The sequence below is a fragment of the Carica papaya genome, chromosome 3 (assembly GCF_054855325.1).
Source record: "Carica papaya isolate Zhongbai chromosome 3, ASM5485532v1, whole genome shotgun sequence".
NCBI lineage: Eukaryota > Viridiplantae > Streptophyta > Magnoliopsida > Brassicales > Caricaceae > Carica > Carica papaya.
The window spans coordinates 35129953-35414442 of NC_142311.1; the positions used below are offsets into that span (position 1 = coordinate 35129953).

The 284490-nt window shown below is 34.6% G+C and overlaps 27 protein-coding genes, 2 long non-coding RNA genes and 3 pseudogenes across 68 annotated transcripts in view; 15 read left to right on the forward strand and 17 right to left on the reverse strand.

The window, feature by feature from the left end:
- Positions 1-7193: 7193 nt before the first annotated feature.
- LOC148268608 (uncharacterized) lies at positions 7194-8806 on the reverse strand. The gene is made up of 2 exons (XR_015818108.1): positions 7585-8806; positions 7194-7438 (listed from the first exon to the last, which is right to left on the reverse strand). It is a non-coding gene; the product is annotated as an uncharacterized LOC148268608 (long non-coding RNA).
- A 1987-nt stretch (positions 8807-10793) lies between these two features.
- Positions 10794-15603, reverse strand: OTP86 (Tetratricopeptide repeat (TPR)-like superfamily protein). 2 transcript variants are annotated; one of them, XM_088216848.1, is made up of 2 exons: positions 14657-14797; positions 10794-14553 (listed from the first exon to the last, which is right to left on the reverse strand). In XM_088216848.1, exon 2 carries the CDS (start codon positions 14534-14536, stop codon positions 12080-12082), a length of 2457 nt encoding a protein of 818 aa, XP_088072974.1. In that variant the 5' UTR covers positions 14537-14553; positions 14657-14797; the 3' UTR covers positions 10794-12079. The 2 variants fall into 2 exon arrangements, with proteins under 2 accessions (XP_088072974.1, XP_021894095.2); XM_022038403.2 differs by having other exon boundaries at positions 10794-15603.
- On the reverse strand, positions 10949-11452 carry LOC148268609 (pentatricopeptide repeat-containing protein At3g63370, chloroplastic pseudogene; annotated as a pseudogene).
- On the reverse strand, positions 11533-12039 carry LOC110814733 (pentatricopeptide repeat-containing protein At3g63370, chloroplastic pseudogene; annotated as a pseudogene).
- A 156-nt stretch (positions 15604-15759) lies between the features above and the next one.
- LOC110814730 (protein SPIRRIG-like) lies at positions 15760-36911 on the reverse strand. Of its 3 annotated transcripts, XM_088216845.1 has the most exons (20): positions 36490-36911; positions 36074-36372; positions 33894-33963; positions 33715-33800; positions 32518-32653; positions 32361-32417; positions 31867-32043; positions 31020-31211; positions 30807-30872; positions 28906-29020; positions 27316-28487; positions 26383-27082; positions 26192-26294; positions 24970-26084; positions 23220-24870; positions 19980-23033; positions 18790-19098; positions 18330-18636; positions 18088-18234; positions 15760-17547 (listed from the first exon to the last, which is right to left on the reverse strand). In XM_088216845.1, the coding sequence occupies exons 2-20, from the start codon at positions 36262-36264 to the stop codon at positions 16369-16371; spliced, it is 10827 nt and encodes a 3608-aa protein (XP_088072971.1). In that variant the 5' UTR covers positions 36265-36372; positions 36490-36911; the 3' UTR covers positions 15760-16368. The 3 variants fall into 3 exon arrangements, with proteins under 3 accessions (XP_088072971.1, XP_088072972.1, XP_088072973.1); XM_088216846.1 differs by lacking the exon at positions 36490-36911 and having other exon boundaries at positions 36074-36464; XM_088216847.1 differs by lacking the exons at positions 30807-30872; positions 31020-31211; positions 31867-32043; ... (4 more) ...; positions 36074-36372; positions 36490-36911 and having other exon boundaries at positions 27316-28485; positions 28906-29014.
- A 9419-nt stretch (positions 36912-46330) lies between these two features.
- On the forward strand, positions 46331-56981 carry LOC110814746 (2-oxoglutarate (2OG) and Fe(II)-dependent oxygenase superfamily protein). Of its 4 annotated transcripts, XM_088216849.1 has the most exons (17): positions 46332-46596; positions 46711-46788; positions 47385-47468; positions 50288-50461; positions 50639-50707; positions 50816-50942; positions 52215-52287; positions 52407-52523; positions 53189-53308; positions 53468-53486; positions 53833-53925; positions 54021-54347; positions 54818-54933; positions 55036-55129; positions 55258-55283; positions 55935-56007; positions 56688-56981. In XM_088216849.1, exons 1-16 carry the CDS (start codon positions 46504-46506, stop codon positions 56005-56007), a joined length of 1683 nt encoding a protein of 560 aa, XP_088072975.1. In that variant the 5' UTR covers positions 46332-46503; the 3' UTR covers positions 56688-56981. The 4 variants fall into 4 exon arrangements, with proteins under 4 accessions (XP_088072976.1, XP_088072975.1, XP_021897993.1 ...); XM_022042301.2 differs by lacking the exon at positions 55935-56007 and having other exon boundaries at positions 46333-46596; XM_022042302.2 differs by lacking the exons at positions 55258-55283; positions 55935-56007 and having other exon boundaries at positions 46333-46596.
- A 5536-nt stretch (positions 56982-62517) lies between these two features.
- IDD12 (indeterminate(ID)-domain 12) lies at positions 62518-66698 on the reverse strand. Its single transcript, XM_022042384.2, has 3 exons — positions 65650-66698; positions 65175-65571; positions 62518-63603 (listed from the first exon to the last, which is right to left on the reverse strand). Exons 1-3 carry the CDS (start codon positions 65789-65791, stop codon positions 62826-62828), a joined length of 1317 nt encoding a protein of 438 aa, XP_021898076.1. The 5' UTR covers positions 65792-66698; the 3' UTR covers positions 62518-62825.
- Positions 66699-69041: 2343 nt separating this feature from the next.
- LOC148268610 (uncharacterized) lies at positions 69042-77566 on the forward strand. The gene is made up of 2 exons (XR_015818109.1): positions 69042-69231; positions 77348-77566. It is a non-coding gene; the product is annotated as an uncharacterized LOC148268610 (long non-coding RNA).
- A 781-nt stretch (positions 77567-78347) lies between these two features.
- On the reverse strand, positions 78348-82347 carry AT-HSFA7B (winged-helix DNA-binding transcription factor family protein). Of its 2 annotated transcripts, XM_088216852.1 has the most exons (3): positions 82000-82347; positions 80422-81926; positions 78348-79498 (listed from the first exon to the last, which is right to left on the reverse strand). In XM_088216852.1, the coding sequence occupies exons 2-3, from the start codon at positions 80755-80757 to the stop codon at positions 78719-78721; spliced, it is 1116 nt and encodes a 371-aa protein (XP_088072978.1). In that variant the 5' UTR covers positions 80758-81926; positions 82000-82347; the 3' UTR covers positions 78348-78718. The 2 variants fall into 2 exon arrangements, with proteins under 2 accessions (XP_088072978.1, XP_021897931.2); XM_022042239.2 differs by having other exon boundaries at positions 80422-82347.
- Positions 82348-83979: 1632 nt separating this feature from the next.
- On the forward strand, positions 83980-100998 carry LOC110814755 (putative protein phosphatase 2C 51). 8 transcript variants are annotated; one of them, XM_088216854.1, is made up of 21 exons: positions 83981-84556; positions 85002-85233; positions 85892-86001; positions 86088-86225; positions 86439-86694; positions 86875-87242; positions 87796-87899; positions 88782-88935; positions 89181-89358; positions 90912-91152; positions 91297-91803; positions 92296-92353; positions 93339-93426; positions 95292-95366; positions 95469-95552; positions 95691-95834; positions 97717-97789; positions 97869-97951; positions 98048-98102; positions 99496-99616; positions 100703-100998. In XM_088216854.1, the coding sequence occupies exons 1-20, from the start codon at positions 84265-84267 to the stop codon at positions 99574-99576; spliced, it is 3321 nt and encodes a 1106-aa protein (XP_088072980.1). In that variant the 5' UTR covers positions 83981-84264; the 3' UTR covers positions 99577-99616; positions 100703-100998. The 8 variants fall into 8 exon arrangements, 7 of the variants coding, with proteins under 7 accessions (XP_088072985.1, XP_088072980.1, XP_088072979.1 ...); XR_015818110.1 differs by lacking the exons at positions 99496-99616; positions 100703-100998 and adding an exon at positions 97322-97374; XM_088216853.1 differs by lacking the exon at positions 100703-100998 and having other exon boundaries at positions 99496-99850.
- EOL1 (ETO1-like 1) lies at positions 100501-107309 on the reverse strand. Of its 2 annotated transcripts, XM_088216860.1 has the most exons (7): positions 107150-107309; positions 106962-107064; positions 106251-106467; positions 104437-106149; positions 102660-102951; positions 101143-101452; positions 100501-100943 (listed from the first exon to the last, which is right to left on the reverse strand). In XM_088216860.1, exons 3-7 carry the CDS (start codon positions 106376-106378, stop codon positions 100723-100725), a joined length of 2664 nt encoding a protein of 887 aa, XP_088072986.1. In that variant the 5' UTR covers positions 106379-106467; positions 106962-107064; positions 107150-107309; the 3' UTR covers positions 100501-100722. The 2 variants fall into 2 exon arrangements, with proteins under 2 accessions (XP_088072986.1, XP_088072987.1); XM_088216861.1 differs by lacking the exon at positions 106962-107064 and having other exon boundaries at positions 107150-107308.
- A 2304-nt stretch (positions 107310-109613) lies between these two features.
- On the forward strand, positions 109614-111564 carry LOC110814845 (protein LIFEGUARD 2). The gene is made up of 5 exons (XM_022042427.2): positions 109614-109752; positions 109830-110085; positions 110182-110295; positions 110978-111135; positions 111225-111564. The coding sequence occupies exons 1-5, from the start codon at positions 109621-109623 to the stop codon at positions 111429-111431; spliced, it is 867 nt and encodes a 288-aa protein (XP_021898119.2). The 5' UTR covers positions 109614-109620; the 3' UTR covers positions 111432-111564.
- Positions 111565-112378: 814 nt separating this feature from the next.
- Positions 112379-116857, reverse strand: FKD1 (FORKED 1). Its single transcript, XM_022042392.2, has 7 exons — positions 115237-116857; positions 115015-115140; positions 113583-114018; positions 113237-113464; positions 113085-113134; positions 112798-112855; positions 112379-112704 (listed from the first exon to the last, which is right to left on the reverse strand). Exons 1-7 carry the CDS (start codon positions 115615-115617, stop codon positions 112472-112474), a joined length of 1512 nt encoding a protein of 503 aa, XP_021898084.1. The 5' UTR covers positions 115618-116857; the 3' UTR covers positions 112379-112471.
- A 150-nt stretch (positions 116858-117007) lies between these two features.
- Positions 117008-121686, reverse strand: LOC110814814 (2-oxoglutarate (2OG) and Fe(II)-dependent oxygenase superfamily protein). Of its 9 annotated transcripts, none has more exons than XM_088216873.1 (6): positions 121209-121686; positions 119668-120834; positions 119027-119082; positions 118852-118935; positions 118627-118742; positions 117008-117693 (listed from the first exon to the last, which is right to left on the reverse strand). In XM_088216873.1, the coding sequence occupies exons 1-2, from the start codon at positions 121482-121484 to the stop codon at positions 119698-119700; spliced, it is 1413 nt and encodes a 470-aa protein (XP_088072999.1). In that variant the 5' UTR covers positions 121485-121686; the 3' UTR covers positions 117008-117693; positions 118627-118742; positions 118852-118935; positions 119027-119082; positions 119668-119697. The 9 variants fall into 9 exon arrangements, with proteins under 9 accessions (XP_088072999.1, XP_088072998.1, XP_088072995.1 ...); XM_088216872.1 differs by having other exon boundaries at positions 118852-118952; XM_088216869.1 differs by having other exon boundaries at positions 119663-120834.
- Positions 121687-121829: 143 nt separating this feature from the next.
- NEK4 (NIMA-related kinase 4) lies at positions 121830-129039 on the reverse strand. 4 transcript variants are annotated; one of them, XM_088216863.1, is made up of 16 exons: positions 128820-129039; positions 128008-128245; positions 126651-126791; positions 126446-126512; positions 125803-125868; positions 125506-125552; positions 125368-125413; positions 125184-125264; positions 125043-125085; positions 124904-124953; positions 124729-124810; positions 124595-124644; positions 124019-124092; positions 123815-123866; positions 122923-123378; positions 121830-122623 (listed from the first exon to the last, which is right to left on the reverse strand). In XM_088216863.1, the coding sequence occupies exons 2-16, from the start codon at positions 128121-128123 to the stop codon at positions 121988-121990; spliced, it is 2007 nt and encodes a 668-aa protein (XP_088072989.1). In that variant the 5' UTR covers positions 128124-128245; positions 128820-129039; the 3' UTR covers positions 121830-121987. The 4 variants fall into 4 exon arrangements, with proteins under 4 accessions (XP_088072989.1, XP_088072988.1, XP_088072991.1 ...); XM_088216862.1 differs by having other exon boundaries at positions 125356-125413; XM_088216865.1 differs by lacking the exon at positions 128008-128245 and adding an exon at positions 128246-128312 and having other exon boundaries at positions 125356-125413.
- Positions 129040-140547: 11508 nt separating this feature from the next.
- On the forward strand, positions 140548-145295 carry LOC110814791 (sulfate transporter 3.1-like). Its single transcript, XM_022042369.1, has 12 exons — positions 140548-141014; positions 141102-141309; positions 141743-141914; positions 142452-142517; positions 142662-142775; positions 143197-143313; positions 143408-143534; positions 143620-143906; positions 144007-144197; positions 144424-144509; positions 144632-144708; positions 144811-145295. The coding sequence occupies exons 1-12, from the start codon at positions 140678-140680 to the stop codon at positions 144997-144999; spliced, it is 1971 nt and encodes a 656-aa protein (XP_021898061.1). The 5' UTR covers positions 140548-140677; the 3' UTR covers positions 145000-145295.
- A 1321-nt stretch (positions 145296-146616) lies between these two features.
- Positions 146617-148731, forward strand: LOC110814694 (nuclease). The gene is made up of 2 exons (XM_022042242.2): positions 146617-146946; positions 147503-148731. The coding sequence occupies exons 1-2, from the start codon at positions 146796-146798 to the stop codon at positions 148555-148557; spliced, it is 1206 nt and encodes a 401-aa protein (XP_021897934.2). The 5' UTR covers positions 146617-146795; the 3' UTR covers positions 148558-148731.
- A 3036-nt stretch (positions 148732-151767) lies between these two features.
- Positions 151768-162951, forward strand: LOC110814775 (Guanylate-binding family protein). The gene is made up of 17 exons (XM_088216875.1): positions 151768-152297; positions 153947-154049; positions 155211-155280; positions 155411-155449; positions 155515-155632; positions 155723-155780; positions 156934-156998; positions 157133-157139; positions 157236-157296; positions 157596-157655; positions 157768-157787; positions 158056-158121; positions 158848-159015; positions 160485-160742; positions 161308-161520; positions 161933-162204; positions 162459-162951. Exons 1-17 carry the CDS (start codon positions 152209-152211, stop codon positions 162598-162600), a joined length of 1809 nt encoding a protein of 602 aa, XP_088073001.1. The 5' UTR covers positions 151768-152208; the 3' UTR covers positions 162601-162951.
- Positions 162952-163195: 244 nt separating this feature from the next.
- LOC110814769 (DJ-1 protein homolog E-like) lies at positions 163196-165166 on the forward strand. The gene is made up of 5 exons (XM_022042336.2): positions 163196-163509; positions 163607-163886; positions 164069-164256; positions 164354-164716; positions 164816-165166. The coding sequence occupies exons 1-5, from the start codon at positions 163330-163332 to the stop codon at positions 164993-164995; spliced, it is 1191 nt and encodes a 396-aa protein (XP_021898028.1). The 5' UTR covers positions 163196-163329; the 3' UTR covers positions 164996-165166.
- Positions 165167-165727: 561 nt separating this feature from the next.
- On the forward strand, positions 165728-180118 carry HAG1 (histone acetyltransferase of the GNAT family 1). Of its 3 annotated transcripts, none has more exons than XM_088216876.1 (13): positions 165729-166506; positions 166796-166860; positions 168002-168082; positions 169241-169312; positions 169595-169763; positions 171530-171573; positions 171881-171980; positions 172371-172439; positions 172617-172671; positions 173409-173527; positions 174154-174247; positions 179642-179783; positions 179877-180118. In XM_088216876.1, exons 1-13 carry the CDS (start codon positions 165871-165873, stop codon positions 179956-179958), a joined length of 1728 nt encoding a protein of 575 aa, XP_088073002.1. In that variant the 5' UTR covers positions 165729-165870; the 3' UTR covers positions 179959-180118. The 3 variants fall into 3 exon arrangements, with proteins under 3 accessions (XP_088073004.1, XP_088073002.1, XP_021898003.1); XM_022042311.2 differs by having other exon boundaries at positions 165730-166506; positions 179858-180118; XM_088216878.1 differs by lacking the exon at positions 172371-172439 and having other exon boundaries at positions 165728-166506.
- Positions 180119-181869: 1751 nt separating this feature from the next.
- Positions 181870-188020, reverse strand: BZIP25 (basic leucine zipper 25). Its single transcript, XM_022042397.2, has 6 exons — positions 187603-188020; positions 187259-187361; positions 183846-184032; positions 183367-183442; positions 183161-183286; positions 181870-182443 (listed from the first exon to the last, which is right to left on the reverse strand). The coding sequence occupies exons 1-6, from the start codon at positions 187972-187974 to the stop codon at positions 181979-181981; spliced, it is 1329 nt and encodes a 442-aa protein (XP_021898089.1). The 5' UTR covers positions 187975-188020; the 3' UTR covers positions 181870-181978.
- Positions 188021-190053: 2033 nt separating this feature from the next.
- TSA1 (tryptophan synthase alpha chain) lies at positions 190054-197671 on the forward strand. Its single transcript, XM_088216879.1, has 9 exons — positions 190054-190344; positions 191125-191271; positions 191356-191421; positions 191829-191937; positions 195190-195266; positions 196287-196364; positions 196592-196669; positions 197261-197320; positions 197406-197671. Exons 1-9 carry the CDS (start codon positions 190156-190158, stop codon positions 197538-197540), a joined length of 939 nt encoding a protein of 312 aa, XP_088073005.1. The 5' UTR covers positions 190054-190155; the 3' UTR covers positions 197541-197671.
- A 702-nt stretch (positions 197672-198373) lies between these two features.
- Positions 198374-204226, forward strand: LOC110814765 (transcription factor UNE12). Of its 2 annotated transcripts, XM_022042333.2 has the most exons (6): positions 198375-199029; positions 200184-200303; positions 200918-200983; positions 202406-202471; positions 203281-203358; positions 203437-204226. In XM_022042333.2, the coding sequence occupies exons 1-6, from the start codon at positions 198664-198666 to the stop codon at positions 203665-203667; spliced, it is 927 nt and encodes a 308-aa protein (XP_021898025.1). In that variant the 5' UTR covers positions 198375-198663; the 3' UTR covers positions 203668-204226. The 2 variants fall into 2 exon arrangements, with proteins under 2 accessions (XP_021898024.1, XP_021898025.1); XM_022042332.2 differs by having other exon boundaries at positions 198374-199029; positions 203281-204226.
- A 1100-nt stretch (positions 204227-205326) lies between these two features.
- On the reverse strand, positions 205327-212068 carry LOC110814807 (NADH-ubiquinone oxidoreductase 24 kDa subunit). Its single transcript, XM_022042387.2, has 10 exons — positions 211893-212068; positions 211757-211789; positions 211600-211665; positions 207676-207792; positions 206978-207055; positions 206771-206876; positions 206618-206664; positions 206152-206229; positions 205990-206055; positions 205327-205765 (listed from the first exon to the last, which is right to left on the reverse strand). Exons 1-10 carry the CDS (start codon positions 212055-212057, stop codon positions 205658-205660), a joined length of 864 nt encoding a protein of 287 aa, XP_021898079.2. The 5' UTR covers positions 212058-212068; the 3' UTR covers positions 205327-205657.
- A 702-nt stretch (positions 212069-212770) lies between these two features.
- Positions 212771-215913, forward strand: LOC110814838 (protein OSB1, mitochondrial-like). The gene is made up of 5 exons (XM_022042422.2): positions 212771-213208; positions 214923-215061; positions 215149-215233; positions 215316-215422; positions 215548-215913. Exons 1-5 carry the CDS (start codon positions 212850-212852, stop codon positions 215734-215736), a joined length of 879 nt encoding a protein of 292 aa, XP_021898114.2. The 5' UTR covers positions 212771-212849; the 3' UTR covers positions 215737-215913.
- Positions 215914-216819: 906 nt separating this feature from the next.
- On the reverse strand, positions 216820-218315 carry LOC110814782 (auxin-induced protein 22D-like). The gene is made up of 4 exons (XM_022042362.2): positions 217931-218315; positions 217632-217837; positions 217421-217520; positions 216820-217297 (listed from the first exon to the last, which is right to left on the reverse strand). The coding sequence occupies exons 1-4, from the start codon at positions 218194-218196 to the stop codon at positions 217225-217227; spliced, it is 645 nt and encodes a 214-aa protein (XP_021898054.1). The 5' UTR covers positions 218197-218315; the 3' UTR covers positions 216820-217224.
- Positions 218316-230367: 12052 nt separating this feature from the next.
- LOC110814729 (auxin-induced protein AUX28-like) lies at positions 230368-233118 on the forward strand. The gene is made up of 5 exons (XM_022042284.2): positions 230368-230749; positions 231704-231927; positions 232031-232166; positions 232319-232380; positions 232754-233118. The coding sequence occupies exons 1-5, from the start codon at positions 230514-230516 to the stop codon at positions 232789-232791; spliced, it is 696 nt and encodes a 231-aa protein (XP_021897976.1). The 5' UTR covers positions 230368-230513; the 3' UTR covers positions 232792-233118.
- LOC110814728 (P-loop containing nucleoside triphosphate hydrolases superfamily protein) lies at positions 232184-249106 on the reverse strand. Of its 2 annotated transcripts, XM_022042283.2 has the most exons (13): positions 248948-249106; positions 248508-248638; positions 248356-248399; positions 245618-245695; positions 238509-238701; positions 238363-238393; positions 238220-238278; positions 238037-238110; positions 237027-237113; positions 235856-235917; positions 235746-235774; positions 235567-235655; positions 232184-232423 (listed from the first exon to the last, which is right to left on the reverse strand). In XM_022042283.2, the coding sequence occupies exons 1-13, from the start codon at positions 249000-249002 to the stop codon at positions 232399-232401; spliced, it is 957 nt and encodes a 318-aa protein (XP_021897975.2). In that variant the 5' UTR covers positions 249003-249106; the 3' UTR covers positions 232184-232398. The 2 variants fall into 2 exon arrangements, with proteins under 2 accessions (XP_021897975.2, XP_088073006.1); XM_088216880.1 differs by lacking the exon at positions 245618-245695 and having other exon boundaries at positions 248948-249095.
- Positions 249107-251318: 2212 nt separating this feature from the next.
- On the reverse strand, positions 251319-256126 carry FBL17 (RNI-like superfamily protein). Its single transcript, XM_022042348.2, has 11 exons — positions 255342-256126; positions 254709-254810; positions 254260-254404; positions 253978-254162; positions 253664-253768; positions 253464-253561; positions 253133-253353; positions 252986-253052; positions 252800-252885; positions 251851-251949; positions 251319-251573 (listed from the first exon to the last, which is right to left on the reverse strand). The coding sequence occupies exons 1-11, from the start codon at positions 255944-255946 to the stop codon at positions 251508-251510; spliced, it is 1779 nt and encodes a 592-aa protein (XP_021898040.1). The 5' UTR covers positions 255947-256126; the 3' UTR covers positions 251319-251507.
- An 11086-nt stretch (positions 256127-267212) lies between these two features.
- On the forward strand, positions 267213-270030 carry LOC110814799 (phospholipase A1-Igamma2, chloroplastic-like). Its single transcript, XM_088216883.1, has 2 exons — positions 267213-268730; positions 269527-270030. The coding sequence occupies exons 1-2, from the start codon at positions 267403-267405 to the stop codon at positions 269786-269788; spliced, it is 1590 nt and encodes a 529-aa protein (XP_088073009.1). The 5' UTR covers positions 267213-267402; the 3' UTR covers positions 269789-270030.
- Positions 269928-282707, reverse strand: GR (glutathione reductase). 9 transcript variants are annotated; one of them, XR_015818113.1, is made up of 13 exons: positions 282229-282707; positions 281079-281304; positions 280651-280929; positions 280380-280556; positions 278436-278489; positions 278187-278335; positions 277153-277216; positions 276904-277074; positions 276675-276812; positions 271549-271640; positions 270413-270666; positions 270248-270299; positions 269928-270172 (listed from the first exon to the last, which is right to left on the reverse strand). XR_015818113.1 is itself a non-coding variant. In XM_088216882.1 (10 exons), the coding sequence occupies exons 1-10, from the start codon at positions 282609-282611 to the stop codon at positions 271599-271601; spliced, it is 1683 nt and encodes a 560-aa protein (XP_088073008.1). In that variant the 5' UTR covers positions 282612-282707; the 3' UTR covers positions 271313-271598. The 9 variants fall into 9 exon arrangements, 1 of the variants encoding a protein (XP_088073008.1); XR_015818112.1 differs by lacking the exon at positions 269928-270172 and having other exon boundaries at positions 270216-270299; XR_015818117.1 differs by lacking the exon at positions 269928-270172 and adding an exon at positions 270781-270877 and having other exon boundaries at positions 270216-270666.
- Positions 282708-284048: 1341 nt separating this feature from the next.
- Positions 284049-284490, forward strand: part of LOC110814803 (pyruvate kinase isozyme A, chloroplastic-like) — a 5310-nt pseudogene continuing 4868 nt past the window's right edge. The window contains exon 1 of the transcript XR_015818119.1: positions 284049-284490. This exon is cut by the window's right edge and continues 193 nt beyond it. The product of XR_015818119.1 is annotated as a pyruvate kinase isozyme A, chloroplastic-like (transcript).

Sequence of the window (284490 nt, forward strand, 5' to 3'; positions counted from 1 at the left end):
AGCAACAAGAACCAGAATCAATACCACTCTGGAGGTAGATTTGGAAACAACTACAGAGGAGGAAGAACTTTTAGAGGAAGGGGCAATAAACATGGTGGAAATAATAGACCTTTGTTCAAGTATGTGGCAAAATTGGACATACTGCAGCAGTTTGTTTTTACACGTTTGACAAGAATTATATGGGAGCATTACCAGATTCACACAACAAGAATCAACACCAACACTCTGTGTTCTTAGAGTCCAATATCCGGCTTGGTACATGGACAGTGGTGCAAGTAGCCATGTTACAAATGATGCTAACAATATGCAAAATAAACAAGAATACCACGGTAAAGAAACTCTAACTGTGGGGAACAGTGAGAAACTTAACATTTATCATATTGGATTAGTTAAATTGTCCGTAGAAAAAAGAAAATGCTTGATACTCAAAGAAACTTACATGTTCCTGACATTGAGAAAAATTTGACTAGTGTGTCAAAACTCACCACTTCAAATGATGTTGATGTTAAATTTAACTCTTTTGGTTCTTTTGTGAAGGACAAGGCAACAGATAAAACTCTGCTACAAGGGAAACATAAGGAAGGATTGTATCAGATTGAACCAGTCCAGCAATCAAAAGTAAAACTCAAACAACACTCTCACCAAGCCTTTGTTTTTAACCTATCAAACAAGCCTGAAAATGTAAAGCAGATGGAAATGTGGCACAAGAGATTAGGACACCCCTCCTTTAGAACTCTAGTTAAGGTTCTTGAAACCTGTAATCAAAAACCTTCTATCAATGAAAGTGAGTTTTTCTGTGATGACTGTCAACTTGGCAAGTCTCATTTACTTCCTTTTACTCTATCATCATCTCACTCTACTCAACCCCTTGAACTAATTCACACAGATATAAGGGGGCCTTTTCCTGTTGTCTCAGCATGTGGATTCAAATATTATGTGCTATTTCTAGATGATTACAGTAGGTTTACCTGGTTATTTCCCTTAAAACAGAAATCAGATATAGCATGAGTTTTCCAAAATTTCAAAACACTAGTTGAGAACCAGTTTGATAAGAAAATCAGATATGGGAGGAGAGTATTTAGGACTTGCTAGTTTCCAACAAATGCATAGAATCAAAACTCAATATTCTTGTCCTCGCACATCTGCTCAAAATGGAAGAGCCGAAAGAAAGCATAGACATATAGTTGAAACATGTCTCACTTTATTAGCACAATCTAAGGTTCCTCTAAAATATTGACCTAAGGCTTTCCTTACAGCAATATTCTTAATTAATAGACTTCTCACACCTGTGTTAGATAACATGTGTCCTCTGGAAAAACTTCAGAATAAGAAACCAAACTATAAGTCCCTGAAAATCTTTGGTTGTGCTTGTTTTCCCTACTTAAGACCCTATCAGACACAAAAGTTTCAATACCACTCCACAAAGTGGGTTTTTCTTGGCTACAGTAGCTCTCACAAAGGATATAAGTGCCTCAGTTCCACTGGAAAATTTTACATTTCAAGGCATGTTGTCTTCAATGAAAAACACTTCCCATTTCATACCAACTTTCTAAACACAAAAACACCAGAAATTCAAACCTTAGTTACAACACCCTATTGGCTCACCTCTACCACTGAGATATCTGACATAAATCTAGCACCTAACACTTATTTATTTGATACAAACTCTCAAGATGTTTCTATTGCAGTAAAGCAAGTTCAGGAAGCTAAGTCCAGAACATTACAACCTGAGAATTATGATATGAGGTTATCAGCTGAAGGAGGATTTGATCCCCAACAATCTGACTTTGGTGAAGTACCAGGCTATGTAGATGATCAAGCAAAAGAAGCTGAAACAAATGAGTCTAAAATGCATCAACGACCTATTGAAATCCAACAACAAGAATCACAACAGGAAGAAGGTTATGCTCATAGAATGACAACAAGGGCTAAGGCTGGAATTCACAAGCCTAAGCAGTTTTCTTCAGACTTTCAACTATATCTTGCAAAGTGTTCAGAACCAATGCCAACTGAACCTATCTCAATTAATGAGGCATTGAATTCTAAACACTGGAAATCAGCTATGGAAGAAGAATTGAAAGCATTAAAGCTAAACAACACCTGGTCTCTAGTTCTACGCACACCTTCAATGAATATTGTTGGCAGCAAATGGGTATTCAGAGTTAAGAAAAATTATAGATGGCAGTTTCCACAGATGCGAAGCAAGGTTAGTAGCAAAGGAGTTCCATCAGAATGCAGGAATTGATTATGGCAAGACCTTCAGTCCTGTAGTTAAAGCCTCGACCATTAGAGTTATCCTTATTATTGTTGTAACAGAAAATTGGGTGGTCAGACAACTTGATATAAATAATGTTTTTCTCAGTGGTGATCTACAAGAGGTAGTGTATATGCAGCAACCTGAAGGGCTTGAAGAAAAATAAACTATCAACTATGTTTGCAAGCTTAATAAAGCCTTATATGGCTTAAAACAGGCACTTCGGGCCTGGTTTGAGAAGTTCAGGAAAACCTTGCTAAATTGGGAGGACTTCAGGAACTCAAAATGTGACTCCTCACTCTTCATTTTGAAAAACAAAGGTGAAATTATGTTTGTGCTTTTTTTTTTTTTGAAATAAAAGAGAGTAATATTATTCATAAAGGTACCAAATGAGTACCACTCGAATACAAAATAGTTACAAATCTATCGAGTAGTCCAGAACTAAACCTATGTCTTCCCACTCTTTCACATAATGACTTAACAAGATAGACCCAAAAGTATGAAATCACATATTTTTAATATTTACAATATTAGTTTCAATGCCCTCAAAAGCCCTCACATTTCTTTTCTTCCACAATCCAAAAAATGGTAAGTGATTTGTGCTTATATATGTTGATAATTTGATCCTAACAGGTAACAATCCTACCTCACTTAAACGGTTTGTGCAAGAACTAGACAAATTATTTGCCTTGAAAGACTTAGCCTCACTGCATCTTTTTCTCGGAATTGAGGTAACAAGGGATGATACAGGATTTTATCTAACTCAAACAAAGTATATTGAAGAACTGCTTAAGAGAGCAGATATGGAAAACTCTAAACCATGCTCTACACCTGCCATTCTTAATGCCGCACAAACTGCTCAGGAAGAAGAACCACTCAAAAATCCAACATCATACAGAAAAATCATTGGTTCCTTGCAATATTTAACTCACACCAGGCCAGATATTGCCTTTATCATCAATAAACCAAGTTAAATTTTGCAACAGCCTACAACTAAGCACATGAATGCAGTCAAGAGAGTTTTAAGATATCTGAAGGGAACCAAAGAATTTGGTCTTCATATACAGCCATGTAACAGCTACACTCTTACAGGGTTCTCAGATGCAGACTGGGCATGTAACAGGGATGACAGGAGATCGACAGCTGATTATTGTGTGTATTTTGGCTCAAGTTTAATTTCCTGGAGCTCTAAAAACCAACATGTGGTGGCAAGATCCAGTGCTGAATCAGAATACCGGTCCTTAGCTCATGTCTCCTGTACAGCCATGTAACAGCTACACTCTTACAGGGTTCTCAGATGCAGACTGGGCATGTAACAGGGATGACAGGAGATCGACAGCTGGTTATTGTGTGTATTTTGGCTCAAGTTTAATTTCCTGGAGCTCTAAAAAGCAACATGTGGTGGCAAGATCCAGTGCTGAATCAGAATACCGGTCCTTAGCTCATGTCTCCTGCGAAATTTCATGGTTAGAATCACTACTTGCAGAGTTATCTATTTCTCTTTCAGCAACTCCTATTACTGGGTGTGATAACATGAGTGCAAGTCAACTAGCAAGTAATCCAGTTTTTCATGCAAGAACCAAGCACATAGAAGTTGACATTCATTTTATACGGGATAAAGTTCCTGACAGAAAACTTGAAGTGAGGTATGTCCCTTCTCAAGATCAAATTGCGGATTGTTTAACAAAAGCTCAAGTTGGTGCCCAATTTTGTCATTCAAGAAGCAAACTTGGAGTGGAAGAAAGACCTCTCCCACTGCCAAGCTTGAAGGGGGATGTCAAGAATAATGTTGTGACCAGCTGTCAAGAAACAACCAAGAGAACACCACATCATGTAATTCTGCAGAACAAAACACCAGCAGCACAAAATCTTCAACCTGCAACTGCAACCTGAATAGGACAAAAACCTGCAACCTGCAACCTGCAACCTGCAACCTGCATAGGACAAGAAACAGCCAAAGGAACAGCACAAAATCCTCAACCTGCACCTGCAACCTGCATAGGACAAAAATCTGCAATCTGCACAGCCTTGTAGCAAATAAAAATTTATTTTAACGAATTTTCTTTTTGTTAACAGCTGTAGTTCCTTTATTGGAACACCTGTAAAGTCTTTATTGGTTGCAAAGTTTTATAATTAGAAACCTTTCATCTCAGCAAAGTAAGCTGAGAATTGTCCAGCTATCTCCTTCTTAATTTTCCTCTAATTGTCCAGCTCTCTCCCCTTAACTTTCCTCTACTTGTCCAGCTATCTCTCCCTTAATTTTTACTGTGGGGATTGTAACAGAAACACGCTTGAGTGAGTTTCGTATGTATTGGATTTAAGTGTAACATTATATATTACATGTACGTAGTTCCTAATTTCTAAGCTGCATGATATTTGTATGCAATAAATCAAATAAACATGACTGTATACTCACTACAGTATGAATTAGTGGGATTTATATAATTATCAATTCGTTGATTCCTTCTACTTCCTTCCTATAGTATCATTTTGGATTTATTGTTGCTCTAATTTATGATCATCACAGAGGTAGAAGGAAAATCATATTCTGGCACATTCACCACGAATTTCTGTTCTGTCTCCGCACCAAGAAAATAGCTTCTTAACGGACATAAGCCGTAAAGAGAGCTTTCAAAAATTGAGGCCAATCACAAGCTTATTTGATATTCAGCATCAAGTTCGCAAACAAAATGCATATGCGTCCAACAGAGAGACAGTACTTCATGGTGGAGATAAGCCAAGAAATTATCAAAATCTCTGTAGTAAAAGAAAGTATATCGAAAAAAAGAACAATGTATGGAACGCCATTTCATATAGGGAGGAAGAAACGAAACCTGACATACAACATGCCGGACATTGCATTTACCATTTAGATCTAAGTGAAAACAACCAGACATTGATGAACTCACAATAATAAGCAACAGAGTTTCGCGAGGATCGCAGCGTACCTCGTAATAGCTATCCATTCTGGCCATGATGCAGATGTAATTTTCAACAAGAAAGAAAGAATTCCGTCCAGCCAAATGTAGAATGCTTTTCCATTATACAGATGAGAGAGAACCGTTACTCTGAAATGAAGCGGGGAAATAAGAAGATGATATGAACCGGAAATTGGCTAAACGCACCGTTTTGTCTCTTCATTTTCAGAGAGACCCCTGAAACTTTTCTTTTTATGGAAAGAGACCCTTGTAAACTTTTCTTTTCCGAGAGACCCCTAATCTTCCATACCTGCACAAACATACACAAGCATACATATATATATATATATCTGTTGTGTATATATATGTGTATATGTATACATATGAGAGAGAGAGAGAGAGAGGAAAAGAAAAGAAACAAAATCTCCGTGCATATATATATATATATATATATATCCTAGAGATCTTGTGAATATCCTAAGATTTGAAAATACATACATACCTATCATATACATATACACATATATATGTATATACCAATATTCTAGATTGACTAACCAACGCTATCATATCACCTAATAGTTGAAAGAAAGAAGAAACAAGAATCATCAAGATTGTAAAAAGAATAAAACATGCGGTGAAGTAATAAGAAGAATTAGAAGATGGGGAAGACAGAATCCATATATATATACGAGAAAATTGTGTATCATGTATTTTATACATATGTACAGATATATGTAAGTAGTGAGGATTGGAAGTAAACTAGGGTTTCGTGATCCCATGAACAGGTGAAGCTACCACATGATCCGATCAATCCTTGAGAGTGGAAGGAAAGTTTAGATCATGCTGGCAGCTTCAACTGCTACTGGTGCACGATATATATGCATATATATATATATATGCAGACATGTATATAACCGGCTGTACCGTTCCTTGTGATAATAGTATCATCATAGGATGACGGATAAAATGAGAAGAAGCATACATATGTACATACATATGTAGATATTAAATGCTAGAAACGAGTCTATATATATATATAGAGAGAGAGAGAGAGAGGCAGAGAGATATAAAAAGGAATATATATATATATATTTATATGCTATGAAAGAAGGGGAAGATGCTGATGATCAAACAAGTATTCCCAAAATCTCTCTTATTATTTTAGTAGCAGATCTGTCTTTTCGAAATAGGGATGAGTGTAGGACTCTTTTCGTATACAGTATTATATTATCTATTATATTATATGAACTACACAATCTGTATGGCATATATGTTTTTTTTTTTCTGAATAGTATATATACTTTTTTGTTATATAAAGGCATTAAATACAGTTTGAACAAGAGTCGAACTTGAAATTTATATCACAAAACACGTCTAGAATAATACAAGACCAAAACCCATTAACTAAAAGAAGGAGAGAATGGATCGCATGGGGGAGACAAATGAATATTGTCATATACCATACTGACGACAGGGTTTTGAGGAGTTCCATGCACTTATTTCAGATACATATGTGTTTGTATATATACATATATATATCTATATATAAAGCACATATATAAATCAGGCACGCATTCTGGAACGGAACAGCTAGCTCAATAGGGGACCATTTAGTTAGATGCCTAGTTTTACATATGTTATGTTATATTTGTATATGTTCTTTTGTGTGTGTGTGTATATATATATATATATATGTGAATAGATATCTTTTCTTTTTCACTTTCGTAAATTTAATATATACACAAAACATATATAATTTATACATATCTGTGAGATACGGTTTGTCATTACTTAAAATTAAGATATTTGGTCCCTTCGTACTTAAAAATAACCTAATCAATTATATATTTATATTTACATATATTTATATATTCTATATATATATATTTGCAAAAGAATTGCCATTGAATTGGGTAAGTTCATAATATTTGTTAAAAAAATAATTTAAATTCATTTGTTTATTATTTTTGTTACAATATGTAAAAAGTCAAAATTTACAAATACAACAAGGAACAAAGTGAAATAGAACAAGATAATTGACTCCAATTCAAGGTGATGAAATCCACCACATGTACAGAAAAACATAAGTAGCCTAAATTTACAAGAAATATACATATATATATATATATGCATCTATATATGTATATATCTTTGCTAATGGTAATGTAAATATCCTAGAGGCGACCCAGAATCTGCAAAAGTTGGAATCTGTTTACACCAAAACCCGAGAACTCCATGCAGAAGCTAGCAAGGTTCCTGGTTCCTGCTAATAAAAACGACAAAGCAAATGAATAGTACAGAATTAGAGAAATAAGAAAAAGAAACTAATTACAAAAGTAGAAACAAAAAGAAAACAGTGATTAGCAGAACGCATGCGGGGAGGGAGATCTGAAACAAAGGATTCCTTACAGAAGATTTGATACATATACATGTATGAGAGGCGTACATATGGCGGTGTTGAGTCTATATATTATATATATGATGGGTCCCCAAGCAGGAAGGAGTGAGGCTGTCAGAGCATGACCTAACTAGGGTTATCATTTCTTCTATAACCATTAAAGCTAGCTAGATCATGCTGGCAGCTTCACTTTTTCCTTTGCAGACATTGTCAACGCCCTGCAAATCTTGCTTCTCTTTTCTTTTTTCGACTGGTGGATTTATATTTGAAGTAATTAATTAAGAGTTGGAAAACAAATGTAAATGCATGCATGCGTATCTTTATATATATATATATATATATATATATATGATGTACATGGTCCATATGCACTTGGATGATTAGTATAAATGTGTTGTAGAATGTGAAAGATACAGGTCAAAGAATTTCCATGTGATCTTGTTTGGAAGAGAGGAAAAGACAAACCTGAAAGAAACGAAAAGACAAAAATAAAAGGGAAAAAGAATAATAATCCCACATGCACGCCTGATCAAAGAACTTTGTTTTCTTCAAACAGGAGAGAATGACTGAAGAGAAAAAGTGCTTCAACAATACTTTTGAAACATGAAACACCTAAAAGTTTTAAGAAACCAGAATGAAGAATCAACAAAAAGCTACACGAAAAAAGAAAAAGGAAATAACCCAGAAGTAGATATGTAATACATATGATGATACAGACGATCAATGGATGATTTTCAAAGTTTGGAGAGAACCCAGATGAAGAATCAAGGAAAAAAAACTGGATTTTGCAAAGGGTAGGATTGAATTTAGAAGAAGAAGTTCAAGCACTTGCGATTATTTATAGGGAGAATTGAGGTGAGAAGAAAGAGAGAGAGAGAGAGAGAGAGAGAGAGAGAGAGATAGAGTCAAATTAAGAAGGACAGAGATGAAAAAGAAAGAAGAGTAAAAAGTGAAGTAAATTAAAGTCATGTGAAGAGTACAGACAGCTAAAGGAGGCTATAGATATAGATGTATCATAAGATGGAGGATGTTAGGGTCACAGGTGGTGGAAAGATAGGGCGGCATGGCAGGACGAGAGGTCTCTGATCACCTCTCCTCTACTTATAATCATAGGCTTTGCAGTAACCTGTACTCATATATACATACAAACATATATCTATATATAGTTGATTCTTCCATCTATACTCCAAAACTTTTCTTCTCTCAGCTCTTCCTCCCTTCCACGCAGAACACGGTCTGCGTCTTGTGATTATTAATGTCATCTCTTTTTTGTAAAAAGAGAAATGTAAGAACATTAATATTTTGAACTCAAGCACTACCAAATTAATAATATTTTCAAACCAAATTATTAGTTAGAAAAAATAAATTTAAGTTATTAATAAAATATAATTTGTGTTTATATATATGTATATATATAGGAATATAATAATGAAATATTTGTTAATATAAAACTAGAATATCATAATTATTATTTAATTAAATATATATAATTTTTGTAATTTATCTAATAATTTGTGTTTATTAAACTATCAAACAATAGTATTTAATTAATTACTCAATAGATTAATAAAATGATATAAATATGAATTAATAATTTCACCAATATAATAATTAATTTTTTTGTTTTATTTAAAAATTATAAATTTAAATTTCATTAAAAATATAAAATTTATTATTTTATAAATATATTATAAATTATAATATTTAATTCATTAAAATTTTAATTTTAATTTATAAATACATTAATAAAATTGTAGTAAATAAGTTGAGTAAATTTTAATAAATTTATTTTATTTTTAAATAAAAACAATATTTTATAACGATTAAATTTATTTAATTATAATAAACATAATAAATTAAAATTTTGGTAGTAATTTTTTTTATTATAAAGAAATAGATAATTTTATTTAATTTATTAAAATATTATAAAATGAAATTTTAAAAAGGAAACAAGTTCAAGTCAGCAGACTGATTAAGTGGAAATTGTCAGCCATGCATGAGCCAAAAAAACAAGAGGAGCAGAATATTAATTTATATATATATATATATGTAAGTATGTGTGTGTGTGTGAGAGTGTGTGTGTATATTTATATATATATATATATATATATAAAGCAGGGAAATGAAGTTGCTGCTATAGTACTATTAGACCTGAGGGCTATGAAAATCCCGTGAGAGAGAGAGAACCTTTACAAAACCATAATTAAATATACATAAATATATCTAAATTCTTTAATTAACTAATTTAAATATATTTTTTTTAATTAAATAAAGGGTATTTAATTAACAGTTTTGATTCCTAATTTTTTTATGTTAATCATTAAATTAAACATTTTTTTTTACTTATAAATAAGAAATTAAATCAAATTTAAGAGTTAAAACTTAATTAAATTTTCCATTAATTAACATGATCCTCAATATTCCTTTGGACAGCTACTTTGACTACTACACCTATTCCCCTACCTCTCCACAATTTAATTTATTTATAGTTATCAGATTAATTAATTAATTAATTAAAATTAAATTTTTTTTACAAAATAATAAAATTGAAACTGGCAAGAACAACAAATACACCATCACTTATAAGCTTCACAGGCTTTACTTTCTTGTTTCTTGAACTCTCAACTTTCTTTCTTTATGTATATGTGTGTGTGTGAGTGTGTGTGTGTGTGTGTGTGTGTGAGTGTGTGTGTGTGTGTGTGAGTGTGTGTGTGTGAGTGTGTGTGTGAGTGAGTGTGTGCGTGTGAGTGTGTGTGTGTATGTGTGTGTGTGTGTGTGTATATGAGTATGAGTTTGTGTGTGACTGTGTGTGTGTGTGTGTGTGTGTGTGTGTGTGTGTGTCAGTGTGTGTGTGACTGAGTGTGTGTGTGTGTGAGTGTGTGTGTGTGTGAGTGTGTGTGTGTGTGTGTGTGAGTGTGTGTGTGACTGTGTGTGTGTGTGTGTGTGTGTGTGTAGCAGTTTTCATTCATTAAGGGAAAAAAATTTATAATTACAACAAAAGTTTGTCTGTCATCATTGGGTGAGAAGGAAAACATGATAATATTTTGAAGTCATTAACTTAACTCAAGCATATATGTAACTACTTCTGTATTAACTGTAATGGTTTTGTTTTACATCTACATTTTATGATTTAGTATATAGGATGTGTAAAATGTTCATGCATAGATGGATTGTCTAAATATGCAAAACACATATAGTTAATATTGAAATACGATCGAGATTTAGGTTTAAAGATACTTGTTTGTTTCGAATCAATCAGTGCGCCGATTGCCAAACTTACACATTAAGCCATGGCAATTCCAGTTGACAAGAATGATAATGTAATCACCCATTACATTGGTTATGTATAATATATACTCATAGTTACCTGTATCATTACCAAAAATCCCCACAAGAACTTAGTCCACCTTCAAAGTGATGAAATCTATTGGCGTCCCTTACGACAAGTTCTCGTTCCAAGAACTTCGAAACCAGCTTGCAGAAAGAATGGCAATCGCCACAAAAAGGAAGATTCTTTGTTATCCGAATTGGTGTTCCTTTCGGAATCTTAAGCACACCATAAGCAATGGCAAGCCTTTTGCTATGCCCACATAGCATCTCTCAACTTTCTCTTTTTTGGCTGCGTTGTGCAAAACAAACCTTGTTTGGCTTCGTAGCCTCCTTCCCTTCCAAGTTCCTGGTAATCTCGGTCAATTTTCGGTATATCTCATTGGACTCTGGATGAGATTTGTCTCTTGCCATGGAAGTATGAACCTTATTTCCAATCTCAATCCAACTACATTTGGGATTTTTCTTCAATCCACTTCCCTTCATTCTCAATCTCACTTCATTAACATCTTTCCATCTTCCACTAGCAGCAAAGACATCAAGTTTCCCCATGGCATTTCCAGTTGACAAGAACGATGATATAATCACCCATTAATTGATTATGTATAATCTAGTCATAGTTACTTGTATGATTACCAAAAATCCCCACAAGAACATAGTCCCCCTTCAAAGTGATGAAATCTATTAACGTCCCTTACAACAAGTTCTCGTTCCAGCAACTTAGAAACCAGCTTGCAGAAAGAATGGCAATCACCACAAACACGAAGATTCTTTGTTATCCGAATAGGCGTTCCTTTCGGAATCTTAAGCACGCCATATGCAATGGCAAGCCTTTCACTATGCCCATATAGCATCTCAATTTTCTCTTTTTTGTCTGCATTGTGCAGAACAAACCTTGTTTGGGCTTCGTAGCCTCCTTCCCTCTCCAAGTTCCTGATAATCTCAGCCAACTTTCGGTATATCTCATTGGACTCTGGAAGATATTTGTCTCTTGCCATGGAAGTATGAACCTTATTTCCAATCTCAATCCAACTACATTTGGGATTTTTCTTCAATCCACTTCCCTTCATTCTCAATCTCACTTCTTTAACATAACCATGGCATTTCCAGTTGAGAAGAATGATAATATAATCACTCATCAATTGATTATGTATAATTTAGTCATAGTCACTTGTATGATTACCAAAAATCCCCACAAGAACACAGCCCACCTTCAAAATGATGAAATCTGTTGGCATCCCTTATAACAAGTTCTCGTTCCAGCAACTTGGAAACAAGCTTGCAGAAAGAATGGCAATCACCACAAACACGAAGATTCTTTGTTATCCGAATAGGTGTTCCTTTCGGAATCTTAAGCACACCATATGCAATGGCAAGCCTTTCACTATGCCCATATAGCATCTCAACTTTATGTTTTTCATCTGCATTATGCAAAACAAACCTTGTTTGGGCTACATAGCCTCCTTCCCTTTCCAACTTCCTGGTAATCTCAGCCAATTTTCGGTATATCTCATTAGACTCCGGATGAGATTTGTCTCTTGCCATGAAAGTATGAACCTTATTTCCAATCTCAATCCAACTACATCCGGGATTTTTCTTCAATCCACTTCCCTTCATTCTCAATCTCACTCCTTTAACATCTTTCCATCTTCGACTTGCAGCAAAGACATTAGATATCAACACATAATTTCCTGGATTATCTGGGTCCAATTCTAAGAGTTTATTTGCTGCAATTTCTCCAAGTTCTGTATTTGAATGAATCCTGCAACCCGAAAGGAGTGCACACCAAACTTCAGCTGTAGGTTCAATCGGCATGCTTTTCACAAATTGGTATGCTTCTTCTAAGCGATTAGCACGACCAAGTAGATCAACCAGACAGGCATAGTGCTCTGGCCATGGTTGCAATTTATATTCACATTCCATAATCGCAAGAAATTTTCTGCCTTCATTAATCATTCCTGAATGGCTACATGCATAAAGAAGTGCTAAGAAGGTAATGTGATCAGGTGCTATGTTTTCCCTCTGCATTGTATTGAACAACTGGATGGCCTCTTCACCATAGCCATGCATGCCATATGCATTGATCAGACTTGTCCATTGAATCAGACCTTTGCTTTCAGTATAATTAAATACCGTCCTTGCATTCTCCAGAACTCCACAACGAGCATATAGATCCACAAGAGAGCTTGCAATAGATCCCTCTAAAGTAAAGCCTTTCCGTATTAAAAAACCATGAAGTTCTTTCCCCTTCTTTAAGGCAGATAAGCTAGCAGCAACTGAGCACATGCTCACTAAAGCCACAGAATCAAGCTCGATACCAGTTTCCTTCATGGAGTAAAAGAGCTCTAGAGCTTCATTTGCAAGACCTACGCAGACATGAGAAGATATTAAGCTTGTCCAAGATACTACATCTTTACATTCAATCAATTCAAACATCCGAGTTGCATAATCTATGTTCCCACACTCCCCATATATATCAACAATTGTGTTCTGCAGAACAAGATCAAATGAACCTCTTCTTAAGATGTAACAATGAATTTCTTTCACTTTGGGCAAATATCGCAGTCCACTACAAGCCAGCAGGACACTCCCAATCATCATGACATCCACCTCCATCCCTCGTACCTGCACTTCATGAAATAATTCTAGTGCTTCTTTATGGCAATTGTTCTGAGCATAGCCGGCAATAATTGTTGCCCAAGAAACAAAATCTCTATCAGCCATGACATTAAAAGCACGTACCATGTAATCTATGTAATGACACTTAGCATACATATCTATAAGAGAACTCCCTACCTGCAAAGTGGAATAAAAACCATTTCTTATCGCATAAGCATGCATTTCCCTTCCATTCAGTAGCTTACCGAGTCGCCCACAAGCTGCAATGATACTTATTACTGAAACCTCATCTGGTTTTTGACCAGCATCCAGCATTTCACAAAATAATTCCATACCTTCATTATACAAACCATTTTGAACAAAACCCGCAATCATAGAATTCCATGACACATTATCCTTCTCATTTAGATCATCAAAAATCCTTGCAGCCTTAACCGTTCTACCACACCTCAAGTACAAAGCAATCAAGGCATTATAAACATAAACATTTTGAAAATCATTTAACTTCAAAACGGTGGCATGGATCTCCATACCAAGCTTCATATAAGAAGAATCCTCACAAGCTTGCAGGGCACTCACCAAAGTGTAAGTATTGATGGGAAAACCAGCCATATGCATAAGCCTAAAGAGCTCTAACGCCTCTGTAGATTGGCCCTTAGAAGAATATGCTGATATCATAGAATTCCATGTCACAACATCCTCTTTTTTATCCACTCTATCAAACAACCGCCTTGCCCCCTTTAGGTTGCCGCATTTTGCATACATAGCAACAAGGGCATTTGCAACAAAAACAGTGGAAGAAAACCCACATTTGATGGCTAAACCATGAATCTCCATGCCGTCAAGAACTTTTTCCAGTAAACCACAAGCTTTAAGCACACTGGGAAAAGTACAAGCATCAATAGGAACTCCTGAAATCCGCATTTCTCGATAGATTTGAAGAGCACCCAGAGGTTCCCCATTTGAAACATAAGCTCCAATCATAGCATTCCATGTAAAAATCGTTCTTTGAGGCATTTTCACAAACAGTTTCTCTGCATTCACGATAGACCCACACTTACCATACATAAACACAAGCTTAGTACCCAAAAATACAGATTCACAAACATTGCAAGATTTTACAATAAGGGCATGCACCTGTTGCCCTTGTGAGAGAGCTTCATTGGATGCGCAGAGCTCTAAAACTGGTGCATAAGCTTCCTCTGGGATGGAGATCAGTGGATTATGCTGGGTGAAAAACCCACTAAACGATTGAAATGCTTCTCTCAGCCCTCCCTGTTTGCAAACGTATTTCAGAGAGGGTATTAAGCGGGGAATTCGAGGTAATTCGGGAATTTTAAGAGGTGGGTTTGTGCGGGTGGCTTCCAACACAAGGTGTGGTTTTAAGATTGAAGAGGTGTTGTGGAAATAGCAGTGTGGAATACTAGTCGCCATTGGAGTTACACGAGACTTGCATGAGATCCCAAAGCGATTTGCAGGGGTAAATTGGAGCCGAATGAGTAACTTAAAGGTCATGCAGTACCCGTACTTCCCCAGTAATTTTTCATACACTTAAAAACCTCTGTAAACACTCAGAAATATACTTTTAAACACCAGAAATATTCCAAACTTTTCTTGAATTATCTGAAATGGTAAGAAATACCCACCATATTTGAGAACTTCTCAAATCCAAAATATTCAAAAGCTTTCTCATTTGAGATACTAATTTATGCCTTCAAAATACTCCCAAAAAAAAAAAAAAATCTCTTTGAATACCCAAATGCTAAAAAAATTTTCTTTGTATCCAAACGGTCAAAAGATCTCTTAAATACTCAAAAAAAAATCGAAATGCCCCAGATACCCGAAGTATTCAACCATTTTAGTTGGATAATTTAGGTAAAGGGTATATTTTTAGGTATTTTAGATACTTGAAGCATTTACAGCTATTTTAAATATAAAAAAAGCATCTTTAGTTCTTTCAGATTTTGAAGAGCGTTTCTAAACATGAGTGGTGCCCATGGATGTTTATGGCAACTCACCATCTAGGAGTAATTTTTAGTACTATGTATATATAGAGTTGCTTCTATACATCTGGAGTATAAGAATGTACTTATGTTTTTACTGAATCAATAAAGATTATGGTAATCATTTCGAACCATAACCCCAGGAAGCTCCTTGTAATTTTACCCCCCAGATATTCTATGCCCACATAGAAAAACAGATAGAACAAGGCAAGAGAACACATGTAACCTCATTCTGTCTTTTGCTTGAAGAACACCGTGACCTTTGATTATCTAGAAAGCAGACCAACAATGTTGAAAGAGTGCATAAATGGGCGGCGGTTGCCCAGCCGCATTACGCGAAAAAAAAAAAGAATACACTCAACTAATTCATCATAATTACCCACTCCCGGCATACATTTTTGCTATACAGCCTGATTGCACACTTTGTTAGTTAAAACTTTCCCCGTCTATTTACATCAAAAATACCAGTTGTAGTCTAGATTCGTATCTCAAAACCACATAACGTCCTTCACTCAGCCTTAGATACAACAAAGAGCACCCCGTCCCTTCCCACGGGTGTTAGGAGCTCGAGCCAAATGGCACATACAGTATGGTCTGGACCTCGTTCCAGTCAAATCTTATCAGACACTTGTTAGAGGTTCATCTTCCTTTTACTGTCTTTGCTTGTCCGGTTTCAACCCCTGGCCAGTGGCCAGCCCTTTCCTTTCGGTTTCCATGTCATATTAACGAAGAATCCATTCTACCTCCAGAGAATGGATGGCCTAGCAAACCCGATAAGGTTTCCAATAAAGAATCGATGGCTGCTGGAAGAATATAGATTATCTTGTTACGTGTTATTTTCCATTGTTACCCCTTGTTAAATGAAGCTTTCAGGGTCTCATCTGGCAACGTCCAAGATACTAAATGGCCCCCAGAATCTCCAGTAAGTAGCTGCTTCAGGTCACTCGTTAGATGGAGGGCCGTCACTGGTTGCTTGTGGAACTTCAGTACCTTGTGGAGAACCAATCTGTACTCTGGTGCCTTATCACCCAAATTTAACCCAGCTATCCCAGTGTTTGTTGTTCTAGACTGGGTATTCAATGGATCAGTATAGTGAATCATATGCCACACTTTAACAGCCCCACTCTGGTGGCCCGTCACATACCATTTTGTTTCTAACCAATCAGAGGATGTAGAACTCGTTACTGAGAGAATGGAATCAGATGGCAGCTGTGATGTGTTCACCACGGCAAGACAGTCCCCATTGATACTCCAAACAGCAAGCAAAATTCCAGCTGCCGTCATAATTTCTGCAGTCAAATCATTAACATAAATTGCTGAAATAGGCGCTGGGAATTCCGAAAGCTGCCTCACAAAACCCAAAGAACTGAGATCCCATATAATAACTGTACAGTCATCTGATCCACTCACAATAAGCATGTAAGGTTGGCTGACATGAATACATGTAATTTTGGCAGTATGGGCACAAAGAGCCTTTTCTAACCGCAAGCACCGTACAACACGAGGCCCACCTTTGCTGATTCTCCAAACAGATACCAGACCATCATCAGCTCCAGTGACCAAAATGTGACCATCGTGACTAACACCAGCGCACTGAATCTGGTTACCCTCATGAAGATTTTCATGTGTCGAGAGAAGTTTGTCTTGATCATAGGTCAAAAATCTCAAACTACGGTCAGGGAAACCCCATGCAACATATTTCGTATATGTCCTTGGTTTAAGAAAACAATTTGTTCCTGCCACGAGAACTTTTTCGTGGGAAGTGATGATCTGAGTAACAGAAGACGAGTATTTACGTACTTCATGAGGAACAAGATGGATCGAATGCTTAAGAGGATGTGGAGTAAGCTTTCTGTCGGCCTTCCTTTTTACATGTGGTTTTTGGAATAGTTGCTTCGGGGTCTGACCAAAATGATTAATTTGAGCAAGAATGGAGGCTTTCATTGCGGGATCTGTAACAGAGTCTATGTCAACACTACCCTCGTAAGTGTAATGATAGAAAACATTAACTGCTTCCTCAGCTGCCTGTCAATAATAAAAGGAATAAAATGTTTTGTGATCAGGAAATAAATAAACTAATTATGAAGAAATAAGCTAAGCTGATAAATATATGTGCCATAGTGAAGTGATAAGAGATTGTGGACGCATGGGCTAAGTGCAGAAGTCAAATGACCCAATCCACCAATAACTTACCTACAAGAATCTTTATAAGTTAGATAAAAACAGGAAAACAACAAACAAGCAGCCAAATACTCATATGGAGAAGCATCAATAGAAGCCAATGCAATAACAAGCGTCCAGCTCATAGTGTTCTTCAACAGAACCTAAAACACAGCTAAACCTTCACACATGATATTTTAGTATATAGAAAAAGTATACAGGTGGCACTTTGACAGGATCCTGAGCAAAAGGGGAGGATAAGATATCAAACACAATGGAGAATTGACAGGATATGTAGAACTATGCATCAAAAAGATAGTCAACTTGGCAATTTTGAAGCTGGATGATAGCTGTGAATTCTGCAATTCATAAAGAAACATAAGAATTTTATTTAACAATCTGTACCTTTCCCCTCTGTTTGTATCCAAATATGAGATCTATCCAGTGATGGAGGTTTTCTGAAACATAATCCGACTCCAATGCTTCCCTATGCTTCCTGATGAATTCCCGAGCACTGCCTTTGGCCCAAGGAGGTAAAATGACATCACCAACCTAAAAATACAACAAAATTCAGCATCAGCAAATTACCAAACAAGAAAATATTTCTGAAATGATCTAAAATGTAATTAATCTTGACAAATACAGACCTTCTCCCCCGACTGCTTCTCTCCCAAGTCAAAATTGAACCGATTTTCCAAAAACTCAGGGAGGTAGAAGAATTCAGGAATCAATTCTTTCACATCTGATGTGTTACCCTTCCCAGCTGCACTTAACCAAGTATCTCTGACACTGTTGAAAAGGCGATCAGCATGATCAAACTGACCACCCTGTAGCTTCTGGTTTTCTGCACTGAACGGAGGCAGCCGGAGAAGATAAAATAAGACAATGCCAGCACTTGAATAATGGGAACCATAATGAAATTTCGGAACTTCTGGATCATCCCAGCTCTCATATCTGAAAAATGTAGAGAAATTAAAACAATAATCAATAACATAAAAGCGCCATATAAACTGTGTTAATAAAACACAGTGGATAAAAAAGGAAAATGATCTTAAGGAAACGAAAGCAGTAAAACTCAATCACTGAGCTACAATCATGAGAACTGACCTTTTCCTAAATTCCTCTTCGCCCTCAGCTGTCTGGCAGCCCATTGGTTTCTCAAGCTTGCGAAATGTTTTTGGATCTGATAAATCCAGATTTCCACTTTCATAATCCGCAAGAACCCATGGAAACACAGGATATTGGGTAAGATCACTATATCCACGTCCTGCCAAGGTATTGAGATGCATCAGGTACTGGAAATTACTAATTTCCCCATTTTGCCACCTTTTCGAGAATGATTTGGCCATTATTTTAAAGAGACGTCCCCCCTCACTGCTTTCTTGCTTTGTTGATCCTGAAATAGTTGTGTCCAACCTGACATAAAAGAATTTCAAATTCAATCAGCTTTTGTAAAATTTTGAAGGAATAAGCACAAATTTACATGATTGAATGAATTTGCAAGAAAATCACAGCCACAATGTGAATGATGATGCGATATGAATAAACAAAGAGAAAATAAAGCAGCTGCATGAGGAATGCTTAAGACAAATTTAACTTTTGTAGCAGCACACATAGAGAAGCCACTGTCCGAGGCTTTATTAGCAGTGTGTAAAATAAAGACAACCTTCTACATTAGTTTGAAATTTCAACAAGAAGATATCAGCACAAATGCATAACCTTAGATGCTTTTAGAAGCATCTAAGGTTGCAGGGTGCAGAGTGAGACACAAGCTAGACCAAAGATGATGAATTTTAGCTTGGTTAAGCATTCAAGCTAACAATTGAAACTCCGTGTGGAGCTTGACCTTATTAGCAATTTTACATGTGTTCATCTTGGCTTAGATCAATTATTTTGACTATAAGACTGATTGCTCAAGCTTATTCAACAGATAGTCAATAAAGGCTTGATTTGACTGAAAGGTTTCTAAGAAAAAACAGAGGAAGGTATCTTGGATATTCGTGATAAAAATTATGATTAAAGAATTGAACTTCAAATAGGTGGACTCTCAAAAAAAACAGTGCTTGATTTTTTGCCTCCCACTTGGATGAACTACCAAACTGCTAAAAGCCAGTTCAGAGAGTTCAAAATCTCAGAGACGAGCAAAGTTCACTATCTATGAACAAGTAAACTTGACACCGAGCTGTTAGCTTACAGTTCAGCATCTTCCAAATACTTAAAAAAAGACCTTAAGAAAAAGAAGAAAATGCAAAAAGAAAGTCAGAAAGATTGAATAGACGGGAAGATTAACGTCATACATGCTGTTCCTAGGAAGATTCATAGCAACCAGATTTTTGAACACTTCTTCTCTCTCCTTTTTGTGGAACACAAGGAGATCATTACATCCATCCATGCTGAAAATCTCAACAGCAACAGGACGCAGCTGGTAATCACGCTTCAGAATTTCATGAACACTGTTAAGCTTCCACATACGCCAAGGATGAGGTATATTACCACTTGTACACACTTTCTCCTTTCCCCAAGCACCACCATTGTAAGCCCATGCCCTCCCCCCAACCCCTGTCTTTACTGTTGTGCTCCAGGAGATGATAGACTTCGACTGGAAATCCAGACTGCAAGTAGTATCCTTCTTTACACCCAATGCCTGATCAATAACAGAGAGTTCATCTTCACATTCCTTCTCACATATATACCCAGAATCATCGATATAAAAGTTCTCTATGATGTACAAACAAAGTTCCCCTATCAAAAATATACCATCATGCTTGTCAAGGCCAACAACACGTTCGCAGTTATATCTGAATCTTATCTTTTCAAGAGGTTCCAAATAAGGTCTTATTAAGTATTCACCATTATCATTCAGCTCCTTATCTGATTTATCCTCAGTAACCCTGAGTTCATCCATTTTACCAAAAGATGACTGCTTAGGAGATCCTGGTTCAGATCTTCCTTGCATGCTGTCTGTTATTGGGACAGATGCTGCACTGGACTTGCCACCAAAGTCAAGTGCAGAATGAAGACTTGCTTCATTTATACTACTAGCTCTATCATCATTCCAACCGTTTCTAACAGAATCTACATCTTTAACATCATCTGAATCTTTAAAAAATGATTCATCATACAGCTCACTGTCAATACCATTCTGTTTGTCACTGTCACTAAAAAGTTGGAAATATGGTTCAGATTCAGTATCGGATGCATCTGGACCATCATCATTCTTCGCTTTGGGTAGCTCAATCTCTCTTAGTTCCAATCCCCCATCGAGAACATTCTGAATGCTATCAATTTTTAACTTACAGCGTTCAACCTTTTTGCGCTTCCTGTATGGACCTTCAATGGGACAAAGCTGCCACTCAGGATCTTCAGGTGAAGAGGATTTGTGCATAGGAAATATTCCACGCTCATGCACAAGTTGTTGAAGATGGGTTTGCCACTCACTCTCAGCATGAAGGACCCATCCATACTTGTCTTGACGGACAACTCTCAACTCAGTAGACATTGCATCACGCACAACCTCAAGTGCGTACCTTCTTTCATTTACCTGCTCCCAGTGTCTTAGATCTACTTTTGAAATATCTCGTAACCTTCTTCCCATTTCCCGTTTACGACGACCCTCCATACCCTTAATTCTCACTCCAGGAAATTTGGCTGACCCAGCAATATACTGTACCCACATAATGGCAGCACATTGCTCCAATACCTTATTTACAATATGTTCAGAGCCCTGAAGCCACTCAAAGAAATCTGACAAGCTTCTTGTCAACAGTTTGTCAAAACCACCATGGAGAACATCGAGGTGCTGTCCTTGATTTGGCTTAGAGACAAGTAAATCTTCAAGTGCAGCCCTACGATGCACCAACAAGTACTTAACGATATCCAGTGCCATGGTCTGCACATTTCTCCTTTGGTCATGAAGAAGAGAGATTAAATTTACACAAAGACAGCAATTTAAATCAGTATCAAGATTGCTGGGACAGAAAATAATTCGCCGGTGAGCAACTAATAATTGCAAAACAGTATAGATATCAATTCCTGGCTCATCTTGTGAAGAATTTGAGGGTTGTCTCTTCTTAGGTTCGACAAGCAAACCTAAGCATGAGAGGAGATCTTCCTCTCCTATGGTGATCAAGAATGATGGTAGGAAACAATATAGTATCATTCTATTCGTATTCTTAAGAATTGAATGGATATAAGCATCAAGTTGCCTGCTTCCCCTGGCAATAGATAAAAGACCCTTTCCCATGGGAGCTGCTTCTTCAATCCGACCATCTTTGTTTGCCAATTGCAGCATTGATAGTAAAAATTCTAGAGTCTTCAATAAACCAGCTGGCTGAGGAAAAGCACCCATATATACACGATCCACAATCATCCAGCAAAGTGCATCTAAGTTCGATGACCATTTGCTCTTGTCTAACTTTTTCTCATCTTCTTCATCATCACGCAAAAGACGTCTTTCAAGAAAGTTCATCAGCCTACTAAGGCACAAACCTTGAAAAACTAACACAGAATCAGCATCAACATGTAAAGGAACCATTTCCAAAATACTCTCTAACACCTGTGCTGCTTTCATCTGCTCAGTCATTAGATCAGCAAGTACTTCTGCCATGAAATCTAACACAGCAGTCGCACCAGCAGAACAAGGGCCGCCACCATAGCCAGAATCATCCAATTCAAGAAGAAGCTTTGGACTGACTGTAAAAAATGCATTGGCAGAGGATGAACTTTGAGAACAAGATTTTAGTTCAGAAGATGGATCAGATTCACTGGCAGAAACAAAAGACTCCTGGGAAGGTGTAGCAAATGGAGCTTTAGATTCACTATGGTTAGCACTTAACCAAGAGGTCAATGCAACTACTGGAGATGGTGATGCCGTGATCGGGATTCTTGAATGAGATTTCTCAGATAAAAGGGGAGAATCTTCAAATGCAACAGAAACAGAACTATGAGAATCCATTGGCTGAGGGAGATCCAGAGCAACTTTGATATTACGGAAGCTTGATCCAATGGAGCTTGAGGTGGCAGATATCTGATCAACATTATCAGCATCTAAGATCTGAATAGCTTGCACGTCTTCTTGACCTGATCTATTTAATTCCTGCTGGGACATTGAAACATTGGTCTCTACTTTATCATCAGCTGTATAGTTTGAGGCCAGGGGCATATCTTCAGAACTTGAGCTGACCTGTCCCTGTGGAAAGCTTCCGATGCTGATTGAAGTTTTAACAGACTGCTCCTGGTCATGAGGCAAACAAGACAAAGTATTCTGTGAGCTGGTATCATCACAATCATTCAAATTCTTTTCTTCTGTCTTTTCAGAGAGTTGTTTTGCCATCTTCACTGCATAGGCAGCCCTGCAAAACAGTACAAAAGTTCAGCAAGGTGAAATACCAGATTTCTGAAGCAGGAATAAAGTCAGAAATCACAATAGAAATTATAAAGCATTTTATTATTTCAGAACCTGTTCCACGCTCAGTAAGCCAAAAAATTCATAGTTTCGAAGAAATTAATTACTAAGCAGAAAGCATCCAAAAACAAACCTAACACAAGAAAAATAAAGATCAACACAGCTTTCAAGATACTCTGCCCGTCTACAAACAACCGAAAATGGAGGGCACATTTTTGCAAGATCAACCATGAATCTGAGAACTGAAGTAGCAGCAGCAGGCGCAGATGCTTCCCCACCCATTAAGCGTGCTGCATATGTTTTATGCATCAAAGCTTCCCCCTGAAGCTCTCCGGCCATGTCTGCATTTCCATCCACAAGCTCTGCCACAAGGCTAGCACCAACCTGGGAAAGATTTCCAGTTTCATGGGCAAGCATTGACTGCATGCTCAACCGATCAAAAGTAGATTTTGCCATAGCAATAACTGATTCCAAAAGTTCTACAAATTTCAACTCTAAGTAACTTCCATCACTTGGAATTAATGCGTGAAAATCGAGCATACGGACTTCTGGTAGTCTTGGATAAACAGGCTTCTCAAATATCAGGCAGAACAAAATGTAGTATATATCTGGGGAATCGTAAAAACTTTGAAGCACTCGCATCAAACCTTGGTAACCTCCACTAGTGCGAAATTTAAGGGCAAATGTTGGAGAAGAAGCAAGACACACACCAAGAAGAGTCATGATCCATCTCATACTTGTTGGATGAACAGCTTCATCAAGAAAATATGTTATCAATTTGGATGAAACAATCTTGTGCCACTGCTCAAGCAACTCCTCTGCTTTTATGGTTACTTGAAGATCAATAAGCATTTCTAGCAACATGTTTCTTACTATTACATGCTTCCCCATTGACTCACGCAAAATTGAATGCCGCGGTTTTATTTCAGGTGGATCAAATGTCATAATCACAAACCGAACCACATGCTCAAGCTCAGAAGCCAGAAACCCATCTTCTAAAATGACCCCAAGCAGCACAACCAATTTTTCCAGAACAGGAACTTCCACATCTCCACGCTGTAGTGTCACTAGTAAATGTTGAACCAGGTTGATTCGACGAAGAACTGTCAAGTTATGATTCCTGTACCAGTGCATCGACACAAGATGCTCAAGAAAACCCAGCAGTGCAATCTGAATGGAAACAGGGGCTGTTACCCACAAAGTCCAGTCCAACAAAACATGCTCAACCATATCTGCATTGGACAAGACTATGCAATTCGAGGTTTCAACCGGGATATCAGCATTTTCGAGCTCAGAAATATGACTAAATGAGTCTTTCTGTAAAGAAAAATCATCCATATCTCCATGAGATCCAACTGAACAGCTTTCATCACGAAACTTTGACAAACTAAGGTCCTCAAAGCTGGTTTCCTGCATTGTTTCAGAAGATGACAAAGTGGTTTGAAGGTTATCCAACTTCTTTGGTTCGGAAAATGAAGCTTCACAAGCAGCAATCTGGAAAAAGATCTCAAGAGATTGCATGTCAAACAATGACATCCTTCGACGCAGAAACAGAGCTAGTAAATGGTATCCCCGGTATGTTTGCATATCTTTGACATTCTGAGGATTCTGATGAAGTGCACAGGCAAGCAACGTGAGGGCCATGTGGAGCATATCCCTTGTTTCAGCAGCTTCAACAAGGACCAAAACAACAGCCATCCCACCAACAGGGCGGATGGTATCACCAATCACACACTGCCTACAGACATAAGTATCTCCATGCAGACGCCCAAAACGCGGGATACCTGCAAAAGATTAGAAAAGAGAATATAAACCAAAAAAATGCATGAGGAAAAATGAATTACTAAAATTTAATTATGAAGCAGAAAAATCAGTCATATTACCTCCAATTGGAGAAGCTGCAGCTGACATAGGATCGACCAGATTGAGCAAAGAAAAATTTCCAGATGCACGAAAAACCTCAGTGCATGTTCCATCAAATGCAAATATAAGTTTCTTCCCAGAAAGTTGCAAGGAAAGGTTTCCAAGTCTCTCCAGATCCCAAACAATCCCACTGCCATCTGCCTTAGAGTCCCCTAACTTGTTAATGCTATCTAGTTTCTGCAGGTTAGAAGCTGAAGGCAAGTCAGCATCTAAGGCGTCCAAGATGGCCATGCTACCACCACCACACGCCTGATTAGGAACAAATCGCAGAATATCTGAATCCTGGAACAGCCCTCTATATCCTCTACCAAGAATGTACATGAAACAAATACAACCTGATGCGAGCACCTCCTCAAAAAGATAACATGAACGGACTTTCCACATCAAATCACTAACTTTTGCACAAGTCGATGGGGTCCCAATGATCACCTGCAAAGGTTTCCCAACAGGAGATGGAGAATATCCAAGTTTCCCTGTGTGTCTCAGCTTTCCATCAAGATAGACATAAGCAACACTTGCTTGAAAAAGTCCAGCGAGAGCATTGGGCTTACTATGAACAACAGCAAGGTGATGCCACCTGCCTTCTTCCAGTTCTATTCCAGAAAATGATAAAGAGGAAGAGTTGCTAGTAGCAAGAGTCAAAACACCATCCTCCTGAAGATAAAGCTCTGCAAAGAATGAATTCTCATTATTCACAGCACCAACAGAAAATATCCGGAAAATATGCCGCTCATGTTGCTGCCCAACAGAGGTGCCTCGTCTCTTCGAAGAGCCAGCTTTAAGAGGCTCTGTTTCTTTCCCTTGTGTAGTCAAAAAATTTCGAAACTGAAACCAACAAACAAATGAATAACCAGCAGCTGGAGGCCAAGACCGTTCTCCCAAAGACACCTGAATAGAAGCATGCCCAACCTTGCTCATGTCCATTTCCACAAATGGAGCCAAAGAAACATTTTCTGAGATAGTATCTTCAGTGAGAATCAGCCTTTCCATCATATCAACAATAACATGACCTGAATTCATTAGCCTCATTTGCAGAATATATCTAATGAGCACTCTAAGTTCGGATGTTGACAACCTATCATCAAAAATATCAAACTTATATAACAAGTGAAATAGAATTTAAAAAAACATTGAGAAACAGATCAGAAAGATATAGTCAGAAGGAATGGTCAAAGTTCCTACCTGTATGATCCAAGAACTTCAACAATCTTCAGAGCATAAGAAAGTAAGGGAGATGAACCTGAAAGAAAAGGGTGGATTGTCTCCAACAGAAGCTCAACGCAACCTAATTATATTGAGAAATGTAAATAGTGAGAAGATATTAGTCACGAATCAATGAAAAGACAAAAAATGTTCGAACAGTCATTTCTCACCAACAGAGGTGAGGTTTTCCTGATTGAAGGCCCCAGCACGAGCAAGCTTTTCAATAAGATTCAATAATTCTAACTGCACCTTTGGGGTGAAAAGCAACAATGAACGGATTAACACTCTTATCGCACCAGCATTGTACACCCGTTCCTTATCAGGATTGAACAAGCCAGATGGTGTTGTCAGAAGGAAACAAGCTGATTCAGTTTCAATCATATCAGATGATTTTGCAGTCTCTGAAGTCAGGAATGGTGGGAGCACAATTTCAAGAGCAAGTTCTAACAGCAGTTGTATCACTTGTTTTTCACACTCCACAGATAACAAGCCAGACTCCAGAAGCAGGTCATAAAAAGTTTGTGATGATATAATAGCATGCAATTTTGTCCTATTAATGGAACTATCAGTCACCCCAGCTGTGATGAGGCGCAATAAGTACGTAAACACCTTGATGTAAACTACTAAAGGAGATTCATCTGTTTGCCCTCCATCACCTTGAAAACTGTGGAGAGTAGTCAACAGAAGAGAAAACCCAGTGGCTTCCCCAAATATCCTCTGAGCAGAACTATTGACTCCAAGAATACGCCACAAGGCTCCCATTGTATCACATTTTGCATCGTTTTGAAGCCTGTACTGATGTCCCGATACACTTGTAACCATTCCACTCTTCAGAACTTCAAGAACCACACCCAATTCTTCATGATGAACCTAATAAAACAGATATGACGTTTGTCTGTTATACCAAGTAAAAATAATGCAGTAATAATATGATATTTGCCTATGCAAGACACATGTAAGACTACAAAGACCATTGAATGTTAAATTGCTTCAAATAAAGTACATTCCAACAATGAAAAGACACAGGATTACATAGTGAAAACAAAAACCTTAAATATTTGACCTAATTCAAAGATACAAGCAAAAATTTTACACTTACTAACCTGTTTAACATCTTCAGTAATTAAGCATGACAATATCCGAAGAACTCCAGGACGATGAGTATTAGAAACCAAGAAAGGAAGAATAGTGGTCACACCATTAGCCGAACGGAATGCTGTTTGATTGGCTTCAGCTTTCTTTAACAAAGAGATCATACAATCCCATGCAACAGCTATTGTAAGCTCAACTTCAAAAATAGGAAACTTTCCTGAACCAGATTCCATTAACTTGGGAGAAGTGATGATAACGTCCTTACTGTCCAAGTGTTTCTTGAAGCTGCTTGAACTGGATTTTTTTTCTAACTGATTAGGGTTAACACCATGATTGTCTGGGCCCAGAAGAAACTTGTGCTGCTTCAGATCATCCAATAGTACTTCCAGCACGCCAACCTCTCGCAGGACTTTCTTGTACTGTTGATCAAAAGATAGGAGCTTTACAAAGAAAGAGAGTATTGTGTGCTTCAATTCTGATGCAATTGGTTGCTGCAATAAGCAACAAAGTGACAGCAATTCTTGCTCTGGAACACAATTCACAACAGTCACAGCATATTCTAGAATTTTTAAGATGATCTCTTGCAACGATGGAGGGAAACCAGCCATGTTCAAGATAAGAAGTGGAACTGTCCGTAATTGCTGACACAAGTTATAGTTGTCAAGATGACTTGAAAATATCTTAAACATTCTATTTAATACTTCTGCCTGCAGATCCCTGTTGTCTGCCTTGAGGAAGATGTCTTGCAACATTTGGACTGCTTCAAGGTCTTTCACTTTGCTATTACCTTGTTCCCAAATTTCATCACCGAGCCTATCAATTGATGATTGATGGCTTCTGCTATGGCCACTAGTCTTAGCTTGGGACAACCTGGAACCCCTTCCTCCAGACTGCTCAGCTGGACCAGTTTGAGCTAAGGTAACAAGAACATCAAGCAACCTGGACAATGACGGTGAAAGATACAGTGGAGAAAGGTCCTCTTTTCTAGGGGCATCCTCTTCTGCTTCATCGAGAAATGCACGAGAACCTTCTGGACTGCAATTTTGTTCCGAAGGAGACCTGGAATTAATAGATACAATGCCCCGGCTCTGCGGCATGGAGGACAGAACTAGTGCAAACTGAACAAGAAATTGATAACCATGGGCATTATGTATATCCTCCCTGAGCCTGATACCACCAGCCTCTACAAATCAAAACTGAAATAAATTAGCAGCCATAGAACTAGTAAAAATCTAAGGCCCTGTTTAGTTGTAGAAAAAAATAATAATTCATATTTGTTCTAAAATATGGTAGTTAAAATGTGGCATGCTTTTGAAAACAATACAAAGTCAATTTTATTTTCACCATCATTTTCTAGACCACCTACTCATTTTCAACAAATATATATGCTTTAGCATACAAGTACATATATGAATTTAGAAATAAAAACTAAAAAGAATTTTCCAAAACGAAAAATCCCTCAAGATCCCAAAATACCAAAGTTACTAAGGAAATTTCTTAGTTCCAAGAGCCAAACCAATAAAATTGTTATGATATGTGAGCAGAAATCTTAGAGCAATTACTTTTGACACTTATAAGGAAAAACATCATTAGCTAATTACCAGGCCTATATGACAATTCCACACATTCAAGTAACAAGTCCACAATGCCCATAGTATAGGCTGAATCACCACAATCTGGATTAAAATCTTTAACAGCCATTAAAAGAACTTTTATCTGCAAATGGGAAAAGTAAATCATTAGTAAAAATAATCTAAATAACAAGAAAAAAATTTTATTGATGACATGACAAAATGGAACTTTAAAACTAAGTTAATAATTTAATCAAGAAACAGTACTACATGGGAGAAAGGAAATCTTAAGATACAGATTTGGATAGACTAAGAGGTTCCTAATTCCAATAAAGAGAACCCTGAGACAGCTGAAGTTTTCTCCTAAATTAAATGAACCATCTTATGGAAATGCCATAGGTAACTTAGGATGGAGGAAAATGGAGGAGAATGGATGGGAGGGAAAGAAATCATTTTATTTTTTTTATCTTGGGAGTTTAGATAGTGAAGAGAAAATAAAAAGAGAGTTAAATTTAAATTTGTCCCGTAAATTTGCCCAAAATCGGGGTCAAATGGAGAAAAAATAAATTTGCCCCATAAAGTTTCCCCTTAAAGAAATAGACATTTCTTTTCCCTCCTTTTAAGGGGAAAAGAGAAGAATGATATTAGAAAGGCACAAAAAGGGTTGTTATCCAGCTACAAAAATAACTTTATGATTAGAGCACAAAACAAAAAATAGCACAGATATGTTTTTTTTTTACCCAATTACCAAATAATTATGAAGAGTTTTCCTTCTATTTTTAACATCCAAACAAGAGAAAAGATATAGTAGCCTTCTCTTCCCTTCCACCAGTCTCCTTTCTTTTCTTTTCGATATAGCTTTTCGTTGAGTTTGGTTCAGATTTCAATTTCATTGAATAGAAAATTAGTAATATTTTTTTCAAAAGGAAAAAAAAAGGAATATAAGTACAATATAAATAGGATAAAGATTTTAATAAAAATAGTACTCTAACTCCAAGTAGATCACATGTCTAATTCAAATTAAATGGATTTATGAATTTCTTAATTGATAAGTGGAAACACAAAAATAATGATATATGTTGAATTGGCTCAAATATGCATGAAAGATATAAATTATTTACATATCAAGGATTGAGATTTAGTAAAGAGGAATAAAGTAGAACGGAAAAGCATCAACATACCATTCATTATTATGGATAACTTCTATAAAGTCTATCTTGCCCCCCAAAAACAGACCCTGAGTATACAAAACCTATGGTGGGCCTCACATTGATTAATCATTTAAGTAATATCTTCTTTTGCAGACGTTCTTCTTCCAGTATAAGATCATATAGATCGCATCATAATCATGAGCACTAAATTTCATGATTTTTATCATGACAACAGATGCAAACCATAAGAAAGAGCATCAATTGCTAGGTAAATGAAGGAACTTGATTTTTTAATTGAAGATCCTACGAGAACGGCGAAATTCTATAAAGTAACGTTGTTAACCAATCATAATGAAGGAAAATCTGTGCTGAAATTATTTTAAGTTATAAATTGTTGACTTCACAAGAACCACTTTATTAACTTCATCAGATAAATCAATCCACTGAGCAAAGTTCGCATATTCCATAATTGGCACTGTGTAAAACAATGTACATGTTGTCAATTATACAAAGCAAATTAGCTGGCATATTCTTGAAATTGTAACTGTATTGGAGCAATGTAAATTACGGCACTGCACTAGTCAAATCAGATACTAGTACCCTTTGTCAGGGAAGTAAGAAATGCCACCAAGTAACCATCTCATAATTATGAAAAGAGAGAAAAAATAATAATCCTAAGAGAAAGTAGGTTTAAAAATAAAAGATTAAAAAGGGAACTGCAAAGAAAAAACAATACATAGTTTTCTCACATATGATTCTAAATGGTTATTCAACACATACCAGATGATGTTTGCGAATATATTTGGCTGTGCTCCCATTGTCATTGACCAAAAGAAGACCAAGTATCTGGAAAAACAAGAAAAAAATAACATAAATAAAATTTTGACATTAAGACTGTGAAGCTTATTGGAATTATGTTTATCAGCGACTGAATTATCTCAGGGGCCAATTTTATCAATGGATATAAAGTGGAAATTAAGCATAATTCATCACCTGCATCGCATGTCTATGAAGCTGTATGCTATGGAGCGGAACAAGACCTTCCTTATACCGAGTGAATACAACTAAAGACCCACTTGCAACCATTTGAAAAAGCAACTGAAGCGAATCATCCTCGATCAGACTCTGCGCTGCTGAAGGATGACTTGCCAATGCTTTCATGATATGAACCACACTTCCTTCTACCTGCATTAATATAGACGAGTACATTTAATCCAAAAAGCATTGCTGTAGTATAATTATTATTATCCGCATTATCACACAGTCACCATCCAATCAAATCAGCAATTAAGAACATATAAACACAGGATGCTCGAGAAAGCTTTAATTCATACTCCATTAGAACCCAAAGAATACTCCGTAGTTTGGCTCCAAATGAATATGAAAAGGCATGCCCCTCCAGGTTTACCATCTAATGACTCTTCCTAAATCCAAAAGGCTTTAATATAAATACACTTAATTTTTTGGTAACTACCACTCTATTTTATCTTTTTTTTTTTAAATAACTACCACTCTATTTTATCTTTTTTTTTTAATAACTACCACTCTATTTTGTCATAAATACTATATATTTAATAATTTTTATATTATTAATTTACTTGGAACAGATGCTGATTTATTTCTAAGAGAGCGTATTTATTAATATTACTAACTACATCCATTTATACTAAACAGGAATCTTACTTCAATACTTTTTAAACTTTATGCCTAAAGATGCTTTCCTTTTGGCATAAACAGTCATGAGTTCAACTCACATAAACAGACCTACCTTAAGCCCCCAAGTAATCAGAAGAATCATGGGAAGATGAAATTTTACAAACAAAGGAAGGAAAAAAAAAACCTCAAGACGGCGTGATTGCAGAATATCACCACTATAATCTTTTTCTACTACCAATCTTTCTTCAGAATTAGCATTATTTTGCTTTTGATTGGTTCCATCTGAACCCAAAAGGGCATTAAGAACATGTATGAGACAGCAGAAAATCCCAGAATCCAGGAGCGATTGTTTGTCAATAGGCTGCAAGGAGATCAAATTGCAGTTAGTGCTAAGATTAAAGAAGCAAAACATTATAGAAAAGACAGATCATTTGAAATAAACTCTCTCTAGACATACATCACAAAAACAGAAAATCATTCCAGGCACTTCAGACAGGTCAAACATGTTAGTTACTTGAGAACCTCAGAAGAAATCCCTTTAATACCAATTTAACAGAGTACTGAGATAAACAGCACACCATGATTGTCCTGAGAAGAAAATCTAAGAATATGGGAAACGAGTATAATATATACTCCCACTCAGAGGAATTAATAAGATGAAGAAGAAAAATAACATACCCCAGATACCAGGATTTCTACAGCAGTTAACAGATTTGCACCAGGACTAAAACCATCCTACAAAAAATGAAAATTATACAGCTTCAGATAACAAATAATTGAGGAAAAGCAGTAAAGAAACAGAAAAAAACATAAGCTTTAGGTGTAAAGGACAAACCTTTGTGACTTCTGAAAAAAACCGTAAAACTTTTACTACATTCAAAGATCTCATCTTGCTGCTGATCTTTAACTTTTCAATATCTGTTACAAATGCTCTTCCCACAACAAAAGAAAATATATGTATTTCTACTAACCTGCAATCCAGGAGAGTTTCCAGAGTTTGGTCATAGTTTGTTAAACATACTAAAACCAAACAAAATAGTAATCTGAGAAAACAAGTCATACTATTCAAAAGCATCAAGAAGCAACAGCAAAGTCACTTTTTTTAGAGAAAAAGACATATACGGTTTGGATAAAGGTAGATGGATTCAACAAGCTAGTACATCACCAAAAGCAGCATCAACAGTCTAAGCTGACTGAAACTTCTAAGAATACAAGAAATGATTTTCAATTGCAATTCTTCAAGAGAAAGTACATGTTATCAAGAAACTGCAGAAGAACATTTAGACAATGCCTGCAAGAACAAGACCAGAAATGGACAAACCAACCAACATACTTCCAGTCAAATTGAAGAATACTATCTAGAATAATTATTAACTAAGGATAGAAATATGCACCCAACACCAAAGAAGCAAGGTGGCTGTCGATCATATAGGATTCCAGTCCCTCTCCAAAACCAGAAAGTAAATGAAGATAAGGAACAAAATAAACTATGATGGTACTGTTAATCTTGATGATTAAGCAGAAGGAACTAATGAATCACAAAAACAAGAAAATTTTCAGGAAGTTACCGCTGCTTGCTATCCAGGCCAACCACCAACCATAAAGGACGAGGTAGTGAGAGATCATCACGAAAGAATACAGGTCAACCAGTATTTTCATCACATCTAAATGCAATTTCGAGAATTTTTGCTCCACCAATAAAACATTCAATATGCAACGATTGTCAAGAACCAAGATGTCTTGTCAATCCATAAAAATATCATGTAAATAATGGAAAACAGTTACGTTGAGGCAGGCAACACATTTACCCAACTATTGAAAAACATAACCGATAAAGGATCAGAAATGGTTATATGACTATGAGTTGTAACTAAGCAGAACTAAACCCTTAATGCCGTGTCATAGGATTACTTAATCTACATTTCTGTCACAAAGCAAATGTACAATAGCGTTAATTTCAAAACAATCATGAGATGATAGCACCCTTCTATACAATGCATTTAACTAGAGAAAAGAGGATTAGCTTCCATACATGGTAACTAACTGATCTACATTAGCATGCTGCTTCACTAATCTACAAAAAGCATCCACCGTAAAATTTAAGGCCGCTTCTTTCTCCTGCACAAACAACGAAGAACCATAACCATCATGATTTGTTTATAGGATCAATAATTAAATTTATAAAAAATATAAATACTGATAAACCAAAACCTTTTCGGAGCTGGATGAGCGGAACTCCTCCCAAAATCTTTTGAAGTCCAATTCCAGCTCATGTTTATCTCTGCTTTCACATGCATATAAGAGATTCATACAATAGAATCAAAGCAAATTCAAAAATGGTGATTCATCAGAGAAGTATAAAATTATGATTGTTTATTCCTGCCAATACTTCACACTATATTATAAGAGCAAGAAGCAAAAATTGTTTCAAAAAAAAAGAGCAAGAAGCAAAAATTGTTTCAAAAAAAAAGAGCAAGCAGTGAAAGTTAAGCACAAAACAAGAGTATCCAAAACATTAAATTTTTTCATTTTTCAAGAAATCATTAGCTATATAATATTAATTCAAAATGAAGCAAAATGATGAGAACATGTAAATAAACATGAAAAGCCAAAAAGAAGGCACAAGAGGAACTATGTGAAAATATCACGTGTCACTAGAAAAGAAATCATATAACTTATTCCTCCAAAAACAAATTCAAGCACCAACAATTTCAAATAACTAGCTTAGATTATATGTGCATTGCACATGATCAATTTTTATTTTCATAAGTTTTTCTAAACAAGAAAAGAAGAACGAAATTCATTGACATGGTCAACAACGCTTATTTGTTTATAGATATGACCATATTTAATATTAATGAAAACAAATGATAAAGAATCTCTATAGTAAAATGGTTACAACAATATCAAACAAAATTGATAGTGATCTAATCTAAGTAGACAGGATTTCTACAGTAATGAATTACCTAGAAAGAATTTCTACAGGTGTGCAATAGTAAATTACTAGTAGAACATTAACTCGGAGTCATGTTTCACTTATGCATGGAAGAGAAAATAGGGCTTTAGCCTCACCACTTCAATTATCAATAATGATATTTGTGTAATAAAAAAGTATTTGCAGCATATTTGGTTATGTACATTTAAATTAAATCTTAACTGTTATGTAGAACATTAAACATTAGCAATTTCATTTATTATTAAGAGATTTTATTGCTCAACAAATGTTTTAAAAGTGCAAAAATTCACATTCATAATTTGGTAAGCTTTTCGAGACAGATGCACCAAGAAATGGAAACAGCCTCTCGACATTTTTCACTCCCATTTCGGGACAGAGCAAGGCAGCCCTGAATGATATGATATAAAAATCCAATACAGGGCCAGATCTAAAAATAATGGGTATCCTGTCAGAGAACAAAAATTACAGGATAGCGAAGTAATTAACCACCACCAAGATATTCATTTAGTTGTAAAAATAAATTGGACTTGACTAACTGCAAGTATTCAGACCATGTCTTGTTAACCATAGTCTCAACTACGGTTAAATAATACAAACCAACGTCAATAAGCTGCACTGTCCCTGACACTATAGTTTATTTTCCCCACAATTAACCACTATAAAGGCACAAGTTGCTTCCTACATCAAAAGGCACCTTGAAGTTCATATCCCACCCCCCTATCCCCAAGTTTTTTATTAATGTCTTGTTCTATGAAAAAGATAGATACAATGGCATATTATCCAAGACTTCATCAAAATCCAATATCCAGTGGAAGTAAACTTACTCTTTCCACAATTGCCTTTTTCAGAACTGAGATACACGAAATATAAGAAACTACCGCTGGATATCTTCAATGAATCAGACCACAGCATTCCTAATTAACACCACCAGAGCTACAGTTCTAAAGTCCGAATATCCTTAGTTTCAGTACAAAATTACCAGGCTATAATTTATTGTTGGTGAACATAATGAACAATGGGGACCTCCACATATTTTCTCAAGCATGAGCACAAAACTATTAAGCACTACTTTTTAACATGGCAAAGCTGTTTACTATGCAGCTAAAAAACATCATTAAGTAGTCTAACATAATTTAAAAACGAAAAACAAAACTCTTTAACGACCAAAGCTATGTTCCGATTACCCAAATTCGCCTAAATGCACTATGAAGACCAAACAAATCTAAACTCATACTCTGAAGCTCATTGTAGATAAATGTCAACTACAGTCAACTGACACATCAATCCCAAAAGAAATGACAATAACAAAAGAGAATGTAGTACCAGACAATGCACCAGTTCACCGCAAATTAATAAACTGTTGACAAAAATTATACAATAGATAAATCAAGATTTTAAAAAAAAATTACGAACGCGAGGAAGAAAAGAAGAAGACCTTGAAGGAGATGAAACGAAGTCTTGAAAATTCGCGGGAGCATATAAGGAAGACGGGGAAGACGATGAAGAAGACGCAGCAGTGGCTGCAGTGGCAGTTGGGTTAGGGGATTGAGCGAGACCAACCTTTTCCTTTATTTCCTTAAGCAATGATACCCATTTCATCGTTTTGCCTCTCGATCCCTGAAACATTCATCCGGCGATGATTGACCCGACCGGCGACCCGGTTACAGATCCGAGCCTCCTACAATCCGTTGGTTCTACAAGGATCTCATCCAAAAGCTCAACCCCCGGATATCCCTGTATCCAAACAATCCCTAAATCTCATCCACCAAACAAAATTATACAAGAAGGAAAACACTTCGCTCAAGAAAATGCAATAATTTCGATCAGATAAATAAATAGAGCTGAAAATGCCTTGGATTCAAGATCGGTGTTAGGATGCAAGAAAGATCTGCAATCAATTGATCCGCGTTTAGCTGCTCTTATTTTCTTCCTGAGTCTTGCTTTAAAATATATATATATATATATATATATATATATTCCCAGTTTCTATACTTATTTTCAAATAAAAAGCAGTACAAACATATATTACATATATGTGTGTATATATATTAGCCCTAAAATGCAGGCGAGCTAACGAAACGCGATTTCGATTACGAAAAACGGCCAAGATGATTATCGGCAAACACAACCACAACGATAAAACCCCTCTCTCTCTCTCTCTCTCCCTCCCTCTCTCTCTCTCTCTCTTCTTTCGTCTTCCTTCTCTTCTTTCTCCGCGCCTTGTTTCTCGCTCTATATCTTTTCCTTCCTCTTTCTCTCTCCCTCTCCTTACTTACACCCAAGTCTTTCTCTCTCTAAATATTTTTTAAAATATTTTTTTTTTCCCGTTCCCATTCACACTGATCCTCGTACCACGTCAGCGTGGGATCCACGTCTTCTCCTTCCGCCACGTGGCGCATCGAGATTGACGGACCCGACGTGATAGCCTCTCTATCTCAAAAGCGCTTTTTTAACACTCTAATGACAATAAGTCGCTTTTAATTTATTTTTTATTACATAATTTCGGAAAATATATTTAATCATATATTTCTTGTTATATAATTTTTTTAAAATATTTTTTTTTTATAAGCTAATTCTTAAAAATTAAGGAGCTTTTGGCTTATATTTCTTAATGGCAAAGGCAAATCAAGTAAGCACGGCCTAGTAGCTACTTTCTAACTAATATAAGGTGTATAAGTGAAGCTTTTTGTTTATGACAAACATATATTTAATGTTGATATGTTAAGAAACCATAATAATAAGCTATTAAAACTTGGTTCCTACTTTGTTGATTAGTGTAATAAATGTTCTTAGAATAAAATTTTACCTACTTAATCTTGAATTTTAGTTATTGGGGTTTTTAATAAGATGTGTTTAATGTTGTTTATTTTATTATTTATAAATAATTATTAAAATTTTATCATAATGTTTATATTTGATCATTTTTAATAATGTTTATATTTTATTAAATATGTGACGGTCCGTAATTCTATCAAAAAATTACAGTCGTTAACCACTAACTAATTCTATAATCCACAGTTGTTAACGATTATAATTTTTTGTTAAAATTGTTGGTCGTCACATAATAAATTATTTATAATATTAATAAAAAAATTTATTAAAATAATTTATTGGCGAGTAAAATAGAAATAAAATATTATCAAAATATTTTTAAAGCGGTTAAATTGGTATCAATATAAATAATTTTTTAAGTAAAATAAAAAAAAAAATTTTAAAAATGAAAATTTGAGATTAAAAAATTTAAAAATATAAATTTTATTTAAATATGTGTATATATTAAAATTAAAATATTATTATTAGATGCAGAACTATAACTCGATGAACACGATTGAGTTAAATTATAATATTTATTTCGGTATCTCTTGTTTTATATATTTAATTGTGAATTTAATTTATTTAATATATATTTATATAGTAAATATTTAAGCATGATTTATATAGATTGGTTTCTTAAAATAATAAAATCTTATTTGACATATAATATGAAGTTTTTAGTAAGTAATAATGTAATCTTCCACATCTAATGGGGTGGATGTTCTTTTTAATGGAAACATTGAATCTTCATTAAACATGTAATTAAAATAGTATAATAACTTTTTAATTAATATTTTAGTTAATTAAAATAGTATAATTATAATTTAATATTATTAATTACACTATTTGTATATGGTAATTATACTAATACTGAAATTTAGTAATTTTTTTTGAAGTGAATAGGAATGGTTCATTGCTTAAACTCTATTTGGCTAACCTTTTAAGTTTCACTTTTATATTTTAAATACATTCTTGCAATTAAATAAATAAAATTTAAAGTGTCTTTTATAAAAATTAAAATTAAAATATGTTTTTAACATGTTTAGACACAAAAATTATAATATATAAATTATAATTAAAATTGTAAACATTATTTTCACCAAACACGTAATTTTTATTTTTATAAAATAATAATATTTTTTATATATATTTATATTAAATATTAAATAATTTTATATTAAAAATAATTTATAAATATTTAAATACAAAAAATGTAACACCCAAATTATTATTTTTATTTTTTATATTTGAATTTTAGTTTAATTTTTTTATATATTTAATTTATAAGATTTTAATTCAATTTAATTTAATTTAATTTAATGAAAATAAAAATAATAATAATGATAAAATATGGTAAAATTATTTTTTTGGATTTAATTGAAATTGATTTTGGAAAAAATGGGTGAAAATTTGGATTGTGGGGGTGTTTTTCAAAAGAAAATCAGAAATCGGGGGGTCAAAATATAATTTAGAAAAGTTGTACCACGTCAGCAGCCACGTCAGCAGCTTAGTCAGCAGCCCCGGCCAACCAGGACACGCCGTGTGGCAATGAACGCTGACACGGGACGGGCCACGTGGACGATCCGCGTGCGCGCGATCAGACGGCCCAGATCTGTTGTCGCGCACGGACGACCCAGAACTTACGCGTACGGATAGCCCAGATCACATCGCGATGGACGGTCCATATTTAATCCTAAATAAATCGCGATTGGACGGTGCATATTAAATATTGATGGACGGTTGAGATTAAAAGGAAAAGGGTATAAATAACCCCACCCACACCCGACCACAAACCCTAGCCGCCAGTGCCTCGTCGGAAAAGAAGAACCAGACGCCGAAGGAGCTGGCCGCCGCCACCCGCTGCCACCCGCCGCCGCACCGGAGAATTTTTCGACCGCCAATCAAGGTAAATTTTCTCATTGGCTCGTTTTTCGATGCCGAATCCGCCTATGGCCAAACCAGAGCCAAACCATCGGCTAATCAGCCGAAAAACCCCGCCGAAATCCAGCGGCGCCACCGCGGCTTTCCTCTATTTTTGCCTCCGATGAGGCCCTTCCCGGTCTCCATTCGATGCAATTTTTATACCACTGTGATCACCGACCATTTCTTTACAGGTTGACCGGAGCAAAACATCAAAACGCGACTCGCGCCGGAGAAGCCACCGCACGTGAGAGCACCGCCGCTAGTAAGTCTCAGTTTTTCGTGATTTTTTGGTCCACCGAGGGCTCTAGGGTTGTTTTATTGCAAAGACCAATGCAAGTTTGGCCAAATTCAGCCAAAAACGGCCAACCCGTGGCGGATCGCCGCCGCTTGCTGGAGCACAGTGGAGCCGCCGTGCCATAATTCTGATATTGGCCGAAATGGGTCCTAGGTCTGATTTAGGATTTTTTGGGACACGTGCAGGTACCGATAGTGCATGTTAGTTTCCCAAAAAAAATTAGGAAATTTATGGACAGTCCCTAGTCGCACCGTAGAACCAATTTTAAACTCCGAAACAAGTAAGGATCTCTCACCCTACCTCCTATCACGACATTAAAGCTTAATAAATAATTAAACGGTATTTTGTGACTTTATAGATATGTATAATTGATTGAGCTTGCCAATGGAGCCCGAATCTGATGCATTGTTTGTCAGTTATTGTTTGATCTATTTTTCAGTATTAAATGCAGTATGATATTTGATGTATTTATTTTATGATCTCGTATGCATGAATCATGGTTTCTTTTATTATGATTTGTATTATGGTAAACCCGATACTGTGTTGTCTTGTTTTGTGTTAATTACTGGTTTATATGTTGTGTATGATTGAATAATTGAGACCAAGGAAAATGGCAAAAAGGTTATGTGAATTGATAAATTGATAATGTGGACAGCCTGACTAGATATCCTGAGAGATGGTGGACGGACCGGGTCCGTAGGGAACCCTACCATGAACAGGGTCTCTCATACCGGACGGGGTATGGAGACCTTATATGTTTTGGCGCCCATATCGGACGAGATATGGGGACGGCCCGTTTCACTCTCATACCAGACGGGGTATTGAGGTTTATGGTTTTGGCGCCCATACTATACGAGATATGGGGACGGCCCTGGAATCAGGTTATTAATATTAATGGTTCACGTGTAACGGGGATGTAACGACCCCGGAAATATTAAAATGAAATGAGTATTTAAATATATCCAATGCGGAAGCGAGATCAAAATTTCATTTAACATCCCTTACACGAAAAACCAAAAACGTGCTTAAAATATAAAAGATTAAACTAACTAAAAGAGAAACTCGAAAATAAAGCTATGAGTATGACTACAGAGTCTCTAGGCATCCCTTTCGTCGTCCTCCTGCGGAACGGGCTCGGGAACCATGTCTTCCTGATCTGAAATGGTTAAATAAGGAGTGAGCTACACTAGCCCAGTAAGAACATCACGATATCTCACCGTCACGGAGGTAAAGGTGGGTAGAAAACACAAAAAGACCAATGGAGCATAATTCACAATAAACTCATTTATCAGTAATAAAACCCTTTACCATCCACTTACCTCGGTGGAATTTATGAAACAATATAAGAAAAACAATAACATTATCATAATCATGGAATAATATAAGCTGTAAAACATAACACTTATCACGCCTCTTGTAATTCAATCGTTATACAACATATCTTTTTCTCATTTACCAGTCTACTAGTATCCGTGAGGGTCCATAGGGGTCCCGCTACCCGTTAACCTTTAACATTCATAATCAGTTTCCAGGGCCGTCCCCATACCCCGTCCGGTATGGGCACAAAAACCATAAACCTCAATACCCCGTCCGGTATGAGGGTGAAACGGGCCGTCCCCATACCCCGTCCGGTATGGGCGCCAAAACCATAAGATCTCCATACCCCGTCCGGCATGTGAGACCACAATCCCGGTAGGGTTTCCTACGGACCCGGTCCGTCCACCATCTCCCAGGATATCTAGTCAGGCTGACCCCATTACACAATTATCAATTTATACAATCTTCCATTCTTCTTTCCCTCAATCAGCATCGTCAATTCACATTTAAACAAGCAAATCGTAATTCATGCCAAACAGACAACATACAGTATCAGTTTTTCAGTCATTCAACCCATAATTAATAAAAACGTAGTATATGCACACAAATCTGTAAAATGAACACATCAAACCTCATTTTGCATTTAAAGCTGTAAACAGGCCAAATAACAGTAAATCACCAATCACACTAGACTCGGGCTCCATTAGCCACCTTAAGCAATTTCACACATTCGTTAATTCAAGAAATACCGTTTTATCATTTTGAACTTTAATACCGTGATAGGAAATAGGGTGAGGGGTCCTTACTCGTTTCGGGGTCCGAACACGGCTTCACAGTGCGCTTGCAGGCTGTCCCTAATTTTCCCTGAATTTTCCTTGGGGAACTGAAACGCACTACTGGTACCTGCACGTGTTCCAAAAAAAATCCCAAATTAGGCCCAGGGCCCCTTTCGGCCCAAATCGCAACTCCGGCACGGCGCCGCCGCTGGCGGCAGCGAGTCGCCTCGGGTTGGCTGTTTTCAGCCGAATTCAGCCACACTCGCATCGGTCCCTGTGAGAAAACAACCCTAGGGCCCTCGGGGGGCCAAAAAAATCACGGAAAAACGGAGCTTACCGGCGGCGGCGCTCTCGGGTGCGGCGGCTCTCCGGCGAGGTTCGTGTTTTGGTGATTCGGCTCCGGTCAACCTATAGAGAAAAGAATGGTGATCACGGTGATATAAAAATTGCATCAAACGGAGGCCGGGAAGGGCCTCATCGGAGGCAAAAATCGAGAAGGGACGCGGCGGCGCCGCTGGGCTTCGACCGTGTATTCCGGCCGTTTGGCCAGGATTTTGGCTCCGATTTGGCCACATGAGGAATCAGCGTGGAAAAACGAGTCGGGGGTACGAAATTTACCTCGATCGGCAGTCGGAAGTTCCTCCAGTGCGGCGGCGGGTGGCGGCGGCCGGCTTCTGGTTCGTCTTCTCCGGCGAGCGGCAGGCGGCTAGGGTTTGTGGTCTGGTGTGGGGGTTCTATTTATAACCCCTTGCCCTTTGATCTCAGCCGTCCATTTTGTTTTAATATGGGCCGTCCATTTTTTGATTAAATCTGGGCCGTCCGTGCGTTTAAATCTGGGCCGTCCGATCGCCCACTTGATCTGGGCCGTCCGATCGCGCCCACGCGGATCGCCAACGTGGCCCTTTTTGGAACGACGTGGTTTTGCCACGTGGCAGGTCCCGGTTGGCCGGGACTGCTGACGTGGTTTTTTTTTTTTTTCTCTTTCCTCCTCCTTTCCGGGCGCTACAGGGGACCCCCTATGGATCCCCATGGATACTAGTAGGCTGGTAAAAAAAGAAATTTATTGTATGATTATTGAAGTACATAAGTATAACATGTGTTCTATTACAAAGTCGATATGATTTTATTATGGTTATAATGTTATTATTTTCATATGTTATTTTCATGAATCTCACCGAGGTAAGTGGACAATAAATGTTTTTATGTTAACAAATGAGTTTGTTATAAATTATGCTCAATTTGTTGTTTTTATTTTCTACCGACCTTTACTCCTGTGGCAGTGAGATAGTGTGATATCTTTACTGGATTAGTGTAGCCCATTCCTTACTTAACTATTTCATATCAGGAAGACGGGGTTCCCGAGCCCGCTCCGCAAGAAGACGGCGAGTTATACGCCTAAAGACTTTATAGTTGTATTTATAGTTTTTATTTCGAGTATATCTTTTAATTAGCTTATTCTTTCATATTTTGAGTACGTTTTTTGTTATTGTGTAAGGGATGTTAATCAAAATTTTTTTACGCTTCCGCATTTAAGATTTTTAATACATACATTTTCATTTAAATTCTGAGACCGTTACAAAAAAATAATAATATGTAAATTTTTAAAATAATTTTTTACGCTTCAAATCCTAAAAGGCATTTTTATCGCAAATTTTATATTTTTGAAAGTGACATTGGTTTTTTTATACGTAATAACATGTGATTAAAAATTATTTTTATAAATAAATATTTTAATAGTATTTTTAAAATTCATAATATGAGTTTAAATAATTTCAAATAGTCGCTTAAATTTCTAAAAAATTATGCGGTGAATCAAATATTGTCAAATACTTTATAAAGCATAGTAGGTGAAGGGAATTTGACCTATTACCTAATTGAAGGTGAGAGCAAGCATAAGTAATTTCCATGTTTGTGAAAGAAACAAAGCAAAACAAAATTGGTCTTTCTTAAATTTCAATAAAATCCAAATTGATAAAAATAAAAAAGATCATCACAATTATTGGACACAAAATTTTAAATGAAATTATATTGTTAACAAAATTTAGTTTTGTTTTAAATGTTTAACGAGTAAAATTATGTATTTTTATTTTGTTATCATTATTTCAATTATAGGAACGTAGTCGTTACATTATGATCATTTTATTTTAAAATATTGTGATTGGTTTGAATAAAGCCGTATTTATTTTTTCAGTTTCGTTAATAAATCAATAATTTAAGTCAGTAACCGCTGTTGAATTAATTGTTTATTTGCTTTAACCAAAAAGTATCAAATTTCGCGTTATAAATTATGTTTCAACTTATAACATTTAACTATAATACAATAGTATTAACTATTAAACAGTTGTATATATGGTTTTATATTCTCAAGTGATGTTCAAACTCATAAATTTTAAGTATAGTATAATAATTTTAACTATTAAACAGTTATATTGATGATAACAAAAAATACTTTAATTGATTAAAAAATATGTTATATGTGTATATAAGAAAAATATGAAAAAATATGTAGAGTTTTTTTAATTAATTATTACTATACCGATCAAATCAAACTAATAATTTTTTTTTCTCGTCCAAATACATTGTAGTTCAATTGGAAAATTCTAACTTGATTAGCACAATTTTATAAACACATTAATAAGTTAAAATTTAAGTATTGCCAAATAAAATATTTAAATTATATCTCATCTGCTCATAATACGTAAATAAAATGATAAACTTAAATTTTTAATAATATTTAAATTTATAATTTTTTAATATAAAGTAAATACCATAATCACTATGATATTTATTAATGATAAATATATTATCTACTTAATAAGAAAAGTTTGATGTCTGTTAATATAGCATTATGGAAATAACATATTGGACGTATTAAATTGTTATAAGAGTATATTTGAATTAAAATTGACCTTAATATTACTATTAACATAAAAAATAAATAAAATTTATTCTAAAAGTTTAATTGAACCATTTACATTTTAATACTAATTACAATGTCTTCGTTTAAATTGTAACTACTGCTTAAATTAAAAAATAATTATTAGAAAAATACTATAATTATAATATTTAACAAAAAATAATTATATAGTCAAGTCTACAAACTAGATAGGAGAGGCCAACATATTTTTTTCTTTATTGAGTTTGGGTCTTGAGTTATTAGATTAAAAATGCTAGTTTACTAAATTACACAATTATCAAAATTTCACACAAACCTTTATATAATTAAATTATATACATTTCATTGATTAATAATATATATACATAAATTATAATATTTTTTTAATAAAAATACACCATTCGATCCGTATTTAATAATTTGACTCGCGTCTGATTAACTAGTTGATAAGACAATAATTTACTAAGATGATGATCAGTAGTTGATCCGAAATCATAAACTTAATCTAAAATATTAGTGCCAAAATGTAGTTAATAATCTAACATTATTATTATTATTTTTTTCTTATTAACATAGTTGGTTTGGTCATATATCATTAGGTCACTATCATGAATATTATCCATCTAAAACAAGGAAAATTCAATGCATAATATAATGAAACTTGCAACTATTGAACAACTTTCTTATTCTACACGTTTAAATTATAATATTTTAATACTATAAATTTGATTCAATATAATCATATATATTTATAAATATAAAAGTAAGTGAATTTAGGTTACAAAAATGTTATTATATATAATAAAAAATGTAGAAGTTGTGTAATAATCAAATTCAAATAAATTAAAATCTTCCCTTATGTTAGATTTTAAATAAAAAGATTATTTAATTATGTAAATAATTTAAGTCAATTTAATTTTAAATGAATTTAAATTTTTTAATAGAAATTTATATATTTAATAATTATATAATATACTAACACTATTAATAATATAATTAATTTTTTAATAAATTACATAAAAAATATATAATCAACTCCGATTAAAGCACTTTAAAGAATAATTAATTAAAATAAATTAATTTCGTCATGCAACATGTAATAAAAAAATAAAAAAGTTGAGACCCCAGAATTGGAAAGCGCGTAAAGGTGGTCCCCACCGTTGGATTTGGTTTTTAATTTGAACGTGAGACGGCGCGGGAGTTCCCCATTAGAAAGGAAACTAAATCAAATTTTTTTTTTTTTAAAAAATTGAATTTTAATTTTAATTTTTAATTTTTAATTTATTTCCGTTTTATTGACTTTTTGGAACGCATTTGATTGACTTTTTTCAAGCACTCTCCTTTACTTTTTTCTTTTGAAAAAAATTAATAAATAAAATAAAATCTTACTATAATTAATATATTAATTTTTTATTTTTTTTAATAAATAACTGATTTAAAAAACTAATAAAAAATAAATTAAATGATTAAAGATTTAATTTTTATTTTGTTATTTCATATTTTTTTAAGAAAATAAAATTTTATTTTTATATAATAATTAAGCCGTTTTTTTCTACACCACGAGATTTAGTGTTAATTATTTTCAAATTTCAAAATTAATTTATCCTTAAAAAATTACAGGCTGGAAATTGGGCCTTTAAGAATTTTGCATCTTAATCACGCTAAGGTGTTCTATTCCCAATCAGCCCATTAAACCTCATTATCTCTGAAAATCTGCCTGGTACCAACTGAAACGGAGCCGAGAGGAGTATATAAACCTTTAAATCCTCAATTACCTAAAATCCCCGCCCGATTTTTGTTTGGAGCTTGGTCATCCGACGACGGAAGAGTAAGACCTACTGAAAATGCAAGAGGAGTCTCTGCAAATCCGAAGATTTGAGGATCTTCCTTCTGCCTCCGATTTCGAGTCTCTCGTTGAGTCCAAAAACGTTCCGGCTGTAAATTTACTTTTCTTTATTTGTATATGTTTGGTTACAAGAGATAACTGAGCGGTTCTAAGAATTTTAAACGCATTTTTTTTCTTTCTATTTTCATGTTATTTGATTCTGAAGGTGTTTAGCGGATGTGTTAAAGATTGGGAAGCGTGTTCCAAGTGGAATCCTTCTAATGGCGGCCTCGACTATTTGGAGGTATTTCTTCTACCGCTTAATTGCCTCTGTTTACATTCTTTTCATTTCTCTTGGAAGTTTTTATTGTTCATTTCCAAAACACAAATCAGGAATCTGTGCTTTTTTACTTTGACAAATGATGCTGGTGTTCATTTGAACAAAAAAGAAAGAAAGCAAGTTTAACTCCATATAGTGTTTATGAAAAGAGGATTAATATCAGTATGCATGTTTGTTATATTGATAACTTACAGTTGAATATCTTGTGATTATAACTTACAGTACTTTTGTTGTGCGTATGATCTGGAGCTGAAAATACGTTGTAGCTTCTATTTTCAAAATTCTAATACATCAAAACAAAAACTATAAACTAGTTGAAAGACAAAATAATGTTTAAGAAATAGTGCTAAAAATGGAGATAAGTTTTAAAGGAATAATACAATATTTTCATTATAATTTTCTAGAAATATGATTTTTCTTTATAAACACACCTTCTTACTTGCAAACATGCTATCGCTGCCATACATGTTTTCAGTAGTTACTTTGCGTGTTTTTTATTTTAATAATTCCGGACATATATTTTGATTGAATAAAAGTTTATGTTTGTGTACATGTTTAAGGCACGCGTAGGAACATCCATTGTGGAGGTGATGCTATCAAGGTCTGCACCAGTCTTTTATGGTGATCTTAGAAGCCACGAAAGGGTAATTCTATTTTTCTACACATACTTTGATAGGATTTAATTCATGATAGAATTCTTTTTGTTAAATTTAATTAGGAAGTGGTTCAGTTTTATTAGTTTTCAATTTACTTATATTATGACAGAAGTCTGAAAGTTTGAAAATTAATTTCCAAATAAGTTTTAAGTGGATGTTGCAAATGTTAATAGCATGAAAGAAACAAGTAATCCATTCAATGTCAAGGTCTATAGGAGGTCTACTAATGGGAAAAAAGGAAGCATGATTAGTTTAATTACTAAGAAGGTGTTTGGCTTAGCTTATTTTATGGATTTGGTCAGGTTATTAGGATAGGGAAACCTCTAAGAGCTAATATAGCTGTATAACTTATAAGCTTTCCAATAGTATAAGCTGATATATATATATATATTTTTTTTATAAATAAGTTGTTCAGTTGTTTGATGGTTTTATCCAAATGTACTCCTATTGAGGGCGATGACTCTTTTTTTTTTTGAAATAATATGCATCATTCATTACAAAACACTAATGGGGTGCCAACCCATATACAAAGTTCTTTACAATTTAATCAGGATATCTACAAGATACCCATAATCTTCCATAGTTTGCAAAGAGGAATCTTTTATTTTGGAGGCTTAGCTCCAAAGGGCTTTTTACAGTCAAAACCTTTTATTTGCACTTGCCTAAGAAGATTGAAATTATCATGGAGTTGCCTCCAAAGCTGATCTGGAAGGTTAAGGTGCAGTCCAGAGTGGCCTTTTTTGCTGGCAGGCTCCTAAGGAGTGCATCGTAATCTCGGATGAGCTGATTAGGAGGGAAAGAATATTGGTAAACAATTGTTATCTGCGCAAGAGAGATGCGGAGTTATGTAACTATATCCTGTTGTGGTGTCTTCTTGCCTACAAGTAGTGGATCTTAGCCCATGGTCTATTAGATATCAATTGGGTGATGGCTCATTCTGTGAGAGATGAGATTTGGCCATAGGATGGGGCCGTTAGTGATAAGAGGTCCACGAGTCTTATTCCTTTCACTACGATTTTGAGTTATCTGGAAGGAAAGCAATATGAGAGGTTCTCAGAGGATTGAATCTAATTTTGATAAATTTAGAAATAGTTGGTTCCAGATTTTTAGTTTTTTTATTAAGGATCATCCCTCTTTATCCTTGTGAGAATCATGGAGACCTTATAAATATTTTACTTAACATGTAAATTTTGTACATGGGTTGGACTCCCTTGTACTTATGAATAGATGATATTTTTCTTTCAAGAAAAAGAAGTGTTTAACTAAAACGAGTTTATAAGCTATATTATAAGCTGTATTAGTTTATTTATGTGTTTGGTATAAGCTGTAAGCTTTCTTTTTCATCATTTATAAGCCGTTGAAGTATTGATTAAAATGAGTTTATAAGTTGTATTAGTTTTAATTATATGTTTGGTGAAACATAGAGTATGAACTGTCTATTTTGTCATGACAACGAAGGATAATTTCACTAATTTTTATTTGTTGAGCTGTAAATTTTTTTTTGTTTGAAATTATTTATTTATATTTTAATTGGTAAGCTAAATGTAAATATTTTTGTTTATTTTACTTATTATTTTTACTTTTTATTCATAATTTTTTTAGCATTTTTTTTTTTTTTAAAGAATAGAATTTTTAAAATTATTAACAGGTAAAATTTAGACTATGGGTTTGTTAATGACTCGACAACAGAACTTTTTTTGGAGAGTTTATAAGCATTATAAAAAACTTAGGAACAGACATTCCTTTCAAAACCACTGTTGGAAGTTATTTAAAAGAAAAAAACTGTTACAAGAGCTTATAAGCTGTCTGATTTATAAGCTATTAGATGCTTTCCAAACACATACAAGTTTTTAAAACACTGTTAGAAAACCAAGTTTTACTGAACACTGTTAGTTACTCTATGCTAATTGTCTTATGTTAGTTTGGCAGTTTGGTATTTGTGGTGCATATTATGGATATTTCTGGACATTTTTTATGTTTGAATTTGTCCTTTTGTGTTTGAAATTGTTAGTTTTATGTTGAGCTTGTATATGGGATCTGCCAGTCTCATGGAGGCAGTTATGATCCTTTGTACTGGGTATGGATTCCTATGTTGTAGGTCATGGGGGGGATCATAAGCATATGGTTAAAAGTAATTCTGAAATATATTAGACTTTTATTTTTTAGTTACTAGTAATGTATTAATAATTTAAGTAATATATATTCTTTGTTTTAGTTATAAAAATTTACAGAAAAAAATTAAGATATGGCAAACAGCCACAGGAATGTGCTGCATGCCCCATTTTCTGCTGGTGTGCAATACAGGCCCATTTAGTAAATTGGCAATGCTTTGCTGTAGCCTGTTGTGGGCTCCGTTCTTATAAACAAGCAGACCAGAGTGATACATAACATAACCATATAGGAGAATATTCACTAATTTCTGGGTAAACAATAATTTATGGCCTAGATTTGAAGTTAGATCCCTATTTCTAGAAATACTTATTTTCTCTCTACATCAAATTCTAGCAAAATTAATCTCATTTTCCCTCAACATCAAATCTTATAAAAATTGTTGTAGTATGGAAACTATCATCATTTTTTAAAAAAAGTTGGTTCATTTATTTATTTTTATCTTAACAAAACAATTTAGAATTTGTTAAAAATTGAAATCATCTCACAAAGTTACTTTCACCAAAATAATTCATTTGTTCCAAATTAAATCTTAGCCAAAATAAGTCCAATTGTACAATATTAGAATATTTCTAATATGGCAATTGATCAAATAGAATTCCTTGAACAGTACTGATTCACTTTCCCTACTTTCTTAGGTACCGTTACAATTTTCAGCATTTATCCAATTTTGCAAGCGACACATGGAGGAGGAAGATGATGGTGGTGGTGTCAAATTTGAACTAGAAGGACATCAGGTGACAGCATCTAACATGGACAAAACATGCTTGCTTCCTGGGGAGGCTGCTCCACAACAGATCTATTTAGCCCAGGTTGCAGATTATGCTTGACGTTTTCTCTTCTATTTTCCCTTAAGCATATGAGTTTTTCCTTCCAGTGCTGCTTAGGCAAAAGTATTTAGTGTCTTGGTGTACTCTTGGTATTTTATTCCATTTACTTTTAAAATGATCTTACAAAATTAAGATGAAATCTAAATATCTGCAAATCAGGTTCCGATGATGAACAGTGAGAATGAAGAGAAGCTTCAACTGGAACTTCTGAATGAAGACATTCAAACAGTTTGTACATTTCCTTTTACAATTTTTAGCTGTCTAGTACATAGCTCTCAATCATAGGACCCTTAACCTATTCTTGTAGTTTTAATGATTTTTTTTCCATTCATGCAGCCTAAGTTTTTGGAGGCAAAGAAACTGTCTTCTATTAACCTGTGGATGAACAGTGCTCAAGCTAGATCAAGCACTCACTACGATCCACACCATAATCTTCTATGTATAGTCACTGGCTGCAAACAAGGTGAGCTTATGCATCCTATCTTACCTTTTGTAATTTTTGAGTTATCTTTTCTAACTTCCACTCTGTAAGCTCTCAACTGATTTTGTGTTTACGTATCTTGGTGCTATTGGTTCTTCTAGCTAGTGTTTGCAGGATTTTTCCTTGAGAAAGTGCAAGGGTTTCATTTTTATTGCATGTTGAAGCTCTCATGTTTTATACCTAGCAGCATAATGAAATTAGAGCCTGGTTGGTTCACTTGGAGGGCATGTAATAATGTTGTAATGTAATGTTTGTTTTTATTGCCTGTTGAAGCTCATGTGTTTCATACACAGTGCATAATGAAATTACAGCCTGTTGGTTCGCTTAGTGGGCATATAATAATGTTGTAATAAAATGTTTATTACATTAGCCAACTCTATTAGTATCTTTGGTTTGCTGGATCAGAATCGTAGCTTGTAATAAGGCCATAATTGTGATTCATGCCTTAGGGTCATGAATCGAGATTATAACTTCCCTTGTAATACAACTTCTGGTTGCTTTCCATTTCTTTTCTCAAGAATTTTATATCATCACTCACCAGCAAAGAGAACCACGCACACAGCAGAACGACCTACTTATCCCTGAAGCTGGAGTGTTTTTCTAATGAGCTCTTGCTGTCAAAATAGGTAAAATTTACAGAAAAGCTTCGAAATTATAGTCTTCTTTTAGACTACCCTGTATCTAGATTGATAACTAGATCACTCAACCCGGGATTCTTAACATAGGGCAAACCTGATACTTCCTCAAAACTGCAAAAAATAAATTAAAGCTGTCACATCACGTGTAGAAACAGATGAATACTTGTGTGCAAACTCTGAAAGTAAGTCACACAAATGTCAAGTGACATAGCTGTACTCAATGTGTGCATCTACAACAAATCACTAATTTAATCCCTGTAAGTACTGTTCGGCGTGGTATGAAATTGAACTCCTTCAGTAATATCGTCTGATGCCTCAACCTGAATGGATTTGATGGATAAATCAGTATGTTTGGCGGGAATAAGAAATCAGGTGATGGGATTTTGCTTTGAGCATGACTCCTATTTGTCGAGGCCACTGAGCTAAGGTTCTGAAAATTGAAGCCAATTCACAGTTTGCTATTTTGAAATAGTCAAATGTGTCTATGAAACACACGATTGTTCTCCTCACTCACTACTTTTCAAATTTAGGTTTTAACTTGAAGATGTGTTGTTTTCTTATATAATAGATGTCAGAGCCATGTTTTTGTTTCTTTAATATTTTCAGCCATTTGCAGTTGTTTTATGGCCTCCTTCTGCAAGCCCCATGTTATACCCAATGCCTCTGCATGGAGAGGCCTCGAATCATAGGTATGAAACTTCTATATGATATTTTGTTCTTCTCCTTCTGGTTAAGAGTATTATAATATATCCTTTTTGTTGATTAAATACATGAAAGTGTCTAGAACATTATGTGTTTACTTTTGCAGTTCTGTTGCTCTAGAAAACCCTGATTTTTCAATTTACCCAAGGGCAGCACATTCCATGGAATGCTCGCAGAAGATTATTCTTCATGCAGGTGATGCACTTTTCATCCCTGAAGGCTGGTAAGATTAAGCTCTCTTGTTCATGCAAGGTTCTCCTTGAAGCTCGAGCTTTATTTTTTATGTAATATTTCTGTAAGCCTTACAGCATGATGTTTGTCTCTTTTGAAATCAGTATAGTTTTTCTTTTCCTGTAATCATTAAATGGAATGATTAATGAGATATCTCATCTATCTCTTAACTTGGTCTAAATTAAGTTGAAATGTAGAACATCTAGATGTCTCCTGTTGGCACATCTAGATGACATTGTCCATAAGATGGGAGGAAAAATACTTTAGGAAAATACTAATTTTGAGCTTGGGCTTCTCTTGGTGATTAGTGAATTGAAGGTGGAAACAGAACTCTGTGCTTCTTTTTACCAAAATTCTCAACATCTAGATGATATTGTCCATATGATGGGGAAAAAAAAAAATACTTGAGGAAAAAATGCTAATTTTGAGCATTTGTTTCTTTTGGTGACGAAATGAAGTAAAGGTGGATCCAGAACTCTGCCCTTTTTATGCCAAAATGTCATTTGCCTGCACTATCTGTTTGTTTCATACTAATTAGCTGGTGAAGAAATTTATTCAACATGAATATAAATTTTGTTCTCTTTTTTTAGAAAGTACAAAAAGGCAACCTTGTCACACATCATAAGGTGAGATGATAGTTGTTGTGAATTGATGCAGGTTTCATCAAGTAGATAGTGATGATATGACCATTGCAGTAAACTTTTGGTGGCAATCCTACATAACAACCAGCTTGTCAGATCACATGGATGCCTACTATTTGCGCAGAATATTAAGAAGGTGTTATAGTTCAATCTTTTTTCTTTGGAGAAAATTAGTCTTTCATTTTCCTCTTAGCTGCAGAAGTTTCCAATTTTGCCAGTTGCTATTATTATTTTGTAAGTTGACTTACATCCTTTTTCCATTTGTTTTGCTGGTAAATCAACCTTGAATGTTAAGATTGACAGATAAAGAAATGGTATGTATACCGCCTGGATTTGTTATTTTACTGCATATAATTTTGATCATTCTTGGTTGTCCAATACCCAGTAATGGTTGGTTTTTTCTAACAATTTAGATTGATCCTTGAGCAAAGCTCATCCCGAAATTAACAGATATCTTTATCAAGCATCACTTTTTTGACGAATATGTTACTACTTTGTCTTGTCTCTTTTGTTTGTCTTGATTCATAATTCATTCACTCCATCTCTCTCTCTCTCTCTCTCTCTCTCTCTCTCTTTCTCTCTTTCTCTCTCCCTATTCTCCCAGAGATGAAAGATTCTATTTCAACTTATTAAGTTACATGTTAATTTTAATTAGGATAGAACTTGGTACTGCCCAAGGCTGGTTCTGCTGTTGTGAAAAGTCTAAAGGGGCATAAACATGAGCTACCCCAGAACGGAGAAGCAGGTCACATGGTAGCCTTCTGCTTTTATCTGTTAAAGAATTAGATTGCTTATCTTTATGCTAGAATCTAAAGTTTGCTGAGTTCACTTACTTTCTATATTATCAGACTATTGAGCATGATTTGAACCAGGCAAGTGGTAGAAAGCAGTTGAAAAAGAAAGAACCACAGCAGAGGATTCTGTTGCATGAACTGGAACCTGGTGCCCTTCAGGCCCTTCATGAACTTGTTTCTTTAGTCCATGAATGTGTTAATGTTGTTGATCCAAGTCAGCCTGTGCAGTGCTCTTCAGCAAAAAGTTCTTCACTTGGTAGAAACAGTGATAACAATCGGATCTCAAGAACTAAAATGTTTCAGTTGGAGGATGACCCAGTTGCCCAAATTCTTTGGAAAATTGATCCGTGTACACTTCAAAAGATCCTTCTTACATTAGCGGTGAGTTTCTATCCAATTGTATATCTTACTAGCTTATTCATTAGATTTATTTGAAACTGGGGTAGTTTCTTTTTCCTTTTTTTCTTTTTTCCAGTTTATGATTAATTATAATTCCAATTGTGATACTAGTTATGGTGATCAAAAGACTCTTGCTCTACTCTTAATTAGGCCTTTTATTTTAAATTTTTTCTTGATCTGCATTTATGGCATGTATCCACTGCATCTTCCTGCTTTAGTTTGATGTTCATCATGGTCAGGTAAGTACCTGCTGAAGCAGAAAGTGGACGCTTTAACCTGTGGATATGTTCATGGTATTTGATTACTTGAATGAACCGCCAATTGGATTGGGGATCTGAAGATAGATCCCTTTAATTGTTTTGAGGCGGCTCCTTATACCCGTTGTTGGTAAATTATGTTTTTTTCCTTTATAAGGAGCATTCCCTATATTTATGTACACATCTCTTTTTCAGCACAATTTCCCCAGAACGCTAGAGGCTTTAATACTCCACATGCTCTCCCCAGTGGGGGCCGAAGTTCTTACTCAGAAGTTTGATGGGATTGATCAACAGACGAGTGAAGAAGATCGGTATAGGCTTCTCTTGCAGTGACTTTTGAATTGTTCTTTATCACAGAAGATTACATACTGATTTCTTTTAAACTTCATTTTATTAATCGTTTATCTTTTCAGGAACAACTTTTATCAGGCCTTTTATGGTGCATTTGATGACCAATTTGCTGCTATGGATGCGATTCTAACTGGGAAAGAATCATTTGCACATCAGGTAGTGCTATGATCTTGAATAACATTGTATGGAGCTTGCTATGTGTCATATTGTCTTGTTACCGAGATATATTATTATTTAAAGAATTATATATTTCTATTAAAATGTTTTCTGTGTGTCTACCTTAGGTGGCTTGGGAGCATGAACTTTTTATGTAAGCATCCTGCAATTCTTTCTTTTTTTCCTAAATCTTTTTCTCCCTTTCCCCACTTGAATAGGAGGGCTGAGGGAAAGGGTTATTGAAAAGAGAATATTGTGTGAATTTGATTTAATAGTGTTTCAAGGAAAATGTAGCATGTCAATCGTTTTTTAAAGATTAACTCTAGGTTTGAAATAAATGAAGAATTTTTGTAGAATCCATTTGTGAAAATTCAAATATAGTTTAATTAGGAAAAAGTTCAAATTCCATACAAAATGATAAAAATTGACCCATTGAGAATTTGAAGGAGAATTGGGATGATACATTCTAATTTCTTTCATTTTTTATGGAACTTGGAGTGCATTGTTCCAGTACCAATTGGATTTTCTTATAAAGTCATTTTTATCTTCTTCAAATAGAATTTGCTTATGAAGATCGCACATGGTCATATTTCATCTAGTAGCCAGCACAGAAAACAATCAAAGAGTTGGACTACATGTATTTTCAAATAACATGGTCTTCAGTCTTTCTTGAGTATGCTGTTTTCCTGGCCTTTCTTTCTTTCAAAGTCCAATGGTTGTAATCCACAAGCTTTCATTTGATGGGGGGGTTGTGATAATTTAGTTTGCTTATGAAGGTTGCACATGGTCATATTTCATCTCGTAGGCCAGGCGCAGAAAACAATCAAAGAGTTGCACTATGCGTATTTGCAAATAACATGGTCTTCAGTCTTTCTTGAGTACGCTGTTTTCCCAGCCTTTCTTTCTCTTTTTTGGTGGACAATTAATCCCAAAAATGATGCATTCTCTCTCTCTCTCTCTATATATATATATATGCATGTCTAATAATACTCTTTACATAAAAAGAAAACTTCAAATCATAAATTGCCAGGGTTCATCATTCATTCATTTTATAGGCGGACAGCATCAACTTCTTTCTGGTAAAACTTAATCTGGTTGGCTTTTTACCTTGTCATCCCTCGTCTTAGATGTTTTTTCCGGGCATAATCCTAACACCTGTAGATTTATTTTTTCTTTTAACAAAAAACATATACCCAACAAGTTAAATTTGTGATATAGTTTCTTGATCCAAAAGTTACCATAAAAAGAGAAATGTCAGTATTGTTATGTGATCATCATTATGACTGCCAACCCACCTCTTCAATGAGTATATATGCATTTTATGTATCTGGATACGTCAATGTTGATTTTGTCAGTTCAATCTTCCAAGGTAGACGATCAATGAATTAACGTATATTCTGTTTTCAGAAAATTGGGATAATTTGGATTATCCAGATTGCCTAAGGCCAAAGGATGGTTTTAGTTTTGGGGAACAATTATGTTGTACATTATATTGTACATTATACCATGCACGCCAAACTCAAGGATTGTCGTACATATGCATTGTTTCCTGGTGCAGGCATTCAAGAACGTGTTGGAAAAATATTTGGGAGTCAATTCAGATATGCTAAAACCATCAGCTGTATGAAACATGGTTAGCACTATTTTAAAGAAATTTGGCCCCACCAGCAATCTCAAGATAGTGGTAAATGAAGGCATATTCATGGAAGAGGCTTTCTGTCGCAATCAGTACTTTGACATTGTGAGTAATCCATGAGTTTATGGAATATGAATAATTGCAGACTGTGAATCTTTGAGCTGTGTAATATAATCAATGTTATTTTAATTTAAAAATGCATGATAATTAAATCCATTTGGAATTCTGTCTTTCATTTGGTCAAAAACTCCATGATTAAATTAGATTGCAAAGAGAACAAGACCCTTATATTTTGAATCCAGATTACCTAATGAATAAATCAGATGAAGGAACCAATTGTCCTGGTGTTGCAATATTTTAGTTGCCTGGAGTTGTTTGACATGAACAAAATTGGTAGATTGAAGTCTCAAAAGACTACACAATGGGATTGTTCCTGTTCTGGAGTTTCTTCTTCTTAGAGAAAATTGGTAATTGCGAGAGTAGAGCAATCCAAGTTATTGTAATTGCTGCTGATCTTTTTTGGTTATGGAACTCATCATTTCCCTCTCCACTAGTAAAATTTCCTTTGAAGTTGACATCTGATTCCAATTAATGAAAAATGGGCTTTATAGCCTTAAGCAGTGGAAGAGAACATGCATGCATATGGTATTATGTTTAAATAAGATCAGAAGTGTGATGCCCAAGAGATTTGTGGGAAAGTGGGGGTGTTTGTTGCATGGGAATTTGCAGTAGAAGAAAAAAAGAAAGAGAGAGAAAAGCATAGAAAAGGGTTTTGGTAATTATGAAGAATGGAAGGAAGAAAGGAAGGGGGGGGGGGGGAGGGTTTATAGAGATGAGATTCCCTGATGAAAGATGACATATGCAAGTAGTAATGTTGAGAGAGGAAAAGGGAGGAGAGAGAGGGGAATAGAAGAGAAGCTTTTAGTTTGTCTGGTTGTGGGTGCAGGAAGGGTAGGGAGATAAAAAGAGGGTGTCTTTTGTAGTAGGCAAATAGCATGTATATGAGGGTATTTGTACCTTCACCCTGCAACTTCTACTTTCTAAAAGCTTGGATATACCATAGCCACCAAACTCCTTTCGTTGATCCCTAGGTCTCCTTTATTTTGTGAATATACATAGTTATACAACTCTTTTTTTTTTGGGCTAATTGAAATTTGCAACTTCTGATAAATTTCTACCTCACAAAACTGTCTCAAATGCATGCACTACAGCCCCATTTATTGGCTCCACTTAAGTTAACATATAAAATTATTAATTAATGTGTAAAAATAATCTATTATTTTCAATTTTAAACAAAACAAAATTTTAGTAAGGTATTCAAACTAAAATTTGAAATGAAAATAAAACTTATATGTGTTCGCCAAAAATGATTAGGAAAAAGGAAAGCAGATTAGAAACCTCCAAGAAAAGCAAAATAGGAGGGAGTTGCCTTCAGAACTCTTACTTTGTAAACTAAACACAAACACTATGAGGGAAAGAAGAAAAAGATCACGAGGATCATAGAGCAAGTGCCCAGAAAGAAAAGATGGAGTGACACCCTATAACCGAGCCAACAGGTTAAGTTCTTTGCTTATAGCCATTCTTGCTACGGCACCCATAATAGAGTTTTGTTTCTCTGTTAGTGTAGTTGAAGTGACTGATTTTAGTCTCTCAAGCCCATTAGGAATTGAAATCAAAATGTGGTTAAGCCTCGAGGACCAACGAGATGACTACTTCGGACTGCTCTCGATTATGACTACTTCCATAAAGTTGAACAAACTATGAGTTGTTATGATAAAGATTTCCTCATGATGGTTTTAGGATTGCGAGTGCTACGGTGGCATGTATATATCTTTGCTAACACCATAGTCAGCTCATTAATGGTGCGGCTGCTGAAATTTGATTAACGGGGCCATGCTAATTGCTATAGTTGTAAATCACTACAATGTTGTTCGAGGTGCTAGGGGGACACCTTTTCTTGTATTACGTTAGGCTAGGGAAGGAGGTAAGTATTAGCCATGTTTTCTGTTCTATTCATATTTTACTTTCTCTATTTTTCTGTTATTCCCTTGTCGGTGTTATAGTTTGTGCTATGTTTGCTGTCCGGACTATACTTTTTGGAATTTTGTTTTTTTTTTTCTTTTGATTGTCTTCGTTAGCTGTATTATGTTGTCAAATGATCAGCAAAACTTTTTCAAAATAGAATTACCAAGCTACCATAACGAGTACTAAGTCGCATATTTCCCCTATGGAATCTTGTTTCCAAACTAGCATGTAAGTGATTGTAAAAAGAGTTAAGCCACTACACCTTTCCCAGTCAAAACCCTTCTTTTGAGGTTGATGGCTGAAAGATAGACCCAATTGGACACAATCCTTTATTATTTTGTCTTGATACGCCACCAACCAGAAAAAAATCTTGAGAAAAATCCTTCAGAAGCAAGTCTCTCGGCCATACATCCTTCCAAAACTGTATCTTAATCTCATCACCTATAGTTAATGAGAATCTTGATAGAGGGTCAAAATCACCTCATAGGCAAGAGATATTGTCTCAACGATCTCACACCAACAGGTTGAGAAAATTCGTTACTAGGAGGACAAATGCAGAGAGGTAGTGACAAGTCTCTGGCATCACTCTCTTCTGCACTGAGCCTTCCTTTGTCATATATATCTCCAGAACCACTTGAACAAATAAGGACCTATTCATATAATGTAGATTGCCAAATCCCAACCCTTCTTCCCCCCAGCAATGCCCGTAGAAATGATAGTCCCGTTTATTAGTCGAATTTTTCTTTAGTTGGCCGAATTGCCCCAAAAAAAAAAAAAAAAATTTCTGAAGATTGCCCTCTGAGTTGTTTGTGACTCTCACTGGCATTTTCACGAGAGATATGAGAAAGGTCGGTGAAATGTAAAACACCTCTATAGTTATACCGATCGAGTATAATTTAGTAATAATTGTACAGAGTATACAAGTTATTGTAATTATCTAATTCAATTCGAATGCTAATGCAAAAGATTAAGCTGCCAACCAAAGAGTAATAGTGTGGAATTCTTTTTTTTTTTTTTTTTTTGTGGGTCATGCACAGAAATTTATAAAGGAGTCACCGAGGAAAAAAGAAGACCAGAAATTGGAATTCAAAGTTGTCTTGAGCATACTCTTTTTAGTAGCCGTTGACATTTTACTTCTCTTTTCCCTCCTTGTCTACGTTCTTCTCTTCTTTAATCTCCTTTTGGTTTAGTACCACTGAAGCCCCGGACCACCACCACACTCTGCACAAATACACATATAAACCATCAACTTACCAAACCTTTTTACTCACGCTTACACCAGATTTTTACTGCACTACTCCCTACCCATCTTTACAAAAGGCTACGTTTTCTTATGTATGTATATATTACCCGATTTTATGTATAGTTAATTAGTACTTTGTTTCTTAGAATCCCAAAAGAAAAGTTAGTGGAAAAGTAGTTCTTGGGAATTGTTTGTAATGCCTCACCATTGTAGAAAGTGAGTTCGTTGCATTTTACAAGCTAGCAAATAGAGGAAATATTACAAAGCTCATCTATATACAGTAACCATACTGATGTTATATACCTTTCTTTTCTTCTGTATATGTGGATAATATATGTAATTATTGATTTCCTGTTCCAGGCGTAGTCGTCTACGTACGTGCATATATAATAAATGAAAATACCTGCAATGGATAATGACCTAGCAACAATCCACGAGGAAATTTCCTCCCACTTCAGTTATTTATTTCCAAGAAAAGTATATATATATATATATATATATTAGCAGGATGTTCGGTAATTTCATTATTTTTTACATTGTCGCTTACTCTGTGTATATCTTTTTTAAGAATTTGACTGTATTGTTCTTGAAATGTGTATTTATATAATTGTTGGTGGAGTTAGTCTTGCCCCTCTTCAGAATTCAATCTAATTCCGAGTGTATAGGGATTATGCAGTACGAATGAACTTGATGTGAAGGCATTGACGATATATACATATACATATACATATACATATATATATATATATATGGAGTTCAAATCTCACAGAACGAGAATGCAAGGGGGCCCCATAGTCGATTTCTTTTAGCAAGTGTTTTTGTTTACTATTACTTTTGTGTGTGTGGGAGGGGGAGGGAGGGGTACTTAATGCAAAAGTGAAGGGTATAATTGTAAATTTGGTGCATGCAAGCAAGACAATATTGCATGATACGAGAAGGGTCATGATGAAAAGAGATATGGTTCACATGCACCGCTGATCGTGGATTCAAAAATTTTCCACTTCCCACACAATACACATTTTGAAAACACTAGTATTTATTAAACCCAATAATTGGGCTGGTAAATATATTATATATATATATATATTATGATTATGTAAGTTATGACTATTGAGTAGGATCAGTACTTCTCCCTGAGGTGGTGGGCCTTTAATTTTATACATACATATATATATATTCATCTTGTCCAATAATTACATTATTGTACCATTATCTTAATTTCACAGACTTAAATTCATAAAAAAAAACCCAATAATTATAGGTTTGTAAAAAACAAATTGTAAGTTATTTCGAGGCGGTGGGTTCTTTTTTTTTTCCCTGTACGAAAAGAATTAAAAAATTAAAAAATCGTCATGCATATATGTAATTAGAAGACACTCATGATATCGTTTGTGAGAAACTGTTGGAGATCGTAATGAAAATTCATCAGTAGAGAGAAGTTGGTATTTGCGAACTAATCAGCAATAGTTTTATAATTTTTTTTTGGTCATACATGTATCCATCTTGTACAATAACTACATTGTTGTATCATTAATTTCAATTTATTATCTTAATTTCACGACTTACATTCATTGAAAAAAAACCCAATAATTATATGTATATAATAAGGGTGTTGAAGATGAGTTTTAAATATATATATATATATATATTTGCTTTCTTCTTAAGACTTATATTTCTATACAAATGTGAATTCTGAGTTGCAAGTCATACGTTGTGTATGTCACTGTTAGAATATTTATTGCGCTGACCCAAATGAAAAAAGAGAGAGAAGAAGATGATAATAGCATGTAAGTATACTCCAACCTACCTAAGGGACTACTATATATAACACGAGGGCGACGAAACTCTAATTCTGTCTGTTTTGCCAACTTATACACTTTGTTTTACCAAATTTTTACTCGATATATTCTTGTCTCTCCATACTCAAATCATGGCGTCGCTGCGTATATATGGTGTATGCATGTACGTATACATATACAGATAGACAACTACGGAGACCATTTGTTTTTACTTATAGATTACAGACGTATATATGTATATAATAATTAATTAGGTACCCGTGTGTGTTGGTTTAGCTTAAAATTATCAGACAGAACAAAAAAAAAAAGTTGTTTAAAAAGATGAAAATGGAAAGGGAGAGGTGCTTCGTGATGGATGAGGATGGGATAAATAATCCCAAGTTTTATAGCTGTTGTGACAAAGATAGATCAATATGAGTCATGATCAACACACACACACATATATATATATACATATATGTACGCACACAGATAAACATAGATTACTATGTGTACTATTATGCAAGAAAAATAAAAAAGCAAGAGAGCCACCTATCTTCCTATTCTGCATGTGAAGTTTCTCTGCCAGCTCAAGTACACATACATACATACATACATATATATATATACACATATATGTCAACTGTAACTCATTATATATATATATATATATGTGTGTGTGTGTGGAGAAAGAGGAGAAATTAAATGACCAAAATAGCCTTTGATATATGAGTACAGTAAAAACTGAGTTGCAAGAAAAGGACATGACCAAAAAAAAAAAAAAGGCGAAGCAGAGACTGCGCAGAGGAGATGATGAGTAGTACAGTGAAAAAACTGAAGGGGCAAGCATCTTTATGAAATTCTAAATTCACCCCCGAAAAGTAGAAAAATTACATACATGGAGGTTCTGAATTCTTCCCATATTAGAATTTGGCCTCGGCGAGAGTACAATATTTGCATTTAGGGACGGAAGGGTAGTTCGGTCATTTCGCATCGCACAACAGTGTTCTCCGATTAGCAGTGTTCCCAGGCCTGGGAAGAAGCAGCAGCAGCAGGCTCGGCGAACCCCAAACCTTGAGGCCTCAAAAACGACGACGTTGACTGGTCTCTGTGGTACGCTGGCAGTGGGAACTGATGTGCGCCTCCTGCGTACGTTAACAGTTCCCTCGCACTTATGCTAACGTTAACATTCCCGCTATTTCCCTTAATCTCATGCTGGGGACCTCGAAGTCCAAGGAAGTCCCTTGTCAGACGGTCAGATTTATGCCACGTGGCTAGATTCCCGGAACTAAACCCGCTCAGCTGGTACTCCGGCGATATATCACTCAGCGAGTCGACGTGGCCAAACTCCGCGACTCCGCTCATCCTGCTGTTTAGTTGTCCATGCTGCGGCTGAGTCAACACGTGATGACTCGATGGCTGGTGTGTTGTAGCAGTAGCACCGACTGTGGCAGCTTTTTGGAGGAGAGCAGTGGCAGAGAGGGCGGCGGAGGAGGTGGGTTGGAGGAGAGGGAAGGGTGAGGAAATGAGAGGGGCTGGGTTGGTGGTGGGTTGGAAGAAAGGTAGTGAAGGTGGAGGTGGGATGTGAAAGGGGAGGGATTCAAGCTTGACGGGATTAGGATTAGGGTTTTGAGGTGGATCCCAGGGGGAGAGGGAGATGTGAGATGGGTAAGTGAAGAGAGCGGAAGAAGAGTTAGGGTTGGTGGTGGTAGTGGTGGGATTTGCAGAAAGTCTTGCACTTTCTTCAGCTAATGCATCGCAGAATGCCCTGTGAGTTATGAAACTATCCTTCCTGTATAATATAATTAATAATATGATTAATTACTATATGGTTTTTGAATTACTCATGCTTGGTAATCAAGTGAAATAATATTCATATATATATATATATATATGCATGTAAATGTCTAAACAAATAATAGATAAAAAGAATTTACAAAATAAAAATGGAGGTATTTGATGCATTCAAATATGAAATTACTATTTTATTAAAAAAAAAAGATTAAGAGAATGAAGATTATGTTACATTAAGCTCACAGTTGTCTTAATTTGCTGGTCAAAAAGTAAAGAGAGAGAAAGAGATACATATATATATATATATATAATGCAATATAAATGCATGCAGAAAGAAAGGAAGATGAATGGAGAGTTCAAATTTCAAGAAATCATAAAAATTAGGAAGAGAGAGAAGAAGGAATTGAAGAGCTGAGGGCCATGCAAGTACACAAAGATATGAAATTGAAAGACCACCAACATATATATCTTATAAGCATGAAAAGGAAACTATATATATATATATATATATGTATATATGTATCGGCATATCAGATATCTTTGCAGATTTTATCAGCATCATGCACCCATCATCATCATCATGAATCTCTCTCAGAGTTTCAGTGTTCTGAAACTTAATAATGGCACATGCCTTCAGAACACAAATTTAAAAAGACAAAGAGAAGGAAAAAAATATTTTACTCATTTTCTCAACCACGAAATTGAACTTAAGCCTTTCTTTTACTTTTTCTTGGACAAGAGCAGATATCCATCATGGTTTTTGACACTACATATTATATGCATACATGTGTGTGTGTGTATATACACACACACGCACACACACACACACTCCATTACAAGGAACATAAAAAGCGGATCAAAACAAAACACAGCCCAACAAATTTTGTAATTTTGAAAAAAAGGAACAAACTTGTAAGTTTTCATTCATGGAGAAGTGCAGGTTAAATGTGAAAATCTACTGAGGTTTATTTATACATACATATATTATATATATATATCTTAATTGAGTAACTGATAAAATACAGCTGGGTTTTGAACGAGAGACAGACAATACCATATACAAACAAAAGGTCACGTTGATTGTCCCTTGTCTCTCTCTTTTTTATCTTCCTTAATTTGTTTCTTTCTTTTGCTAACTCAGCATCATCTTTCACAGAGATATAAGTTTCAGTTTCACTTGCATTGTCACCAGTAACAGACACTTATTAATGGTGTCCGTTTCATGAAAACCTGCCAAACATTTAACCTCCCCATATATATATATATATGTATGTAGACATGTTTTGTATATATGTGTGTGTGTGTGTGTGTGTGTGTGTGTGTGTATAAGACAAGAAATTTAACGCTCTTTGAACAGAAACCAGACGGGCATTTAGAGTTGGAAGTGTTGAATATCGTTTTAAGGAATACGAGAATTGTAATGAGGAAATAGAGAAAATAATTGGGGTGGTTGAGAGGCAAACAAAAAAGATTAATTGAAAAGAGACCAAAAAGAAGATAAACATAAACAGTACTACTAAGAAAAGGAGAAAGTGGAAAATGTATATATGTATATGTATATGTATATACCTGGAGAAAAGGGTTCCACAGTCACATCTATATTCTCTAGTTCCGCAGGTTTTAGAATGAGCTTTCCAATCTGATTGAACTGCATAAATCTTTGAGCATTTTTCACATTTCCACTTCTTCTCCCCATGTTTTCTGCAATAATGTTTCTTGATACCTGTAAGATCACCAAGAGCCCTAGATGGATGATGGTGTACACAAGTAGGTTCTGGGCAGACATAGGCTCTCTTCTTAATCTCTTTACTGTTTCTCTGCTTGAGCTTCCATGGAAGGTTATGACCTCTCCTGTGAAGCTGAAGATTCTGATCTCTCTGAAATCCTTTGTTGCAGATCTCACACACGAATCTATTAGTAGCCAATAGGGTCTTTGGGGATAAAGCTATCACTTCTGCATCTGGGTCTAGAAATTAATAGTTTTGACTCAAAATTTAATCAAACCAAGTTGATTAAAGGAGAGAAAATCGAAGAGAATTTGTACCTGGGTTACCCGGAAGGCTTCTCTTCTTCTTGATCTTCTGAGCACAGATGGTGGAAACCACTGGGTTTGGGTTTAAGTTTAACCCAACACTAGTACCTTCCTCAGAGAGAGAAGTTGAATTGGACATAAGTGCAGGGAACATGTCTGTGAAGAAGAAAACTCCAAGCAAGAAAAACCAAGAAAAGGAAAGAAAGAAAAACACCCTACTGTTGTTATGTGATGATATAATATCTCAGTTTGTTTGATGTGTTATGTATTGTAGCTAGAATACTTTTAACGCTAGCTTGAGAGAATCCCAACTCTGGTCTAAACAGAGGTTTATGGAGCAACAGGTGGCAGTGACATATAGATACAGAAAGGCATCATTCATTGGGTATGAAAAGCAAAATCTCGTGAAGAGATGATGATGATGATGATGGGTTATTCTCCAAGTCGCTATCTACCCATGGATTGCTTGTCTGAGCAATCCTGCAATATAATTCAGATCATACACACACACACACACACACACACACATATATATATATATTATCTCTTTCTCTTTCTCTTGAAAATTAACCGATCAAGAGATATAGCAGTGGAGACTCAAGGGTAATAATAAGGCCATGCAAAAGAGGGAAAAGAAAAGAAGAGATACAATAAGATGGTTTTCCTCTAAATTAACCTCTTCACTAACAAATAATCTTCTGCTTTTCTGGGTATATCTATTTATGGGTATATAAAGATGCAGCATGGGGAGGAAAATTGAAGGGGAGATTTCAGTATTCGATAAGAGTGGACAGGAGAGTGATGATTACTGTGACAGACAAAGCTAAGATGGGAGCAAAATTCATAATTAGTAAAAAAGAAATTAAAAGAACAGAAATAATCCAGGGTGAAGAAAAGGCTAAGACACCCAAAAAAGAGATATCAACTCTGCAAATGAAAATGGTAGAAAGAGAAAGAGACAGAGAGAGAGGACTGCAAATACAAGCAAAGACTAGGAAGAATCACAATACCCACTTGATTGATTCAGCAAAATTCTTCTCTCTCTCTCTCTCTCTCTCTCTCTCTCTCTCTCTCTTATTATGATTATTCTAATAATTTTTCTTTTGGAGAATGACGTTGGCACTTTCTGTCTTTTCCTTTGTTGCTGTTATAAAACACCCAAACCCTAAAAAGGGAGCTTCATTTGAATTAGATGAGAGTAAAAAAAAAGGTAGCTTAAAAAAACTTTTATCACCCAAACAGACCTTTCTTTCTCATCTAATTCATTGATAAACACACAAATTTCATTACCCCCACCACTCCATTTATCATTTCATATACCTGTCGACTAGTTCTGTTTATATTTATATATGTTTGCGTATGAATTAATTAGTCTGTTAGTACATATCATATTCTTTAATTGAACCACCGTTACGTTATTTTTTTTCTAAAAGAGATTATACATTCGAATAAAACTGTATTTCCGTATCATTTAGAGATTGTGATTTGTACATAATTATAATGTAAATATTATTTACTAAAAAAATTCAGCAAAGAACAATTATTGATTACTTTTTGCTTCAATAAAGTCAAATTATTGTTTATGAAGTTATTATTCATTGATTATGAACAATGACAAAAACTTTTGATGTTGGATTTTTCTTATATATATATATATATTTAAGACATAAAACTAGTTAGAAAATTTACGAGAAAAATATTTTAACTTCATCATCGTAAACTAGTTTTGAATAATTTTACGAGAATTTTATTTTTCTTTTTTCATTTTTCTCCTTTATTCTCTCTATTTCTTTTCTAAATTATTCTCTCACTACTCACAACCTAATGGAAAGTGAAAGTGCTCTAAAATCAAACCCCACTAGAGAGAGGGGGAATTTACAATGCCTCTTTTTTTGTTTTTTTTTTTTTTATCCCCCTTCCCCCGGCCACTTTCTCTTTACTTTTTTTTATTCCAAACCCAAATCTAAAGCCATGAAGGTGTTTGTATTATACTTGTTGACCCTTTTTTCATCCCTTTAGTTTATACAAACCAGTCATCATCTTCTACTTGTAATTAGTGACTAAATTTTGCCCTTATCACAGTTCAAAATCTAAGGGATTCCCTTCCTTTATGGGTCATATGCCCTATACATACATATATATACATATATATGTATGTATATGACTGAAGGGGAAGCTCTTTTACTACTCCTAACGGCTGATGATGATGATGATGATGATGCCACTAACCATGCAAAACCAACATTATCCCATAAGCCTTAGGAATATACAGATAAAGGACCCATCTGGATTTTAAAGTCCCTTTATTTGGAATATACATGCACACTTCCATATATATATATATATACATATACATATTGCATAACATATATTAGCATATACATATGCTTTGGAATCCTATGTTGGGTCCTCTTTTTTAACCTAAATTAATCCTTTTAAATCAATTGGGTCTTCCATTGAGATTCACCTTCACCTTTTATCTTCTTTGAGATAAGCTTACAAGTTTATGCTTCATTTGATTCCCCTTTAAGCCACACACTCTTTAAAAAATTCCCTTTGTTTACTTTTAAATATTCATTTTATAATTTGTATACAAAATTTATTCATATTAAAATAAAAATAAAAATAAAAGTTGTTAACTTACCCGCAAGGAGAGGAATGCCGGGTGCAGAACTAGCGACGGAAAAAAAAAGTCGTGACAAGTTAATCGTACCGAAAGGTGCGACCGGTTCACCTCCTTTTTCAGAGAGAGATAATATTTATTAAGTATATTAGTTTGATACTACACCCATAAACTTATCATTGTAGATCGAAATAAGATGATATGATTACTTTTACCCATCAACGTTGTCACACAGGAGGAACGCACGAATGCATAAAAAGAAAAGAAAGAGATAAGATTTTTCCGTACCCCACGTTATTCGAGTCAGAGCATAAGTTAAAACGTATTGACTTGATGTAAAAAAACGAAATAATTTATATATTTTAATAATTAAATAACAATTCGTTATCAATATAATTCATAGTGAGGTTGAGTATATGTATAATACTGTGTATATAACTTTTTTTAATGCAATAATTAATTACACTAATCATACTTAAGCAGAAAACTATAAACACCATACACTTCAAATTCCAAGTTTCCTGGTCAACGGTGACTAAAATTAGTTCTATGACTTGGAAAAAATTAGCAATTAATGACTAAGTGAAAGATGCCAAAGAAAGATCCAATTAATTTGACTTATATTTTTTTATATATTATAATTGGTATATATATATATATATATTTATTTATATATATGATAATAATATAAGTCAAATTAATAATTAAAAATATTTATTTGAAATTTATGTAATAATATTATATGATGAATTATATATGGGTTTATTTGTATTAACGGGATTTTCGATTAAAATTACAAAATGGTCCCTGTATTATTAATAAATATTCAAAGAGACCCCTAATTTTTTTTATTTACAAATTCGCCCCTCTACTTTAATAATATGTGACAAATAAGACTCTCTTCGTTTTCCTTCGTCTCCCTCGCATCTGCGGCTCTGTGGCTGGCGAACCAGAAGGTACTCCATGTTCAGGTGTTTCTCATGTATTATCGAGCATTCTGTTTATGATTATCTTTTTTTTTTATGTCTTTCATTCGATCGCTATGGTAAGAAAAAATATAGAATTTCAGCTTGTTATTTTCTCTTTGTTTCTCGCTTTATTTTCTCGGTAGCCAAACATACACAGAAACCTCAAATCACAGTTTTGAATTACGAGTCTTTTTTATTTATTTCCTTATTCGAGGATGATTGTTTAGGGCGATTCTTTTAGTATTCCTTCTTATCTCCGTAAATTCATCGACCAAATCCCTCATCGGCGTCTTCAAAATCTGATCGTTGCGGTGGGATTAGGGTTTTCAGTTTCTGATAATAAGCTTGTAAAATCCCCATTTGATGTACAATAAATGACCTTTCGGCCCAGGCCCCATACTTCATTTGACCAAACGGTGTCGTTTCATAACTCCTCCATCATCTTCCTTTACAGAACAATAGAGGGAGGGTATTAATATTATTAAGAGGCACTCTAGTTGTTGCTTGCCAAGGTCCAGGGTGGAGGACATGGATTCGTGAGTTAATCGTCAAGCTCGACGTCTTTTATGTCGTGCAACTTCTGCAAAAGTTTCGATATAAAACTCCCTTACCACGAATATAGAAGCTCATTTTAATGGGGTCCTATACTTGGTCTTGGAGATTCGAATTACCCATGATCTCGAAAAGAAAAATTTCAAGTTCGTTTATTTTAGTGTGACAGTAGTAAATGTATTAAAAAGTCTATGTATCAAAGGGGTACCACCTATTTATATAATATTTAGAAATTAATCATTGTATCAACTATATATTCAAAATTCTCCGTTCTATATAAATCATGACCCAATAAGCGATACCTAAAATAACGAAATCACATATCTCTTAATTTATAAATATAATTTTAAAAAAAAACCCTATTATTCTCTTTTTTCAAATGACCCAAAATTAAGTCAAACGAATGACTTTAGTAAATTTTTTTTTTTTGACATAAGCTTCTCTAAATCTTTAACTCATTCTTAACTGGCCCTGCAATAATCCAAAAAATCTCGGATAAACCATAAATCATATACCACAGTCTATATGTCACCGGACAACGAAAAAGTATAATTTATAGGTTCTTAAACTCGAGACTAAGAGATTCAAGTTATCTACGATATCAAAATAGATAATTTATAGGTTCGTATATAAGTGTTTTGGGCCTAATATTTTCCAAACCATTGCGTTCTTCTATCCCATACTCTCTCCCGATGATTTTGACTCGTCTGATTATATCTTAATTGTCGGGACATAGTTTGAAGCCGGACTAATCAAGTAATAGTTTTTATTATCTTGTTTCTCGTTTCCCATTTGTAGTTGAAGATAGTTCGTTAAGTGCGAAGATAGCTTATTCTACCGAACGAAAGTTTATAGTGTGTGTAGTATTTGGAAAACACCACCAAGGAAATTAGGGTTCATAAGTGACATTTTGATGTATGTAATGTGGGGTGGATCCTCAAAAGACCATAATAGAGAAGCCCACAAGTTGGCTAAATGGGCCTTCAAACATATACTTATGAGGGTCCGGTGGTTCCTATTAGTGTATTAGACAATGTGTTGTTTTTTTTTTTGTTCTTTTTTCTTTTTTAAATTTCTAAGGAATTTACTTATTTTCCATATAAAAAAAAACACATAACATATATAATATTTAATTATATTTTTATGTAATAATTAACTATTTTAAACATATTTATATATCTTATATATAAATATAGACTATATTTGTGATATAAAATGTATATAACCTATTCAAACTTCATCTAACCTTAACACATTTTTTCAAGTGGTTTTATTTTTTTTTATATTAGTATGATATTTGCATAAATAAGAATAATATTAATATGAATTTATTAATTAACACTTTTAATTTTTTTTTTATATAAAAAATTATGAATTTAAGTTACGTCATTGTGTTATAATAATGTAAATGTATTACGTAATTATCGAAAGTATTTATTTATATAATATATGTGATAAAGTTAGTTCGATGTTTTTAATTTCGCTTGAGTTATTAATTCGGTTAATCCGTATGTTAAAGTAAATAAAAATTATTACAAAAATGTACAAATAGATTAAATTTACAATTACTTTATATAAAAAAATCAAAGTAATTGAGAAATTATGAAACAATTTTTTGATAGAATTAGTGAAAAATGAAACTTACTTTATTAAAAAAATATATATATATATATATGTATATATCCACCTCAAAAACTTCAAAATTCAAAATTTTATTAAAATTAAATTATATATATATATAAAGATTTGAGTGAAGTTCAAGAAACAAATAGAATCTTGATGGTACAATTTTGACATCATTATATTTGTCTCTCTCCCACACAAAAATACAATTTTTTTTTTAGGTCACCCACAAAACCATCTTTTCTAATTGTCAATTCATACTTGTGGTTAGTACATAAATTACTATGTATGTATTAACTTATAATATTTATTTGAATCATACATACATACATACATACATACAAACATTATATTTAACTCACTAACACATTGAAATGTAAGTTGTAAACACAAAAAGAAAAAAAAAAAAATCTAATGTGTCTTTTCATTTGAAAATGAAAATCATAATTGTGTCGGCTGCCACCCATGTTTTGTCTTTTTCAACCCATTTGATTTGGGGCCAAAAGTAAATCCACCCACAATCATGAAATCAAATCAAATATATTACTAACTTTACATATTGTTTATTGAAAAGGAAACCCCTTTCCATTTTTTTACAACTTTGACAACTTCAAAGTTCCTCCCCAAAAACCCATCATCTTAACTCTTTTTGTCTCCACTCCCCATCTTCTTTCATCTTATATTCTCTCTTTTCTAGCCCTACCTTACCCTTTGCATTTCTGATGCAAGTGCTCTAATTCGTTTACACCGAACTCGAAGTCATCGGATTCCTGAGGTTCAGTTTTGACAGAATTCGAAACTCTCTGGTTGCTGTTTTCACCTACAACAACACCGTGTTCTCGATCAATTGTTTTTTTTTTTTCCTTTTCTTGGTCATTGCTTCCTCAAGCTCTTTCTTTTCAATTGCACAAAAAAAAAAAAAAACGCAGGATTTTGCATTGCTCTAACTAGAAACGACATCGTTTGATGCTGCTTCTTTTCTGTGTCTTACAACTTTTTCTCTGTTATTTGAAGATACACTCTTGTGTTATGTTGTTCTTGTCTTAATTTTACTAATTCCATCGTTAACATGCTGTTTAGAAAATTTTTAGTAATGATTAATTAATGTGTGATAATAGTAGTGATTGGAGGACAATAACATATGATGAAAATGACAATTTTTTTTTTATATATTTAGATGATTGTATATTAATGTATGTTAATGACATATTTTTGTTTAGATGATAGAATGAAATGATTGTATTTTTAGTCAAATTACTAATTTACTTATACATATTATATGTAATAGTAAATTGTATATAAGAAGTATGTAATAAAATAAATAAATAAATTATTTAACAATATAATTATATTTGTATTTAAATAAATAATTATTACATATAATTAAATTAAATTTTTATATTTAATAAAATAAATAATAATTTGTGAACATAAAAATAGAATTAAGTATATTATACGAGAGTATAATGGAAAAAAAAAAGTAATTTGTCGGTCACATACCACCGATTTAGTAGTTTTAAAATTCATCACAAATTCGTCAGTTAGATACCGTTTGTTACCATTGAAAGTTGAAATAAACATAATTTTCTCACACCCGTAGAGTACCATACATTAAACTCTTATCATTCACCACGATCCAAACAGAGTGTAAAACCTATTTGTCTCGACGAAGACGATCCATTTCTTTGTCTAATCTAAATCTTCCAACTTCAACACAAGCACCCATTAATTGATGTGAGCTCATAGTCACAGTTCCAACCTGAGCTGATACTTTTCTTCTCTTAATGTTCTTTAAATATGACTTTGTCCTCCTAAAAATCCTTCATTTATAAATTTTTGTATATCAGGATCTATTATTCTAGAACCCCGCGATACCCATCTTCTATAATCACTAACCTAATTCAAAAATTTTAAAATTTTTTTATTTTTATTGGATAAAAAGAGGTCTAGATTCAACATGTGATGATACCCCCCTTCTTCATCTTCCTCTTTTTTTTTCTTCCTATTCATTTGAGTTGGGTGATCATTGATGCCGATAATAAGTTGGTAGTATGTTGTACACATATACGAAGAAGCCACAAAAGTGAACTTCAAGGAATTCTCCTTCACCTTCTTCCACCAGCTCCTTAACAAAACAAGAAAGGGATAGGAGAGGAGTTTGATGGCGAAATAGAAAGCAAGGGAGGGAGAAAATAAGATGGTTCAGGCTTAATGATGAAGGATAGTTCAAGGAAGCATAACAGGAAACTTGAGGGAGAAGGGATGTGATGAAGATGGTTGGGATAAAAGAAAGACTTAAGCAGAGAAACGGAGCAGGTGGATGAACGATTATGAGTGAGCATGTTTAAAAGACTAGAAGGGATCTTGGGAAAGGCCCTATAAATAGTAGTAAAAGGCACTTTAGTTGGTGTTTGTTGAGATCTGCGGTGTAATTGGATTGTTTGAGCTTGGGTGGAGTGTAGCTAGCAATTAGAAGATATAATTAATTATGTGAATTAATATAATTATTAAATTACGAAGTTCAATAATAATATCAAACTAATCAATACACAAATAAAAAACTAATGCACAATTAAGTAAAATAATAGTAAGTAAAGAAACAACAGCAAAAGAAAGAGATACATGATTTTACATGAAAAGCCCTTTAAGGTAGAGGAAAAAATCGCGAGTTAACTTCAAATCAAAGCCTCTATTAAAAAAAATAAGTACAAGATGATCTACGCTTCAGATCACTAATAATAAAAAAAACCACATACATAACTTTTATTATAATCTTTGATAATTCACTAGAAAAATAAAGCTAAAAGAAAAAAATTAATCTTTAACTCCTTAGGCGCACGTATGAGAGAGAGAACAAAAGCAAAAATTACTTTGATGACACCTTTTTCTTCTTTATACTCGCGAAAGTGAGAAAAATATTCCTTTTTTTTCTTTCCTATTATTGAAGCCGGTCGCCTTCTCCCTCACAAATCATGCTCTCTCTCTCTCTCTCTCTCTCTTTACACATAACTTTTCTTCCTCCTAACTTGTACTTCTCGATTTCGTTCTCATCCTTTCATAGGCAAATGTCGCAATTTGGATCAATTTTTCAAGCGCTAAAGATCCTCAAAAAAATCACGAAAGATTATCCTTTCTCGCTACTTAAAGATCCTTCAAGAATCTCATCAGCTATCTCTTCTTTGTCCCGAAAATCCTTATTATGGGCAAAGAGCTCAAGAGTAATAATGCCTACAATTCATCATTTAGAATTATTTTCATGATACTCAATTTATTTACCAAGTCTTGGAACTCATTCAAGTATTCTACAATAGACCACTCATATCGCAATTTTAAGTTCACTCGATAACAAAATCTTTAATTTGAGCATTTTCCTCTCATAATAGTTTCCAATATCTTAAATAGAACTTGTGCATTAATTTATTTGCGTATATGATGGTATACACTGATATCCATTAATCACTTGATAGTTCATACAATTTTTCTGTGTATTATCTCTCAATCATCTTCTGATCTCTTAGTTGGTTTGATGGTTTATAATTTGATAGGATTATGCAAATCCTTACAATAATGGCTCTCCGCATTCGACTTCCATAATTCACACAACTAATCTCATACCACAAATCAACCAAATTTTTTATACCATTTGTTGGGATCAAATTAAAAAAATATAATCAATTGTGTAAATTAAAATAATTATTAAATAAATTCACATTATTAGATAAAAATACAAAATCAATCAATACTACAAATTAAAAACCAATGCACAATCAAGTAAAATAATAGCAAGTAAAGAAACAACCATAAAATAAATAGACACAGAATTTTACGTGAGAAATTTTCCAGTGTAAAAAAAAAAATTATGAATAAAATCTTTCATCGAACAAAACAAGTACAAGAGAATCTCACGCTTCGTATCATCGATAATGTAGCGCCCGGAAAAGGGGCCGAAAAAAAAAAGCCACGTCGGCAGCCACGTCAGCAGGCCCGGTCAGCAGTCCTGGCCAACCGGGACCTGCCACGTGGCAAGACCACGTCGTTCCGAAACGGGCCACGTTGGCGGTCCACGTAGGCGCGATCGGACGGCCCAGATCAAGCGTGCGATCGGACAGCCCAGATTTAATAAAAAACGGACGGCCCAGATTAAAATAAAATGGACGACTGAGATTAAAAGGGCAAAAGGTTATAAATAGAACCCCCACACTAGACCACAAACCCTAGCCGCCTGCCGCTCGCCGGAGAAGACGAACCAGAAGCCGGCCGCCGCCACCCGCCGCCGCACCGGAGGGATTTCCGACCGCCGATCGAGGTAAATTTCATACCCCGACTCATTTTTCCACGCTGATTTCTCCAGTGGCCAAATCGGAGCCAAAATCCCGGCCAAACGGCCGAAAAACACGGCCGAAAGCCAGCGGCGCCGCCGCGCCCCTTCTCAGTTTTTGCCTCCGATGAGGCCCTTCCCGGCCTTCGTTTAATGCAATCTTTATATCACCGTGATCACCATTCTTTTCTCTACAGGTTGATCGGAGGCGAATCACCAAAACACGAACTTCACCGGAGAGCCTCCGCACCCGAGAGCACCGCCGCCGGTAAGTTTCGGTTTTTCATAAATTTTCGACCCCCCGAGGGCCGTAGGGTTGTTTTATCACAGGAACCAATGCGAGTGTGGCCGAAAACGGCCAACCCGAGGCAGACCGCCGCCGCAAGCGGCGGCGCCGTCGCCGGAGCACGGCGGAGCCGCCGTGCCGGAGTTGCGATTTGGGCCGAAAGGGGCCCTGGGCCTAATTTGGGATTTTTTTTGGAACACGTGCAGGTACCAGTAGTGCGTTTCAGTTCCCCGAGAAAAATTCAGGGAAAATTAGGGACAGCCTGTAGGCGCACTGTGAAGCCGTGTTCGGACCTCGAAACGAGTAAGGACCCCTCACCCTATTTTCTATCACGGTATTAAAGCTTAATAAATAATTAAACAGTATTTTGAGACTTTATAGATGTATAATTAATTGAGGTTGCCAATGGAGCCCGAGTCTGATACAATGTTGGTCTGTTATTGTTTGATCTAATTTTCAGTATTAAATGCAGTATGAGGTTTGATGTTTTCATTTTATAGTTTCGTGTGCATATTTTACTGTTATATTATTATTGGTTGAATAACTGAAATACCGATACTGTATGTTGTCTGTTTGACATGAATTACTGTTTTGTTTATCTAAATGCGAATTGATGATGATTGAGGGAAAGAAGAATGACAGAATATGTAAATGGGTAATTGTATAATGTTGGTCAGCCTGACTAGATATCCGGGGAGATGGTGGACGGACCGGGTCCGTAGGGGACCCTACCGGGATTGTGGTCTCTCATATCGGACGGGGTATGGAGATCTTATGTATTTTGGCGCCATACCGGACGGGGTATGGGTACGGCCTGTTTTACCCTCATACCGGACGGGGTATTGAGGTTTACAGTTTTGGCGCCCATACCGGACGGAGTATGGGGACGGTCCGTTTCACCCTCATACCGGACGGGGTATTGAGGTTTACAGTTTTGGCGCCCATACCGGACGGGGTATGGGGACGGCCCTGGAATCTGATTACAAGTATTAAGAGTAACGGGTAGCGGGACCCCTATGGATCCCCATGGATACTAGTAGGCTGGTAAATGAGGAAAAGTAATTGTGAAATGATTGAATTGCAAGGGCGTGATGAGTATTATGTTACACAGTTTATATGATTTCATGATGATGATAATATTATTGCTTTCGTATATTATTTTATGAATTTCACCGAGGTAAGTGAATGGTAAAAGATTTTATTACTGATAAATGAGTTTATTGTAAATTATGCTCCATTGGTCTTTTTGTATTTTCTACCCAGCTTTATCTCTGTGACGGTGAGATATCGTGATGTCCTTACTGGGCTAGTGTAGCTCATTCCTTATTTAATCATTTCAGATCAGGAAGACATTGTTCCCGAGCCCGTTCTGCAAGAAGACGACGAATGGGACGCCTAAAGACTCCAAAGTCATATTCATAGTTTACTTTCGAATTTCTCTTTTAGTTAGTTTGATCTTTTATATTTTGAGCACGTTTTTGGTTTTAGTGTAAGGAATGTTAATCGAATTTTGACTTCGCTTCCGCATTTGATATTTTTAATATACATTCCATTTTAAATTTCCGGAGCCGTTACAGATAATGTAGAAAATACATAAATATTTCTCGTATAATTTTTGATTATACGTTAAAAAAATAAAGTCAAAAGTAAAAAAAAAAAAATCAATCAATCTTGAGCTCCTCTTGTGAAGGTGATGAGAGAGAGACAGAGAGAACCAAAACAAATTTTTTTTTTTTCTTGAAAAAGTGAAAAGTGAAGCTTAATTTATTAACAAAAATATCCACCTCAAAAACTTCAAAGTTTGAATTCTGAAATTTTGTTAAAATTAAATTATAAATACATATATATATATATGTATATAAAGATTTGAGTGAAGTTACAGGGGAAAGGGAAGTAGCACACACAGCCAGCGAAATTGAAAAGTAAATCAGAACAAAATGCATTCAGTCACCAGTACGGAATAGACATTGACAAGAAGCAAATAGATTCTTCACATGGTACAAATTTAACATCATCCCATTTGTCTCTTCTCTTTAATTACACCCACAAGAAGACAATTTTCATATCACCGACGAAAAATTATGTAATCAATTCATAATTATGATCGGACTCGCGTATTTGATATATGTATCATAAATTATCGATGAATGATCGATCTATAACATTCGATTCAATAAAATTAAAAAAAATTTAGTGTAATGATATATTAACGAGAATACAATCATCAAGTTAGATTAAATGTCTTCAAATTGTCTTTTTCGATTTGAAAAAAATCGTTTTGTCTTTTTCGAAGCATTTGATTTGAGGCCAAAATTGATTCATACATTGCGCGAAATCAAATCAAATACAATACTACTTTACATATTGTAATTGAAAAAAGAAGTCGTTTGCACTTTACAACCTAACAAAGGGAAAGACAAAATGGTGAAGTTAGAATGTACAGAGGGTTGGAAACAACAACAAAAAACAACACCAGAAATTCCAAGTAAAGAAAGAAAAATACATTGCTGGGTAATCTAATACCCTTTCTACTCTACCAAAGGAAAGATTTTTTTTTTTTTCTCTCTAAATTCGAAGGCCTCTCCTAAGGAAAACAAAAAAAAAGAGAAAATTTACGATAAATAACATACGAAAACAAAACTCGAAATTCATATAAAAGAGAGATGAGCATAGGAACCATTCAATCAAAAGATGATTTGTAATGGTTGTAATTATTTCGGACTCGAACCGAGATAACCCAAACGATCGGCTAAAACGTTAACATCTTCATCTTCATTTCCACTTGGTATGTTCAATTCACCTTCAAATCTTTCATCACTCAATAATTCCTCCCAAAACCCATCATCTAACTCTTTGTCTTCACTCTCATCTTCTTCATCTTCTATTCTCTCTTTTCTAACCCTACCATACCCTTGCATTTCTAATGCAAGTGCTTCTAACTCAGTTACACCAAACCCGAATTCGCCCAATTCCTGAGGTTCACTCTTGACAGAAGTTAAAACTCTCTGGCTGCTACATTCACCCACATCAACACCCTGTCCTCTCTCAATTGCTCTTCTTCTCCTTTTCTTGGTTATTGCTTCTTCAAGCTCTTTTCTTTTCTCCTTGTGCTGAACCAGCTGCTGCAAAAACGCAGGATTTTGCATTGCTCTAGCTAAAAACGACATCATTTGCTGTTGCTTCTTTTCTGTGCCTTGTAGCCTTTCCTCCATTGCTTGAAGATAAACCCTTGTGTTCTGCTGTTCTTGTCTTAATTTCACTAATTCCATCATTAAAGCCTGTTTATCTCGACGCAGTCGATCGATTTCTTTGTCTAATCCAAATCTTCCAACTTCAACAAAAGCACCCATCGATTGATGTGAGCTCACAGCCACAGTTCCATCCTGAGCTGGAGCTTTTCTTCTCTTGATGTTCTTCAAAATATGCCTCTGTCCTCTTAAAAACCCTTCATTTGCAAATTCCCATTTATCAGGATCTATTTTTCTAAAACCCTGCAATACCCATCTTCCATAATCACTAACCCAATTCAAAAATTTTAAAAAAATTTTATTTTTATTGGAGAAAAAAGGATCTAGATTCAGCAATCCAGAAGAAAATTTGAAGGAGATTTATTATTTTATTCATGCCTTTATCTTTTACCCATTAAAAAAAACAGAGAGATTGATCAAGGACCCACGTGAAAATATATTTTAAAAGACTCTAATCAGTGAAATTCTCAATGCAAAATATATTAAAAAATTACTCAACGGCACAAGAAGAGAAGCATTATATATCCATTCAACTGGATAGAGGAGGTGGCAGATTCCAGAACCTACAAGAAGGGTATTCTACTTTAACAAACAGACAAATTAAAAACCATTTTTTTATAAAAACACCGCAGAGTGTTCCAGAAAGAGGAAAGGAAAGTTTCAGAGATAATTGAAAATCTAAGAACTCACTCGAAACTTCCTCTTAAAATATTATATTATTAGAATTTCCAGAAGAAACTAGTACTTCCAGAAGAAACTAGAACTTCTCTTCTTCTTCTTCTTCTTCTTTTTTAATGGCTGAAATTAAAAAATCAAAATTACACCCAGAACAGAGTAGAAACAGGGCATTAAGAAAGACCCAAAAGAAAAGGCCAAATACTGATTGAAATTGGATCCAGATGAAAACCGTAGTTAAAAATCTGATTTTAGCATTGAAATCCCACTTAAACCAGAATGAAATGAGAAACTGAAGAAGAGAGAATCATTAGAAACAGGGCATTAAGAAAGAAAAAGAAAAAACAGAGATACCGATTGAATTCAGACCCAGATGAAATTCTTAATCAAAAATCTGATTTTGGCATTTGAATTCCATTTCTAACCAGAATGATATCGGAAAATGAAGAACAGAGAATCATAATTCATTTAAAAAATTTAGAAGGACTCACATAAGTATTGAGCTGCCTGACGAAACTGGAGAAGTTATTGTGCTTGAAGTACCTGGGAAGAAGATTAGTAGAGAAACTATACGGATCCCATACAACAAAGCTGGTACCTCCTCTGTTCCACGAAACCATATAATTAGTATTCGGATCATCAACCATGTCAAACGTCTTGGTCAGAAATGGCGGTGGCCCTGAATCATGAAGACCCTCCATTGGCTGCGGAGGTGGCAGTACTGGCGGCTCACCTCTACCACCACCCGACTGTGATAAACCCGAAACAGAGTACTCCACCTTGACCGGATAAAGCGGATTCATGTTCAATTTTTTTCTGAAATTCATCCAATTTTTTTTCTCCTTTCAGATTTATCGAATTCGGATCTTGAATCATAACCGGGTCAATGCGAATTCAAGAAGTTGAAAACTGGAATTGAAAGACAAAACATGGCGACACATGAAGAGGCGAAGTTGAGAGTGAAACCCAGAAAGCGAAATGGAAGAAACGATGAGGGGAAACAGGAGGAGGAGAATGAGGCAGCGATGTGGTGACAAAAAAAGGGAAACTAATTAGAAAGGGGAGAAAAGCAAAACAGGAAAGTAAGATTTTTTTTTTTTCTATCTTCCTTCTTCTTCTTCTTCTTCTTCTGGGTTGGGTGAGTGAGACCCAGAAAGAGAAACGGAAGAAAAGAGCAGCGGAAACAGGAGTAGGAGAGTCAATCAGGTGGTGATGTGACGATAAAACAGGAAACTGATTTAGAAAAGCAAAATAGGAAGGTAGGATTTTTTTTCTTCTTCCTCTCCTTCCTCTGGGTTGGGTGGTCGTTGAAGCCGTTACAAGTTGGTAGTATGTCGTACACGTATACGAAGGAGTCACAAAAGTGATTGAAGGGATTGTTTTATAAGAGGTTTAGAAAGTTCTAGACTCGTGAGTAGTTTGCTCCGGAAAATAAATAAATTTAGTTTCTTAATTTGGAAAAGTGCGTTTATGCTAGGGGGAGAGAGAGGGGGGGGAGGGCTTACCACTTAGGAAGGTTCTCGAAACTCCATTAGGAAAGTGGAGGAATGGTGTGCGGTGCGTGGGGTTACAATTATTAAATAATAAATACATATTATATATTAATTTATAAATAATATATTATTATTATATTTGTAAAATACATCTTATCCATTGGAACTCTATAAAAGTAATATTTTCTTCCTTTTAACGAGAATATTATTAAAAAAAAAAAATTCAATCCATGTGATTAAAAAATATTTAATATTTAATTGAATTTAATATAAATAAATAAAATCATATCCTTAATCTTAGTAAAATTAATAAATATATTTTTTTAATTTTAATTTTATCAAAATTCAAATTCACCATTTCTGCGGCATTGTTCTTCTCCATCTCGGTACAGCATCAAATCAAGAGGATTGAAATTGCCAAAACGCCACCGTTTTTTCATCCCGAACAAGCCCGACCGCTGTTCAACACATTCCACCCGCTGAGTTTAAAAACGCCTCAAATCCTGAATGTGGCGCGTCTCTCAAATCAGTACAGAGAAACGAGACGAAGCGCGAGCATAAAATTCGCGGAATTACCTCTCCGTACTTCCAAATTTCTCGGTGACAATTTTTGCGGCGAGTCTATCCCGATCGCTTTGATTCGTGAAATCATGAGAAGCTTGACGGGAGAAAAACAATGCCGGAATCAAAATTGAAGCTACTCGTTCTTGTTTTGCACGACGATCGGTTCGCTACGCGAGGAGAATCTCCCAAATCCACGACTCCCGGCCGCGCTCCGGCTCCGGCTCCGGTAGGAAAATAAAATAATCAATTTGGTTTTCAATTTGGATAAGTGTGTTTATGCGAGAGAGAGAGAGAGAGAGAGAGAGAGAGAGAGGGATTTAAGACTTCGGAAGGTTCTGGAAACTCTACTAGGAAGGTGAGCACGGTGGAGGAATGGTGTGCGGTGGGTGGGGGTATTAATTATTAAATAATATTATAATTATTTTTTAATTTATAAATAATACATTATTATATTAATAAAATATTTATCTTATCCATTGAAACTCTGGAAAAGTACCATTTTATTTAATTTATGTTTTTTATTTTTAATTTTTCGAAGTTATGGATTTTGTATTGCATATATGAACAAGTTGGAAGGGATGGTGTGGGACCTAAATTAATATTTAATTGAATAGAAATAAAAAATTAAATTCTTAATCTTGAGATTTAAAAAAAAAAAAAATTAAGAAACAATATTTTAACTTTTAATTCTATCAAATTACACATTTTCTTAATAATTTTTTCTTAATTTCCTTCCGATTATATTAAATTATTTTTTTTTCGTTTTTAAGTTAAAAGATTTAAGAGTTTTGAAATATTTGTCGGGTTCGGAGATTATCGTATCCTCCACCGCCAGTACATTACATCTTAAAGATAACATATATTCGGAAGATATCAGTTTTCTATAATCTAAACCAAAATTTAATTATTTAGAACTTAAAGCTTTGTTTGAATAAACTTCAGTGATGATTAATTAATGTATAGTAATAACAGTAATTGAATAACAATAACACAGTATTGAAATGACAAATTTTTTTTATGGTATATTAATATATGTTAATGACATATTTTTATTTGGATGGTATGATGATATGACTGTATTTTCAGTTAAATTACTAATTTACTCATACATATTATATGTAATAGTAAATAGTATAAAAGAATTTATATAAGAAAAAAATAAATAAATTAGTCATTATATTTATATTTAAATAAATAATTATTATACATAATGAAATTAAAATTTTATATTTTATATTGTTACATTAATTTAATTATCAGGATAAATATGAAATTAATTAAATTATATTAGAGTATAATGACAAACAAATAACATGCCAGTCAAATACCACAAATTCAGTAATTTAAAAATTCATCCCAAATTTTACCAGTCAAATACCATTTGTTACAATTGGAAGTTGAAACAAACACGGTTTTCTTACGCTCATGAAATACCATACATTAAAATTCTACAATTCATCGTGATCAAAGCAGATAGTAAATCTCAATTAATCTTCGTGCTCTAACTTCAACAACTAATGAATTACTTTAAATAAAAAAATTACTTTATGATTTTCATATTAATGTTTCGCATTCTGTATTGATTTTTGTGACAATCAAACTGTCATTTACATAACTTCGAATTCAGTATTTTATGAACGAACTAAATACATAAAAATTAATTGTCGTTTTATCTAAAATGAAATTATCACAAAGTATATTAAACTTCTTTTCATTATGTCGTTCTTTTAACTTTCTGATATATTTATAAAAATTTTATATTCTCGTGATATATTTTTTTTTACTATCTAAAATAAAACCAAAAATATATTTGTTTTATCTTAAGAGGGAGTATTACTTAATTAGTTAATTAATTAACTAATTATTTTTTGTTGTTTATTAATTAATTAGTTACTAATTAATTGTTTATTAATTAACTTTGTAATTTTATATATACAAATAAAATGTAGTTTTATATAAATATTCCTAAAATATATGGCTTAACTTAAGTGCTGACGTGGCAATTTTTGGACAGCCTGAGTTTCTCGTACATGGTCTTGGAATCTCCGCCTACGGCGAGGGAGGGAGGGAGCGCCGAGTGGACTGAGCAACAGTCAAATCCTGAAGGTGGCGTCTCTCAAATTAATTGAGAGAAATGAGACGAAGCGCGAGCATCCATTCATGGAATTGTCTCTCCGTACTTCAAATTCCTGGTGACAATTTTTGCAGCCAGTCAATCCCGTTTGATTTGATTCGGGAAAGCATGAAATTCGAGAGAAACTTGAAAGGAGGAAGACGATGCCGGCGTCGAAATTGAAGCTACTCGTTTTAGGCTTCTTCTTCTTTTGCACGACGATCGGTTCGCGAGGGGAATCTTCCACGTGTTTGACGGTTTATAAAGAAGGAGGTGCGCCTGCAGTCTTCCGATCGACGAAATGCCCGCGCTGGAATCTCCCAAATCACGATCCCCGACGGCGCTTCGCCTCGACCAGCACCAGCGTCCGTTGCCAATCGGCAATGCTTCAGGGTCGACGGAAGTCCCAAGAAGATCGCACTCTTTGCGCTCTCGACCTTCGCATTCCCTTCCCCGGTCTGTCCTCCCCTTCTCTCTCTCTCTCTCTCTCTCTCGCTATTTCCCCTAAACACACCTACTCACACGCACGCAACACGAATGAAGGGGGTTAGACTGATTGAATTTTAGCAGTGTATTTGATGAAGTTCGGAGTTCGTTTACTGAAGCGAATTATTAACAGTATTAACGGCTCTGTACAATGTTTTTTTTTTCTTTAATTTCTTTTAATGGAAGTTGGTGCTTGAATGTCAATTTTGGGTTTCCTAGTGGAAGCAAAGAAAGGCATGATATATCCTTTTCCCTATTTCATCTCCTTTCGTGGTTTATAAGGGAAATGGGGAAGATGACACTTGGGATTTTGTTGATTTTACTAATTGTATGAATGAATTGAGAAGTCTGCAAATAAGATTATCATTTGTGCAAGTGATAGTTTCTGATGTACAAAAAATTGATATTTGAGCAGGAAAAACGAGGCCCAAGGAAGTCACGGTTGGAATTGTGGCAGTTTTTGATGGACATAATGGTGCTGAAGCTAGTGAGATGGCCTCGAAACTTTTATTGGAGTATTTTGCACTGCATACTTATTTTCTTTTGGATGCAACGTATTCTGTTCTATTGAAGAAACCCACAGGAAGGTTTCTTCAAGTGCTGAATCGGGATGAAGGCATCAGTCAACATGAGCTGAATTTCGAAAGGTGCTGCTACACAACGATTTAAAATATCAGTTTTATTTTTTATTAAAATTTCTGAAGAAAAATGAAAGAAAATTGGATGGGCATGATAAGCTTATGTTGGGTTCTGCAATGCCCTTTTAAGATAGCTGAATTTTATCAAAAGGTGATATTTGCTGGATACATGTTTGTTTGTCTTACCTGTTTTACTTCTACTTCCTTATACCGACTTCTTTCCAAATTTAAACACTAAACATCTTTGCAATATTGTGATGCTAGCAATTCGAAATTGTGCACGAATATTGCTTGCATGAAAGCTAAAATTGTCCAAGCATCAAACAGAACTAACAAATCTTTGTTTGAATATTTTGTTATAGCTAATAATTCACATATGGTGACATCTTACTAATCAAATCAAACAACAACTTCTGTTTGTTAATTAAGGCATTTATTAAGCTAAGCAAGAGTCTTCAACCTTTTTTAGTATTTGGTCTTATTTTTTCTTTTGATATGGTACCTACAAATAAGGTACCCTAGTTTAGTTATTATGTAGATTGTTTATGATTATAGTTCAATATTGAAATATTGCTTTAATTATTGAGATATGAGATCTCCTGGTTTGCTTCTTAATAAAATTTCTTTAAGTTTTGTCTTTAAGCTCTCTTTGTCTTACATCACACAGGTTCAAGTTTTCTTTACCAGAAAATTTTGATGATTCTTTTCACTTAGAAATCTTAAGGGAAGCATTGCTGAAGACACTTCATGATATTGATGCGGCATTCTCTAAGGCATGTTTAGTATTATTTCTATTTATCTTTAGAATTTCTCATTCTCTTATGTTGACATTCATTTAATTGAGTCACGACCTATGAAGGAAGCATCTAGAAGTAATCTTGGTTCGGGTTCTACAGCCACAGTTGTACTAATAGCAGATGGTCACATTTTAGTTGCCAACATCGGCGATTCAAAAGCATTTTTGTGTACTGAAAAATTTCACTCCCCAGCAGAGGCTAAAGGTAAGTAGGATTTTGTCTTAAAATTCAAGGTATAAAAACTACTTTGATGTATATTATGGTAGTTTGTATATCTAAAATTGTCAAGGTTAAGTCAATCTTTGGCTATGGGCTCACTTTGTTGAATGTGAATCTCATTTGGCACAAAATAACAGTTTTTTTGACATAAAAATGTGCTAAGTTGAATTCTCATGATTCTTGTCTTGCTTATTGCAGCCATTTTAATAAGGTTATATAGGGAGCAAAGACGTAATGGTCTTTTTTCAAGAGATTTTGACAAAAAGTTGGCATCCTCCAATGGATTGGCACGTTTTGTTGTTAAGGAATTGACGCAAGATCATCATCCAAATAGAGATGATGAAAGAATTCGAGTTGAAGCTGCTGGTGGTTATGTTATTGAGTGGGGTGGTGTGCCGCGAGTGAATGGACAGTTGGCTATTTCCCGAGCTATTGGCGATGTATCTTATAAAAGGTTATTTTCGAAACCCTTTGAAAACATGTATGCATGGTATTTTACTCTTTCATTTCTCTGTTGATCAATTTTCACTTACAATGTAATTAGTTCAGTTCTTATCTGTTTATTATTCAACACCCTCCATTGGGTTTTCCTGTTTTATAACTTCTCCTGATTAATTTTTTTTTCCACCATTAGTTATGGTGTTATATCTGCACCAGAGGTAACCGATTGGCAACCTTTAAGTGTGAATGATAGCTATCTGGTGGTTGCATCTGATGGCGTATTTGAAAAACTGAGCTTGCTGGATGTTTGTGATATACTTTGGGAAGAAAGCAGCCGCGATAGGACGAGATCAGGGCTTTCTTCCTCCTGCTTATTTTCTTTGGCTGATTGTTTGGTGAATACTGCTTTCGAGAAGGGCAGTATGGACAACATGGCAGCTGTTCTGGTTCCTCTGGGATCTAATTATATTTATCAGAACCAGCTTCCAGAGGGTTTTGCTTTGGAAGGAGAGTTGGATAGTTCAAGTACTGGACTTCAAAGGTTAACGTATGAGCTTTCATGTAAGTAAGAGCATAAGTTTCCTGACAGATAATATGTTAAATGGATTTAGCACTATGATTTTAGCCTGCAACAATACCTATCCATTCTCTTGATTTGCAAGTTCATTTGCCATGCCTTACCCCCTTCTTTGCTTTTAAAAAGGCTGCATATGGAATTAAGCGTTTTTTGTAACATACTTTTGTTGAGCCTGCTTCCTCCCAACTATTTGGTTAATGGAGATAATTTAGTAAGTTGCTTTAAATTACTGATTTTACATTTTTCTATCAGAAAGAACAAATAGTACTTGTTTCTTATCTTCTTGATTTTTCAACAAAATCTGAAACTACTGTGTTGCCATCATATAAATTTGTACCTTCTAAATTTAATAATTTTTTGTTGTGATCTTATTGATTTTAAAGTCTTGGATTTGCAATCGTAGCATTGCTCACATGACATGTGCATCTCCTTCTTGATTACTCTTTTGTGGTTCACTTGTTCACACCCTTAATTATGGTTGTTGATTGTAATTAGTTGTGGTCAATTACCGCATCAATGATACCCTTTTTTTTCCAGTTAATCATGGTTATATCTTGTCAATGTTGCCAGCTAATGTCAATTCTGCTCTAGTGCAATTGAAGCATGCCCATCCACTTACTGCAAAGTTTGGGAGGTTGCTGGTAAGGCTAAGATACCAGACATTTTTATTTTTTTGCTTTAATGTTACCCCAGAAGGAAATTAAATTGTTTCTCCATGTTTAGACAAGTATTGTGGCAGTGGCGTTATAGCAGTGTAATGAGATATGATCAAGTTCCCAGCATCTTTGTGCTGGCATCCTTGGAATCCTATACAAGTTTGTAGATTAGAATGAAAGCTAAGTTCCACCAGCATCTTACATTCACGATCTTGAACATCGTGGTATCATCAGGCTTTGATAGTGAATATTCCTGTATCGTGCAAAAAAAAAGAAAATGAGTGATGTCGTAAAATGAAATTAATGAACAAGACAGATGTGTACTAGCTTGTTCATTCCCTTGGCTGTGCTTAGTTTTCTCTCCTAAAGGAGGTTTTGTTCTCCTGTTGGGCGTTGCTTCTTAAGTTAAAGAAATTTCTAGGTATATCTTATTGAGACAAGATTCCCCAGAAGTTTTGACTGATTGTTATATCCCTTTAACCTTATGAAAGGACACTACTTGATGACAGATCTTTTCAATTGAATAATTGTGATTGCACAATTCTTTGGTTGCCTAGTTGTTGCCCATTAATTTACAGCTTTTTTATTGGGTTTGTTTATGTTGTAATTTTTTTTTTCTTTTTGCTTACCTCCACTGGGCTTGTATTATGGAGTCCCCAGTACACGGCATTCCAAATATCATCATTGAATTTTTGATCACCAATCTGATTGGGGTCATCTGAATATTGCTTAACTTTTCTTGTTTTAGGAAGCAGTTGAGACTTGAGGTCAGCAATAGTTTGGACACTTGGACAATAACAGAACTAGAGCACACCATTGATTGAGGAAATGTCTTATGTGTAATTCAGTATTTTTTTCTTGATCCAGGTTGAAGGGAAACATGGCAGCTTTAGCTGCTTTTATTTAGCTGAGAACCTTAACGATAAAGTAGATGACACTCCACGTGCTCAAAGGGATGACATGGAAGATTATGGGTATCACCTACCTCAGGCTCTACCTGATTCTCTTGCACCGTGCTGTGGTAAGTGAAGTTTCTTTTGTGAAACACTTCCACCATTTTTCTTCCAAGAGTGGAGAATGGATTTGTTATAGTCGTTGTTGTTTAGTCCTCGCAACTGCAAGTTCTTGTGATGCCAAGAAATCCATTTACTTGCTTTTCCTTTATTTTAATTGGTCATGGAGCCTGTTAACTTCCTCTAAATCCTGATAGCAATGATGTATTGTTTATGCTAATCTCTTTTCAAATTGTTCTAACTTCTACATTAGGTGGAGCTCTAAATTTGTATAATAATCAGCAGTCATGCTTGCGCTTTGGAGTGACTACTAATTGGGCTAAAGATCAGTGCATAAATCCTGAAGGCTTTGCTAGCTTCCTTGGCTTGCTTGAATCAATACCTTTCCATGATTACAATGGATCAGATGACCATGCCATACCTGACTCAAGGTAAAATTTTTACATTTTGCTTTTCCTAGATATGCTAAGATACTTATTGCTTCATGGGGGAATTATCTTATTAACTTTTTTCATGTCACTTAAATGCATGTCATTTCTACAGAAATCAAAATTAAAATTTATATGGATAAAGTGAGTGATAAATTATGATATCTTTTCTTTTTGACGAAAATAAATTATGATGTGTTGGAGAAAATATTCTAACTTCATTTGTGTTCAGAAGAAAAACGTAGTCATTTATAAGGAAAGCTATGAATAGGAAATTCAACTATGTAAGATAAACCTGTAGAAGAAAGTAAGTAATAGAAAATATTTGACATATTGTAATAGTTCCCTTTGAGCTGAAGGGTATATATGATATGCCCCTTATTCGTGACATATGAACTTCCCAGGAACTCCCCCTAAGAATTTTGTGAGCATATCAATTAGTTATTCAGCTGACTTCACAAGGAGAATCAGAATTACACTCTAAAAAAGTTTCTTTTTCTTTTTTTGGGCGTAAAATAACAATCAACCTCAATTTGTTTAGTCTTCTCGAAAAATTGGATTTGGAGATATGTGAATCACTGCTTGGCTATCGCGTGGTAATTCAATGGGTTGTAAATATCTAAAAACAAGTTCCTAAAGTAACTTTTTCAACCAAATAAACTCAGAAATAGTATCAGTCATTGCTCAATATTCTGAGTCAGTACTCAATTTCGCAACTTGACTTGCTCTTCAAAGACACCATCTCACTACCCTTAGAGACACATAATCTGTGGTAGACGCACCTATAATTGCACATGTACATGCTCTTGGATCAAAATATTCCCATGATTTTTATGGAGAAATCCATTCCTCAGTTCATCTTTGAGACATTTCAAGAATATCATAACTGCCTTCAAGTTCCTAGTTCAAGGGGAGTTTATAAATTGATCTACAACAGTTATAGAGAATGAGATTCTGAGATGGGTGACTGTGAGATAATTTGATTTTTTTAACTAACCTCCTATGTACATTGGGGTCGTCCAGAAGTTCACCTTCATCTACAGGAATTGGGATTAAGATGCATTGTACTAACTGGATAAGATCCAAACATACCTGTCTCGTTGAGGTCATGAACATACTTTCTCTATGATAAACAAATCCCCAATTTTGATCTAGCTACTCCACCCAAGACGTAGTAGGAACCCAAATATTTACTATGAAATAAAATTTGATGAAAATAGTCAAGTCTTGAATCTCCTGATTATTATCACCTGTGCTAACAATATCATCAATATGCATAATGAGTAACAATTTCTTCAGGCTTAGAGTGATCATATAAAACATAAGAGTCAACTGCGTGTGGGTTATCATCTCTGCCTGGATTGTAAACTTAAGTAAGATTTAAGGAGCAGCATCTTGTGCTAATGTACATAGTGCTTAATGATCTGTTTTTGTTTGGACCTAACAACTTTTTCTTTTTTCAAAATTATGCGTCTAATAACTTGTTGCTACTTAGATTGTGGACCTTTTTGGTTTTTCAGCAGAACTTTGAGACTTCTGTAATTCTTGGTTGTTAGGTACGTCCTAAAGAAAAGATTTGGTCGTGGATCTTATGGTGAAGTGTGGCTGGCTTTTCATTGGAATTGTCATCAAAGCAGCAATGCTAGTAATGCTTCAAGTCAGAGTGACGAAAACAAGAATACCTCATTCAGTGGCATTCACATTAATTTGTTTAGTGGCAACTCTTCTAATAACAAATCATCTCATGATTCTGGTGCTGAGTTTTCCGATGAGCTGTTCATTTTGAAGCGTATAATGGTAAGTTTTGGAATGCATTATCGATGGTTGAATTACTATTCTTCCTCGTTTCTGGATATTTGTCTTTCTAGAGTTAAACTTTATGTTTCTCTGAAAGGACAGATTGAATGTTATAATATTGAAAATTTTGATCTCTGTGGACAGGTGGAGAGAGGTCCTGCTGTCTATTTAAGTGGTCTAAGAGAGAAGCATTTTGGTGAAATTTTTTTAAATGCCTCCGTGTGCCTTGGCGGTCTGCTCTCAACTCAAACATCAAGGTCTCCCTTGGAGGAGTCACAGTCAGATTTTTATGGTCTGTTAGAAACAAATGAATCAGCTATTCTGGAATCAGAAATCACCTGGGATTCTGAATCTACGTTTCCAAATAATTTTAAACCACGGAGATCTGCTCCTGAAGACGGCTTGAACCATATTGCAAGATATGTAGAGTCATTTGAATCACTATCTAATGATATATGGCTTGTATTTCGCCATGAAGGTGTGTCTTTGTCAAAGCTCATGTATACGGTGGAAGAAGCTGAAAACTATACTTACAAAGAAAAAGTGGATGAGGTGAAGCACATTCAGGTATTACGTCCTTCAAAATGGTGGCATTGGTTGAAGACAACTGAAGCAGGAAAGGAGGAAATGCGGAATCTTATATGGCAATTAGTATGTGTATATATGAATTTTAAATCCAATTTAAAACTGTCACGACATTATGTTGATTGGAAAATGTTGTTCGAATATCTACATTATTGTGTGCATAGTTGAGCATGAATCATAATAGATATTGGAAACATGTTAGTTTTGTGGATGAAGAATATGTAGTTTCCTTCTTGGTGAACAAGCTGTTATGTAGTTATCTGAGTTGACACACAAAAATAAGCTCTTCTTTGAAAGTCAAGATACTTGCTCTGAACTTAAGGTGCAGTGATGCTTAGAAATAATTAAAGTTGGCTCTATTTATTATCTTAAATTTTCTGTAAGTTGATAGTGGAGTTCTGATACTAACTTGTTCAGATATCTACCAATCAGTAAATGTGTGCTTCTTATTTATTGAAAAGCCTTTGATTTCATTTCTTAAGCACTAATTCTCAGCTTCTAGTTTTTGTCACTTTTCTCTGATTGATATTTTATTGTCTGCTTTCCTTATTTGTTTAGTTGACGGCACTGAAGTCCTGCCATGATCGCAACATCATCCACAGGGATATCAAACCTGGTGAGGACATTTTCTATCCTAAAAGTTTAGCTGGTTACACAGAATATGAACTTGCTAATCTATTCAGTCTTTGCAAAGATATTAGTTAACTGACACAGTTTCTAAGTTCCCGATGTTCTTATTCTGTGAGATTGTAAGTCTTTTCAGAAAGCACTAGATTGAGCGCCTTTGCGTCCATAGTGTTAACTGATAAAACTCAATATTTCCCCATTGCATAAACATTGTGGAATCTGTGGGTTGTTGTGTGGGTTTCCAAATAACCACACACCTTCATGACAATAAGCCTAGGTTGGCTCTACTATAATTCGAGTATCTTCGTTTAAGAGATGTTAGCTTCAGTTGGTTTCGGGCTTATTCTTGCTACTGAACTCCTCTCATTTCCAGTCTAGATGTCGGATATCAGTTATGTAAGAATCATTGGTAAACCACAGTGTATAATATGTTCCATTTGTTTATTGAGCTTCATGCCTCCCTTTTGCACTCCATGATGGCACAATACTCTCTAAGCAGATGTCCTGCATCTCTCTAGCTGTACAATTTGACCAAAGAGGTTGGACCAGATGTATTGATTATCAAAGTTCATGACAATTTTATGCTCTTGTGATATGTTGTCTACCAAAATGAAGTGTCAGTTTGGTATGCAAATAGCATGGTTTTGTATATATGTATCAACTCTCTCATGCTTATCATTTGCTACCTTAATGCAAAAAGTGATGCAATAAAGCTTTCTTTAACCAACAAAAGGTATTTTTACTTTTGTGGAGCCTAATAAAATTGCTTTCTTTGATGTCCTCATTTTTCAGTGGACAATTATTGACTGCTTCATGCCCATTTCAATTGGATCTTCTAGGAATAAACATGTCTTTAATCATTCTATTATTATATTATAAATTTCATGTAATGTTCTTGTAGATTACATATTATGAAGAATTTTCTATCTGAAGGTTTTGCTCACTTGAGGTGCTCTTTCTATATCTTTGTGAAGAAAACATGGTGATATGCTTTGAAGATCAAGAAACAGGGAGATGCTTAAAAGGAGCTCCGAATGGAGATAAGCCCTTCAACACCAAAATGTACTATGAAGTATTTTATGCTCTTGTTAAATTCCACAATTTGCTTTTATTGTTAATTAATATCCTTTTTTGATAGTTTCAAGGATTTTTGGTTCCATATTCTAAGTTTTTTTATTAGGGGTCATATGATTTATTCTAACGGGGAGCTAAGGGACCTAGTAGAAATTTGTTAGATTTGTACCCCCTTGTGCCTGTGAATATAATTCAAAATTTAATTTTCAAGAAAAATTCCTTCCCGTTATTTATTTCCTTAATGATAGCAGATTGAATAGAATTTGTTGCATTTATTTGGGAGAGAACTTCTCAGGTTTAGAATTCTGATTGATGCCTATCTCCTCCCCCTCTAATGCTTCTATATTTCTTGTTTTCTCAGTGCAGTAAAAAGCATATTGCTATGGATACTGATATTTCATTCGCCGGCTTAGTTCTTTTACAATCCGTGATAATTTAAAATTGTTCTAGATCCAACCACAATGTAATCGAACTATTTGTGAAACCCTCTGCTATTCTCCATTACGGCCTCAAGAATTTTTCGTGCAAAATTTTCTTCGGCATTGATAAGCAATAGTACTTTCGTTTGCTTCTCTTTTGTCAATGAGCCAGCCTTGAAACCTGGGACTCGCTTCCCTGGTTTTCTATATTAGCAAGCTTTACTTCTCCCAATATGATAAAGCACATATACAAATTTTTTTAAAAAATATAGTGATACGCGCATTTAGGAATGCTAACTTTAAATGAACAAGTACATTCATATTTAAACCAAAATATATCTAAACGTGCATTTATTATAAATATTTGATTGAACATGAATACTATATAACACATAAGTTTATATAAGCAAAAGCAGATGAATTTTTATATATTAATCCTCTGCTTAGCTCAGAAGGCACATTTTGAAGTCTGACAACAAAAAGAAAAATATTACTTTCCTTTTGACAAGTAATATTCAGTATTATAAATCAATGTTTCTTTTTTCTACTTGTATCTGATGTGTCAGTGTGATCTATCTTTATCATTAACATTTATTCCTGGTTCTATGTCAAAATTTATCAAAACCAAACAATTTATTGATCTGCATTGCACAATTTTTAGTGTCAACGGAGTTCTTAATATGCAGGAGATACCTTGGATTTCAATATAAGAGGGCCACAGTTGGTGATTTACCTAACATATTTTTTCAAAAACTGGTTTAAGGTTTTCTATGGATGCAGTTTGGGTTTGCAGGCCTAGGAAAGATGAAATTGTTAGGACAGTCGGTGAACATTTGTATTGATTGTAGATATTTGTCAATCTATTTGAATTGCATTTGGAGGCTTTTAACTACGTCTTGATGCTAGTTTGTACACTAAGCATCGGGAGAGAAATTCTAGTTCTTTATAGACACTCGTCCGTGATTTAAAATGAGATGCTTAGGAGATTGGGATTGGGGGCTGTGTGCTGAATGCTCTCTGTCATCTTTATCTACTTATCTTGCTACATGCTAACAATGTTAAAATGTAGTGTAGATTTTCATATTTCTTAACATCTATCAGGGAAATTTTCTTCTGTATCATTTTCAGTTTGCATAAATGATAGAAGGATCATGATATCTTTTGTTATGGGCTGATCAACCATCCTCTATCTCACCTACAAATTAAAGCTTGTCCCGCCTCTGTTTTATCCATTTTTTTCCATCAACTGAACCTGAGTTGTTTGCTTCATGAATTATCGTTTCTTTTTTCAAGTTGAGATAGATGATATTGAAGTTTTTTCATCGTTTGTATTAGTGCATGAAGGATGATGTGCATGCTCCATCATGTTGTTTAATATCCCTGTTACACTTTGTTCTTCCATGATAATTAATGCTTTTATCACCAATACTCCAGGCGTATCATTGACTTTGGTAGTGCAATTGATGAGTTCACACTGAAGCACTTGTATGGTTCTAGTGGACCTTCTAGGTATTTTTCTTTTACCATTTTGCTGCTGTTTCTCCTCCTTTTTTGTTATGTTTACTTCCCAGTAAATGTTTATAATCTACACATTATCTGTTGTTTTATCAGAGCTGAACAGACGCATGAATATGCTCCACCTGAGGCTATGTTGAATTGTAGTTGGTATCAGGGACCAATAAGCATGACTTCAAAGTATGTCAGAATGTCAACATTTTGGTCTATATTCGAGAATGGATCATACATGCATGAAGAAATATCTATCTTCGTGTTTCAATTTAAAATATTCTGTTTCTTACTTTGTTGTAATGCATTTTCTTGTTCGGTTGATAGATATGATATGTGGAGTGTAGGGGTTGTGTTTCTTGAGATGATCTTGGGATCACCAAATGTCTTTCAGATAAATGCAATAACACGTGCTCTTCTGGATCATCATCTTGAAGGTTGGAGTGAAAACTTGAAGGAGCTTGCATGCAAGTAAGTTTTGCTTCTGAGAAGAACTTAAGATGCTGCTGGTAATCTAAAAATTGAGTAAATTACATACAAACATCTCCTTAAGTAGAGTGTAATTACAAAAGTACCTTCTTATTTTAAAGACAATTACATAGTTACCCTCTTGGTTAATTTTTCTGTCTACAACTGTAAAAAAATTAACAAAAAGAAAATTCAACTTTTAAATAATAAATGCCTACTTTATCCTTAAAAAACCTGTATAATAAAAATATTATATATATGGAGACAGATCCATATGTTAGGAAGTTTTATCAGACAACAGTAAACTTCCCAGAGCCATAACCGGCACCAACTTGGTGAAACCCATGAACAAGGGGTGGCAACAACTGTTGGAAAGCTCTAAATGTTGATAGATAATTCTTTGCACTTGCAGTTGAACATGTTACTGGAATTATGCATCTGAAAGAGACTCTAAACACCAAAGAATTCTCGGCTGACACCTTTTGTTTCCACAGACTCTTTCACCAGATTACTTTTAACTTTTCATCTCCAAAACCCGTCACATAACAGTTCACGTACAACTTGAATTCTTCTTAGCCCTGGCAGGAAGCCTAGTAATGTCACAAAAAATAAGAACCATTTTGCTCCAAAATCATATAAAATATTTTTACTATTTCACATAATTACCATAGTAAAATCACAATTAAGTAATAATTGATTAGTAAAAGCTTAACCTCACTTTCTCTACCACTTAACAATAATAGAAACCAAACAAATCCAGTTAATATGAGACACAATTACCAAACCCGACTAAGCTACCCATTAAAAGAAAACATACCCGCTCCCATGAACTGAAACATCCCAAAAAAAAACCCTCAAAGAAGTATGAACCCATCCCCAGATCTTCTGCACATATTCATCTCGTTTAATTTAATCAATATCTAAGTTGTTAATTAGGATTAGTGAAATTCACTTGGAGATAGGTATATGAGTTATATGTAATTAAACTCTAGAAAGTTTTAGTCCAGTTAGCCAAGTGATCAATCAGGAGGCAATGTCACAGCAGAGGGATCTGAAAGGAGTAGCATGAAAAGAGACAAGAGGGAAGATAATTAGGGAGAGTTTCTATGCATTAAATGGAGGGTTTTCTTTTCTTTTAACTTTATTTAGGTTGGTATTGTATCAGAAGACTATAACACCTTCTGTTTTTTATTTCAATCTTGGGGTATTTATGTATTGTTTAGAATAAGAGGGGGTATTTATGTATTGTTTAGAATAAGAGGGGGTATTTATGTATTGTTTGAAAAGAGGCTGTCATTGTAATAAGGTTCTAACTAAAACAGTAATGTAATTAGCCCTTAAAAAATTTTAATATTCATTTCTTGAAGGACTGCACAGAAAGTGCACTGCTAAAAATGTAATTATGGGTGGAACTAAATATTGTAAAAGATGTGCAAACTGTCGTTTTCCTTCTAATTGCTATGTTTCTTGTTCTTCTTCTCTTATATTAGATTCAAATTGAGAAGAACACAGCAAAACTGGGGTGGGATGTTTTTTTTTCTATGTAGGTACATGATATATATATATATCTCTTATTTGTTATCTTCTTTACATATTTGAATTTCATTTTTTAAGAAAATGATTTATTGTACTTGGTGATGACTGAAATTTCCCAAGAGCTTGCTTATGAGTAAGTAGATGGATAGTTTGTAACTATGATGATGAAAACTGTTGATTGCCATGCAAAAGATATGAGTCACTCAGTATTGTTTGTCATCTGGGCAAGAAAAATGCTGTACCTGTTGGGAGGGAAACATGTCTTACATCAATTTCAATAGATTCTAGCAATTCATAAGGAGGAGAAAAATAGATTGTGACATTGGTGCTTTTGACTATATGGTTTCAGGCTCAGGTCATTTATGGAGTTGTGTATCTTAATTCCTGGGAGTTCCTTAAAGCATCATACCTATATGAAGCAAGTGAGTTATCCTATTTTCTAATTGCTGAATGAAGTCCTGATGTCTAGAAATACATAAGTGATAAAACTTTGTGATATAGGGTGGAGTTTCACCTGCTTCATGGAAATGCTCTGAAGAGTTCTTTTCACACCAAATAAGGAGTAGAGACCCTCTTAAACTTGGGTTTGTTTAGTTTGATATGTGTTTCATACTGTGATGTTTGATGAACACAGTTCTTTTTTATCATTCCCATGATTTGGTTTTTAACAATATCCGCAGGTTTCCAAATATTTGGGCCTTACGGTTAGTGCGCCAACTATTACTCTGGGATCCAGTGAGTTCTCTGCTTTTCAAATTTTAATCACAGTATTCCACTTTGTTTATTCAAGTTGAGATATTTACGGTTTTATATTTGTCACATATAATGCTTTCAACTAGTAAAGTCTTTTTCGGGAAAGTCAACTCAGGGCATTGGATAATTAACATCAAACAATTATATCATCCTCAATTTTGCAAACTTTTCCATGAGTCGGATGACAAATAAATCATGAAAAATTAATTGATAAGGCTTTGCAAATAGGACTAAGGCATTGGTATAGAGTAGCTATAGATTATCCAAGTAAATCTGAAATCATAATTCTATTGAATGTAATACTACTATACTATGAAGGAGTCTACTAGTATAGTTTAGTAACTTCAGCATTTTATTCTTATTAGTATTTAGTTTTTTTATTTGCATTCGTAGTATTTTCTATTTTATTAGGAATAGAATTTTTAATCTTATCAGTTTTAGTATTTCTTATTTTCATTTTATTCAGTAAATGTTACTTAAATAGCATTATAAATATCTTCATAATTTCTTTTTTTTTTTTAAATAGAATTCAATTATTCATTGATCTATTTTGAGAATTTCTCAATACTTAAATTGTGTTATTTAATCAAACCTTAGGTGTGATGCCTATGTCTTTCTTGCAAATCCCTAAGTAGGCAAATTAACTTAGTTTGTCCTTCACTACCCTACCTAGTGCATAGGTGAGTATCCTGGTTCTAGTCATAGTATTTGAAAAATGTGTTTGGCCTTACCAAGAAAAAAAAAAGGAAAAGAATCTGCAAGCAGCTTTGGTTAATCTGACCTAAATATTCAATTCTTGCTTTTTGTTGTCTCCCTTGCTGTCTTTCTTTTTTTGTGCATTTCAATTGTCTTGTCCCTTTGAGTTTATTAAGCACGTTTGCTTTTCCTAATGGAAAGTTAACAGAGAGTTGCTTTGACTCATCATCGAAGCTGATTTTATTCAGATTCTTTTGATGAATCCAGGTTATCCAACAATTTTTTATTTTGCCATCTCCTCTTTGATTGATTTAATCAAATGAATCTGTTTCCGTATTATAACTGATGGCTAATTTTTCGGCATCACCTTAACCTTCTGCATATATATGTACATTATATTCCATTGGTGGGAGGATTTGCAATTTTTTTCGGTTGTCTATCTTTTCTTATTTTGGGTGCTACAACATACATGGCATCTAGAGGATGGATGATGTGTTCATTCATGACATGAGGAATAACAAGAAGAGACCATAAATGATTGATTGAGCGTACTATTTCCTCCTTTTCAAGCTACACCTCTATACTTTTTATTACAAAACTGGCTACTCAATTACTATTACCAGCAAATCCCACGCATGATTGAACTGAAGGTCTGTTTGTAATTGGATTTGATTTACAGGAGGATAGATTAAGCATCGATGATGCTTTGCAGCACCCTTATTTCCGATCTCCTCCCAACTCCGAAAGGATGAGTTCATAGGAAGTTTACAGTTGTCACTCAGGTTTCTTATTCCCTAAAGGTAATTATTATTTCACTGTCTAACATCCAAATGAGGAAAACTTGTAGCATAGTTTGCAGTACATATTTTGCTCGATTGGTAACAACTATTGGATTTCAACTAAACTATTCTTATTTTAGCTTCGCTGTATTAGGTTAGATAGTTTAGTGGTAACAGTTATGCGACTTTGCCCTGTGATGTCCTGATAAAACTATTTAAATGGCTCTCGTGCATGAGTTATACACGAGTTAACTATTCCTGTTGTACTGCAATGATCGTTAACGACTTTGCCCCGTAACATTTGAATGAATGTGACGTCTTGATAAAACTATTTAAATGGCTCTCGTGCATGAGTTATACACGAGTTAACTATTCCTGCTGTACTGTAATGGTCGTTAATGACTCCGCCCTGTAACATTTGAACGGATTATTGCAGTTGAGAATGATCGTCGGAACGCTTCTAAGCCCAAGTGTTTTTTGGATAAAATTTTGTTATAAATAGTAATAATACTTGTTTGGGAGCTTAAAATGATCCCTTCCAACTGCAACATACCCAAAAGAAATCTGTTTTAGCTTCTATGTTTAATAAAAAAAAACCTATAAAATCTGCAAAAACAGTGTTTATATACATGTATGCAGACATGGGTTTTGAAGAGGTCCTCCATCCTCCCATCAACCTGCATCTGTTAAGTACTTCCATTAATATAAATTATTTTGTTATTTTCTAAGTGTGAAATAAATTTAAAAAGTTGTAAGATATTGTAGAATAATTTAATTGTTATAATTTTAATATTAAGTTTGTAATATTTAAAGATTTGAATTAAAATAGTACTTTAATCTAAATAAATTCCATATCCAAATTTAAATTCTACACATTAAATAATTATAATTAAAAGAGAAAGAAAAAAAAAAAAGGGTGAATAGACATTCATTAATTTGATGATCAAAATGTAAAGAGACTAATTACAAAATGAGAAGAAAAAAAAAAAAAAAGACTAAAAAAAAATTGGAACTAAGAGATGCAGAGTCTTGCTTTGCTCTAATACACAAATTATACAATTTAATCTTTTGTTCTACACTGTCTTTCTCCCTGTTCCTCTTTTTTAGCTTTCTTTGCAGATTCTTTTTTAAGGTTCATGGCTGTTTACACGGCTATGAAGTTCCAACATTTCTTGATGATTTGGATCGACAGAAAGTGCAGCACGACAGTCTCGTAGAGCACCAAAGACATCGCCAATGTACTCGTGGAACGCTGCTCGCAGGTGAAGAAGATGAAGGTCTGCTTTAAAAGCAACCGCTCTTGAGAGTTCCGCAATCGCTTCCTTCTCTTTGTGGCTGTCCATTAATACTGCTCCAGTGAAAACATAAAATAAGAATTACAATGCAGTTTCTCTTTTGCTTCATTCTCTAGCTATACCTTAAATTCTGAATTTCCAATTTCCACTTATCAAGGCTCTACCCTTAAATCACGAATTATATAATGCAATTCTAAGTTAATCCCAGTAATTAGTGATCAGTTATTCGGGTAAGAAGGAAAATAATCTGACCTGCAGCTCGGTATTTGTAAGGATAAACTCGGAGTGGATCTAATCGGGTGACCATCTCCAGATCTGCTTTTGTGAGTTCACGGTCACAGTACTCAGACCGCTTCTCATATGCAGATGCATTATTCCTAGCCTTCTCAATCAGTCTTGTCATTTCCTCATACGCAGCAACCTTATCATTTCTAAGAAAATGAACCCGAGCTAGACCCTGATGGGCTCGTGTATGCCGAATTTTAAGGGCATTAATGTAGCAATCAGCTGCCAAGTCTAATTTCCGACAATCAACATAAACACTTCCAAGATTGTTCAGTGCCTGGCATAATAAAGGATGCCAAAAACAAAAAGATTAGAAAGTGTTTCAAGATTCAAGTTATTTATTTATATTTCATAAATACACACCAAAATTAGAATGAGATGAAACAACAGTCAAAAACTTTCATCTAAACCATGCCAAGTATTTAGCAGCCGTTTGTTGGGAATCACCTTGATTTACGTCAAATCGATTACTGTAACTAAACATCTCGTCACTCTAAATATAATGCTAATAATTGTAAGTTAGCCACATTTCAAAAGCAGCTAAACCTCAGAAGCATACGCCAGCTTTCTAAATGGAAATCCAAGGTTTCCTAGGATGCTGTTAGATTATAGAGTACTGTTTTTCTATATAGTTGTACGTTTTCTAATATAGTTAGTCACTTGCATAGGTACTGCTTTTCTATATAGTTGTACATTTTGCAATATAGTTAGTCACTTGAATAGGTGGTCTCCTATATGGTTAGTATCCTGCAGATTCCCAGTTTATATCTTTCCATTTTCTTGCACAAGTTTCTAGAACGTGGTAATGGAGGAGGAATGTGGGGAGATAGCCATGACATAGTTTCCTGTAGATTCCTAGTCTGTAGCTTTTCATTTTCTTGGAACAAATTTCAGCTTGGAATGGGGTAATGGAGGGGGAATGTGGGGGAGATAGCCGTGACATAGTTTCCTGTAGATTCCTAGTCTGTAGCTTTTCATTTTCTTGGAACAAATTTCAGCTTGGAATGGGGTAATGGAGGGGGAATGTGGGGGAGATAGCCGTGACATAGTTTCCTGTAGTTCCTAGTCTGTAGCTTTTCATTTTCTTGGCACAAATTTCAGCTTGGAATGGGGTAATGGAGGGGGGGTTGGGGGACACAGCAATGATGTTTGAGATGAACATGATGGTCTGGTACAGGTGGTAGTTTCGTGCACTTTAAACTCGTTGAGATATCATAGACAATTGCAATGATTCACCAAGTACTCCTTAAACGTTGCGTTCTTAAACCAGAACCCGCTAAAGAGATTAAAATCAACTAAATTCAAAATAAGAAAAGAGATATCCTAAAAGAATCAGAAAAAAAAAAGAACATTGGGAAACCAAATTCCAAGAAAGAAATATACGCTCTTTTGAACTGATGAGAACAAGCTAATAACCATTAATTCAAAAGCAAAATCAAGAGAAGAAAATCTCTACTGGACAGGTACAGAAAGAGAATATATACCTGCCCTTTCCGCAGCCTGTCAGAGGGACACTTCAAAGCATCTTCAAGCAGTGAAATAACTGTTGAAAAACAAGACGGATCCAGACTAGAGTCAGCCAATGCATAGGCTTTAAGGAAGAAGGCCTCAAAAGAACGCTTGATTTTTATTGATTCCTCTGCTTTTTGAAGTCCTTCCTCATAATGACCAGTGTCATATAAGATCCACCCTTCGTAAACCAAACGTTCGTGATCGCTGGATGCATGTTGACGAGCTAACTGCAAACTCCGCATTGCTGCTTCAGGACAGTTCAACCTGTTGATGTAAAGATGTGATGGTTTAATTCAGAAGACCACATATGCCGTGTTGATTGATGTGGTACTAAGTTCAGGTATAAAGATACTTCATAATGCTCAATAAGAAACTCAAAATCTAAATAAACATAGTGATGCTTTTAGAATTAACAGAAAAAACTATAAGGGAGATGAAATGAATATGTAGCGAAGAAGAAATTAGTCAGGATGATCCAACTACGAAGAGTGCTCGGAGGCAAACTTTATACTGGATATTTATAAAAAATGAGCACAGATACATGAGGGGTTAATTATTCTTTATCTTTTGATTTATAGGGTGATTTTCATTTCCTTTTGTTCTTTTATCGGGTTAAAGGGTCAATCAAGTCCTTCGAAAGTTCTTTACCAAAAAAAGTCTTTTAAATGTTCAATTTATTTGTATGAAGCTTGTCCTTCAAACTAATCCCAGTTACCATTAGTACAGGTGGACATAATTTTCATTTTAAATTTAGGGCAAATTACTATTTTAATCCTTAACTATAGGACAAGTTACATTTAGAGTTCAAAATTTTTTCTGCAATTTGGCCCCTGAACTTACAAAATTATCTCAGTAAGTGTTTTTTCATAAAACTATGAAAAGTTTGACAAAATGAAAACAGTTCTTTGTGTTTTACCCACACTTTATGTTGTATTTTCTTCTTTTTCTTTTTTTGGAGACTGGAAGTTATAATGTCTGGGAATTAAAATTAATAAATTTAATGATTAAGAACTATCAATTACTTAATTATCGATTACTTTATTTTAAACAATGTAGATTATAATAGGAAGAAGAAGATGCCTGCAAGAATCAGTTTTGGATTGTTTTTTGATATGAAATCTTAACTCGCGTTTATTACAAGTGTTATACCTTTAAATTCTTTCTTTGTGTTATCAAGATAAGAAAGAAATAGTTTCTACTGCTCTTATCAAAAAGCTTCCCCAAAAAAGATCATCACCTGAAACAATTTGTAAGTCCAATGGACCAAATTGTAACAAAAAAAACTTTGTAAGACGTAATTGTGCACAACTCAATTCCAGTACTACAGTAGTATAGTTTTGCATTGTAATTTTGACTTATCTATTTATCTTTTTTCATAAATGCTAACTCATTTTACGTAATAAAATCAAGAAACACTGGCATACATGTGAATAATGGTCCACATCTTTTTCTTTTCTGTTGCAATCTTATTAAGTCATCCGTAACTAATTTTTAGAAATTCTATGCATATGCATACAACAGTGACTTTTAAATGCTTAACTCCATGACTAACAGCATTATAAAAGATTGAAATGATTCCAAAGTTAGGGACAAGCTGAATTTCCTGTAAAGTTCAAAGACTAAGGGCAGAATCCACCATGAAGAACGGTATAAAATGCTAATGAAACAATAGGTTCATATCCAGCCTTCTTTTAAGATATAGCAGATCATAAAACAAATGATTTAAAGTTATGAAGTGGGAACACATACCTAATGAGAAGCAAAGACTGCCTGAAGTAAAGAACACCTTTTGCTGCATCTGATTCAAGCATCTGGTAGATTACAGAGAGGGATCCAATGTCATCAACAGAAGACCACCGATCATACAACTGTAACCAACAATCTGCAGTTGTCCAATTCTCAACATGTTCATGCACTAGTGTACGGAGTTGTGATGCTGCCACCCGGCCATCAAACATTCTATAATTTGGGGAAAGTGTAAGAATTGCCTGAACATCACAAAGGGCTGCTTGATAATCTTCAAGAGCTAAATAGAAACAAAACCGCAGTTCCAAGCATTCTAGTGCAAGTTTAAACCCAAGAATGCGATTGATCTCTGCCAGTGCAGCTTGCGCATTATGTTCCTTCATTTGGGAAGCTGCTCGATACATATACGGGTAAGTGAGGGTAGGATCCAATTTGGTTGCCTTCTCAAGGTCTTCCCATCTCTTATCACCTTCACAATACATTGACCTCTCCTGATACATCCATCCAAGCGGAGCAACAGAGGATATCACAGAGCTGAGCTTCTCATAAGCCCAAAGTTTATGACCCTTAATGTAACCAATTCTTGCCAAACCTGCAGCAGAATACACATGGCCTAAACTTATAGCCACTTCAAAAAGCTGCTCGGCTTCATCATACTCTTTCCTGAAGAGCCTCACACATCCTAACTGATGAAAAGCCAACAGTCTCTGTCGGTCATTCTCAGCAGTTTCAATTAGTCGTTCTAGGAAGCAAGATGTTTTATCTGACTGAGGATCAATTTTCATAGCAACCTCACTTAACAAGCAATAAAGAGAAAATGAAGCTTGTCCAACCATGATTAATCTTTGCTGTCTGTTGCAATTTCTAAATATTTCCACCACGCGCTCGTCATTCAAACAATCAGGCAGTTCATGTAGAAAAATTTGCAAACATGATGCAGCAAGAACAGGACAGCTTTCCTCAGTAGCATATTCCATGAGCTCTACAGCATCTTCCCTAGAAGAAACCAAGGATGCCAGCTTCCTATCACATGCATCTTTGAGCCTTTCACAGCAAAATTTGTTTGCAAAAACTAATATTTCCAACAGAAGATTTGGGGGAACTTCATTCAAATTTCCTGTCTCACTGAACTTACTAATTGCTCTCATGCCAGAAGGTGATATATTATTTTCAGACAAATTTATGTCCTCACAAAAAGATTCTGTGAAACATCCATTGAGCATAGCATAAAATGGAGCTGAAAGGGCCGAAATTTTCCTCCTATCGCAAATTATTTTCTCCTTTCCAATCCTAAATATGACATTTGATGATATTTGGTTCCCACTCATCGACATACTCTCATGGGAAGTCACATTTATATCAATTGGAAACTGAGAAGCAATATCGATTGGCCCAAATTCTTCTGCACATTTGCCACAAGTGGTAAGCAAGTCAGAAATAAGCTCTTCCCCTCGTTTCTCATACTTCAACCATGAGCCAAACACAAGTTTCTCATGAACACTGCTAGCCCTCTGCCAAGCAGAGCGGAGGCTCCTTCGCATCAATTTGGTTTCCCCTAGACCTCTGAATACTTGAAACTGTAACAAATAGAGATTTGACCTCTGTTGTGGAGGACAGGACTCAAGTTCTTCATGAATCTGAGCTAAAACTTCTACATAATCGACAGGTTTAAAGAATGGCAGTATTGGCGGTTGAGGAACCTTGATAAATGATTCTCTTTCATATTTCACAACAGAAGAAATAAAATATATCTCAATTCATTGCAAAAACTATAAAATCAAATTATTGGAATAAAGAAAGTCAACTGGGAAACTTACATAGATGAAGAGGAGGAATGAGTTGATAATTTGGAAAGCTTCCCCCTTTCCACTTGGAGCCAGGACTGTGGATTGAGAGCATTGAGTTGCGATTCTTTGCAAGAATCAGATGGAAAAAGGGTCCTCATGGGACACAATAGATGAAGCAAGTCCCAGATCTCCACAATATCCAGATAAAATTTTCTCTCCCCAGAACTCAAAAACAGACAAAATTGCTCTGGGAAATAAAAGGGCTCAAATTATCAGTCATCACAGAGTGACTGATCATTGCTGAGACTTTGAAATTTTCCAGAATAAATGAAAGAAACAAACTTTGCTACTGAAAAAACATTAAATGCAAGGAGACAACATACCCAGAAATGTACAATCACTCACAATCCGGATTATCCCCTAAATGAGAGGATACAATACCAACTAAAGTTTTGCACAATATAATTAACAGGAGAAATAAGGGTTACCCTCACACCCAAAAAGAAAAAGAAAATAACTTTTCTTTTCCTGTTTGCAATCAGAATCATACAAAGCCGCGCTCGAACTATTTCAAATAGAGATAGACTAGGGTTTGCAGGGCTCTACAAGACCATCGAGACATAAACCAACAAAACCAGAAATGACCAATCACCCACCAAACAGTACCAACAGATCTCAATGAAGATTCCAACAAAAATCCCAGATTATAACACAACCAATTCCAGGATAAGAGCTAAATACCGTAACAAAGACAGAAGACATTTGAAGGGAAAGAGAGAGATAGAGAAATCCAGTTCAAAACCCGGACGAGTCTACTATTGAAGACCGAATCACAGTCTACGAGCTGAGCAGGAAGAAGCAGAGGAGATCAAATCAAAGTGAAGGAATCCAAAGGAAAAAAAAAAATTAAAAAAATTCTGAATTCCCACCTTTTGCTTTGGTATCTTTTGTTTGGTAAAAGCGAAAGGCTTTTCCTTTTTCTCTTTCCCGTTTAGTTTTGTAGTCCCGACGAACTGTAGCTGCAATCTTTCTGGTCTCCAACGGGAGGAAAGTGAGAGAAGAAATGGTAAAAGAAAATTATTAAATAAATGAAGATTGAAGAGAAGTGGCTGATAATTGCGACATTAATGGGAGGTGCAGTGAATCGACGTCGTTTTAGTCAGTGGCTTCTAGTGTATTAATTAATTTTTTATTAAAATATTTTTAAAACAAATATTATATTAATTAATTAGTAATGTTGATATAGAATATCATATTATATTTCATTAATTACATTACAAATTATAGTAATTACTAAAATCATAAAATTTTAATTTATTATTATTATTAAAATAATAATAATAATAAATATAGACCTATATACATATTTATATTAACAATGTGATTATTAATTTGATTATAATTTAACATTATAACATCCATATCAATTAAATAATTTTACATCTATATCAATATCGGTGTTAGTAATATGTTACTATTATTAAAAAATATTAAAATAAAACTATATTATATTATATTATATATATATATATATTATAACCCTAATAGCCAAATCACATGGTAAGTATTTTCTTAGATTGATCATGTTTTTGAGAAGCTTCTTATTCAATATACCATGATCATGAATTTTCATAATTATCTAAAAATATTATCATATAATATTGTCTATACTTTCTTAAGAGTAATGTATTTATAGTCGATACTTATATAACTTTACAAAATTAAAATCATATTTAATGATTATTAGTGTGGTATATCTAAATTTAAATAATTATTATTGTGTGAATTTTTATTTAACACGTAATAAATTATTACAATAAATTAATTGCGTAACAAGTATATATACAATTTTTATATTGTCATCCACATTATTTTATAAAAAATATTAAATATATTGTATAGTCCATGTTATATTGATCCAATGACTAATAATTTCATAAACCATATTCGTATAAAATAAGTTCATTTATTATCATATCATTTAATTTTATTATAGGATCATTCTCTCTTCGAAAAATAATAAAAATTATATTATTAAAAATAATAATTATATTATTCTCGAAATAAGATTAATATAATAATTATATACCAACAAGATAGTATAATAATTACGTGTCACGTTTAAAGTTACAAACTCGAACATCACTTGAAATGTATAACTAATTCTGTACTTATAATATTTAGTTCAATATAAATAAGTAATTAATTTATTAATGCATTAATAAAATAGTAATAATTAAATTAAATTTTAATAAATATATTATATTTTTTGTCGAAAATAATATCATGTAATAACTAAATTTTTTTAATTAAAATAATTATAACGAGTTAAAAATTTAATTTAATTTTTTTGTTTTTTTAAAAATGATAAATATTTAACTTAATTTAAAGAGTTATATTGATGAAATAAATTTTTATAATTTACATAATCCATCCCTAATAAATTAATGAATAAAATAATTTAATTATTAAAAACAATCGTATAGTTGAAATGAAATAGATATATATGTGTAAACAATATTCATCCAATAATTACACGATGAACGTGAAGCTTAGATATGTATGTATATACATATATATGTATATGGGTATACGTATATGATGGATTACTTGAGGAGCAACGATTATGTATCATGGGAAAATGTAGACGTGTAGTAATGTATCACGTGGAGATAACGATATACAACTTTGTCAATCGGTCAATATCATACAACACGAATTATATTAACAAATAATCATAAATTATATTTTCCATTTCATACATAACATAATCGACAATAAATAAATATTAATTAATTTTATTATATTTTAGTTTATATAGTTTAATTATATGATTTAGTAAATATAGTTAAATGTTTTGATGACTATTTAATTATTCACGTGTACTAATTTTTTTAAAAATTAACGTATAATCAAAATAATTTATGTATACATATATATATATATATATCATTATCTAATTGTTACAATTAAATAATTATTAGATAAATTACTTTAATTAATTTAATACAAACATATAACTTAGTTCTTCCAAATTTAGTTTTCAATTAATTTAATACAAACGTGCAAGTTAATTATTTTTAAAATTAATTTAATACACATTTAAGTGTACAAATTAATTTAATTATTTCTTAATTAGACTAATTTAATTATCTAAAAATTAATGGTATCTAAAACATTAATGATAACTAAAAGAATAAAGTTATCATTTTACATGTATTTTTATAAATCAAATTTAATTAAGAATGTTAATTAATTTATTTTAGTTTTGTAATTAAAATTAGGTTAATCATGATTGATAATTACGAATTTGTTAAGCCAAGCTCTAGAATCTTTCAGATCCTTCCACGTGTACATCGAGTTTTGATTTCCACGTGTCACAATCACAGTTTGACTGCCCATGACGAAGCAAATACGCGACGCATCACGAACTTTCTCATCCCTTCCCGTCCATCATTCTGTTATTTATTGGCAATCCACCATTCCTCTTCCCCTGACACGGAAATCAATCCCTAAAACCAGAAATTCCGAGGTCAGTTTTCTTGCACTTTTCTTCAGTTTCGCACCAAATTTTTACAGGCGTCCAAACATTTTTGTTGTATTTTCTAGTTGAAGATGTGGGCTGTACCGCCTAGAAAGAATGACCTGGAATCCGGAGCAAGGCCTCTGTATCCGATGATGCTGGAGAGTCCCGAGCTTAGATGGGCCTTCATTCGGAAAATCTATTCGATCATAAGTATACAGTTGCTCGCCACTATTGCGGTGGCCGCCACGATTGTTTCGGTTCGTCCGATCGCGCTTTTCTTCGTTACTACCGGCGCTGGGTTGGCGCTCTACATAATCCTCATCATCATGCCTTTTATCGGTATATGCCTTTAAGAACTTACCTGTTCCCGTTTTTTACTTGTCTTTCTGCTTTCTGTTTGTGTTTTATTGAGTCCATTTCTTGGATTGCTTGCAGTTTTATGTCCGCTGTATTACTATCACCAGAAGCATCCTGTGAACTATCTGCTGCTCGGGGTTTTCACAATCTCCCTGGCTTTTTCCGTCGGTTTAACATGTGCATTTACAAGCGGTAAGAGATTTAACTGTCTTTTGCTTCAATTTTCGCGGTTGAATTTGTTACAAGTAACTTTCAATTCTATAATATGCAGAAGTTGTACGATGTTATTTTACTTTCTTTTGCGTTTTAGAATTTCGAATCAAAGCTAATACCGGATTTATAACGTTAATTATGTTATTCTTAATCAAGTATGTTTAATTTGAGATATAATTTAGTTTTAGGTTCTAAGAAAGTTAAGTTTGAATTTGTAGGCGGTAAGATGTTTAACTGTCTTATGCTTCAGTTTTCTCGGTTGAATTTGTTATATGTAACTTGCAATCCTGTAAGATGCAGAAGTTAGACGATTTTATCTCAGTTTCTTTTTTGTTTTTGAATTTTGAATCAACGCTAATACCGGATTTATAACCTTAATCATGTTATTCTCAATCAAGTATGTTTAACTTGGGATATAATTTAGTTTTAGGATCTAAGAAAACGTAGTAGAATTTTCAAGGAATGCTAGGATTAATCTGCTTTGTCTGGCAAGAGTACAAGGCTTGATTTACTTAGCAGGGAAGTATGCTGAGCGGTGATTACTCAAGAAATGGATGACTTCGTTCTTAAGGAATTTCGTGGTCCTTTTCATTATAGCAGACGGTTAGAAAACTCGAATCCATTTAACACATATTTCATATTTGAATTTATTTTGCAACAGGGAAGGTGATTTTGGAATCTGTCATTTTGACGGCTGTTGTAGTAATAAGCCTAACTCTGTACACATTCTGGGCTGCACGGAGAGGCCATGACTTCAACTTCTTAGGACCCTTCTTGTTTGGTGCTGTTCTTGTTCTTCTGGTGTTTGCTTTAATTCAGGTTAGTTGGTCTTCCTGCAACTTCCTTCTCCCTCTCCTGATGAATGATTTGCAAGTTCATTTCTTGATTGCTTGTTGTATGGAATCCAGATGCTCTTCCCACTGGGTAAAATCTCTGTGATGATCTACGGTTGCTTGGCGTCTATCATTTTCTGTGGATTCATTGTATACGATACAGACAATCTGATCAAGCGATACACTTACGACGAATACATTTGGGCTGCGGTAGCTTTGTATTTGGATATCATAAATCTCTTCCTCTCGCTATTAACAATATTCAGAGCTGCTGAAAGCTGAAGAAAATTCTTGTTTTCGACTTGGGTTTTTCTCCAGGTCTTTGGTTTCTGTGTAAAGAAAATACTCATGCTGGAAACAAGTTTGAACTCTGTTAATAAGAAGATTGATGATGAATTTGTTTTCTTAAACTAAACATTCACTGTACCAAATTATTCATTTGACTGCATCCAAAGCTAGAATTAATTTTGCATTAGTGTATAAATTACACGTTTTACCATCAGTTCAATCTTCTCATGAACCTGAATCATTTGCTGAAGCCTTCAATCATTCTTGCTGGAGAGATGCTACTCAGGAAGAAATCAATGCCCAATAAAAAGAAAAAAAGGGGAACACTTACCAGCGCCTGGCTGCAAGTGAATTTACAAAATCAAGCATAAAGCACAGATGATTTGGTAAAAAGATACAAAGCTAGATTAGTAACTAAAAATTTTTTTCAAAAATATTGCTGCCGAACCCCTTTAAAAATAGGGAAAAGATTTGACCCAGGTTGCTAAAATAACCACAGTTCGCGGCGTTCTTGCCCGGGCTGCAATCGAAAAGTCGCCCTTATTTCAACTTGATGCGAAGAATGCTTGAAGGGATTCTAATAAAGTATTTAGAGCTAATAACTTTTGGAGCAGAAGTGAGTTCACTGTGATTGGACTCAGAAACAGTCCAATTTAGCCCTGGCAATCAACGGCTATACAAAAGGGTATACCGGCAACCAGTGTATTTAGAGGAGGATGAGCAGAATTGAGCTAAGGTAATTGGGAGATGGGAAAGTAAGATGGATCATGAACTTGGCCATGGAAGGTATTTTCGTGGCAATTTAGTTTCAAACATTTATTAACAATTATTATCATTTAATTTTATATTTTTTACAAGTATAGTAAGTAATTTAAATATTTGATGTATGTATTTATATATATATATATATATATAAACTAGAAATTTTCAGTGAAAATACGTGGAGAAATAAGTAGATATAATGACAAACTATAATTGTTTCCTTCTGAAAGTTTTTTTTTTTTTTACATAACAAATCACATTAAAATCAAATGTTAAATATTTTTGGTGGTCAAAGTCAAACCCTTCAGCTTCTTTTCGTTCACGATGGCAAGAAGCCTGGAAACTCCCAGAGTCCATATGTCGTATTCCCTCTGGCTTCTGCACTCAAATTCCACAAGCCCTCGTGGCTCCGTCTTCAACCCGAAGTACCGCCGCTGCTCCCCGCTCTCAAACAGGTGTCTCCCCGGCCATGCCGGCATGTCTTTGCAGACCTCCACCACCACATCTACAATATATACACGCACATACTCAGTGTTACTCGTGATACACTTTCAGATTATGTATATATCAAGTTAAATAGAATTAGCTGGCCACTCACTTTTGTTCTTCTTGGTGATCGTCCCTGCCACATGTTTGCTCTTCATCTTCAGCATCACCTGCAAAAACCATGGCCAGTTTTAGTTTCTCATATTTCAATATATATATATATGTATATGTATAGATAAAGGTTGATACGTCCTTATTTGAAAGTTTTTTTGTATTGGGTATTTTGTTGTATGTACACCTAATTCAGGAATAATGAATTATATATATATATATATATATACATATGGAGATAGATTCTGGGTAATTATTATTTTGAGCGGAAAGGGATATGTCATTCACCTGGCCTGTCTTATTGATGTAAACAGACACAACCTTCCAGTGAAGGTCACCTGCAACATGCACCGTAATTACGATTAATTACAGTGAAATGTATATTTAATTATCTTTCGAAAGGTTAGTTATTAGTTTAAGCTGATTAAACAAAGCCTCACCATTGCGAGTTCGTTTGAGAAGCTCCGTGCCCTTGGCAAGAATCTCCTGGTTACAGACACCCAGAAAGTCTTCCCCTAGGGCAAGCTCGTCGCTATAGCTATCGCCATGGTTTCTTCCATTTTCCTTACAGTTCACCCCTGTAACTCCTTTTTCTGTCGGTAGAGCCGCTGCAATATTCCAAACTTCTTTTAATGCTCTTGCCTTCAACGTCGCCGCCCCACGCAGAGCTGTGTCAATGGCAATTAAGAAACGACGTCGCGTGTTAGCAATCAGGAAACGACGTCGTGTGTCATTCCTCTCTTTCTCGTTATACGTGTATAGTTTCAGTGATTATTTATGTATTACCTGTAGCGGCAGCGGCAGTGAGAGTGATAATATCATCTTGGGAGCGGACATTGACGGCGGAGCTGACGACGGAGGCAAGGTGATCACGCTCTGCGCCCATGCCTTCGGCAGCTTCCACGCACTGTGCGGCAACCAAGGTGGCAGCCGAAGCAACTGCCATGTCTGTCTTTGCCATTTGCTCGTTCTTGCCGGAGGAGGAGGACGCTGTGGCAGCTGCAATGGCGGCTATTGCAGCTGCCACTGCAGCAACAGAGACGGCAGCGTGGAGCTGCGCATTGTGGGCTCTGGTTTCCTCTTTCTTCTTTTCTCTCCTGTCCTTCAACCACCTGCCCACAGTCTTGGCGCCACCAGGAGTGGTTCCGCCATTGCCGGCGCTAGTTCGACCGCCGCCGGCCGAGGTGAAGAGCGGTTGTATAGTGTTGTGGGTACGGAAATACTGCAGGATCAATTACAAGTAAAAAAAAAAAAAAAACCAAGGAATTCAATAGCGAAAGATCAAATTATTTTCATTATCGTGTTCAAGTTAAAAGAGTTTAATTTATAATCATCCAATATATATATATATATATATATGTAACATGTGAGTGTGACATTTCGGAGGCACATAAAAGTGTAGAACAAAAGTTTGAAACTTTGAACAGCCCATATGTGAGCTTAAAATGGAAGACAAGTTGTCAATCACAAAGAAAAACATATATATATATATATATGTATGTATGTATATGCATGAGAGATTGGGTGGCGTGAGGTTGAAGTTTAAGTAAACTAGGGTCAGTGATCACATCAAAACTCTTAAAGCATCAAATCAATCAACACATGAAATGACCATTACATATATATATATATAGTATTATATACAGCTAATTCAAGTTCAGAGAGTGATTTCTCTTTCGGCGTCTAGGAACTTAAAAAAGAAAATTTTGACACTTAACTCACATTACCCACAAAAAGAAAAGTAAAATAGATTAAAGTATAACAAAAGCCGCCATAGCCTAGCTAACAAGCTGCTCTTTATTTACACTTTCTTTTAATATTTAATATATGTTTCTGATTGGTTCCCATTTTCATATATATATATATATACACATATATGTAAAGGTCTGAATTTTATCAATGAAAACAATCAGCTGCTTTAGTTGATAAATGGGCAGTACTTCATTTTTGAAAATCATTATGGAAATAAAAAGATTTTATTGGAAAAAGACAAAGGCTCCCGTCTCTATACTACTTATTCTCTGCAAACATAAGTGGTAAAAAAAGGACAAAACTCTGTAAGCGTAATCACAGCAGGGATTGAACACACAGAAAAAAGCACAGATCTTTGGTCTTTTCACCCACCGTCTTCCACCATATAACATCAATGCACAAAAGAATATTTCGCATTTACACACACAAATATATATATATGGTTTATACGGGAAAGAAGAAGTACCTTAACGATGTCGTCGAACTCTTCCGACGGAGAAACCGGAGGGCTATCGTTTTCTGTCAAAGATCCGGCGACGTTCAAAGGTCCACTACTATGAGAAAGTCTCCCAGACGTTAATGGTGATACCTCCTGCAGCACAGATACTTTTTTAATAATGTACTATAAAGAGAGAGAGAGAGAGAGACGCCATTAACAGGGCTGTTGTAATATGACTGAAAAACTTACCGACTGAGACATGATGCGCTCCAGAACAAGCTGAGAAGTAGCAGAAGATGCGAAAGAGAACTGAACGTTGCTGTTGCTCCGGTCATTTCCATTAGGGATTTCTTCACAGTCTCCACTAATTTCTTCAGGTATAGATGAGGAGGTAGTGGTGCTAGTAGAAGTAGACTTGTTAGATGGAACCATGGATAGAATGCAAGGAGGCTGGTGGTGGTGCAGGGCTTTGGAAACCTCCAAGGCCGACGCACTCCACGACCGAGACAAGAACTCCATCGGCCCTCTCGGGCTCTCCGGCAACTGCGACGACCCACCGGAGCCGCCCAGCAAGAACTCCGCCCTTCTTACACTCATCATGTTGATGGGATTGAGACGATTTTCCTCCATTTTACACCAAAAAGAAAAAGCAAACGAAGAAGAAAATGAACAAGAAACCCAAAACCCAATACTTGAAATGTTCTTGGGAGGGAAGAAGTTTGAGGTTTATGTGTGTATTCGTCTATATATATATACATACACGAGGAGGTTGGGAGAGGGGGAGGGGAGGGGGGAGTGTTATGGTCAATGATGGGAAAAGTCGGATCGGGTTCTGGCATAAGGTTGTGAAGAGGGCATGTGGGTCATCTACTTTTAGGATGACACATGTCATTGTCTTTTGGCGAGCCCAGTTTTTAAAATGGAGTTGTATTATTGGTTAATACCCAAAAGTAGAATGCAATAAACAACATAAGACAAGGCATTAATGAGAACAAACTTGATTAATCATGGCTGGGAGCCTAACTTTGTATGTCTTTGCTTTTCTTTTTTTTTTTCTTTTTGAAGGATTTGGTTTGAATTTTGGACTGAAGTTTGGATAAAAAAATTGGGTTAAACATGTTTTTTGTAGTAAATATATTATTATTTATATGTATATATGTTATGTAATTAATAAAATACATGAGTTATTATTAAAAACACCCTACATGCATGCTCCCTTAATAATTACCATTCCTTATTCTAGTTTAAAACAAATATAAAAACGTGCCTCCAAGATGGTCACATTGGTAACCCTTTTCCTATTTTTTCTCTCTCAATTTCTATATCTCTATACCGACATTATCGATTCAATGTTTTTCAACTTTCATTTAAACATCGTAACCAAACTTAAACGACATACTAGAAGTATGTAAAAAAGTAAACTAGTAATGATAAAAGCTAACCAGATACGAGTCTCGCTAACAGTACTTTTAAAACATAATGCTCATATGGACACACATCCTACCACATGGGTATTTCTGTCGAGTGGTATTAGACATATTGTTGGTGATAAGGATTTATACAAACAGAATATAAACTTCTTTTTATATATTATCACTTGCTATATCACCTTTCAATAGTTTTACAGAACTATTCAAGTAAGATGAGGTGGGATATTTGATACCTCGATGCAAAACAGCAGCTTGGGAAAACTAGTGAATGGGAACTGTCTTAGGCGCCTAAGGTGTTGGTAGTATCTGAGGCCGACAAGATTATGAAACTTGAATAAAACGACAAAGTTTTAATCAGAACCAAAAACTAAGCTTGCTACAGTTTAGGGCACAACACAAAGCTGCGCAAGTCAAGAGGGACCTCTTGCTAGAATGCGCGTGCTAGGTTACGTCACCATCTCTCTCTTTTGATCTTCACTTTCTTTTCTCCCCCTTCTATTTCTCTAATTAACACAGACCAAACCCTATAAATCCAATTCTTCTTTCATACTTCTTTTTCTTAAAAAAAAATTTATATTTTGATCTTTTGCTTCTTTTTTGTTTTTTTTTTTTTTTTTTGTTTCTTGTCTTCCTTCTCTGAGCAAAAGTTGGAAAGAAGAAAATAAGAGAAACAGCTTTTTCTTTTTGTGATCTTTTGTTTTTGGCTTGGTGACCACTGACTAAAGTGACACCCTTTATTCTCTTTGCTTGATTCACATATCCCTATTTCAAATGTTCACTTTAATCATGGAGAATTAGATGTTAATCATTGGATTTCTAACTAATTTTGATTACAGAGACTTTGTTAGAACTTTGAAATACCCAAAACTCTCCCCCCCCTCTGTTTCTCTCTCTACCCTTTCTAAAGTACTAGTAATACAAAGTACTTCCAAGTTTTTTAACTATGTGAAATATCCCATCAAGATAATCTAACACTTCTCTTTAATGGGTCTAATCTTGATTTGGGAAGATGAACTTTTATCCTTTAATCGAGACTGGGACAAAAAGATATGTTTCAAACTCTCATAAATCAAAATGAGCAGAAGAAGAAACTCAACTTTAACAAAGCAGGAAGGGAAAAAGAAGAAGACTAATTTAGCAGCAGCTCTGGATGGCTAAAAGTTGTTCTATCTCACATGCACTAAAGAGTAACACTCACATTTTGCAATGCCTTTAGGAATCTCCTCCTCTGGCCTCTGTGCCTAGGGATTTCCAGCAACCAAAATTCAATTATCACCTGCAATAATTAAAAATGGGTTTAACGGGTTGAATTATAATCATCCTAATGTCATGCATTAACAAGAATTTTTAGTACGGAAGAGAGAAATACATGCATGCTAGAGGGGTTTGGTTAGATGTTTCTGACAAGCTACTTCATTGCATGGGGGACATTTGAAAGGTACAAATAGCGACCCATCAAGCCAATGCCAGACTTGGTGTATTCAGCCATTGGGGGACAATACATGCAGCTGCCAGGGACTTAGGAGTATCCTGATAAAACTGTTTAAGCAACAGCCTGCTACAATTATTGCGGGACAAACAATATCTACAGGCATCTAAGACATGGTCCACTTCCCTCGCCTTGTGCAAATAATAACTGGAAAATTTTAATAAAACCATTTGATGAATGTGTCAAATCCTGACCGTTCAATGAGCAATATTCAATATTTTACTTACATAATCTGCACGTTTAAATCTGGGAAGCATGGTACTTCCAGAATTTGAATGTGACTTATAAGACCAACTTTCTTAGCAACATAGGGTACTAATAATTCCTTGTACCCAGAATACTTCTCTCCACCCCACTGATGAAAATTCCATGTTTGTTTTCCATCTCACTTGTTCTTCCCAACTTTTAAGACTGAAAGCCATGGGTTTGGAACAAATGAATTTTGTTCGTCGAACTAAATCTGAAAATCTACACTTATTTTAACGTACAAGAGAGTGGAGATTCTCACAAAACCGTAGAAATTTAACTCCTATACAATTTGAAATGGACTTGGGTAGGGACTAAGTTTCTTATCATTTTTTGTTAGATATCTGTCACTCTTTCATAGTTAAATAATTAATAATCATTAAATGAATTCCACATACAAAATTTATTTCTTCCAAACAAAGCCTGAGAAATTAGTAAACTCCATATTTCAGAGATTGATTGAGATGTACTCACCTCAAGGTCAGAATGACAACTGATGATTCCATAAACGCACTGCTACAAACCTTAATGCAAATCGGGCAGAAACTCGAGACAGTTTGACACCCCCAAATCTTTTATAATTTAATCACCTACAAATTGTATATTTCTGCATATTTTTAGATAATACAAAAGCAAGAGTAATGCTAGTAAATTAAAAGGACTTAATCAATCCAACCAACAATAAGCCGAAGACTCCACCAGAATTCAATTTGGAGATGACTCCTAGTACAAGCAGCTTTCAATTATTCTCTGTCATATCCAGATTGCATTCATTCTGTCCCCCTGCCGATCAGTGCTCACTGGGAATATATCACCACTTTTCTATTCAATAAAAATAATAAATAAATAATGGTAATAACAATAATGCCACCACCTGAAGCTTTCTTGGGTGAGATCATGGAGTCTTAAATATCATCCTTAATAAGACCACTGAGACAGCAGAACATTAGCAGATAGTGCGTCAAAACATGTTTATGTGCAGTGTCCTTTGCTTATCTACTGCAAGGCTCACTCAAATGCAACAAAACAAATGAAAACTCGAACTAGAAGCAGATCAAAAGACAACTGATACAAAGATGACTCACGGTACACCATTAAATAAACTAAATTTTCAGCGACACCAGTTTCATCTCAGCCTCAGACTTCAAAGCATGAGATTTAGGCTTTGTTTGGGGCACTTAAGCTTCGATTATGGAATTTACGTGGAAATCCACAGTTAGTTCAACTATGAGAAGATAAAAGATGTCTTAACAGTGATAAATTTTATCGGGTAGAAAATTTAAAGTGAAATTGGAAAAATGTGTTCCAAATTCAGTTAAAATTGATAGACTTTGAAATATCGTATTTCAACTCCACATGGAATTCTCTCTAAAATGTTAATTTTCTTGAAAGGGATACTCATCTTATTACAGTTATACTGTGTATTTTCAAATGAAGTTCACTTGTCCCAAACATAGTCTTACCATCCCTACCAGAGAATCCTCAAACTATTTAAGGGAAAAATGGAAACCTTACTACAATATTTTTTCCGATACACGCGGATATTTAGAGAACACTTTTATTGTTGGACTGCAGACCGCTACTGCCGTAGTATTTCTTGGTAGTTTCACGTGAGAATTCTGCAAATGTCATACCATCCTTCAGTCTTGATAAAAGAGGTGGCACAATCTTTTTAATTTCTTGAGCTAACTCGTTTAGCTCCAGCTCCTCAAGGTGATTTCCTTCACAAGATACCCCTGAATACTGAGTGCCTAAGTTGCAGTGTTCCATGGGGTAATCTGAAATTGAGAAAGTTTTGCTCCATGCTGGTTGAAGAAAAACAACAAAAGTTTCCCGGCTTATATTCTCCATCTTTGTTGGTCGGCGTACACAGTGAAGGGTTGAGAATAGCTTCCCTTTTGATAAGATATCAGCAGATTCCCCAACCTGAATTATGAAACTTCCAGGGGAGGACTTCACCATTAGAAGCTTGTTCTTGCTGGCATGATAAATTTGCAAATATGAATGGTCCCTTGGCCAATCACATTCTGTACTACTAGTTATTAAAAGCTCATCGTCCGACATTGTTGATGATAAGCAAGAAGATTGCGCAAGAAACATGGGATCGGTCAGAACAGTGAAAATACCATAGTCATAATGCCACTGCTGCCACAGATCGGAATAAATTCCATGTGTTCCAACCTTGTTGCTGTCCAAATCTAAGTTATACCCTTCTGATGGTGTTTGATCATTCCTTACCAAGTATTCCTGGTGTCCTCTCTTAGTAGTGGTTCTTTTGGCAGATCCCTTCTTTTCCCCAGCTTCTTTCAGTATAAGTGTATCTTGAGCCAAATGGTAATGTATAAGCCGCCCTTTTGCTGCACATGACTCCAATAAGCTTTGCTCCAATTCATGGCCACCAATAGCCTTATCACATATTCGTGCAATAAACAGTCCTAAATCCATCATGTAAAAACCTAGCTCTTTAAAAACAGTTCCAAGATCCTTAAATTCATCTTCTAGGGTGTCTCTTACTCCATCAACACGTAGACAACCTTGATCTGTATTGAAGAAACCATCTAACCTTCGAGCAGATTTTCCGTTAGGAAATTCATGGCTGTCCGCATACTTCAGTTGCATCGCAAAAGAAGACACACTTCTATCTGGGTTCTTCAAAGGCACATCACTCCCCAAGCTGTGTTCCTTAAATTTTGGAAATTAAGAGAAATAAATATTGATAATTTTTTCTAAACCAAGCAGAATCAACCCCTTAAATCCCAATAGCAAGCTGAGTAGTTTCTGCAACTACGTGTTTTTTCTATTTACTACAATTTTGTTGAATAACTACACATACACATATATAGTCAACGTTATTAAATAGGATTTCGGGTTTGGATAACTGATAAAAGAAGTCACTGTTTACAAATGTAGATACAATTAACCGGAAAGGATAAAACAGAGTACACCATACCCTATAGCTCTAATATCTTAAACCAGTCTTACTCCAATCAATTTACTTATAACAGCAACATTTAATTTGACGGTAATACACATAATTGTATAGTCTCAGAGGTTACCTTGAGGACGCGTTTACGAGCTTCGGGATCGAGAAGAGCCAGCTTACGAGCGAGAGGGAGGAGTTTCCGGCGGAGGACGGAAGCGTCAGGGACACCTGTGATCGAGAGGAGACCTGGACCTGTTGGGCCTAGGGTTTCCATTATGCTTCTAGTCATCATCTCCAGCCTTTCCCCCTCATCCGGGGAACAGGATAATGACGATGACGATGACGATGATAATAAAATGAGATCGGAGTAACTGAGTTCGTACAATTCCATGATCTCTGCTTCTTCCATGGTTGTTGTTTGTCTCCGACACTCCAGTCTCCGGACTTAAAATTTGGGCGGGCAACTGCCAATTAGAACCCTAGAAATATAGAACTACAAAACGGGCTCCTGTTAGTTTAGAAAATTGATGGCCCAATTAGACACTATTATCCAAAAAATATGAACAGTCTCACTGGTTTAAGGATTTGCCATGTGAAGATTGGATTAAGTTTGACTCAATGTTTTCAGGTACCATTTGCTGCAGATTTTGGAATTTGGAGATAAAACTCTTACAAAAATCTAGTTGTACAACTCTCAATTTTCACAGAAGTGCACCAATTACAATTACCCATCTGCTATATGAACACAATAATATACAAGAAGATTTCTTCTTCTTTATTTCTTCATAAAAGCCGTCTCTAGTTACAGTCTTCTAATGGAGATTAAGAGAAGACCAGAATTCACAACCATCATCCTATTATTTAGACAAGAAAGCACAAGAGTGGAGACCTAATGGAGATTAAGCATTTTGGCTAGACTGCAGCCTCTTTGAAGCTCTTAGCCAACCAGATTGCAGTCTCCCTGGGAGAAACCTTTTCAGGACCAAATGGCTTCAACAAAACCCCAAGCTCATCGTACCTTTCTTGTTGCAGAAGCCTTGCACTAAACTCAAGCAACCCTTCAAGTGCTTCTGCACGTTGCTGGTACGATGAGGTATCGAACCGACGTTGTCTTGACTCAAAAGATGAACGGCTTGAATTTCCAGCCGTTGGATGATGTACTGAACCTTCACTTCCATTTTGCATTACCTCATGATTTCCATCGTCAAAATTTGACCTTTTAACTACTCCCCCCAAAATCTGGACTGTGCACTTGTCCTTTGTGATTGAGTGATCAGCATTGTCTGATGGTGATGAAGAAGAGCACTGCACAGAGGTTGACGATGTTCCACGAATAGGATAGAGAGGCTCTTCAGATGATGCTAATGGGAACTCAGCAATCTTGTCAATTCTTGGCGCATTTACAGATACATCTGGGGACTCCACAGCATGAAGTAGCCCAACATCAGCTCTGTATGGTGTTTCCACGGCTGCGGCTTTCCTAGTCAATGGAAGTGATGCTCTTCGAGTAGGATGGGAGGATTTACTTGGAGTATGCGATGTCCTAATCTGAAAATATAAACATGCCCCTTACTGTTGTTAGCCACTTAGAAATCAATCAGACAGGTCTTAATTGACTGAGATCTAACCAATATACAGAATTCAAAAAAGAATGCATCGGCTTTTTTATTAGAAATTTCCAATAAATTCCACAAACACAATCACTGTCTCAGGATCCATGAATTTCGCCCGTTGAGGCCATGATATTGGAAAATATAAAAGCCATCCATCAAGTTATCTATGAACAAATAAAATTCAAAAGAAGAATATAAAGCGCCTCCTCCAGTAACCATTTTGCGTGAACTTACCAAATCATGTTTTGGGCCAATATTTGATGATGTTTTTTGTCTTCTTGGAGTAGCAGAATCTTTTGCTGGTGTCAATCTAGGAGTTCTAGCAGTGCCCGTAGACTTTGTGGCCACAGGCTTTCCAACTACAATCTCTTCGTTGACAACACCAACAGATAATTCCGAGAATCTCCGGTTCAGAAAGATTGGTGATTCCAAGGTTCTCCGAGAAGAAGACACAGATTCTTGCTCCACTTCATAAATACTTGGATTCAAGGCCCTGTCATTGCTAAATGATAACCTTCTGTCCCTGTCGATGAAAAAGGGAACAACTTCTGGCTCCATAAATCTAGTTTTCTTTACACGGTTCAAGTCAGTCCACTGGAGTGGAAAGGTATTTCTTCTTGGGCTATTCAATTTTAGATGAATTTTGAGGATATAAGGTTGAAGATGGGGGTGATTGAGCAACTCTGCAGCCTGGCGAAGAAATTGGACTTCAGTTTGCCATATAATTTAAAGAAACAGAAATGAAGGGCACGTATTTGAACAAGCCACTAAGTCCTATCAGCTCTCGGGGAGCATTTATAATGGAGTAAATTATTATAAACAGTCCAAACTTCTATAACCTGCCAAGTGGAACATAAGCATAACTAAGATTTCATTTGTGAAACTTATCTTAATCTTTCAACCCAGTCCAATCTCTCTATATGCCAAAGATTGGCGTCTATATTTGTTATCTGGACTAACAAACGCACCTTAAACTGGCCCCGAATGAACTCGTTTTAAGGAACACAGAATAATAGCTAATCCATGTTTGATGATGTTTTGAACAATTCCTTTTTCAGCGTAGCCCGCATGTGTTCACTAAAGAAAACAAATTCCAAGGGAAAAGGAAAACCAAAGTCAAACTTACACTTGGTCTGAGTTCAGGATTTTTCCGCAACATGCTCTTCACAAGACCTCGACTGGAAACCAAATAAATATTAAGTCAGACATAATGCTTATTCTAAAGCACCATATATATAGGCAAGCTTCCAGTTACAAAATTGAAAGCAAAAGAAATAAAAAAACAAGAAGAATTTGAAACTGTGATATGACTAAGAGGAATTCGCCTTACAATGCACTAGAATACGTTGTAGGAAGAGGAGCCACTATAGACTTGTTTATCTTGTTAATGAGAGCTTGCATATCCTGTTCAAAACAGGAAGACAAAGAAGCTTATATCATTGATATGATGCTATATATTCTATGTTACATAGGGACAAAAGTTAGGATGCTGAAATAAATATAAGAAGATATAGCAACAAGATTTTAATATTTCGAAGGTTGACAACATCTTTTCCTTCAATCATTTTCTAATACCCCAAGTACCAAGTTATAGCAATCTGAATAATTTGCTCCAAATCTCTGAAAATGATGTTTGCAGGAGAGGGAAAAAACCCAATAACACAATGTGAAAGATTTGTTTACCTTGCGACCAAATAAATAGTCACAGAAATAGGACAGTTCCAATAGCATCATAGTGCACTCCCAAAAAAGACAAAATTTTCTGTAATGATTTTAGCATTTCTAAAGAAGAATTTCACAAGGTTGTTTCCTCAACCAAGAATTTTTATCAGCTGTACCCATTGCAAGAAATGCCAAACACATCATGATAATATATAGAATTTGCGACAAAAAATTAGCAACTTACAAAAGCCTTAAATGCAGGCTTCTGAGCAGACATTTCGTAGACGCAGCATCCTGGTCAATGCATTTTGTCATTGCTACGCAGATACTAAAATCTAACAATTAAAAATTTGTAAACTTTCAGAAGACATATTCTACCTAAAGACCAAATGTCTGACTTGGAACCATAAGGTATATCAGCAAGGAGTTCAGGGCACATATAGCTTGGAGTTCCCACAACCTGCATATAGAGCATAAACCAATAATTATATAAGGAAAGGGCAAAAAGCAAAAATAAATAATAACCTCTATTATGGTTAATCATATAACTCACTGAGGATGCAAGATCATCAGAAGTCAACATCTTTGCAAGGCCAAAGTCACCTGCAACAAATAAGTCGAAAGAGTACCATAAACTGCTGCAATAGTATAGCAGATAAGAGAAGACAGTAACTAATCCGGAAGTGTCTTACCGAGACGAATGTCTTGATCTTTTGTCAAAAAAATATTTGAACACTGAAGCAGTTCCAAAACACAGTGAGTGCAAAAATTTCGGAGCTTTAGAAATATGAGCAATAAATATACACATCAATCATACTGGAAATGCTATAAACCTTGACGTCACGGTGGAGAATGTGCTTAGCATGCAAGTAATCAAGTGCCATCAAGAGCTGAACAAGCCACTTGCAGAGTTTCTGCACAAAATTTCAAAGCAAGAAATTCAAGTAAATGTTGGTTAGAGCACTCGACGTATAAACATATATCGACAGAGATATGGATAGCCACAAGAATAATAACCCCTTCAGGAAAATGAACACCATTGGCCTTTTTTATTGCTTCTGCCCTGTACAGCAAGAAATGTCATAAAGACCAGTAAAAACTTGTTACAACACAGAAAAATTGTTTCTCAATTGAGAAACTGATATAAACACTTACATATCTCCCCCTTCACAGTATCCAATGACAATGCACACGTAGCAGCCCTGCCAAACAAGACATCAAATTGGCATTCCACAATAAGAACACAGCATCCATGACAAAATGCCTGATTTTTACGAACTAGATAATCTAGATTAAATAAGGGCAAAATCAGAATAGGCAAACACACAATAGAACATAAAATAAATACTTGAAGTCCATGATAGCAGATTGCATTGCAATATTCAAGACTCTAAATGCGTTTACAGCCAGCATATATGCAAGGAGAATCATCTGAAATGGAGCAGGTGTCACCTTTTCTACCCATGAGTCTTTGTATTCCACAATAAAGGGATTTCGAACTCTGGAAATAAGCTCCATCTACACAGTAGAAACAAAGATCACCTTAGAACAGATCAAATGTAAATTACCAAATGAAAGACATCATTCACATAAGAAAGATGCCAACTATCAGAAACAGACATACAGGTAAAGGAACAATAATGTTTCTGATAAGTGATTTTAGCAAAAGCTAGATTGTTCACCAGCCTTTTGACTACAGTGACTATTGACATTTGACACGCAACGCATGACAACTAACTCAAAAATTCAGTAACTCGCTTGTTAACAAGCTCAAATGTACAATAGGTTTTTTGATAATGTGTATCTTTCATATCCAACAATAGCAGGTTGCTCAACAGAATCTTTGCTCCCTTATTGAGCCTTCCAAGCCAGGTTTCAACCTATTCCTACCAGGCCCTGGAGCAGTTGTTTCCATTACAATGGTCATCGGAGTAAAACAAATTAAGTAAAAAATATAAGAAAGCCTAACCTTTTCAAGTTTCATATTTCTTTAAAAATTATGGAAAAAATTTTCCATGTAATAAATAAATTTATGTAGAACGTTGCAATGACTTAGTCCAAAGTGAGATGTGAGGAATAGGCATTAAATACTGACCTCCTGGTGAGCTGATCTACGTGCCCTATCAGTCTGTCGAGCAAGACGAATCTTTTTCAAGACATATCTACTTAGTGAAGAAAAGTACAAAACCAATAAATACACTAGAAGTCATGTCATTCCACAAAGTTAGCTAATTTGACTAAACGTCCAACCAGAATTGAGTATGCACACAACATGTACATATAGAAGCAAGTATCCTTACTTCTTTCTTTCATGTTTATGCTTCACAAGAAGAGCTGAACCAAAGGAACCTTTACCAATCTGCTCCAGAATTTCGTACTGTTCCATGGATAGTATTACACCACTGCTTGAACTTTTCAAAAGGGTTTTGAGCTTCTTTTTCCTGGTGATCAGATATATTAGGTATTAGGATTTGCACCCATATAAACATGCAAAATGAAAAGATAATAAGAGAGTAGTGACTAGTGCTAGTGCAACCACACAAAGTATAAAATGAGAAGACAATTGAACTAACAAGAAGTGTATTGGAAGTAGGTCCCATGGGGCTTAGTTACAATTTACAAGTATAGGACTCGGCAAGGCTTCTGATTGATGTAGGTAAGGGGAGCAAAGATACATTACTTAAGGTCTGGGTTGAAAAGAGAATTGTTCTTGAGGAACTTAACATTTACAGACAAAAATGACATTGACAAAAGAGACACAGTAATTGTTAGGCTTAACACACAGTAAATATGGATTCGAGCAGCATAACATTGAGTTAGACCTTTCAAAAATCTTTAAGGAGTCAAATACAATATCAGAAGGAGAAAACACCACAGGAAATCTACACAAGAAAACAAAATGCTTCTACTTAAAATGGTAGTATAATAGATTCTAACTAGAGATCCAAAACTATTTGATTGATGAATCTATAACTCTAAACATTACACACTCCCTTGGGGCGCCCACAAATTGAGATACACACACTTACTTTTCTTTGATCACTTGGCTAAACAGAAATTTGAAACTCACTATTCTCTCCTAAAATCCTTCACATCTCCAGCCCCACACTACCAGTCTCTGTCATAAACAACCACTTGCTAATTCTATAAGGCATGAGAAGTTCAACATATGTTGATGGCTGATGATGCAAAAAATGTTTAAGTGAGAGAGGATGGGGGCTGGGGTGTTTATGCAATCAAAATTGCCTTTTACAACAGACCTACCACAAAAATCTTCCCCCTGTCCATGAAGGAGAGAATGCTCAATTAGTTAGCTGAGATTCATTCTAGTCAATCCCATGCGTAGGTCAAGCTTTTGTTCAGGAACAATTAATAAAATTCATATCATCAACAATTTCTGAATATGAATCTCCTCTATTTTCACTATTTGTTTCTCTATCACTCAAGCATCCAATGGTATCTTACTTCCCAAATCTTTAACTATCACAGAGAACTACATATTCTTTTTGGTTCGTGCTCAAATCTTAGAGAGAACCTCTTTATCCAAAGCATCTCTTTCCTTCTTAAATGCACGTGCTCTTATAAACTGTCCAGAAACAGCTCTCCTATAAAAGTAAAGTGAAGATTATAATATAAACTTTTTATCATCAAAATTACCTAAAATATATTTGCAATGATGCCGATTCAAAAATTATCTTACAACATTCAAAACTCAAAACATTCTTTTGGAGGAAAATGAAGCAAAAATTTCTTCCCAGTCCTTTCCCTTTCATTATAACTCTTCCAAATGATATGAAAGTTTCAATCCTTCATACATCATCCATTTCCATTCCCTCCCCTTCCGAGAAGGTCGTAAATGAAAGATAACCGACAAATACGAGCTTCCATCATTTACCTTCAAATAGATAAAGAAACGGCGTTTACTGTCATGACAAAGAAAGAGTGTCGAACGCCAAGTTCACCTATAAGGAATCATATCTCAAATAAAAATAAACAGGGATGAAATTCCTACAGCAATATATACTCCGTTAACCCTAGAGTATAACTAGGATACCAAAAACAAAAGCATGAGCCATAAAGTGAGCCAGAAATCCACTCTCGTTTTTAGTTTTTAGCATATACTGCGAGCACAAAAAACATTACTGGTTTCAGTTCACTTCTCCGATTCGGCTACCGACAAATTACCGAGTAAAAGACTTCTCAGGCAAGAAACAACGAGAAATCAGTACATCTGGTGAGAGTAATTTGAATTTGCAAGTAAATGCAACCAAGAATTTGAAAGAAACCGAAACCAAGGAAAAAGAAAGAAACCGGACTGCAAAAGACAAGAAAGGGGAAGAAAGCCAAGCTCGAAGAAACCAGAAAATTCCTCCAAAAGCGTCAATAAAAAGCAAGAATCAATACAGAAAACGTAACCAAATAAATATGTACGTATATACATAATGAAGAAAAGATGAAGAAGAAAGCACCTGAAACAAGAAAACCGTCCAACTTCTTGGCTACGAAAGACGAAATCAAAACCCTACCGTGGCCGCAACACGAGAATACCTTGAATCCGCAAAGAAATATGACACCAAGAATTTGAAATACACGGAAGATCACCTACTTTTGTCTCGAAATGGAGAGAGGTGGGGAAGGGGAGGAAGAAGGGAAAAGTAGGGAGGGGGAATTTTAAAATTCAAAAAAAGAAGAAAGGTGAGAAAGGGTCAGACGGCTTTTTCATTTAATTTATTTTTTAATATTTTTTTAATTTGTTTTTTATATTTTTTAATTTGACTCGAGAAGGACGGGAGTGCACGAGTGGCTGGCTGGGAGTGAGGGTTATGATTCTCTGCAACCGGGTGTAGATTTATAAACGTACTAAAACGTCGTCTCTTGCACAAAACGACGCCGTTAGGATACGTTAAAACGTCAATTGACACAGACAGGATGCTTTCCTTGGCCTGATTTTACCATATTGCCCCTGGCCTTGACGCCCCACCCACCAAGATTTGATTTTAACCCCTTGAAGATTTGTCCTTTTCATTTCGGCTTGTCGGTTTTTATTTTATTTTTATTTTGTTTTTACATGTTTGTTTTAAATGTAAATTGCTTTTATCATTTTATATATATATATATATTTTTTTTAATTCAATCATATACTTATACCATTATTCTCCTTATTTATAATTACTATTTTATTTTTAATAATTATTTTTTTATTTTTGTAAATTATATATACGTATATATATATATATATATATTACTTAAAAGCATATATTTTCCCATTTGGGCTTTTTAAGCTTTTTGGTTTCTTAAAATATAATTTAAATTTTTTGGACTTTATTATAATAGTTTGAGCCTTCTCCATCGTGTTAAGAACTTTCTTTCCAAGCCCAATAAAAATAGAATAAAAAAAAGTAATATATATATATAGTGAATTTTGGTTCCCCTATCTTATTTTTAAATAAAAATTAAATAATTAAAATATATGTATAAATTAAATAACTAAAATCTCCTTATTAAATATTATTATTATTAAAATTTTATTATGTATTTAAGAGTTATTAGTAATAAATTAGTGAGTATTTAATTTAATAATTACATAGTAATAGAGTAGTGATATCTTAATTATAAATTAATAGGCTTTTAATTTTAGTAATTATAAATTAATGGGTTAATAATTTTTTAAGTGGGTTAGTAATTATTTTTTTAATTGAACATTTAGACAAATTAAATGATACATATACATTTAATATTATAATAAAGATTATTAAAGTTATACGAGTTAAAATAGAAAAATAATTGAATATACATTAAAAGGGTTTAATAATAAAACTAATACTAATAAATTACAGTAGTAAAAAAGTTCAAAAAAATTAATCTATCAATATACATATAATATATATATATATGTATATTATTGTGTTATATATATATGTGTGTGTGTGTGTGTGTGTATAAACAATTCATGAACATGGGTCTATATATCTAAGTAAGTAGAATATTGGATATGAAATTTTGACATGATTGATGGTGATAAAAATGAAATCTTTGCACATCTAGTTTTTGATCTTTATATTTGGGGCATGCATATATATATATATATATATATATATATCTATATATATATCTTTGTGTGTGTATTTGTTTACTTTTTTTCATGAATTGTGATATGATATTAACCATTACTAATTCATTATTATTCTTTTGGTGACAATTGAATGCACCTTTTGCTTTTTACATCTTTGAATATGTTTCTTTTAGCATGCACTTGAAGGATCATTTCAATAATATATTATCAAAAATCTACATGAATATATTATCAAAGATACATAGATATATATATAGATATATATATATGTGTATATATGTATGTGTACTTATCAAAAATTACTTAATTTAATACCAAATGTGGTTTCAATCGTGTTGTACCCCCTTTGATTTCGTTCATATCGTATCATAATTTATATTCATGTATTATTTATTATTAAATTTTTAAACTTTCATTTGGAAAAAATATGTATTTACAATTTGTGTATATGTATATCTAGTCACTAACCACTATTTAAATATTATTACGCTACCTTTTTTAAAAAAAATGCTATAAATTTAAATTTTATTTTTTATTATATTATAATTAATATTTATATATTAATATCTATAATAGTTCACGACTTGTGAATTTTCTATCTTTATGTAGCACTGCTTCGTTAGGCTTTCCCATTGTATTAAATTTTTTATTGTTATTTTTTATTGAAATTTGAGTCGTGTTTTTGTCCCAATATATCTGATCATCTTCTCATGTCAGCTATTGATTATTGTTTTTATGAGTTATTATCTCACAAATTATCTAATCAGACACGAGCCTGAGATTTCGAGCGAATCCTTCATTTTGCTCATCAGTTTATGAAGTATTAGCAGTCGTTTTTAGTTATTGTTCCCTTCTTAAAAGCACGTTTTTACGCGTTATTCACGTATAAAGTATAAATTTCTTATTAATGTACATATATATATATATATATGAACGTGAAGTGCTCTTAATGTTAAGTCCGTTACTCATATGTGAAGTAAAAAATTTTATTAGAAAATATATATGTACGAAGAGTGAATATAGACTTCTAATAAAAACAGCTTCATGATATCTACTAACTATTTAATAAGACGAAAATCTAAGATTTTAGGCAGATCCCTTATTTTGCTCCTCAGTCTACGAGATATTAGCAGCCGTTTTTAATTATTATTTATCTTTAAGTTTTTATGCGTTACTTATATGTAAAATATAATTTTTTTATTAATGTATATATATATATATAAATATATAATGCTTTAAAAGGTAGGTTCTTATGGATTATTCATATGTGAAGTATAAATTTTTTATTAAAAAATATATATGTATGAAGAGTGCATATAAATTTATAATAAAAACAGGTCGCATTACATCCACCAACTATTTATTCATCCGCAAGAATGAGATTTCTGACGGATCCCTCCTTTTGTTCCTCAATTTACGACCTGTTAGCAGTCGTTTTTAGCTATTGTTCCCCTTTTAAGGATAAGTTTTTACGTTGGGAAATATATATATATATATATATGAATGTGGAGCAGGTACTCATTCGTGAAGTATAAATTTTTTATTAAAAAGTACGTATGTATGAAGAGTGCATATAGACTAGTAATAAAAACGACTGCATGACATCCACAAAATCTGTTTTTCACGCATGCCCTTATAATAGTATCGTCGGTGTATCAAATCCAAAGGTGATAAAAATGAGGGTGCATAACCTGATGATCATCGTATCTACACACATACATACATACACATACATATATATATATATATATATGTGAATCACGCACACCTGTGGGCTCACGCGCATTTGTGGACTGATTCAGTTGATGGCGTAAGTACAGTAGAAACATCTCTGAATCAAACATGTGTTGAAGATGCTCCATGTGAAACCAAATATAAATTTCAAGGAATCCCAGGTGGGGTTGATATGGGAATATATATATATATACACACACACACACACATGCATACACATATAGAACAGTCTCTTTAGGAGATTCATGTACGCATATTCATGGATGGACCCCCAGAATATATTACAGAATACGACACTATATTATCAACTATTCTCTAATCCAGTGTCCTGTACTAATTTACTCAGCTGTAAGTTCAAGTTTTAAAATGTATAAAGTAAATACACACACACATATATATATACATACACACACACAGACACGAGAGAAAGATGACGGGGAATAATAATCACAAGTTAGAGAGATGACGAGAAGCTTAAAAAGGGTCTGGAATCAAAGATTTTCAAGAACCAGGACAAAAAATGAGGCTTCTCTTGACCAGGCAAGAAATCATGGGTGAAGATGATGAGAACTGGTTTCACATGCTTTATGTGGTGGAGAGAAAAAAAAAAAAAAAAAAAAAAAGGTTACAATAATAATAATAATAATTACAAATTAATTATAATAATAATAATAATAATAATAATAATGCATGATAATTAAATTTAATTAATTAGTATAGAATATAAGTGGGTGTTTCTTTCACGTAGCTTCTTCTTCCCATCTCTTTCTCTCCACAACTCTTTGTCTCTCCCTTCATATTTTGTCCCTATTCAGGGGAGGTTACATCGGATTCGGAAGAGAACATTGTTTTCTCTTAAAAACGTAATAGTCTCGTCGAAACTTAACTCAATTTGGTCATTACAGTTCTATTAGTATAGTAGTAAGTTATCGGTTCTGCCGAATTAAACATGATTAGGTAATATATTTATAAGGTAACGAACTTTGTGTCGTTTAGCGAGGTTCTAATTCGCGTTCTTCAAATAAAATATAGGATTTCATAGACATTCTTTACTATTATTTAATTAACTAATATAGTACATTTTATGTTAATATTTAATTAAGTCATCAGATATGTAATATATTGTAGAATAATATATTTATAATGTAATAATGTAACACCCCAAAACTTTTTATTTTTATTTTTATTTTGTATTGAAATTTTATTGGATTTTATTTTATTTTAATAGTTAATTTATTTTGTAATAATTATATGTTTAATTTAATTTAATTTAATTTAATAGAAATAAAAATAATAATGATGATAAAATATGGTAAAATTATTTTTGAGATTTAATTGAAAATAATTTTGAGAAAAATGAGTGAAAATTTGGATTCTGGGGGTATTTTTGAAAAAAAAAATCACCGCCAGTAAGTCTCGATTTTTCGTGATTTTTTGGCCCACCGAGGGCCCTATGTGTGTTTTATCACAGGAATCAATACAAGTTTGGCCGAATTCGGCTGAAAACGGCTAACCTGAGGTGGATCGCCAATGCGGGCAGCAGCGCCGTCGCCGAAGCACGGCGGAGCCGCCATGCTAGAGTTTCCAAAAATGGCCGACTAGGCCCCGAATCTGATTTTGAGTTTTTTCGGGATATGTGTAGGTACCAGAAGTATATTTCAGTTCTCGGAAAAAAAAAAAAAATCAGAAAATCTAGGGACAGCCCGTAGGCGCAGTATGAACCCGATTTCAATCTCCGAAACAAGTAAGGATTTCTCACCTTATTTTCTATCACGGTATTAAAGCTCAATAAATAATAAAACAGTATTTCATAAATTAATACATGTGTATAATTAATTAAGATTGTCAATGGAGCCCGAATCTGATGTATTTTTTGTTTAATTGTTGTTTGATCTATTTTACAATTTTAAATGCAGTATGGTATCTGATGTGTTTATTCTATGGTTTCGTATGCATGAATCACGGTTTCATTTATTACGGTTTGAATTATTGTAAACCTGTTATTGTGTTATTTGGTGTTCATTACTGGTTTACGTGTTTATGTTTGATTGAATAATTGAGACAAAAAAAAATAGAAAAATTTATGTGAATTGATAAATGGATAATGTCGACAGTTTAACTAGATATCCTGGGAGATAGTGGACGGACCGGGTCCGTAGGGAACCCTACTGGGAACGTGGTCTCTCATATCGGACGGTGTATGGAGACGTTATATGTTTTGGCGTCCATACCGGATGGGGTATGGGGATGACCCGTTTCACCCTCATACCGGACGGGATATTAAGGTTTATGGTTTTGGCGCCCATACCAGACGGGGTATTGAGGTTTATGATTTTTGGCGCCCATACCGGAAGGGGTATGGAGACGACTCAGGAATCAAATTATTAATGTGAATGGTTCACGTGTAGCGGGGACCCTTTATGGATCTCATGGATACTAGTAGGCTGATAAAAGAGAAAAATTGTTGTCTGATGATTAAAAAACGAAAGTATGATATGTGTTATGTTACAGAGTGTGCATGATCCTATGATGTTTATGATGTTATTGTGTTTCATAAGTTGTTTTCATGAATCTCACCGAGGTAAGTGGACAGTAAATGTTTTTATTATTGATAAATGAGTTTGTTATAAATTATGCTCAATTGGTCGTTTTTGTTTTCTACCAACTTTTACTTCTGTGACAGTGAGATAGTGTGATGTCTTTACTGAACTAGTGTAGTTCATTCCTTATTTAACTATTTCAGATCAGAAGAATTTGGTTCCTGAGCCCGTCCCGCAGTAAAACGGCGAGTAGATGACTAAGGATTTCATAACTTTATTTATAGCATTTATCTCTAATATTTATTTTAGTTAATTTATTCTTTAATATGTTTAATACATTTTGGTTATTGTGTAAGGGATATTAATCAGAATTTTTATTTCGTTTCCGCACTTAAAATTTTTTAATACATACAATTTTTTTTTTTTATTTTCGGGTCCGTTACAAATAAAATTTATACCAACAAACTAATTTTAACAACATTCAATACACTTCATACCATTTGATTGTGTATGAGTGATCAAGATAGCAAACAGGAAAATTTATTGTTGGGAGTTAATGGACTTTGCGTCATAATTATGCATATATATATATAGATATAGATATGTATATGTATATATATATATATATATCAAATTTCAATCACTTATAATTTCCCATATAAGGTTTTTGTGTCTCATCATCCATTCTCTTTCTCCTTCACACATCACCTACCATTTAGCAATAAGAATGACATGCAAGCATCATAGATTCTTCTCAATCTTTTAGTGGGTTGCCCTCTTTTTCCTTTTGTGTGTGCCTATATATACACACACACACACACCCACATATATAAATATGTATATTCTTGGCATGTGTATGTAGTTAATGATTACTTTAATTTCCATTATATCCAATTAACAGTCCAGCTTCCACATTTAGAAAGGTGCCACCATCCACATGCCCATGTTTATTCAATTATACACCAACTGGGTCCTCTTAAACAGTTCTACAACACTACATATGAATAAAAAAAAAACAAAAACAAAAAGAAATATTATTATACAAACCAGAAATTTATTTATTTCAATTTGAAAACCATATTCTCACCCACCCATTTGGTGATCTCACCTTCCTGTGTTATGTACTGGACTATATGTCTCATCCCACGTCTATACATACATATACATATACATATACATACACTATTTTGGGTATATTGAAATAGAGATTGGTCAACTGGGTAGGTGCATGAGTAGTGGCTACCAAAATTGTAAGGCAAAAAAGATGATTCTGATGATGGTTGTAAGTTTATATGAAAGAAAGAGTCATTCATGGTGTCCATCGAGTCAAACAATAATAGACTGAAAGTCAACGGATTGTCACCCATTTGATTCAATTGATCTTGACCTATCAATGCCCATTTCCATGCGCAATTCAACTCAACTGTGTTTATAGTGAGCTATATATATATATACATATATATACATACGTATACACACACACATACACACACAAGAACATATCTCAAGCTAAATAATTGATTGTGTTTCTCAATCCAACAACAACATGGTGGTAAATAATTATAAAAAGTTGGAAGATTATTAATTTAAAGTTTATAAAAAAAACGTAAATTATTATTTTATAAATGTATTATGAGTTAGAGATGATAAATTTATAGTGTTCGATTTAGTGACTCCGAGAACTGAACTCGTTATTATATTGATGTAGTTATTATGATCAACCTTAGTTTAGTTGAAGTAAAGTTATTATATTTTTTAGATAAAATATATATTTTATAACAATTAGATTCATTTAATTAAAATAATCACAACACGTAAAAATCTCGATCTAGCATGTTTTTATTCAGAAAAAAACTTAATTGTATTTTCATCTCGTATATAGAGATATTATTAATTCAAATTGGTTTCTTGTTTCTTGTGTCATTAGTAGAGAATTACAGTGTTATAATCACTGTGTATATATCATTTAAAGAGCGAAATGTGTGAATTCGTGTGAATTGTAGAATAGAATGTGAAAAGATAAAAATACGTTTCGAATATATAACACCTAAAGTTACTGTTGATTAGTATTGGATTAATAAACTTTTTAAGAGTAATTAAAAGCTAATGTTAATTTAATATGTTAAATATTAATGTTAATTAAAAATAATTAAATATTAATTAAAAAATTATGAATCACAAAAATAATTCTTTTTTTTAACATTTAAATAGTGTAAATTTTTTAATCTAAATTAATTAAGTGATAAAGCCAGTTGATATATATACATATATATATATATAATTTGGAATAAGATCTCATAATTCGTCTTAAATAAATACCACTTGATTGAAAACAGTCTCATGAGATCTGACGAAAATTTTAACATACATATACATATACATGCATATATATATATATATATATATTCTTTTCTGTTCTAAATCAAGAATGTCCATTAGAGTTATGATATTCTGGTTTTGACAATCTTTTCTTTTCTTTCCTAATTCCTCCGTACTCCTTGTTTCTGCTGATATGCTTAATTCTATATATATACATACATATATATATATATAAATGTATATATAGAGTATTATATTTAGAACTCTGTTTTTCGATATGGGTACGTAGAACTCTATTATATACTATAGGGAATGCATTATTTATATAATGCTAATTCTATAGTACTCTACTAGGGTATTTATAAGGTATATTTTTTCATTGATACATATCGACTGATGTATAATAATAAAAAAATATAATAACCAAGATAATAAATTAATAATTTAAAATTATATTATTATTATTATTATTATTACAAATATTATACTTAATTAATTAAATTTATAAATATTTATTTAAAATTAATAATAATTTTAAACTTCTAACATTTGGGTTATTGCTTGTTAATTATCTGTCTAATGATTTGTCTTATTGAGAAGATCACCCGTGATTAATTACTGTCCCTTAATCATGTGACTTGTGTACACATTTAACACTTGAGAATTTTCAAGCTCACCCATTGTAAGTATAGGTTTATAACTATATAATATAATATAAATATATATATATGGGTCTTCTTGTTATTTGGCATTTACCATGAATTATTATTGGAATTATATATATATACAAGTTGATAATTATTAAAGCATATCTCATATATTCTATTTGATTAGTATATCATGCCTAAATGTTCTCATTCATATACTAATCACGGGATGTTTATATATGCATGCATGAGTTGACTAAGCTCTAAGTGGTTGAACCCTAAGTCTAATGTTTAAATTATAGCTAGGCACGAAAAAGGACAAATGTTAACATCAATGAGATTCTTTGGTTCGGATAATTAAACATTGTGTTCACATTTATTCTTACGCTGTTATCTCGTAATGTATTTATATTCAAATGAATTAAAATTTAAATAGTACATTCGGATATATAAAGTTATGCGAAAGTTTGTAGTAAGTAAGGATTTATGACGAGAGAATTATATTTTACGTAACAAAAATTTTAAAATATACGAGAAAGTTTCGAGGATTTGATGGTTATTTAGATTATATAACAATTTTAACTCTAATATTATCGTTGCTCCGAGAAAAATATTAGAGAATACAATTCATAATTTATTTATTTTACATTGTAATATTATAAAGCACATTAAATTGTAATATTTATGATATTTTGTAAATGACACTCGTTAAATTACTATAGAGTACGACGTTGTTTTATAGATACTTAAAAAAATCAAATATTAAAAGAGTCTTGTACATATACTCCCACAACGAGAGGCATCTGTAAAAGCAGGGCATAATAGTATTCGGATGATGCTCGAAAGTATCCATTCGATGTCATTTAATCATTCATGTAAGACCATTAAAACTCTATATGATACAATATAATATAAGTAATATTTTATTACTAACAATTGAATTAATTTTACTAACTTCACCTCATAATATTTTTTCTTTATTACAATTTAATTTTTAAAATTTTATATTTGTTTCAAACACTAATTTTTTTTTTTATTTTTTAAACCAAAAAGTAATTATCAAATAATGTTGAATGTTTTTAAAAAGAACTTTAAAAAATAATATTAATTAAATTAATAAAAACATTAAGTATATTTTTCATTATTATTTAATTTTTAATTTAGCTAATTAATAAAATTTATTTATTTTTTAAAATTATTTAAATACGATCTAATTATTTCAATTTTTTTAATATTAAAAATGTAATAAATTAAATTATAATAAAAAAATTAAAAATTAATTATTTATAACAAATCTTAAACTTTAAAATTAATTTATTGACTATTTGGTAATCAACGTGTTATCATGGACCCAGAGGTATATGATAGCGTCACCCGAAGTTGCACGGAAAAACCTGTGCACCCATGCTGCTCCCTTCCCTGCTTCACTCACAGTAACGTCTCCAGCCTTCAATTTTTGAACCAGTGATAATTCCCTGTTTGGAACTACTTTTTTTTGAAAATTATTACGCAAATCGATCAAAAATAAACCCGTCGTCTTCGAACGAATTTAGGGTTTTGAAATTACCGACTCGATGTGGGTCTCCATTTTCGGACACCTCGAGTTTTTGGTCTCCATTTTCAGCTTCCGTTCAGGGCTGAAATTACTCTAATTTATGATGCTTTTTGCTTTCTCCTTTTTGGAAACAAACACTAGCAATTTGGTCTTTGTTTTTCTTCCTCCTCGACCCCATCAACTTCTATACGTATACTCGATTATATCGTCAATCATTTTGTGTTTCTAGAGTTTTTCTAACCACCCTCTGTATATATATACATATATACATGTATCGTTACGTATACAAGACATATATTTTGATGTCTTTATAAATTTTTAGTGGGTAATATCTTTGAACTAATTTGTGCATGCTAAAGTTAAATTTATCACTAGTTGAGGTAGATACGGATCACATATATATACATATATATATATAGCTTTAAAGGGTCATATATAGCTTTAAAGGGTCGTATATATATCATTAAAGGGTCATATATTTACATATCATTAAAGGGTTGTTTGAACCATTGACCATATATACACACATACATATATATATATATATATATAATCATAAAGAGATATCGTGCGCGTGTGTGTTTGTACATGTGTTCTTCAACGAGTGGGAGTTTGGAAGAAAAGATAACTATCGACTAAAAAGTCTGACCCGCGGTCAACCCAAGTCAATTTAGCCACCTCTTCAATATTACATACACACATATGTATATAATATATATATAATATATAGATATAGATATATATATAATTATATACGACACGGAATCCACAACCATTTTCAATTTTTTATTTATTAAATTAGAAATTCATCATGTGATTATTCCCCCCCCCCCCCAATTTAATTTTGTCTTTAATTAAAAAGAGTAATTACATTTGTTAGGCATTGCATTAGGCTCCACGGCCAAATTTTCTACACCTCTTGTCTTGGGATTTTTTTTCTCCTAATTAATCATTATTAATTAACTTAATAATAAATTATAATTATGTTTAGATAAATATATCATTAATTAATCACCCTCCAAAATTGGTGACAAGTTTTTTCAAAAAATAATGGGTAATTTTATTCATACATAAATGTATAACTCTATAAAAATTTTCGATGTATTATTTAAATTTATATAAAAATTAGTTAATAAAATTATAAATATAATTCAAAAATTCATTAAAAATTATGAAATAAAATTTATAATTACATAATAAACGTGTATATCTAATGAATCAATCAAATATAGTTGTGGGTCCTATAACGCACTGAATACCAATAAGCACCGAAAGAAGCATCTTCCCCTTCTCATCTCTCCTTCTCTCCCTATAAAGACATTCTCACTCCCCCCCCCATCTCCACCCTCTCCTCATTACTCTTCTGCAACTTCCTTCTCTCTCTCTCTCTCTCTCTCTCTTCCACCACTCAAAATCAAGATTTGATTCAAACCCAGAAACCTGACATTGATTTCCTCGAATGGGTAACGTTGATTACGTATACCCACCAACAAAAATGGAGTCTACACACGGTGTAGCCGTTCCACCGCCGCAGACTTTCTTCAACTCGTTAAAATACTCGCTTAAAGAAACTTTCTTCCCCGACGATCCTTTCCGCCAGTTCAAAAACCAGAAACCCTCTAGGAAGTTTTTATTAGGATTGCAATACTTCTTCCCAGTCTTCGAATGGGCTCCTCGTTACACTTTCCAGTTCTTAAAATCCGACCTCGTTTCCGGAATCACCATCGCCAGTCTCGCCATCCCTCAGGGTATCAGCTACGCCAAGCTCGCTAATTTACCGCCTATTCTCGGCCTCTGTAAGTACAAACCTGTATTTGTTTACACATCATATACGATTACTACCACTTGAAAAATCATTAACGGGTTTTGTTTGGTTGATGAAGATTCGAGCTTCATCCCACCACTGGTGTACGCAATAATGGGGAGTTCGAGAGATTTAGCCGTAGGAACAGTGGCTGTTGCGTCGTTGCTTACAGCTGCCATGCTAGGGAAAGAGGTGAATGCTAGTGAGAATCCAAAGCTTTATCTTCATCTTGCTTTCACTGCCACCTTCTTCGCTGGAGTTCTGCAAGCTTCGCTTGGACTGTTAAGGTAAAAAAAAAAAAAAAAGGATTAAATTTAAAGGAGTGGCATGTCGTTTTAAGTGAAACAGTCGTGTCGTATAATGAATTATAAATTAATAAAACATGAGTACCAAAAAGCTTTCTTGGTTTTTTCCTTCTCTCCAACTGGAAGCTCTTGTCTGTTTGCTGTTTGATTAGATGAGTATATTATATAGCTTATAGAATTTCAAAAGGTGGCGTGTATGACAACAATTCTTCCTTACACACACACACACACAGACAAAATAACACTGCATGTCGGAGAAGATAGTGAACATGCGAATCTACAGAGATCCATTTTGAACAAGCAGCCCTGTGAGATAAGGGTAAATCAAGATTAAAAAAAAAAAAAAAGGGTTGATATAATTTTTTTACTGAAGTAAAAAAAGTTAAGAAGAAAATTAATAACTGGGATGTTGCAGGCTAGGGTTCATCGTGGATTTTCTATCACATGCAACGATAGTAGGGTTCATGGGAGGAGCAGCGACGGTGGTTTGTCTTCAGCAGTTGAAAGGAATACTTGGTCTTGACCATTTCACTCACGCAACCGACGTCGTATCGGTGCTGCGCTCCGTTTTTACCCAAACCCACCAGGTTCTTTTCTTCTCCCTTGCTGCTACTTCTACATATATATATATATGTATGTATATATATATATATATTCGAATTATTAATAATATTATTATTGTGTAATACCACGTGAGGTATATTGTTGCTATTATTCACGGGTGTCTCACTGTAATAGTAAGAATTCATGACTGTGCTTGCTGTCACCTGAATTATTTGACATATTCAATATATATATATATATATATATATATTTGTATGTATATATATATATATATATATATATACTTAATTTTATCAGATCTTACAGCATACTTCTTATATTTTTTTGGGTTCTGGCCAATTTATCATAAGTTATTAATTCAGGCACATTAATTAGGATGCATTATTGCACAAATTAATTGTTAAAACCCATTAATTTTAATTAATTTATTTTTAAAACAAACTTAGTGTATTATAGAATTTATTTGAAAATTTATTTATTTTTAATTATGAAAACATTATAATTAAGTTAATTTCAAATTAATTATTATTAATGTTAATTACATGGTTAATTATTGGCAGTGGAGATGGGAAAGTGGTTTGCTGGGATGTTGCTTCCTATTTTTCCTCCTCGTCACTAGATACTTTGTAAGTTCAATTTTTTTCCATTTTTAATCTCAACATTTCTTGATTAGTTCTTAATTAATTAATTAATTAACCACTCTAATCATAATTTGATATATATATATATATATATTGGTATTACAAATTATGATTATTCAAAAATTGTAGAGCAAGAGGAGACCCAAGTTTTTCTGGATATCAGCAATGGCGCCTTTGACGTCAGTCATTCTGGGAAGCATTCTCGTCTACCTCACCCATGCAGAGAAACATGGAGTTCAAGTGGTAATTACCTTTTCTTAATTAATTACCCGTTAATTATAATTAAATTATTAAACACTAATTAAACACGCAATTAATTGAAGTTTTTTGTTAAAAAAAATAAATAATTAAAATTTTTATAGAAAGAAATTTATTCTGTTGGTGTGACCAAAGAGACAGCTTGGACCACCACTACAGGTAGTGGACCCCACATCATGTTACAAGTGTACTCCTGTCCCATTCTTCTTCTGGGTACTATTTTGTCTTCTGTTCTGGGCCCCACCACCAATAATACCCACTTACCCCAACTATATCGTGTGGGGTCCACCCCCCTCATATTCCCCTTGTTATCGTCCAAGGGTAAAACCGTCTTTTTCTTCAACGTGCTCACTCCTGATTGGTCTATTTTTAAGAACGTGTTCTGATACGGTGTATCTGCCTGCAGATAGGGAATCTGAAGAAGGGGCTGAATCCACCGTCCATTACCGATCTGGTTTTCACGTCACCTTACATGTCGCTTGCTGCCAAAACCGGAATGATTACCGGCATCATCGCTCTCGCAGTAATCACCTCGAATGTCAACGCTTAATTTTCTTGAATGTTATTATTTATGATTGTATTAACCTTGTGATTAATTAATTGATTGATTGAAACAGGAAGGAATAGCAGTGGGAAGAAGTTTCGCCATGTTTAAGAACTACCATATAGATGGAAACAAAGAGATGATCGCCATTGGAACCATGAACATCGTTGGTTCTTTCACTTCTTGCTACCTTACTACAGGTATATACACATATATATATAAACACAGTGTACATATAAGTATATGTATTGCGTAATTAAAGAAAATATATGTAAATTTCTGCAGGACCCTTTTCGCGATCTGCTGTAAACTTTAATGCGGGATGCAAGACGGCAGTGTCCAACGTGGTGATGGCGATGGCGGTGATGATCACACTTCTGCTTCTAACTCCACTCTTCCATTACACGCCGCTGGTGGTGCTGTCAGCAATCATAATTGCGGCCATGCTCGGCCTCATCGATTACGAAGCCGCCATTCATCTCTGGAAAGTTGACAAGTTTGATTTCATCGTTTGCATGGGCGCATACGTCGGTGTTGTTTTTGGTAGCGTTGAGATTGGATTAGTCATTGCGGTACGTATAAATACATATATATATATATATGTACACATATGGGTTATCACTATTTTTTAAAGACATGCATTATATATATTAACTGATTGAAATTATGCAGGTTGCAATTTCTTTGTTGAGGTTACTTTTGTTTGTTGCAAGACCCAAGACTTTTGTTCTTGGGAACCTGCCAAATTCGATGGCGTATAGAAACACTGAACAATACCAAAATGCAACAAGTGTACCCGGAATTCTCATACTCTCGATTGATGCTCCGATTTATTTTGCTAATGCTGGCTACTTACGAGAGAGGTATGTGTGTGTATCTATGTATATATATATATATTATATCCATACGTAAAGTTTTAAAAAAATTTATCTTGATATATCTCTATATATATATATATGTGTATGTATATTCCTTATATTTCACTTTCTTATGTTCTTATTACCAAGTACATATAACTAGCATGTGATGAGACACTTTCTTATTTATTATCACTTAATGAATTGCTGTGATCTATCGTATTTACCGTAGGATTGGAAGATGGATTGATGAAGAGGAAGACAAGCTGAAATCTTCAGGAGAAACCAGTTTGCAGTATATCATTCTAGATATGTCTGGTATGGAGTGTTTAAATTTTTTTTTTGAACTTTTTAAATCCATATATATATATAGATTAGTATAGTTTCGTTATATATAATTAAACTAATCTAGAAATTGTATATATTTTTTATATGTACAGCTGTTGGAAACACTGACACGAGTGGTATAAGCATGCTTGAGGAAGTAAAAAAAATTGTCGATAGAAGAGGGCTCAAGGTACTTAGTTATATTATATTGATTAATTATAATCATAGAGGGAGATTACTGAGTGTTAATTACTTAATTAATTAATTAGTTAATTATAATTAATTAATGCAGCTTGTGTTGGCCAACCCTGGAGCTGAGGTGACAAAGAAACTGAACAAGTCCAAGTTCATAGAGAAACTAGGGAAAGAATGGATGTATATTACAGTGGCAGAAGCTGTTGAAGCATGCAATTTCATGCTTCATACTTGCAAGCAAAATCCTCCTAAGACCGATCAATCAGAGCCTTGGAACAACGTGTAGGCTAGCTATATGCATACTAAGAGATATATATATATATATATCATATAACATAACAATATCATCAGGATGCATCATAAGAGACAACTCATTGCATGCATCCCGAGAAGATGATAGTGAGATAAATTACTAGCTACTTACCTTATGCATAAGGTATTTGAAGGTATTGTTTTTGTCTGGCTCCTTCAAATTACGATACTTTAATAAGACTTATATCGTATAAAAGCATATGTAATCTCTTCGATAAATGGTGGTCTAGATGTAAAACGGTTTCGAATCGAGCTGAAAATGTTTATTAATACTGCTTTAATTAGATTAAGTTTTCCTAAGATTGACGCGAATGTTAATTTGGAGGTAAAGGTTTTCAAGAAATATTGACGAATTCGAATTTAACGAAGTGATCATCTTTAACAAATTCTAATTTTACGTTATGCTTAACACTTTACTGTATAAAGATATATAAAACATTTAAAACTTAGATATAGTTTAGAGAAAGCGAATTCATTTGTTCAACTAGATACGTAATTCTCATCAAGTTGAAGCAGGAATGCCGAAAAAAATTAGAAAAATCTTAAGACTTATAACTTCTAAATAAATCGTAAACTTTCTAATAATAATATTTAAAAATTTAAAAAAATTAAAAATAAATAAAATTTTATTTTAAAACATAAGATATTATCCATCAGATTGATTAGTAGTATTATCGAGTCACTGTTCATAATTATTGTTCGGATTCACTTAAATGAGTTGGTTAAGAAAACCCACATAGAGTTCAATAAATTTGTTAGGAGTCATCAGAGAACGATAATAAGATTTAGAGTTGTATTTTTTCTTTTACGAATCAAACCAAATATTAGAATAAGAATACTTTTAAAAATATTTTTAATTAAAAAATATGTTTTACATGCTAATCTTGATATTTAAACGACCCTGTAAAACAATATAGAGACTTCTCTTTTCTTTTTGATTATGAACACGAGCTCAAAACTCAATTCTTAGACTTGCTTGCTAAGAAGGAGACATTTTGGTTTTAGAAAGGAACGAAGATCATAAGAACCAAATATTATAGAGATAGTTTTATGGTCATTAAAAGTGGATCTTAAGAGAACATATGATTGGTTAAACAACTATTTCATTTAAGATACCATAATCTAAGGTGGGATTTTTCACAAAATCAAATCCGCGTGTGGGATCTTGAACGACAAAACCCATATAATAACAACGACAACTAGAAGACAATGGAGGCTTCATGTTTCGCAATATTTACATAATTTTTTGCAGCTTTTGGATTCTAACAAGCTCATTTCAAATGAGAAGAACAGGGGATGCAATATGAGCTAAAGAGACAAGTATTAGACTAGGCTGAGGAATGATGGGTGGATTGTCTTCTCTAGTGAATTGGGTTAGGCAAGAAACGGAATTTCCAAAGAAAGAAAATGAGATGAGAGGCTAAACAAGCTGGGCTGCTTAAATTTTACTATGGGTTTTGAAGAAAGCAAAATGGGCCTTAGGATTAAAGTGGATTGGGTTTTTAAATTGAGGTAGAAATGAGTTTCAATGGATATATGATAATGGAAAATGGGTTTATTCAAATTAAAATGAAAGTGAGCTACCCATGGTGGTGGTTACAAATAAGGATTATTTGTCGGAGGAAGTGTAAGGATCCTGCTAAGTTCTAACTCAAGCATCCGAGAGAACCAAGATTCTACTTCCAGCTTCTTATTATGCGCATTGTGAGTCACCGCATTGGGGAAAGACTTTCCGATTAACCAAACAGTGAGGTGTTTGTCTGTATAAGGATGGCTCCGATGAAAAAGAAATCAAAGAAGGCCAAAAAGGGTTCAAAAAATTCGAAGAAATGCAAGAGAATAAGCGTGGTTCCTGTAGAGCTCAAAGCTACTGAATCCGATTGGTGGGATACTTTCTGGCAGAAGCACTCTACAATTCCAGGTTCTAATTTCTGCACATCTCTTTTTAAGTTCTTTTATTTGACGGATTTCGTGGTTGATTAGTGACTATTTGGCATTTGGATTACTTCATTCATTTTTGTATATTGGAGTTGGCTGCTTTACTTTTGTCTCAGGTTTATGGTTTTAGATTGATAGTAGGTCATTTATAAAGTTATTTATGTTTATTTACTGTATAAAAACTCATTTAAAGTTCTCTTTTCATTGTTGATATGGTTTCTAATTCTTGTATTTTAGAAGCTGACATGATGATTTTATAGTTGGTTGTGTCTAGCTCTGAACCAAAGTTGGGTTAGTTTCTATCAAGTTGGTGTTTATAAGTGTCTAAGGTAGAAAGCCTATTGGTATGGTTGAAACTGAGACGAATGAATTCTGATTTTCGATGTTGCCGGATTTTACCATAGTTGAATCAGGGAACCAAAGGCAAAGTTTTAGATGATGAGAATTGGAATTTGAAATTGAGTTTAGATACTTGAGAGAGTAAATTTGGGAATTAAATATTTAGTGTGATTCTCCTTGATGCAACTCAAAACACGCAGGTGGTTCGGTACCAGTTGATGAGGATGAGGGATTCAAGTACTTCTTTAGGGTTTCAAAGAAAACTTTTGACTACATATGCTCCCTTGTAAGAGAAGATCTTGTGTCAAGGCCACCATCAGGCCTCATCAACATTGAGGGAAGGCTTCTTAGTGTTGATAAACAAGTTGCAATTGCTCTCAGAAGGTTAGCATCCGGGGAGTCTCAAGTTTCAGTTGGCGCTGCCTTTGGGGTTGGCCAATCAACAGTTTCTCAGGTGACCTGGAGATTCATTGAAGCACTGGAAGAACGGGCAAAGCACCATCTCAAATGGCCAGATTCTCATAGAATGGAGGAGATCAAATCTAATTTTGAAGCATTATTTGGGTTACCTAATTGCTGTGGTGCTATAGATGCAACACATATCATAATGACCCTTCCTGCTGTTCAAACTTCGGATGATTGGTGTGACCCAGCAAATAACTATAGCATGTTCTTGCAGGGAGTTTTTGACCACGAGATGAGATTTCTTGATTTAGTAACTGGTTGGCCCGGAGGCATGACTATGGCCAGACTATTAAAGTGTTCAGGATTCTTTAAACTCTGTGAGGCTGGTGAGCGTTTAAATGGAAATTTAAAAACTATATCTGAAGGAGTAGAGGTAAGAGAATTTATAATTGGAGGGGTTGGCTACCCTCTTTTTCCTTGGTTGCTGACACCTTATGAAAGCAATGGTCTCTCAGTTTCAATGTCTGCGTTTAATGCTGCACATAAGGCTGCAAGGTCGTTCGCTGTTAAGGCATTTTCACAGTTAAAAGGCAGTTGGAGAATCCTTAACAAGGTTATGTGGAGACCTGATAAGCGAAAACTGCCTAGCATTATTTTGGTCTGTTGTTTACTACACAATATTATAATTGATAATGGAGACCAATTACATCCTGATGTTGCTTTGTCGGGTCATCATGACTTTGGTTATGCAGAGCAGGGCTGCAAGCAGGTTGATCCGCTGGGGAGAACCATGAGAGAAAACCTAGCTACATACTTGCAGAATCACAAAGATAACGCTCTATTGAAGTAGGTAATCTCTCTTTCCCACTTCCATAGTCAGGTGGCATCAAGATTCAATACCTTGTTGTCAGGTTGATAACGTGTTATGTACAAACTACTCTAACCTTTTTGCTAACGTTCGTGAATATCCATTCGGCTGTTGTTTTAGCCTTCATATTTGCCTATAGTGATGATTATTTATGCATTGACCAAGTGTTAGAGATTATCTTTTCCCTAGCATTGCAATAGAAGTTTCTTACAACTGCATGTTGTATTCTTGTAGAATAGATTGCCTGATTCTTTAAACCAGAGTCCTCTTTCCAGAAAACTCCATGTTTTAGGTGTTCTTGAAATAAGCTATAGAACCTCTTCTTCTTTCCCTTCCAGCCATCTGCTCAAACATCAGAAGCAATTTATTCTATTTGGATTAAATTAGAATTAGAAAACCATTCATATTCTAGCATTGTTTCCTTCATTTTTTGTTCTTGTTCGTCTAAATCGAGTTGAATAGTAAAATTCAAAACATAGTTCATCAACCAAATATTTATTGCCATTCTACATAATTTTCAAATGTAGGACATCAAAGTTTAAAATATTTTGAAGAAATTTGTGCTAATATTATTAATTTCAGTGTAACATGTACAAATGACAAAAAGTGAACTGCATCATGTTTCAATTCTAAGATTTGCTTGAGATCAATGGTAGATTATTATCACTCACATGATTCGAATCGTTGTGTTGCGGTGGATTGTTATTCGCTCACGTGATTCGAATTGTTATATTGTTGAATTGAATGGAAGTAGAAAATTTTGAATTGTGAATTGAAAGATTCTAACAGCGATGCTGCAATCATTTATAACTCAAAATTTACCTCGTCTTTCTGCTCTAATAGTCACCGGAGGCAAAGAGAGCCGAGCCAAAATTTTCTTGGTTGGCATACGACTTAATCTTCATTTTTCTTTAGTTAGAATCAATATGTGCGCGCTTTATATATATATGTATACTATGCTTAGTCTACTTTCTTCTGCACAATAACATCAATTACAAATACTTCAATGCATGAATCAACTTAGATATAAATCAGAGAGGTAGAGAGATTTGAATATCTTAAAGGGTAAAGGAGTTTTGAAAATTCAGTATTGCGAAGAGTTTGGTGCATGAAGCAACTTAGAGAGACCTCAATACTCAGCTCTTTGACAACATGAACAGGGGCCAATCCTGTGGTTTTGGCCTGGTCATAGTAACCATTTTCAATTGCATTGATCCTGTTTAATCCTTCTTTAATGGCATTAGTAATAGAATTTGGTCCAAACTCAAACACCCAATCTACTATACTAAAAGGTATATAGGGTATTGAAGTTCAAAGAAAATTGTATATATATGTTCACATATATAGGGGGCACAAAAATGCTAAGGAGGCATGGTCAAGACCGAGGAACAAATTTTTTAGGCCAAGAAAATGGTCCACCATATTTACAAAAAGAACATAAGAATACATGTATATAACTTAAAATATAAGTAATAATTAGGGTACTAACTTGTTTTTATAAGCTTACGATATTGTAACATGATTTCTCGAATATATTTTTCACTAATCAACTTGATTAATGATAATATGAGATGTATAATACATTCAGAAGTTGACTAAACATATAAACCAATGTGCTTATTATTAGTACACAATGGTAGTTGGGTTTTTGAGAAACGATAATCGACGCGAATACTTAATAAGACATAACCTGTTTTAATCTTTTAAATGCGTGATATTTCTCTCCCAATAAAAAACGGAATAACACAAAACCATTATTTTATTAAGTAATATACAATTTTATTATCATAATCATATTATACTATCGCTTATATATGATCTGGATTATTAATTCGATCATTCCTATGTTAAGCCAACAGACACTAATAACACAATTAGTAATTATTTGAAAAGTCATTTCACGAGATCATCTACTCTTACTCATATTCTTATTCTTACTATTTTCTTTAATTAAGTAAAATGCAATTACACTATCATAATCATATTACACCATCATTTATACATGTTTAGAGTTATTAATTCGGTCATTCATATGTTAAGTAAACAGACACTAGTAACACAATTAATAGTTATCTGAAAAGTCATTTCGTGAGATCATCTCATATATTTCGATCTTTACTTTCACTCTTACTAATATTCTTATTATTACTATTTTTTTTTAATTAAGTAATACGCAATTGCACTATCATAATCGTATTACACTATCGCTTATACATGTTCATGGTTATTAATTCGGTCATTCCTATGTTAAGCCAACAAACACTAATAACACAATTAATAGCTATCTGAAAAGTCATTTCGTGAGATCATCTCATATATTTCGATATTTACTTTTAACTCTTACTCATATTCTTATTCTTACTATTTTCTTTGATTAAGTAATACGCAATTCCGCTATCATAATCATATTACACCATCGCTTATACATGTTCAAGATTATTAATTCGGTCATTCCTATGTTAAGCCAACAGACACTAATAACACAATTAATAGCTATCTGAAAGGTTATTTCATGAGATCATCTCATATATTTCAATTTTTACTTTTACTCTTACTCGTATTCTTATTCTTACCATTTTCTTTAGTTATTGTCTAAATTATGTTAATTTGAATTATAGAGACGACTGTTTATTTATTTTAATAAATTATTATATGTGAGACTTAATTAATTGAATCTAACTTAAACGAATTAAGCCGGATTAGTTTTATATTATATAAATATATATATTTTTGTAGTTAAAATAACTTATATGATAATATAATATACTACTTGAACTATTTTTTAAAACTTAATTTTCAATAACTCACAACTTTATGAATTTACACTTTCATTAACTTGTAAAGTATTTTTCTTTTTAAAGACAAAACAAAAGGAATCATGTAAGCTTTAAGTCTCACTTTTGACTTTGTAGTTTGTATCATATAAGCTTTAATTGAGTTCTCCGACGTCGTTTTGTCAACCCCCTAATTCATATTACTATTTTTCTTTTTTTACTAATAACAGAGAGGACAAGTAGGAAAATTTAGCGTGGAAATAGCAAAATTTAGAGTGGAAATAGTAATATTTCGAGTGGAAATAGTAAAATTTAGAGTGGCAACTAATAACAGAGAGGGCAGCTGGTAAAGTTTAGAGTGGAAATAGCTGAATTAGCTTAAAAGAAGAAGACTGATAAAAAGTTCAGACAGGAAGAAGAGAGACAATTTATGGTTTCGGAGCTTGAGCCACGTACTCGTATATAACGTATCTCTCATTTCAACTTCTCTGATTCATGAACTTCCATTAATGCCCTCCAAATTTTCTTCGCCATTTTTGCCACGGAGCTCGAGGTTTAATTACTTACAATAACGCTCCCAAATCTTTGTTCTCTTCCTCTGTCTTTCTTCAGCACGACTCCTCTGCTTTTCTCTCTGGCTTTCTCGGATGCAACTACGAGTAAACAATCCAATCCCTCTTTTTATTCTTGACGTACACCGAACTCGCATGCTTTCTTGAGATCCCATTCTTTCTCGTTGTCTTTTTAAATCCCTTCTAAGACCACCCTTTCACATGATTGCTTTTTCCCTCCATCGTCCTCTACCCGACTCTGGCATTACCGCATTGGGGAGATACTGATCTCTCTCTCTCGTTTAATAATGGAGATTTCTTACTGGGCTTTGGTTTTTTCTCTTCTTCTATGCTTTCTCGCATCTGGGTCTCTCTCTATTGAGAATTTTCACCAAGCGTAAGTGATTATAACTAAAACTTTTAATATTTTAGGTCTATAAGATTTGGTTTTCTACCTTCAGTTTCTCCGTCTAACGGTACATGCTTGATTTTTAAGCTATGGTGTTCTGTGTCATGATCAATTGTTTCTTCATGTTTTATGGATCTATGGGGCACGGCGTATGTTATTTTTATCTTATTTTTCTTGCATAACTTGTTCATTAGCAATTATGGTTTTCTATTTTTTAGTTTCAAGGATGAAGTTAGTTTGGGTTTAGATCTCATTCTCTAGCTAGTATCACTCATTTTTAATTGCAATTCAATCTACTCAGTTTTGTCTTAGTGATGATTATTGATGATTCAGGTGAAATGCAATTATGCAGCTAGCATAAATATGGTCAAGACTAACACAAATTTGTAAGCTATTTTGAGAAAACGAGATTGATCTCTCTGCTTTCACCGTTAGCTTAACAATGTATAGAACTAGTTTCCTAGTATAAATCGATCTGCTTACTATTTACTGTTGAAGAGCCAAATTGCAGAGATTAGAAAAAAAACCAGTTTTTTTTTTTTAATTTATATAGTTTTTTTTTAATATGAAGAAAGAAGAAAATTATATACTTGACTGATATAATGGCTGCTAAACCATAGTGTTTACCAGCATGAAGGAGATTGCTTTTGTTGAAGAAATTATTAAATTTGATGATTCACCGGAGTCAGTTTAATGCATACAAGTATTAGAGCGAGGGTCTAGAAAATGCTTTGGGTATTGAGCTCTTTACTTTATGTAGTTTGTTAAAAGGAACATGGAAGAATAAATTCAACAGCAATTTCTGCTAGTTGACTGCTATATTCTGACTTCTGCTAATATTTTATAGACTCCTCAATTTCTCCATATAAGACAATTCTATTGTTTATTTTTTCTTGGAGTAATAAGAGTATTCTATTTGACATACACTCTTCTCTGTTGAGGCTTGTGTTCATTCAAAATGTTCAGGAATCTTGATCTTGTTAGGTTTAGGTTTGATATAGGGTAAATTTTCGGTATAGTTATTCAAGGCTGTTCTAATTGTTTCTGGTGCAATTAGTGGAGTGAGAAGAAATTTCACTGTGGGAAAAAGAAGTGAAAAAATTTAGTGACTGTAGTGATAGTGGATAAGATCAAGTGGATACCATATATTCTTGGCCAGTTGAAGTGCTAGTACAGATTGCTTGCTTTGTAGTTCTGATGGGGGGATGTAATAATCTCAGTTAGGTTTGTGTGCGAGCTTGATACTAATATATCATGCCTTCTGTCTCTGTATGGTAACAACTAGAGCTCAACGTAGAAACACTAGAAGATCCAATTAAGTGAACATTTTCTGTGCATGTGGGTAGATAATTATTGCTTGATGCACAATATCAGCACTGCTACATGTATTTGATAACAAAGTTGCATTGAGCAAGATTCAGGTGAATGTCTTACTGTTGCAAGATTATGCAATTGTTTCTCCTTGATCTCCTTCCATAATATTTAGGAAAGGGGATGTTTACATACTTAACCTAATAATATTGTAATAGTGTAAGAACTATAAACTTAAGAAGTTTCCTTACTAGTTTCATATACTAACGAATATGTTTTATTTATTTTAGTTCACTTCCTTTTTCTGTTTCATTTTTGTGCTACAGCTTTCCTATTGTGGAACCTGATCCTGGTCATACAAAACTTCGGCTTTCGAGGGAAGGACTGGAAGTCATCAGTAGAATAAGAACCCCAATTGCAGCTGTTGCAGTAAGCCTAATAGGCATTTTCTTTACAATCTTCCTGTTAGAATACTACTTTCCATCTGAATTTCATATCAAATGTTCCTAACCTGGAATGCTCATATTTTCTCTGTTGGATTACTAAATGGAATATAAGAGCCTGAAACCCTTGACTAGATAATTCTGGGAATTTTTTTTTTTTAAAGATAAAAATAGTGTGAATATTATGTATATGGCACCAATGGGGTGCAATCCATGTACAAAACTATTTACAGATCAGTTAATACATCAATAACTTGTCCAAAATCATCCCACCCATAGAGATCGTGACCCAGAGTCCCAAAAGTATGTATCAACCTATCTCTAATTCTGGACAAATCCCCCACACACCCGTGAAACGCTCTATATAATTCTGGGAATTGTTTTGTGATGAGGTAATTGATAATGCTAAATAAATTAGTAAAAGATGGGTGCATTTGTCCATGCGATATGTTCCTCTGAACTATTTTTTCGTTGGCTGTGGATGCTTAACCTTTGTACTAATAGAATTTGCCCTGTGAATACTGAACCCGAATCTTGAAAGAAGTGAAAGGTTTACATGCTTCATTATCAGCTTCGTAGTTGTAATCGTAAAGAAACACCATGGGGCTGTAACAATGGTGAAATTAAGATCAAATTCTCACTTTTTAAAGACTTTCTTCTAAAGCAAGTAGTACATGCCGTATACATTTCACTTTTATTCTTCAAAGAATCAAACTTTGGCTTTTCTTCATGGCCTGTGAGTTTTTTTTTTTTTTTCCTTTTTTGAGTCTGTCCAGAATTTGAATTTTGTGGAACTATGTTTAATTGCATCCCAGACTGCAGGAGATTGTTATATTTCTCAGCACTCTGTAATTTAGAACTCTAATTAAGTCCTCTTATTCATTTGGTGCATTTACTTTCAAATCTTTTTGTATTGAATACTTATGCACCATCTGAAGGAATTAGAGACCTTTGGAGGGATTTGAATCTCCTTTCTACTAGATATGAATAGTTGGTTACATATCTTAACTTATTGGTTAATAATCACCCTATTTTCAACTGTTGTGATCTACACTATCTTAGCTTATCGTTTAATGGTCATACTACTTCCAAGATTCATGATCCAGGTTTCTCCATTTTTATTTTACTTTGGTTGTTGGATAATCAGGTAATTGGCCCATACCGCTCTGGGAAATCTTTTCTACTTAATCAGCTTCTTTCACTTTCTTGTTATGAAGGTATGAAGGTGATTTTGTCATTGCTTTACATGTTTTATTTATTTATTACTTTGAAAAGGAACTTGTTTTCTTGTAATTGAACTTATAAATTGACAATTTTTTAAATTACACATTTCCAATTTCTTGCTAGGGTTTGGTGTTGGACACATGCGTGACACAAAGACAAAAGGTAATAGGCTCCGTCTGACCATATATCAGAAGTATCTGCAACTGTTCACACTTGGCTTAATGCAGGAATTTGGGTTTGGGGAACACCATTAGTATTGGATATTGACGGTGTGAAAACTTCTGTGTTTTACCTTGACACTGAGGGATTTGAAAGTATTGGGAAGTCAAATGTATATGATGATCGGTAAATGCTAAATTGTTATGTAATGTTTTTAGTTACATTTTGTGTTTTATGCTTTTACATTTTTTATCTATTTGGTGTTGGCGTTTCCAGGATTTTTGCGCTGGCAACTGTCATGAGTTCTGTACTTATATACAATCTGCCTGAGACAGTAAGTTATTTATATTTATCTTCATATTCTTTGAAAGTCTCTTGCTCTCCAACTAAGTTGTTTGGCATGGGCTTTTCCATCACTCAAGAAGTAGAAGCTTGAGGCTGCGATTTTCACGTGATAATTAAGCTCTTTTCCAAATTCTCTTGCTTCTTTTTCTTAGAGGAAAAAATAAATAGGGTTAGTAGGCACCAAGAGGCTGCAACCATATAAAATTACAAAGAGAAAATCAATAGCGTCTACATCAACCATCACGGCTTGTTCCATACACAAAATATTGTGAGTTCTAAAACAATGATCTTGCTAGATGCAAAAGAGGTAGATGGTTGCTTAAAAGCTCTTCGATTCCTTTCTTTTCAAATGATCCAAAAGATAGAAAGAGGAATAAAAGATGGATTTTTTTTCGATGCTTGGTAGAAGGAATAATTCTCTTAGTCTCCAACTAATTTATTTTAGAGTAACCAATAGGTTTTAACCCAATAATTATCTCTGCTTTCCTCTATGTTGGCGAGTAGATTTCAACTCTTATCTTGTGCAAGTTCTCTATATATTTTGTTGTAGTAAAAAAACTAAAGTTATTTTGGGGTTGGGCTTTCTCATCACTCAAAAAGCAGAAATCAAAAACTTCTTGAGGCTGCAATTTCCATGTGAAAATGAGCTTGTTAGACAATTGTTTAGTTGATATTGTATTAGAACTCCCCTAGAGCTGGCTGTAAGGGCGAGTATTGGGAAGAGGCTAGAAGGAAAAAGATGGTAATTGTCTAAATAATAGCAATCTGTCACAACAATGCAATTTTTTTTTCCCTCAGGTTTAGGGCATGAGTGCAAAAAGAATGTGCAAATGCTTAAATAAGATATCTAGGCAAATGGAGGGAGAGGAATAGAAGAGTTTTGGAGGGGATTGGTGATGAGGGGAATCTTGATAAAAGTAGGAAGAGATGGTTCTAGACTTCCGGTTTTTTGATTTTGGGTCATTCTCTTTCTTCTATGGAGAATTTTGGAAACCTTGCAGGCATTTTATTAGAGCTGTAAATAATTCGTATACGGTTTGGCACCCCTTTGGTGCTTTTTAATACAGTTATACTTTTATTTAAAAAAAAAACAGCATTTGCCTTCATTGAAGTGATAGTCACAAATCTGTATATTTGTTCAGATACGTGAAGCAGACATATCTCGGCTGTCATTCGCTGTTGAACTTGCTGAGGAATTCTATGGAAGGTTTGACATATTGTTTAAACATAAAATGTGATTTATGCTAGTCATTAGGGATATAAGTACTTACTTGTCTTTTATGTAACCGTGCTAATTAATGATGATTTTTGTTTCTCTTGACAATATGGCATGCGGAACAGAGTGAAGGTTAGTAACTAACTGCTAGAATGTTATTCCTCATCTTAGTGCGATTATGGTGGATTTTTTTGGTATTGAGATGCATGCTTGCTGGCTTTTCTACAGGGGCAAGATGTTGCATTTGAACCTTCAAAACTTTTGTGGCTTATCCAGCGTGATTTTCTTCGTAAGTTCATTGATGCCTTCCTAGAGTATGATTTTTTGCCTTTTGCCTTGTTGTAAGGTAGTAGAGCATTATGTCCAAATGTGTCAAATACCGATTTGAAATTAGTTTGAGATTGATTTACATGCTTGATTAGGCTTTTTGTTGGATCTACTGCTAAGTCTTCAAGGGATAAATTAATTGATTAATATAGTCTTATTATATTTGAGATATCTTTTGTCTGTTGGCTCTTTTACTGTTGCATCTATATTCTCTCTATGCAAGTGAGAGAGTTGATGGCTTAAATGTCTTGGTTTATGCAGAAGGGAAATCTGTGCAAGAAATGGTGAATGAAGCTCTTAGACATGTCCCTAACACTGACAGTGAGCTTCTTTACCTACTTTACCTAGTGTACAAGAGAATGTTATTTATGTGGAAACCTTGCTGCTCTTTTGGAATTAAAGTCTTATAGGGGGCTGATTGTTTGTATTGCAGGGGATAAAAATATTGATCAGGTATGTTTCCTTCATTTTCATTCTCTTAGTTCCCAGCTCTGTCTATTTGACACATAAATCAGCCTGCTGTTCACTTCTGAGTTCCTTGTTTTTGCCTTGATCCTTTCTCTTTATGTGCTTCTATTCTTTATTTGTTAAGGGTAACTAGTTTTTGATTTACCTTTTCTTTTCTTTCTATTAATAAATTTTTTTGTCTGTCAAAAACATTCTTAGTCACCAGTTGCACATATTCTCTTGTCTTTTAAAATTCTTTTCTCTAACCTTTCAGGTTAACCAGATTCGGGACTCCTTGGCTATAATGGGTGACAACAGTACAGCCTTTAGTTTGCCGCAAGTATGGATTTAATTTGTCTTTGCTAGATTACTAACTCCTCTCCATTTCTGGTGTTAGCTATAAGCATTCAGATTTCATGGAAGATTAATATATGATGGAAGTGCCTTGGCTGGATATAACATGAAATTGATAAGGGGTCTACTTTGAATGCTTAATTTGTGTTCCGTTGTGTGTCCTGCGAGACATTAGATTAATCTCTGGTGAGGCAAGAAGGGATTCATTGTTGCATGATGTTTAGTCGGTTGTAACTGTAATTTGTCTACATCATAAATGGCCATTATCAAACAAATCCTGTGCATGGGTGTGAACATAATGACCATATTTTGGGAGCATGGCTGTGGGAACTGGATTTTTTGGAGTCTGCAGTTCTGTACCATTTATTCTAGCAGTTAAAAAGTCTAGATCATGGGGATAATAGTGACCTCCCTTGTAAAAGATTCCTTAGTACTGGTACATCTACAAATTTCGAACAGTTAACGTTGTTAGTGGGCTATTAATCTCTAACCTTTAGCAAGTGAATAATTTTTTAGTGGGTTCTGTAGCTTTAAAATTTAGGACTACGTGCATGATCCTTGTAACTAAATTTGAGAATTCCTAATTTGGTGGCTGCTCCTTATTACGTACTTCCTAATGTCTAATACTAATTTTCTGTTCTGCCATGTAAACTGATTTAAATTGAAATCTTTACCTAATGTAATCGGATCTCCCTATCATTTGAATTTGCAGCCTCATCTCATGAGAACAAAGCTTTGTGATATGAAGGATGATGAACTTGATTCTGTATATGTTAAGAAAAGAGAACAATTGAAAAAGCTTGTTGCCAGTGTTATTCGCCCAAAGATTGTGCAAGGAAAAACTCTTAATGGAAAGGAGTTTGTATCTTTCCTGGAGCAGGTAACTTACAGTTATTTTTCAAATCATTCTGAGCTTGATAGCTACCAAATTGGTAAACTGGTACTATCATCTGTCCCTTTTTATTAATGGACGTGAAAATAACTGGTGGTGACTTGAGTTCTCCTCTAAATATGTATTTTTAGCTTCTTCACAATTGCTTGAATATCATCAATCTTCATTTGAATGTTCTAATATCCTGTCTATTCTTCCTCTTTGACTTGAGGTTTCAATACATTTTGATCTTATGACGGGCAAAGTTGCTACATAGGTTGCTGTTGTTGATTCTCTCGAAACCCTTTGATCCTATCAAATGTTACTCATGGTTATCAATCACATTGAGTAGATGTGTTTGGTACTTCCAACCCTCTTGAAGAGGGTTTGGGTTTAAGCTGTCGCTGGAGCTATAACAATATTATGGCCTTTGAAGCATAAAAAAAGATATTGTTAAAAGTTCCCCAACCATGACAATTTATTCAATTAGACTGCTTTGGTTGAATGAGTAGCATCAAGGTTATATGATTATCTTCAACCCTACTGACTGTAATAAATAATGACCCAAGTGAGTGACTTGCACCAGCATTTTAGTTATAGCTAGTGCTTCTGGTCTTGGCTGAGTCAGTCCATGTGAGCTATATATTCATTGGTGGTATTTGATGTGTATCTTCTTCAGAATTGTATTTGTTATTATGGGTAATATAATTTTAGAGGTGCATATGTTGTAGCAAGCAGCAAATGTATTGAGAACTTATCATCTTTTCGTTACGGTTGCTCTTATTCACGATCCTACTAGAGATGGGAAGAATTATTAAGTCAAGCAGGTGTTTGGGGTTGTTTAAAGTACTAGATACTTACAGGAAATATGAAGTATATATTTTGCTGTTTTAGAAGAAACTTATTTACGTGGTTGGGCAAAAATAGTAAACGTGGGGAAAAAAAGCATTTGTTTTGTTTTGTTAAAGAAATAAACTTGTCCAAATATAGTAATTGGATGTTAAAAAGACAATAAAGAAAGTATTTGTAACAAAAAGTCAAATTGAAGGTGTTTTTATTTTTGTTTCTGTTTTTCTGCTTTGAAAGTTCTTATTTGCATGTGATGAGCACCTTTTTTGACAAAGGAGCGGAGACTTGAACTTAAATTTAGCTTATTATACATATTCTTCACCAAATATGAATAATTGTGTTCAGATGCTTATAAGCAACCAAATGCCCTGAAAAATTAACTGCTCTATTCCTTAAACAAGAGAAGAAAATAAGATGTACAGTTTTATCGAAGGAGATTACTATAATTTATTCTTCATCATATTCATGAGGGGAGATCAGATTGGCAGGATATTGTGCATGTTTTTAATAAGAGTATTACTATGATCTTACTTCAAGAAAAAAAGGAGTATTACCATGAACTGTTCTATTGATGAAAATTACTATAATATATTATCTTCGTTATATGCATAATTGTTTTTAACTTCCAGATACTTGAAGCCTTAAATAAGGGGGAGATCCCATCAACAGGTTCTCTTGTGGAGGTTTTTAATAAGGATATTCTCGAGCGATGTTTGAAACTATATAGTGAGAAAATGGCAAAATTAGTTTTACCTATGCCAGAGAAATCCCTTCAAGATGTCCACAGGAGTTCCCGGGAGGAAGCAATAAAAGCATTTGATGAACAACATTTCGGTCGTCATCATGCTAAGAGGTCTGCCATGCAGCTTGATGAAGAAATCCAGGAGGTATTCTCAGCAACATTAGCTTTTTGATTTGTAAGGAAAAAGATTACATTATCGATTGTTTTTAATCGTAAGTTGACTGTAAAGAATTTTTAAATTGTTTTGATGAAAGAAAAGGAGAATCAATCTTTGTCGTAGAGATATTAGTTCTCCTTTATTGATATTGGACCACATGATCTCATGTGCCTGTAAGCAGTTGGAAAATTCCTTCAAAAGTTTGTAGAAATTTTTGGACAACTTTTACTCAATTTTAGCTTCATGCTCATTCAATGGGGGGACAGCCTTCTTTATTTCACAACAAAAGGAGGAGACTGCCTTCCGTTTCATGCTGGAGTATCATATTTGGGATCTTTCTCAGTTACAAAATCTTTTCATGGATAGACCAGATGAAATGTAATTTTGAATCTTACCTCATGAAAACAAAGGAAATTTTTTCTCCCTCAAATGAATTTTAGTGGGCGGATGAGGGTCTCTGAGTAATTTTTCTTAGGAACACTTTTTTTCAATGAGCTACAAAATTTGGAGTACTTTAAGATCTCTTGCACTTATCCTTGGAAATTCTTTCTAGGTGTTCAAGAATGTCATAATGGCAAATGAATATCAGTCCTCAAAACTTTGCGAGGCTCTGTATACCACATGTGAGGACAAAATGGACCAACTACAGGTTCTCAGGCTTCCTTCTATGGCAAAATTCAATGCAGGTTTCATGCAGTGTAACCAGAGTTTTGAGCGGGAATGTGTTGGTCCTTCAAAACAAAACTACGAGCAACGCCTGACAAAGGTTATTGCTAAATTTTTTTTCTCATTTATTTTCTTTATCTCTCTTTCTTTGCAAATTTTGTTTAGCAGTAAACCATAGGTTACCAAGTGAATGTTAGTCCCTAATGCTGCAAAACAAATTGAAAACTCATATTTTTTTAGTAAGGTGGAATTAGTGCCAAAATTTAATGCAGTAATGTCAAAAATGTAATGCATAATTAATAACTGAATATGGTAATGAAACACTTTCAACAAGTTGTGGAGTAGCTATCTTAGAAAATACGAGAGTAAATTAGTTTTTTAAAGACTGAAGTTGTAAATTAACTGTCCTAATTCGTTCTTGCCTGCTTGTGATTCTGTTTTAAGTTTTACATTTTTGGTTTATTTAAAAAAAAAAAAGAAGTTTTACATTTTTAATGGTTATAAATCTGCAGATGTTGGGGAAATCACGATCTCTGTTTATCAAGGAATATAATCATCGCCTCTTCAATTGGTTGGTGGCTTTCTCCCTCGTCATGGTGGTGGTGGGCCGATTTATTATAAAGTTTATTTTGATTGAAATGGCAGCATGGATACTTTTCATCTTTCTAGAGACCTACACAAGGATGTTCTGGTCAGCAGAATCTCTTTATTACAACCCAGTTTGGCATTTCGTTGTCGCCACTTGGGAAACCCTCGTTTACAGCCCAATCCTTGACTTGGACAGGTAACAGAACCTCTTCTTCTCTGCACCTTCACACACCATTTACCGGCAAACCTTGAATGTCTTTGATTGGCATGTTAAGTTCTTTTAATGGCTTGTTTCTGGGAAAAGCAGAGTTGGCTCTTATTACTTGTGCAATTTTCCTGGAATTTGCATTAGAAACAGTTGCATAGGAAGGCCTGTAAGTGCCTTTTATATACTCGTTTAATGCTTATTCATTTTTTTTTTGGTGCGCCTCGGTTATTATTTTGCGACAGATGGGCTATTCCTCTTGGTTGTATAGCGGCTATAGGCATCTTTTACTGGCGGTGCTATGGTCGTAGGAAACACGGATCGCGGTGGCTTTTGCCGGTGTACAGCAACCATAGGAGTGGCTCAAATCGGCCACGATCAGAGTGATTCTGTGATGAAGCGATTTGTTATGCTACTTTCATCGGGGGGAGCTTTTCGTTTTTGTTGATTGAAGCCCAACCCAAGTCAATTTTTTCGTCTCGCTAGATGGTAACAGAAACCGAAACTTATGGAGAGAGGAAGATGGTGTTTCGATCAGCTGCTAATATAGTAGTATCTGCAACTGTACCATTTACACACATTATTTTGTATTAGTATTAATCTCATGTTCTGACTAATTCATAGTCTTTCTGTACATTTTATCTATATACATACTCCACTTATTGACATTCATGTAATTCCTTACCAAATTTGGAAAAGAAGAAGAATGAAAAATCTCTAAGTCTCCTTTCTTGCTTCCCTTATGTCTACAAATCTACACAGTCCAGAGTCATCATTAGGAAAATATAATGTTTTATATCTATACATTTTGTACATGGGAACAGAAATGGATCCTGTTGCCCTTTATATATATATAATAATTATGTATATAACTTCTGCTTTACTAAGAATTATTTAAACAAAAAAAAAAATGAAAAGAGACGAAAAGGACGACAAGAAATACAGTTGAGGTTGGTGAAGTGCAATTATCACGTGATCATTATCAGTATACCTAAACATCGTATCTATATATATATATATATATGTATGTATCGTCTTCTCCGCTTGTTCCAGAAATCATACACTATACCTGACTAGCAATCTTTATCAACCTTCTCTGCGTTTGTGAGTGGAAAGATGGGATCAATCGCTCAGCGTTCGGCTCTCATACTCTGCGGCGACTACATGGAAGATTTCGAGGTCGCCGTGCCATTTTATGCCCTTCAAGCTTTTGGAGTCCGCGTCGATTGCGTCTCCCCCAACAAGAAGTCCGGCGATAAATGCATCACTGCCGTTCATGAATTCCTAGGCTTCGAGGTTCGTCATGCTTCTCATATGTCCTCGTTCATCAATCATTTCACTGTAGTTTCTTGATTACAAGATAATTATAACTCAACTCTTCGTTTCTGATCAGTTATACACAGAATTGCCGGGACATAAGTTCGAGTTAAACGCCAATTTCGAGGAAGTAAAACCAGAATCCTACGACGCGCTGATTATACCAGGTGGACGTTTCACGGAACTGTTGAGCGTAGACGAGAAATGTTTAACCGTGGTAACCAAATTCGCAGAAACAGGGAGGACGATTCTCTGTACTTGCCATAGCCAGCTCATGTTAGCCGCTGCTGGGGTTCTGAAAGGCAAGAAGTGCACTGGTTTTGGCAGCATGAAACCCGTCATCGAGCTTGCCGGCGGTACTGTTAAAAAACTGCTAAGAGATAAGAGTGATTCAAAAAATTATTTTATTGAAAATAGGAGGAAGATGAAGGAAAAACTGTTTTAAAAACCGAGACTGAAACTTAGAAAATTTATATTGAAATCTAATTCATGTAAGATAAAGAATTTTTAAATTATCGCAAATTATTATTTCTAACAGGTACTTGGTGGGAACAGTCTGGAATTTCATCAGTTCTTGACATCACTGCTTGTCTTGAAGACGGTAATATCTTAAGCTCCATTGGTTGGCCTGCCCATGGCGAATGCCTTAATCTTCTCTTTCACTCAATCGGAGCCCAGATCTCATCACCCACGGATACCACCATTTCTGTACTTTTCCTTTGTGGGGTATCTCTGATTTCTCTCAAAACATCCTATATATATATATTCAAATTTGATGTTAATTACAGTATGGACTGAAATTTGGGCATGTCTTCTACTGTAGGATTACGTAGAAGACTACGAGTTCAACGTTCCATTCAGGGCATTACAGGGTCTGGGTTGCAGGGTTGATGCTGTGGCACCCAAGAAGAAAAGAGGAGAGACGTGTGTGAGCTCCATTTATGTTGATGAAGGAGGGGAGATACCCATCGAGAAGAGAGGTCATAATGTGTATCTAACGGCTGATTGGGATGAAATCAAAGTGGATGATTATGATTGTGTGGTGGTTCCAGGGGGGAGATCTCCTGAGTTGCTGATCATGAACTCGGAAGCGATTTCCATGGTGAAGAAATTCGGGGAGAAGGAGAAGATTATTGCTGGTTTTGGCCAAGGACAATGGCTTCTCGCTGCTGCTTCTCTTCTCCAGGTTCGTGATTCATTGATTATCTATATATATATATATATATATATAACTTCATATTTAATATATATGTGTATATGGGTATTTATATACTGTAATGAATAGGGGAAGAGATGTGCGAGCAGCCATGGGATGAAAGTTACAGTGGAGTTGGGTGGTGGGAAAGTTGCAGAGACGGAAGGATGCGTGAGGGACGGGAAGCTGTTGACCGCTGCTGGTTACCGTCAACTTCCTGCCTTCGTTTTCCATCTCGCCAACCTTCTTGCTTTTTCCGTTGTCTTTTGAGTTCTCATTTTTTATATTATATATATATATATATATACACGTATCTACATACATAATATATATATATATATATATATACAGATAATAATTTACTTTTATCTATTTGGGCTGAATTGTATTATTAATAATGAGCATGCATCACTTAGTTATTACAATAATTTTTCTTGTTAATCATCATTTTCACTTAATTAGACTCCATATACATAATACGTTGATTTTAAAGCAAAGAGGTCGTAGTATCCGGCCTCTTTGCTTTTTTTTTTTTTTTTTTTTAATATTATAGATATATATATGCACACACAAATTAAAAATAGTGTCATTTGTAATTGGTTTAATACATCTTAATACATATATATATATTTTATTTAATATAAAAATCAATTAAAATATAAAAAAAAAACTAGCATTGATATTCTATAGGCTTTTACTTAAAATTAATTTATTATTCATAAAAAGGCATTAATTATTATGATAAAATGGAGTTAATTATTGAAATTTATATTTTTAAAAATTAAAGGGAATTACAAATACCACCTTTTATATTCTACCCATATCTATTAAGTATTTTATTTTGTATTAAAAAATATCTAATTCTATAGTATATAATGTATTATATAAATATTTTTCTGAAATTAATATAATTTGATTAATATTAAAAGAATATAAAAACAAGAAGAAAAATAAATAAATGAAATAATTATTTTATTAAACTTTACTAAATTTTTAATTTTTAATTTTTAATTAAAAACGTCGGGCGAACGAACGGTCGAATCCACGAGCTTTCTCTCCGACACGTCGGAAGTTAGTTTCGTCTGGCGGATCTCATTCCCCCTTAAAGAACCAGAAAAACCCTAATCTTGCAATCAGCCGGTCCAATGGACACTCACTCCTCTCATCTAACCGCGGCGAACCGCTCTCGCAGCTCCCAAACCCCTTCCCCTTCTCACTCCGCTTCCGCATCCGCCACTTCCTCCATTCACAAGCGTAAGCTTGCCGCAACAACTGCCGCGAGCGCAGCCGCCTCCGAGGATCACGCACCTCCTTCCTTCCCTCCCTCGTCATTCTCCGCCGACACGCGCGACGGCGCATTGACGTCAAATGACGATCTTGAGAGCATCTCCGCTCGTGGCGCCGACTCCGACTCCGATCCTGACGAGTCCGAAGACGCCGTCGTCGACGAGGAGGAGGATGAATTTGCTCCGGACCAGGACAATGACTCTTCTATTCGAGCGTTTACGGCCGCTCGATTAGACCCTGGCTCTGGCACCGGAGGTGGTGGCGCGGGACGGAACACGAAGCTCAAAACAGAGAACTCCACGGTGAAACTTGAGAACTCTGATGGCGGGAAAGAAGGTGGAGACGGCGGGCCCGGCTCGGTGGGACCTGGAGCCCTTTTAGCAGGTAGCTCCACGCCGGGTACTGTGGTGAAGGACGACGCGGTGAAGATATTCACGGAGAATCTACAGACAAGTGGGGCTTATAGTGCTCGAGAAGAGAGTCTAAAAAGAGAGGTAAGTCGTTTACCATTGAATCCTGTGGACATAAACGGGTTCTTTTTCTCTTTATAAAATTCAATTGACGAGCTTAATGAATGGTATTGGAAAGTAATTTGTTTGATAATGGTATGTAGTTCATTGCTTAGGAGAGTGTAAAAATGAATGGAATAGGTTTTAGAGGTCAGAAGGTTTTCCTCGTTGATTTTCCCATTGAGAAACTGTACTTCCTCCTTGGGTGCATATTCCCTTGGTTTACACTCTTTCTCATGTTATGAATTTAAGCAGTTGGGAATTCTATTTTCAGGAAGAAGGAGGACGACTCAAGTTTGCATGCTATTCAAATGATGGTATTGATGAGCATATGGTTTGGTATCCGATTCTCTTACCTTGGCCTAGCTTCCTCCATTACGTTTTTTTAACGAACAGTTATATTAGGCTTCTTTACATTACTTAAAGCGTATTCTAGTTTTTAGTTTCCAAGTAACGCATTATTATGCGTAAAAACATGTAGGGCTATTAAAAGAAACTAATATGTAAGAAATGTTTGTAGAAAATAGGACGCATTTTGGAAAGAATTAAAAAATAGATTTTATTGTTCTTATGGAACTGATTCTGTTGTTAATTAGATCACTTCATAAATACACTTTACTATGTACTTTATGAATAAACACATATATTTTTACATAACTTGAAGTGCTTTGTGGACCAACAGAACTATAGTTTTCATTTTTTTTCTCCCAGAGACTAGATTCCAAAAATGCTATAAGAAACTTGTGGTTTTTGTTTACCGTGGAACTTATTGCATTAACTGTATAGTGTTTTGCTTCTCTTTGATGGAGCCTTTCCTGATAGTGCTCTCTGCGCAGGCTAGTGAACAATGAAAATTTTATTTGATGGTTAAGATCTTTAAATGACAATTCTACTATCAAGTTGTTGGGAAAAATTTCACACCCCTTTAATAAAATAAAGGAGGGACCAACAGCGAAAAAACTAATGTGGTCTGGCCAATTAACCTACGATCTCAACCCCTTGCTCTCTCAAACATACAAAAGCAAATTTCTTTTTCTTATATTCTAGTTCCTTGCTCTGATGCCATTCTCTCAAGATACCCAGTATTTCTTTGTATACTCCTTTCTTCTTGGTGTCTAGATAACAAATACTCATCTTCTTCATTATTTTGAAAAAAAAAAAGAATACTCAACTTCTTCAGCACTTCTCTCTTAGTTGGGCACTCACTTTCACTGCCATTTCCACATTTTAGAGCAAATATCCTTCTCAATCTATTCTTCACTATTTATGGAGGCAGTAAACATACACCTCCAAATTTTTCACTCTTTCAACTACTACCAACTACGAATGATCAATTAATTTATTATCTCAACTTTTACCAACCACTAACCTCATTTACACTCTGTTATTTGTCCCTCGAAAAAGTTACCTCTCTTAATTTTTTCTTTGATGATCACTAGTGATCTGAGTTTAATATCTGACTTTATTTCTGCCTATTCAGGCTTATAGGGTTGAAGAATATATTTGCAAGACAGCTGCCTAACATGCCTAAGGAATACATCGTTCGGCTTGTGATGGATAGGTAATACGATTTCATCTTTTAGGTTATGTGGCTCAATTCCAATTCTTTAGTTTCCATATTTGTTCTAATATGCACAATTAGAATGTCATTTGTTGTTTCAAGGTTTTTTCTTCAGTGAACTTTGTTGTATTAGGTTAACATACCCCAAGTTAGATTTCTTGATGGTTAATTTTTTTTTGAAATACTTGATGGTTAGAATTTGATTCCTTTATTTCAAGGTGAGAGCTGAATTCCCACAATCAAGGAATTCAAAGTTGTGGTAGTAACTCAAACACAACAGAGTTATGTTCTAATTATGTGTATAAAGATGAATATAAAAATTACAACTAGGAATTGGCTAGGAGTTTAGTGAGAATTGAACTAAATGCAATGTTAATGAAGTTAGAATAATGTTTTTCATTCTTCTTAATTCCCTTTTCCTTAAATTCTAATTTAGAACTAAATACACGTTCATAGGAGAAACAATGACTGGTCCTAAATAGCCATGAAATTTCGGGGCAAATTTTTTCATGGTATTTGCTGAGAAATTCCATGTCATCCTAGACAAGTTGAACCTCATTAGTTTATCACGTTCTGGGAGTAAATGGATGTGATCTAATTCCAAGGAAGGTCTTTCTTTTCTGATACTAGAATGCTTTATCATTTCTACATCTTGTCAAGTCCAAAGACCGGACCTTTTGCAGAAAATGATGCAATGCACTCTTTCTGACCACTTCCCAAAATGCTTGGAACTGAATGGTATTAGTAGGGAACCATCACCCTTGAGATTTCGAAACAAATGAGTGGGAAGGTTTCTCTGACAAAATCAAGGGCTAGTGCAATGAGATGGAGGTAGAGTGTTTTGCCAGCTTCAAGATGATAAAGAAATTGTGATTGCCAGCTTCAGTTCCTATAGATATTTTTAAATGAGTTCATATTTCAAAAGAAAAGATATTTTTAAATTAGTTGAAAGTTCGAATCTTGGCGCACAATTTCAAGTATGAATAATTGTTGTGTTTTGTGTAGCTGCTATTTATGGTGATGATAGTAGTTGAGTGGCCTTCCATGTTTTTCTGATAATTGATTTCAAAGAAAAAAAAAAAAGTCTTTCTGATAATCCAATGATATGCTTTTACGTTTCCAAGTACTCACGTATGTTTCTCTACTTTCAATTGACAGAAACCATAAATCTGTAATGGTCATCAGACGAAATCAGGTAGTTGGTGGCATCACATATCGTCCATATCATAGGTGAAGTTCATATTTCTGTTGTCCCTTTTAGTCCTTTTTCATAGCATGGTTCTTATGTTCTGTAAACTGTGTAGAGGAGAATCTTTTAACAAAACAAGTAGATCTAAGATTCTAGTATTTTATTTAATCCTAATGAGATGAATCCTATATGAACCAGCAACTTAAATTTTGTAGTTTTATGCTTCCTTTTATTTATAATGCAAGATGATATTTGGAAATTAGGTTAGTTGATTTGAGATATTTATGTGTTTTACTGAGACTCCTGTCCTTGAAAAACTGTAGCCAGAAGTTTGGGGAAATAGCTTTTTGTGCAATCACAGCAGACGAACAAGTAAAAGGTTATGGTACCAGGTTGATGAATCACTTAAAACAGCATGCACGTGATGTTGATGGTTTAACACATTTTCTTACATATGCGGACAACAATGCTGTTGGTTATTTTATCAAACAGGTTAGCTATCTATTCCTGATGTTGTCGGCTGGACCTTCTTTCCTTTCCTTGTTCATGCTAACTGAAATGTGTGCTTGAAAGAATGAAAAGCATATTTCCCTGAGCAAGATGCAGGAAGGGGGTGCCAACCCTGTATAAAATTTAAAAAAACTGAGATTTGGACCCAGACAGTTGATCCATGCACATGGGTGGCCATGTGGATGGATCCTAACTCGATAGGGTTACTTCTTATAATAATTTTGCAATTAGATTTGTTATGAATTCTCATTATTTGCATGTAATGTCTAACGAGTTCAAAAGAGAGTAAACTTTCACTTAATTGAATACTGACCTCAGTTAGGGAACTGGCTCATTATAGGGTAATAGGAGTTTTCTTATTTATTCCTTCTCTTAACGTCATACTATGTATGGAGGGTACTGCTCCATCATTTGGTAGCAGTAAGTGGTGAATATAGCTGTCATTACAGCTCATTTGTTCATTCTCATACAAGTATTCTAACAGAAAATGAAACAACTGATTTCTAGAACACTCCAGGAATTTAACGCCTTCATGCCACCGTCTGGTTCATGACAGCCTCTTGTAGCTGGAAACCACAAGACTAAGGTTTTGTCACGTTCTTTTAAACTCTGCTGCTACAAAGTGCTATCACATATCGGAAAACACTCTTAATACAGAACTCAAGTGCTACAGGTTTAGAGAAGGAAGATTTCTCTTGTTCTCTTAATTCTATTATGTCTCATATGTGCAATCACAAGACGGGTAGCGCCTCCAATCCATATACTAAATGCTAAAAGTTTAAAAGATGATGATTTGCTTGTTCTTTGAATTCCCGTGTCTCATGTTAGAGATTTAATGGATCTTTGATGTTGTCTCCTTTATAAATGTAAGAGAGTGGAAAGTTATTAGGAGACAAATAACCAAGCACTGACATGTCAGTTATTTATATTCCTGGGTCTTATCAATGATCTGTCTAGTTGGTTGACCCACCACAATAGTTGGGTACATGAATCCAAAGGCCTTACATCTCCTACTCATGCATGATGGTTGCTTTCCTAAACCATTTTACTATTGACTTTGTACTTGCAAAATGAGTATGCAATAATTGTTATACAACAAACTAAAAAAAATCAGCAAGTAATTGTTATACAACAAACAAATTAATGTATGTTGGCTGTACTCTGACTCTATCTTATCACATCAAATAAAGAAGAAAACAAAAAAAAAAATAGGGGGGGGGGGGGGGGTGGGGGGGTTAAGCTTTTGGAACTTGAATGAAATATGAATGAAGTAATAAATAATTATTTTTTAATTTAAATAGATATCTTTTTTTTATAATTATAAAAAATATAAAAGAATATAAAAATTATAAAAATAAAAAGATATACGTATTAAATTTTCTTAAGAAAAAATATATAATAAAAAACCTATATATAATATAAAGAATATACTTGGAAAACATATATTTTTAAGCATGATCTATCCCTCAGATTGTTTACATCTTAAATTCTATGTCCTCTCTATACTAGTCATCTAAGGTCATTGCTGATGTGAAAGAGCCAATCTTGATCTGTCTGATGTATATTTACTCATCACATATTTTTCTTCAAGAATTTCTTTGTATGTGCTTTATAACGCATCTTAAAATAAATGAGGATTCGGCTAGGTGTTCTTTGCTGTTTTGGTCATTTTTGGTTTTTGTTTGTTTCAATGTAACATTTCATCCTATTCATTGGATCTTGTCATATTTCTCTTATTATATTTACAGGGATTTACGAAAGAGATTCACTTGGAGAAGGAGCGCTGGCAAGGGTATGCTTAATATGCAACTCAATTATTGAAGTATATTTCATCAGGTTGCTTATAGCTTTTGACAGGAGGAAGTCATTCCACAAGAAAAGGAGGAAGAAATCATTTTAAATTTCTTGTTTTCCTTCCTGACTTTGCTTGGTAAGAAATTAGGGTATTTTTTTGGGCGAAAAAATAATGTGCTAAAATGAGCGCATATAGATTACTTCTGCTACTTTTTTTATAACATCTTTTGCAATATTTTTCTTTATTATTCTTTTTTTTGGTGTATACATTTAAGTCTTCTGATAGATATTTCATGTCTGTTTAGTTATATCAAAGACTATGATGGTGGAATCCTCATGGAATGTAAAATTGATCCAAAGCTTCCGTATATTGATCTATCAACTATGATTCGCCGTCAAAGACAGGTAATCCACCGTTGATGACATAAGTTCTCTCTGATTTCCATATAAGCTTGAAATAGACTAATTAAACTTCTATGGATATGATGGAGCTCTTTTTTCCACCCTTTTAGAATCACTGTTCAAATTCCTGCATTTTTTTAAGAGAGTTTTAGACAGGTTGTTGCTCTATGGTATATTTTGGCGTCTAAATTTTTTAGTTTTCCTTCTTCAAATACGTCTATTATGGTTTCTTTTTATCTTAATTATCAGAAAAGCTTGATGCAGAACTTTAAGTGGTAGTTATATTTCAAAAAGAAAGAAGAAAACTTTGAGTGGTAGTTTATAACGTTCTACCTTGTTTTTATCTTAAAAAAAATAATGCTTTGACTTGCTTTTTCAAACTGGGCCCAACAGGCAATTGATGAAAAGATAAGAGAGCTCTCAAACTGTCAAATTGTATACTCAGGACTTGATTTTCAGAAGGTATATCTTAACCTTCACTGCAAGGATTTGGGTTCAATATATGATAAATGTTTCAGGTTCTTGTATTGGGTTCCTGTCCAAAAATAGAGAGCTGCATATGTATGATTGTCAGGGTTGCGTTAAAGTAAGATATGAATTTCTCCAATTAAAGCTGATTAAGAACTTATTTTGATTCAGAAAGAAGCTGCTATTCCTAGAAAGATAATCAAACCCGAAGATATGCCTGGTTTCAGTAAGTTTTTCAAAATTTTAAGTGTAATTTTGAATAATGTTGTTAAATATATATCTTGTTACCAGTTGATTGACATATTTTCCAGTATTTTACCCACTGTGATGTTCATTTTTGTTTCCTTTTCAGTTTCTTGCTTATTGACTTTTTGATGCAAAACCAATTTGACCAAGATTTTCCTATAGATTGGGGATTATACTTTTCAATCTAGTATTTATTGTATTAGGTTCTGTGGCATTAGGATTTTATTTATTGCTTAGATTTTTTTCAAGTTATTAAAATCAAAGCCTAATAAAACTCCATAATCTTGCTCAAGAAAGCTATTCAGCACAATATTCAAAGAAATTTCTCAGCATTCTTGTTCTGTATGATTGTGATGCAATCACACCCAACCTTAAGTGCAATGTTTAAGGGATACTCAGTCTGATGCTTGGTTACTTCACTAGTAATTTTCCTAACCATTAGCCGTAAATTCTTTCCATGTGATGTCTAATAATCCCTTCACTTCTACATCTAACCCTAATATAGGCAGATTGATCCATCCACACAACATTTTATATTTTCTTCTGTAGAAAAGGAAAAGAAATAATTTTCATCTTTTCCAGACATTAATTACATGGATTCACCTTCCTGGTTGAGCAATCACAGAGAAACATATTATGTCATGTTATCATTTTTTAACCAGTTTTCTTATCCAGCATTTGAAGCTAGAATGGTAATCATGTGCATTCTGATAACAGGGGAAGCTGGATGGACTCCTGATCAATGGGGCCATTCACGGTTCAAAATGTTTAATGCGTCAGCAGAAAGTGCAACAAATCAAAAGCATTTGACTGCATTCATGCGCTCACTTCTAAAGGTGGGTTCCTATGATAAATCTTTTTCTGCTTTGCTTTCTATTGATTTTCATTATGAGTTCCTAGTTAATATCATATGTACATCAAATCTTAGTCTGGACAGTTTGCGGTTAGAACCTATAAAGTTTAGCTATTTATTAAGATGTTATATATAAAAAATTCTTGGAGTCAACACTTAATGTAAACATTATAATATTTGGAAGTCTTTGCTAAGATTATGTTGAATGTAGAGCAGATTTGGTGACCATGAGATCGTTTCAAAGGATTTTGTGTATGCTGCAACACTTAATTTATTAGATGAAACTTCCATTCAATTAAGGTTGAGCATGCTCCCACATTCTTAACTTTTAAGTGCTTTCGGTGGTTCAGTTTGCTGAAATATCTCCAATCTTTTATGCAGGAAAAATGAAACAGGAACTCAGAAAATAACATTGCAATTAGATGTTTTTTTCCTTAGGATATAAATTCATGCGAGATTATCGTCAATAGTTTGAAATCAATAAAAGAGTGACTGCCTGTGCTTTTTTCTTTTTCAGATTTAACACTCTTTTCAACATGTACAAAATATGTGTAAATGAGCCTTTTTATTCCTCTTTGAATCCTTACTGAAATGTTTTTGATTGACCAGTCTATGCATGAACATGTTGATGCTTGGCCATTTAAAGATCCAGTTGATGCCAGGGATGTCCCTGATTATTACGACATCATAAAAGATCCTATGGGTAAGATGTAACTTATATATCCCTTTCTTAACGTATTTTTAGCTTACCTTGAAATTTGACAAATAAGAACTTATAAGTTCTATAAAAGCATTTTAATTTAATAAAAATATTTGACAGCTAATAAAAAGCTTAAAAGCTATGTGTTAGTAAGCTCTTAAAACTTGGAACAACATTTTTGTAAAGCTAGTAGGCATGACTTTTGTTTTAGATAGCTTATAAGTTCTCTAAAGCAGGTGGGATTGATCAAACAGAAGTTTTAAATGCTTGTAAACTAATGACGTTTATGGGCTCATGTTAGTTAAATAGTTAAAGAGCTTATTTATGAAAACTTCTATACAACTTCTATGCTATTAAAGTACTTAGAAAATATAGAGCTTGTAAGTTAAAGTTTGCATATTCTAAGCAAAGTCAAACACCCTCTTGTAAAATTGCTTGATATATCTTTTGGACTTAGCAGCCTACAATTTCTGATAAGACTGAGAATTCCTTTGGTTTTTCTATTGCTGACCTATCACTCTTGTTTATGGATAAGTAAAGAACATTAGGCTCATTTGGTAAATGAAGATAGACATTTTTTCTTTTCCTAAACTCAGAAATTCATACATGTATATGCATGAACACATATATAATGGTGTGTATTTGTGGAGTAACAATGAAGATAACAGTAAATGAAATGGAGTTTGAAAAGATTAATAAGTTGGTTTTAGTATTTTTAAGAAAATGACATCTATTGATATTTTATTAGTCCACAAACAAACATCAGCATGCATGTTTTACAAATAGGGGGTCTTTTTTGGGAGAAGAGTTTTACAAATAGGTACATATGGATTTAAAAAATAAAAATTAGAAAATCCCTTGGACTTTAGCCTAGAAGTTAGGTAACTAGGATTTGGAAAGGACTGTTGTGATTGACAAGATAACAACTCTGTTAGATAGCGAAGAAGAATCTAGGATATTTTGTGCTTGACATATTTCTTTTTTTTTTTGAAATAACAAGTGTAGTGTTCTCATTAAGTATAGGCACCAAGAATGCAAACTTTTTTTTTTATTTGAGATAAAAAGTACAGTATGTATTAACAAGTACCAAAAAAAGGAGGTACCATTCATTTACAAAAGATTTACAATCGTGTTAGCATATCAATGACATTTCCAAAATCCACATTATTGATAATGTCATGATCTAACAAAATAGACTCAAAATAGTGAAACCACCTATCTTTTAAATTAAGAATACTACTCTCTACGTTATCAAAAGCTCTGCTATTTCTCTCTTTCCAAATGACCCAGAAGGCGGTCAGAGGAATCAAATTCGCAATCTTATTTTTTACATATAACCCAGCCCAAGCCCAAATTTCTCCCTCAACAGACCCAGTCATAACCCATTCAATCCCCAAAAGACTATAGATCATGCATCATAACGCATATGCCATCGGGCACCATAATAAAAGGTGATTACAAGTTTCCTCAGTTTGTAGACAACAATAACAACCATTAACCAGCATTCTTCCTCTAATTCTCATCTTGTCAATAGTTAAAATTCTCTCCCGGCATGCCTCCCAGGCAAAAAAAGCAATACGAGGCGGAACCTTGGTTTTCCACATTTGTTTTGCTGGAAAAATATGTCTATGCACGTTCTCTTTTCTGCACAAAAAATGGTAATATGATTTTACAGAAAAATAGCCATTTTTTTCATACTTCCAAACAACCCAGTCATCACAATTGGAAATACTCTGTTCTGCCAGCAGCTTCATCAATTCCTCAAATTCGTAAACTTCCCAATCATTTAGGTTCCTGCTGATAAAGATAGACCAAACAATGTTATCGTTAGATTTCCGGTAAGCATCCACAACAGCCATCTGTTTCGACTGGGCAATGCTGAAAATTCTGAGAAATTTCCTGCGAAGGCGACCATCCCCAGTCCAGTCGTCCTCCCAAAAATAAATCATGTTCCCTCTCTCCAGTTTCCAAGTGACACAAAGCTGAAAATGGCATCATTGCATCAAAATTTTCCTCCACAATCCTCTTCCATGAGTAGCAAGAATCTTGCTGAACCCCTTCCTATCCATGTACTTACCCCAGCGAGAATGAACAACCCTTCTCCATAAACTATTTTCTTCCGTCATGTATCTCCAAAGCCATTTCCCCTGTAGAGCGATGTTCATATTGACCATGGACCTGATTCCAAGGCCCCATAATTGATAGGTTCTTTGACATCTTCCCAGTTCACAAGATGATACTTCCTCTCCTCTTCACTATCACCCCAAAGGAATCTACATTGTATTGTTTCCAATCTTTTAGTCACCTTTCAAGGGGATAGTAATTGTTGATAGGAAGGAAACATATTGGGAGATTAGCCAAAGTACTCTTTAATAAGGTGTATCTCCCCTCTTTTGAAATAAAATTTATTTTCCAACCAAAAAGTCTTCTTTCAAACAGATCAATCACCGGTTCCCAAGATAGTTGATCTTTATACTTAGCACCAAGAGGAATGCTAAGGTATTTAAGAGGAAATTTTACCTCTTTGCAGCCCATGACCGTGGCAAAAGAACCAGCAGCCCCATTTCCACCAATTCTTGTCATTTCCGAGTTATTTAAGTTTATCTTGAGTCCTGAAACAGCTTGGAAGTACAAAAGCACACATCTCAAATGTAGCAAGCTTCTCAATTCCAGTTGACAAAAAATTAAGGTATCATTGGCGAAGAAAAGGTGGGAAATTTTAGTACTAACCCCACTCCTTCCCACTGAAACCCCCCTGATTAGATGCTGCTCTTGAGCCCTATTCAGTAACTTATTAAAAGCCTCCATCACCATTATAAACAAGGTGGAATGCAAACTTTGTTTTTAATTGGTGGCTCCCACAACGTGGAATGTTGATCGCATTGGGAGAGTTAATTATTGAATTGTTAAGTTACAAATAGGCTCTTTCTCTCTCTAAACTCTCTCTTTCTCTCTCTAAACTCTCTCTGAATCTTTTGCCTGTAATGGCTACTTCTGGCCAGTTTCGGCCGACTAAGCGGCTCTACTATTATGAGCTTGCCTGGTAGACCATACCTCTACATCGAGAACAAATCCTTCAACCTGATCTGTGAAGGAAGAAACGTGGAATGCTTGCAGATTTGCAAAAATGGAGAGTTTCAGAAGATCGATATTTCTTGAAAGAGATGAGTGTAGATGGTTCCTGAAAGGACTTAACGAGTTTTGGTGGAGAAGAAAGCCGGGGACTTGGGCAAAACACTTGGTGAAAACAACTATGAGCTGTGGCTTGCGTATGGAAAGAACAAAAGAGGAGATTTTCTAGCACTGACGATTCACAATGGTCGGAACATAAAGCGGATTCTCTTTTCACCCGGAGTCCAATGGAAGGAATGGTGGAAACTGGTGGTGGCTGTGAACGAACTCGCAAAAAGACCGATCAAGCCGCTGAAAGCAGAACCCCGAAGTACGAAATCAGGCTCCTCAGCTCCTGTGCTAAACACAAAACACCCGGATTCATCTTGGAACATCTCTATCAAATGTCCTCACTGTGTTACCCCAATTCCGTTTAACGTCGGAGTTGGGAATTTCCAGTCCTATGCGGCGGCCTTGCGCGCTGCGGGGGAAAGAGGGATTCGGGTAGGGCAGCTGGATCCAATTATGAAAACGGGCAACACTGACCTGGCTGATCAAACATGAAAAAACAAGGGGCAAAAGAGGAATTTCAAACCTAATAAAATGGGTAGTAAAGGTGGGTTGATTGGAAAGGAAAACTCAGTGGTTTCGGGCCAAGAAAAAACCAAAAAAAGTGGGTCGTCGTTAAAGAAGAGAAATTCACTTGGAAGGAGAAGAAAATGGCGCGCTGACCCCATAAGGAGAGAGGAAGAAGTTTTGGGGCGGGGTTCACCTAGTGGTCAGGGGCTGGGCGCTTTTAACCCGACCCAAGGTGAACCCTCAGGCACAAAAGAAGCCTTCGACGCGTCTGTTTGTCCCGAACGATTTGCTGGCGGTTTGATCATCTGCGATCAGACAGAGAAGGCTGAAAATGCGGGTGAGTCTGATAGCGAGATCGGTAATGGGAGACCAGAGGAGTGCAAAGATGAAGAATTTCGGTCAGTGACCTCATTGAAAGAAGAGGTAAGTTTTGATGATTTCCCCTTGTCGGATCCCCTTCATGATGATTTTCTGGATAAGAATATGCAGATGGTGCTGGTTGAAGAGGAAGGTCAGGCATTAGCAACGGTTCCTAATGCAGAAATTGAAGAGATTCTGAAATTAAACCTAGAAGGGATAAATGTGGTGGATGGAGTTGAAGAGGGCTGTTTGATATGGGTAATGCAGAACATTGACCAGTTTAGTAAAGCAATGGTAGTTTCCCTTGAATGTATGGAACCCATCTCCTTGCTATTTTACTCTGAAGTGGAAAAAAGGAAAATGATGGCAATAAAAAGGGAGAATCTAGCTTAAAGGAGAAGAAAAAACAGAGCGGCTATATCCCAAGAAGGTTAAAGTGATTGGAATCCTCAATTAACTATGATGGTAAAAGGAAAGAGGTTAGGATGGATGAGGAATTGAATCTGTTACGTCAATGATTGGAAAGCTTGTATCTTGGAATGTTAGGAGTATAAACAACCAATGTAAAAGACTTGTCCTCAGAGGCTGCTTTCGAAAATGGAATCCTTCAGTCGTCTGTTTGCAGGAAACCAAAATTGATAATTACACTGAGAAAGTGGTTTGAAGGGTTTTGGGGCATCAAAAATTTGGGATAGCATGCCATTTCTGCTAAGGGTTTGGCTGGTGGTGTTCTTGTGGAATGAAGATTACGTGAACTGCGAGGATGTGGTTAAAGGGGAATGCTCGGTCTCATATCTATTCAAGAATTGTAGAGGAGGACTTGATTCTTTTTTTAAAAAAATTGTTGAATTATTAAGTTTGAAGATGCTTTGTGGTTTTCATAGTTTCATTAATGATTGCACATTGTGTTTTGGTTAAGGGTCATCCTCTTTATTTTTATGAGGATTTAGGGGAGCTTTTGCTATTTGTCAGATGTACAAACATTTTTTTATACAGGTTGCACCCTTGGTGTTCCCTAATATTAATATTATACTTTTTCTTTCAAATAAAAAATGATTCTGCATTGTGCCTGGGTATTGTGGAATTTTTAAATTTATATTTGCCGAGTACGATGGAGCTGTACTGATGTCTCAGATACTATAATGTTTATTTTGTTTTGTTTTTTGAAGTAAGCAAGAGTTTTATAAGGTTTGAAGTTAAATTTAGCCCCTCTTCTACGGCAAGGTTAAAAGACAATTCTGAGGCTATATATGTTAAACTACATTGCCCATTCTTGTTCATTATGTTATTTTGTGAATCTCTTAATGAAACTTAATTCGTGGTGCTGTGATGGTTGCTATTGCACAGATCTGAAGACAATGTCAAAGAGGGTCGAATCAGAGCAATATTATGTGACACTTGAAATGTTTCTTGCGGATGTCAAGAGGATGTTTGCCAATGCCCGTACATACAACTCTCCTGATACTATATATTATAAATGCGCAACCAGGTATGATGATTTCTTCCACTTCGCCGCTTTTCTGTATTCTCTCCCAGTTTGTCCACTTAGGAATTAACTTGCAGGCTGGAAGCCCATTTTCAGAGCAAAGTCCAGTCAGGTCTTCAGTCGATGGCCAAAATTCAGCAGTAGAAGATCTAGCGGAATATGTTGTAAATTTTTATGATAAAATCGCCATTTGCTTCTCGAAGGGTATTTTTATAGTTTAGCTATATCATTATTCAGTATATCTGAAAATAGTGAGGATCACATTTATCGATCCAAATTATTCTCCGCGAGTTTTCTAGTTAAACAATTAATGATTTGAAGCATGCCATTTGATGGAATTTTTTGGGTTCAATTTTTTCGTAACTTTTTTGAATTGAATGTATAGCTTTTTGGGTTCAATTATTAGTCAGATGAACAGCTAGAAGTTGTTAGAAACCATTTCTTGTGTTGTCAACCGGATGCCTGTTCAATCCTATTATTCCCTTCAAACTATTAAACAGACTTACAAAAAACCTACTGGTGCCTAGCAGGCTTACTAGCTTATCGTTCTAACCATCTACTTTAAACCTCTCTTTTTCTAGCTTCGACATGGGGACTTGCCAAATGTGCGTAGTGGCTCAATTTCTCCTATCCATGAATTTGACTTTTCCTCTTGGAAACACAACCAGTCTCCACAGCTAGTCATGACAATAACCTTCCCAAAGCCCATCTCCTAGCTCTCTCGATGAAAATGAAAACATATTTTTCAACTTTCTCCGACCCTCTTTCTGCAGCGAAAGAGTCAGCATTCTTCAATCCTTGTTCGATCGGTTATGCTTAAGTTAGATTATCAGGCTTTCGTCTTCTTTGTAGCTTATGTACTTCCATTTTCTCAAGATCTAATAAAAAAAAGAAAATGCACTAGTATCCTCTATTTAGTATTAAGAAGTAAGATAATTTCTGTATAATAATATAGTTTTTGTGGAACAAAATATAATTTTCTCTACCATCTAAATACTTGTGAAATAGAATGAGGGTATAACTCTATTTAGTTTTTTTATTTCAATCCAACAAATATATAATTTGATTCAAATATTTTAGTTTTAGTTCAGTTTTTTTTTTTAAAAAAAAAATATAAGTTGATCGTTTAAATATTTCATTTGTTACTTAAAAATAGTATTTTTTGTTAGTTCTGAAAGGTTTTTTCTATAATATTAGTTCTTACAAAAAATATGAATATATGTTAGTTATTTTTTGAAGTGTGTGAAACTTAGAACAATAATATTAGTTCTTACAAAAAAATATGAATATATGTTCTTACTTTTTGAAGTGTGCGAAACTTGGAACACAAGTTAGGGTTAGAATGAAGGAAACTATGAGGAGATAAAGAAAGGGTAAGAAGAATAGAGAGTGAGAGAGGGGAGGGGACTACACAGAAACGAAGGGACTCTTAAGAGATTTTCAATCGCAATTGTGATTGCATCCGTGTTTACAAGCTTAATCAAGTATTTATACATGTTTCTTCTACATTTTGTCTTTCTCCATTTTTTACCTATCGCATTTTTAGGCGTAGTTCATGTAAGTAGCAAATTTGAAAGTAAGATTTTTAATGTATCTATAATATTTAAGATTATAATTAAAAAAAAAAATCTTAGTGCATGAAAATGAATTGCAAACTACAATTTTTACTAAAAATAGTAATAAGGAATTTATAAATTATTTAAAAGAATTGTTTAATTCTATAATCATTAGATATATCTACAATTTTTTAATCCGAAGAATCAGGTTTAAAACCTATACCCACTTGTTCAGCAAAAAGATTATTTTTATAGAGATATTCCGAGCACTAGTTATCTTGAATAACAAGTTATTCTTCGAAATGATTTTCTTGGTTGTTCTTCAAAAAGCTTATAACCATTTAGACGAAAATGTGAAATGGCTTGGCTTCGTCTTCCATTGAACAACCTGTTAGCATCTAAAAAATGCAGATAGAAATTTTGCGGTGAGGCAGTTGAGGACGGTGAGTTGAGATGTAATTCAATATCGAACAGGGCCGACATTTAATAATTGAAAACTGACGGAACCAAATTTGGAAATATAAATTCAAGGATGCAGTTAAACTGAAAACTCCTCAATAAAATTTTAACCAACATTTCTACAGCAGTATGTATTTGACTCCCCAACTCAACTAACAATGATGGGGGGAAGGAGCATTGCATTCAACATTTCTGGTTATTCTTTGTGGCTGCATGAGGAAGTCCAGAATTCCAACCAGCCATTGCTTCTGCAGGATTGACACCAGGACAGACATGCTTTTGCACACCACTGGCACTGGGACCAATCTGCTTTTGCATGGGCCCTGCTGCAGCTGCCAGCCGGAACGGAGCTGTTTCAGTTATGTTGTTTCCTCTAAAATCACTTTGTGGATTTACTCCGGGAGCAACAAGGGCACTGCCAGTAAAGCTGTTGTCTAATCTCTGATGTGGTATGGTACCAGCAGCTATGCTAGGAACTGGTTGGTTCAGAAATTGATTAGGGTTTGGTTGCCTTGCTACAGCACCGACTAACGATGTATCCATTGGGTTGCTGACAAATGGCATCGCGGCACTAGGTATATTGGATTTAGCTAGAAAAAGTGGGTTTATCCCTGTCACCCTCTTCACTGTTTCTTCAGCCATTTTCACCTGCACAACGTGTAGCAGATAAATAATTCCTTCCCATAGAAAAGAGAACGAGAACATGTAATTCTGACCAATCATTTCAGAGTTTCCAGGCATATGCAATCCTCGGCAATACATTGCAGCTGCTGATATGAACAATGATATCAAACTAGGCAACTTAAATACAGCAGTGCCACTTTTTTTTTTTTCTTTTTTGAGAAGACAATAAGACAGCATCACATGCTAGAATCTATTTTATGTATGCACAATAGTGGAATGGAGTAAACAAGTAATGTTTAACCGCATAAAATCATAGTACTGGTGATAGAGACCTTCCAGATAATGCAATCAATAAAAAAGACCCTAATCGAAGAACATTAGCACAATAGGCATAATTTTTGGGATGTTACATCTATCAATTGAGATTCAGCATAAGAATTGCTCAAGGCTCAATCTAAGCCGAAGATTAACAATTAGGAAAATGGAAGGGCGGGCATCAGACCCACCCCATTTTGCAAGTTATGAAGTTTTCCATGATCAGCTAATCAACTCGTAAAGACATCTATACCAATGGACTTTCACAGTTTGACATACAGTAGGTTCTTTCAGACTCCATTTTCACACTATTACAATATCTTTTTTTTTTGTAAGAAAGAAGGCTACACAGAAAATTGTCAAATTGCAATAGAACCTGTGGAATAACATCCACAAAATGAGCAAACACAACATAGTAGTAGCTACCTTTGCTCTCAATGTCTCGATGTCGGCTTTCAGAATTCTGTTGTCAACGGCAGCTTCATCATACTTATGATTCATGTCACTGAGACGTTTCAGTAAGGACGAATGTTCAACTCTTAGTTGACCAACCTATAAAAAACAAAACTGGTTCATTAATTCCTCGAGGAACATAAGAAAAAGAACCACAAGAGTGTACCAGAGTGTATGACCTGTGTTTCAAGTTCATTGATATGTTCTTGTTTTCTTCTTCTAGAGCGCCTAGCTGACTCGCGATTTGACAGCATCCTGAGCCATCATAAACATATCAAGTTATAAAAGGCACCATTTGGAATGAAACTTGCATGTGGCAGATGACTATCTCATGCCTAACTCTTATTCTCAAACACATACATCAACTTGAAAAAAAATTGATCCTTGCTTAATTCTTCAGTTATTTAGATCGGAGAAGATGGTTTCCCAAGGAGCATTTGAATTACAGGGTGGTGTTTATCTTGTTTTAACTAAATTATCAGGTTAGTGACCTCTTTTTGAGAAAGTTGTTTGTCATATAAGAAATTGATCGTAGAGTGGCTATTATTTGTGAGGAGCTACTAATGGAAACAAAGTGAAAAGATGACAAGGAACATTGCTATAGGAAACACTAAACCCAAATGTCATAATAAGAAACCAAAATAGGGACTTTGCTTACCTTCTTGCACGTTTGACATCAGCAGGATCTGTATTTTCTGTAGTTCCCATATCTCCTTCAATCTCATCCTCATCTGAATCTTCTCTAGATGACCCACTGGTGGCTTGCCTTGCTTGTACAAGTTTTGGCTGTGTAGCTGACAAGGCGGGAGCACTGATAGGTGAAGCACCAGGCTCACTCTGGACCACTGAAGAACATACAGCTGTCAAATCCTAATGGATATTTTACATGCCAACTCTAAGAAGTGGAAATACAAACTAAAAAATTAAAGAGATTATTTTTAGCAACAATATTCAAGCCTAAGATCTTTTCAGGAGGTCTAAACGCAACATTTCCAGGGAAAAGTTGAACCCCAAACACTGCCTGAGCAACAAAACATGTGACTTCTAAGGATTTGATGAACCAACAGTTCATTCCATCCTTTCCGTAACGTTAAACCTTTAATCAGAGCAGAGGAGCATTATGTTGAAGTTATTTTTCCAAACATAACATGTTTGAATGATTTAGTTCATCAAATTTCTAATCATAAGTATTGTGGTAATCATGCGTTCAGAGTTACCTACTCTCCACATTGACAAAGTTTTGAAGGATGCATAGCATCTTTACTGCGTCCAAGCATACTTCTAAACCTTCATATCCTCAATCATATTATTTATTACTACTATATCCTCCTTTATCATACCTATTATCATGATCTCTTTACAATTAATGGTTTTGGTTATTACTATAATTTTCAGCGGTTGATGAATTAGGCAATGGCTAATGGCTCATAGAATGATAAGGATAGACATCCTTTCATCAAAGTGCTCTCGTGTTTGGCATTTGTTTTTGATAATGAAAAAGAATGTAGTTTAGTTGTACAATATTGTTCATGGTAAATAAGTTCACCCACACATAACATGGGCCAACACAGACTGAGACCTTGAACTACAATATTTTGACCCACATCAGGCATACTAAGCCCATCAATAGTTTATACTATGCTGCATTCAGTGATTCCTTTCAGTTAATTAATGTCTGTCGTTTTTAGTTATTTTATCCTCCATTACTTAATAACAGATAAATGACCTACGATTCTCTTGAAGAGATTCCATCACAAGTCATTTCTAGGCTAGGGTATGTTGAACTAAATTCAATTTACATTCCTGTATCATTTAGTCCTTAACCTTCATGAAATGTGGAACTGGATCATAATTCTCATGTTTGGTTCATGAAATTAAGTTCATCGCTACAATGAGCTCATTGGACATTTCTGATCTACCTGTGCATGAGCAAAAATCTAACTAGAAATGAATGGGTTACGTGATAAATTTTTTAAAAAAACCATATAAATTACAATTTTATTTATTTTCAATTTGCTTATTCTCTTATCTTCAGTATAGACATATACATGACACATCAACATAGATATGAGTAGTTATATGTTATTTATGCATATAGATGCATATATATATATATATATATTGACATAAATAGATATATACATATATTGACATAAATAGATATATACATAAAAGAATATACAAACATATAAACATAAATATATATATATAATAGACTAAGAGAGACTAAGAGAGACTGAGAGAGACATGTGATACACCCTTGTACACTTGTACATATGTACACATATTTATTCATCCACATAGACATGCATATATTTTTTAATAGAAAAAGAGACATTATTAAGAAGATAAGAAATAATCATATGGAGAATAAGATATCCTCCTCGAACCTTCAATTAGAAGATTCAAAAAAACAAAAAAAGCCTATAGTATAGCATACAGAAACTAAAGCAAAAGTGCATTAGCCTGTAGCCCAGAGATCCATACATTTACACAGATGCATAGATGTACAGTTTCTGCGTTAACTGAATTTATTTTACATATATGTATCTTTGTATATATACATATATGTTTGCAAATCCCTGCATGTATGTACATTTTTGTGTGCATGCAAACAAATTCATATGTAAAGGAGATACATAGATATATTCTAATGAATTCATAGAGAGACTTGCACAGTTTTCTAGTACATAGGTAAACATATAATATATAGACAAACATATATATAATATGTTGCATAATGTTTTTTAGAAACTTCATTAACAAGAAAGAGGAGAGTATAAGGTATCCTTCAGTTCAAGCAACCCAAACCAAGGAACATGCATATATACATACATATATGTGTTTCTGTATATAATACATGTCGAGAAAGAGACAGACATACACACATGTGGGTGTATACAGATACATACATACATATATGTGTTTCTGTACATAATACATGTCGAGAAAGAGACAGACATACACACATGTGGGTGTATACAGATATATACATACATATATGTGTTTCTGTACATAATACATGTCGAGAAAGAGACAGACATACACACATGTGGGTGTATACAGATATATACATACATATATGTGTTTCTGTACATAATACATGTCGAGAAAGAGACAGACATACACACATGTCGGTGTATACAGACACAAACATATACAGACACACACATGACTTGATAGAATTAGTTTTATTATACCTCGAGCTTTAAAATTGTAGTACCTAACAAGTTATTTCGCTGAGAAATGAATTATTATTTCTTCTTTTTTTTTTTTTGAAAGTAAAAGTGAATTACTATTTCTTTTAGAGTAAGGATTTTTTGGTTTTTATGGCATTGACCAACATTTTTCTCAATAACTAGTCTCTCAACCAAATAATTGAATAGGTGATAACAGGAAATTGGATTTAGAATAACCAAATAACAAAATAATAAGACTATTCCTGTTCCAGCCTAGTTTGCTTTTTATTATTGTCCTACTCCTATTTTATACACTTTCGAGCCAAACATAACTTAAAATCAATTTTTTCAGAATACAAATAAAAACAGAAATCCACTCCAAAATGCCCCAAAACAATATTACAGGAGGAGAAGAACAAAATAAAACTCCAAACACCTTTGGAACAGGTGTCATAGTCTGCCAAAGAATCTAAAAAACAAAATGAGTAATCAACACCTCTATGATACCAGACATTCATTTTCTAGGCCTTCGAAAAAGCTACAGGTATTATTGAGGCTTTAGAAAGAATGAGACTACACTGAAATTCTTAACAGCAGTTATCAAAGAGTCAACAACTAATCAAATAGAAATTCTCAAGTAATAGAGAGAGGAAAAACAATTATTTACAGATTGTAAAAGACATAGATGAACTTGGCCAAAACACCTACAGCTAAAACAGCTAAGCTGATAGAACCACACAATCGTCCATATCTGTGCCTAAAGTCTCTACCTGACCAGTCTAGACTGCATAATTTCATTAGCTATCAATGTAAAGAATGATATCGAAAGAATTACCGTTCAAAACTTTACTAATAAATGATTATCCAAATTAAAATATGTGAAAACTCTAACCTTGAGCTTGAGACCCTGATTGGATAGGTACAGGTTGTTTGGCTGCCTCTTTTTGCTGATTCTCTGTTTGGGTACCCAAATCTTCAGGCTTTACAGAAGAGGCCTGCGTGCACATTCATAATACACCAACATTGCTAAGAGTATATGCACCACTCCTTGGACAAAAAGGTTTCAATAATAACCAAAACTCACAATCGTTGCAATTATCAATCCATACAACAGGCACTACAAACACAGCTTTTCATGAAAATGAATAAGATAATAGAAACAAATGGAGCAAATTATTAAACTAATACAATTCAGGCATATGGAATAATGGAAGAGAGAAAGAATGAGATAGATACTCGGAGAGCAACAGCGGCGCATGCGAGATCGAGCTTGTTCTTGAGAAACGCGCGGTACTCCTCGGAATCAACACGAGCCGTCAAAGAAGGACCGGAAGGCGAAGAACGATTATGATTATCATGATCGGCAGGCTTTCCGATCTCTACGACATCATTATCGTGAGCTCTTTCAGCAGTCGAGATTGACGGCTGAGATTGCAAGGAAGATGAAGCAATCGCGTTCGTCGGCGCTGACGTAGACATCTCTTCGAAAAACCTTTCCAGCGCCCACTCTGACTGGCTCCGGTTCATGATCTCCGCCGCTGCAACTGCCAGATCCGGAGCGGACCAAAAGGAGTCGGAGAAATCTTCCACTGAGAACACAGTATTCATCGTTTACCTCTCAAAAAATCTCTCTCTGCATTTTTTCGCCTCCTTTGGTTGTCCAGTTTTCTTATCCGGGGTCCACGGGATCCTGTGCTTCAGGGTCCATGATAGCCGCCCACAGTAATCTACCACGTCAGCAAAATACACGTGTAAACATCCTGATGGTGGATGTACAACAAATATGGTGGGCAGGTGAGTAGGTGAATTGATCAGTTGGTGTGACCCCACTAATTGGGTGAAACGGAAAAGCAGGGGTGGAAGAAAAGGACAAGTACGAGAATGGGGTCCACGTGGGGTCCACGTGCGGGAGCTTTTTGGTAAACTGTGATATTTGGTATTCCACTTGTCGAGCTTTTACTGGCTGCTGCCACTCTTCCGACCTACCGGCCGTGAGGTGGCTTATTAGAAATTTGGACAATCTGGGGCCCACGCCTCCGGTCAATTTAACACGTCATTCGATTTTTTTAATTATATTATTTTAGCTAAATGCAACTAAACGTGTTTTTTTAAAAAATAAAAATTATTTCATCAAGTGGTTAATTTTTTTAATAAATAAATTACTTTTTCTGTTTTATTAACTTATGTTTTTCAATTTTTTTTTAAATATATATTTTAAACAAGTTACTTAAAATTTAACTTAGTTCACTTATATATAAATGAATAAATTAATTATATTATCAGAAAAATAATAGAATTAAATAAAATATTTTATATTTTTATATAAATTTATTGACAGAAATATTAGCTTTGTGATAAAATTTTGATTTAAAATTTTTTTAATTAATTGTGATTATTTTAATTAAAAAAATAGGTATGATATTTTTTTTATTTAAAAATATAATACTAAAAATTAAAGTAACAAAAATTTATAATCAGACATCATCGTTATAACTTAATTAATACAATTTTAAGTTGTAATTTTGCAGAGATTTGACCGTTCAATTCTATATTTTTTTGGTCTAAATGTTATTTTGTTTTCTCTTCTTCTACGATGTTCGTTGCAAAATGTTGATGTTGTAATTTTAGTAGAAGATATTTTTTTTTTAGTTTCAATATATTTAAGTATATGTAATAACAAAGTTTGTTGTTATAATATTTTTTCTGACAACTCCACCTTATTGTATCGAAAAATGTTAACTTATTTTATACTTGTAGAGTAAATAAATATTTTTTTAAATTTTTTTAAAATATTTTTATGAGATAATATCACGTGTCAACTGACGAATAGTATAAAAATGTAGTCGGAAGTAGATGGAGACAACTTATATGTAGCAATTAGCAAATAGTGGATAATAATGAGCATCAGACAATGAGGGAAAAGACGAAGGCGACCAACAAGAGGCAGAGAATGATCGATAGGGATCAAAGGGTGATCAATAGGGAGAGGTCAAGGGCAGATGACGATTGGCGGAAGACGGAAGGTGAGCAATTAGTGATGAAAAACGAGTAATGGGTAATGAGGAATAAACAACAGGTAACGATTGACAAAAAGCAAACATAAGAGAGTGAGTGATCATTGTAGGGCAATTATAACAACTAAATAACAATAGAGGACGATTAGCTGGTGATAAATAACAATCGACTAACGACAAAGAATGATCAACTAATTAGGGCAGTAGCCAACTGATGATGAAAAACGATAGCTGGTAGTTAACTGGTAGAAGACAACAGTTGATGTGATGATCGAGGATTGCAAACAACAACTAGTTGACGGTAAAGGGTGTTAGTTGGTGGCCAACTAGCAATTGAGGGCAACAAGCGACTACATGTGGAGGATGCTATCAAGCGGTGAGTTAGGGTTGGCGAAAAATAGTAATACCGATTCGACAAAATAAAAGGAACGAGAATATATTATATTTTTAATTTATAGGTCTAAACCTGTAAAAAAACATATTTTTGCTTCAGCTTTTATCTAAAATTACTTTTTCGAAAAGCACTTTTTTAGAAGTTACAGACAAACACGCACTTAGATGAAAAAAATTAAAAATAAGCTATACAGGAATAAAAAATTTGACGGCTAGATTTTCTTCGAAAAATGAATCCCAAACATCAAACGGTTACCATTAAAAGAAAAAAAAACAAAAACATTTCTCTCACCAAACCGAAAACAATGGAATCTCCTTCCACTGCTTAAACCCTCCGCTCGGAGACAGCAGCCTGCAAACGCAGCCAAAACTATCTGCTTCAATGTCTATTTCCCTGAAATCAACTGTTTGCTTCGTCCACCTCAGAAACCCTGACACCAATTTTCTCACTCTATCTTCCTCCCAGAAATCTTCTATCTCCTTCAAAAGATTCACGACTATGGCGACTCTTACCGCTTCCCCCACCCTTGGTCTAACTGAAACTTTTGCTAAACTGAAGAAACAAGGCAAAGTAAGAACTTTACTCTCCTCTCTCTCGCATTAGACTGCGCTCAATCTCTGAGTGCGTTTTCTCTCTTATGAAATGGGTTGCCATTTTCTGATCGTTTTGGCATTTGGGTAGATAGCTACAAAAACGTGCGGCTTACTTCGTTAGAGAATTATATTTCAGCCCCTTTTTGCATTGGTTGTTATAAATTTTAATCTATTTGATATGGGTCGATTTTTTAGCTGGTAAAATTAATGCCCATGACGAGGTGAAATGTGGAGACTTGTCTTGAGTGCTGTAATCTTTACATTAGCCGTTTCTTTGTGAGTTTAGGGTGGTGACTAGTCTATTCTAAGGGTTTGTAATAAATGTTTCAGATGTTTGAATTTACAAAATGGATGCAGGTTTTGCGAGCACATAATCAAACGGCAAAATCAGTCCAAAGAGTTAAATTCATATCAATTTTCATCTGGGATTTTGATTTGTTTGATTTTCTGTTTGCAACAGCAAATCATGGTTGCACTGTCGTTTGGAGTTGAATGGACCAGTTTCTTCACTAGTTTGTATTCTAGCTTTTATCACATGGAACTGTATAGGGCTTATACCATGAAGATTAATTATAATCCCTCTTGATTATAGAGTTTATAGGAAAGGAGCAGTTATTTTTCATACTTGACATGTAGAAAGGGGTTTAGACATCTAATGATTTGATGAACACTGATTCTTTTGTGGATTATGGCTTGATATTGGAAGTAAAATTTATAATGCTGCTTTCTATGCTGATGATCATACCTCTGTTTGAAGATGGCATTTATACCATATATCACAGCTGGTGATCCTGATCTTTCAACCACGGCAGAAGCATTGAAGGTGCTTGATTCATGTGGATCAGACATAATTGAACTTGGTGTTCCATATTCTGATCCTCTGGCAGATGGTCCAGTAATCCAGGTTTGACAATAGTATTCTGCTCCTTTAATTATGTTGTTGTTATCAGTTCCCTGAGGTGTTTGTTATTTGCTGCTTGCATCAAAGGCTGCTGCCACACGATCCTTGGCAAGGGGAACCAACTTCAATGTGATTTTGTCCATGATAAAAGAGGTAAGATTACTCTGCAATGCTGTAAGTGGCTAGATGCAACTATGCTGTAAAATTTTCTTTTCCATTCATCTAGTCCATTATAGCTATGAGATCCTTATCAGATTGTTTTCGAGAGTACTATTTCAGCTTCTGTACTTTTATTCTCACCAAGGTAAGGTTAGTTCACTAGTTTTGTCTATTTTTGCAAAATTGATTGTTGATAAAATTGTTGCTTGCCTCTTGAAATGAAGTGTAGTGGTAGTTGCTTATTCCCTATTTAGGATGACTTTTTTCATCTTGAGCGTATGTATTCATATAGAGAGAATTAACTAGCTGAAGAATGAGAGTTTGTTATTCCCAGCTTCCTGGCTCTCAGTGCTCAACTTTTATCTGGCATATTTTCATAAATATGCTTATCAATTGGACAGGTTGTTCCACAAATATCTTGCCCCATTGCTTTGTTTACATATTACAACCCCATTCTTAAGCGTGGGATTGGAACCTTCATGTCCACCATAAAAGATGCTGGAATACATGGTACGTATGCTCACTTTGTTGAAGCTTTCAGGAATTCATGTCAATTGGTTTAGATAGATCTTGTAAATTATCTTACAATTTTTGAAATGAAGTTGCATAATGTGTTTGCCTGCCAAATGTTAGGGATAAGCCTGTATGCTTCCCGTGTATTGGTCTAACAACCAAAGCAATAAGAATTTTTGTATCTGAACCTGTGATGATATTATATGTGATGCAGAATGGACTATCACTAGATTCCTAAATAGATTAAAAATTATAATTATATTCAGTGTAAAACTATTATACTATTTAGAAGTCTATTATTAATTATTTAGAAATGTTATTATAGTTTTAATGATTTAAGATTTTTATTCTTATTAGTATTTTTTCTATTTATTCTACTATTTCCTATTTGTATTAAAATTAGTATTTCTAATATTGTTAATATTAGTTTCATATTGTTATTAGGATTAAAATTCCTAATTTACTAGTTCATTATTTCTTAGTTTAATTCTATTTAGGAAAGGTAACTTAGAGATCTTATAAATAGTTTTGTAATTTCACTTACTGGTTTATCTCAAAAAAAACTTTATCATCTCAAAAATTTCACTTATTGGAGAGATTCAAGTTATCAATAATATATTTTAAGAATTTCTCATTTTCTAGTTGTGTGGTGTAATCAAATCCTTAAGTGTGATACTTAATATTTCTCAAGTGTGGTGTATGAGAAATCCTATATGTAATATCTATGTGTTTTTTTTTTTTTTTAAATCTCCAAATCCCTAATTGGACAAATTAATCTTATTTGTCCTATATGAATTTGATACTAGAGCTAAACGGATCCTGCACTAAAATCTCTAAAACATTGCACCCAAGAGTCTCAAAACCATCTAAAAAGTTCAAAGAAACCCTAAACAACTGCCAATACCTTTCACCAACTACCATTTGGAGGTGGTCGACTGCCTCTACCACCAATTTCAGAAAGGCCTGACAGACCGGCCCCCGAAGCCCTATCATGAAACTCTATTGGAATCCGTTACACTTGTGGGTGCAAGCTCTCATAGCCACCGTCTCTCGTGATTTCAGACTTTACACCATCGTGTTTTAGACTGGCATCCATTTTGCAACCAGCACCTCCAGTTGACTTGACTGTCAAATAGTCACCTTCCATTGACCGAAAGCTAATGTGTGGAGCTCGCACATGCCTAGCCCTGAGCAAAAGTCACTCAATTTGTTCTGTTTTGACTTTTTTGAACTGGATTTGTCCAAGTCAGTTCACCGATATCAGTTTATCCCTATCAACCTGGTTTTCAGCTGTCCAAAACGAGTTATTCTTGTCTACTCTTCTTATTTTGTAGTCTCTTTCACAAAAATTAGTGTGATGGAAAAAGTTCAAAACATGTTTAATTATAAGGAAGAGAATTAGTCATTGCTTGGGGATGATAGAATTGACAAGTCTTGTGGGATCCTTGCCCGTTCAGATTTATGGTTTTTGCAATAAGGTTAAGGAGTGATTGAATGGGGAAAGGGTAGATGATAAAGTTAGCTCAAAAGTTGAAGGTAGTGAAAGCCGAAATCAAAAAGTAGAGCATGGAGGAGAGGAGGAGCGGAGGTATGTATACCCAATCTCTACTTCAGGATATTGAGACTATTGAGAGGAGAGAGGGAGAAAGTGATTTGTTTGTAGAAGTATTGGCTTGTAGGAATCTTCTAAGATTGAACTCGCAAATAGATTACAAATGGAGCAGACGTCTTGGAGACAGAAATTAAGAGCCCAGTGGATAAATGAGGGGGCCGGGAATACAAAAAATATTTCTATAATATAGCAAATTATTATAGAAGAAAAAATTATATAGAGGAGATGGAGATTGGTGACTGGGTGGCAAAAGAAAATGGGCAGTTGAGGCAAGGGATTCATGATTTCTTCTGCAGCTTATATCGAGAGGAATTTAGTTGGAGGCCTAAGTTAAATGATATCAATTTCATGGTTTTTGATGAGGCAAACAGACTATCACTTGAAAGAGAGTCCATTGAAAAAGAAAGTTTTGAGGAACTCATGCACTGTAGAAGGGATAAAGCCCTTGGCCCCAATGGTTTCAACATGGGTTTCCTTAAAAAATTTTGACATATAATGAAAGGGAATATTCTTGAGCTTTTTAAGGAATCACACGAATATGGGTCTTTTATTAAATCCTTAAATTCTTCTTTCTTGGTACTCAATGCCAAGGTAGAGGGGGCAGTTAATATCAAAGATTTCAGACCTATCAGTTTAGTAGAATCATCTATACGCTCATTGTGAAGATGTTAGGTAGAAGAATGTTCAAGGTTAGGGATAAAGTGGTGGTGAATGCCAACATACTTTTATGGAAGGAAGACAAATCTTAGGTGCATCACTTGTTGTCAGTGAGGTGGTGGATAACATGTTAAATCGGAAGAGGGTGTCCTTTGCAAGCTAGATATGGAGAAAGTCTATAATCATGTGAATTGAGTCTTTCTTGATTATTTGCTAAGGAGAATGGACTTCGGGGGCAATTGGTGCAAGTGAATTAGTTTTTAGTCTACAATATCTTTTGCAGTCATGGTAAATGGGAGTCTGTTTTCTTTTCCAAGGCCTCCAAAGATCTTAAACAAGGAGATCCATTGTCTCATGTACTTTTTATTTTTGTTATGGAGCACTGAATAAAATATTGTTAAGAACCAGAAAGTTGGAGTTGTTTAGAGCTTTGAAAGTTGGTGAGGGTGACCACACTAAGGAGGAACCCATCTATTTTTTTCATTTGAAACACTCCTATTTTGCTGGTGAGTCCCATGCCTGAGTTGGAAGCTCCATACGTGCTTTGATACATTGTTTGCAGTCTCCTCTATATTGGGAAAATATGTTTTTTGCCTAATTTTAGCTATATACATCAAGCATTTCTAAGCTGACCAATATCATTTACTCAATTCAACATGGGCCAATGGTTCCATGTGATAATAAATGAGAAAATTCATTCCTATCTCTATCCATTGGCATGGTTGATCTCAACAACTGTATGTTAAATTGATCTCCTCTTGAATGCTTCATATTGGTCTTTCTTCCAAGTTGGTAGGTTATTGTTTACTTTATTCTAAATGTCTCCCATTGCTTGGATTCTTCAACTGAAACAGAAGGAAATTACTCCTCTCGTTCCCCTCCCTGCTCAAAACAAGTGGCATATATGACATTTAAAAGGAAAAGTGAAACAAGTGCTAACTGCACGTATGTGCTTAATTTTGTCTCCTATTTGTTTGCAGGACTTGTGGTTCCCGATGTTCCTCTAGAGGAAACTGACACATTGAGGAAGGAAGCTGTCAAGAACAAGATTGAACTGGTACTTCTCTCTTTCAGAATATTTTTGCCTCCTTTTCAACCAGTTATGGTAAGCATAATTTGGTAATCTGGGCTGATGCTGAGCTGGTGTGGATGGAGAAGGGGGTTATGTTTTGATAATTTTGCATATAATTTGTTGCTTAGTTATTTGATCTAGTTTGCTATTTTGATCCTGACATTATAATCTTCAGTTCCAACTTTCTTTTTGTTACTATTGTGTTGCATTTGGTTCACACTATTCTATTCCAATTCAATTAGTAGATGTTAGTTATTTAGTATTTAAAAGTTAGTTGTGATTTACACATTTAATACGTAACTAAATCAACTTACCCATATCTTCAATTTCACAACTATGGTTTTTTTACTTTCGCCTGCTAAAAGAAAAATTCATAAAAACTTTTGTCTAATTTGAATTAGTCATGAAATTGACTTAGAATTAGACTGTTATTTTTGTTCAAATATCTTTCAGATTTATATTATATTTTCATTCTTATCACATAGAATTGGAATTTGAACCAAACTTTTATTAGAGTATTACGCCTCTAAATTTAACACACTTTTCAACTCAAATAATAGATCCTTACCTGATTTAATGCAAAACAGGACTTGATTGAAATGTACTTGATTGATTGGGCACATGATTGCAATTAAAAAGATTAGAACTAATTTATAACAAGAGCTGTAGTTTTAGGACAAAATGCCGGTTAGCCCTAATTTTATGCCCTACAATGGTTTTCATCAGGTTAATTTGTTTGAAGATTATTTATCTAAAAGAGTACGTCTGTGATTTTGGCATGTTAAATATTGTTGGAGATAATCCATGCTCATAGCCCGTCAACTTTCGTTGATGTCTTGACATATGTAGCCCATATGTCAAATGTATAGCATTTTGCATCACCTCTATTCAGTTTTTGTCATTACACACTCAATTTTACTAAGACCTTTCCCTTTATCTGAGTTTCTCCTTCTCATTTTACCTGTACAGCTGATTTATATGTTTACTTTGCTTGGTGTGATTAAGGTACTGCTTACGACGCCCACGACCCCAACATATCGGATGAAGGCCATTGTGGAAGCATCAGAGGGATTTGTTTATCTTGTAAGATCCCTCAGTAGTTCTCATCTGATTCTTTCCTTCAATTAATCTGCCCATTAAGATTCTCATTCAATGTACTCTCTTTATACTCTGTTTCTCAACTGCACTTGTTTAAGGCTAGTTCCTTTTTCTATCCAGCAATTCCTAAAGTATTATTCCAATTTTTGGTCAAGATTAATGAACTTGGGAGTTGGACTTGAACTTAATCTCCGAGTTTGCTGGACTTGTAGGTTAGCTCGATAGGAGTTACTGGCACACGTGCATCTGTAAGCGACAGAGTACAAACTCTTCTACGGGACATTAAAGAGGTTCGCCTTCATAATCTAGCTTGTAGCTCCAAGTTAGCACTTTTGATTGATCACCAACTAAATGCCATAAAATAGTCTCTACTAAAATGGCATGTGGATAATTTTCTGGGTTACCAACTTACACAATATAGTTTTTACTGATTTGTAAGTATTTTGTATAGGGGCAATACCCTCTTGGTGTCTATACTAACTCTACATTTTTTTTATCTTGAAAAAAAAAAAAAAAAAAAAAACTTACACAATATAAAGCAGACATGTTCCACGTCTAAATCAAATGGAACGATAGAAAATGTTTTAGGATGGGCATTCTAAAATCTTCTTCAGAAGTTTATGAGGGATTTATCCATCTTTAACTTCTTAAGAGCAGGTTTCTTCTGTTCTTGAACTACTTGGAAATGTTCACTAGGTAATTACCATACCCATCAGGCCCATGCTCCGAGATAAAAAGGGTTTTGTTACCCAATCATGTGAAGCAGGTTGGCATGAATCTGACCTCCATGAAGATCTTAGGTTACTATAACTTTCCTCTGCGGTTGTGATCTAAAATGTGCTTGATACAGTCTTGCTCTTCAACCTTTATTGTTATGACAGGCTACGGATAAACCAGTAGCAGTTGGCTTTGGCATATCAAAACCCGAGCATGTGAAGCAGGTTGGCTCTACACACAAACCTTAAGGCAAACCCGTTATGTTGTGGACTTGATGAGCTTTATGAGTGAGTTTTAACTGTGTTACAGGTAGCTGGATGGGGAGCCGATGGTGTGATCGTTGGCAGTGCGATGGTGAAGGTGTTGGGTGAAGCGAAATCTCCGGAGGAAGGACTAAAGGAGCTGGAAATTTATGCTAAATCTTTGAAGTCTGCCCTTCTTTGATGGAAATCTCCTTGGAAGAAATCAATTTTCTGGCTGTTGCTTTTCAAAATGTTAAGGAATTATATGATTGAATTGCAGTATTTTCTTGTTGGACGACATTATTTAGGAGCTTGAAATGGTTGACAACAAAAGGGGCAACGTAAGACAACCTTCTTAGTTTAAGGTCTGTTGTTACGTTTATGTTCTAGGAAAAAGTCAAAACAATTATTTTAGATTTTCATTTATAATTTTATAATTATTTTTTTTTGTAAAACTTTATTTATTTCATTAATTATGTTATTAATTTAATAATATAAAATAATAAAAATAACAATAAAATTATAACGTTAATAATAATTCTAAATTTTTTTCTATATTTTATAAAATAATATTTATTTTTTAATATATCGTAATATGTATTAATTTTAATTTAAATAAGTTAAAATTTAAATCTTTTTATCTTAAATTATATTTTACAATAACCATAGCGTCAACCCTTACTAACTAAATTAATTAATTTATTAATTACTAACTAAATTAACTAAATTAATATTAATTTAGTTAGTAATTAATAAATTAATATTAATAAATGAGCCGAGCATGCACGTGGGAATGTGAATGGTCGGGTCTGGTCCCACTACCCGCTGCAGCAGCACGTGCGAAATTCACACAGGCACAAAAAGCGCAAAAAATGCTAGTCTGAAGGAGTGAGTGAACTCGACGGCTTTCCCGAATCAAACGACGCCGTTTAACTCACAGGAGAATAAGGGTAGATATGTAAATTAGTGAAAAGTCAACCCCTTTTTCGTAAAGGATCACATTTTTAACAACCATAAATGCCACCCTCTTTATTGCCCTCCTCCGTCTCTCTTCCTTCTCACTACTCTGCTCAGTTGGAAAATATTCATCAGTAGAGAAAAAAAAAAAAGAAACTTGGAAATAAACAGCTTCTGCAAAAGGAAAGCTGAGCTTTGAGCGAGAGAGAGACAGGGACGGTGACAGAGACAGAGACAGAGACAGGGAGAGAATTTAACCAGTCAATCTCTCTCTTCTTCTTCTTCTTCTTCTTTGTTTTGCATGTAGATGCTATTTGGAATCCCTAATTCATCGTCTCCATTTAACTCCACTCGGCGGAGACTTGCTCATGGCTAGTAATAACCCAAACGAAGCTGCTTCCGATGATTTCCTCGAGCAAATCCTCGGTCTCCCTAACTTCGCTTCCGCCGACACAGGCTTGACAGGACACGATGGCGGATTGGGCGGAACAGCTGCGTCTGTGCCTCCGATGATGCTGCAGCTGAGTTCCAGTGATGGCTCTGCTCACATGACCGCTCTCACTGCCGGCTCTGGAGGAGCTGGAGCTGCCGCTGGCTTTCATACTCCCGTATTTCCGCTGGGGCTTAGTTTGGAACAAGGGAAGGGGGGTTTTCTGAAGCCCGAGGACGCTTCCGGCAGCGGCAAACGATTTCGCGATGACGTCGTTGATGGTAGAGGTTCCTCTGTGAAAAATGTAAGATAAAGTATTTTCTTTTTGTCCTTTATTTTTTTTTATTTGTTGATCATCGAGAAAAAAAAAAGGAGCTTTCTGGAAATGCTTGATGGTCCTTATTTCTTATTTTAGTTTATTTAATTTACATATTGTCTCCAAATGAAACATTTCTTTTTCTGCCTGGGATTTCGTAACTCATTAAAGATTGAAGAAAGACTTGATTTTTACTTGGGATGATCATATAATTCTTTTCACTTTAAACTTTCCTTCTTTACTGTTTTGAATTTTCTCTATTAGCTAAAAGACAAGGGAAAAGAACGACAATAAGGAGCCTAAGCAAGGTTGGCTTTGGGCCCTTGATATACTGTTGTGAGATTCCTACTCATACCTGACAAGGGAGAATGCAACGAGCAAGTCCTTATTAGGATGCTTTAATGATAGAGTTGACTGACGGATAGAGTGATTAAATATATTTATGATGAAATGATTTGATGAATGAGTTTTTTTCATGGAGACAACAAAACAGATGGCACTGGAAATAGCCACCTGCAGGTGTTGACAGGTTTTTCCACAAGGCGTAGGTCAGAGACACAAAGTTCTCTTTCTTCAACATTTTTGAACACTGTAGTATGCTTTCAAAGGAGTTTTTTAATTTTTGATCTATATTGAAGTAATAATTTGGAAGTGCTGATTTTTGGTAATTTTCTGGGTCCATATGGTAATTTGCTTCTAAAACCTTTTTCTGTCCCTTTTACATTTCCTTTTAAGATCTAGAAATTGTTAGATTGATTTTTTTCCATGGAAGAGAACATCTCCATATATTATTCTCTCCCTCTCGGAAAAGGAAAAAACATTTATATTAATATTGCCTGAGATAGGAATTTGACATTCTTATCCCCTGCACTTCTCGTCTGGCTTTGTAGTAATTGTATCCTCAATGCTGTATTCCAACATTTTTGACAACATCCACTTGTCTTTTAATGTTATTGTCATCCACTCTCACAAATGTTCCATCGATGGTTTGTTTAAATATATAATTATAATTAAAAAAATTATTTTTTCCTGTGGGAGGTGAAATACTGATGAACAGTTCTAAACTTGCAGAAAAAATAACTGTTTAGTCCTTCTGTGTCCTTATTTCTCTTTTGGTGGTGAATCTTCGAATTATTGGACAGGTTTTCCATGGTCAACCAATGCCAACAACTGTTCCTGCAGCACCCCATCCACCAGTAATGCGACCACGGGTACGGGCTCGGCGAGGCCAGGCCACAGATCCACATAGCATAGCTGAGCGGGTAAGGCCCTGTAGCATGTTGACTTGTACTTAGAATAGATGCAAGTGTTGGTTTCAGACATAGAACAAAGAGGCTTGACTTTGTTATATCTCATTTATATTTTTTCTTATGTTCTATGTGTCCCTTGAAGTGTGAAGAAAAAAGTTATACCGTGATAGATGTTTCCTTATTTCTCAGTTTTAATGTGTATGCATGTGTAGTAGTGAGTAATCACTATCTGATTCCTTTGTTTGATTGAAGCTAAAAACTCTTACTGATCATGAATCTGGGAATAAGCAAACTGGATTTATCTTGCTGTTTTCATTATAATCAAATTGTATAGTGACCATCCTCCTCTCATGGTTTATACAATTCAGTGTGAGAGGGGAGTTATCTTCTCTTGTATTACTTGGGAGAAGCTTGCCATTTATTGTCTAAAGCTATTTTGAAAAGATTTTTTGAAGGATTCATTATCTGGATTCTTGTCTTGATTAAATAAATTGGATTGTTATTGGTGATCCCATAAATACTTAATAAGTCATATATATACTTTCTTTTTCTTGCATTTAGAGTTCATTTTTGCTTGAAATTTTATTAAAATATTGAGTGAACTTTGTATTTATACTTCTGTACAGTTACGCAGAGAAAAAATAGCAGAAAGAATTAGGGCGCTGCAGGAACTTGTGCCCAGTGTTAACAAGGTCAGTTGTTCTTTGCTGAATAAGTAAACTACTTAGCTGCAAATATGCATTTTCCTTGTGTCTACACAAAAGCATCCTCAAAAGGTGAGCATGTTGTTCTTATACAACTGAGAGAAGGAAAAAGAAGAAGGAAATCCTAGACTAATTCCTTTCACCCTAAGTTAGTGGTAAGGATACATTTAAGGAAGTTAGTGGTGAGAATGCATACTAATTACTTTCTTTCTTAAGATTCTATTAGCCCCCGCTCTGATAAGCTGATTTATTGTGTTTGCTACTGTTGAACATAAGGACACTGTTCCTAGTATTCTAATTTATTCAACTGGGAGTTAAGCCTAATATTTTTCTGATGTTTCTGGCATTCTTGTAGTCTATTTTAGGGAAGTTCCCTGAAAAACAATTGTTTTCTGTATACATCGTTATGCTGTTTGAGAGATATTAATTGTTTTCTGGTATTTCTGGGACCTGCTCGGTGTATATTCAATGAAGTGTTATGAAAAATTAAATTCTTTCTGCCTGCGTATTCAAGAGAATTTTGATAAAAAAGTTTTGGTTGGTATCCCCACTTTGTCTTGCAAAATGAAACTGGGCAAGTTAGCTACTATCTTTGTCCCTGTTCCCATCCCCACAGAACTTTGGGGTTAGGGCTGGATGGGTCCCTGGTTAAATGAGGAAAAGGTCCCTGTGTGTATCACTTCAGTTTAACAAAGAAAAGCCTTTCTCCCATTTATTCAGATACCAGGGATGGAAACTGGTGGTAATACTAGAAATTTATTTTCTCCTTAGGGAACTTGTATCAATGAGGTTGGTGGTATTAATAATATCAAAAGACAAGTCCGGATTCAGAGAAACTATGTATAGATAGTTTTCTAACTAAAGAAGTAAGTTTTCAGCCAGATTTGGTAAACACTATCCCTTCCGAAGACATCTTGTACTACCTTTAGTAGGAAATTTTCAACCAAATGGTTATTACTACTTTGCTACAGCTTGATGGTACGGTATGTCTCTTTGTAACTTGTGGATTCAAGTCTGAAATTGAAATAGTTGACATTTTTGACTTCGAGATGGATCGAATGATTTGATGTGGAAAAGTTGGTCATGAGGAAAACTGATTCCTTGGACTATCTTTTTGTCTGTTAAAAGTCCATGATTCTGAATGGAGGTTTTCTTTTTTTTGGCTGAAACTTGATGGAGTATATCCTATATATACACACACACCCCCACCCAAAGTGAGAGGATTAGGTCTGATACCTTGGAGTCAAAATAGTGATTAATCGTTGAAAATATATGACTTCTATAGTTGGTTATTTATGATTATTTTAGTGGCATGTGGACCCTTGCTATGTCAACTGCAAGATACTTTGGTAACTGTAATGGTATGCTTTTTTACTCCCTTGGTTCTGACGTAAGGTTTTTTTTTCCCAGACAGATAGAGCTGCCATGCTTGATGAAATTGTAGATTATGTAAAGTTCCTAAGACTCCAAGTTAAGGTAATAATCAACCATCTTCGTGTTTGTTAGAGAAATTACCTCTTTTATCTGTCCCTGTAGTGGTTACTACTAAGACATATAACTTAAAGGAGATAGCTTCAGTATTTATTGATTTTTGTTTATGTTCCCTATCTTGATTTCTTTATAGCATTTTTCATTTTTTTTTAAAAAGGATTTCTTTATAGCATTCACTTTTTCTATTTTTTATTTTTTAGACATCATCAAAATTGAAGTAGTTGCTCGGCCAATGTGTTACCTAACTTCTGGTTGTGCCTTATCCAATCTAAGCAGATTTTTATTCCAACTCATTTGCTTAAAGAATTGGTGACGATGTTTGTTCAAAATAATTGGTGGCGGATTCTCACACAATTATGGACACAATTTTATCCACCTCATCCTTGGTGTGCTGCACCAATGAAATTTTTGTTTAAGGGAACATGATACACACTGGTTCCATGATTGCTCAGCACATGCTTATATGATCAGTTTCTTAGCCCTTGGTTCTTGCAGTTTGAATCTCCTAATTTATGCTACTCCACCAAATTACAAGGAAAATGTGGTTACTTCTTCACATGGAAAATTTCACTTCTAACTTTAGATAATGGGACGCCTCCATTGTCAAAAGCCCATCATGAATCCCCAGAGTGGAATTATGCATTGATAAGACACTATTTATTTTCTCATAAGATATGATAAAGTTGTGGCTCGCATGAGTGCGTTTTTCCATCCATAGGATTTGGAGTGCCCAACCCAATTTGTCTAACCCTTATTTTTTTCATTTGGTAATCTTCCATGGGTCAACTTTGCAGGTTTTGAGCATGAGTAGGTTAGGAGGAGCCGGTGCTGTGGCGCCTCTTGTAACTGACATTCCGTTATCATCAGTTGAGGTAATAGATTATAAAAACATTAAAATGGCTGTGTCTCCCGTTATCATCAGGAAATTGAGCCTCTTGTTTGTAAAGCAGGATGAAACTGGTGAAGGTGGAAGAAGCCAACCGGCATGGGAAAAGTGGTCGAATGATGGCACAGAACGACAGGTGGCAAAGCTGATGGAAGAAAATGTAGGAGCTGCTATGCAATTCCTCCAATCAAAGGCTCTTTGTATCATGCCCATCTCATTGGCTACAGCAATATACCATGCACAGCCACCAGATACCTCTTCACTTGTAAAGCCGGAAGCAAATCCCCCGCCTTAATTGGCATAGAAAGATATGCCTCCCTCCCAAGGTCCACATCTGGTTGTCACTAAGATGGTCTGGGGTCCCCACATACTATTATTTTTTCCCCCCCAAATTCCAACCCCCGGGAAAATAAGTTGTTCTAGCTTCAAATTGCAAATCAAAGTCAGATACCACAGTTGCTGCTTTTGGGTTTGCAGCTTTTGTCAAAACAGGGTTTGTTGTCAATGCCATTAAAAAAGAAAAAGAAAGAATGGAGTGCAGGTCCGTTAAGTCTCGCCAAGTTCCAAGTAAAGGGAGAGGAATTGTCAAAGCTCACTTGATATGCTCTTCTTTTCTGTATCAATGGCATAGAGTAGTGGACAATGATGGAAGCACTTTAATAGTGGGGGGCTCTAATTTTTGGTTTAGTGGGTTGTGGGTCCTCCTAAAAAGTGGGTGGATAAATGTATAAAAGAATGTTTTAAGTAGTGTATTTTCCAGATGAAATGGGAATTCCAGAGGTAGAATTGGATATTTTGCAAAATTGGTGGTTGTTGTAGTCCAACAGTAATTGGTAGTGGTTACTTTTGCTTAAGAGCAGCTTCGTGCGTTGTCTTAAAGTTGTTTTTGACTTCTTTTTTCTTTTCTCCTGGATCATTATTGAATTCTAAATCATTGTAGAGATAGAGAGAGAGAGAGACAGAGAAGATTACAGATTCTTTAAGTTGTAAAGTGTCTGATGACCAAAATTCTGATTGTCATTAGTTGGGAAGTAGTCAGCCGGTTGAGAGGATGCAGATTGTCTTCAAACGTGACACAAGCTTCTCAAATAAGTAATCGAGACGGATCAATGGAGCAGATTCTTGGTTCTGGTTCTGGGTGGGTGAGTATAAGAAAATATTCCCCCCTTCCATGCCCTTGTCTGCCTCTACCTCAGAACTCAGCCATGGGTTTCATTCATCATGAGAAATTAAACTCAAAAAATAACATGTTTCATTCTTTAATACAAAAAAAAAAAATATATATATATATATATATATATATTCATGTTCTAAGATGGTACAAGAATATTTTCAACGTACACAATTTTTGTGCTAAAATATTTTGTTTGTATATAGTTTTGCCTATCATTTAATGAAATCAGTAGGCCTGAAGAGAACTGAAAACTGGAGTTATTTAGTTCAAAAGGTTTCAAAAGCATTTATTAATAAATCAATAAATTAAATATATTTTATCCAAAACATAAAGCTATTTGTATTTTAAAGTAATAATACTATTATATATATATATATATGTATATTATATTGTATGTACTAACTAAAATTTTATGGAATTTGAGCTCCAGCATTATTTAGGTGTAGCTTCTTACCAAATTTTTCTTGGACTGAGCTCAAAGCTCATATATATATGTATACATATTTTGAACAAATCAAGCTCAAGCATAAAATAAGTTTGAACCAACTTTTGAACCGGACTCCAAATTGTCAGCACTAAGAAAAATTGAACTTAAATTATCAAAATATTTTGCTATTTCTGCCCCTGCACATGCACAGATAAAAAATTCACAGTTCCAAAAATCCTGACTGAAACAGAGATAATAAAAGATTGAAAAGCCAAGAACAAACTACAATCAAAAGTTTGATTTAGTGTTCTCAGCATAAACCAAAAGAATCGACATATCTAAACTAAGTCTAATTCCGGGAACAAACAATTTATTCAAATGAGTTTATCAAACTTCCTTCAAATTGTGTGAGAATACTGTACTGCTGCCAAAAGCAAAGCATTTTTGCCACATAAAAGCTGCACGGAAATGAGTTAATGGGATGAATGTTTCTATCCATTACAGAGGGAGGCAGACCCACAACCAAAAATAGAATCTATTAAACTAAACATGCACCAGTACAAGTGCTGGCAGGATATTGCAGACGAAAAAAATGCTCAGTAGAAAATTTGGCACGAGGATACAACCCAAATAAGCTTATTAGATCCGCTGTTTGAATTATTGAGGATGTTACCGAATAAGATTTTAGCATGCATCAAGATCCCGGCATGGAGGGGGCTTTGGTTCACCTAGCAAACTAGTGTTCCCTCCTTCAGGTCCACTCCTTGTGCGCTTGGGGTTTTGTGTGCCATGCTGAAATATGGAACAAAGGTATAGTCACAGGCCAAAAGAAGCTAAAAAGGAAAATAAACAGAGTATACCCCAACATATTTGTTCGAGAATCCAAAGTTAGTCCGCCTTAAGCCATTTCAAATTAGGAAAGAGTATAATAGGGACCACCAGGCCAGTTGGCCAAACAAAACAGTGAGAAAATCTGGGGAAGGAAATGGAAATATCTTCTATGTCAAGTGTCTTACCGGTGGTTTTTCACCCTTTCTCAACTTTTCCACTATCTCAACTACTCCTTCTGGTGTAACATCTTCCTGCATTGAAGTTAAAAACAACCTTTTCAGTTTCCCACCATTTTGAGCACAAACTTAAAGAGAAATTCAAAATAAGAAGGATTGTCATGGACCCACATAATAATTGTATGTATATCCTTCAGATCCATTGGAGTAATCAACCACTGTAATCATGGGAGCATTCACACAACAGCCCTGCAGAAAACAATTAAGATCAAATCTCGCATTGCCGAAGGCAATTGTGCAAATTAGAACTCTGGCTGGTGGCTGAAAAAGATTTTGCCCAAAAAATCACAACAATGTAGACCAGTAGAAAACATGTAACAGAGATAGGTCCAATGGAAACAACCACATCACTTAAAAAACTGAACTTGAAGATTACAGGCTCCTTAGATAATTGGTCATTTAAAAAAAGTTGTGGTCTAACATCTTTCCACATATTGCAATTCTAATTCTAAGTGTGCTCACTTCTAAACAAGTAAAGAGATTAAGAAAACGTGGTCTAACATCTTTCCACATATTGCAATTCTAATTCTAAGTGTGCCCACTTCTAAACAAGTAAAGAGATTAAGAACAGACATACCATGCACTCCATTTCTCCAACTGAGAACAAACCATCCTTTGTCACTTCTGCAAATAGCATGTAATAGATATGTAAGTTCTAAATAAAATTATAACATTTTAACAAGATTTGGAGTTTATAATATAAAGAAATAAACATCTCTATGAACCTCACCATTACGCTTCACTCCCAAGTGTTTCAACAAAGCAGATTCAATTTCTCGTGAACCACGTATCATACAAGGTGTAGTGCCACAAACTAATAGGTGGTACTTTCCCACCTAGAATCCAATGAAACAAATTAATGGACATACGTCTTCACTAGCATGACAGGGGATAGGGCACGCACATTTGTATTGGAATAAAGTGAATCATTGCTTACCTTCGTCCTGTTGAACATTGAATAAAAGGTCGCTACCTCATAGACACGTATAGGAGCAACTTCTATAACCTTAGCCACCTGGAAAATTCATTATATATTCAGTTATAAGCAATGTGCATTGCCTTCTGCATTTCTAATTGACAATGATCTAGTCAGCCGTATAAACATATAGGCATCTGTTAATTGCAATCCAGGTCCATTATGCTGTCAAATGTCAGAGCTAACTCTAGATGGTTGCTTGGATTGAATAATATAAAATTTTAATTCATAAAACAAATGTTTGATGTTTCTGGATTAGAAACTAGCCAAATATAACTTAACTAAAAACAAAAGGGAAAAAAGGAAAAAAAATAGCAAGAATTCAATTTTAGCAGCAGCTTATGATTTTGATCCAGACAAGCAAAAGGTGTGCTTATTGCTAATACACAGAAACAATGTGGATGGATTAAACCATAAGTATGATAAAAATTGATTTCCTAAGATTTCATTAAGCTGAATGCTAATCTATAGCTCTTAAGCTCACAACAAGAATCACTATTCCTATCAAAAGCTCAAAAAAAGTAATTATTTTGCTTATTCATGGCCAAGTTTAGATAACTCTTTTCACAAAAGAATGGAAAATGGCACCGAAAAATTTGACATGCATGCATGCATGTATAATTTTTAAAGAAAACTGAACAATATAATAAGAAAAATACCGCATTCATTGCTGAGACAGGAAGCCACCCTCCATGCTGCTGCTGTGCAAGATCTAACAGAGGAATAACTGCAGATTGCTTGTAGTTGGACGGGTAATGCGACAGAATCTCTTTAACCTACACACGGATGGTTTTAACAATAATGAGGTGAAACGCTAAAAATTTTGAGCATCTGCGAAGCATTATCCATACAAGAGTCAAGAAAACAAAATGTCAACCAGGTTCTCTCAGTCCTCTTTGAAAAACAGAGGCATACTATTAAACAATATACTTAAGGCTAATCACAAAAGAAGAAATAATTCCATTAAAAACCCCCCTACTACTTTCCTTCTAAATGGCCCACATGGTAGTCACTGGGAGAAAGGGAGGCAACCCCCTTGCCATCCCAAGTCAATAATTCATCCATAATCGAAGCAGTTACAATGGAAGATATGTTAAGGAAGGAATCCCATAACCTTCCAGCCTCAAAACACTGAAGGAGGAGATGATTAGGGTGTTCAGCCTCTTGCAAGCACACCATTTCAACTCTCACTTGTTTCTTTTAAATTTGTTTCCATGGAAATCTTGCTGCTGCCTAATTTTGAGAGAAGATTATGGTAAACAAATCTCACAAAAACACATCATTCTTACTACAAGGTAACGTAGGACAATCACAATCACAAGGACCAAAAGGGCCTGTCTCAAGAAAAATTAAAAGGGAGGACATATTGTCAATCTCCCAGTCATTAAGGTTTAATACGAGCAGGACACTCCACAATTGAGGTACACGCTATTTTTTACCACAACATCGCTGAGTCAACGTCCTTATCCCTAACAATAGCAAGGACTTACATGGTCTCTCCCTACACTAACAACTCGCACAAAAGCTTAAAGCTCAACCATTAACAAGTCCAAACAGCAGCAAGTTGAAGAAGTAGCTCCAATCCTTGTTAATCCATTTCCAAAGATTAGTGCAGTAACTCTAGTTGACTCTAGCATATTTCCAACCCCTGCTATCCAACACGTATTAGGCAATAATCACCTCCTCCACAAGCAGAATTATACGATGCAAACTTCCAAACTCACTTGCCAACAAAACTTTGTTTATAATGGACAAAGATCTTATGCCAAGACTTCCTATTACAATTGGTCTTTCACAACATCCCAAGGCACAAGATGGCATCATCTCAACTGTTTAGCCCCGCGCCCCCCCCCAACAACATTGGCACCCATAGGAAAGAGAGAGGTAATAGGTGGGTAGATTGGAGAAGGTACTTTTAGCAAGAGCGAGCCTGCCTCCTTTGAGAAGGTAAATTTTCTTCCAACAAGACAGTCTTTCTTCATCTTGAGATTAATCGGATCCTAAATAGTTATGTTGTTGAATTTAGAACTTAGGCGCAAGCCAAGATATTTGAAAGGGAGCATCGAGATCCAACACATTAGGACGTTAGTGCATTCCTCCATCTCTACACCAACACAAAAAGAGAACAATTTTAATTTATCCAAATTGATACAATGGCAGAGAGCTTCAAAAAAAGTAACAGTGCATATAGTATTCACCAAGAATTTTTTAAAGCATTTAGGAATTACAATCCATGTTTGAATCATTAGGACTTACACTCCATGTTTGAGAAATTTTTGCAGATGATCAAGTAGATTGGAACAAGACAAATTAAAGTTAGAATTTTTAGTGGGAAAATTGGAGTTGTCAGCCAAAACTGCTCTGATGGAATCCAGAGAAGGAAGCAGCTAGGCAGACCACCAGCACTCATGCTATCTGGGTGCAGCATATTTCGCCACGTGCAAAATGCATGAGGAAGAAAATTCTCAGCGCGGCCAGACATCCTGCGCCCAACAACAGGTGATGCGCAGGCACCTCAATGCGTCCAGTGTGATGCTGCCGCACACAGTACCACCACCATGCTGATCAGCCGTTTCTGCCTCGTTACACCAAATTGGATCTTCCCTATGTTGATGGTTCTGGAGATGCCTTACAGTGGTTGTGTCGCTGTGAACATTTTTTCGGACACCAACTTACACCAGACCCACGGTAAGGTCTCCATGGCATCTTTTCATCTTGACACCGTAACACAAGTTTGGTTCATGAAGTTGGATATTAGATCTTCCCTATGTTGATGGTTCTGGAGATGCCTTACAGTGGTTGTGTTGCTGTGAACATTTTTTCGGACACCAACTTGCACCAGACCCACGGTAAAGTCTCCATGGCATCTTTTCATCTTGACACTGTAACACAAGTTTGGTTCATGAAGTTGGATATTTGCAGTGACCGGGACTAGAGTGTTTTTGTCAATTCAGACTTGGGCCACTAATTAGAAGCAACAAACTCAGTGAATTTAGCAAATTGGGCCAAAAAAGGACTGTTTTAGAGTACCAAAAGAAATTGGAGTTATTGTCTGCACAGGCAAGGACATTGACAACCAAAAAGGAAGTGGTAATTTTCTTGAGTTGCTCGCGAGATTACTTGCTTTAGAAGTGGAATTATATTCTACCACAGATTTGACAACAGCAATGAATTAGACTTGCGAGTAAAAGTGCAGAACAGCAGTGGGTATTTCAACGCCTTCTTGTGGCAATGGTGTTTCCCTCTGATTCTTTCTCAATGCGTTGCGCTTCATTACAATAGCAGATGCTGAATCTGGCTGCAACTTTCTATCGCTACCAGCCACCATTACACGGCTGCCCAAGAATTAGACCGCTGACACGTCAAGAACCTCTGATTCAACTGTGATGAGCAGTTCACACTTGGCCACCAATGCAAGCGGCTCGTCTGGCTCAAAGTGGAAGAACCATTCATGTTCAACACTTCTACTGAAGAAAGATTTGAGAGCCAATAGGATCCACCTTAGGCATCGGCTCTTGTGCTTGACAATAAGTGCAGTCCTCAAAGGGGGAGTACTGTTAGAGTACATCTAAGATGTAGATAATAGGAAAGGAGAAGCTTTTCCAAAGATTTATAAGAATAGTCTGTTTTATTTTTTCAGTATCTTATTTTGTAAAATATTATGTAGGAATATTGGGTAAGTATGGATGTAAGAAATTAAGAGGATTATACAAGATAGTTACTAAATTCTAAAAATAATTTCCAGATAACTACACTCTAATTGTAATAAAACCAGATTTGCTGTCTTACAGATTATGTATGAAGAAAAATTTAAAGGCAGAGTAGTTTCTTACTCTAGAGATCATAGGATTCTCTCTTCCTAACAAGCCCTTAATTTCAATGTAAAAATAGGTAAAGGCAGAAAATCAAAGAAGAACCTTGTTCTTCCTACTGATTTATGTGTTAATGGTCCCATAACTAGATCCATTCGTCAAGACTACAACATAGGGATACATAATTTCAAATGAGAACATGGTTCATCTCCTCGATTGGGTATGGGGAAAATGTAGAGTAGCAAACCAAGATTGCATCCCCAAACCATTGTTGTCCTATTGCTACTCACTAGAAACTTTAGGTTGCATGCTCTATAAATTAGAATGAAGCTAAATATTTAATTGGAGTGTAACATAATAAATATTTGGATTTGAACTCCAAGAGGAGTCGCTTATTCCTTGGCCATGGTATAAAAAACTGAATGTCACATAACAGAACATATGAATTTCTGCAGATCAAGACAAGCGTTCTTAACTTGATTAAGTGATAGTGCAGTCCATAACTTCTATTACCTAATCATATCTTCAAGCTTCGTTCTTGCCACTAATAGGGGAAAGAGGACAGGTGGAGGTTCTCGAGAAATAGGCTAATCTTCAGTCAAACTCTCAATGAAACTATCTTTTAGCTCAGGAAACAAGGATGGATAACGAGATAGTGAATAAATCCAATCTACAACCTTTCCCAGTATAAAAAATTTACCATGTCCATGTACTGTTCAATTACAGAACCTAAACAACTAAAGATAATCAATTTAGAGGCTTCTCACTGACCTTCTCTTTGTTTGCATCAGTAAACACCCATGGAAGATCAGGATTGTTATCCGGACTATCAATGTGCTGCAAAATCAATCGCCACATAAATTCCATTTACTAATACCAAAATGAAAAATAAAATAGACAAAAAAAAAAAAACTAAAAGCATACTCACGTAATTTAAGGCAGTGGAGAAGGATCGAGATGCCTGCAGATAGAAATGCAATGGAAGAACAAAAATGAGATCGAGGAAAGTGTTTGGGTGCCTGGAAAATGCGAGAAAACGGCAAGGAAAATTCATATAGGAGAACCTGAGGAAACTGACTGAAAACTTTACGGATATCAAGAAGGCGCTTAGACGCGAGTCGAGCAAGCATTTTCGACAGTACTCCTCCAACCTGAAAGCAGAGTCTCAGGGCTGCGATTCGGGCCTCCCAACACTTGATTTTAATCGAAAATATTCTGTGAGAAAACATCCAACATGTTTCAGAGGTTGCGTACTGCGCACCCCCGACTCGGGGGTAACGAAACGCTGCGTTTGGTGATCTTTGAATTTGGGCCTTAAGTTATAGGCTTACAGTTGGTCTCTTCTAGGCCCAAGAAGATTCCCCCCGCCTAGTGGGTAACGAAACGCTGCGTTTGGTGATCTTTGAATTTGGGCCTTGAGAGTTATGGGCTTACAGTTGGTCTCTTCTAGGCCCAAGGAGATCCCCCTCGTGGCAAACGAAACGCTCCGTTTTGTTATCTTTTCCATTTGGGCTTTGAGTTATGGGCTTACAGTTGGGCTCTTATAGGCCCAAGAAGATCCCCCAGTCTCGTGGGTATCGAAACGCTCCGTTTTGAACTTGGGCCTGCCCAAGAAGATCCTCTTCTGCCTCGTTGGTAACGAAACGCTCTGTTTCGGGCCTCATTATGGGCTTATAGTTAGGCTCTTCTAGTCCAAGAAGATCCGCCCCGCCTCGTGGGTAACGAAACGCTCCGTTTTACATTTGGGCCTAGTTATGGGCTTACAGTTGGGCTCTACTAGGCCCAAGAAGACCTCCCCCGCCTCGTAGAGTAACGAAACGCTCCGTTTTGAATTTACGCCTCATTATGGGCTTAAAGTTTGGCTCTTCTAGCTTGAAGTTGAGCTCTTCGAGGCCCAATAAGATCATCTTCCTCTCTCAGTTTGGCGCGCTGCCTGCAACTAATTTTAATAAACTCCATAGTAGGAGTAGAGACAAGAAGAGATAAGAAAGAAAAATATCTGCTGGTGCTGGATACGGCAAATGGCTTTAGAACAAATGCTTTTATCGTCATCGAGTAAACTTTTCCTTTGTTCGCGCGGAAGCTCGCTTTCGTACACCCAATCCCTAACCCCCCAAATTTCCATTCATTTCTCCTCTCACCGTAGCCGCTCGCGTTTTGGAGGCAGAATCAGATACTCCCTTGATTACAGAAATGAAAGCTATGGCCATCAGGTGGCGCACCCTAAACCGGCCGAGATTCAGTGGAGGAAGGAGCTGACTAACATGGTGCACCTCATCGGCATAGTCGCTATCCCCGTGGAGATCAAGCACCTCCCTTCCGGTAAGGTCCTTGCCTGGACCCGCCTTGCCGTCAAAAAATCAGCCACCGACACCACCTGGTAAGCCTTGGCGTCTTTAGCTTGGGCGTATAGTTTTTTATTATGTTGTCAATTGTGATGTTATCTGACGTACTTTCCATAGAAATTTGGAGATTTATTGGGAAAATTTTGGGGGGTATAGTTTGTTTGCCTGGACCCCAAGTGTTTCCTTTCAGATTGTTAATGTGTTTTCTTCTGTTATCAAATTTTATCCGAGATGAAAATGTGATGGTTGAAGTGATATCGATCATGTTGGCATGTTTCCTGTTGAGGTGGCTTTCTTTTCATGCTGACAATCTGCCAAAAACCTTGATTATTTATTGTGTTTCTTTATTGAAAAGATGATAACTGGGTGGAACTGGAATGGAAGATGATAATGAATTTGTTCTTTTTGGAAATCTGGACTGCTTAAACCCTGCAAGTTTGAAGAATGAGGAACAGGAAGGCGAATGGGAGGCATTGTTGGTTTTAAGAGTAAAAAGGGAGGAGGTGGAACAGGTTATAAACTTTAATAAACTGAGAAGAATAAACTGAGAAATCAGTTTTCCGATCTAAATAAGATCTCCAGCATTAAGCAATTCTTTTGTTTTGGACAAAAAGATGAAGTTTTTGTATGTTGGTGTACAATAGGGTGTGTATTTTAGTGTGCTGCGAGGGGGTGGGAGGGTTTGTATGTGTGCCATGGGAATCCCCCTGGTATAATGGATATGGTCTTTAATGCTAACCGTTTGGATTGACCAATTGCTCTGTCTTACATCAAGAAATAAATCAAAAATAACACTTCAGTCCTCCTAAGTTCTTTTTTTCTCTTTCTCTAAAATACCAGTCTTCTTTTAAATCTCCGTAAGTATGGCTTGGACCCAGATGGATTGTGCTTACCTCACTCTTGATATATGAAGTCAAACAGCTCATTGCTTACAATGATGTTTGATCTCCAACGAGTGACAGAAACAGAAGAGAGAAGGCTAGGGAGAGGGAAAAAGTTAAGGATTGGTGGGAAGAGCGTACATGAATCGTGTCAAACATTTTGTTTATGGATGGTTTTTGCAAGCACCTTTTTGCTTCAAGGTGGGTAATAGAGAGGCTGGGGAGGCAGTTGATGTACATCTCTGGTGCCCACTAAAGAGGAAGGTCTATATTCTAGGTTTTCTAGATGTGAAATATTTATGCTACTGTTAATCTCCTCTTACTGTAGGGACATGAAATTGTTTACTTGGTGCTTCTACTGGTATTAATCATGGGCAAAGCTCTGGCTATATGTCTATGCATTGAGCTTGAGCATATCTCTTCAAAATTTTTCTTCTAAAAGCTACCTAGCCTTGAGTTCTTATTGTACTTCTTAAGCTTTGGCTACTTATTATTATTTTAATTTGTCTTGAATTCAATTTATAGAACCCCGTTACCATCTCGACAAAAGTTTCCCTTATTGTTCACTGCACCAAACTGCAATGCAATTGCCAATGGCACCACTTATTTCCCCTTCGCGATCATTCTATGTAGTGGCTTCAATTTTTCATCTGGAATTTTGTTCCTTTCCTCTGCAGGATCAGTTCTATTACTACGACAAAGAAAGGTCAATACATTAGGAGATTAGTCCATTTTCATCTTTTCTATCTCATCTAGACTGAAGGGAACTTCCACTTTGTTGTGTTGGTTATAACTCATAAAATATGAAAACCAGATGCATAGAATATATATCAGTTTTATTATTCCGAATTAATGATGGTTGTCTTAGGATCAATTTGACCTTATGGGATGAGCTGGCACATGTTGCATTCCAGCATGTAGAGAAAGGTCAACAAATATATGTTTCCGGGCGACTAGTCTCAGATACAGTTGAAAATGACGATGGGAAGCAGCAGACCTACTATAAGGTCTTCTCTTTTATTCATACTTTATTCTACCATATTATTTTCCCATTTGCCTATTGCAAACAGACTAATTTGTCAGCTCTGCTGCAGGTAGTTGTCCAAGAACTGAATTTTGTAGAAAGAAACTCCTCATCAATGACCTTGAATAATCGCGACTCTAATTATATGACGGCTGGTAAACTCTGAAACATCTTGAATCAGCAACAGGCGGTGATGATAACATAGTTAGCTGCCTAATGTTGGAATTTTCCTTGTAGGTAAGAGATTAGGAAACAACAATGCAACTAATACTGGTTCCACACAAGAACTCTGGCAGGCATTTTTTGCAAATCCTTTGGATTGGTGGGATAATAGGAAAACCAAGGTTGTGTACTAAATAGACTTTCAGAAATTGGAAATCAAAAGTCTCTTATATTTACAGCATTTTTGCAAAGCCTTTCTTTTATTCTTGAAATATATTAACCAAATTCGGGTTAATTCAAAATGCAGAGGAGTCCGAAGCATCCAGATTTCAAGCACAAAGATACTGGAGAAGCATTGTGGGTCGAAGGTAGGTACAATCCACCATGGGTGAAGTCTCAACTTGGAATATTGGATACAAGAATGGGGTCTCTTCATGATCAGGATAACAGAATGAGAGTAGAATCTCTGACTGCTGATGATCTGATGCCATTTTAGGACTTGTTATGATCTTCTTCCTCTCTTCTAGCCTCCTCCTTCTCATTTTGTAAATCAGAAAGTTTGAGGCTATTCTGTAAAGAGGGGGCTTTTACATGTGTTGCCTTCTACATATCAGTACATACAGGATTACTTCGATAATTTCCATATCTAGATGATTTTAAATTGCTTAGAGAATCTCGAAAATCCCATTCATATTGCTTAAAAATTTCTCAGAAGTAAACCTTCATGCTCTTAGCTTTTTTCACCAAAGTTAACCAAAGAAACCTTGCAATTTTGCTGTGAGATAGAATTAAAATCAACTTAAGGTTGGTTGTACCAAAATTATATATTTATGTTGATCGAGATTGTTATTTATCAATTAATCATCGATATAATATCTCAATTTGATTAGTCGGCCTGCATTGGAATCGATTGTCAAGTAACATTTAAGTTGAAACAAAAATTGAGTTCGATTAAATCGTCTAATTTCATTTTAAAATTCATTCATCTTTATGAAGATTAAACACGGGATAGATCTAACTGAATCCTCGCTCTTTCCATTTCTCTTCATTATCAAAGTCGCATAGTTCATTTTTTCTTCTTGATTTAATCTAAATCGGGGAGACACCTTTAATTTTATCCCGATTTTACCAATTGATTTTCCGAAAACTAATTTTCATGAAACATCTATAAGTTTAATCCGAAAACAATAAATCTAACTTCTAATAACAGACTTAAGGAGTCAGTTTCCCATGGAACAACTACTGCAAAATCACTTTTTTATGATTCAAGCATTCATAGTATACTAAGATTAAAGGTCTCATAATTTTTTTCCCTTTTCAAAGTAAAAAAAAAAAGAAGTTCCTCCTGAAATTTTTGAAGTTCATTTTCTTTTGAATATCTAAGTATTCCATGCTAGTATAAGTCTTCTTTTCTTGGAGTGCTATGATTTATATCAATAAATAAAATCATCAGCATATATCATAGATTTAGGCTATGTAAGTATATATAATAGATCATTGGAAGACAAATCAAGAAATATATAAATATATTTCTTCATTTGAATTGTATTAATTGGAGAGTACATATATATTGCTCTGATTAATAAAAATTATGAAACTTCTTGAATATATATATATATATATATATATATTACAAAGATTTTTTTTTTCTTTTCTTCTCTACAGGTTGGATCCGATAAAAGAAAAAATACCTCTCCTCTTGGTTTTTTCTTAAAATTTTTTTCATATTCTCCACTAATCATCTAACTCTACTATTCAATGGATATGAAACTCTGGGTTGAAACCTTGGAAACCTAAAACCAGCTGTATATAAAGGGAAAAAATATATATTTTTTCATCTGTATGAACTGCTAACAATATATCTTTCTTCTCAGAATAAACATTTTGGAGATCAGAACCCAAACTGGGATGAATCTTCTCCATGATTACTGATCTTCTTTGATCTTCCTTTTGCTGCATCTCAGTGGTTATTTCATGTTTGGTTTCATAGAAAAGTTAATCCTCTAGCTTCAGACCCTTTCATGATTCTTAGCCTCTTACATGTGGAGATAAACATTCTGTATCAAAACAAGATCAAACCTATATAAGTTTACGTACAGATATATACATACACGCGCACACACATATATATATGTGTATGTAGAATACATGCATGCTAGTTCAAGAGAGAGAGAACTTACTCCCATGGAACATCTCCAACAAGCATCCAATCACCATCTTTGTCTTCATAAGTTGGAGAATAATCAGATCCGTTATATCCTTCTCTCTCTGAATATTCACCTATATATATACACACACATACAAACAAATCATCAATACCCAGTACGTTTAAATCGTCATAAACCGATTTTAAACCTTGAATATATATGAATGCTCATAAATATGGCTTACCAATTTTCAGCTTGAACATATTCTGCAAAGCCTTGAGGAGATCTGCATAGCTTTTGTAAACCTTAAGATCAATCTTCCTCAAGTAAGGAGCTCCATCTACACTCACTTTCACAAACATTCCTGCACCATCTCCCTCACTTCTCTTCTCTACTTGTAAACTGTTCTTCCTGTAAGATCTGATCGGAGGCCAACCTACTATTTGAGCCCTGTATTTATTATCAATTACATATATACACCAATTAGAATCTGCAAAATCAAGAACTTATTCAAACCCAAAGATAGGAGAGAGTTTTACTTACTTGGCAGGAGGTGCAGCGTCTTCTGGTGTTTTAGCATTTGATACACATGAAGAAGTTGTACTAATGGAGGTTGATGATCTTGAAAAGTCATCAGAATTTTCAGGTGAAGCTCTCTTGTTGGTTCTAAGAATAGAGCAAGTGCTGCTTGTTGTGATTGATTGTGATTTCTGATCAGGTACCTCACTTCCAGGTAATCCAAGTCTCAGTTCAGTTGCCTTCAGATTATTCAGATCATCGTCGTTCCCGAATCCCAAAGATCTTCTCATTGTTTACCTCGATTTTCTATTCAGATGAATAAAGACTAGTATTTCCAATATGTTGCAGGTTGAATTTTCCCGGAGGCCAAACAGGAGAAAACAAAACTCTGTTGTGTTGAATGGCGATGAAAGATGAGAAGAGTTTTATAGGAAATGAACGATGGTGATGATGGTGACGATGTGTACGTGGCTTAACTCGCTCTCTCTGCATGCATGCGACAACCCCACACGTCTCTCTCCCACGCGCTACCCGACTGACGAGGAGGGGGACACGTGGAAGCGAGCGCGTGGGTGGAATATTCATGTCAAACCGACAACAACAGATACGGCTGCTCCTCAGATCATGGGCACCGGGGAGTGTGCTGCCGTGGGTGAGGGAACACGGGAGAGACAATCATGGCCAACGGTATTTAAGACTGTGGGCCCATAAAATGGACGGTAGAGATGAATCCTTGGGGTGGCGTTGCTTTTTAGAAGTCAATGAGGAACGTTGAATCACGCGCATTGATGGAGGACCCCACATCCCCCCATGTGAAGAAGTGGGTCCTACGTGGATGTTCCTGATTGGATGACATGGCCATGTGGGTATTCAATTGATTGGCTTTATGGGTTTAATGTATGGTTTACATGGACATGTGACTGACGTCTCTACTACATCTTCATGTTCTTCTTCTAAATAATTATATATATATATATAAATATTATTTTTAGGTTTTATTCTTTTCTTTGTTCGGGAGATATTGACCGCACCTGATCCCTTTTTCATGGTTCAATGACTTTATGCACGAATCTTGTATACGTGTGTGTGTATATATATATATGTATATGAGATTATCGAGCTATATAGGTATATGTATATATTATATAGAAATTAAAGGGGGAGAATGAGGTAGTTGACAAATTTGTGGTGTATATATACATACAGGTGGAATTAGAATCTGCAATTAGGTGAGAAAAATAAATGGCAATGGCTGATTGATTTGAAAGTGAGAGGAAGAAATTAATTAGGATGAACAAAAAATAACTTAACGTCCACAAGTATAGTTTTAAGCCTTGATGTCAGATTAACATCCATAAACTCTTTCAATCCCTCGTAAATATATATATATATATATATGTATATATACGTGGGGTGTGTCGGCAAAGATTCTAATCCTGAGCTGCAAATTAAAGATATTCTTCATGAACTCTCTGTACATATATGTGGATATTGTGCAGAGAGAAATGAAGTTAGTTTTGCAGAGACAGTTATGTTATCGCTTTCTTTATAATTGTAAAGGAGAACGATGGGTAGCTAATACTATATATATATATATATGTACGTATGTATGTATAAATACTATAGAGGTAAGTATTAGAGAATTTTATGTCAATTTTTTTACAAAGGATTTGAAATGATAATCAGTTTAATTTTTTAAACTTTTTACAATTTACTTGCTAAATCTAAAAGGTGGCCAGCCAAAATTTTATATATATATATATATATAGCAGCTGTAAGTGAATTAAGCAGCAATATACTGAATGAGTAAATTAATTCAGCTAATACATTATTGGAGTGAGTGAAGTAAGAAGGTTCTTAAGCCAACAAGAAGAAACAAGACGCATGCATGGGTTAGGGTACGTGCATGAAAAAATATATGTATAAATGTATATGTGTACCTATATATATATATATATGTGTGTGTGTATAGCTAGCTAGGGTTGGCTAATTGCCAGCCAAACTTGTGAAAGTTTGCTGATAAGTCGTGCTTTTTCAAAATGGGGCAGCTTTGTTGGTGGATAGATGCCTGTATCTAAACACAACTTTGCTCTATGACCACCAAAAAGATAATATATACATATTACATATATATGTATACACATGTGTGAGTGCTTGTCTATATATATATATATAAAATATGTATGGACACCCAAAACACACCAAAATACAACTCATAAACATTTTACATGCATTCGAAAAATAATTAGACCAAGATTTGACAATTACCAAAGCTGCTTTCTCGAGCTGATCTCATGGGCTTTTTCTTCTTGATTTCTTTTTTTTTTTTTTTTTTACTTTTTTTGCTTTTGCTTGTTATTTTTTTTGTTACTATATACATACATATATATACATATATGTATAGATTTCTTAAATTATGAACAATATATGTATATATATATATATATTTCTTCCCTTTCACACGAACTTGGTGAGATTAATTGTGATTTTAAGGACCACAGACAAACAAGGGTCCATACCTTTTCGACTCAACGAAATTCCACCATCCTCTTCAATTATCTCTTTATTACCCTTTTTAATTTCTTTTTCTTCGTTACAACTTTAATCCGAGTCGTTTTTATCGACTACCATTTAATTAAATAATTAATACGTCTCTTTCTTTATAAAAAATTATAAATTTGAGTCGAATTATATAGATATATATATATGTATTGTCTAATTTATAAATTTACCCAAAAAAAAAATTTAAAGAGTCTTTCTTCTACCCATTTGTCTTCTTAATTATTAACATATAGAAATTAATTATATATCTTTTGATTACTTAACAACTTTTTTATAAAATTAATTTCCGAAATGTGATTATTTCACTAATTCTTTCCAATTAACATATAGCTAAATACGAAATGGTAAGCTCATTATTAAATTAATATTGCGATCGAGTTTAGGGGTGATCATCAGTCCGAACTTAGACTTGGTCATATTAAAATCGAATGAAAAACAAATTTATTAAACTAAAGATTGCACCGATCAAAAATTTTCAGTTCAATATAAAGTAGATCGAAATTTTTATAGAGAATTTAGTTTTTAAATATATTATTTATATATTCAATATTTTAATATTTTATTTACATAGTATATATAACTTATGTAGTTAATCTTTTTAAATTTTAATATTAAAAATATTAATCGGCTTGAACTGAATCAAACTAAAATTTTTCGATTCAAATTTGCTAATTCGATCTAATTTTTTTAATCAAAATATTTAATTTTAGGATGAAAATGTATTTTTGACCAACAAAGAAAAAAGAAAAAGAAAAAATCTAACGGTCATGTGGGGTATTGATATTATGCTAATCAACATGTTAATTAATGAAGATTAAGACTTAAGATGATAAGATTAGGTTGGAGGATGGGAAGTTTATATTTGGATAAGATGGAGCATGATGAAGTGGCACACGTGTGAGATTTAAATGATGATGGTGAGCTGTGGGGTGTGAGAGCCGCACGTGGGACATTTTGGAAAGACACCTCCCACCAATTCTATTTCCTTGTTGTTTCCCACCAAAGGTTTAATTTCTCATGGGACCGGTTTTGCCTCTATGCCGTCCATGCATGCATGTGTCCATGTCCATACCATGCCTCCATTCATGATTCATTCTCGAATATATTCTTATTTTTCTTTTTTTTTTTCTGTGTTTATTTCTTGATTTACAACAACCTGGCTCGTTGATATGTTCACTTCATAAAAGTTTCTCTTTGTCTTTTGCGAGAGTTGAAATTAAGTAAATCATAAATATATATATATTTGTGAATATTAAATCGATAATATTCATTTCTGATACAAATATTATATTCGTTATCAAACTTTTAAAAGTTTTAAGCTCGTATGAATATATGATACATGTTCGATATTGATACCTAATATCTTCATTAGATTAATAAAGCTTAGTTAAGTCATCATGTATATAATAAAACGAGTATTTATAGATTATTTTTTACTGTATTCCAATTATAAATTGCAATTTCTTATCCAATATTCTTCGTTCCGGTAGTGAAAGTACTTGTCTTCATGTTTGATGTTCTTCTCGTATTTCTTAACTCACTAGAAAATCCTATTTTCGTAACTTTCTTCTTATCTCTTTTATTATGTTTAGAAGATGATTGACCTACGAAAAGTACTTATCTATATTCATTCTTATTATTTTCTCATATTCTTTCAACGTATTTATATAATTGAATTAATCATAATCGATATTCAAAATAGATATTCTTACTAAAATTTTAAACTATAAAAAACTAATTCACCAATTAAATATATCATATGATGTTTAATTTATTATTCTTCAGTCAATTTAACACCGAATAACTTTTTAATTTAAAAAAAATTATTATTTTAATTTTTATTTAAAAATTTATTATGAGTGATTCGTTATATTCTTTAATTTAGAATAGTTTTCACATAAATTGTCGAGATTATTAAAAACTAACATTGAAATATAGACTTTTTACTATCATGTTATCATCATATTATATCAACTTTAATGTCTAAAAGTTTATGGAATTCAAGTTAAACAAAGATGCATGAAATGGGCAATGCGAAGAACTACTTAAAAAGCAGATAAGTAAGTACTTATATATTATTTATATAACATATATATATATATGTATATATATATATATTATATAAGGGGGCAACTAAAAGAGAGCTTACGAAAGTGCACAACTCAAATATTTCCAAACACACGTGAAGGCATTTAGGAGTCGGCGTGTTGGGGACCCCTCATGTTTAGGACATTAGCCCAGATCAGCCCAGCTCTATATATACCCTATATGTATAGCTAGCTAATGTGTTAAAAGGGTGGCATCCAAAAAGCCAGACAAGATATCCAGCAACCAAACAGCCCATATCTCTGTACTTATGGCTAATAATATTCAACCAGTATATATCTTCTCTTTTACATTCCTTTCAGTTTCAGCAAATTATATTATATTCTATAAATATATATATATATATATACACACACACACGCATATATACGTACATATATTGAATACACCCACCGGCAGTTTTACATGATTGTTGTGGCAGATAAGGACGCTCTTGAAATGCCATTTAATGCCAGGACTTTTAAGACTTTTTCTTAAGGGAATGTTCATGAATTATGATTGTAAGTTTCGTTTAATTATTAATGCCTTTTTCTTCCAATCAATCGCTTATCTTTACGTCCCTACCCTCTATATATACATATATATATATACATTCATGTGTAATTATGATATTAACTCTCACCCAAGTTTATATAGTTACTTTAAAAAAAAAATCTTCTGCCCAAGTTTATAGTTACTAATACGTGTGTGTGTGTGTATATATATATGTATGTATGTATGTGATTTTTGGAAGCATAATGTGGAATTATAGATTGAAAAAAAGAATTAACTTAATGTCATTAATTAATGGTTATTGTAATAAATTTTCTTTAAGCAACGAGGAGACAAGAGTTAAACTCGAAAGCCATCAAATTAAATTCACATCATATATATACATATATATAAATACATATATATATATTATTCATCCCTCTAAAGCATATCAAACTTTTTTGGAACTTTGCATGAAGTTATTGAAGGCAACCATGCATGGAGGAATCAAGATAAACCACCATTTGATTAATTAATTGTGGAGTAAATTATAGATACATCTATTATTCTTTTGTAATGCCCCGAACCCAATAATAAAGCACAAGACGTATTCATTTCATTTTTTAACTAATGAAATCCACAAAATATATATATATATACAATATTTATATATACAAAATATAGATTTTAATAAAGCGATACGATAACTAAAATAAAAATAAAATGTATCACTGATTATGATACGTTCGTTTGTCTTTCACTCGTCTGCCAACTGATATGATTCTTCCTGTTCTAAAAAATATCAGAATAAAATTTAATAAGTTTTATTAACTCAGTAAGTATTTTAATTATTTCAATATATAAATCAGTCATCATGCAAACACACGCAAATATGTAAAAAAAATACAATATTAATATTTTTTAAATCAAAACTTGTTTATAATTTTTCACAATATTTTTAACTTCACATGAATTGTTCTTTTACCTCTAAAATATTTTGTTTATATATATTTAATTATCTCAGATCTAAAATTTTATTATAATTTACGTATACGTAAGTAATGTATTTTCATTTGTTAATAGATATATGAATCATAAAACATTTGGTTTGAATTATAGGCGGAATCAACTTATAATATTATTTTATCAAATTTTATCTGTAGTATGTAATCAAAAAATTATTATTCCTAATCAAAAAATTAAATTTTAAATCTAACATAATGCATATTTATTAAATATAATCCTACCCTCATTAAAACACTAATCTATTTGAGCTCCACTATTATAATCTCGTGCTTAACCACCGCCCCATGAAAATAATTTAATTAATTAACTACCCATTTATATATATATATACATATATATATATATATTTCTGATTAATAATCATTGGGTTTTGTTATTTTAATTAATAATCATTGATTTTTGTAATTTATTTTCTCATTATCATGATCTATGAATCATTGAGTTTTTTTATTATTTTATTCAAGTAAATAATATTTTTTTTGGGTAAATAAATATTAATCATTAAATTATAAAGACTAACAATCATAACCCATTTACCAAATTTTTTTAAAAAAATTATTTTAGAATATTAATTATTTTTTGAATTAAATATTATTTTTTAGGGTTTGAGTATTTTAATGGTAAGAACAAATTCTGATTCTTTGTAGGGCAACCAAGTGTCAAAATTCTACACAAGAAATCTTACTTAAACAAAATGTAGATCTTCATTGAATTAAATTTTAATAATTAAATTAATGTTTATGTTATTAGCTTAATTTTCAAGAATATTACGGTAATTAAATTTCAATAATTTATATATTTTTTTACTTACAATATATGAAAATTATATTCAAAATTATAAAAATTGTGAAATTAGACAAATGGATGTTAATTTAATTTTATTAATTTAATTTATAATTAATTATTAATGATGAAAACTTTAGTTATTAAATAATTAGTAAATGTTTTAAGACAAATTAATTAGTCAAATTGAAGTATAAATGGAAATTATAAAGTAGAAATAAAAAAGAAAAGAGGGGGGAAGTGGGATACCCTGCAGCGGCGCACATGGGAAGGGGCTATGGAGATAGGTGACATAGCCATTAGCCATTAGGATCACATGGTCAGTTTGTGGGTCCCACATTTCTCTTTTCCAATAAATCTTAGCACGTGCTTTTTCTTACCTCTGGGTCCCACACTCTTTCCACCAATCAACTAAGCAGTTATTAAGAATTTTTTAAAAATAAATAAAATCTTAGCAAAACATGCATATTAATTAATAATAATATAAATAAATACACACCAAACTATACATATAAAAAATAATAATACATATAACGAGTTCATAATATATAGATTGAGTAGTATATAGAGGAAATTTTCCCTTTACAATTTATTTATTTATTTCTGTTAAATTTCACATTTAACATTATTTTTTTAAAAAAAAATTATTTATATTTTCACTTATTAAATTATAAAAAAATATAGCATTGCACATATTCAATAACGAAATATACAAAATATAACAAGTGATAAAAGTAACATATGACAATAACGTATGGTAAAAAAATATATATATATGATAACTATATCAGATCGCGGTTTTTTGATGATTTATATTTTTCTACTCCATTAACTTGATAACATAGATGAGTTAATAGCAAAATTTCATTGTTAATCATGTTGGGTTCGTATTGAAGTTATATATTATTATAGATAATAGATTTATCAAAATACTAGTTATTGTTATTTCTTCTGTGTCTCTGAGTTTATTTGTTAAGAGCATTATAATCAAAGATTAAATCTTATACAATATTTCATATGATTATTTTACTTCTTAACTTTGATTTTGTTTATGGAATTGTTGTTTGGTGCTTCGTTTTGGTTTGATTTGGAAGTCTTAATAGTGTTTTATTAAATTCTCGATTTACTATTTTCTTAGTTCTCTTTTATTATTTTATGTTATTTTAGTTCTATAACTAGTATATTTAATTATTATATAAAATCACTACAATTATAGGAAAAAAAAGGTACTTAAAAGTTACATAATACCTAAACCATTAATTATTAATATTGTGATAATGTCATACTATATATTAAGATCACATCATTACTGAATAGGTTAAAGCATAATTCTATTTTAGCACTAAATATTATAAAATAAGATTACATGAAAATGACTATTAAAATATAAATTTGGTTCTCATATTTTTTTTTTCATTTCGTTTGGTTTCTATCTGAATTATGCATTAAATTAGTTTATGTACATTTTAAAAAAATTGATTCAGTCTCTCTCAATTGATTGATAACATTATTAATTTAGATATTACGTATAAAATCCATTAACACTTTATAATTTCTATTTTATCTGAGAACTACTTGAATGTCGCTTTGATGTTATGTGATATATAATGCTTCTCTTCCTTCTCTTTTTCCTTATCTCTCTCTTCCTCTCAATTTGTTTTTTTTTTCTCTCTCTCTTCTCTCAATCTTTACTTATGTGCTGATGATATGGTGTGATATCCTTACTGGGCTAGTGTAACTCATTCTTTATTTAACCATTTCAGATCAAGAGAACCTGGTTTCAGAGCCTGATCCACAAGAAGATTGCGAGTAGATCCTAGATATTTTCTATTTTCCATTATTTTTTTTATTTTTCATGTTTCTTTAGAGAATTCATTCCGTAATATTGTTCAGTACTTTTAAATTATTGTGTAAGGGATGTATACCTTAATATTTTGCTTCCTTTCCGTCCTTAAATTATTATATATTTCCTTTTGGATTTCCGAGATCGTTATATAAAATCCATTAACACATTATAGTTTCTAGTTTGTCTGATAACTACTTGAATATCGCGTTAGATGTTATATGATATATAACACTTCTCTCTCTTCCTTCTCTTCTTCATCATCTCTCTCTTCCTCTCAATTTGTTTCTCTCTCTTTATATATATATATATATATATATATATATATAAATTTCTCTCTTTTTCAAAGCTCCCAAGCAAAAAGATCCATGCCCTCCATTGTTAATTACCTTTGCTCTATCGCCTTTTTCACCCTCTTCCCCTACCAACTTGTATGTTCTTGCACAATCTATGCCTTCTAAACTATTATGCTCCTTCCTTCCTCCAACCACGCCCTTGTTGTCGCCTCCCTTAACTCCATTAACATTACCTCCTCTACATCCATCTTATACTCCCTCTCTGTCGCTGCATACGTCCATGCCATCTCTCTCTTCCTCTCAATTTGTTTCTCTCTCTTTCTATCTATCTCTCTCTCTCTCTCTTTTCAAGCTCCCAAGCAAAAAGATCTATGCCCTCCATTGTTAATTACCTTTGCTCTATCACCTTTTTCACCCTCTTCCCCTACCAACTTGTATGCTTTTGCACAATCTATGCCTTCTAAACTATTATGCTCATTCCCTCCTCCAACCACCCCTATGAACCCCCATGGATACTAGTAGACTGGTGAAATAAGAAACAATTATGATTTGTTTTATTGTTAATGGATATGAATTTATGATATGTTCTATGTTACTGATTGTTCATGAAATTATGATCTATATGGTATTATTGTCTCTATAGGTTGTTTTCATAAATTTTATAGTGGTAAGTGAATGGTAAATGATTTTATGATTGATAAACGAATTTGTTAAATTTAGTGCTCCATTAGTTGTTTTGATTTTATACCAACATTTACTTTTGTGCTGGTGATATGGTGTGATATCCTTACTGGGTTAGTGTAACTCATCCTTTATTTAACTATTTCAGATCAAGAGAACCTGGTTTCAGAGTCCGATCCACAAGAAGATTGCGAGTAGATGCTAGATACTTTCTATTTTCCATTATTTTTCTTATTTTTCGTGTTTCTTTCAAAGAATTTATTCTGTAATGTTGTTCAGTACTTTTAAGTTATTATGTAAGGGATGTAAACTTTAACATTTTGTTTCCTTTTCGCACTTAAATTATTATATATTTCCTTTTGGATTTCCGAGATCGTTATATAAAATCCATTAACACATTATAGTTTCTAGTTTGTCTGATAACTACTTGAATATCGCGTTAGATGTTATATGATATATAACACTTCTCTCTCTTCCTTCTCTTCTTCATCATCTCTCTCTTTCTCTCAATTTGTTTCTCTCTCTTTCTATCTCTCTCTCTCTCTCTCTCCCTCTCTCTTTTCAAGCTCCCAAGCAAAAAGATCCATGCCCTCCATTGTTAATTACATTTGCTCTATCGCCTTTTTCACCCTCTTCCCCTACCAACTTGTATGCTCTTGCACAATCTATGCCTTCTAAACTATTATGCTCCTTCTCTCCTCCAACCACGCCCTTGTTGTCGCCTCCCTTGACTCCATTAACATTACCTCCTCTACATCCATCGTATACGCTCTCTCTGTCGCCACCTACTTCCATGCCATCCCTTTTATCATGGAGTTCCTTGCCGCCTCCTAGGAATACATGGATGCCATCATTATTGACTTCTCAAAGCCCAACCCCTCCTCCTCTTTGGTTTAGACACCACAGATAAAAAAAAATGATTCATTTTAATATGGTCATTTTGAATCAGAGTACAAAAAATGAACAATAAAAGATAATTTTGTTATTACTTTGTAATTATATTAATTTTTAAGTAACAAATTTATAAAACATAAAGTTCATTTCTCTTTAAATCAAAAAAATATTGGTTTACTCCGATAGACATATCTATATATAACATAATCTCTTAACGATGATACACAGAATGAATAACTCATAACTCGAACACATATTCTCATCTAGAGAAAGAATTGTGTACTTTACTAATTTGAATTTATAAATTAACATGTTAATATTAAATAATAGATTTTGACCAACAACACAGTATTAAAGCTAAAGGTGTGTAATGGTGTTCAAAATTATACTTATTACTCCATTTCTATTAATTAATATTAACCCAAGGTTGAATGCATAAATGAACACATCCTGTCTTAACAAATTTTCACATGAAGAAGAAAGTTAAAATATGAATTAATTGATTATATGTTATAAGTTTACCAAAACCTAATTGGGAAATATGAAAGTGTCATTTTTCTATATATATATATACATATATATATATATATCAATTTGGTTACTTGATTAACCTAATTTAGTATGTTTATGTTAAGTTTCTCACTTGTGTGCAAGATCTGACATTCACGAGCTCCCTTAATTTATTGCAATAGACATTAATACAAAATGTTAATTAATTAAATGTTGATGGTCTTAATTAATTAATTAATTAATTAATTAATTAGTCAAATATATGTGGAGAGATGCTACTAATCTTAATTACTTGAATAATTGGGTGGGTTTATTCTTCTGTCTAATCCCCACCCCTTTATATCTATAAATAATTAAAAAATGTGTACTGTTTTTCTCTGTTCCAGTAGCAGTTACCAATGTAATTATAGAAATGTGACTTAAAATCTTGGAAACAATATTTTTGGTCCATAAAAATTAAATAAATTGAGAACCCAATTATTATATATATGCACACATACACATATAAATATATATATATATATATATAGACCCGGTTTGTAGTTACTATATCATCTCATTTCAGTTGGTATATTTTTTTAATTTATTTAATATTCTATTTGTTTATACAAGATAATTTCTATTCAAACATCTTGCAAGTAATAACATGCAAGATGTTTAATAATGACCAAACAAATAATTGCAATTAATAATCTTTAATGTATCTAATTTTTACTTATAATGTTTAATTATAACAATAGATTCATATTTTGATATCATATTATTAAATTACTATTTTGATATATCTATACATACAAGGTAATAGATTTCATTTCTGGAAAGTAATTTCAATTTAACGATTATTGAAATATATACAAAACTTGGGAATATTTAAAATTGTATATATATATATATATATTTTTTTTTTCATATTTGACATTTATTAAGATGCTTCTTTTTTTTTTTATAAAAAAGAAATATACCTGTATAAAATTAAAGACTATTTATATTATTATATAAAATTATATATATATGTGTAATCCATATATGTAGCATCCGCAAACAACTAGTATGTATGTATACATGCAAGGATAATTGAGTGCATAAATTAATAATAATAATAATATAAATATACATTTGGTCATTTCTTTTTCTTAATGTTAGTGTAGCAATTCCAGGAAGATGGGAAAAACCCATTTTGCCACGTGTCAAGATCTAAGATAAGCAAGGGTGAAAAAGGAGTGATAATATTTAGTTTAAATACACATCCAACCCCAAACTCAAAAGACTCTTCCCCTCATCATCTCTTCCATTTTTCTCTTTGTTTACCTCAAACTCTAAAGACGACAGTCAGTTCACCATAGCCATAAACCTCTCAAACAAACCCAAAAAAAACAAAACACAGAAAAAGAGAAAGAAAGAAAAAAAAGAAAGAAAGAATAGGTTGAAGAAGATCATGGCATTTGAAGAGACAGAGCTGAGACTTGGTCTGCCAGGGAATACAGTAGCAGTTGCTGCTGGTGGTGACCAGAACATTAATGGCGGAATAGAAGGAAGTGGAAGGAAGAGAGGATACTCGGAGACATTACAGGTGGATTTGAAGCTCAATCTTTCTTCCAAGGAAATATCTCAAAAAGACAAAACTCTTCCGCCATCTTCAACTACTGATCCACTACCTAAGCCTCCTCCTAAGTACGTTAATGAACACTACTTCTTTAACTTTTTTTTTCCTCTAATTTTTTTCTTTTTGACAAACATTATAAAAAAGAAAAACTGGGTTTTGTTTCTCTCTACTTCTGGACTTCTGGGTAGTTTTTGCATATGTAATTATTATGGTGATTAATTAGAGTTTGGTATAATTACATGGAGGCATATATATTTTTACATGTGACTCAGAAAGGCATGCAGCTGGTTCTAAATTCTACTGGTCATTTAGAGATGAAGCCAAACGATTAGATCTTGAGTTCGTGCATGGAGATTAGTATACAAACAAATATTTATAGTTACAGCATATTGATAATAATTACTTATATGCTGTCTGCAAATAAGTGGGTTGAAATTACAAATAAATAGTAAACTAATTATTTATAACGCAAATATATATAATGGAGATGGAAGTTGTGGTGAAGGTAAATTTTGAAAGTGGTACACATGGGTTGTGGGGAAGGTGGGTGTTCGTAGGGGACAAGCCCATGCCATCAAGTGTTAATTACTCATGCATCGCCATATTCAGCATACAAATATAATATAATATTATATACATACATATATATATATGTACAGTCTCTTACGTAAGGCTATCTGTGCCTCATATTTCAAACTTTTCACCTGTAGCTACTCACCACTACCCATGGATTTACTAATTATATATATTCTCAAACTAGGTAAACAGTGATACATATAACTTGAAATAATTTCTCGATCTATTTAATTAGATTTTACTTGTATAAAATTAATCAAGTTTTATAACAAGTGTTCTATCAACATATATAGATTACAAGGGAATTAGTTTTAATCTAAAGGATTCAAATCTAATAATTTAATTCATTAAAATTATCCCTATAATTCTAATATTAACCCAAAAAAACCTACTTAATACAAATTTAATTGAACTTGTTAATTTATAATTAACTCGATATTTTTTAGGGCACAAATTGTCGGTTGGCCGCCAGTTCGATCGTTCAGAAAGAACATGTTGGCGGTGCAGAAGCCGAGTTCGGAGGAGGTGAACGAGAAGATCTGCGGTGGGTTAGTGAAGGTGAGCATGGACGGAGCACCTTACCTCCGGAAAGTGGACCTCAGGATGTACCAAACTTACCAGCAACTCTCTGATGCTCTTGCCAAAATGTTTAGCTCCTTCACCACTATTGGTATATATAATATACACATAGATCTTTTAAATCTGAATATATTAGTTAAGATATATAATAATATTAATATGTAATTAAATTGTTGAACACTGGATGAATAAAGGAAACTGTGGATCCCAAGGACTGAAAGATTTCATGAACGAGAGCAAACTTATGGATCTGTTGAATGGATCTGACTATGTTCCTACTTATGAAGACAAGGATGGTGACTGGATGCTTGTTGGAGATGTTCCATGGGAGTGAGTTGCCATATCTCTTCATCAATTCTTGATATACATTCACATACATATATATATATATATATATAAAAATCATGGAAATTTTCATCATCAAGTATACGTATATATAGTGTAGCATACTAATCAATAATATTTTGTTTTGTTGTAATCAGGATGTTTGTTGAATCATGCAAACGCCTGCGCGTCATGAAAGGCACTGACGCCATTGGACTTGGTTAGTATTCATTTATCTTCAGTTTTTCAACTTCTCCTTATACCTGCGTGTGTGTGTATGACTATATATATTAATAAATTTAATTTTAATAAACCCGATAAATGATAAATCTCATATATAGAAATTTTATCTATTATCGAGAAAGATATAAATGACGAAACTCATCTATATGAATTATAACTATCATTTAAGACGATGATAAGTAAGGATTCGTGTCTGTATTTTTAATATAATTCGCCTATTTAAATGCTGGTCAGTTAGCTAAAAAAATTAAGATCAGAAAATCATATCAATATCTCACTTCTCTTCTTCTTCCCTCTAAGTTTGTTCTTACTTTTCTTTTCTCCGAGTTCTAACATTATGTATGTTTCAGCTCCACGAGCGGTGGAGAAATGCAAGAAGAGAAGCTAAATGGGAGAGACGAACGTGTGGTAGCATGCAGCAATTAGCAGCCTGCTCCTTCGATCATGGTGCCTTTCCAGACTCTACATGAACTAGGGCTAAAATGGCACAGATGGATTGAGCAGGATGTTACAGTATGCATATATATTCTGTTTGATGTATCAATGTGGTCTCACATATAAACATATGCGTTAAAACTCTTTTCTAGTTTTTAAGTATTTATTACTACGAACAGGAGAGTGCAGTAATAAACTAAGTTTAAAGATTTGGGTATGTGACTATACATATCTATATTCATATATATATATATATATATGTCTTTTATTTGCTTGTTTAGTGTTACAAGTCTTAATGTTTTAATTTGTCTAGTGATCATAACTATGTAATTGTTTGTATTAGTAATAATATCTTGTGTTTAATTGTTTGATTCTTTATTCACTATATGTATATATGTGTGTGTGTGTGTGTGTGTGTGTGTGTGTGTGTGTGTGTGGATATATATATATATAAAGTTATTAATTAATTTTTTTTTCTTGATGGGATGATGGCAATTATTTAATAAATGACAACATTTATGATTATTCTTTTCCTGTTTAATGTGGGGATAAGGATTGAATTAATTGTGAAATGCCCCATGATGAGTAGATATTGTTTGGAGGAGGGAGCAAGATCATGTGAAGGTTTGATGGAGCATTTACTGGGCGCCCATTTGTTTAGGTTTAGTTGATTTATATATATTGCTGTATGTATTCATGAAAAAGATTGCTGTCTCCGTATACATATATACCATATGTTATATAATATTCTACACAGCCGTAGTTTCAGGTTTGAAGTTGATTAGTATATAATCCTATATACCCACTGGAGTGATTAATTCAACCGAAGGAGAGAAATAAACTAATCATAATTTATGAAGTTATTTTAATAATCGTATTTTTTTAGTTGAAAAATCAATTTTAATATCATTTAATTCTGATCTTCAAGTTGTTTGAGATGTAAAAGATAATCATAATTTATATATTTAATATTAATTAAATTAACCTTTCCCTCGTATTGAAAGAGAATTATAGAAACACCTAATTGAATGAATATAAAATTGATTTAGAATTATAAACAATCAAATTTCTACAGTATTTTAACTGTACATATTTCCTTTCACATTCTACATAATTGAAAATTGAACCAAATTAAATACATATGTGCGGGTACATACATACACCTATTACTCAACCAGTATGTATATAATATGGCTCATTTAACAGATGTTTTATTCATTTATTAGCTCATTAAACTGACTGTAATTAAATTCAGTACCCAAAAACTTTCCCCTAATTAACCAATATATATATATATATATATATATATAATATGGCAAGAGAATTTGGTTCTTTGAGTATAATTTTACATATTTTGATATATAGCTTATTATATACCCTAGAGGCAAGTGGGGCTTTACAACAATTAACCCTTGTATCTTATGTCTGACACCTGGTAAGGTTCATGCATTTCTATTCATGGCAATTGTCCTTGCTTTTAGCAACTAGTTATAAATAACCTACTTCTAAGACACAGAATAGAATCCTAAAGCTACATAAATATATGTATAATCAAGATATACATACATACATACATATACAGTCAAAAGATAATACTACAGATTTTAATTGTATTCTGTTTACATCTTTTAATTGTATGTTCCTTCCTAACATTTTCTCTTTTTGCCGACTAACCTTTTGACCGTCACACAGGGTAAGATTCGAATACTCATTAAGAGATGAGCTTTCACCAAGCAATGTTATGATGTCAAATTTGGCATTGAAAAGGGATAAAGAAATTAGGTAACCATAACAATCAAGCTTCACGTGAGGGTCCTTTTATGGTTTGGTCCACAACTTCAATAATTTTATTTTGAAAGGAAAAGAAAAGGCAAAGTATAGAGACTAGTTTAACTGTACTAGTGAGATCTACTTTTGAGGATGCGAAGATTTAGCTTAAACTTTGGGATCTGCTTTATTAGCAACAGACAAACAATCCTCAAAGTCATATATTTAGCAACCTTCTAAGCCAAGTTATGAACACAATTTCCTAAACCAAACTTTAGCTTTGTTTTGCATGTGTCTGATCTTATTTGATTCATATTTCTGAACAATAATCCGGAAATTGTGACCTCTTAATTAGTAGTTTAGATGGAATCAGAACACTATCAAATTAGTAGCTGGATATTGCAGTTCTGATTATACGTACTAAAACAAAATATCACGATCGAAGACACGAAAATCATAAACAATGACCAAGACAATAATATAAATACCCTATTCTTTTTATTTCTGTTTGGTTTATAGAAAAAAAAAATTTAGTTTTAACTTTTAAAATCTAGATATAGATAAACATATTCTTATTATTCATGAAAATACATGACGGAATGTGTCTGAAGTAATCAAAGTTTGTATACTGAAGGAAGCCTTAGTTTTACGATTAATGTTTCCTAATGCTATTTTGTATGGGGTATTCTATTTAAAGATTTGATTAATTCAAAATTGGTAACACTGTCCTTTTCAACTGAAACATTTGAAGCTGTCTTCTAATAAAAACTGGTACCTGACTTTTTGGATTATTCGTTATTTATTTCAACATGCATGCACTTTTTAATGAGAAAAAAGAAAACACTTATTGACAATTTCACTTGCTTATTGTCTTCTTTAATTGGTCGCCATCTACTTTATGCACACAACAGATCAGACGGACAATATTTTCTTTAATTACTGAGTTAGCAAGTGAAGTCACCTTGAAAAGTCAACTGATCGGATTATTAAATCTGCATTTTTCTTTGACTTCATTATTAGTTCCGCGTTAGGCCGGTCATTATACTCTATCTGCATGATGAATTCAATCACAATTTAAGTTAGAAAAACAACTAAAGTTGATGAGTAGAGATATCTTTACAGAGTGAGATTGAAGCTTACCCGACATTTAGCAACATCAGGTGGTTTCCCTGTAATTGAAGAAAAAACAAATCATTCCTTTTATTATCTGTTCCATGCAAGTAATTGAAGAACAGTCAAAGAGCTAGTACCTGTGGAAATATGTCTTCTTAAAACTCGTTGCATTGCCTCGTCAAGATCAAGCTCAATGAACCTTGAGGGGGCAGCAAAAACAAACAGTCATTCAAAAATTTGCCAGAGGCAATAATTCAATGGTCTTCCTTCATCCTCCATTTTTTCATATACATGAAGAGGAAACAATGAATCGGATTTCTAAAACCAAACAAATTATTTCTAGCAGGATCAAGAAAATAAATCTGAGTGAGTTTATTCTTCCCGGTCGAATGCTCATCTCATAATATCTTTGCATAACAAATTGTATAAATCATAGTAATTGGCACAAACAGGAAACTTCTGGTTCCATGAAAGTAATCAGTTATGCTCAAACAAAAGGCAGCTGGGTTGCAATGGACAGTAGTCCAGTTGGTACCATCCCCATACCCAGTGACTGATCTCGATAATTTCGATGAGTGTAAATGCCTGTGTTAAGAAATCTCATTTTCTTCCCTGGTAACAAAGCCACATACCTAATTTTTTGTCTATTCTTTCTATGGACCTAATTTTTATGGATTTAGTGATCAATTAAATTCTACCAAATACGTAAGTTTAACTTCTTAATGTCAGCAATAATAAAAACCCAGCCAATATTTATAAATTATAAATTGCAAAGGCTCCATAAATTATGCCCAAATAATATTGAACTAAGTGCGGAAGTATTTGTAAAAGAGAAAATGAAGTCAATCCTCACAGGGAAATGGAATTACATATCATCCACGAGAACAAAATTACCCATTACTAAAAATTGAGACACCAAAAATTATGAGATGAAACTATAGGGAAAACTTGGAGGATTTTCTCGTTAATTGTCTCAAGACAGGCAGTTTCTGGCCATGCTATTTAACCGTCAAATAAAATGACAAAGATAAATGTGCAGCATGAGCAATTGGACAGCGGAAGGTAATTTTAAGGATATAGTCCTCATGTAGATTTGCTACATCTAATGCCTGTCCCCATAAAAAAGAATAAAAGCTATGGAAAACTTCAGTATGCTATATATAAACATATACCATCATGATCATATACAAAAAAAAACCCTGCCTCCTTGAACCCTGTATTATTTTGTAAATAAATTAACTTGGAAAAAACATATATTCACAAAGGCAGAAAATGAAAAAAACTAGCATGATAGAACTTAATCCTTACCACTTCTCATCAAATATGCATGATACATCCTTCCAAAGCCCTTCTTCTAAAAACAGATAATTTCCTTCTACAATGACAACCTTATGCCTGCAAAGAGAGAGAAAAAATTTCAATTGATAAAAATCGTATGTAAAGGTTCACACTTCACAATGGATCAGCATCGGCTCATGGTTTCTCCATTCAAACAATCAAGAAGTTCCACATTAAAAAATTGGGGGAAAACCTTTTTGTTTCTTTTTTCTTTTTCTTTATACCATATTACTTTACCATGTATATGAAACTAAAAACTAATTGTCATAAGCAAAAAGTTTTTTAATCGACGGGAAGAAAAAATTTCAAATATCAAAATGTGAGTCAGACTAGAAATCTAGTTATGCCAAAATCACGAAAATTGCATGCGAACGTATAGTAGTAAAAAAAGTCTACACCAAGCAATTATCCAAAAGAAATAGAAAATGGCTTCATTTTACGTGGTAAGTAACAATTGTTGTATAGCTTAAAAGAACAATCATGTAATTTAAGGATATGAGTTGAATGCTAAGGACATTTATCTCAACATATGTATGACAGTAAACCAGTAAAGAAAACATCAAAAATTTGATAAGAACAAATAAAGTTATTTGATCTAATGAAAACCTTCTTATGATTCGTATTACATTGGTAAATATGTTTCACCACCAAGACAGCAGAATCCAATTCCAGACTCAATGACATCAGAACAGTTAGGCTTGTAAAAAAGAATTTTCTTTGGCTTGTCTTAAATCATTCTAATTCATGAATATTAATATAATATAACACAATAAATTAATTTCTGAAGCAACCCACAAAATACACGACCAGCTTTTTGGGTATCATATGGCATACTGTTAAAGCTTCAGTCACAACCACTAAGATAATATGGACTTCAAATTTAAAAAATAAAGGGGGCAGGAAGGAACTTAATACACCTTAACAACATCATTATCACATTGTTAATAGGACTATTAGCATGAGAGAATTTAATCACTTACTGAAGGCTCACAAATATATCATCTTCAACTGGATCCCCAACACCATGGTCAAATGATGGTGCATAAACTGACCCCTGAGTAATTTAACCCATAACATCATGTTATATTCACGTAAATGCTATGTTCCCTTTTTCCAAACAACAAACTAAATTTGTTACATTCACAACATGATTAACAACCAACCTCATTCCTCAACTTTGTCAAACAGTTTAACAGTAGCATGGGAGAAAATGTCCATGGAGCTGATTCATGAATGGAAGGATCAAGATTTGAAATTTAAAAGGAAAAGGATCCAGACTGCTGATAGTGAAAATTGAAAGTCTCACCTCCTCTTCTTGCATGGGCTTCTTCTGGATCCTAAAACATGGAAACTAGTCAAGAGTCACAGATCCCAAATGCAAACATTTCAATAATAACAAATGATAAAGAAAACCACCTAGGAAAAAAACAGATAAAGAAGAGTAGGTCTGACCTCCATTTTATCTAGCTGAGCACGATATAAATGAAACCCATCCATGGAAAGCACAGTAGCAACATCTGGAGGCTCAACTTCAGAATCAAATGAACAAGCTTTCTGGGGCCATAACTTGTTAACGCGTCGCACTACTTCAGAGGCTAAGGTAGTCTTTCCTGCACCAGGAGGGCCAGCTAAACCTACAATATACCTGCAAGATTTCTCGTGCGCAGAAAATAATTCAATGTGCTAAGTGAATTTACAGGATAGGGAATCTGAATGCATGAGAAACAGCATACTTTATAGTACAAAATACCAAAAACAATGACAAGCAGCTACATAAACACAAATTCTTGTCCGGTTCTTAGTTGCTTGGTTCCTAGGCTAGTACACATTGGAATTTTGGGACAGATAGGAACAGTAATTACATAAGATAATAAAAATGCAAATTTCATGCTCATACAGGTTCAATTGAACACATCAAGCACTATGATAGATGAAATTGCAGGTTAGGCAAATCAGAAGAAAGCATGAGAAACAGTATACATAAATGCCAATCCCACAAAAGTGACTAGCACAAATATGGATAGTTGGGGGCAGCACTTATATATTACTAATATAAATGCAAATAAGTTAGCTTGAACTCTGTTATATGGCAATGATGAATAAAAATTGCCTCTGTAACATGAGAAATGTGCCACTTAATGAGCCTAGTGCTTGTTTGACATAGTACCGTTAGATGTTTCACACGGTACCCACAGACAGTTCTCTAACCGGGTAATAGAAGGAATATTTTTAACAAACTCTACTAGGAGAGCCCTAAATTTATGTTAAAATATGAAAATAAAAGGGAAAAAGACTTCTATACAAATTATATCTAGTTAGCAACATTTAGAGGGATTGCGTGCTTAACAAGAAGGCATAGAATGCAATGCACATATGTTATATGGAATTTTCTGTCAGTCAGCCCCTGAAAGTATATCAAAGGCGAAGTAACAAATCTTCGAAAGTTTATCAAACACGGATAAGATTGTGGGGTAGCTTGGCGTCCATTGAGTAGAATTGGTTGTTTCAGGGAGTTGGGTCACTGGTTAGTTAAGTTGCTTTATTGTAATCAACTTTGTTAGACTTCAGAATAAGCAGTATAAATAGCCCAATGTAACAGCAATTCAAACCATTCTAGGAAATTCAAATTTAGATATTCTCCATCTCTTCTTCTTCTCTGGCCCCTCCTAAGTTTCTCTCTCTCTCTCTCTGTTCTCTAAATTTCTCCTCCTCTTCTTCTTCTACTTGCTTAATTTCTTTACTAAATATCACATCAAAGCTAAATGACTAAGACTTCTGACAAAGTGGTAACATAGCAGTTCGATTCAGAGATGATGCGACCTTCCATGGCCATGATGACAAGATCCAAAGTAAATGCTCACTGAGCAGCATCGATTTCAAGAGCTAGATGACTCTATCAAACACGTTTTGACCAATGGCTAACAGAATTCATGACAAAAATGTACAATTTCAAAAACAAACTCTTTAGCAGTTCAACCAAATTGTGAAATGTTGCACAGTAAAGCATGAATAACCAAGTCGAAAAACCAGGTAAGTACACAATCACCCTCTGTTCAACCTGATAAAGGATTACTGCCTATGCCCATGACTTGTGAGGCTGGGGAAAGTACTGGACGATTAAGGAGTGTCAATAGTAATTCCACTCTACCGAAGGTAGAGATACCATTATTTATTTGAAGGTTTTAACCCGAGAGCTTGGTTGGGTCGATGCCTCAAATATTTCTATATGAATGGAACTCCGGACAAACAAAGAATGGAAACTGGTTCTCTGTTCTTAGGCGAGCTCGCCGATGCTTGGAACTAAAGATGGCTTGCTAACAATGCTGATTTAGAACAGGACATCTTTATGGAGAAATTGTGTACGATATTTGGGGTGGGCAGAACAAAGAGATGTTACAGAATAACTCAACAAAATTGTCCAAGTAGGAACAGTTTTGGAGTACCAAGAACAGTTTGAGCATTTACGAGCTCTTATGATGATTGATACAAGGCTGATAATTAGGCTGTTAAAGCCTCGGATCCTAAACCAAGCATTCAAGCATGCCCTGTTGCAAGAGCAGTCAATAATTAAGATTGCAAAGAGCCAACACTTCAAGGGCGTAGTTCTTCCTACTCACCCTATAATGGATCCCCAGTGAGCTGTCGAGACAATATTAAGGAGAAAGGTAGACAACAAACCACGGGCCCTAAATCAACGAGAAGTGGGTGTTAAAAAAGTTCAGTTGCTTGTTTTCATTGGGGTGACCGGTACTTCCTGAGGTACCATTGTAAAGCCAAGATTGTTATGGCAATAGGATAAATTGTGGAAGTTGATGATGATGGTTAATGGTACCAGACAATTCGGGGCAGCGTAGGGAAAAAGAAGACACTGGCACCTTGTCATTGCAAGCTATGGAAGGTGTCGCTGTGGGAGGCCTCCTCAAGATCAAAAAGGATACTAGAAGGGAAAAACATCATTAACTTGTTGGATAGTGGTAGTTCCCGTTCATTACTTGATGTGAACATCCCAAAGTCTGATAAACAAAGGATCACAAATGATGAAGTACTCATAGTGATAGTACCTAATGGCTAGAAAATATTTAGCAGGGATAAATGCTTGGAAGTTACATGGTTTATGTAGAGCTACAGCTGTTACAACTTCAGAGTCACAGAGCTTGAGATTACAATATAATGATATCAGGTGTTGATTGGATAAAACGATACAGCCCCATGGTATTTGACTCTGTTAGATCAACAGTGAAATTCAATTATGAAGACATAAAGATTTTCTTGAATGGAGCAGAAGGAAATAACATATTGATGGGCCTCTCTGGGAACAAAACATAGAAACTACTCAAGCAAAAGCAACATATAGAAGATATTACAGTCTCTAGGAACCTGAGCTAGAATATATTGACAGCTCAGAGAAATATTGGCCAAATACAGGGATGTCTTCTAGGAACCTGAGGACATTCCCCCTCTCAGGGCCTGCAATTATGCCACACCCTTGGTCAAGGGCCACCAGCAATCAATGTTAGGTCATACTGTCATGGCTATTTTCAAAAGAATGAGATAGAACGCCAAGTATCCAAAATGCTGGATGGCTACATCATCCGACCAAGCAACAGCCTTTTCTCTTATCCAGTATTGCTAGTCAAGAAGAAGGACGAGACTTGGAGGTTCTGCATCGAATACCATGAACTCAACTCTCTCACAGTCAAGGACGAGTTTCCTATTCTTATCATTGGTGACCTACTGGATAAATTATGCAGACCTATAGTATTCTCCAATATTGATTTAAGAGCTGATTGCCACCAGATTAGGGTGAGAGAGAAAGACATTCATCAAACGGCTTTCCAAACTCATGATTTTATGAGTTCTAAGTGATGCAATTTGGGCTACAAATTGTACCAGCAATCTTTCAAGCGCTTATAAATCATACTTTGAGAAAGTATTTACAGAAATTTGTGTTGGTTTTCGTTGATAATATTCTAATCAATAGTAGGAATAAGCAGGACCACTTTGAGCAGTTACATGTTAAGAAGACCAAATGTTTCTTCCTTCTGCGTGAAGTTGAATACTTGGGCCATGCAATCTCTTACTAAGGGATCAGGACACACCGGAAGAAGATAGAAGTAATGTTAACAGGCCCCAACCAAACCAATGAAGGCTTTGTGAGGATTTTTTTATTTACGGGTTATTACTAAAAGTTCATTAGAAATTACAGAGTGATCATCAAGCCTCTGACACATTTGCTCAAGAAAATGCTTTCCATTGGATGGCAGGGACCACATAAGCCTTCTAGCAACTTAAGTCAACCATGAGTGGCAGTCCAGTGCTCAAACTTCCTACGAACCGCTCATAGTGGATGCTAATGCTAGTAGAAAAGGAATTGAAGTCGTTCCGATGCAAGGAGGACAATCCACTGCTTTTTTTTTAAATAAAAAGTATAAATCCATTGACTGTACACATTAAGGGGGTGCAAACTTATGTGCAAAAGTATTTACAAATCCGTTAAAATATTTATTAAATGACCAAAATCCTCCATAGTAACTAACCCATTACAAAAAAACTTAGGATTTGAAATCATCTCGCTCTAATCTTATCCATATCCTCCTTCACCTCGTCAAATGTTCCCATGTTCCTATCTTTCCAAATAACTCAAAATATTGCCAATGAAATGAGCCTCAAATATTTTCTCCGACCAGTAATACCCTTCCAAACCCAAATTTCATCCCTTACATTTCTCTCCATAATCCAGCTATACCCCAAATCCCATAACCTAATGTCCATAAGCTATACACTATGGAGCAACAAAGAAGAATGTGATTAGAGGTCTCTTCCACTCTCTTACATAAACAACACCAATTAACCATGATCCTCTCCCTTCTTATCAATTTATCAATGACCAAATGGCACAGTCTTGCATGCAGTGGCCAAATGGCGCCATTACTTGGAAGAGATGCACTCCGTGATCAATACTAACAAGAGAAGCTTCAAGTATCTCCTAGATCAGAGGGTCATGTCATTGGTACAACAAAAGGAAGCAGTCGAACTTCTTAGACTCAATTATACTATCCAGTATAAACAAGGAACCACCTATGAGTTGTTGATGCCCTATTGAGGCGCCTAGAGGACGATACAGAAGCAGAAATAATGACAGTGGTAACAACAACCACACCTGCTAGCAAACACCCATAAAGGTTATTCTATCCTATCAGCCCTACTTGAAGAGTTGCTCATTGCACCTAACAGTCGACCCCTTTTTAGTTTGAAGAATGAAGTTTTACGTTTCAGAACCGTGATTAGCTCCAGCACTGATTTAAAAGATCGAATCTTGTATCAATACCATAATTCTGTTGTAGGGAATGGGGGTTATTCATTCCAGAATCAGAACAACTTATAAACGCCTCAAACAACATTATTTTGGCATAAAGCCAAATGACAAGTCATGCGGTGGATCCAAAGTTGTGAAATTTGCCAACATTGTAAGACAGATAGAATTCCCTCACCGGCTATTCAAGCTAGGACCCATGTCTCCCTCGACTTCATCAAGCAACTACCAAAATCAGAAGCCAATGATACTATTCTTGTGATAGTTGACCGTTTCACCCATATGACCACTCCACAGCCTTATGACACCATTTCACTCCTCAAGGGATAGCCAGACTGTACATTGAGATTATTCCTCATTTGCATGGAATTCTACGAGTCCTGGTTTCTGATAGAGACAAAGTCTTCACTAGTCTCTTTTGAAAGGAGTTGATGAAGTTATTGGACATATTGATTCATTTCAGCTCAGCCTATCACCTCCAAACAGATAGCTAGGCCGAGCACCTAATCAATGCTTGGAAATGGACCTTAGATCCATCCCATACCAGCAACCAAAGACATGGACTAAATCGGGACTATATGGCTAACTCTCGCAGAAATGTGGTACAATTCCTCACACCACTCCAGCTTGAAAATGTCCCTTTTTCAAGCCCTATAAGGTTATGCCAGCTACACTTCCTAGACAAAACAAATACACAAACACTATCACAGGCAGTGGAAGATTACTTGGCTGAGTGTTGCTAGATGAGAAAAGAGATCCGTCAGGATCTGCTTATGGCTCACTCTGCACTAAATAGTGTGGTAAGATGCCCCAAAGTGACAGGCAGTTCAATGATCATGACCTGAAGAGATTGGTCAGCATCTGATTACAGTGCAGCATTGCACCTAAATAGTATGCTGACATGCACCAAAGTGACAGGCAATTTAATGAGCATGACTTGGTTCTCCTCAAGCTCCAACCTTTTTGACAAAGCTTGGCTCGCGGGCCCAACTTCAAAGCTGTCCTAATGTTTTATGGGCCATTTGAGATTGCACAGAGGATCAGACAAGTGGCCAACAAATTGAAGTTACCTACTACTTCTCACATCCATCTCGTTGTCCACATCTCCTAATCAAAGAAATATGTGCCTAGTAAACAAATTCACTTTGATGATCTACCTGAGTGTGACCCAGATGGGCTAATAGTCGTGCATCCACAAAGAATTCTGCAACAACAAAGAATCCTTCACAACAGGAAAGAGGTAGACCAAGTACTAGTCCATCATCTGGAACTTTTGATGAAGACAACACTTGGGAATATTCTGAGTTCCTGTACCACATTTTCCTCATCTCAACCTTAGGGACAAGGTTACTGTTCGAGCAAGAGGGTATTGTCAGTAAGGCCATCAAAGTATATCAAAGGTCAAGAAACAAATCTTCTAACATCCATCCTGTTGTCCACATCTCCTAATTAAAGAAATATGTGCCTAGTAAACATATTCACTTTGATGATCTACCTGAGTATGACCCAGATGGGCTAATAGCCGTGCATCCACAAAGAATTCTGCAACAACAAAAAATCCTTCACAACAGGAAAAAGGTAGACCAAGTACTAGTCCATCATCTGGGTCATACACTTGGGAAGATTCTGAGTTCCTGTACCGCAGTTTCCTCATCTCAACCTTAGGGACAAGGTTACTGTTCGAGCAAGAGGGTATTGTCAGTAAGGACCTCAAAGTATATCAAAGGTCATCTTTGAATGTTTATCGAAGGCAAGATAAGATTGAGGGTAGCTTGGGGTCCATTGAGAGAAATTGTTTGTAGCAGGGAATATCAGTCACTAGTTAAGTTGCTTTGTTGTAACCAACTCTATTAGACTTTAGAATCAGCAATATAAATAGCTCAATGAAACAGCAATTCAAACTATTCTAGGAACTTCAGATTTAAATATTCTCAATCTCTCTCTTCTTCTCTACTCCCTCCTAATTTCTCTTTCTGTCTCTCCCTTTCTTCTATTTCTATCTCTCTTCTAAATTTCTCATTCTATTCTTCTTTTACTTGCTTAATTTCTTCACTGATATCACATCAGAGCTAAATTACCAAGGCTTCTGACATTTTGTTTTCACTTGAAAGTTGAAAGTTAAAATGAAGGTATGTCCATAGACAAGATATCCAGAACAGCTGAGAACAAGGTATGGATGAAACAGCAACAACTGATTAGTAAGGCACAGAAGTCTGATTTCTTCATTCACCAGGAGATTTAAACTTACTTCAGGTTCGGGTTCGATGCTGCTGCTGATGTAGGAACAAGTCGTTCTGCCAAAGCATCATAAATCTCATCCATACATCTTCAAGATAAAAGAATAAACAATTATGATAAATAAGGGAAACAAATAGAATAACCAGTTTACCAAAAAGAACAGTTAAAAAACTGTTAAACAGAGTACAAAGTTTGTTGCAAGTATCTGAGTCCCTAAAAAAATTAAATTTGTGCCAATTGTTCTCTGTTAAAATAGATTAGGAATGTAACACTGTCACAATTGGACAACATATATATTTCTTAAAAAAGAAGAGAGGAGTTTAACACTGTCACAATGTCAGCTATGTAAAGCTAGTTGACTTCATATCATTCACCAAGAAACCACGAATGTAGCAGACAGGTCCAAACTTGAAGTTCTTAGAACGGGTTGTCTGACCTATATCCAATTTCAAGCCTTAAAATATTTTAGTTTGATTTTAGTCTATATTAATTAATTGCATTCAGATTGGATTATTATAACATAAATGACCAAGCCAAAGAACTAGGTGATGCATAACAAGAAGATTCTAACTAAAAATATATTTCAATAGTAAGATATGCTATAATGGTTATGTATTATTAAGACATTTAGCTTATTTAGGAACTAGTATATATAGGTTTATTTTTTAAAAAATAAAAAATATGAAATATATATATTAACAGAGTACCAAAGGGGTATCATCCATGTACAAAAGATTTACTATCGAGTTAGGGTATCAATGACATTTTCAAAATTTTCATCCCTAATAATGTCATGCTCCAATAATATAGACCCAAAAATATGAAATCACCTATCCCTCAATCTATACATCAAATTCTCTTTCCCATCAAAAGCTCTGTAGTTCTTTTTTTTCCAAATAACCAAAAAAATGGTTAAATGTCAAATTAATACATTTTTTTTCCTTTACATAATCCACCCCAAGCCCAAATTTCCTCCCTAATTCTACCTGCCATTGCCCAATTAATCCCTAGAAGCCCATAAACCATGCACCACAGATCATAAGTCACTGGATAGCATAAGAGAAAATGGTTACACGACTCCCCTGCATTCAAACATAGGTAACATCGGTTGGCGAGAGAATGGCCTCTGATCATCAGCTTGTCAGTGGTCAATATACATTCCCTGCTAGCCTCCCAAGTAAAAAAAAAAAAAAAAAAAGCAATTCTAGGAGGTGCTCTTGACTTCCAAATCAGTTTTACCAGGAATGTTTTGTTTATTTCAGACCCTTCTCCCCTAAGATGACTGTCGTAGAACTTAACAGAAAATATCAATAGGTTTATTAATAATATAAATTTATTATTTTTTATTTAGTGAGGATCTTATTTAGTTATTTTCTATTGTAGGTTATTCCAATTAATTTAACTTATTTGCCTATTTAGTAGAACTTCTAAATAGATTTAAGAATTCCTATTCTGATTGCAATCTATTACATATAAATAGGGCATTCTATCTTAGTTATCTGGTAGATTATTCATATGATTATTATTCAACCACTGAGTTGTTGATTTCATATCAAGATTTGATATATCTAGTTTTGGTTCTTAATATATGTTCTTTGAGTATTGTGTTCAAGCTTTCTTTGTCCTTTATCGATTTGTATCAGAACCTAAAATCGATCTATCACGTTACCATGATTTTCTTATTCCAACCTCACAAAACACAACCTACTTCCAAAAAGAAAAAAGAAACCTAAAACCCTCAATAAGCCGCCATCAACAACAAGAGAGAGAAACAACACGACAACCGTCAGCTCAACTCAAGGCCGCTGCTGGGAGGTGGCCGACACTGCCCTTCTGTTGGCTTCAGAGGAGCCCAATTGGCTCTTCCACCAAGTTTAAGCTGCTCATTGTCACTAAAAAAATAATTCACCCAACTATCCCCTGCACCCTGGTCAAATAGTAGATAGATAATGTGACAACCCCTCCAACTGCCCTGCTAATTCTTGCTGTTGTGCAATTAATGCAGCCCAGTCTAGTACCCTCTCCACACAGTTTTGGCTCTATTTCCCTGATATAGGTTCTCGAAGTAACTGCGGTAGGAAGGAAAGAAAATCTTCCATAACCCCCTGCTCTGATATCAAATTGTTATGTTCTTTATCCCCAGATCTAGTTCCGGATTTTGACACTGAAAAATCATAGAAGAATTTGCATGATCTTTCTGCAATCTTCTTACGTTTTAACCTTTCCTTGAAACTTTTGGACCTGTTAAGAGAAAACCAAATGATCTCCTTGAACAAGAAAGCACTCAAAAGCCTTTACTTCTGCCTACTCTTCTACTTGTTCCAGTATTGATTATAAAGATACACATCCTAGGACAAGGTAAGGACATAAGAAAAATAAACAATCATAAACTGTTCCCATATCTGTGCAGCAAGTTATCAAGTCACCACAATGTGTGAACATCCTTAAGAAAATAATCTCAGCTGCTGTTTTATTTTTATTATAGACCACAACAACAACCACTCAACACCTTAAAACCGAATATAGAAGAGAGGCTTTAGCAACAATGTCAATAACTTTCTTCAGATAGCTTGAAATATTCTTCATCCCGAAAAGATGAAGAAACCCGGCAATAACTCCATGAACATAAATTTGGGGAAAAAAATATGTGCCTAAAGACCATCAGACTGTGAAATTCAAGCATGTTAAAGAGTCACAGTCACACAAGAGACTTGAGAATATCTTTGAAAGCAAAAAAGCAATAAATACCTGTCTTCTATAACAGTAACTCCTTTATTTTGACTACATAAAACCTGAGAAATTAACAGAATAATAAACAACAGACAATATCTATTTTCAAATTCTATTTTAGATTCAAAGATGAAAAAGGAAAATGTACTGAAAGAGCAAAGGGCGTCAACCTGCAAATGATTTTTCTTCAGCTGTGGAAATCCAGTACGAGGCACTAAAGGTTGTACAGTTCTTCTATTCAATGGAAGAGACAGAAGATACCGGTTCCATAATGGAACCTTAATCCTTTTAAGCAGAGATTCTGCAGATTACACTTCAGCTACTTAAGATACAGAAACCTAAACCGACAACAATTATATATTAAAGCGTCCAATCACCCCAAAATGAGAATATGCAGTAGTGTACGCCAACAGAATAAATTTTGAAGTTGTGAAAAGGGATTTCACGATGATGTCCAATTTGTTTAATTTTCTTTTTGTGAAGATCGTCATTCAGAAGCAAAAATGAGCATATCGCACTGATTAGGATCGTTTCAATTTACAATAGAATTGGCTAGAATTTATCACTAGATACCGAATTTATATAAATTCTTTGCATGAGAAAGAGAAACCTGTTGATGAACAAGAATACGCTTTCGGACTTGCGGAAAACGACGAGACCTCCATTGTTGAATTGATAGAAGGGAGAAGTTGGATACCGCTCGCGGAGCTTAACAAGAATCAACAGCGAAAAAATGACTGATGACGCCAACTCTGTGATTTCACAAGACAATAATAATAATATTATTATTTATTTATTTATTTACTGACTTATATTTAATCAGGTGTTTTTATATACTGTAAAATTCTAAATTAAAATAAAAATATAATTAATTAGAGAATGAGTTAAACCGTAAATATTATATTTTACAATTTTAGTACCAAATATCTTATATCTAATAGTGTGTTTTTATTATTGAAAATATTTAATTAAAGTAAATATATAATTGATTAGATAAGTAACAAAATTGCAAATGATTTATTTTATAATTTAGTATAATCAAGATAGTCACACCACATAATTATTACATTACTTTAATTAATAATATAAATTTTAAAATAGACAATTAGTGATATTTTAATTACACTAGTTTTAATTTCAATAAAATTTTCAATCAAACAATAGCTTATATAATTTTAATAAAATTTTAAATATACACTCAAGAAAAACTTTATATATAATATATTCTGTATTTCTTTTTTAATATATAAGTATCTTTTGTGTTACTTTATTTAAATAATAATATTTTTAAAAATTATAAACCATAATATATATCACTTTAATTTTAAAAATAAAAAGTTTTACCGCTCTTTATTTTAACCCATTAACTTATATAATATGACGATAAAATTAATTAAACGTATAAATAATATATTACTAAATTTACTTTTAAAAATTATTTATAAACTTCAAACAACTTTTATACTTAAAGATTTATTATTAACACTTAAACACAACTGTATCTCAACTCGAGGATATTTTGCTTTAAAGTTACATATTAATAAGAGCTATAATCAAAGTAGCATTGTTGTATCTAGGAAGAATGATTTTGAAATTGAGTTTTTACCATTCTTATGTTATATTAATTATAGAATGTGTGATTTTCGTTTCATATCTTATCTCGATAAATAGACAATCTTCAAGTATCTGGTAAAGAAACATCTTCTCTTTACTTATTTATTTTGTGTTGAGAGCTTATATATAATAATCAGAAATGCTAAATAAGAATATGATCTATGATATGAAAATCTATGGCATACCTATATCCATTTCACAACTATTCCATACAAATGACAGCCTCATCTTTCTTATTCGTGATATTTGAAGATTATGCTTAAATATCGGGTCAAGCAATCAACTTATAAAAGCACGTGGAAAGTACTTGAAAAGTACCTAGGATTTCTTACGATGATTGGGAGATTGCTAAAGAACCATTTAAACTTTTTAATAAATAGATGGGTAAAGAGAGTACAAGATTAAAAATTGAGCAAATTATCTAGAACTCGTAGAGAAATCATGCTAAAAACAATGGTCAAAACAATTTCAACCTACATAAAGATTATCTTTCGACTTCTTTAAAATATTATAATCAGAGAGAGTCAATGATTTTTAATTTTAATTATGATAAAAGGAGATAATCAATCAATATATCAACTAAACTTGTCTATAATATACGCAGAAAAATCAAGTAGGATGAACTTTCAGGACTTCTAGAGTTCTAATAAGGCAATAAGAAGAATTGCTATCATTTGTTAAAATCGAACAATGAAGGTGTCTTTGGCGAGGATGAATAAGGATTTCTGCTCCTAATTGAGATTATGAAGCACAAGTATTCACATATAAGATAAAACTTATTCTATCAATAGGTATTCACACCCTCATTTAGAATGAAGACTCAAAAATTTATGCATACTCCAAGTAATAATTCTAGTCCAATTCCGATCTAATCTAAACAGATTGATATTTTTTTAATATGAAAAATGAAAATAACATATAATAATATACATGTATATTATATACATTGAGTAAATAACATATTAAATATATAAGCAATATATTTAAGAAAATTAAAATTTCTAATTACATTTCGATCAATTTCAGCCAAAAACAAACTAAACAAAAAAATTTCAATTCGATCCAATCGAGATTGGAGTATATCAGTACAATCTTCAGTTTTGATCCATTTCAATCTGATTCCAAACCATTACTCATCACTAGATTCTGTTTATCTCTCTCTTTCTAGAGATCATTAGTTTGATATGTAACCCCACCCCAAATGAGGCAAGGCAACTACTAGTGAAGGATAACTCATAACTGGGGGATGCAGAAAGAAAACCAACCCCAAAATCATCTTCATATATAATTATTTCAACTAAGAAAATAAAAATCAAGGTAAAGAAGCACAAATTCCATATAAATTTATGTTTTTTAAGATGAGAAACTGAAAAACTTAACAAATTGTCATAGGCCCTTTAAAATTCCAATTTTGGAACTGGAAACAATTGAATTGGTACTTCAAAAAAATTGTACATAGGAAGGGGGTTTCAATTATTATAACGATGATGATTACATGAAATTTTATTTGCATTTTATGAGCTCTAAGAATGCTGTCTGCATAAAATTTGTTAAAATTACCCAACTACCACATTGCACTCCACTACTTTTCTTCCAACTCTAGCCTTATCATCATCTGCTGCCTGCAAAAACCCCACAAATGCCTAAGATTTTTCTGTTCAGATCTTTATCCTATTAAGAGTTGCAAAAAGTTGCAGGTAAAACAGTTTTTAGTTTCCTGGAAAGCATGGTAAACCATTTCACCTCTTATACAAACAATGCATTCATTTCCATAACTATTTTACTCGAGCATAAAACATTTTCATTCCATTCCATATCATTTTCTCAATTAGCCAGCCTTCTAGCTCTGACTCCGAAACAAAGTCAAAATCTTTTGCAATTATGATCTTTTAACCTTACCTGATGATGTAGAAAATGTGGCACCCGAACTCTCTTTGAGCCATCAGATAAACGTTTAAATGGATAATGATTGTCCGCACCAGTCTCTTTGTCATTGACCTGCCCATGCCAGCAAAATTCAGTAAAGATGGAAGGTTAGGAACATTTCCGGAAAAACTTTGAACACTACAGACTGAATGAGAAAATAAGTTAAACAATATTTTATTTTGCTGCTTGCACTACACTCCATAAGGCAGAACATTATTGATACCAATTAAGAAATAACACTTGAGCAAGATTTTCAGGCTTACAAAACATTTTATATATGCAACATGAGTGTGGATCACATACCATATGGCGTATTTTAAAACAAGAGAATCATTCATTTACAAATTACAGAATCTATGAAACCATGAATCTATGAGCTTCTAGACCAAGTCCCAAGCAGCTTTTATATTGCTCTAACGAAGATCAAAAGCTTCTCTTAAAGAAATAAAAGGAAGAAATGCAATTAAATAGAATGTCAATGCTAGATTATGATAGAGATGCTCATGAAGAGGAAATGCCAATAGAATCTCAATGCAAAATTATGTTGGAGATGCTTTCCCGAATTAGATGCAGAAATGCTTTTCATGATCATCGAAAGAAAAATGCTATAAGTTTTGAACTCGCACATTACTTCTGCAAAAACTTATCCATCCTTCAAGAACTGACTTTTCAAAAGATAAAAAGTGCTCAAAAATAATAGTCTATCAGTTAAACATTAGTACTTACAACTAATGTTTCAAAATTAAGCTAACAAGAAACTAACTGTTCTTCGTTATAACAAATACACCACAAATACTCTTATTTTCTCAACTTTTGTTTCCTCATATTTCATTTTCAAAATAATAAAGACTCTAGACAGCAGTATTTCATGTTTTTAGCTCCTAAATACATGTTAATAAAAATCTAAGAGATGAAAATTTACCTGGCTCTTGATGGCTCCAACCAACAACTCAGGACATCCGGATGCATGCACACTTTCCAAGTTTGGACACTGGAGTAGCAGTCTCTCTATATACACAGTAAAAAAAAGTTCAAAAAAAACTTGGTAACTTAGCACCAGATTGGCATGCTCATTATTGCAACTTGAAACAAAATTCAATAGTCGTACCAGGATGCAAATTTGTACATGAGTTAAGATTCAGGTCATTGAGTTCTGGGCAGTTCAAATATAGAGCCTGCATCCAAGCTTACAAATAAGAAAAAGACATCGCAAAAATACAGAACCCAGGTTAAGTTATATATTAAAGAATCTCACATCTAAACCACAACAACCCCACAAACTGAGCTTTTTTAACCGGCTATGTTTGATGATCAGCTTCTGATATATAAGATGCAATTTGCTGTTAAATGCTTTTTGTAACTCAGACTCACTACTTTCATCTGGTACTACACTTTGTAAATTGGGATCCGATATGGTCATGCCACAGTCCATGAGCTCAAGAAGAGGTAGTTGAGCAGCAGCAAATTGAATGCCGCCTGAGTGATGAAAATAGGGGAGTTAACAAGCATAAACCACAAAACCACAAATATAATCTAGAAAGAATTAAAGATCAGCATGCATGTAAGTTAAAGGACTTGGAGTATACTTGAGGTGATGTTAGGACAAAGAGCAAGGAGAAGTCTTGATAATGTAGCAGGAAAAACATTGCAGATCATTCCAATGCCACTGTCACTGATGCTAGACCTAAATGAAAGTGTCTTGTCAAACGTGCTCTTAGAGACATTCAAAACAGAACAACCATCTTACTGAATAGTTAACTATAGATGAAAATGGGCAAAAACTTACCCACTTAGATCAAGCAACTCCAAGTTTGAATAACTTGAGGAAATGGCAGCAACAGATGCATCAGTGATTTCGGATCCAAGAACTAGAGAAAGCATTCGCAACCCCCTGGTTAACCAGACAGTTGGGATCAGACATTTCTAACAAAATAATCCATTGCTTAAATGCAAGTCTTCCTAAAATTCTACACATGAAGTTTTCAAGACGACTGAACAAAGCTACTGCAATCATCCTCCCCTTCATATGATGTAAGCAAATTAATGAATTCGAACAACTCTTAGACAGTAAAACTAGCAAGACGAGGATGGAGACCAAACCTCAAGTTCGCATCTGTAAGTGCTAGCACAGAAGCATGAGAAAGCCTGACTGATGCAATGTGAATGTTTTTCAATCTCGGGCAATTCCTCCCCAAGCCTTCAACCATTGTGGTAAGATCGGTAGTATCATTCTCTTGGCAAGAAAAATCTAGGGATACCTCTTTCAGATTGGGACAGTTCAAAACCTGGAAAAACCAGCACACAAATAAAAACAGTCACTTAGTACGGGCAAAACCAGGAAAGTAAAAGGGGAGATGGAGTAAAGGATATAAACATAACTACCATCTTAGAGAGTGAGGACAGATCTGAAAGCCAAAGGATAGAAAGGCTTGATGAACAGAGGACAAGAGCTCCTAAATTGGAGCACCCTTCCATCTTAAGGCTTGTAAGACAGCGTTTGTCAGCAACAAAACGACCCAATTCATCCCTACATGCAAATTACAAAAAATACCAAATTAATAATCCTACAAAAAGAATGCCAGAAAAGTACAATGATAGCAAACCATCATTATAATTCTTAACAAGCCAACGATTAGTCAAAAGTCATTATAATTCCCTGCAGAAACTAAGTCAATGGGCATGCAAGAGAATCTAGTAGCAGGATATCAAAAAATAATGTAGGAACAACAGAAACCCAACAATCAGAAAAGTTACATTACTTCAGATTTAGAAAGAACAAGTTTTTTTATGATAAACAAAACAAAATTGAAAAGAGAAATAAGGAATCATACCCAGTAATCCTATTAATTGCGGTATCAGAAGCAGTTATCTCCATACACTCCAGGTTAGGACATGAGAACGCAATACAAGCTAACATCGTTGCATCCAAATCACTGCAAAACAACCAGAGTGAAATTTCAAGATATAAGATGAATATTCCACTGTTGCTCAACAGATAAAAGTAATCTAGTACCCGTTTACCGATATGATGCTTAAACCTTCAACCAAACAAAAGGCAGGCATTTTGATTAAATAGGTGAAAATTTCCAAAATCTCAACCTGAAATCCTTTTACAATAAGTTGAGTCCTAATCACAGCGCATATTATCCAGATTGCAGGAAAAATAAGATGATAGATGTTTCTTCCAATCGTAGGTTAAACTGAGCCAGATTATATACTGGATTAATGTTTGCAGATCAAACCATCCTACGTGAATCTCTTATTCTATCTTGATGGATTAAATCATATTTCACTTTTCATATCGGAATCGTGTTCAACATTCAGTCGATGTTTTCAGAGGATGCACATTTTGTTGATTGATAACCCTAAACTCTAATCTCCAAAATGCGTCGATCCAAGCAATTAGATCCTAGATCTGATAGACCGACAAACGGAAAATTTCCGATCAAAATCAGAACCCTAACCTTTCCATCCTAAGAGAAAGCCTGACAAGCCCAGGGCACTTCTGCAACAGCGATCCAACGAACCCAATCTGAGCTCTAACCGGCACCCTAAGCCGGAGCTCCTCAGCTGCCCTCCACAGCTTTCTAGTTGTATCCCTCCACCCCTTACATACCCTCGCCGCCGCCAGAATCCCCGCCGGCGGTAGTCTCCTAAGCACCTCCCACAAGCACACCGGCGGCAACCCCCCGTAGAAGCTCCCCTGATCTACATCCGGATCGGGCAATTCATTGTCGGATTCGGGTTCAATCGAGTCGCAGCGAATGTCGATATCATCGAAGGAGAGCGCGCGGCGGAGGTGAGAGTATGGCTGGCGTGGAGGCAAGGTGGTTGTCCGAATGGCGGAAAGAGAAGAAGGTACAGAAGCAGCGGATGAATCGGAAGGGGAGGGAGTGGCGTTGGCGGCGGTAGTAGGAGGAAGATGACATGAATGGCCCTTCTTGGGGAGACCACATCGGCCGCAGTTGTAGCTGCCGCGCTGCTTCTTGGCCGGCTTCAGATCAGAATCAGATGAGATTGCAGAACCGGCGGAGATAGAAGCTGGAATGTGTGGCTTGGGATGCTGCATCGTCGGAGATGAAGAGAAATGAGATGAAATGGAGCGGAGAAAGAAAGGAGCAAGAGTTCAGAGAATCAGAGAGAGAGAGAGAGAGAGTAGGAGGAGATAAAGGTGGGGGAGGAGGAGGGTTTTGACATGGAGGCGCGGGAGAATATGGAAGTTTTGGCGCCATTAATTCGAAAGAGAAGCTGGAAAATGGAAATTTTGGAGGGGAGGAGCGTGGGTTTTTCTTTTTTATTTTTTATTTTTTATTTTACGATATTCAATTACCATTATGACCTTTGTTTGGTAGGTTGATTAAAAAATAATTAATTAATTAATAATTATACCGATTTTCATTCAACGGTCATTTATATTTACGGGAAATTAATTTAATTATTTTTTAATACAATTTTGTTATATATTACGTATTAAAAAATAAAATAAATAAATATTTCCTTACTTATAGAGATTTTATAATTATTTATTATTTAATTGAAATTTCGAAATTATTTTAATTTGAAAATCCAACATAATTGAGGTTCTGAATTCATTTAATCATATTAATTTATTTAAACCATATTATGTTCGCTAATCCAACCATACTTAATTTAATTTAATCATATTAATCTCATTTAATTGTCATTAACACTCAATGCTCGTGACAAAAACTACTTAATTTTAGTATAAATAAAATAAGATTTCTTATATTAAATAATTAATTGTATTAAACATATTTATGCTAAATAATTATCTTACTATATATATAAGTTTATTTATATTCATGTATTTACTGTTTCCTAAATTGACTTATACCAAACATTTAGACTAAATAATAACTTACTATATAAGTTTATCTATGTGCATGTATATATATGTTTCCTTAATTAGTTATACATAAAATTTCCTAATAAATTTTTAAAATACATCCAAATAAATTTATACTTTAATTAAGTACAAGAGTATATTATTGTGAGCATGCACAAGTACCTAATCTACTTATATATTAATTATATCTACAATTCTTATTAACTATTTGATGTGCACTTTTCTCTACGACTAATGCATCTCTATTTTCGTTATTCTACTTTTCGATTTGTCTTTATCGCGACTAATTGAGACACACATTTAAGTCCATCGTCTTTTGGTTAAGCTATATAAAGCCTAGTATATTATATGTAAACTTATAAACTTTATTATGATCTACATGATAAATTTTTACTACTGTGTCATGCATTTTTATTTGTCAAAGCTCTGACGTATTTGTTCTAATACGTGACATTACTCAATTGAACTTACAGAAAAGTCTAAACTCTATGTAAAGTCTATATTATAGCCACGAGTATAAATATAATTTACTTTTTTCATTTTATGATGCTAGTTTAAGAATTATATATAATATATTTTGAATCTTTTTGACATACGTTCATTATATTTTACTCTTTTAATATTTATTACATGTTTATAATTTTTTTCTCTAAATCATCCGTCAGTGATAAAAGCATACCACCGTTAATAATTCTATATATAAATCAATAGTAGATTTTAATCTCTCCCGATTAAAGGGGCCATGATATATTATTAGCAAACCCAAAAGTCCCCACAATATTAAAGCATTGTGAAAAAACCCTTAACGCACTCTTAACACGACTACCTATTTTGAGAATTTAGGAACCGTAGCTCAAATTTTGTCAAAAACAATCATTGGTTATGTAACGGCCCTGGAAATTAAAAAGAAATATATATATATTTATTCTAATTATGAAAGTGAAATAAAATAGATTATGATTAACATCCTTTATACAATAACCAAAACGAATTAAACGTATGAACGAATAAACTAACTTAAAGGAAATACTATGAATGAATGCTATAATAAAAACTAATAAATTATTTGGCTTCTACTCGCCGTCTTCTTGCAGAACGGGCTTGAGAACCAAGTCCTCCTTATCTAAAATGGTCAAGTAATGAATGAGCTACGTTAATCCAGTAAAGACATCACACTATTTCACTGTCACAGAAGTAAAGGTTGATATAAAACAAAAAAGATCAATTGAGCATAATTTATAACAAACTCATTTATCAATAATAAAAATTTTTACTGTCTGCTTACCTCGGTGAGATTCATGAAAACAACTTATGAGAAACAATAACATCATAAACATCATAAACTCATGCACACTCTGTAATATAACGCATATCATACTTTTGTATTTCAATCATCAGGCAACAACTTTCCCATTTTATCAGCCTACTAGTATTCATGGAGATCCATAGGGGGTCCCCGCTACACATGAATCATTCACATTAATAACTTAATTCCAGGGCCGTCCAAAATCATAAACCTCAATATCCCGTCCGGTATAAGGGTGAAATGGGCCATCCCCATACCACATCCGGTATGGGCGCCAAAACACATAAAGTCTCCATACCCCGTCCGATATGAGAGACCACGTTCCCGGTAGGGTTTCTTATGGACCCGGTCCGTCCACCATCTCCCATAATATCTAGTTAGGCTGTCGATATTATCCATTTATCAGTTCGCATACATTTTTTCATTTTTTTTAGTCTCAATTATCTAATCAAACATAAATACGTAAACCAGTAATGAACACCAAATGAGACAATACAACATCGGGTTCACAATAATTCAAATCATAATAAATTAAACAGTGATTCATGCATACGAAATCACAAAATAAATAATTAAATACTACACTGCATTTAAACTGTAAAATACATCCAACAGGAACAGACAAAAAATACATCAAGTTCGGGCTCCATTAACAACCTTAATTAATTATACATAACTGTTGATTCATAAAATATCTTTTTATCATTTATTAAACTTTAATACCGTGCTAGGAAATAGGGGGAGAGATCCTTACTTATTTCGGAATATGAAATTAGATTCTCACTACGCCTACGGGCAGTTTTTAGATTCCCTGAATTTTTTATCGGAAACTGAAACACACTTCCGGTACCTGCACATATCCCCAAAAAATCCCAAATCAAATCCAAAGCCCTTTCGGCCAATTTTGGAATTCCAACACGGCGGCTCCGTCGTGCTCCGGCGACGGCGCCGCTACCCACGGCGGCGATCCGCCTCGGGTTGGCAGTTTCTGGCCAAATTCGGCCAAACTTGCATTGGTTCCTATGATAAAACACCCCTAGAGCCCTCGGTGGGCCAAAAAAATCCAAAAAATTGAGACTTATCGATGGTGAAGCTCTCGGGTGCGGCGGCTCCTCCGGCACAAGTTGCAATTTGTTGTTTTGCTCCGGTCAACCTGTAGAGAAAAGGACGGTGATCACAGTGGTGTAAAAATTATATTGAATGGGAATTGGGAAGGGCCTCATCGGAGGCAAAAACCAAGGAAACCCGCGGCGGCGCCGCTGGTCTTCGGCGGTATTTTCTGGCCAATTGGTTGGTGGTTTGGCTCCGATTTGGCCGTAGGGAGGTTCAACATCAAAAAATGAGCCAAGGGGAGAAATTTTACCTCGTTTGGCGGCCAAAAAATTCTCCGGTGCGGCGGCGGGTGGCGGCGGCCGGTTCCTTCAGTGGCTGGGTCGTCTTCTCCGGCGAGAGTTCTGGCGGCTAGGGTTTGGGATTGGGTGTGGATGCGATTATTTATAACCTTCCCCTTTTAATATGAGCTGTCCATCATGATTTAATATGCGCCGTCCAATCGCGATTAAATTGAAAATAAATCTGTACCGTCCATCGCGATGCGATCTAGGTCGTCCGTGCGCGCGATAACAGATCTGGACCGTTCGATCGCGCGCACGCGGATCGCCCACGTGGCTTCGTCCCGCGTGGCTCCCCGAGTCAGTATCTCTGCCACGCGACATGTCCTGGTTGGCTGGGGCTGTTGACCGGGCGGCTGATGTGACACTATTTTTTTTAAATTACGTTTTAACCTATAGTTTTTTATTTTCTTTTCAAAAACACCCCCAGAATCCAAAATTTCACTCATTTTTCCCAAAATCAATTTCAATTAAATCCCAAAAATAATTTTACCCTATTTTATTATTATTATTATTTGTATTTCTATTAAATTAAATTAAAACCTTATAAATTAATTATTAAATATAATAAAATCAAACAAAAATTCCAATAAAAATTAAAATACAATAAAAATAAGATAAAAGAAAAGTTTTGGGTGTTACAAGTTACCCTAGACAAAAATAAATATAGTAATGACTAAACTCGTTTTATGATGCATATCATAAGCTAATTTTGAGCAGATATTGCGGTTTTATTTTAAATAAATTATTACATAAATTATTAAAAAATGATAATATAAAACTTTATTACTAGATTTTGATCCGTTAAAATATAGTTCAATCAATGTTTAGAGCAAACTAAATATTGATGTAATTAGGTGTAACACCCAATAGTTTCTTTTATTTTTATTTCTTTTTTATATATAGCTATTTATTTATTTTATTTTAATTTAATAAAAAAGAGGTAAAAATTTGTTAAGGATTAAATTGAAAATAATTTTGAGAAAATGGGTGAAAATTTAGATTCTGCAGATATTTTTGAAAAAAAAATCGAAAATCGGGGGTCAAAATATAATTTAAAAAAATTATGCAATGTCAAATGCCCGGTCAGCAATCCCGACCAACCAGGACGCGCCAGGTGGCAGGGACGCTGACGCGGGAGGGGAGCCACGTGGACGATCCGCGTGCGCGCGATCGAACGGCTGAGGTCCATTCTCGCGCGCACGGACGGTTCATATTGAATCGCGCATGGACGGACCAGATTGAATCGCAATGGATAGTTCAGATTCACTCTCTATTTAATTGCGATCAGACGGTCAAAATAAAAAATGATAGACAGCCCAGATCAAAAGTGGATGAGTATAAATAACCACATCCGTATCAAAATGCTACCCCTAGCCGCCAAAACCTCTCGCCGGAGAAGATAGCCCAGCTGCCGGGCAACTGATCGCCGCCACCCGCCACCCCACCGGAGCAATTTTTGACTGACAAACGAGGTAAAAATTTCACCATTTAATCATAATTTAATTTTAAATACACCCATGACTAAATTGGAGCAAAATGACCGGTCAATTGGCCGAAAAACGCTGGTAGAGCTTAGCGGCGGCACTGCGGGGTATTTCGAAAAACGCTTCCGATGAGGCCCTTCCCGACTCCTGTTCGATGTAATTTTTTCACTGTTGTGATCACTATTTCCTTCTCTACAGGTTGAACGGAGCAAAACGCCCAACCGCAACATGAGCTGGAGGAGCCGCCACATCAGAGAGCCCCGCCGTCGGTGACTTTCGATTTTCTACATTTTTCGGCCAACTGAGGGCCCTAAGTATGTTTGCTCGCCACAACTGATGCAAATTTGGCTGAATTTGGCCAAAAACAACCAACCCGAGACGGATCCCCGTCGTTGGAGCACGGTGGAGCCGCCGTGCCGGATTTCTGAAATTGGCTGAATAAGCCCTGAGACTGATTTTTGGATTTATTTGGAACATTTGTAGGTACCGTAAGCGCATTTCAGTTTCCGAAGAAAAATTCAAGAAACCCAATGATCGTCCGTAGGTGCAATAAACCATTTAACTTTTTGGTGTCAAATCAAATAAGGATCTCTCACCCTATTTTCTATCATGGAATTGAAGTTTGAATAAATAATAATACGGTATTTTGTAAAAATTAAATAAATGTGTATAATTAATTTCTTATTGCTAATGGAGCCCGAACCGGACACTGTTTTCTGTTGATTTTTTATTTATTGATTTTGCAGTCTAAAAGTATGATGGTTTCTGATTTTTCTATTTTATGGTTTAAATGCATGTATTATTGTCTTAGTTGACCACTATTTGATTTTGGGATCTATGATATGATTGTATTACCGGATGTATATTTATTTGTTTATGTAATTATGTTTGATTTGGTAACGGAGACTAAGGAAAAATAGGAAAGGAGTGTGATCTGATAAACAGATAAGATGACAGCCTCACTAGATATTATGGGAGATGGTGGACGGACCGAGTTCATAGAGAACTCTACTATGAACGTTGTCTCATACCAGATGGAGTATGAAAACTTTGTCATTCGGCGTTTATACCGAACGGGGTATAAAAATGACCCGCTTCACTCTCATACCGAACGGGATATTGAGCTTTAATGTCTTGGCGCTCATACCGGACGAGGTATGGGGACGACTTTATAATTAAGATTGTTAATGAAAAAGGTTCATGTGTAGCGGATATACCCCTATGGATCCCCATGGATACTAGTGGGTTGGTGAAACGAGAAACGGTTATGATTTAGTTATTGTTAATGAATATGAATTTATGATATGTTATATGTTACTGATTATGCATGAAGTTATGATATGTATGATGTTATTATCTTTATAAGTTGTATTCATAAATTTTACAATGATAAGTAAATGATAAATAATTTTATTTTTAATAAATGTGTTGGTTTAAATTTAGTGCTCCATTAGTTGTTTTAATTTTCTACCAACCTTTACTTCTGTGCCGGTGATATAGTGTGATGTCCTTATTGGGCTAGTGTAGCTCACCCCTTATTTAACCATTTCAAATCAAGAGAACTTGGTTCCCGAGCCCGATCTGCAAGAAGATTGCGAGTAGATGCTAGATACTTTATATTTTTTTTTACTTTTCTCATTTATCGTGTTTCTTTCAAAGATTTCATTCCGTGATATTTGTTCAGTACTTTTAAGTTATTGTATAAGGGATGTAAACCTTAACATTTTATTTCGCTTACGCACTTAAATTATTATATATTTCCTTTTGGATTTCCGGGGTCGTTAAAATTCAATTAAGAATCAAAATATAATTCACTTCTATACACAATTCAACTTACCTAATTCTATTTAAGTTTGTATAAGATCCAGTATATTAATCCCAATTAGACAAGTAATATTCTAAGTTATGGTTGAACATGCAAGTTCATCTCTTTCACACCTCTAAAAATAAGATGTTTCATTGAAGCTTCCACGAGTTCTTAAAACGTAAAAAAATAAAAAATAAAAAAAGCAAGGCATTAGTCAATTCAAATATTACGTTAAATATATTAATAGATGCATAAATTTTAAAGTTCAGTTCAATTAAATGTTTCATGTTTTATTTTGAGCAATTAAGTTCACAAAAATTTTCACTATGTGATATTACGTGTTTATACTCTCGCTTCAACTTACATTATTAATTTAGTGATATTTCATTCAAAATTTATCTCAATATATCATATGACCCATAACATATATTAAATAATTATAAAAATAAATGTTTTTTATTAATAAAACTAAAAATATTACAAAGTTATCAAAAAGTTAATAAATTTGCATACTATGTATTTAAAAGTGACATTATCTACGAGTGTAGGAAAATGTTATGCCAATTTAATATTTATTAAGGCCATTAAACGTTATAAAATTATATTAGTAATATTTCACTCGTTATTTTTGTAAAAAGAGTAATTCAATATTCATCAAATCTTAGAGAATTATAAGGCAATATATAATTTGTTTATAAAATACATTCATGCTTATCGGATTCAGAGAATTTGTCCATAGTGATTATCGATGATTAATCTTCATGTATGGACCGGTCATTCGATGAACATGTGCTTAACGAACCTGGTGATGGGCTACTTGTTTTACATTATAACCATTTTGCGAGGTATATGAGCAAAATGAATTGGTGTTTAATAAGAAACTAGTGGATGCTACCTCTTCGTAATGCAATTGGAATTCCAAGCCGAAACTAATAAATCGGGGACAAAATTCTCTCTTTGCCAACAACGTTAATCGTGAGTAAGACATTTGTTATAAAGAGATAATGATTTTTTGTAGTAAAATCAAGTATTATAATCATATCACGACCAGTTTATAATACATATAAAAAGTAACGAGAGTTACGAGCTCTGCATCATATTTGAAGTTTGAACTTGATATACTATGTTTAACAAATACGTAGCACCCGGAAAGGAGGAGGAAAAAAAAAAAAGCCACGTCAACAGGCCCGGTCAGCAGTCCCGGCCAACCAGGACCTGTCACGTGGCAATACCACGTCGTTCCAAAAAGGGCCACATTGGCGATCCGCGTGGGCGCGATCGGACGGCCCAGATCAAGCGGGCGATCAGACGGCCCAGATTTAATCGCACGGACGGCCCAGATTAAAACAAAATGGACGGCTGAGATCAAAGGGCAAGGGGTTATAAATAGAACCCCCACACCAGACCACAAACCCTAGCCGCCTGCCGCTCGCCGGAGAAGACGAACCAGAAGCCGACCGCCGCCACCCGCCGCCGCACCGGAGGAACTTCTGACCGCCGATCGAGGTAAATTTCGTACCCCCGACTCGTTTTTCCACGCTGATTCCTCCTGTGGCCAAATCGGAGCTAAAATCTCGGCCAAACGGCCGGAATACACGGCCGAAGCCCAGCGGCACCGCCGCACCCCTTCTCGGTTTTTGCCTCCGATGAGGCCCTTCCCGGCCTCCGTTTGATGCAATTTTTATATCACCGTGATCACCATTCTTTTCTCTACAGGTTGACCGGAGCCGAATCACCAAAACACGAACCTCGCCGGAGAGCCGCCGCACCCGAGAGCGCCGCCGCCGGTAAGCTCCGTTTTTCCGTGATTTTTTGGCCCCCCGAGGGCCCTAGGGTTGTTTTCTCACAGGGACCGATGCGAGTGTGGCCGAATTCGGCCGAAAACAGCCAACCCGAGGCGACTCGCCGCCGCTAGCGGCGGCGCCGTCGCCGGAGCACGGCGGAGCCGCCGTGCCGGAGTTGCGATTTGGGCCGATTGAGGCCCTGGGCCTAATTTGGGTTTTTTTTGGAACACGTACAGGTACCAGTAGTGCGTTTCAGTTCCCCGGGAAAAATTCAGGGAAAATTAGGGACAGCTTGTAGGCGCACTGTGAAGCCGTGTTCGGACCCCGAAACGAGTAAGGACCCCTCACCCTATTTTCCTATCACGGTATTAAAGTTCAAAATGATAAAATGGTATTTCTTGAATTAACGAATGTGTGAAATTGCTTAAGGTGGCTAATGGAGCCCGAGTCTAGTGTGATTGGTGATTTACTGTTATTTGACCTGTTTACAGCTTTAAATGCAAAATGAGGTTTGATGTGTTCATTTTACAGATTTGTGTGCATATACTACGTTTTTATTAATTATGGATTGAATGACTGAAAAACTGATACTGTATGTTGTCTGTTTGGCATGAATTACGATTTGCTTGTTTAAATGTGAATTGATGATGCTGACTGAGGAAAAGAAAAATGAAAGATTGTGTAGACTGATAATTGTATTATGGGGGTCAGCCTAACTAGATATCCTGGGAGATGGTGGACGGACCGGGTCCGTAGGGAACCCTACCGGAATTGTGGTCTCACATGCCGGACGGGGTATGGAGATCTTATGGTTTTGGCGCCCATACCGGACGGGGTATGGGGACGGCCCGTTTCACCCTCATACCGGACGGGGTATTGAGGTTTATGGTTTTGGCGCCCATACCGGACGGGGTATGGGGACGGTCCTGGAAACTGATTATGAATGTTAAAGGTTAATGGGTAGCGGGACCCCTATGGACCCCCACGGATACTAGTAGGCTGGTAAATGAGAAAAAGATATGTTGTACAATGATTGAATTACAAGAGGCGTGATAAGTGTTATGTTTTACAGCTTATATTATTCCATGATTATGATAATGTTATTGTTTTTCTTATATTGTTTTCATAAATTCCACCGAGGTAAGTGGATGGTAAAGGTTTTTATGTTAATAAGCAAGTTTATTGTAAATTATGCTCCATTGGTCTTTTTGTGTTTTCTACCCACCTTTACCTCCGTGACGGTGAGATATCGTGATGTTCTTACTGGGTTAGTGTAGCTCACTCCTTATTTAACCATTTCAGATCAGGAAGACATGGTTCCCGAGCCCGTTCCGCAGGAGGACGACGAAAGGGATGCCTAGAGACTCTGTAGTCATACTCATAGCTTTGTTTTCGAGTTTCTCTTTTAGTTAGTTTAACCTTTTATAATTTAAGTACGTTTTTTGTTTTCGTGTAAGGGATGTTAACTAAAATTTTGATCTCGCTTCCGCATTTGATATATTTAAATACTCATTTCATTTTAATATTTCCGGGGCCGTTACAAAATATGTATCTACTATTATCTTATGAGAGTTGAATAACAGGCTCGGCCAATTACATACATGGACTTAAAATATTAATCAAATTAAATTTAATAAAAAATTTTGAAGATGGAAATAATTATTTATCCATTAATGAGTAATTAATCTTTTTATTTAATAATTAATAAATTTTGATATTATTAACCACTGTTTATCTAAATAGTAAGTAATTATTTTTACTATAGTATAATAAATATACGTATATTATTTAATTAAACTTTAAAAACAAAAATTTAAGTACTAATTGCAATACTGTTTCTTTACATGGAATGACACATTAATTTTATCTGATTAAATTAACTAATATATAGATTATATAACACTAAAACACATGCAAATGCATGTATATGTATATATATATATGTGTGTGTGTGTGTGTATATATATATATATGTATGTCTTCTTCAGAAACTGTGAATTATATTATTAAAAAAGGGTAATTGTAATGATATTTACACGAATAAGTAATTAAAAGAAAACAAAAGAGTGTCTGCGATCATTATCAAATATTAAATGCTTTCAATTAATTAACGAGAATAATGATGGCGAAAGTGTATATAATAATTAATTACTATATATTATGATTTAATTTGTGTTTAAATGTTTAATTTTTATGATTTATACAAGAAAATTTTAAATTAATAATTATGTTCATGAGTATTATCATATTAATATAGTTTTTTTTTAAATTATATAATCATTAATTAATAATATATATATTATTACAATATAATAAAACATAAAATATGTGGTTATAAAAAATGCCAAATTTATTTTTTTACGGTATATTATAAGTTAACGATAATTAATTTAATAAAATTAATAATTTATTTTATTATTATATTTGTAAAATTATAATAATTAAATTAATTATTATATAAATAATTAAAATTTTTTAATAGGGGGATATAATTTTGTTTTTTTATAAAGAATAAAAAATATAATAAAGTAACCCACCTAGAAGCTTCTTACGTAAACTTCCTTGTTCACATATTGAAAGTAAACTCATGCATGAATCACATGTGGGTTATAAATATAATATATATATATATATATTGTATTATATTATATTATATCATCTTACTTTAAATATATTGCTCCAGTCGTAAAGTGATACGATCGAACCTTACATGTAGACTATAGATATTACATATATAATATTGTATCAGCTTACCTTATATATATATATATATATGTTGCTCCCCTCAATATTCTTATTTTAATTATATTTCACCAGACAACGTTTACATAATAATATACTCAGCCAGCTCCTTTCAACCACCTTCAGCTCCCGCTGACATCCATGGCAATTTCTCTGTCAAACCCTCGTCTTCCTCCCATAGAAAATCACATATTCGGATCTGAAAATTCGAATTCTCTTCCACTTTCATTTTCACTCCCAAAATCTGAGTTTCCCAACACCAAAACCCTCCACTCTTTAAAATCAAAACGGCCAATTATCACCAGGGTTTTGTCCCAGACCAGCGAGTCCTTATCCTCCATTATCACCGAGCTCGATAAAGAAAGAGAACTGATCAGTGAGGGGCAGGAACAAGAAGACGAAGACGATGGGTATGCTTTTAAACAACCAGAGAGACGACTAGCCGATGTGTGGCGCGAAGTTCACGGGCAGGATGACTGGGTCGGGTTATTGGATCCAATGGACCCGATTCTCCGATCCGAGCTCATCAGATATGGAGAAATGGCACAAGCCTGTTACGACGCTTTCGATTTCGATTCTTTCTCGAAATACTGCGGGAGCTGTCGATTTTCCCACAGAAAATTCTTCGAATCTCTCGGCATGATGCATCTCGGATACGAGATTTCGCGATATCTCTTCGCCACCTCCAATATCAATCTCCCGAATTTCTTCAAGAAATCTAGATGGCCAAAAATCTGGAGCAAGAACGCTAACTGGATCGGGTACGTCGCCGTTTCAGACAACGAAACGTCGAAACGTTTAGGCCGCCGGGACATCACAATCGCGTGGAGAGGCACCGTGACCCGACTCGAATGGATCGCCGACTTGATGGATTTCCTTAAACCCATCTCTTCAAACAAAATCCCCTGTCCCGACCCGACTGTAAAAGTCGAATCCGGGTTCGTGGATCTCTACACGGATAAAGACGAAGCCTGCCGGTTCTGTAAATTCTCGGCGAGGGAACAGATATTGACGGAAGTGAGAAGATTAGTTGAAGCTTACCCAGATGAGGAACTGAGCATCACCATCACGGGTCACAGTCTGGGGAGTGCTCTGGCTATATTGAGCGCGTACGACATAGTTGAAACAGGGATAAACGTGAGAGGAAACAGCCGGGAGGTGCCGGTGTCGGTGATTTCGTTCTCGGGTCCTCGGGTGGGTAACGTTCGTTTCAAGGAGAGGATGGAGGGGTTAGGGGTGAAGGTGCTGAGAGTGGTGAATGTGCATGATGTGGTGCCGAAATCTCCAGGTTTGCTTTTTAACGAGCAGGTGCCGGCGATGATGATGAAGATGGTGGAAGGATTGCCGTGGAGTTATTCGCATGTGGGAGTGGAGTTGGTGTTGGATCATAAGCATTCTCCGTTTCTGAAGCCGACGGCTGATCCGATCTGTGCGCATAATTTGGAGGCTCACTTGCATTTGCTTGACGGGTTAGTATCAATTCATCGCCAGTCTATCTTCCTACCTTCTTTTTTTTTACACTTTAATAATGATATAATTAAAGTTCTAACAATATATTATATAATCAAACTTTTAGAAAGTATATAGATACAAGGCAAAGGTTGATTCAAGTTCATAATTTTCCTATAAAAAATATATATAAATATAAAATCTCATTTAACACTTAGTATGGTTAAATATTTTTATTTTAATTAATACATCAAATAACTGATAAGATTAATGTTCATGATTTTTTCCAACCAATTTAGCTATTTTACATATATATATATTTAAAAATTATTAAAGTAGAGGTACAAAATTTTATTATTTGTTAGAAATAGAAAATTATATGGTTTTATATATTGAATAGCTATTTTATATACACGAGTACGGTATGCATTAAATTATTGGTAGACATTGAATGGCCCATTTTGTTTTTATAATAATAATAATAATAACAACAAAAATAATAATAATAATAATGTAACACTTGACGCGATGACGTGATGGCGAATGATGATGATAATAGGGTTAGATGAATAAAGAAACTGATAAATATATACATACACACAGAATCAGCTTTTACCCTCGTCATCTTGACGTAATAAAAGAAAATGTAATAATCTCACCAATCGAACCCATCATTTGCAGTCATGATTTTTGACAAAAGTTAGTTCACAAATGAATTTATCATTACGTGTATATACGTGTGTGTGTGTGTGTGTGTGTGTCTATATATATATTTTATATTATGCGTGTATAACATAAGGTGATATGATAATGCAGATACCATGGGAAAGGTCAAAGATTTGTGTTAGCAAGTGGAAGGGACCCAGCGCTGGTGAACAAGGCGTCTGATTTCTTGAAAGATCATTACTTGGTACCACCGTACTGGAGGCAAGATGAGAACAAGGGAATGATCAGAAACAAGGACGGCCGTTGGATGCAGCCCGAAAGATCAAAACTTGATGATCATCCTTCTGATATGCACCATCATCTCAACAAAATACAACTTATTTCTCCTCCTACTTCTATCTACCCAGACTGATTACAAACTTATTTCAACCTTTTTTTCTTCCCTTTAACAAAAAATTTAGTTTCTGGGTTTCTGAGTGGTTTGATGTCAAAAAAAAGGGAAAATGAACTATTAGAATTGAGATATAACAGAGTTCTGAGGTAGAAGACCGAAAATATAATCACACCTGCGTTGCATGTAACCTGTATAAAAGTTGTTAAAATTTAGGTAGCTCTACGATTTTCATATCAATGCTTATAAATCCCCGACTATAATCTCGCGATTCTCTTTCTTTTACCAAGTTCAAACTAAGCATACAGTTCTACAGCGTGCGAGTTTAGTAATAGGTTCGACACTTTCCAATCCCCTTGTCGTGTACGTCAACAAATACGGTTGATCACGGCTTACCCTCCGTAACTACATTTAACATACATGACGATCTTTAATTAGAGAAGTTGAATAGAACAGAACAGGAAACAATCCATTTGCTACCTTCTCTTGTTTGCTGTTCAAACAGGTGGCGTGCACAGATTATAATACAACTCTGAAAAAGGATATATAGAAGTAACATTTATTGCATTATTCAGCCAAAACAGGAATAAGGGAGACGTCAAGGAATGCAATAAGAGTAAAGATGTTCATGGGGATCTTTCCTACCATGGTCACAGGGTATCTCTTGTCACGGCTCTCAGCCTGCTATCCTGCAAATCTTGGTGCTGGCAGTGGAAACTGGGTCATCGATAATCCTTTCTCTAAAAACTTTTCTCTACACGCCCATTTTCGTCCATGGGACCAGAAGGCCATCTGCAAGAACCGAATCCCCATACGTAATCTAGCTATCCTCTTATGGTCATAAGTTAGACGGATAACAATCAACTATTTCACAAAAAGAATTTTCAACCGCAACCAACCTGTCAATTTCCTTAAGATGATTAGACATACTGAAGAATGCATTAGATCTATATTTCTGTGAAGAATAAATAAAATATGGTTCTAAGGACAGGTTAGGCCGCAAAAAGACTTACATGTCACGTTCTTATATTAAATGGCCAACTACAAAAACAAGGAGATTGACCAAGAATTCTGCTAAACTTGGTATGAATGAGATTTTCATCCTCTTTCCTAGAGGAAAAAAAATCAAATTGAAAAAGCTGTCCAGTTTATCATAAATTTGACATGAATAAACAAAAACATAGGACCAAGAAATCATTAAACAGCACTCTCTTTTTCTAAACTCTATCTACAATTTATTTGAAATTAGTCACAACTTTAGTACTAACAACTACTTTTGTTCTTTGAAAAAAATTATACTTCAAAATGAGAGTTGAAGCTGTGGGATTGCTTGGAGCTACATTAAAATGATAGAAAATCATATGTTGCTAAAACATTTTAGCACCAAATTGATAGAACCAAAATTATGAAAGAAATTTAATACAGAATAATTTGTTTTATGTTAGAATATGGACCTTTTTGTTTTTTATCTAACTAAGTTTAGAGAACTTTTTTGTCAATTTCCCTTTAAAGGAGTAATTTCATATCAATACCATAATGCCTATAGAAAAAAAGAACGAATGAAATTAAAAAGAATTAGATAGTAGCAAAAAAATGCAGAAAGCATCGGTAAACTATTGTCCCATGCAGTTGATAAAAATCACCAAGCAGTTATACCTAAGATGCCCTACAATATCATTGTCATGTATTTCATGCTCTGTATGTCTTCAAAGGAAAAACCAGAGTAAGAGAGCTCAAAACCAACACATTTTGTATTTGGATCATCGGAACAAGGTTTGCACCTCAAAAAGGATTCCCTATGATCAGAAGCTGATTCATTGCCAGACTTTTACTAAACCTCTGCTGTTGCCTTTGTCTCGGGATCTCTTATTTCCTGAAACAGATTCATATAATCATAGATTCATATAATCATACATTGTAAACAACAGAAAACATTTATGAAGAGCTTACAGTTAAAAAAACAAAAGCAATCATGGAATGGTATTGCAGATTGCCAATCTTAGTCACTAAGGTAATTTAGCATGTCCTTGAATTGGTCGTAGTAAGTCAACTAAAGATAAAAATATTAATCTACCACAAAAGCCGGAGCAAATTTCTGACATCAGTAAATTTGCTCTATCCAAATGGAAGAGAATAAAATTAAAATTTAATCATTTTTTTAACCTAAATTCGTACTCCCAACAACTACACATGTTCATCTAAGAGTAAATATATATATATTTTTTGAAATATAATATTATGCACAAAGGTACCAAGGGAGTACCGCCTACGTACAAAGCATAGTTACAAGTTAATTAAGTGGTCCATGACTCACCTAAAATCATCCCAATCTTTGATGTTATGATTTAATAAAATAGAATCAAAAGTATAGATCTATATTTTTAATATTTGTAATGTTAGTCTCAATGCCCTAAAAAACTCTCGTATTTCCTTCATTCCACGCAATCCAAAAAATAGTTAGTGCAATAAGGAACAAATGTTTTTTCTTCTTACAATAACATGTCCAAGCTCACAACTCTTTACTCACCTTTTCAGTCATTACTCAACTTAAACACAGCAAACACGAGATAGTATTCCAGATGCTGTAGGTCGACGGGCACCACAAAAGTCGATGGTTGCATGTCTCCTCTTCAGATTTGCAAAGGTAGCATCTGTTAATCATGGTATTACCTCTTCTTTTAAGCATATCAATAGCCAAAACGCATTCCTTAGCGGCTTCCTAAGTAAAAAAAGTCATCCTAGGAGGGGCCCCAGTTTTCCAAATGTGTTTAAAGGGTGCTGAAATGATATCATTTCTATCATTTATGAATAGAAAATTGTACATCGATTTCACAGAAAAACCATTTTTCTCATCAGGCTTCCAGACTCTTTTGTCCCTTATTTCCTTCACCTTCATGCTGCCCAAACCCAAAAGCAGATTGCAATAGTCATTGATTTCCCAGTCCTGCAAGTTTCTTGTAACTTTCACATTCCATGCCTTCCCCTCACCCACATTTTCATACATGTCCTTCACCCTTGCCTCCTTATCGCTAGCAATATAAAAAATTCTGGTAAACCATTCTTTAAGTTTAAAACTTTCCATCCATTCATCCTCCCAAAACCTAATATCCTCACCATTACCAAGCTGCCACCCCACACAGCCCTTGAATAAATGGCTGTCATCCCTAATTTTCTTCCAAAAACTCCTCCCATGCGGTTTGAATCCACCCCTCCGATCCCTCTCATTTTCCCAATCTCCCCACCTTGCTTGCACAACCTTCCTCGACAGCCTCCCCTCCTCTATAAGAGATCTCCACAACCACTTCCCATGAAGAGCATCATTGATCATTGAGTGCTCTAATGGACCTCAAACCAAGACCCCCCTCCCTCATCGGTTTCTTCACCTCCTCCCACATAAGTAAATGATATTTTCTATTCCCCTCCTCATCACCCCAAAGAGATCTGCATTGAATATTTTCAAACTTCTTTGCAATGCTAGCCGGAATGGTTAAAATAGAGAGGTAACATATTGGTAAATTGGCCAAAATACTTTTAATCAAAGTAAGTCTACCCCCTTTAAAGAGAAAATTCCTCTTCCACCCTGCTAACCTTTTTTCGAAACACTCCACAATAGGCTCTCAAATTTTCTTATGTTTAAATTTTGCCCCAAGAGGAGCACCAACATATTTAATAGGAAGTGTCGTTGTCTTACAACCCAACGCCAAGGCCAAACTCTCCTCATCTCTCCGATCACCGATTCTAACCATTTCCGTCTTTCTCATATTTATTTTGAGACCGGACACCATTTGAAAACAAAGAAGAATGCATCTCAAGTGAAGTATAGCATTGATGGTAGGTTTACAAAAGATAAGGGCATCATCCGCAAAAAATAAATGAGAGATCTTGACACTTTCCTCCCCCCTTCCCACAGCCACACTATTCAATAATTTCAATTCCCCTGCTTTCTCCATGAGTCTACTAAAAGTCTTCATAACAGTGAAGAAAAGTAATGACGACAAGGGATCTCCTTGTCATAGCCCTCTAGATGCTTTAAAGAAGTTTGAAGGGCCCCTATTAACCATGATTGCAAATGAAGTAGTAGAAATACATTTCATGATCCAAGTCCGCCATTAGCACCCAAAACCCATTCTTCTAAAAGCAAATAATCCACAAAATCCCAGCAAATATGATCATACACCTTTTCCATATCAATTTTACACAAAAGGCCCTCTTTTTTCTGCCCTGCCAACTCATCCACCAATTCACTAGCAATCATCACAGCATCAAGGATTTGTCTACCCTCCACAAACACATTTTGCTTCTCGCCAATCATCTTACCCAACACCTTAGAGAGTCTCTTCGCTATAACTTTTGAAATCAATTTGTAGATACTCCCCACCAAGCTAATCGGTCTAAATTCTTTAATATCTTTCGCACCCAGCACATTTGGAATAAGAACCAAGAAAGTTGAATTTATAGAGTTGACAAAAGACCCTGCCCTATGAAAATCATTGAAAACAGCAATCACATCTTTCTTTATCACATCCCAAAAGACTTGGTAGAGTTTCATATTGAAACCATCTGGGACGGGCGCCTTATTCCCATTACAATCATCAAGACACCCTTTTATTTCCTCTTTAGTGAATGATGCTTCTAACCCATCTCTACTTTTATCACATAACATCTTAAATTGCATATTGTCAAGATTGGGTCTTCTCTGCTCATCTTCCGTATATAGTTGTTGAAAAAACAACTTAATAGAAACTAAAAAATAGAAACTAAAAAAATTAGAAACTAAAAAATTTAATCTACAAAAGAGTGCTAAAGGTTTTCAGATATAGCTTAATAAAATATTATTTTCAAAAGGTTAAGGCTCCATTTTTTATGTGAAATGTTTATTTATTTTCAATATCTACAATTATGTGGCTACACGTGAGAACATGCTTTTAAGATAGAGGAGAAAGAACCACGAGAAACGGTCAAAGACTTTCTCAATATCAAATTTACATAGAACACCTAGCTCACATTCCTTAAGACACTATCAACCATTTCACTGGTGAGTAACGAGGTATCAAGAATCTGTAGTCCCTGTCACCCCCCACCAACCTCAATAAGGCCATAGCATTGTTGAGCTTTTCAGGAATCACTTCAGGTTGTAGATGTGCCCCACAAGGGTAATCAGCTTGAAATCTTTAAGGCTATATATTGGCCAATCTCGCGAGCCAACATAACAGAAGTGGTATTGATGGATATTAAAGAAAGGGGTAATCTTTAAATATGACCTCTGTCCCCCCACATTACACACAATTTTTTCTCCTGTTAGAATTAGCCATCCAATGGAAAAAATTTAGTATTTCTATATTGTTTTTGATCTAGATAATTCTTGACTGCTGTATCTAACCAAGCTCCTCCATAAGTAATAGATTGGCGAACTTTAACTTCGCAAGACTTTTCTGTTTAGCATTTACAAATGGCCCCCTGCGGCTTCCTCCTTGTCCAGCCATAATCACAGCCAGAATGCTAGCCCTCCAGTCAGCTACACTACAGAAGACCCCCTTGCTCCAAAGTTTAATTTTTGAAACTAGTGAAACCCGAAGGATCCTTCATTTTCCCACTAGGCCTTGACAAGGTCATGAAAGCCCTCCATCTTCAGCCACATGTTCCAGGATGAAAAGGAGTAAGCCCCACCTGATGTCATTCACATCCAAACAAACAGGGAAGTGATCGAAAATACCAAGAGAATCTAGATTGTCAACTAGTTGGTAATTTCTCCTCCATCCCAGTAGAGCAAAAATCGGTCAATGAGGGAAAAGGCAAGAACATTGCCAGTGCTTAACCATGTCCATCTCCCCCTTTAATAGTTAGGTGAACGAGCTTCAGCTTCCCCAAAAATAAGAAAGGGCTCCCTAATTAGCACTGATCTCTAATGCTCAAAAAGCACCATAACAAAGTTACCTCAAACAATCCAAACATCATTGTGGAAGTGCCGAATGGTGTTGAGATCCTACCACATAAAATTTCTGGGGCAAGAGACAAGTCCTTGTGCAGATAAAAAAAAAAAGAAAGGGCAAGAGACAAGGAACTACTTCCGTTACAGCACACTCCTTAGGATGCTGAATCATTTGGCTTGGATTTAGATTCCTTGCTTCTACCTCTGCTTTCTTTATCTAACTATACACGGTCTTCAACCACTTCCTCCCTTGTTCATGTTTCAGACTGCAAAACTGCACAAACCACTGAGAAGAAACTCCGCCATCTGTCTGCTCCAGTGCCTTCTGGAAACAATGATCTTCCTAGTTTTGCTCTGAGTTCAAGAAACCTGCCTCTTGAAGGAAAGGTAAGGGTGTGATTTACTTCCCGAAATTGTCTCTCCATGAGTTACAGGCTCTTGTCCAAAAGAACTCACAGAAGGCTCTGAAAAGGCATCTAATCACAAATTGAAGAAGTACCCAGAAAACTTAATGCGATTTTCATTGATAAAAGAGTGTCCTAGATTTCTCCTTCCAACACAATGTCAATGGATTTGAGCACCATCACCAAGAATTTCCTTAGGGAGAGAAACAGCATTGCTAAAAGAACTACTCAACCAGGAAAAGCTAGGCCAAAGACCAAAAAGAGGATTTTCTCTCACTAAAAGAGAAGAAAAAGTGGGGAGGGATTAGAACATTGGAGAGAATGAAGCAACTTTTATTATTCTCAAGCTCATGCCATATTTTCATTTCATTTTCCAAATAGTGTTCTTATCTTCAATCATCAGAAATTTTTATGTACTCATGTTAGTGCAAAAAAAATGAAATTTAAAAAATATTTCCATGTACCAAAAGGAGGACTTATTTAAATTCCACAAACTTAGTATAGTGGACCAAACCAAAATTCAAGAAACCATCCTTTATGGTGCAAATTCAGGAGACTGATGTTTCTGACAAACCTCAGATGGGGGGCTCTTTCTTAGCTTACGAGTGGGGGACCGCATAGTGACGAACTCCTCAGCTGCTGTTGGATGAACACCAACAGTGGCATCAAATTCTGCCTTTGTCAAGCCAGCTTTCACAGCAACAGCAAATCCCTGGGAATATGATAATTATACATTCATATGAGCTACACATCTAGCAAACATAATCTTGATATACACAGAAATTGGGGATTGGTACAGAAACCTGCACAATTTCAGGTGAATCTTCTCCACACATGTGTACACCAAGAACTTTGTTTGTCTTTGCGCAGACAATAAGTTTCATAAAGATCCGATCTGGGAGCCCTGAGAGAGTTGCCTTTAAAGGCCTGAAGTTAGCAGTGAAGATATCAATATCACCATATTCTTCAATTGCCTGCAAAGATCCTTCACACATTAAGCAGCAGAGAGAGATCTTAATCCAGCTGCAGCGACTATATACCAAAACATATACCTGTTCTTCAGTAAGACCAACTTGTCCAATTGGTGGCTGGGAAAAAACAGCAGAGGGAACAGCACTGCTCCAAATATTAGAAGGGAAAAAAAGCTTAGACAGAACAGCTAATAACTGCCACAAAATATCTATATGGCAGGAAGAAAAAAAGTTCAGACAGAACAATGAATGACTATTATTAATAATCTATATGAGAGGTCCCTCCTAAAACCATGCTAATATTTTTGCCCCCACATTTTTGAAAGATCCTAATTGGCATAGAAGCCTTATGTTCTCCAATTCATCCCCCTTTCTAGAGACAAATGGAGAACTTATGATTATACTTTATGGATATAATTTTTAATAGTAGGCAGTCATCTGTTCTCGGTTTTCAAAACATTAAACTAGATCTCTACCATTTTTCGTTTCATTATATCAAATTTCCATTGCTAATAATTTACATGGAAACTTCAGCTATCATATGTCCACTATGTAGAATAGGATAAGAGAGTCTCACACTAACATATTTAGTGTTTGGTGACTAATATGAGTTGGGTAAAGTAAGCTTTTACCCTATGCATAGGATGCTTTATTTCCTTTGGTTTCCGATCCTTAAATTTCCTTTTTCACCAGTGCAATACTCATATCAGACACAATATAATACTGGTGTGGGTATGGGTTCAATGTTCAATGCTTGATGTGCATTTCAAATAATTAATGATCTATAACTAGAGGTTATGATTATATAAAAATATGAAGACAATAGATAAAAAGGTGTCTGAGATTGTTTATTTTCTACTTATAAGCATTTTGTTTCAATCTTCCCAGTTGGTGATATAAAGAACAAAGTGCTCATGAGGTTCTTAAAGTAACTATAAGAAAAAGCCTTACTGCCTCATTCAACTACCTGTCCTACTCTACTCTAATTGCCAAAAGTACCTACAAGCTTTAGAAAGCTCTACCAAATAACTATTTATATAGTATAATATAATTTGCAATGTTTATCTCATTAAACGATCATGTGACAATCATCCACCTCCAAATAGATAAGTTACCTATAATCAGGTTTTGTTGCCTCATTTTGGAATAGTGTTTTTGCTAATGCTCCTCCCTCCATCAAAGCAACTGGAGTCAAATTCAATCTGTCTGTAACATCTCCAACTGCCCAAATTGAAGGAACCGACGTCCGTGAGAATTCATCAACCTGAAAATAACAACAATAGAACCAAAACAAGAGAAGGCACTGAAAACAAGAAGGCACAGAAAATGGATCAAAGGAAACATTTAGGTGTAAAGAATACTACCTCTATTGCCCCATTCTTGTTCATTTTTACCCCTACGTTCTCCAATCCCAGGTTCTGTGATAGTGAAGAATTACATTGACTTCAACAATTTCTTTATGGAAAAAAATTATTAAAGATACGAAAAAAAAGTATAAAGCCAGAGGTCACAACAGGCAAGGACCAATGGCACCTCTCTGCAACTAGAAAGGAAACAATCAATGGATGGGGGAACCACCCAACAGTAGCCAAAAGTAATAAAAAGATTAGACCAAAACCTTCAAGCCACCTCGCAATGCAAAAATAGATGATTATACAATTCTGCTGCATTCAAACACATAATATACACCTAAGAATAAGTTTGTCTTACAGACATACAACAGATCATTAGTCTTAAAGCTTGCACAAAGCAGCCATCCAAACAAAAAACTTAAAGTTAGGGAACTTTAGCTCTCCAGACGGCACTAGTGAAGGAGTCGTTAAGGATATCAGGATTATTGGTAAGAAGACAGAGAGATATTTACAGGAAAATAAATTAGAAGACTCTAATTTCTACAGTCTATTATGCAGAATGGATTAGCTCTATGTTGTTTAAATAAATTAGAAATCATAACTCTATTAAAGAATACTGTTCTGTTTAGGAGCTTATTATTATAGTTTTAGTAACTTCAGAATTATATCTTTATTGGTATTTAGTTTTCCTATTTGTATTAGTAGTATTGTTTACTATTCTATTAGTATTAGTTTATTTCAAAAAAAAAAAAACTATTTTATTAATATTAATATTTCTTAATTTAAGCCTATTTAGCAAAAATTACTCAGGAAGATTACAAATATCTTTGTAATTTCGAATTTAGAGACAAACTTCAACCATTCAGTAAAATGCTTTGAGAATTTTACAATTTCTTCTTGTGTTATGTAACAAAATCCTTTAAGTGTAGTGCTTAAAAATATTTATATGTGATATCCAAGTAACTCTAAAGGTGATGTCCAGTTTTTCATCCCCAAATCTCTAAGTAAATCTGTAAGTAGGCAAATAAATCCTAATATGTCCTATATCAGTTGGTAGCAGATCTAAAAGAATCCTAAACTAAAGATTGCAAAGTCAATATCCAAGTAGCCCATCCATAAAAAGAAATAGAAAAAACTCAAAACCAACAAACAGCCGCCAACTGCAATCAAGCACAATCAGTGTATGGTGATCAACATAGCCAGCACCATAGATTCCCGATCAGTGAACCTCCGCAGCAGCCCCACTGTGAAAATCTATCAGAGAAAATACCATTTGCCACTGCATTTTGGCAACTTCTTTCATTCTTGGACTTTTCTCATAGCCCTATCTCATACCGCTGCAACCACTGTCTCAAGTTGAACCGACTTTCATAACCCTGAGCGCCATCCAGTGACCAGAAACCAACATGTGAGCTCGATGCATGTGATTCGCGAGGTTGCATTGCAAAGTCATGCTCTGTTTGACCTCTTTAATTGAGTTTGATCAAACCAAGCAGCCCAGATTGATTTTCTGAAATTCAAAATAATTCCAGGAAATTTTGCCTGCTCTTTTTAAGTTTGCAATCCTCTTTATAAAGGTTGATGTGATAGGTTAGAACTACTTAGATGGAGGTTGCATTGCAAAGTCATGCCCAGATTGCATTCCCCATATAAGGTTAGAACTACTTAGATGTGATATCTAGAAAATCCTAGGTCTAATATCTAGGTGTTTACTCCCAAATTCTTAAATAGAGAAATTAATCCTAACTTGTCCAACATCAATATGCTATTGGAAAAAGGCTCAACACTCACTTAATCATTTTATCCTTTCCATCTTCAAGCATAATAATTATGATTACTTAAACATTAATCTCACCACAGTGGAAAATGCAAATACAACATTCAGGAAATAATGATGAACCAGTTGATCCCTGTCTAAACCCCCTACAACAAAGTAAAAGGTAAAATAGAAACAACCTTTGTGTTAGGCCTACGGCCAGTTGCAAACATGACATGTGATAATCCTTCAATTGTTCCTTTGTTGGTCTTCAGGGACAGTGAACCATCTGCTGATTTAAGGATGGCCTGAGGTGATTCTTCAGTGTGAAACTCAATTCCTCTTAGTGACATCTGCTCTGCAACAAAATCTCTGATCTACAGAAGTAAACGGTCGCCATTTTCATTTGAGGAAAATCACTTGTTTCAAAAAGTATTACACAAGCAAGTACTGCTCTTTATAGTGGCTCACCTCTTCATCGAAGCCTCTTAAGACCTTTTTCTGCCTTATAAATACATGGACCTCACTTTTTAAACCATTGAAGATACCAGCAAACTCCAAGGCAATGTAGCCACCACCAACTATTGCAATTTTCTCAGGCTTTGAAGGCAAATCAAGGGCAGCATCTGAATCTATAGCATACTCACTTCCAGGAATGTCAGGAATAAAGGGCCGGCCCCCAACTGAAATTAGTATGTGTCTTGCTGAATATACTTTCCCATCCACATCCACAGTGTGTGGGTCCAGAATCTGCAAATGGTTACTAGGAATTTAATTTGATTTTAGAGAGAGAGAAAGATATAGGTACAATTTATAACACAAAAATCGAAAGGAAAATACCACAGGAAAGATAGAAGCATATAACAATTTACACCATTTAACTTGCAGCAAAATCGCACCTTTCCACGACCTTCTATTAATGTAACACCAGCATTTTTCAAAATATTCTTGTAGATACCAGTGAGACGCTGCAATTCAGCATTTTTGTTAGCCATCAAAGTACTCCAATCGTGCTTTGGTTCAGTGTCGTATTTCCATCCAAAACCATGACTCTCCTCGAATTCATGAGAATATTTTGATGCATAGACTAGTAACTTTTTGGGTACACATCCTCGAAGTACACACCTACACAACAAGAGCTAAAGAAAATTTATCCACAAGTTTGTTCCTCTATGGAACTTAGTTGAGTGAAACATAACTTCAGAATATCAGAAAAATCAGTCCTGTACTTGGCTTGTTATTATCATTCTCAGGTATCCCAAACCACTAAATTACTAAAAGTGATTAAAACTCAATAGTTTAAGATTTTGTGCACGAATAAAGTACTTAGAAAACAATTTCAAAAAAAAAAAAGTGCAATAACAGCAATGCAGCAGCCCTCAAACATATTTAACCTATTGCTCTCAACTCCCTCTTGAGCACAACATGGAGCCCCCCACGACCATCAACTGAAAAAACAAACAGTTATTCTAAAAAAACTAGGAAATCTAAAGGAAACCAGTTAACTCTTAACAAATTCAAAACATTTACAGTTCATTTGGTTAAAAAAAATCATGTTTATTAAGGATCATCCTCTTTACTCTTTGAGCATCTTACTATACTTTTTTTTTTTAAAAAAAAATCATGTTTAATTAATCAAATACTCTCGGAACTAAAATTAGAACATAATTTTCATTTTCATGTATGAATCAAACCATCCTACTTGTATTAATTTATCTCAATCATATTATAAAAAAAATTCTCTCAACAATTACGTATAAGAATATGATAAAACTGAATAGAAATTTAACCAAACCGAGATTATTCGTACCACATGTATCTGAGAGACCAAACAGTCAACTGAAAAAATCCAGTGATTAGCGCAGTTTCACCCCAAACTCGAAATGACTATCCCAATTCGGCACAAAACCACACCCTAACTTAATAGTCATTACGCAGCAAACAAAAAATCCTACGGTTGTGAACAAAAACAAATACGCGTACGTATATATTCATGCATGAGCAGCACATTCCTAATAGTACAACACATACACATAAACATCAACTTACGTCCCGCCAACTCCTCCAGCAGTTTCCGATGAAATCGTAGAAAAAGGGAGCTCACAGACGGCGACAGAGGCACCAAAATTAGCAGCGAAACGAGAGGCCCGGACGCCACCGCTGCCAGCGCCGATGGTGAAGAGGTCGAAATCATAGTGGCGGGACGGCTCAGCACCGTTCTCGGACTCGGCGCGAAGCGTGAAGCGACGGTTGTGGCGGTGGTGGTGAGAAAGGGAAAGGAAGCGGCGTTGAGGAGAAAGACATGGTAGGGTTTGTGAGAGAAAGAGAGAGTGAGAGGAGGCGAGGGAGACTGAAATTGGGAGCCGTCTGCAGAGGGTTTGGAGAGTTGAAGAAGAGGAGAAGGTGGTAGTAAGCCTTGGGGTTGTGGCCATTTTCTCTATCTCAGCAAGTTCCTCGCGGAAACTGTAACGGCGTCCGAAGTGCTCCCCTCAAAATATACCTTCCCAGCGATGAGCTCGCGCCTTACGGGAATTTATGTGGACCCCATTAGGCGCAGCAATCTCTAATCAACGGCTGTTAGTCATTTTTAACCTTTGTTTCAACCGACTTCGCACTTCCCTGATTTACCAGAAAACAAACATGTGAAAAATATGTGATTTTTTACTGCCCGACAATTATTAATTTATAATATTTTATTTAATAAAATTAAATATTTTAATTTCTTAATATATTAATAACATTTTGATAATTTAATTTAATTCAATTTAACTACAAATTTTTTTGACATATTTAAACGAAAAAAATATTTTATAGTAATTAAATTATATTAATTATAATAATTACAACATTATAAATATTCAACTTAACAATTTCTCTATTTTTCAAAAAAAAAAATTGAATACATAATCTATTTTTAAAATTATTATTTTTAGTTTTTTAAATTTATCCTAATATATTTTGACTTTTATTTTAATAAAAAATATTTTTTTTATTTTAATAGTCTTCTTGAAAAATATTTTCAAAATACAGAAATTATAATTATGAAAGGTAACAATTACTCATTTACAATAATAGTAATAATAATAAATAATAATAATAATAATAATACGCCTACTAGAGAGGCACTCTGCAAATAAAACTTTAATTGTGTTTTTATTTTAGTTTATTTAACTATATTCATAATTATAATTAAATAATTTTTCATATATTTATTATAAATTAAAATATATTATATCATTTCCATTGTTCTTGTATGGCAGCTATATGTAAATTTTAATTAGCATGTAATTAGTGGTTTTAATTAAGCTTTATTAAGTTTTGAAAGAAAACCTTGTAAAGAACTAATGGAAAATATACACTCACATTACACGTGTCACATTTCGAACCACTCACCGATTCGGATAAATTAGACTATCCGATTAAAGACCCTATTAATAAGGTTTAAATAAAATTTAAATTTTTATTGACTTATTTATTTTATGTCTATTTTTTTTTTCACATACATAAAATCAATAAAGACTCTGATATCAATTGTCGATATTTTTTTCAAGGTGAAAGAAATTTAAATTTTAATTGACTTTACTAACTCTCTTATTTTATATTTTTTATCAATATTCAATTATTTGATATATTTTTTATTAAAATTTTTTGAAGCATTTATTTCTAATTTTTTTAAAAAATATTAGCAATATTTGTTTACCGGTTATTCAACCTGTAATTTTTTTTTTTGTATATATTATAAATATGTTTGTATTTTTATAATTCATAATTAATAGATTAACGAAACAATTTTATTTAATACAACGAAAAATATCCATCATCTTATTTGAATTTAAAAATAAATTTGGCTAAATTTCTGATTTTTTTTCTTTTGAAAAATCGTTTGAGAGGTAGGAGCAGCATTTCCCGCCTAGGAAATTTGGGGCAAATGCGAGTAAATGCTGTTCGCGCTCTCATCTCTATGCCTTTCTCGGCTCTGCCGTGGCTGGTAGCCGTATCAACTCCCACAAATCTAACTGAGAGAATGTGCTGCCTCGGTATTTCCGTCTAAAACGTCGCCGTATCATTAACAGAAGCCGCCGGTTATAATGTCGTGCTTCATTCTGAGGCCTCGGCAATACAAGATCCGAGAAGTAGGATTGTCCAGGTAATGCATCCGGCGCTAGCGCCGGATGGTGTGGAGGCGATTATCGGAGTGGATGGGGTGAGAGAGAGGAGCTGAAGGGAGAACGGTGTCGGGAGCTCACGCAGGCTAAAAAAATTGTGTGCACGATCTGGCCTCGTACTTGCGGGTTGGACGAGCTCGAGGCA

What these genes read in the sequence shown, in the direction of transcription:
- OTP86 (XM_022038403.2), bottom strand. Translation starts at nt 15,034, where the DNA reads ATGACCTTTAAGTTACTCATTCGGCTCCAATTTACCCCTGCAAATCGC.
- LOC110814730 (XM_088216845.1), bottom strand. Translation starts at nt 36,264, where the DNA reads ATGTTTCAGGGATCGAGAGGCAAAACGATGAAATGGGTATCATTGCTT. An exon ending in TAGAAATCCTGGTATCTGGG is followed by an intron (nt 32,044 to 32,360) that starts GTATGTTATTTT and finishes ATCTCCTTGCAG; the next exon opens with CCTATTGACAAACAATCGCT. An exon ending in TTACTGAAGATGTTAAACAG is followed by an intron (nt 27,083 to 27,315) that starts GTTAGTAAGTGT and finishes CTGTTTTATTAG; the next exon opens with GTTCATCATGAAGAATTGGG.
- LOC110814746 (XM_088216849.1), top strand. Translation starts at nt 46,504, where the DNA reads ATGCAAGAGGAGTCTCTGCAAATCCGAAGATTTGAGGATCTTCCTTCT. An exon ending in AACAGATCTATTTAGCCCAG is followed by an intron (nt 50,462 to 50,638) that starts GTTGCAGATTAT and finishes TCTGCAAATCAG; the next exon opens with GTTCCGATGATGAACAGTGA. An exon ending in CAGACGAGTGAAGAAGATCG is followed by an intron (nt 54,934 to 55,035) that starts GTATAGGCTTCT and finishes TTATCTTTTCAG; the next exon opens with GAACAACTTTTATCAGGCCT.
- IDD12 (XM_022042384.2), bottom strand. Translation starts at nt 65,791, where the DNA reads ATGTTCCCTGCACTTATGTCCAATTCAACTTCTCTCTCTGAGGAAGGT. An exon ending in AAGCCTTCCGGGTAACCCAG is followed by an intron (nt 65,572 to 65,649) that starts GTACAAATTCTC and finishes ATTAATTTCTAG; the next exon opens with ACCCAGATGCAGAAGTGATA. An exon ending in TGTGGAACCCTTTTCTCCAG is followed by an intron (nt 63,604 to 65,174) that starts GTATATACATAT and finishes TATATTATACAG; the next exon opens with GAAGGATAGTTTCATAACTC.
- AT-HSFA7B (XM_088216852.1), bottom strand. Translation starts at nt 80,757, where the DNA reads ATGAATTTCAGAAAAAAATTGAACATGAATCCGCTTTATCCGGTCAAG. An exon ending in TCAGGCAGCTCAATACTTAT is followed by an intron (nt 79,499 to 80,421) that starts GTGAGTCCTTCT and finishes TGGGTATTGCAG; the next exon opens with GGTTTTAGAAAAATAGATCC.
- LOC110814755 (XM_088216854.1), top strand. Translation starts at nt 84,265, where the DNA reads ATGCCGGCGTCGAAATTGAAGCTACTCGTTTTAGGCTTCTTCTTCTTT. An exon ending in GGAATCTTATATGGCAATTA is followed by an intron (nt 91,804 to 92,295) that starts GTATGTGTATAT and finishes TTATTTGTTTAG; the next exon opens with TTGACGGCACTGAAGTCCTG. An exon ending in AACTATTACTCTGGGATCCA is followed by an intron (nt 98,103 to 99,495) that starts GTGAGTTCTCTG and finishes TTTGATTTACAG; the next exon opens with GAGGATAGATTAAGCATCGA.
- EOL1 (XM_088216860.1), bottom strand. Translation starts at nt 106,378, where the DNA reads ATGAGGACCCTTTTTCCATCTGATTCTTGCAAAGAATCGCAACTCAAT. An exon ending in CATTCCTCCTCTTCATCTAT is followed by an intron (nt 106,150 to 106,250) that starts GTAAGTTTCCCA and finishes GAAATATGAAAG; the next exon opens with AGAATCATTTATCAAGGTTC. An exon ending in CAGTCTTTGCTTCTCATTAG is followed by an intron (nt 102,952 to 104,436) that starts GTATGTGTTCCC and finishes TTACATCAACAG; the next exon opens with GTTGAACTGTCCTGAAGCAG.
- LOC110814845 (XM_022042427.2), top strand. Translation starts at nt 109,621, where the DNA reads ATGACGAAGCAAATACGCGACGCATCACGAACTTTCTCATCCCTTCCC. An exon ending in CATCATCATGCCTTTTATCG is followed by an intron (nt 110,086 to 110,181) that starts GTATATGCCTTT and finishes GATTGCTTGCAG; the next exon opens with TTTTATGTCCGCTGTATTAC. An exon ending in TGGTGTTTGCTTTAATTCAG is followed by an intron (nt 111,136 to 111,224) that starts GTTAGTTGGTCT and finishes TATGGAATCCAG; the next exon opens with ATGCTCTTCCCACTGGGTAA.
- FKD1 (XM_022042392.2), bottom strand. Translation starts at nt 115,617, where the DNA reads ATGGAGGAAAATCGTCTCAATCCCATCAACATGATGAGTGTAAGAAGG. An exon ending in ACATCAATAAGACAGGCCAG is followed by an intron (nt 112,856 to 113,084) that starts GTGAATGACATA and finishes TGGTTTTTGCAG; the next exon opens with GTGATGCTGAAGATGAAGAG. An exon ending in GATCACCAAGAAGAACAAAA is followed by an intron (nt 112,705 to 112,797) that starts GTGAGTGGCCAG and finishes TATATATTGTAG; the next exon opens with ATGTGGTGGTGGAGGTCTGC.
- LOC110814814 (XM_088216870.1), bottom strand. Translation starts at nt 121,484, where the DNA reads ATGGAAGAAGCAGAGATCATGGAATTGTACGAACTCAGTTACTCCGAT. An exon ending in CTCGTAAACGCGTCCTCAAG is followed by an intron (nt 120,835 to 121,208) that starts GTAACCTCTGAG and finishes CCAAAATTTAAG; the next exon opens with GAACACAGCTTGGGGAGTGA.
- NEK4 (XM_088216862.1), bottom strand. Translation starts at nt 128,123, where the DNA reads ATGAAAGGGAAAGGACTGGGAAGAAATTTTTGCTTCATTTTCCTCCAA. An exon ending in TTCTCCACCGTGACGTCAAG is followed by an intron (nt 125,086 to 125,183) that starts GTTTATAGCATT and finishes GAACTGCTTCAG; the next exon opens with TGTTCAAATATTTTTTTGAC. An exon ending in ATCCTGAACTCAGACCAAGT is followed by an intron (nt 123,379 to 123,814) that starts GTAAGTTTGACT and finishes TTTCTTCGCCAG; the next exon opens with GCTGCAGAGTTGCTCAATCA.
- LOC110814791 (XM_022042369.1), top strand. Translation starts at nt 140,678, where the DNA reads ATGGGTAACGTTGATTACGTATACCCACCAACAAAAATGGAGTCTACA. An exon ending in ACCGCCTATTCTCGGCCTCT is followed by an intron (nt 141,015 to 141,101) that starts GTAAGTACAAAC and finishes TGGTTGATGAAG; the next exon opens with ATTCGAGCTTCATCCCACCA. An exon ending in CCGGCATCATCGCTCTCGCA is followed by an intron (nt 143,314 to 143,407) that starts GTAATCACCTCG and finishes TGATTGAAACAG; the next exon opens with GAAGGAATAGCAGTGGGAAG.
- LOC110814694 (XM_022042242.2), top strand. Translation starts at nt 146,796, where the DNA reads ATGGCTCCGATGAAAAAGAAATCAAAGAAGGCCAAAAAGGGTTCAAAA. An exon ending in GAAGCACTCTACAATTCCAG is followed by an intron (nt 146,947 to 147,502) that starts GTTCTAATTTCT and finishes CAAAACACGCAG; the next exon opens with GTGGTTCGGTACCAGTTGAT.
- LOC110814775 (XM_088216875.1), top strand. Translation starts at nt 152,209, where the DNA reads ATGGAGATTTCTTACTGGGCTTTGGTTTTTTCTCTTCTTCTATGCTTT. An exon ending in GCGTGACACAAAGACAAAAG is followed by an intron (nt 155,450 to 155,514) that starts GTAATAGGCTCC and finishes GGCTTAATGCAG; the next exon opens with GAATTTGGGTTTGGGGAACA. An exon ending in TATCCAGCGTGATTTTCTTC is followed by an intron (nt 157,297 to 157,595) that starts GTAAGTTCATTG and finishes TGGTTTATGCAG; the next exon opens with AAGGGAAATCTGTGCAAGAA.
- LOC110814769 (XM_022042336.2), top strand. Translation starts at nt 163,330, where the DNA reads ATGGGATCAATCGCTCAGCGTTCGGCTCTCATACTCTGCGGCGACTAC. An exon ending in CGTCATCGAGCTTGCCGGCG is followed by an intron (nt 163,887 to 164,068) that starts GTACTGTTAAAA and finishes TATTTCTAACAG; the next exon opens with GTACTTGGTGGGAACAGTCT. An exon ending in CTGCTGCTTCTCTTCTCCAG is followed by an intron (nt 164,717 to 164,815) that starts GTTCGTGATTCA and finishes TGTAATGAATAG; the next exon opens with GGGAAGAGATGTGCGAGCAG.
- HAG1 (XM_088216876.1), top strand. Translation starts at nt 165,871, where the DNA reads ATGGACACTCACTCCTCTCATCTAACCGCGGCGAACCGCTCTCGCAGC. An exon ending in GTTCGGCTTGTGATGGATAG is followed by an intron (nt 168,083 to 169,240) that starts GTAATACGATTT and finishes TTCAATTGACAG; the next exon opens with AAACCATAAATCTGTAATGG. An exon ending in TTGGTTATTTTATCAAACAG is followed by an intron (nt 169,764 to 171,529) that starts GTTAGCTATCTA and finishes TTATATTTACAG; the next exon opens with GGATTTACGAAAGAGATTCA.
- BZIP25 (XM_022042397.2), bottom strand. Translation starts at nt 187,974, where the DNA reads ATGAATACTGTGTTCTCAGTGGAAGATTTCTCCGACTCCTTTTGGTCC. An exon ending in GATGTCAAACGTGCAAGAAG is followed by an intron (nt 183,443 to 183,845) that starts GTAAGCAAAGTC and finishes ATGATGGCTCAG; the next exon opens with GATGCTGTCAAATCGCGAGT. An exon ending in TCAATGAACTTGAAACACAG is followed by an intron (nt 183,287 to 183,366) that starts GTCATACACTCT and finishes TGTTTTTTATAG; the next exon opens with GTTGGTCAACTAAGAGTTGA.
- TSA1 (XM_088216879.1), top strand. Translation starts at nt 190,156, where the DNA reads ATGTCTATTTCCCTGAAATCAACTGTTTGCTTCGTCCACCTCAGAAAC. An exon ending in AACTGAAGAAACAAGGCAAA is followed by an intron (nt 190,345 to 191,124) that starts GTAAGAACTTTA and finishes CTCTGTTTGAAG; the next exon opens with ATGGCATTTATACCATATAT. An exon ending in CAGAGGGATTTGTTTATCTT is followed by an intron (nt 196,365 to 196,591) that starts GTAAGATCCCTC and finishes CTGGACTTGTAG; the next exon opens with GTTAGCTCGATAGGAGTTAC.
- LOC110814765 (XM_022042332.2), top strand. Translation starts at nt 198,664, where the DNA reads ATGGCTAGTAATAACCCAAACGAAGCTGCTTCCGATGATTTCCTCGAG. An exon ending in CACATAGCATAGCTGAGCGG is followed by an intron (nt 200,304 to 200,917) that starts GTAAGGCCCTGT and finishes ACTTCTGTACAG; the next exon opens with TTACGCAGAGAAAAAATAGC. An exon ending in TCCTAAGACTCCAAGTTAAG is followed by an intron (nt 202,472 to 203,280) that starts GTAATAATCAAC and finishes TCAACTTTGCAG; the next exon opens with GTTTTGAGCATGAGTAGGTT.
- LOC110814807 (XM_022042387.2), bottom strand. Translation starts at nt 212,057, where the DNA reads ATGTTTTCTCACAGAATATTTTCGATTAAAATCAAGTGTTGGGAGGCC. An exon ending in CAATGTTCAACAGGACGAAG is followed by an intron (nt 206,877 to 206,977) that starts GTAAGCAATGAT and finishes ATTGGATTCTAG; the next exon opens with GTGGGAAAGTACCACCTATT. An exon ending in GATATACATACAATTATTAT is followed by an intron (nt 206,056 to 206,151) that starts GTGGGTCCATGA and finishes ACTTCAATGCAG; the next exon opens with GAAGATGTTACACCAGAAGG.
- LOC110814838 (XM_022042422.2), top strand. Translation starts at nt 212,850, where the DNA reads ATGGCTTTAGAACAAATGCTTTTATCGTCATCGAGTAAACTTTTCCTT. An exon ending in TCAGCCACCGACACCACCTG is followed by an intron (nt 213,209 to 214,922) that starts GTAAGCCTTGGC and finishes TGGTTGTCTTAG; the next exon opens with GATCAATTTGACCTTATGGG. An exon ending in AGCAGCAGACCTACTATAAG is followed by an intron (nt 215,062 to 215,148) that starts GTCTTCTCTTTT and finishes GCTCTGCTGCAG; the next exon opens with GTAGTTGTCCAAGAACTGAA.
- LOC110814782 (XM_022042362.2), bottom strand. Translation starts at nt 218,196, where the DNA reads ATGAGAAGATCTTTGGGATTCGGGAACGACGATGATCTGAATAATCTG. An exon ending in GACGCTGCACCTCCTGCCAA is followed by an intron (nt 217,838 to 217,930) that starts GTAAGTAAAACT and finishes TAATAAATACAG; the next exon opens with GGCTCAAATAGTAGGTTGGC. An exon ending in GTTGGAGATGTTCCATGGGA is followed by an intron (nt 217,298 to 217,420) that starts GTAAGTTCTCTC and finishes GTTTTGATACAG; the next exon opens with AATGTTTATCTCCACATGTA.
- LOC110814729 (XM_022042284.2), top strand. Translation starts at nt 230,514, where the DNA reads ATGGCATTTGAAGAGACAGAGCTGAGACTTGGTCTGCCAGGGAATACA. An exon ending in GTTGGAGATGTTCCATGGGA is followed by an intron (nt 232,167 to 232,318) that starts GTGAGTTGCCAT and finishes TGTTGTAATCAG; the next exon opens with GATGTTTGTTGAATCATGCA. An exon ending in CACTGACGCCATTGGACTTG is followed by an intron (nt 232,381 to 232,753) that starts GTTAGTATTCAT and finishes TGTATGTTTCAG; the next exon opens with CTCCACGAGCGGTGGAGAAA.
- LOC110814728 (XM_022042283.2), bottom strand. Translation starts at nt 249,002, where the DNA reads ATGGAGGTCTCGTCGTTTTCCGCAAGTCCGAAAGCGTATTCTTGTTCA. An exon ending in GCATCGAACCCGAACCTGAA is followed by an intron (nt 238,702 to 245,617) that starts GTAAGTTTAAAT and finishes GAAATCTTGCAG; the next exon opens with GTATATTGTAGGTTTAGCTG. An exon ending in AAGAAGACATATTTCCACAG is followed by an intron (nt 235,775 to 235,855) that starts GTACTAGCTCTT and finishes CTTCAATTACAG; the next exon opens with GGAAACCACCTGATGTTGCT.
- FBL17 (XM_022042348.2), bottom strand. Translation starts at nt 255,946, where the DNA reads ATGCAGCATCCCAAGCCACACATTCCAGCTTCTATCTCCGCCGGTTCT. An exon ending in GCAATTAATAGGATTACTGG is followed by an intron (nt 254,405 to 254,708) that starts GTATGATTCCTT and finishes ATTTGCATGTAG; the next exon opens with GGATGAATTGGGTCGTTTTG. An exon ending in CTTACAGATGCGAACTTGAG is followed by an intron (nt 253,769 to 253,977) that starts GTTTGGTCTCCA and finishes CTGGTTAACCAG; the next exon opens with GGGGTTGCGAATGCTTTCTC.
- LOC110814799 (XM_088216883.1), top strand. Translation starts at nt 267,403, where the DNA reads ATGGCAATTTCTCTGTCAAACCCTCGTCTTCCTCCCATAGAAAATCAC. An exon ending in CACTTGCATTTGCTTGACGG is followed by an intron (nt 268,731 to 269,526) that starts GTTAGTATCAAT and finishes ATGATAATGCAG; the next exon opens with ATACCATGGGAAAGGTCAAA.
- GR (XM_088216882.1), bottom strand. Translation starts at nt 282,611, where the DNA reads ATGGCCACAACCCCAAGGCTTACTACCACCTTCTCCTCTTCTTCAACT. An exon ending in GCTGGAGGAGTTGGCGGGAC is followed by an intron (nt 281,305 to 282,228) that starts GTAAGTTGATGT and finishes CTTGTTGTGTAG; the next exon opens with GTGTGTACTTCGAGGATGTG. An exon ending in ACAAGAATGGGGCAATAGAG is followed by an intron (nt 278,336 to 278,435) that starts GTAGTATTCTTT and finishes TGTTATTTTCAG; the next exon opens with GTTGATGAATTCTCACGGAC.